This window comes from Taudactylus pleione, unplaced genomic scaffold, assembly GCF_031769625.1.
Source record: "Taudactylus pleione unplaced genomic scaffold, aTauple2 ptg000451l, whole genome shotgun sequence".
Taxonomy (NCBI): Eukaryota; Metazoa; Chordata; class Amphibia; order Anura; family Myobatrachidae; genus Taudactylus; species Taudactylus pleione.
The window spans coordinates 8,523,467-8,811,824 of NW_028284853.1; the positions used below are offsets into that span (position 1 = coordinate 8,523,467).

Consider the following 288,358-nt stretch of genomic DNA (forward strand, 5'->3'; position numbering starts at 1 on the left):
GGCTTGCGACTGGTGCCACAAGTGGCCACATTAGAATGACGGGGGAGGGCACTGTGTCTTTCAGGGCTGCACATGTCTGGCCACAGGTGCGGGTGTGCTGCTTGAATTCCACACCTGCTGCCAACTGGCCCTCTTTGTCTGGGGCACGTGCCCCTCTAGCCCCCTCCCCACTAGTTGCGGCCCTGGGTAGATGTGTAACGCGTCGATTGGGCAGAACTTATTTCTATAGGGCTTGATTCAGAATTGTACAGTAATGCCGTCATAGCTGCGAATGTATCTGCTATGCAAAATTTGCAAATGTTGCAGTCTCCGGGAGATGTATTGAAATGCCCCCATCTGCGGCTTTGCAAATCCAAGCATCACTCGATTGTTGCAGTCCTGAGTGAGTCTATGGTCTCGTAGAATTGCCGTGGGAATTTGAGAACCTGGAGCTGTATTGCTTGCGTATGGGATCGCAGTCGCAGGATGAGACATGCCCCCCGAAATGGTTGCGACATGCCTGCGTTTCTTGCCACCACTCCCCATTACCTCCCCAAAACGCTCCCTGACTGGCAATGACACTGAGAGTAAATACTCGCTGCGAACGACTATTGTAATGTACCTTGACATTCGCAGCATGACTTAACTGCGAAAACAATAGGGTCAGACCTGCTGTAATTGTGCATGACTGGCCGATGTGCTTCGATGTTACCGGTGTTTCCGCAGCACTGTGAGGTATTACGGATGTTGGCTGAGTGGTGGCAGACATTAGCATGTTTTCGGAGCTTCATTGCGTGGGACTACGCAGCTGTGATCGCGATTGCGATCTGTGCGGAATCAGGCCCTTGAGACATCAGAGGGCCTGATTCATTAGCGATCGCAACTGCGATTACGCTCGCAGATGGCCAATTGTTGTGTTTTGCGTAGTGCACGGGCGCAATGGCTCCACTGGCCCATCGCAGAGTAATTGACAGGAAGTGAGAATTTGGGGATGGTGATGGGTGGGGTGGTTGGCGAAGCGCAGGTGTGCCAGTGCGTTTGAACGCCGTTACAGGGGCACGTATAAATTAGCCACTGCGATGCCATACGCAGCTTGGGCTTTCACTGCGTGAGGTTAGCAATTCCTGAGTAATCTCAGACCTTGCCGATGGTTTCACAGACTTGCAAAGTATTACAGATGTGAATAAGGTGAAGTGGGCGTCCTTATGTTAGGCTGTGACGGCATTGCGATGGCATTCATTAGCATATTTTCTCAGTGGGACTGCGTGCGTAATCGCAGCTGCGATCGCAATAGCGATCCGTAATGATTTTAGCTGTTCACATTGAATATAATATCACTACATACATATGGATAGAGGCTGATCTACAGACTTTCCTTTACATGTAAAGCGGCCGCTGATTAGCTAGCGGCCCGTGAGAAATAACAGATGATTTTGGTCACCTGTCATTTCGCGAGGTGTAAGTATATGTAACAACATATACTTACACCTGTTCAAATGGTTCGTGTAAGTCGTTTTTTTTTTTGCCAAGACCCTGGATGCTATGGAGAGCCAGGATAGAGGTGAGTATGGGATCTTTTTTCCACGGAAATCCGTGGATTCTACATGGGAGTAGTGGACTGACCAGCTGGTACAGGTACGTATGTGTGAGTGGTTTAGGTGTATGGAATAAAGTTTTACGTGTACTGTGGTTTTTTACCTATATATTTTACAGTGGGGGTATGGGTGCTGGCCATCTGCTGGCACTTGTAGTTCCACAAGTGGCAAAAAGCAAGCATGCTGGCACCTGTAGTTCCACTGCAAAATACAATAGTTTTCTTCTATTTTACAATTTATTACTCCCGTACCCACAGCCCAGGGGTGCGGGGAAGAGCCCTGGGACTCAGACCAAGCCTGGGGTTTCGGGAGAGGGGGGACCCCTTCTTGTGGGGTTCCCACCTCCCCTGAGATCCCCGGTCTGGTCTGATCGGCTTGGGGTGAGAATGCTTTGGCTTGGAGACCCAGTAATAGGGTCTACCGGCTTTGGCATTACTCCCTGGTCGGTTTGGGTCCGGTTGCTGGTTTTAAATATAGGGGGACACCTAAGCAATTTCTTTTCCTCCTATATATAAAACCAGCACTGGCTCTGCAGCCAGGTGCTGGTTCCTAAATTACGGTGGAACCCTACTCATTTTGTTCCCCGTAATTTTTAGAACCAGGACTGGCTGAGCAGTCCGGGGCTGGTGATGCTTTTGGGCGGGGACCCTACATAATTTTTAATAAAAATTAACCCTTCTTTTACAGGTCTAACACACAAGCAGCCTTCACATATCTCACTGATATGTGCAGGCTGCTAGCTCGGGAGAGATTTGCAGAGAGAAAACACTGCAATCTCGGGTGTGTAATCTCATATAAACTTGCAACTCAGGGGGAGCTATTGCGATCTGCTTCACCATCGGAAAACTCACTTTCAGCTAAACTCACTTCTTAGTACATTTGCGAGATGAAAAACAGGAAAATCACCCGAGATTTGGTGATGCAAATCGAGATTAAAAAGAACTTAACTCAACCACTCTCGATTTTTAGTAAATTTACCCCTTGGAGTTTATTATAAATATTTTCATCATTAGAATTTTTAGTGCTTATTGGGCCTGATTCAGACCCGCTCGTTAGCAAGCGGCCGCTCGTTGCAGACGATGTTCACTAATGTGCGCATGCGTGTAGTTCGCAGTGCACGTGCGCAAACTAGTACGAGCGATCGGAATGTGCTCGCTCGCCCTGCAAAGACAGCCCAGTGGAATGAGTGACAGGAGAGGCCGTTTGTGGGTGGTAAGAGGGGCAGGGCAGTAGTAACGGGGGAGTAGAGTTGCGGATGCAGGCATGCCAGAGTATTTTTAAGCTGTTTCTGGGGCATGCATAATTAACAGGCAGCATCATAGTCACCTGGTTGAATTATACACTGAAGTGCTCACAGTGCTTGCGGTAGGGTAAAGTCAACCACAAGCACTGTGGTCAGATCCGATGGAACCCGATGTACCGATGGTTGTATTTACTTCCGGGAGATGATGTACGCTAGTGGGCGGTTAAAGACAGGCTGATGGGCGTCTGTAAACACAAAGTGATCGCTCGCCAAGACATAGTGGGTGTAGTTATGCCTTGCCGTGCGAGCGGCTGCCTTGACGTCACTTAGCTGAATTTCCATATGTTGGGAGCGAGCGGCCGCATCTAGCAAGCGGGTCTGAATCAGGCCCATAGTGTGCACCTGCTTCTCTCCCCCCTTCTTTTCTGCTGTAGAACTACAGGTCTCAGCATGGTAGCACCTATTATTATGTTTAAGATTAGGGTGTGCAGCTCAGACCCTTTTTTTTTTCCTCTACGTGAGCAGAACAGGTCCTGAGATCTCACTTGCAGACCCCCCCCCAAGCCGTAGCATGATTGAGAGGGACAAGGCCAGGGTCTGCAGCGCTGTACGCAGGTTTCCTGGCCTCGCAAGTGACCAGGACCCAGTCAGCTGCGGTAAGCTTCAGATTCCGCAGCCTGGCCAAAGGAGCAGCCATCGCGACCGATGGTTGCGATGGTGATCCCAGGCTGAAACTGAAATCACAGATGCAGCAAGGAGGTGACTGTTTCCTACAGATTTCTCCTGCTGTATTATAATTTTAGATGGATGTAACTGCACAGCTACTTGTGTGCGACTCTGCAATCCCCTCCATCTCTGAATCAGGCCCCGTATACGATGTGTACCAAATATTGTTCCGATGTGTCTTGGGAGAAGTAATTGGTATCCCGACAGTCAGAATCCCAACGTGCACTGTACTCATGCTGCGAAGGAGATTGCCATGTCTAATTTATGCCATACATGCTTACTTTCCCGGTTTGGCCGGGAGCGTACCAAAAATCGTGTACCGCTCCCGACCTCCCGTGAAAAGTAGGCACTTGTCCCGGTATTTTCCCTCTCCCTTCCTGCCGGATATAATAGAAAAAATATACCTGCAGCGGGGGCGGGCTGATGACGCGTTTTGTGTTAAATCGCGTCATTGTGGCCCCGCCCCCGGAAACACAATGCCGAGATTACAGGCATTATATCGCCAGGGGCGGGGCCGCAATGATGCGATCATGAGGTCATGCCCTCCAACCCACACTCAAAACTGTGACACACCCCCCAGCTCCCGGAAGAGGCAGCCAAATAGTTGCCTAGCCTGATTTATGCCGGCCCAGGAAATGGAGTTTAAACGCTCCGGACACCCCTGCATTTGCATAGCCACTCCCCATTACCTCCCCCAAACGCTGACTACCTGTCACTCACTTTGCGATGGATTCCTCTATGTGTGCGTGATCGCTAATCAATCGCAGCAAGTGCGCATTGTGGTTCTGGTGCATGCGCAATTGCTAACGATCGCTCCACTTGTGTAAAACAAGTTTGAATCCGGATCTGAAACAGGCGCATTGTCATTTGTATTGCTACTGTAACCCCCCTTTTATCACTAAAGGGTCACCAGGTTACTAACACCCTTGTTACTCCTAATGTACCCACACCAACCTCTCCTGGTGATGTACCTTCCATCTTCAGTGCCTCCACCCAAGTACTTATGGTCTATGTGGGTCTACTTGGGAAAACCCACTACAATATATAGTGTCAGTATAAGTTTTCTTTGACTACAATATATGCTGCGTGTATATACAAATATTCGACCACCTGTTATTTCTTTTTTTTTCAGGTCTCTCTATTCTCCACTGGTGACGCTGTTCCAGTTCCTAAAAGGTAAGTACTATGCACCACTCTTGAATAGGTTAACACTTTGTATTATGTAATTCATGAAGCAAAATAATTCATATCATGACATGTTGCATCACAAACACAATATACTTTGTTTCCATATGCAAATGGAATATTCCATTACAATATAATCACTTAACTCTGAATATTATGCCCAACACTTAGCCTTTGCCTACGAGTCTGTTAGCGTAGAGAATACTGAGTGCTTAAAGGTCCAGAACCCTAGAGCATAAGTCCTGTTGTACTTAACAAAGTAAAAGGAAGTTTATATATTTATTCCAGTTCAAGGCTGTATTCTCTAAGTGCTGGGGTGAATAAGTATTGTATATTGACACTGACAAGTATTATAACAACTTACATGAGAGTCTTAAAAAACGATGGAACCAGTGCCTCATCCTTACAGCTAGAATATGCTGTTTTCAGATAGTTGTAGTAAGAATATATATCCAATATCTATATCCTATACTGTAATGCTCAGGGATATAATAAAATGTCTCATATAGACACTATGAATTCCTCTTTGTTTCCTTTTCTGTTCTTCCCTGAATGTAATCTAAAGATTACTGTAATGTTCCTTGAATGGCATATACTTTTTATTACCGCTGCCACTATTTAGAGCATCATCCACACAGCTGACATGCGCTGAAACTCTCTCTCCATATGAGTGTCAGTACCACAACCAAGTATGTACTCCTTGTGGACAGAGTATATGGGATAACACTGCTCTTTTGTCCTCAGCAGCAGTCTCTATATATGGGCTATATATAGCTGTGTAGGTGCCAAGTCACAGTCCCCTCAACATTGCTACTTGTATAAGCGCTGCTCCTGCTTTCTCCTTGTCACCGCTGCTACCTCAGCACTGATCCCCCTGTCAGTGCTGCTGCTGCCGTCCTTTACACCGACACGGCCCCGCCTCCTGGCTCTCTCTCTCTCCCACTGGCTGCCGCCCTTTACACTGAAACGGCCCCGCCTCCTGGCTCTCTCCCACTGGCTGCCATCCTTTACACTGACACGGCCCCGCCTCCTGGCTCTCTCTCTCCCACTGGCTGCCGTCCTTTACACTGACACGGCCCCGCCTCCTGGCTCTCTCTCTCCCACTGGCTGCCGTCCTTTACACTGACACGGCCCCACCTCCTGCCTCTCTCTCTCCCACTGGCTGCCGTCCTTTACACTGACACGGCCCCACCTCCTGCCTCTCTCTCTCCCACTGGCTGCCGTCCTTTACACTGACACGGCCCCACCTCCTGCCTCTCTCTCTCCCACTGGCTGCCGTCCTTTACACTGACAGGGCCCCACTTCCTGCCTCTCTCTCTCCCACTGGCTGCCGTCCTTTACACTGACAGGGCCCCACTTCCTGCCTCTCTCTCTCCCACTGGCTGCCGTCCTTTACACTGACACGGCACCACCTCCTGCCTCTCTCTCTCCCACTGGCTGCCGTCCTTTACACTGACACGGCCCCACCTCCTGCCTCTCTCTCTCCCACTGGCTGCCGTCCTTTACACTGACAGGGCCCCACTTCCTGCCTCTCTCTCTCCCACTGGCTACCGTCCTTTACACTGACACGGCACCACCTCCTGCCTCTCTCTCTCCCACTGGCTGCCGTCCTTTACACTGACACGGCCCCGCCTTCTGCCTCTCTCTCTCCCACTGGCTGCCGTCCTTTACACTGACAGGGCCCCGCCTCCTGCCTCTCTCTCTCCCACTGGCTGCCGTCCTTTACACTGACAGGGCCCCGCCTCCTGCCTCTCTCTCTCCCACTGGCTACCGTCCTTTACACTGACACGGCACCACCTCCTGCCTCTCTCTCTCCCACTGGCTGCCATCCTTTACACTGACAGGGCCCCGCCTCCTGCCTCTCTCCCTCCTGCCTCTCTCTCTCCCACTGGCTGCCGTCCTTTACACTGACACGGCCCCACCTCCTGCCTCTCTCTCTCCCACTGGCTGCCGTCCTTTACACTGACAGGGCCCCGCCTCCTGCCTCTCTCTCTCCCACTGGCTGCCGTCCTTTACACTGACAGGGCCCCGCCTCCTGCCTCTCTCTCTCCCACTGGCTACCGTCCTTTACACTGACACGGCCCCACCTCCTGCCTCTCTCTCTCCCACTGGCTGCCGTCCTTTACACTGACAGGGCACCACCTCCTGCCTCTCTCTCTCCCACTGGCTGCCGTCCTTTACACTGACAGGGCCCCACTTCCTGCCTCTCTCTCTCCCACTGGCTGCCGTCCTTTACACTGACAGGGCCCCACTTCCTGCCTCTCTCTCTCCCACTGGCTGCCGTCCTTTACACTGACAGGGCCCCACTTCCTGCCTCTCTCTCTCCCACTGGCTACCGTCCTTTACACTGACACGGCACCGCCTCCTGGCTCTCTCCCACTGGCTGCCATCCTTTACACTGACACGGCCCCGCCTCCTGGCTCTCTCTCTCCCACTGGCTGCCGTCCTTTACACTGACACGGCCCCGCCTCCTGGCTCTCTCTCTCCCACTGGCTGCCGTCCTTTACACTGACACGGCCCCACCTCCTGCCTCTCTCTCTCCCACTGGCTGCCGTCCTTTACACTGACACGGCCCCACCTCCTGCCTCTCTCTCTCCCACTGGCTGCCGTCCTTTACACTGACACGGCCCCACCTCCTGCCTCTCTCTCTCCCACTGGCTGCCGTCCTTTACACTGACAGGGCCCCACTTCCTGCCTCTCTCTCTCCCACTGGCTGCCGTCCTTTACACTGACAGGGCCCCACTTCCTGCCTCTCTCTCTCCCACTGGCTGCCGTCCTTTACACTGACACGGCACCACCTCCTGCCTCTCTCTCTCCCACTTGCTGCCGTCCTTTACACTGACACGGCCCCACCTCCTGCCTCTCTCTCTCCCACTGGCTGCCGTCCTTTACACTGACAGGGCCCCACCTCCTGCCTCTCTCTCTCCCACTGGCTGCCGTCCTTTACACTGACAGGGCCCCGCCTCCTGCCTCTCTCCCTCCTGCCTCTCTCTCTCCCACTGGCTGCCGTCCTTTACACTGACACGGCCCCACCTCCTGCCTCTCTCTCTCCCACTGGCTGCTGTCCTTTACACTGACAGGGCCCCGCCTCCTGCCTCTCTCTCTCCCACTGGCTGCCGTCCTTTACACTGACAGGGCCCCGCCTCCTGCCTCTCTCTCTCCCACTGGCTACCGTCCTTTACACTGACACGGCCCCACCTCCTGCCTCTCTCTCTCCCACTGGCTGCCGTCCTTTACACTGACAGGGCACCACCTCCTGCCTCTCTCTCTCCCACTGGCTGCCGTCCTTTACACTGACAGGGCCCCACTTCCTGCCTCTCTCTCTCCCACTGGCTGCCGTCCTTTACACTGACAGGGCCCCACTTCCTGCCTCTCTCTCTCCCACTGGCTGCCGTCCTTTACACTGACAGGGCCCCACTTCCTGCCTCTCTCTCTCCCACTGGCTACCGTCCTTTACACTGACACGGCACCACCTCCTGCCTCTCTCTCTCCCACTGGCTGCCGTTCTTTACACTGACATGGCACCACCTCCTGCCTCTCTCTCTCCCACTGGCTGCCGTCCTTTACACTGACAGGGCCCCGCCTCCTGCCTCTCTCTCTCCCACTGGCTACCGTCCTTTACACGGACACGGCCCCACCTCCTGCCTCTCTCTCTCCCACTGGCTACCGTCCTTTACACTGACACGGCCCCGCCTCCTGGCTATCTCTCTCACCCACTGGCTGCCGGCCGAGCTCCCATGAGCCAAAGGAGGAGGCCTGTAGCTGACAGCCTCTCTGTAACTACGGAGGTGCTGCCCAGCACAGCGGGGACTCACCAGGCACTCTCACCCACACTGACCATGCCCCGATCAGCGCGGGTCCCTCTGCTCCTCTCTGCCGCCGAGACCACCTCCCGCAATACCGCCTCTCCTGCAAGACAGGGTGAGTACCCCTGTCTCACCTTCTTCCCCAGCTCCAGCTGGGCTCCCTCTCCGGCTCTGCCCCCCTGCGCCTGGCAGCTCATCGCTGCTCACTGGCTGCCAGGGTCACAGGAGGGCAGGCACTTGAGGGAGGGATCAGGAGACTATCAGCTGCTGCTAACAGCTGTTATATATCCTCCCTCTCACCGGATCATTTTTTCCTGACAGGAACCAATTCACTCCCATCTATATTACTCCGCTCCCTTCTGCAACTATCACCAATGTCTGTGAAATGTATATTTGCAGCATGAAGCACTAAAGACCACTGACATCATAGATATCTAACATGCACAGGGTACATACATTTCCACATATTAACTTACATTTACATCACATCACATCTATCCCTACAGTATATTTAACATTTACCTCATATATGGCATTTTGCTGTAAATAGATGAATGAAAATATATACCTGTTTCAATTGTATATATGAATTATATTTATGTGTAATATATCTCCATAACCCTAACCAGGGTTACACTACTAGTGGGTTCCTGAGAGCAAGAGGGTTCAGATTAGTATTAATGTATTTGAACTGTTTTGCTAAATATTGTTGAAGCAGTATTGAGCGTTCCCAAGGCTCGATTCAGCTTAGGCCCGAATTGCAAAGCTGCATGCAGGCTATAGATATATGATGTATGCACGCAGGCTATAGATATATGATGTACACATGCAGGCTATAGATATATGATGTATACAATCAGGCTATAAACATATGATGTATGCACGCAGGCTATAAATATATGATGTATGCACACAGGCAGCTTTGCCATTCCGGCCTTGCAATTATGGTAATGCAGCAGGAGCCATCACGCCTCCTGCATGCATTACTTATCCAAGCTGCGTTGTACAACGCAGCATTGGATAATCTGCGGGAACATCGGCCGCCTAAGTGAACCATGGGGTCATGCAGCCGGCCGCCGCAGATGAGAGAAAGAGGCCAGGAAATCTCCATCAGCTGACAAAAATCCTGGCCTCTTCCCTCCCTCCAATGTCGGCGACACGCCTCCGTTTCGGTATACGGAGGCCGTCGCCGCCCCCTCCCTGACCACAAATGGCAGCAGACTGTCAATCAATGCCAGTCTGCATGCAGGATCGCAGACCCGTTCTGCACATGAGCAGTACGGGTCAGGTGCCTACGCAGATTCCTGACCATCGGGTATCTGCATTCAGCAGTGCACTATTGTGCACTGCTGAATCAGGCCCCTAATGTCCTTATCCTCACGTTCCTGTAATTACAAGACATCTTTGATGTAATAAAAGTCACTAACATCAGATGAAACCAAGGGATGGTGATCTTGGCACACTGTGGGCCTGATTCTGAGCCAGACGCTATGCCGATATTTCGCAAATGGTCGATGTTTTTCATTTGTGTCTAAGTCACAAAAAAGAGCTAGGCTCGGGTTTTCCCGCCTGACTCTGTTCCGAAAACGAGGCAAAACGCGTCAACCTCCCGCTGTAGGATTCTCACGGATTTTGGAAAGTATACAGGTCCTCGCGATCAGCGCCATTTTCACTCTAGCTGTAGAGAGAGGCTAGCAGATGCAGTCAGTCACTGTCAGTCACTCAGTGAGTGTGTCCAGTCAGGGTCCTGGCCTGAAGGCTGCCGTATATAAAGGGGGGCTTACTTCAGTGGGTGCTGCAGCTGCTGTGTCACTTGTCCTGTCAATTAACTGTGGCTGCTGCTGTGTTCTTGTCTTGTTCATCAGGCTAGGGCTGCAGTCCATAAAGGGGTGCTGTGTTGTCCAGGAGGGGTGGTCTGTCAATTAGGGGTGCTCTTCCCCAGTGTAAAAAAAAATTAAAGTATATATATATATATATATATATATATATATATATATTATTTTTTTTTGTGCGTTTGCATTAGCAACTTAGCTGCACTAATATTGTTCGGTGACACTGCCACAGTTTATCGTCCACGTATTTGTGACTTTTCAGGTGGTCTGTCTGCACTCGGCAGGGGTACTTTGTTGTCCATAAAAAGGGGTGCTGTCTGTGTTGTTCAGCAAGGGGCTGCTGCCTCATTCATTTTTTTTGTGTGTGCTAGCAACTTAGCTGCGCTATTATTGTTTGGTGACACTGCCGGCTAGACAGCAGTTTATCGTCCACGTATTGTGACACTATAAGTCGTAGTGCAGTGTGTTATTCTTATTCATAAAAAATCTTGTGACACTAAGTGGTAGCGCAGTGTGTTATTCTTATTCATAAATAATTAATCTCGTGACACTGTAAGTGGTAGCACAGGCTAGAATTCAAGTTTTCACTTCTTTCCTCAATTGTGAATAAATGATTAGTGTACACGCCGATTACAAGACCACAACAAAGTGCTAAATAACATGCATTATATATAAAACATAATGGCCTGGCAGCGCAGTGTGTTATTCTTATTCATAAATAATCTTGCGATGACACTGTAAGTGGTAGTTCAGTGTGTTATTCTTATTCATAAATAATCTTGTGACACTAAGTGGTAGTGCAGTGTGTTATTCTTATACATAAATAATTAATCTTGTGACACTGTAAGTGGTAGCGCAGTGTGTTATTCTTATTCAGAAATAATTAATCTTGTGACACTGTAAGTGGTAGCGCAGTGTGTTATTCTTGTTCATAAATAATCTTATGACACTAAGTGGTAGCAGAGAGTGTTATTCTTATTCATAAATAATTAATCTTGTGTCACTGTAAGTGGTAGCACAGTGTGTTATTCTCATTCATAAATAATTAATCTTGTGTCACTGTATGTGATAGCGCAGTGTGTTATTCTTATTCAGAAATAATTAGTATTGTGACACTGTAAGTGGTAGCGCAGTGTGTTACTCTTATTCATAAAAAAGTCTTGTGACACTGTAAGTGACAGTGCAGTGTGTTATACTTTTCTTATTCATAAAAAATCTTGTGACACTGTAGGTCATTGATACCGCAGTGTAATATTTAAAATTGGTACAAATTGACATGTGTGTTGTACCCCACTTCATTCATGTTTGTTGATATGGAGAACGATCAGTTGAGACATGAGAGGAGAGCAGGAACCACATACTAGTGCTGGAGCTGCTGCCAGTGCCACCAGTCATGATGATACTAGTCCATCTACATTATCTACTAAAGCCGATGCCTAAGGGCATACATGGCTTAAGACAGGGTATCTAAAATCAAGAACCAATCTTTTACAGTGTAAAGAAGAAAACATCAAAGGGAAATTTAGCTGCAGAAAGACATAGCATTGGCAATATGCCAGTTTCACCACATGAAGTGGCAAGGAAAGGCTAAGGTCTTGGCCTTTATTTATGACTGGTGGTTCTGCCTCTTATGATGATGTAAGCACAAGTGAACATGCTGACATAGAAATCGAGGATGCTTCTGTGGAAGTGCACCAGGATGAGCAGAATATTTGTGTAGCTGATGATAATAAGGTTGTTGATGATGAGGATGTTGTTTGTGTAAAGTAGACACCAGTGGATGAAACAGTTGTTGCCCATGATAAGTAAAAGCCCTTTGTCATGCCTGGGCACAAGATAAAAAAATTTGGTTGTGTTGACTCATCTGCATCACCAGTGTTTTTTTTGGGGAAAGTTGGACAGATGCACTTGCTGGAGAAACTAAAGGAGAAGCCATCGCTGCATCACGTGCTACTTGAGCTGACAATTTGCTTACAAACAGCTCTTTGCATCTATTCAGTTCTGTGTCTGTCTTCATCCCTTCTGGGATGAAAATCCACTCCCAGTAGCAGCAGGCATAGCGCTCAAGGATTCTCAAGAAAGACACAACGTAAGACTTAAACCTTATATCTTAAATCTTGCATTTACTCTGTTCAGCTTGTCCACATAGCTGTGATTAAGTGGACAGTGGGTACAATGGCATTTTGGAGGCTACGTATTAAGTTTTTTTTAATGTCCCTGTACAAGTTGAGAATTGCTTTTCTAGTGAAGTGGAATCTTTGCAAAGGATTGTTTAACAGTCAATTGTTTTTTAAAGCACTACTAGTAGTCTTCCTGGTCCCCTTCTGGGATGAAAATGCACTCCCAGCAGCATGCATAGCACTCAAGGATTCTCAAGAAAGACACAAACGTAAGACTTAAACCTTAAGTCTTGCATTTGTTCTGTTCAGCTTGTCCACATATCTGTGGTTAAGTGGACAGTGGGTACAACTGCATTTTGGAGGCCACTAATTCATTTTTTTTATGTCCCTGTACAGGTTGGGAAATGCTTTTCTAGTGAAGTGGAATCTTTGCAAAGGATTGTTTAATAGTCTGTTGTTTTTTAAAGCACTACTAATAGTATTCCTGGTCCCCTTCTGGGATGAAAATCCACTCTCAGCAGCAGGCATAGCACTCAAGGATTCTTCTGGGGCAAGGACTGATGTGAATGAGTAATATATTTTTTGTAAATGCCTCCCCTCCTCCCTCATAAATTTTCTTTGGAATCAAAAATTAAAATTACATTTACTACCAATCAACCCTTCCTGTCCCTGCCTTCAACTACATACATACTCCAACTCCCACAGGCCTCTTCATTAATGAAAACATATGTTTCCTTATGTGCCATGTTGGAAGTTGAACTGCCACATGTTTGTTTTGCCCACTGCTGCCGCTTAGCTTAGTCACCCAGCTAGCCTGGTGCAAATTTTGGGTCTAAACCAGATGAAAACAATATTGTGAGCTGTGAGGTGGTCAAAATTTACTGGAAATGAGTGGAAATTAATGTTATTGAGGTTAATAATTCTGTAGGAACAAAAAAAGAATAAAAACCATGTGATTTTAGCAGATTTTATAATAAAAAAAAAAAAAAATACAGAACCAAAACCAAAACACGCAAGGGGCAGTTTTGGCAAAACCAAATTCAGATCCAAAACACAAGGAGATACAGATCCAAAACCAAAACACGGGGGTCGGTGCACATCCCTAGTAGTTTCGCCCATGGGCACAACTGTGGGTAGGGTTCAAAAGGTCCTTGTTGTTTCCCATTTCTCCTTTTTTCCTGCTCTAAGAACAGCCAGTAATACTGTATGTCCCACCACTGACACCAGCACCTCATTTGCAAATAGAAATGTCAGATTGGATTGCTGAGCAGCAGCAATCTCTGCTCTCTCCCTGCCTAATGTGCCACTGTGGTGCTGTATAGTGGCCAGCAGTAGTGGGCAGGAAAGTAGTGTTACTGGAGGGGAAGGGATGCGATCTTGGTCACCCTCCCGCCTTGATCCACCCTTGAGTAAATATGCATGGAACACCTTCATCAGCCATCAGAAGCTTCTGCTCTATAGAAAGCTTCCCTTCTCTTGTCATTTTAAGGCCTGATTCTGAGTCGCATGCAAAAGCGCATACAGCGACATTTATTGACGGTCACCCAATGTGGCTACAAACTTCTTCCTGTGTGTACATCTGTGCAGCCACATGTGCAAGTACTGAAACACACACTTTCAGCGCCTGTGATTGCAGCACCTTGCATTAACATGCCTGCGACACACCCGTAACACACTCACTGCACAGACCATAGTTGTGTTCATTTCTAGCCACCTTCCAGGAAATGTTCAGGAACACCCATCACTTTTCCACAGCATCTGGTACCGTCTGTGCTGATTGCAACAGCCACTTTGTGAGTACACTCTGTGTAATGTGTGTTCCATAGGAGGTTCTTTTTAGCAGACCAATCCGCCAACTGAGCAGACGATTGGTAAGCTATACCCACTTACCAATCGGCCGCTTGATGTGTCTGGGCTGACATCACAACTGCCCGCTCATTTGAGATGTCAGTTTTGGCAGTCTGTGCAGCAAGTGTACAGGTGGTCGGCGGGTTTCCCCTACACACATGCAGATGCACCGATATATCTTATAGATATATCGGCATCGGCTGTGCTGCAGGGCTGTTCTGATATGTCTGTGAACGACGTTGTTCGCAAACATATTGGGTGTACGCACCCGCTCATGCACTCGCTATATATCAACAATTTGTCCCCATTATTAGTTTAAGTCAGGGCCAGAGCAGGGCTCTATGTCACCCTGTTCTGGCACCACCCCTGAACCTGTGATGTTATGACATAATACTAAAGGGGCGGGGCCACTGGCACTAGGAAGTAGAGCACTGCCCGAAGCATCCTCGGCTCTACAGACTGCATTCCTGCAGCATCCCCCAGTATTTCTTCAAAACCAGTCAGCAATGGAAGGTAAAGCATTTAAGGAACAGTAAATCTGAAACATGGAACAAATTATTAGAAACCTAGTTTCTAAATGTAAGTTTTCAAATTTATACTCAATCCAAACAGGAAATCACAGGCCTCAGGCCAGTACAGGCGATTGAAGCCAGAGTAACAGACTCTGAGAAATGATAATAATAACAAACTTCTCTAACCAGCAAATCCCAGGCCTCAGGCCAGTACAGGTAAATGGGGATAGAGTAACAGGCCAGTACTCTTTGCACCAATACAGCAAGGTGGACAATCATAATGAAAAGTGGTGCACCCTTATGATGTATATTAAAAAGGACATGCACTGTTTAACAAACAAAGCACTTTAGTGACAGGGACTGCCACTTTTGTGGCTGAAGTGCTTGCTTTGTTTGGGTCCCCACAAACGAAACATTTTGGTGGTTTGGTTAAGCCAAGCTGTCAGTGGGCTTAAGGCTAACAGTGTTGTTCATCCTTACAAAATTAAGATGTCATCAACCTCATCATCACCCTCATCACTGTTGTTAATATCATCATAATAATAGCTCATCCTCACTGGAATCCATGTTACAGTCTCTGGGCCTGATTCAGCAGAGGATGGAATTGCAAAGCCACTCACAAGTAGCTTTGACATTCCATTCTTGCAAAAATGCAAATGCCGCAGAGGTGTCTGACAACTCCTGCTGCATCTGCGATACCAGCGCTGAAACAGAGGCTGCAGCCTGGGATCACCATCATGATCGTCGCTCGCAATGTTGACAGCGCCGGCCAGCTGAGTAAGCCTCAGCTTACACAAGCTTAGTGAACACTCCTATTTTCCTATTTTAGAGGTGGCACTTCCAGGTCCATAGAAATCCGGTCTGAACCCCGGTTATTTTCTGGGGGCCTGGCCTAATCGCAAGTGGCGTGGCCACGCTCTCCTTAGGAAAAATAAATAAATAAATAATTGCTGTGAGCCCCTCAGCCAGGGGCAAATCTTTGGCAAAAGAGAGGCTCTGCGGCAGCAGCCTTCCTGGTCTCACTGCAGCCCAGCATACAGCAGCGTGTGCTGGGCTGGGGATACTGATAGGTAAGAGGAAAGGGGGGAGCGACGGACCCGAGACCCTTCAATATACAATGCCTCTCAAATGGACACGATCTTCCCTTGAAATATATATTACAAAGACATGAGAATTAGTTTTAAACTAGAAAAAAAATATTTTTTGTGGTGCAGCTGATGGGTCCAAAACACCCAGTAAATAGAGATGAGCGGCTCAGTTTTGGCTCGGATCTTTCCGCCAAGTTCGGATCTCAGAATGAGGCATAAGTGCAAATAAGATCCTGTCCTGGCAAAGAGCTAGAAGCGGTATGATAGCGTAAAGCTATCACCCTATATCCTGGTCCCCAGGTCACCGACCAACCAATGCGCATTCACGGACATTTGCTGGAGCATGTGACACCAGGGGGCGACATTTTGCTAATTATTAGCCCATAGGCTACTATAGGATAACGCTATCTCCGGAGCTTGGTAAATCCGACAGCACAACAGCCCCCTTAGAAACCTATGGGGCTGCATTTACGCATGAAAATGGAGGGACTGCGACAGATATCACAGCCTTTTCTGTCATACTTTGGTATACTCCACAGTTTTTACTATAAATATTATAAGAAAAATGTAAGGAAAATATTATAAATATCTTCTTTGTATTATTCTAATCATTTTTATAGTCAAAACTCTGGAGTAAAAAGTGTATGGCAGGTGAGGCACTGCCTCCCCTCTCTACCTTTTCCGCACATCCATGATCAAAACACACCAAATTTCCAGCACTATATAATGCTGCACCTTCATATAATGCCCACATGAACCCTCAGTCTCATATATGTGTCTGTAAATCTGGCTCTGATACTAGCCAGTGCCTCCCCAGTCATTTACCTCACCGCACGTGTCCATAGTACAACTGGGGGATACTTATTATTTGCGGGTGCCCCCTGAAAATGGCTATTTTCAGGGAATATCACGCAAATATTTTATAATAAATAGGACCCTGGTCAGCTAAGCTTGAAATCACAGTACTGTCTCTGCCCTCTAGAGCATGACAGGGAGTATGATAAGGGAGGGAGTATGACAGGGGAGGCTCTGCCTCCCCTGCCTACCCTGACTGCACAACCCTGCTATATACTGCAGATTGATATCCTTGCCAAAACAATTCTAAGCGCAGCTCACTTTCACACATACACGGGAGGAGGTTGTATTGCATCTTGCTTGCTATAGTGTCTGACCCTCACAGACCCAGAGATTAAAGATGCCTTCTTTTCCAACCTTTCCACCCACTCTAACCACCTACACCTCTCTCTAATCACCACTATTGCAGCACAGCGAGAGCCAACAACACTCTCCACGCACTCTCCTATCTAATGGCACCTGAAATCACGAGGGAGGGACTTATATGCAATCTATCTCCTTGAAAACTATGTTTTGTTTCAATTTGACAACCGAATTTGGCGGGAGGAACCGAGCCATGCCCTAGACTCGGTACCACAAAATTCGGTTCTGTCGGATTTCTCTGAATCCGAACCGCTCAGCTCTAGGGTAAATGTACATCCACAGAGCCTCTGCCGATGTTCTGATCGTGGGGAAAGAGGGGACAAGGTGCTGCAGGCTCACATTGCAGGATAATAGGATCCAAACGACGGCTCTGAACAGCTGAATCCAAACATAGAGCGGGAAAAAAAAAAAAAAAATGTCCTTGTTTTTGTATGAGGCAAATGATGCATTTATCCCCCTGAATGGCGAGAAGATAGGCTTCCTCTTTAAACATCTCTTGATGAGTTCCTGCTATTACTGCCGTGTTCAGGATCTTGGCTGCCTGGCGGTATTGGCTGTGGAAAACAAGACTGAATATTTCCTGTCAGCGTACATTTCCTTTGTAATCACAGCAGCTGTAGAAGGGAGACATGTTTATTGCTTCATTGTCATGTGGAGTGTGGGGGACAACGCCAAAATGGGAGCTACAGAGACAAGTCGCAAAGCTAAATATAAACTAAATGACCCTCAGTTCCGATAGTGTTGCATTAACTCTGAGTCACACGTAATGCTGATGTAAACGTTTATTAGCGATTTTTTTTTTGGCCCCCGTCAGCTGCACCAAAAAATAATTTATTATTAGCTCACAGGCGACTATAGGATAACGCCATTTCCGAATAACAAAATGTCACACGGCGCATGCGCCTCACGTGTGTTTGTCGCAGGACCGATTGAGCCGCACAGACTCTAGACTGTATTGGGCGTTGGGCGGTGACTGTAAGGTCACTAAACAGATACACCAGGATATTCCCGTCGGATGGGTGTATTATGGGAGTGTGGCATGTCGCAAGAGTGCCGGTGAACTCAGATGCTTCTTTGCGTACATTGGAGGCCATACTTTGATGGTGATTCTGCACCTAGCATGGGGCTGGTACTAGTCCGATGGTTGCGGCCATCCTTGCGTATGCATAAGCACGCTTGTAGACTAGGCAAAGGCTTTTACTAGCATTCGCAGTCGCGACTGCAGCAAGAGACGCTAAAGGGATCGTAGCAGCGTGTGAATCAGAATCACGCCCTAAGATGATGCAAAAGAATGGCCGCCGTATACGCATACAAGGCATGAAACTACTGGGAGGCTCGACCAGCAAATGCCCATAGCACACAATAATTTCTGCAGTAGAACGTAGTGGACTGTATGCCACGCTGAAAACAAGCAACTGTGAATTAAAAAAAAATAAACCCAAAAATAATCCAACTCATTCAATGAAAGGCTGGGTTTTCTTATGTCACAGGAAAAAATGCAGTTATTATAGTTTTGTTTAATTTACCATTTTAAATAGCAACATTGATTTTACCATACAGAACTTTAAGCTTGCAATATTAAACAGCAACACAACCATATATAACAAATATATTTACTTATAAAATACTTGATGCAGTTGCAGTAGGACAACTGTAGGTATGTCCAACTGTAGGTATACCACAGGTTCTCAAACTCGGTCCTCAGGACCCCAAACAGTGCAGGTCTCCTCACAGAATCACAAGTGAAATAATTAGCTCCACCTGTGGATCTTTTAAAATGTGTCAGTGAGTAATGAATACACCTGTGCTCCTGTGGGTGACCTGGAAATCGCAAACTGTGTTGGGGTCCTGAGGACCGAGATTGAGGACCACTGCACTACACAATTTGTCCTGCAATCATGGTACCTGTGACCACTCTGCACAACCATCGTGTAGTGTGTACACAATTCATCACTTGGTAAATCGTGTGGTTGCATCGTCTATCTGATGTGCTGCTGTTTCTTTTATTTATTGCACAAAATAAATAATTTGACCATTGCCCCAATGTGACCTCATTAGTGTATCCCAAGCCTCCTTTCCTAAAACACAAGGGGAAACTTATGACAGTCTCAAAGAAAAGGGAAGAAAAAGCTGTAATAAGTTTTCTTGAGGGTCAAAAAGTTGTTGTTCAGTGGAATCAGAGATCTTTTTTTAACCCATAGTTTTAGATCTAGGTTTCTGGTAAAACTTGGATTATGGCTTCAGATCTGCCTAGGCTTAAAATCCGTTTTATAGGTTCAGATTTAGGACATCAGCCAATGTTTTTGGAACTTGACATTTTTACACTCAAAAGGTAACATCTTTAGAACAAAGAGTCTCACCAGGGGGTTATGATAGAAGCTTTTAGGGAAGCTCTAATCCAGGACCATTACTAGGAAAGATAATGGTAGGCCTGGGGTAACTGCGCCTCGGCTCGTTTAATAAAACAACTCTGCAGCGGATACCCTTTCATTGCAATTAAACCTAAAGTGATGAAATAATTGTCAAAATAGCAGTGATTATCTCAGATAAACAAAGATAAGGAAACCCCTGCCTCATTTATAAAAGTGAAGTTCGGCAACGGCGCTTGGAAGCAGAACCATTTGATTCTGCATTGCTCCCCAACTCCCCCCCCTACCACCGAGCAATCACCCAAATTTGTGACACCCCCCCACTCCCTCTTTAAAGAGCTACTCGTAGTACCGCTCATGGAACTGCAACTTGTGAAAGGAAGGGAGAGGGGAGGGTGTGTAAGCAGTGTGCAAGCTGCGCAGGACTGAAAACACCTGTACTCCTATGTGGGCCATTTTCCACACTGGGCTCACATAGGCAAACGCTTCCAGTACCTCCGGGAGTTCCGCCACTGAGCAGTTATCAAATTCTCCAGTTGCACTAGGGCAGGCCTGGCCAACCTGTGGCTCTCCAGCTGTTGTGAAACTACAAGTCCCAGCATGCCTTGCCACAGTTTTGCTATTAGGCAATGCTAAAAGTCTGGCAAGGCATGCTGGGACTTGTAGTTTTACAACAGCTGGAGAGCCACTGGTTGGCCAGGCCTGCACTAGGGTATTCTGCCTATTTAAATAGGTGTTTGCAGATTAGGGTGTTGATACAGAGTGGAATGTAGGCCGGCATGCAGAGCTCATCTTGCGTATTTTCATACTGTGCACACTCCAGAGCGCAGGTATGTACGGGCTATGAAGAGCCATACGCATTTCAGCCATACGCATGAGGGGCGTAACGGGATGTTCTCACCAGGGCCGGTGAGAGCTGACAAGGGCCCGTGGGTGTGGCCAAATCTGGTCAATCCGAAAACATTTGACAATATCCCCCTCAGCAGCTGACCTGGGCCCCTGCCGGTCCCCTCCAACAAGCCCGGGCCCAGTTAATAAGCCCCTCTCTCGGAGCTCAACCTGTTCTACAAACTGGTAACAATACTTTTTCATATATAAATAATCAGAAGTCTTATTTGCATTTCCCAGAAGTCTGAATGTGCCATGGGGAGCTATACTATTTCCAATGATCATGTGTCCCTTAATGCTGCCTACACCTTGCTCATGACCGGTGTTCTGTAATAATATAACCTCATCTAAATGAATTGACTTCATTTTATAGTCTCTACTAATCATGCCTGTGTGCACACTGATGGAATTCAGTTTCACAGCAACCAGTTCACGGGCTGCAGACTTGAAGAATCAAATAGCTCAGAGCAATTAAGAACGACTGGGAAACAAAATCTCCACTGAGCCGGCGTGTTGGTGATGATTGAAAGAGAGTTCTCATGGGTAAGAGGTTGAGATAAACAGCTGCCCCCCCCCCCAAAAAAACTAAGCTAAGTCTGTTTGATGCTAACTGCTCAGATACTAAGCCATGCTTGCAAAGAAACACCCTCGCAGCAGCTTTCATCATAAGCAAACAAAGCTGGCATAGAACAACGATGTCAGTGATAAATAAAAATCACACTATTGTTATCTGGCACAATGATATTTGTGCAGCTGACGGCTATGAAATGCTAAGTTTCTTGCATGGCAGGAATCATTGAGTCTGCAAGATGGATTTGGAAACACGACTGCAAGAATTGCCAGTGCTAAATGCCTAGGGACCTATTTATCAAGCCATTCCTACTCGAAAATCATAAGGAAATGGCAGTTTCCGTATTATATAGGTATCTGTGCTATTTAAAAAAAGCCTAAAGCTCCAGCGATCCGATGGGCGACCCCCCTCACCCTGCTGACGGACTGACATATTGAGTGGCCAGTACACATTAGACGATATGTCAGCCCCTGTTGCATCCAGCTGCATTGGGGTCATCAGCTGCGTTGTCAGGTTGAGCTGCATGTAGGGCCGTCCTGACAATACGGCTGATGACCCCACAGGAGCTCGCACCGCCCAACATAGTGGGTACACATTGCATGATTTCAACGATTTTAGTTATTCTGAACCGTCGGAATCGGTCAAATCGTTCAAAATATTGCTAAGTGTGTACCAGGCTTAAATCAAAGATATGCGGCAATCAGAAATTATATATATATATATATATATATACACAGTTTGTTTGATCGGCACTCCATGAAAATATACAACAGCCGGGTGCAAGGAATCCCAGGAGGTAAAATAAAACCAGCTGAACACGTTGACTTCTTTGTATTTTTTCATTGACTTCTGTGTATTTTTTTCTGTGGAGTGCTGCCTATAACTAGTTGATTATATATATATATATATATATATATATATATAATCAACTATATATACAGTCAGGTCCATAAATATTGGGACATTGACAGAATTTTAAGATTTTGGCCTCTATTCACCACCACAATGGTTTTGAAATGAAACAAACAAGATGTGCTTTAACTGCAGACTTTCAGATTTAATTTGAGGGTAATTACATCCAAATCGGGTGAACGGTGTAGGAATTACAACAGTTTCAATATGTGCCTCCCACTTTTTAAGGGGCCAAAAGTAATGGGACTATCAACTCAAAAGCTATTTCATGGACAGGTGTGGGCTATTCTCTTGTTATTCCATTATCAATTAAGCAGGTAAAAGGTCTGGAGTTGATTCTAGGTGTGATATTTGCATTTGGAATCAGTTGCTGTCGACTCTCAATATGAGATCCAAAGAGCTGTCACTATCAGTGAAGCAAGCCATCATTAGGCTGAAAAATCAAAACAAACCCATCAGACAGATAGCAATAACATTAGGTGTGGCCAAATCAACTGTTTGAAACATTCTTAAAAAGAAAGAACGCACCGGAGAGCTCAGCAACACCAAAAAACTCGGAAGACCACGGAAAACAACTGTGGTGGATGACAAAAGAATTATTTCCCTGGTGAAGAAAAACCCCTTCACAACAGTTGGCCAAATCAAGAACACTCTCCAGGAGGTAGATGTATATGTGTCAAAGTCAACAATCAAGAGAAGACTTCACAAGAGTGAATATAGAGGGTTCACCAGAAGATGCAAACCATTGGTGAGCCACAAAAACAGGAAGACCAGATTAGAGTTTGCCAAACAACATTTAAAAAGCCATTACAGTTCTGGAACAACATCCTATGGACAAAGGAGACAAAGATCAACTTGTACCAGAGTGATGGGAAGAGAAGAGAAGGAAAGGAACTGCTCATGATCCAAAACATACCACCTCATCAGTGAAGCATGGTGGTGGTAGTGTCATGGCGTGGGCATGTATGGCTGCCAATTGAACTGGTTCCCTTGTATTTATTGATGGTGTGACTGCTGACAAAAGCAGCGGAATTAATTCTGAAGTGTTTTGGGCAATATTATATGCTCATATTCAGTCAAATGCTTCAGAACTCATTGGACGGCGCTTCACAATGCAGATGGACAATGACCCGAAGCATACTGCAAAAGCAACCAAAGAGTTTTTTAAGGCTAAAAAGTGGAATGTTATGCAATGGCCAAGTCAATCCCCTGACCTGAATCCGATTGAGCATGCATTTCACTTGATGAAGACAAAACTGAAGGGAAAATGCCCCAAGAACAAGCAGGAACTGAAGACATTTGCAGTAGAGGCCTGGCAGAGCATCACCAGGGATGAAACCCAGCGTTTGGTGATGTCTATGCATTCCAGACTTCAGGCTGTAATTGCCTGCAAAGGATTTGCAACAAAGTATTAAAAAGTGAAAGTTAGATTTAGGATTGTTTAGTTTGTCCCATTACTTTTGGCCCCTTAAAAAGTGGGAGGCACATATAGAAACCGTTGTAATTCCTACACCGTTCACCTGATTTGGATGTAATTACCCTCAAATTAAATCTGAAAATCTGCAGTTAAAGCACATCTTGTTTGTTTCATTTCAACGCCATTGTGGTGGTGAATAGTGGACAAAATCTGAAAATTCTGTCAAAGTCCCAATATTTATGGACCTGACTGTGTATATATATATATATATATATATATATATATAAAGTCAACTATATATATATATATATATATATATATATACACACATATATTAGATAGTTTGGTAGATAAATTTGCCCTTAATTTGGTGATTATCTTGCAGAAGCGTAGTTACTGTCATCTCTTTCTGGATGGAATGAATTGTGGATGTATATGCTCTAGGTTTTAGGGATTTTTGCACACCAGCTGTTTTATGCTGTTTTCATACAATGTGCTAATGGCACAGTAGTATTCGATACAATACATTCTTGCAGATGTTTTTGCTTTGTGAATTTTTTTTTTTGTTTACAGGCTGCCCTATTTTGTTATGGACTTTTTTTTTGTTTTACTTTTAATCTGTTTGTATTAAGAATATAAATCTGAGGGGGAAAAAAACAAAGTGGATTAAGAACACACAAACAAAAGCACAGAAGACGGCAAAGCTTTTCCAGTTTCTCTTTTTCCTTACATCTAAATTATTAGCAAATAAATAAAAAAACAGGCGGCAGAGGAATTCCAAATCAAATCACTGACACAAGTCATACTTGCCTGCTTTTGAAAAATTATTTCAGGGAGATGGTGAAAGCAGCATCTATGAGCGCAGCAGTAAAGTGGGCGTGTACTGCTATATCTGAGAGGCGTGTCATATAACTGACTTACATCCACATGTAAATGAGCCCCAAAGCAGTTAGTAAGATCTATTTGTTGATGAAATCACACTGATACTTTTTAGAAAATGCATGTAGCTAAAGGGATCACTGTGCCTTATACCCAATGCAGGGAAATTATACTAATGACCAATTTGAATGTATATATATCTCTTTTTATTTATTACTATAGCAGCTTCATAATGGGGGTAAGGTGCAGTCAGGTAGATTACTAGGCTCTTCAGGGAGTCAGGGAGATAGCTACTATTTCAGGGAGTCTTCAAGACAGAGAGAGAAGGAAGACTCCTTTTGGGGGCACTACTTAGAAAGATAAATAATAATTAAAATATAACTTTTAATGAATTAAGGAATAAAATAGAATACAAACACTAAACAGACACAAATCACATGTAACATATAAGTGACAATCATATATAGCATATAGAGTAACCATATACTTAAGCGAATTAAAATGGTAGTTTCAATTGGAGCACTTAAATTGCTTATACAGTGCTACACACATCAGATACACAAAGTGTTCACAATCCAGCAGAATTAGCCCAATATTAATGGTTCCACCCCTCTCTTGGTTTCTAAGGTGATCTCGATTATAACAGTAAATAACTAAATCTGTGGTGACAGTCCAGTAATTTAGGCTAAGAAAACTGATAACAGAATACAGGGCGCTTTGAGAAAGTCCAGAATACGTGATAGTAGTAAAACAGTGATATATATGCCCTCAGCACTGCAGGTCCCAAGAAACCTACTGTGAAGGTTCCAGAAAAATAGAGCCAGAAAAAATACAAATAAGACTTGCGCTGCTGATGTATAATAGATCACTGTTTAATAATAAATTCCACAAGGGAATATCAATGTATAGAATACACAATAAAATAAGTAAAAATCAATATTACAAGTGGGTATATAAAGGATCTACACGTGTAGAATAGTAGGGAAAAATTGAGAAACTGAATCAAATCAAGAGATATACAATATCAAAAATAAAACCACAGTGGGAAACAAAGTATCATTTCCTAAAAAAGAAAAACCAGCTGGTAACTAAAAATAGGGAATGATCGAATTCCGTTTGAATAGGTGATGGGCCTCCTTGGCACAACAGAGTCTGTTGGGGAATCAAAGGTGAGCACAAATCCTCAATAGGTACACTGAATATTACCCGCTTTGTAAATATACAACACGGCAAATGACTAGGGGTAATTCAAACAGGTAATGTGATGCTCCAATTGAAACTACCATTTTAATTCGCTTAAGTATATGGTTACTCTATATGCTATATATGATTGTCATTTATATGTTACATGTGATTTGTGTCTGTTTAGTGTTTGTATTCTATTTTATTCCTTAATTCATTAAAAGTTATATTTTAATTATTATTTATCTTTCTAAGTAGTGCCCCCAAAAGGAATCTTCCTTCTCTCCCGGTCTTGAATACTGTGTTTTGCTGACTCTGGGGAGCACCACCAACGCTTAATTGATTAACAATGACTTGTGTTTCTGAGATTTTTTTGGAAGTTGGTTCTGATAATTAGAGCTTTTTCCTTTCTTTGACCAGATTAGTCAAATTAGGATAGTATATAGTAATCCTGTGCGACCTCTACCTGCTTGCGTGACACATTTCAGGGAGTCTCCCTGACAATGAGGGAGAGTTGGCAAGTATGACACAAGTGTGCTTTGTATCATGCATAAAGTATTGTGAGTGATGCTGTAGGTTCATCATACTGCAGTGTAAAATTCATAAAGTATTGTGACTCTCTTGGTCAGTAATACCGGAGTGCAATATTCATAAAAATATTGTGATGCTGTAAGTCATTGATACTGCAGTGTAAAATTCATAAAGTATTGTGAGTGACAGTGTAGGTTCATCATACTGAAGTGTAAAATTCATAAAGCATTGTGAATGACGCTGTAGGTTCATCATACTGCAGTGTAAAATTCATTAAGTATTGTGACGCTGTCGGTCAGTAATACCACAGTGTAATATTCATAAAAATATTGTGACGCTGTAGGTCATTGATGCTGCAGTGTAATATTTAAATTTGGTACAAATTGATGTGTGTGCTGTACCCCACTTCATTCATGTTTGTTGATATGGGGAACGATCAGTTGAAAGTAGAGCAGGAACCACATACAAGTGCTGGAACTGCTGCCAGTGCCATTAGTCATGACGATACAGGTCTGTCTACGTCCTCTACTAACGCTGATGCCCAAGGGCATACAGGGCTTAAGTCAGGGCACCTAAAATCAAAGAACCAATATTTTACATTGGTAATGAAACAAACATCAAAGGGAAAGTTAGCTGCAGAAAGACATACAATTGGCAATATGCCTTTCACCACACGAAGTGACAAGGAAAGGCTAAGGCCATGGCCTTTATTTATGACTGGTGGTTCTGCCTTTTATGATGATATAGGCCCTTCTACCTGTAGACGTTTTAAAAAAAATGAAAATCGTTAATCACAATAACCAACTGTGCACTCAGAAATGTCACAAATCCCTGAGGAGAGGCTAAATGTGTCGGCGGGTGCCATGTGTGAGCCTGACCTTTCCAATACTGTACTCAAAGAGGAGCCTCCTTCAACCACTTGTGCGTCCTCTGCAAATGTGGGGATGAGCACCACAAGTCAACATGCTGACATATAAATCGAGGATGCTTCTGTGGAAGTGCACCAGGATGAGGAGGATATCTGTGTAGCTAACCCTAATAAGGATGTTGATGGTGAGGATGTTGATGTTGTTGATGAGGATTTTGTTTGTGTAAATCAGGCACCAGTGGAAACAGTTGCTGACCATTATAAGGAAAAGCCCATTGTCATGCCTGGGCATAAGACAAAAAAATTCACTTCCAGGCAGCAATTGTCAAGCCATCTGTACCCATTGTAAAGCCAGAGTAAGTAGAGGTACGGACCTTAACCATCTTGGAACCTCCTCCCTGTTACATCATCTACAGCGCATCCATCAAAAGTGTTTGCAAAATATAGAAGCTTTGGCTAAAAGAATAACAACAAGCAGTCCAGCGTCAGCTACCTCGCTTCTCTCTGCTAGATCCAAGCACCTGGCATCTACACCATCAACACCTTCATCAACAATAGCCTCAATCATGATTGGAAGTAGTTCTGTATCCAAGGCTAACTCCCCTATCCTGGATTCCTCAGAAGAAACTTTGAGCGCCACGCCTGCTGCTGCTGCTGCTGGGAGTGGATCTTGATCCCAGAAGGGGATCAGGATGACTACTAGTAGTAGTTCAAAAATACTATTGACTATTAAGCAATCCTTTGCAAGTGGAGTAAGTATGTCACCAGTCACCCAGTTGCACAGCAAATCACTGATGCCATAACATCTATGCTGGTATTAGATGTGCGTCTGATATCCGCCATTAGTGCAGTTAATTGATGTCCTGTGTCCCTGCTACCAAATCCCCTCTAGATTCCACTTCACTAGAAAAGCAATTCCCACCCTGTACAGGGACATTAAAAAAAAACGTAACTAGTGTCCTCCAAAATGCCATTTTACCCACTGTTCACTTCACCACAGATATGTGGACAAGTGGAACAGGGCAAACGCAAGATTGCATGACTGTAACAGCCCACTGGGTGGGTGTATTGCCTTTAGCACCACCAACAGCAGCAGCATAATCAGCAGCATCTAAGAAACAGCAATTAATTCAGGGGCAGGCTGCTCTGTGTACCACCTGTGCATACCGCTGACAACCTCATAGAAAAACTCAGGGAAGTCATTGCAAAATGGTTTAACCCGCTTGGACTCTTCTCGGGATTTGAGATTTCTGACAATGCCACCAATATTGTGAGAGCATTACAGCTGGAAGAATTCCAACACATCCCATGTTTTGCTCACACCATCAGCTTGGTGGTGCAACATTTAAAAAAAAAAATGACCGGGCCCTGCAGGAGATGCTCTCTGTGGCCTGCAAAATTTCTGGACATTTTCGCCATTCAGCAGGTGCATGTAGAAGATTGCAGCACCTGCAAGAAATGTTGAATTTGCCCTGTCACCAGCTGAAGCAAGAGGTAGTTACAAGGTGGAACTCCACACTGTATATGCTTCAGCGGATGGAGGAACAGCAAAAAGCCACCCAAAGCTACACAATGAAGTCTGTCATAGGAAGAGGAGAGGGAAGGTACCTTACTCAAGCTCAGTGGAAAATACTTTCTGTATTGTGCAAAGTGCTGAAACCCTTCAAAGTAGTCACCTGTGAAGTGAGTTCAGACACTGCCAGTTTGAGTCAGGTAATTCCCTTAATAAGACTGTTGGAAAAGCAGCTTGAGAAACTGTAGGAGGAGCTGAAACAAAGCGATTTCACTAAGTATATCGGACTTGTAGATCAAGTCCTTTATTTGCTTCGCCAGGATCCAAGGGTTGTCAGGCTCTTCCAATCGGATGAATACATTTTGGTGACTATGCTCGATCCCAGGTTTAAGGCATACATTGAACACAGATCTGAAGAGATGCAAAGATTTGTTGTTAAGCAAATTGTCAGCTCAAGCGCAACATGATGCATCGATGGCTCCTCCTTCAGTTTCTCCAGCAACTGCGACTGCCAGGAAAAAACAAAAGTTTCCCAAAAAAAGACCCACTGGTGATGCAGATGGGTCAACACAACCAAGTTTTGACATCTGGTTGGGTCTAAAAGAATTGCCTACAATTAATGAGACCTCTACCGTGACTCCATCTGATACGGTCACCATTCAAAGAATGGTTGAGGACTATTTTAATGATAGAGTCCAAGTAGGCATATCAGACAGTCTGTTTGCCTACTGGCAGGAAAAAAAGTCAATTTGGAGGTTCTTGCACAAATTGGCATTGCTTTACTTTAGCTGCCCACCCTCCAGTGTGTACTCAGAATGAGATTTCAGCACAGCCAGGAACCTTGTCAGCGATCGGTGTAGGAGGCTACTTCCTCAAAATGTGGAAAAGATGATGTTTATCAAAATTAACTACAAATTTCACAAGGAAGACCTATCCCGCCAATTACATCCAAAAATTACAGAGGCACCTGAGGCTGTAATGGTGGAATCCAGCGGGGATGAATTAATATTGTGTGAAGATGATGTACACACTGATGAGGGTGAGGAATTGGATGATGATGGCGACAACATCTTGCTTCTGTAAAGTCAATTTGTGTACCATGTTAGCTGCCCGTTGGTAGCTTGTTTTGTGGGGACCCAAATTAAACCAATCGCTTCAGCCACAATTGGCAGTCCCTGTCGCTGAAGTGATTGGTTTGTTAAACTGTGCATGTCCTATTTAATATATACAACATAAGGGTGGGTGGAGGGGCCCAAGGACAATTCCATCTTGCACCTCTTTTCTTTGCATTATGTGCTGCTTGGAGCATTGCTGCCTGACATTTTTAATTTTATAATTATTAAACTGCCATCCTGTCTGCCACTGCAGTGCCATTCTCTTTCTTAGATGTGCCATATTGGTAACTGAACTGCCAGAGCCGCTGAAATCTTCTACATGCGGTTGCTGAATGGCAAAAATGTCCAGAAATATTTATGGCCACAGACAGCATCCCCTGTATGCCCCTTTAATTTTTTAAAAAAAATTCTGAACCGCCAAGTTGATTGGGTGGGTAAAACATGGTAGATTTTCAAATTTACACAGTTTTTTTCATTGCTCCCAACCCGAACCGGTTGCCTCAGGACCCTGGTGATTTGATAGGCTGGTATAAATAATGGTTCAGCTCAATAAACGCCTCTTTTGTATGTAGGTGACTCTAAGTGGAGTAACTGGATAATGTAGATGATGGGTGTCATGAGAGAGAGACCAGAGCATCTTCCTGCCAGGATGTGTACAAAATACGTTTAACACAAAAATTAGTTGTGTATATCGGTCACATTACATACATATTTACATGTAACATACAGTGCATAAAGCAGGCTGAAGTAACCTGAAGCACGCCACCTGTTGTTGACAAATAACTTCCAGTACGCCCAACAAACATCACAGATGCTGGGAGTTCTAGTTCAGCCATAGTGCTACATGCTGCTTTCCTCTGATATAAACAGAACGTCTTGGTCCCATTATCCCTAACAACCTCCCTAAGCACAAAGTAAACATCAAGGAGAAGGCTTGAAAGCCGAAACGCGTTGGGGACACCAACACAACGGACCTTGTACCCTCACCCATCCACAGCTCTAGCCCACCCGGTTACCGGTGACCGGCATCGCTACTGCCTCCCCCTTCCCACAGCATGACCCCCAGCGGTCCCCATACACCCACCTGTCAGCTGACCAGTAGCAGCAGGACACTCACTGGTCCAGACAGAGCCATGTACATCACCAGCTACTGGCAATCCACCCCGGGACCAGTGAACACCTCCCCACTGCCAGGAGGTATAAAACAACACCACCTGTCAAACTTCAGCATCCCCTGCGGATACCTGCATACAGGACAAGTGTCCCCAGCACCCCAGGCCAGTCATAAGCACCTTTAGCGAGCGGCATCTCATGCTTGGTCGAGAATAAGGGGAACCCTTATCCACGCAGAGCTGCAGGCTTCAAGGTGAGGAGCATCCTCGAACCCAACAGGCTTGTGGAGTTAAGCAACTTACCTGCGCAGCCCGCCCAAGTGCACGCGTCCACACCAGGACACAGCCAGTGGCGTAACTCCCGGAGACAATGGAGTCATTTGCCGCCGGGCGTCAGCCCCGAAGGGGGCACCTGGCTCCATTGTCCCCGGGAGCTGCATGGAGAAGGAGCGCCGCTGACCTCCATTGGCATAACTACGGAGGGTGCAAGGGGTGCTGTCGCACCCCCTGCACCCTCCATTTGCCGGGCGCCCGCTGAGTGTGTTACCAGCGGGCGTCCAGCTCCTATTCAAACCCACAGCGGCAGCCAGAGGATGGAGCTCCTTCCGTCTTCCGGGTCCCGTCATAACGTCACTCCCATAGTGCCGAGGAGCGGACACTGGGGATGGAGCTCAGGAGTGAGCTCTGTCTTCCAGGTCCCACAGTGCACTATGGGAGTGACGTAATGACGTCACTCTCATAGTGCCTAGGAGCGGACGCCAGGGATGGACGGCAGCAGCACTGAAGCGGGGATAAAGGTAAGTGTTTGTTTGGTTTTTTTGTGTGTGCGCGCGCGGTGGGGGCCATCACTACTGGGGGCAACTACAGGGGCTCACTACTGGGGGCAACTACAGGGTCCTCACTACTGGGGGTAACTACAGGGGCCTCACTACTGGGGGTAACTGCAGGGGCCTACTACTGGGGGCAACTACAGGGGCTCACTACTGGGGGCACCTAGAGGGTGCTCACTACTCGGGGCAACTACAGGGGCCTCACTACTGGGGGCAACTACAGGGGCTCACTACTGGGGGCAACTACAGGGGCCCCAGTACTGGGGGTAACTACAGGGGCCTCACTACTAGGGGTAACTACAGGGGCCTCTCTACTGGGGGCAACTACAGGGGCCTACTACTGGGGGCAACTACAGGGGCCTCACTACTGGGGGCAATTACAGGGGCCTCACTACTGGGGGCAACTACAGGGGATCACTACTGGGGGCAACTACAGGGGGCAACTACAGGGGTCTCACTACTGGGGGCAACTACAGGGGCCTCACTACTGGGGGCAACTACAGGGGTCTCACTACTGGGGCAATTACAGGGGCCTCACTACTGGGGGCAACTACAGGGGCCTCACTACTGGGGCAACTACAGGGGGCTTACTACTGGGGGCAACTACAGGGGGCTCACTACTGGAGGTACTGCATAGGGGGACCATTACTGGGGAGCACTACATAGGCGGGCACTGCTTAGGGGGACCACTACTGGGGGCATTATATAAAAGGAACTGCATAAGGGGGGCGGCAGCAGCTGGGGCTGGGGGGTGGTACATTTTAGTTTGGGGGGGGGCACCAACATTTATCTTGCCTCCGGGCACCTAGGATGAAGTTACGCCACTGGACACAGCAGCACCTGATACAACACAAGGGACTTATCGGCCGCAAAGCATTCATTACTCCTACCGGTAGGTAAGTCTTGCTGCCCCATCAGAGCAGGTTGCCGATAAGTCACACACGTCCAGACCAGTGACATTTTGACCTAGATTGCTCTCAAGACTGTAGACCATAAGTCAAGCAGTTAATACGTGACGTCAGGAACTGCACGGTAAGGAGCCCCCTGAAAGGGTCTACCTACCCTCCCACCCCTGAGCAGATTTCCCCCACCAAGCTTTGGCCTACATTCAACTACCCAAGACCAAGCCGGAGCAGCACTGTGACTACTCATTAAAAGGTTTGGCCTCAAATTTTCTTTTGTTGTCTTCTCCTTCAGCGTTACACCCCACACAGACGATACATCACAATTCACTTTCCTGCACACACCAGAGAGTGCACCTGACCCTCCAATTCTGACCCGCCTTGGAACCGTGTTCCAAATCCTGGGTCAGACACAGGATTTTGGTGGAAAAGGGGTATTGGATGCAAATGCAGATTCACCTATAGACTGCACAAACTTCTCCTCTAAACTAATAAACATCAAATGCTTTCCTTGCAAAACACTCCTCAGCAAGGAGTCCCTGCCCAAATTTCAAATGCCCTGTCAAAGGGACTTAGGGCCTGATTCAGACCTGCTCGCGAGCGCATAGCACTCGCTACAAGATGGGCTTCTGTCGATGTTGATCGACAGCTCGCCCTGTTTTGTAGGTGGGTCAGGGGGGTGGCTGCACAAATGGAGGCGTTCCCTTTGTGGGCGCCCCATTTGTGGGTGGTTCTACTGACATCACTCGTGATGTCAGTAGTGAACTTCCTGATCTATTAGATCGTGACCATCGCCAGCTTAGCGAGCAGCCTGGAGGCCGAGGATAAAAAAATAACCGTCCTGTCCTGATTCAGAGCGAGCGCTCGCAAATAGCATGCGGCTCTGTATCAGGGCCTTAATCCAGAGGTTCTGGAAAAGGAGGACTCACAGGGGGAAAAAAAAAGAAAGTTAGAACCTTGGACAAAGTTCTTTGGCTGATCACATACCCAACAATGCTCTTTAACTACATTATGTATGAATGTTTAATTCCTCAGGAAATAAAGCAAGCAGCGATCCCCACTCACCCCATACAGGAAAAGGATCATTTTATCCTGAATGTAGTAGTCCATATTGATTTATTGAATCTAGACTGGAAAATGTTGGCTTCAGTATTTGGAAAAGTTTTTTTTTTTTTTTTTTTTGATAGGATCAATGATCATTTCAATAAAAGATATTGAAAAGCCTTTTTATAGCCTTGAATCACAGTAGATTTGGAAGGTCCTGAATGGAATTCATGGTACAATCCACATTTGTCTTTCAAATATGCTAAAGTCCACCATAAGCTCCCCCTGACCTTGTCTCACCTGATCAGGGCCGTAACTAGGGTGGTGCAGCCGCTGCGTAGGCACAAAGCGCAGATGCTCCGGGGGCGGAACCGGCCGCCTCCGCAATGTCTATTTGCCGGATGCCCGGCTCTTTCACACTGTGACTGGCCGGCTGGACTGTGGGGCCGAATGATGTTTGTGGACCCGCCCCAGTCGCATGTCACTCACTGCACCATTGGTGTATTACCGGTACTGGAAGCCCGCCAGCCCAGCACTTGTCAGTAGCCCCCAGCGGTTCCTTCTACCCCTGGAACATGAACCTTTTACCTCTGTATACAGGAGAAAATGATAGGTGAACCGGTGCGCTGACTGACAAAAGCTGCCGATAGGAGGTAACTCCAAAAATTGGGAGGTATCCTCACACCTCCTTCAACACCAAACAGCTCCTTTACTCCAATCCGTTAATTGTTACCCCCCAGGGATTTGTGGATACCCATATTTGTCCAGTCCATTCATATTGGGACTTGTCAGAAGTTTTCTATGGGTGCTCTGTATGCACTTTTTTAGCTTTGTGTGGAATCAAATACCCTAAAGATTTGCTTCCTATTATTGTGGATGTTACCAGGTATGTCTAGTGTATGTGTCATTTGTATTAAATTGTACTTCACTATACATGTTTTTTCCCCTTATTTTTGGGTATCAACCCTGTGGATACGTGGACATCATGTACCATATATGAAAGAAAATCCAATATCAGGTTAAGGTCTGTGATTTCATTTCATATTCATAGCGCAGACAAGGAGGTTTCTCAATTATTTATATATATATCTTTTACCTCTGTACCCAGTAAGTACACCACCTAATCAGTGTAACTGACCCACCTACAACTGAAACCCCCACACCCTGCAACTATCCCTACTGCACACTAACTGCACCCCTGCAACTGCCACCTCTGCACCCTGTAATTACCCTCATGCAAGTGACACCCCTGCACCCTGTAAATGCACCCCCCTACACGTTGTACCTCCCACACTTACACTGTGTAACTGTCCCCTATGTAAGTGACACCACTGCACCCCCATGCAACTGTACCCTTGCATGCTATAAGTGCACCCACCTGCAACTGCACCCCCACATCCTATAACTGCTCTCCCTGCACCATGTAATGGCATTACTGTGTGGAATGATGTGCAAGGGGCATTACTGTGTGGCTTAATGTGTAAGGAGCATTACTGTGTGGCGTAATTTGTTAGGGGGACTCTTGGTTGGTGTAATGTGAATTGGGGGTACTATTGTGTGGTCACGCCACTTGCCTGAGAGACCACGCCCCCTTTTTTTGACTCTCCCTATTTAAAGTAGGGGGGAGGGGTGCACCAATGCGCTTACTGGCACAGGGCACCAAAATGTCTAGTTACGGCTCTGCACCTGATTCATATATGAAGGGTATGTCCCCTTTTCCCAGCCTTGACATTGCTTTCGCCTTGCTCGGGATTCCCATTGTCATCCTGATATCTCAGGCCTTACAGCCTTACTGTTCCCTTGGACAGTTCAAAAGGCTTCCAAAGGTGGAGATCAATAAATATAACAATACGCAAGTCTTACAGATTGGCACATTGATGTCTCTCTCCCAACCCCTATGTTAAAGGAACCATCCCATCACTCATCACACCAATATGGTATCCATAATACTGGGAAGTACATAGGGGACTTTCTTGATAATTGCCCAGATAGCAAAACTGTTTTGGCATTTAAGAATGTTTTATCTTTCTAATCAGTGTTAATGTGTCTATGATATAGCTGATCAAAGTTGTTCTTTTGTGGCTTCTAAAACTATATATAATGTATATATGACTGATTCACTGGCTCATCAATGCTCAGCCCAAACCACTGGACCCAGACACATGATATTTGGGGTATATATGCCTTCCATGGTGTAGGCACCCAAATTCTTTTTAAATTTGACTCCTACGGGGGTGAAAAGAGCTAAAATGTTTCCTCCCCCTGTGCAATGTCCTGACTGACTGACTCATCAATGCCCTGCCCAAACCCCGTGACCTAGAAACATGAAATTCGGGGGGAGTGGGCCATGCTCCATTGTGAATATTAGGGCCCTCCATAAATGGGTGTTTCTAAAGAGGGCGTGATTATACCATCTTGGAGGCGTGTGTTGCTAAAGGGGGCACGGCTATACCATCTTGGAGGCATAGCTACACCAAACAAACCTCAATGCAGGCGAAGGCATCCGCCCATCGGCCTTTAAAGCACCCATGGTAGTAGTACATGGACAATAGGAAATCCCTTTCTATCAGATCCATTCCAATCCAATAATTGCAGTCTAGGGGGTATATTTACGAAAGTGAGAGTTTTTAGAAGTAGCGTTGTTGCCCATAGCAACCAATCAGATTCTGGCTATTATCTTCTAGAAGGTACTAGATAAATGATAAGGAGAATCTGATGTGTTGATATGGGCAACAACTCCACTTCTAAAAACTCTCACTACCCCTAGTTGTTCAACTAAAGGTGTTTTTTTTTTTGGTGCCATACAATCATTCCAATTTGATCTATGGCCAGATTAAGCTTTTCAAATCTTGTTAGTATTAAAATGAATCTTCTTTACACAAGTAGGGCTTGATTACTTATTTTTAATTGTGACTCATAGTTGGAAGGTATGATTGTCACAATGCACAACCGATTGGTTGCAAGGATGTCATGAGTTCATCAGACAAAGACTCATTAGTTGCTGTGAGATTGGTTGTATTGCGCCAAATTCTGGTATTAGTAACAGGCAGAGCCGTAGCTAGACTTTTTGGTGCCCTGTGCCAGAAAGAGCATTGGCACCCCCCTCATTTTTCAAAGTGACATAATGCACCCAAAAAAGGGCCATGGTCTCATGGGGAAGGGCCAGGGAAGAGATAGGGGAGGCCAGGAGATAATGATAATAAACAGAAATTTGACAGGCCTAAACAGCGCCAACTGCCCTGTGGTGCCCTGTGCGATGGCACCAGCCGCATTGCCCTAGCTACGGCCCTGGTAACAGGTAGAAGTACATTACTTGGTAAAGTTATAAACGCTATGTGTCGCTGGCGTGTAGAGGATTCTCCTGCTGCTACAGATGGATTCAGAAACGTTGGTCTGATCTAGTCATCCTCATGGCCTTCCCTGTAAGACAAGTGTTTTAGAGATGACCTGCAGCTGAAAGTACCCTCACATTGATTCTTACCAAAGTTTTAAAAAGCATTTAAACTTCTACAAATATCTGACTGTATACTAAGTCACACATCATGAGCATGCTGGAAGCTCATCGTCTGCTCTGCTCTAAGATCTTGGTGTGGTGTCTGAACTATGTCATTTTCCTTCTTTAGCTGGAGAGAGCTTCAGATATCCAAATAAAGCCAATTCTTCATGTATTGTCTAAAACAAGGGTTTCTGTGAATGTCAACCAATACCGTATGTGAGGAAACTGTGGGCTTCATTCAGAGTCGGTCGTTGCGGTCTCATGGTCGTAAGGTAAAAGGGGCCGGATATGCAAATGAAGCGCTCGCAAGTTGCGTCGTTAAGATGGGATCGTTAGCTGGACGAGCGAGGGGAGGATGCGGCCGTAAGACTAAAAATACGCCCCCTTCTTGTTCACATTACACGTCATCTCCGGGCATATAAGGATTAATCGAGACCATCGGGAACCATCGGAGCTGCTTGTAGAGCTTAAGGTTGACCATACCCTCTCTTAAGCACTACAATCTAGTCAGTGTGCCATGACACTACTTAGTTAATTATGCACTCCCATAAAACGCCGTTTGCATAGTCAGGCACACCTGCGTTCGGATCTCCACTCCCCCGTTCACAAGCACCTTCCCCTGTTACCACCCACAAACGCCTCATCCTGTCACTCAAACTAACGACCTTGCTGTGTTCAAGGAGAGAGCAATTTCTGATCATAATAGCTAGTTTGCGCATGCGCATTGCAAATTTTACGTATGCGCAGTTTAGTGAACATCGGTGGCGTACGACCGAGTGGCCGCAACGACCGACTCTGAATGAGGTCCTGAGTCCTTTGTATGTCCATGATATCCTACCTAATAAGTCAACACTGAGATTGTACAAAGGACCGGTCCACATGTAATCATTTAAAATGAGTGAGGTGAATGGTTAGATGCTCTCTGAGTCCCGGGCATCACACAGAGTTTTAAAAATTCCAGAAGGAACGGATTACTATAGTGAATTTTTTTCTTGTGTATATTCTCTACCAACCAACAAAGTAGGCACCAAAAAAAATGTAAATTGTGGTATAGAAACAGATCAGTTGCTTAAATGTATGTACATGTGTCACACAGAGAATCACCCTAGTATATTTTGCATACTGCATTAATTTACTGCAGGCTAATTGATCCCCTGGAGCTATCCAATTAGTCCCGGAGTCAGCCCGCAGCACTGATCTTTGCTTTCCGGTCTGAGCATACCTGAAAAGATATATGTGATAGTTAGCCTGTTATTATTGGGTGCAATCAGTGGTTTAAAACATAGGTCCAGGAACTTTGCCCAGATTCTATGGGGGGAATTCAATTAAATTACCTCAGCAGGCTCTGAAAAAAAATCCCTTATAATTAGCCTGTTTTTGGGAAGCCGTCCGCGAAAACACATAGGCCAGTGAACTTATTCTGGACCTTATTCAGAGGCGGACGTACGGTCTACGACGTTTGGCCTCGATGTTTGGCCAGTGCGCATGCGGGAGCCGGCTCCCTCGTGCGCATGCGTGAGACCCGCTACGACCGACAGCGCTGGTCATAGCGGGTCTCTTTCCAAAGGGGGCGAGCTGTCGATGTTGATTGACAGCTCGCCCCGTTTGGAAGGCGGGCCGGGGGGGTGGCAGCCCAAACGGAGGCGTTCCCATGGGAACACCTACCGTTTGGGGGAGGCCCCACTGACATCACAAGTGATGTCAGTGGAGAGCTTCCGGCTCTGACAGAGCCAGAAGCTCTCCGGGGCTTACGACAAGTGAGACCCTACCCTAGGGTCTCGTCGTAAGCCCCGAGCTTACGACGTAAGACCATCGCGACCATCACCCGAGCGGTCGTTAGAGCTGTGGGTGTAACTGTAAACCCACAGCCTAATGACCAAAACAGAGGCGGGCGGTCAGGATGCAAGCGGCCGCCCAGTTTCTGAGCGACCGCTTGCATCCTCCGACCGCCTCTGAATGAGGTCCTCTGTGTATTCGCTCGAAAACAGATAATTTTTCTGTGGGGAAAAGTCAAATTTTTCGCCCCTGAAAAGTTATCGGGGCTAACTGAATTCCCCATTTGTGTTATCAACCGATAGCAGAATAATTTATTGGGCGAGAAAAATCTGCTGAAATGGAATAACCCTGGGTGACAAAGCCAGAGGCCACCACTTATTTTCACCGCCGATAAATTATCAGAGCTACTTGACTTCCCCCCTGTGTATCGCAGAGAAGTATATTTGTTGGCTGTTGACGTAATCATTTTGTGGGTGGAAGCAATGTTCACAGGAATACATAAGGAACAAGTGACAGCACTGAGGCATAAGGCACATTTTGCCTCATACCTCAGTTATTTCACTAGTTCCTAGTTGATAGCCTAAAAATTGCTGCACAAAATGTAACACTTGTTTATTGCACAGTACCTAAAAGGAACCAGACCAAAAATGTTTGCTATTATTTATTATAATTGGTAATATAACCCAAAAATATTGGAATGTTATCTTGGAGCACCCACACCTTTACTGAGTAACAAGTAAACCAAGAATTCCCTCAGGGAGGTTAGTGTTCAACGTCCACCGGAGATCTGTCACGCTTTGTAAATGCCAGATGAGCATCGTGTGAATTACCAGAGCACGTTGGTTTTAAATGGATGTTTTGAGGGGTTTTTTTCTACCCCAAACTCATTTACAATTAGGGGACAGTCAAAAAGTAGCCATTTTGCTCATTTATTTCTAAGTAACTTAATGTCTTAGAATTCGTATACATGTAATTTGTTTAATTGCAATAACTTTTTGTTTTGTTTTTCTAAACTTGCAGCTGATGACAGAGGAACAAGTACAGTCCATCATCTGATGGTGCCGACAAAGTCGACAGTAGACAGTCATCATCTGATGGTGCCGATCCTGTTATTCAATCCAAACTTCTACCTGGAGACTTCTACAGAAAAGTTTTGAGTTCTCTGATTGGCCTCAGAAAGTCTTCACGAGTTACAGTGTACTTGTCACCAGCCCCCACACTTGTCAAAACAGCACTTTAAAACCCGCTCAGACAGGCTTGGCAACTCATCTAGCATTAAAATTCTGAGCACACACAGTTTGTCTTATTATTTTTTTTCAGTTTCAAGAAAATAAATGGAATTATGAAATATTGATAGTGCAACATATGAGAGTTTTGGATTATTGTGCTTATTTCTAAGGTGCATAATGTATTATTACAATTGCTATGCACTCTCTCGTGTAGTGTTATTCACTAATTAATTTATTTAATTCATTAATTAAGTTTGGCTATAAAATCATTTGGATATTCTATAGTCCTATTTCAAGAAATTTGGGATAAACTAAATGGAAATATTTGGTGATGTCACTCTATTATATTTATCCATGCTTATCCATTTGGTTGTTTTGGCATAAATTGGTCTTATATTATGCACAGGTATGTTTTACATTGCTTTCAGATTGGATGATAGTTAAATTGCACACCTGAATCATAATTAGTTAACAGACTATCTTCCCTTGCATTAAAAGGACATTTCCTATTATATGTATACGGCACCTTCAAAAGAGACCTATAGATACTTAAAACGTTTTCTATTTCATCCTAAAACACAAGCACTTAATTAGCATATGCAGTCTTCCAAATTTTTGTCTGGGATTATGGGATAGAATAGTACAAATTCTTGCTTTGATTCTGGCATTGTAACATTCCATACAAGATCTAATGTTCCAAACAGGAAGTAACGTTCCCAACAGGAAGTGACACGTTTTGCACAATTTTTAAATCCTGCCTCTTCGTACTTTGTGATTCTACTGAAATGTGTGATGGAAAAGAAGACCATTTGTGACCACTTGAGATCCTCTCTATATTTACTATTCCTTCAGGCCTTGTTTCCCGTAATCACTGGCCTCAGACAGGTGTAGTGCGCCTGTTGGAAGGATTGTTGTGTAGGGACTCCTTGTAGTCTTTGGGGATAGAGTTGTGAACCTGGAGAAAGTTATGTTCCCTTTCAGAATTTAGTAAGGAACCAACAGTCATCTTGGTGGGGTCGCGGGCTGTTAAAGTGTAGAGTGAGATGTCACTAGTTGGAATGGGGTTGAAGCTTTTGCCAACAGGAGAAGGGTCTCTAGAGCGTGGCTCAGTAGAACGGGAACTGGAACGCCGGCGGAATCGATACCGATAGCTCGGTATTCGGGAAAAGGCAGACTTCTTGAACAGATCAGAGTGGGACTTTGCTCTTATTTGCCGATGTTTTTCGATAAACATATGCACAGCTAGTACGCCAACCATCTCTGCAATAATAAATGACAGAGCCCCAAAATAAAAGGACCATCCATACGAATAGTTACTCTTCTTCGAGTCACTCTGACCGGGATCACCGGCATTGGCAGAGATGTAGACAATTATTCCAATGATGTTGCTCAGCCCTGGAATACAGATGAGTCATTAAAGAGCTGTTTCTTATTCTACAAAATTGCTTCAATGGTTCAAATAAACTCAGACGCATAATGTTAGGAAAGCAATCTATATGCAACAATCCAAACCAATATATATGAATTTGTCACCCAAAGCTGGGTACACATGGTACGATGTGTATCCAGCAAATTGATCTACGATCTGACGGCCAACATATCGGGCGACCCCCACACACAAAGCAATAGACTGTATACTGTAATAGGTGCCTCAACATAATTGAACAAAATAACATAGCAATTTTTGTCATGTGGACCAAAACCTTTTCGCCCATTGATAGTCTAAATGGAGCCTTCAACAGGATTGTGCAGCAGATCAGCCGACAGGGACAGGGAAGGAGCCGGCTGCCTGATAGTTGGAACACCTCCATACACTACACACTACATATGGAAGGAGATCTCCATCCAAAGCCTGAAAGCTGGCTGAACGATGGTCGCAAGGATCAGATGAGTTTGAAAACCAAACTGAACGATCCAGACTAGTTTTCAGCTATTCTCAGGCTGTGAACGATCATCGTTCTGTACCATACACTGAACGATATTCGTTCAAACCAGTCATTTAGATGGCTGGTTTGCACGATTATTGTGCTATGTGTGGCCAGCTAAAGGCAATTGTCTCAGTTGTCATACCTTAGAGCTGCATTAGATACTTAAGGACTGTATTTACTGTATATTTCAAAATGGTCTGTATCTAGGACAGCATAGAGGTTGTTTTATTGTAAATCGTGTTACTCATTTCCCAGTAAAATGAGTGGATGAAGGAATGTGGAATAAAGGCCATAGGCATATGACTGCACAAATAATTAGTGTGACTAGGCCAGTCCAGGGCAGTAGCTAGGGTAGTGCGGCCGTTGCCATCGCACAGGGCACCACAGGTCAGGGGGCGCTGTTTTGGCCTGTCATATTTCTGTTTATTATCATTCTCACTTGTAGCTTCCTCTTATTTCATCCCCAGCATCTTCTGTCCTTCCCTATCTCTTCCCTGACCCTTTACCAAGAGGCCACTCCCCTTTTTTGGGTGCATTTGAAAAATGAGCGCCAATGCTCTTTCTGGCACAGGGCACCAAAAAGTCTAGTTACGGCTCTGGGCCAGTCTATTACATAGAACTGAAGGGTGATAAAAATGACATCATCACCTTTTGCACACACATACAAGTCACAGCTAGAGTGCAGGTCGCACACAGTGGGAGCCGGGTTCCCCTCTGCATGCTCTAACCGAAGCAATGGGACATACCTGCACACGGAGATGAACACCGGGAACAAGGGGGAAGTATAATGGGACTGGGCGGGGACAGCTGAGGTGACCTCTAGGAATGAGGGCTGGCCCCAGGAAGTAGATAGATTTTGGGCATGGCTAGGGGCAGTTCCTAATATTTTCTTTTTCAAATGTTGGGAGGTCTGCAACATGCACTATAAACTAGGACAAAGACTTACTGCTGACCTGGAGAGCATACTCACCGGCGGAGACAAAGAAGATGCCGGCGCTGAGGATAACATTGTGCTTATTTTTGTAAAACTCGCTGGCGGCAACACAGAGACCTCCGAAGAATAGAAGTCCCACACTGAGAATTGGAAAGATGCTGGAAGCTCGAACAGCACCTGAATGAGAGAGATACAGGATGATATCAAATAACCTAGTAAGGACTAATATGGTGTAAAGTGAAACACACAATAGAAAACATAATAGAGAGATTCCAAAAATATTAATAAAACTGCACAAACAGCTAAATTTTTGCAACCATAGTGCCTGTGACGGGGTTTAGCTTCATGCGCAGTGACGAATTAAATGACGGCTGGGTCCTGTGCGAGTACGTTTCCAGAGTGGGGACTGAGTTGGGGTAGGTGTAATGAGAATAGGGGAGGAAACAGAAAAGTGTTTGGGAACCGCTGCATTACAGAACCTCGTTTCCAATCAGTGAGAGATGCTTCACTTAACTCCTTAATCATTGAAGGTTTGTACCTCAGTGAGCGGAAGTATTGTGGCTTATTTGCAAAGCAACGCAACAGGAATTCACTTTTTTTAAAAATGTTGTAGTAGTTTTTCTTTTCAAATGTAGCATTTAATTAGTGTCCTTCAAAAAATACTTTTATTTAAGTTGTAATATAAAAATGCATTTTTTTTTAGAATTCCACCAAAAAGTTAACCGTGTAAAATGAAAGTAACCCTATACATTGATTCAAATGATGAATTAGCTAGTCCAATCAAGGGCCAGATTTAATTAGCCTCGTTATTTTACAACACAAGGAAAAGGGTTGTAGCCTCGGACTTTTACGTGTTTGCGCAAGCCATGGTAAGTGCAGAAAGCCCTACGTAATGCAGATTTCTGTTTGAGCCTCAGAAGGAGGTGAACAAAAATCTGTGGTAAGTGCAGCCTCCGGGTTTCTCACAGGCTTCAATTAAATAGCCCCAGGCACAGCAACGCAGCTAATTCTCACTTCGAGGATAATTGAAATCGGCCTCAAGTCTCAGAGCCATTATATTATAGTTATGCTTATATAGGTGAGAAACAATGTACATATACATTTTATACTTACAATTTTTTCTTAAAAAACAAAAATTAGAAACCAGCAGGGTCTCACTTATAAAGTGCAGCACAAAGTATGTGTGTACATATATGTATATGTGTGTATATATGTGTGTGTAAACCCCCCTGGAAAAATCCTGTGTTTGCCCCTGTGGTGGGTGTTTGACCACTCTGTTACTCCTACATTGAACAGCTTTTGGGCTGATTTCACTATAACTGGTGGATCCTGCACGTATAGTTTTCACAGTTATAGTGGAAACAAGCATTGGCTGTCGGCCAGAGCATTACAACAGATCTATTCTTCTTCTCACTCCTATGCCTTCACGATTACTCGCCCCCTCATCCTGAGTCCCCAACCCTTCCTCTCCAGCCTAGCTTGTTTTGTTATTCCTTTCCTGTACACTGGAGCTCCACAGGGACCAGACAGGTAAGAGCCAATGGAGGCTCTCCGCTTTATCAGTGTGTCATGGTTATGTTCGCTGTATTATATGGTGGTCACTGTGAAGTTCTCTGTATTGTATGGTGGTCACTGCAATGCTCTCTGCATTATTTGGCAGCCACTGACATTCTCTGCATTGCGTGCTGGCCACCATAATATTTTCTGCATTATATAGCAGTCTCTGGGTTTGCCCACAACAAAAATAAGGAATTTATCTGAAAGAGACATCGTTCATCTACATAATATTTGCATAATATATACCAGGCATAGCCGCCGCAAGCCCTGCATTGTGCCACTGCTTCCTGGTTTGGAACAGACTGGCCACAGCACTGACAGTTACATGACTGACATGCCATGTGCTGTAATAAGCGCGGCACAGCCATCCAGACCCTACTACTTCCTCTGCTGCAATGCTCGCCCTCTCCCCCATCTATTTAGACTTCACCCGCCCCTGACTCTCTCCTGACTCTGACGCTGAGCATCATGATGAACTGCATGGGCTGTGGAGTGAATAAGCATAGGTGCAGCTTGCACCTCCCACAAGTCAAGAGGAGGACAATTCAGTTCTGCTGAGGCCCTCCACCTCCTCGCCTGTGGTTCCACCTTCTCACCAGCAGGGCGGGACCTGCTTCCCGAGTCTGCAAGTGGCAACAGCATGAAAGGTGAAAAGATCAGCAACAGATAAGTGGTGCTGGGGAGGGGGTGGTTATGGAATTGTCACAGTTCAAGAAGGTTAATAAGTATAAGGGGTAAACTATGTGGGTTTTATTATGAGGGCGAAGGAGTTAATGTAATATAGATGAGTTGAACTGTTTAATGTTTTTATTGGAGGTTAAGAAAGGGTTTGTTTGATTAGAACCAATGTTCAGAATTAGGGCTGATTCTCTGTAATGTGCAACACAAACCGGGATGATGACAGAATCCCAGTAATGAATTATAACAGGCATTTGGGCAATAACCTGAGACCCAGGCCTCCAATGATCTTCAGACCCCTTAACACAAGACTGGGGGTCCCTTTGACCTGGGAACTGCTGAAGCTTAATTTAGGCGACTGAATTATTTTTTTTCCCACATGGGGAAGTCTTTAGGGGATCATGGAGATTCATCTACTTCCCCCTGATCTTAATGGTACTTATACTTTGCCTCAATTAACCTTACACACTGAACTTTTTCATACAGTTTGATTTTGGAAATAAAGTATAGATGTTTTACAACTCTCCTACAGGTTTCTTCAGAGTCCAATATAGTTGAGAATTTTTAACCAATTTTCATTACAACAAATTTCTGATATTTTTCTGGATCCAAATTGGATAAGGGACACCTCTCGGATCCCTTGTCTGCTAGATTAAAACAGGAAGGACAGGTGTCTGCAGAATCTGTTAAGGAAAAGACACCTGAATGTGGCACTATGCTCACTGCCTCAGAATAAGAAGATGTCCTATAAACTGCTCCAATCATCATCAAAAATAATTCCCAGGTGTGGCAGATGGAGTGGGAGAGTGGTACTAAGTACCAATACCCAGAACTGAGCCTTTCTTGGGGCCACATGACCATGCACCCCTAGCACAAAGCCCCTCCCTTGAGTTCTTGATGGCTCTGCAGTACCTGAAAGGGTTCAGCTGCAACAGCTGCAGTCATTTCTGAGAGGCTGAGGACCAAGATGCATCCAGTCTTTGTCTTCCCCCTTCTCTATCTTTCCAGAGGTGCAGTCTAAAATGTATCTGAAGTTGAGACCAGGCAGGTTTGTCCAACCGGTTGAAAGTTCAACAATCTGTAAAGCCAGTGGTCAATCCCCAGCAAGAAGAATAGTCCCTCCTTCTGGCCAGCTTGGACCTCAAAGGGTTGTTTCACTCTTGAGACGACTATTTGGACCTACTTGGAATGGCCATTCCTGATATCTATTTAATTTTTTTGGACCTACTCTCTCTGGGTTTACTAAGGGTTGCCTGTAGGACTCTTGGGGAGATCTCTGAGGTCCAGGAATTATCATGGCAATGTAGCTATAAGATTGTTCTGCTGTTTTGGCTATGGAAAGCAAAAAGCCTACTTCTACCACAACACATAACAGGAAGGCAGATTCTGAAGGCTTGTTGTCATAAGTGGGAGTTTATTTCCTTACTGTCAGCAGCGAGAACACACAATGGAAAAAAAAACATCTTGAAAACAACAATATAACTTAATACAACTGTCACAGCAGGTTAGAAGAGTGAATAGAAATAAAGCCTTATCTACAACAACATAAAATCAATGTTTTAACAAGAGCAGTACAGCTTACCACAACGGAGTAATACTGTACACTAAGTGCCATGGTCAGCGGGGTCAGAAAGGAGTTTTTTCCTCCCTGTTTCAACATCACTGAAATTCTGTAACAGATCAAGGGGTCTATTTATTACTAAATATTTGTGGCTTATTCCCCGAAAAACACCCATTTTCGGGGATACCCACAAATATTCTAAAGATGGCGTAACGCGCTATAGCGTTTGGGCTACACATCACAAAAAGTATTAGGAGAGGCATGAGTGGTCAGTAGACCGCCCATGCACCGGATCCCCAGCACAGGAGTGGTTAAGGGGGAGATATGTCCAATTAGCTTCTAGCTAATATTTAACTAGTACATTTTATAAAATGTTAGGTAGAATCTTATTGGTTGCTATGAGCAAATTCTTCATAAACTTACCGACTTTTATTAAATCCCCTCTGGGCGCATCCTGGATGTGGCAATTCACTCCAATGGGCAGAGAGCATGGCATATTTAAAGCTGCAAGTTGAGGCATTTTACAGTGTGGAGCGGTGCTACACTTCATCGTGTCCCCACCCCAACTCCTCAAAACCGCTATTTAGCAACGAGGCTAGGATGATGCAATTCAATGCAAATCACGTCACCCAAAGTCCCAGCCGCCCACTTCAGTTGGTAAGTGGGCCACCCAGGGAGATTGGACAACACTGTCAGGAGGTTGGTAGAGCCCCCCTTCATTTCGGGACTCTTCCAGACCCTCCGGGAGATTTGGCAAGCATGCTTCTTCACTTGTACTGTTTAGAAGGTTTGATAAATCTCCTTCTAAGTACCTTGTCCCCTTGAATAACATTTCCCAGCTATGAAAGTCGTACTGATAAGCAGCCTGGTCTCCCTGGTTTTCCCAGCAGGCAGCCTGGTCTCCCTGGTTTTCCTAGCAGGCAGCCTGTTCTACAAGGTTTTTGTATTCTAACATTCACGTAATTGAAACTACTTCTATCCTAACTCTGATGCAAGGGAACAGATTCAAAGTTTCCAGGGTACAAAAAGGCACAAAGAAAAATAGACGTCTGTCTTTCAATAAATAAAAAGCTATACAGCCAGCCTTAGAAACGCCAGCGGCTTTCAGATTGCAAGAAACTTGTTACAGAGAATCTTCATTAATACAGAATCCCAGCAAGTATCTTGTTCCAATCATCCAGCTTGCTCGGGGCACCTCAGCCGAGCGGACAGGATTGTCTGGCGACGGGCAAGCTGCATTGACACGGATGTCACTGATTATTGACTGTTGAGTGACTGAGCATTGGAGCTAGCTGTTTGTGTGCTTGGTATTATTTAAAGGCAGGCAGCTCAATAGCAATACTCTGAAATATTGATTTGACTATATAATGTGTGACATCCCCACTACTATGTTAAAAATATACCCTTTGTCCATGGAATCTCTTATCTGGAAAATCACAATGTTTTCAGAATGGAGATTACTGCTGTTATTTGTGAATGTCACACAGGCAGACTCGATGGATCATCTCCTTCTACAATTTAATTAGGAAAATGCCAAGGAGCTTGAGGGGAAAAGCTGGGGTTATGCTTTACTGAAGCCTACAGTAGCTTTCTGGGTAGAAGACCCCAATAACCTAAATTATAGACAAGCTGCAAACTGGCCTTTCTGTACACCCAAATTCTAAATTAAACATTCACCCTTATTCAGAGCTAAGAGTAAGTGCACAAAAAAAGAGCAGTTTGCACCTTGGTAAAACCAAGTTGCTCTATACCAGTGGTTCTCAAACTCAGTCCTCAGGACCCCACACAGTTCACGTTTTCCAGGTCACCTAGCAGCTGCACAGGTGTACTCATTACTCACTGGCACATTTTAAAAGATTCACAGATGGAACTAATTATTTCATTTGTGATTCTGGGAGAAGACCTGGAAAACATGCACTGTTTGGGGTCCTGAGGACCGAGATTGAGAACTTGTGCTCTATACCAGTGGTTCTCAAACTTGATCCTCAGGACCCCACACAGGTCACGTTTTGCAGGTCACCCAGCAGGTGCACAGGTGTATTCATTATTCACCTATTCATTTGACACATTTTAAAAGATCCTCAGGTGGAGCTGATTATTTCCCTTGTGATTCTGTGAGGAGACCTAGAAAACATGCACTGTTTTGAGTCATGAGGACCTGTGCTCTATACTATAGGAGGACAGATATAAAATGTGCAGAAAGTTTTATAGAAAGGAGTGTCCGGGGGAGTATATACAATGGGTGCGGGGTGTGAGGTGCATGCGGGGCCCTGCACCCATATTATCTAAAACTTACCTCTTCGAGGTCCCGCGTCGGGTGCCTCAGCGCTGCAGGAAACGCCGGAAAATGGGTACCATGGAGATTTTCCCAGTGTTTTGCGCATGTGCAGTGAGGAAATTATTGTGAAAATGGCGGCCACGCCATTTGCCAGGCGATCTTCGCAGTAGACTCTGGACACACTCTAGTGCTCAGTGTTTACTGATGCTGCGGTGGCCGGCCAGCTAAGCCAGTCGGCTGCCGGCCACCTGGGAGAGAGGAAGGGGCCCTGGACGGGGAATGCACACGGGCCTCCTCCTCTCTTAAGACGCCCCTGGGTGTGTCCTAGATTAATTATAAATTTCAATGCAAGAACAAAGCTGCCCGGTATTTTTAAAATAGGAATCAGTATTTTCTTTGCATGCAAAAAAACAAAACAAAATAGCATTTGCCCTTCTTGCTTAGCAACATGGTTGGTCTCTGGAGCAAATTCATACTTGCCGACAATCGGCACAGTGGGGGGCGTGCCAAGAGGTGTGATGCATGATTGGGATCAAAGCGCGGAGGGGGAGGTGTGACTGCATCATCATCATCAAATATGCCCCAAAGTGTCCCCAAGTGTATGTCTATTGGTCATTGCAGGGGCGTCAATAAGTCTGGTGAGGAGGTTTGGGAGCACGCACTCAACTAGTAACACAGATACCGATTTTCACGTTATTCTTATATGCATGTTTTACCTTCCGTGACAGTTATACATTCCAGATGATTCAGTACTGATTGCTATTGACATCGCATCTGCGATTATGCACGCCGTTCTGCTGCAAAAATATGCTAATGTCTGCAACTGCTCACCGGCATAGAGATGCCCACTACCGCTTTTGCACATCAGTAAGACCTCGCAATCCTGCGTATACATCGGTAACATCGAGTAACATCGGCCCCTCACGCACAATAACAGCAGGTCTGACCTGTCTCAGAGATTGCAACTCTCGTCACATGCAGTGAGTACAGAAGCTGTGTATGCCGTTGCAGTGGCTAATTTCTGCACGCCCAGGAAACAGCGTTCAAACGGACAGGCACGCCTGTGTTTCTCCAGCCACTCCCCAGTCACCAAATGCTGACATCCTGTCCCTCGATCTGCGATGGCTGTATCTGTGTAGGTGATCGTAGTGTGATCGCAATGCTAACTCACGCATGCGCACTGCGGTGGACATGCATGCGTAGTACGCACCATGAGCCAATCTGTGTACGCTGTTGCAGTTGCGATCCATATAGAATCTGGCCCTTAGAGTCATGTGACCTCACAGCACTACGTAATCGTATATGTCATATTTTACACACGTGACATCGCCCCTCTCCTAATATAAGAAACAACACTATCAATAAAACATAATTACATAGTTAAAGCAATCTTAGCTATTTACTCCCTGCTTATGGTGACAGACTGCTGTGGAACTACAAACATGCTATGCCACTCACCTCTCAGAATGGTGGCTCAATGTTCATTGGCTCACAAGGTACAGTCACATTTACTTATATTATAGGTGAGCCAAAGCAATAAAAGGTATATACATCAGTAACCCGGACATACGACTGTTTCCGCATTGCACTTGGTCCTGGGTATATGGGTAAAGCAGATTATTATACTCTGCTTTACTGTTAGTTAAGGCTCTAAGGCACAGGTTCTTAAGCTGGCCACACACTAGTTGATTGGTTGGAATGAAAATCTGGTAAGGAATGAAAGCAAATGACAATCCACAATTTGCTCCCAAACGCCGGAAAATGGACAAAAAGTGTTGTTTGAACAAATTGATTAGATCAAACATTTAACAAACTTGTCTGAACGTCCATTTTCATCTGTTTTCTGGCATTTAGGAGCAAATTGCTGATCATCATTACTCCCATTGTTACCAGATTTTCATTCCAACCAATCAACTAGTTGGATGGTTGGATGAAAGTTGGTCTAGTGTGTGGCCAGCTTATAGCTGCATACACACACAATGATTTTTTGAACGATTATCGTTAAATGATATCGTTTAACGATAATCGTTTGAAAAAATCGTTCACTTTCTGAGTCAAACGATGAATGATAATCATTCATGCGCTTTCACGTTTGTAGTTTGTAGTTCAGTCAGAATTGTCAACTCAACGATTTTCATTAAGGGAATATGCAAAAATCGTTTGTAGTTCATAAAAATCGTTCAAGACACTTTAAAAAATCTGACAGATAATCTGACAGAAAATCGTTCATAAAATAGTTCATAAAATCGTTGGTAACAAAATCGTTGTGTGTGTATGCAGCTTAAGTCCTCAGGACCCCCAACAGTGCATGTTTCCAGGTCTCCTCACAGAATCACAAGTGAAATAATTAGCTCCACCTGTGGATCTTTCAAAATGTGTCTGTGAGTAATGAGTACACCTGTGCTCCTGCTGGGTGACCTGGAAAACATGACCCGTGTGGGGTCCTGAGGACCGAGTTTGAGAACCCCTGCTCTGAGGGGCACATGTATCAATTATTGGGTTTTAGACCCAATAATTGTGATTTCTTATTACCGCTATTCATGACAGTAAGAAATATATATATTAGCAAGAATGTACAAATAAAGCTCATGCAGATGGAGCCCGTACCTGTGATGTGTTAGAAGTGAAGAGATCGCATCAGCGGTCACTACACCTCTATATCAGGACCTCCGCAGCACTACTGATCATGCATAGCCGGTCATACTTGCCTACCCTCCTGAATAGGCCTGGAGCCTCCCGAAAATCGCCCCCCCCGGAAAGGCAGGCAAGCCTCCCGACACCTGGCGACCCCCCCCCCCACCGCACGCGATTACAATATAAACCCCCACAGCGGGAGGGCCAGTGACACGATTTGCGCTGAATCGTGTCATCGTGACCCCGCCTCCTGCTTCACAATGCCGTTAATCTCAGCATTGTGAAGAGGGGGCAGGGCCACAATGATGCTTCATTGCAGCGTCATGCCCCCTTTTACCGCGACACGCCCCCCTTGCCGTGGAAGCCCGACAGCTCCCTCCCGGAAGGAGGGAGCTAATAGTTGGCAAGTATGCGGTTGGCTGACCACACATGTGCGGCACCCGGGGAGGGTTTCTGTGGATACCTCTCCCTGTAATTTTGCTTGATATGCCACAAATATATGTAAAAACAAATTAAGGCTGCGCTACACCTATATATCTATATGTGATGCAGGCCTGGGGGTAAATAGGGATTCACCTTCCCTATAAAATATGACAAACTAGAATACAAGATGTACCCCTGGCGCTTCACATATAATAAGCTGAGTCGCTCGTACGAGAAGAAAACGTGCAGAGTGGAGGAAGACCTACCAAGGTATATAAAGTGCGGAGGTTAGAGAGACTAGCCATCCTGATGAAGCCCAGTTGCTGGGTGAAACAAGTTGATGACAGCGAGGTAAGTGTTTGCCGGCAAACCACCTTCGTGCACCCTCATCTGCAAGGGACTCAGCTTAGTACAGCAAACGGTGAGAAGTATCATTTTCAACTCCTATGTGGACCTACACCTAATTCAGGTGTCAGCTGCTACATTTGTGATTACATCTTTACCAAAGATATTGACTTTTACTGCATACTGCTTTGAAACATTCACGGCTTAGTGTGAAGTCTATCAATTGGAGATAATCTCCATTTTTTTTAAAAAAAGGGGAGAGTAAAACGCCAAATGGTGTATCCCACCCCCACAAAATTAACGTGTATTTGTGTATGTGTCCACATAGACATATATTGATATTCTATCATTTGTAATAAATATACTTACTTTTACCCACTTTTAGTATTGTGGTTATATATATATATTGGAACCATCCATTTATAAAAGTTAGGTCTATATGTGAAACGCCAGGGGTACATCTTGTATTCTAGTATGCCACAAATATAGAATGATAAATACTAGGCCCCTAAATGATAGCTGAGATGAGCCAAAATGTCTAAAATAGCAAAGTATATTGAGCTCTTTCAATGGGTTGGGTACAGGATTCCGACTGTCAGGATGGTCAAAATACCGACATCAGCATCCCGACAGTCAGAATCCCGACAGATTAAAACCCTTACCCTAACCCCCCTCCCTAGCCCATCCCTCCCGCAGTCTAACCCTAACCCTCCCATCCCGCAGCCTAACCCTAATCCTTCCGTCCCGCAACCTAACCCTATCCCTCCTCCTAGTGCCTAATCCTAAATCTCCCCCTAACCTTAATACTTACCCCCGCAATCTGCCGTTATTCCGACAGTCGGATTGCTGACTACATCCCCTTTCAACTTATATAATACAACAATTCACCAACTAATACAAATCCTGTACGTAAACTACTTGGGTCTATAAACTTCTATGCTTGTATGCACTGCCCCTTCTTCCCTAATCTATTTTAGAGCAATGCAGGATAGAGATGCACTGCCCATACACACATATTTTAAAAGTGTCAGCCAGGGGCGTAACTATGTATTTGAAGGCCTCATAACAAAAGCATGTAAGGGCCCCTATGTACCACCCAATGGTGAAAAATATATATAACACACGTAACTTCGACATGGAAGATGGCCCCCTCTACAGCTCTAAGCCCATAGCAGCTGCACCTACAGTGCATCCGGATAATATTCACAACGCTTCACTTTTTCCACATTTTGTTATGTTACAGCCTTATTCCAAAATGGAATAAATTCATCTTTGTCCTCAAAATTCTACACACCATACCCCAAAATGACAACGTGTAAAAAGTTTTTTTGCGATTTTTGCAAATTTAATAAAAAATAAATAAATAAGAAACCACATGTGCATAAGTATTCACAACCTTTGCTCAATACTTTGTTTGCAGCACCTCTCAAGCTCCATCAGCTTGGATGGGAAGTGGCGGAGCACAGGAATTTTCAGATCTCTCCAGAATATTCCATTGGATTCAAGTCTGGGCTCTGGCTGGGCCACTCAAGGACATTCACAGAGTTGTCCTGAAGCCACTCCTTTGATATCTTGGCTGTGTGCTTAGGGTTGTTGTCTTTTTGAAAGATGAACCATCGCTTTAGTCTGCGGTCAAGAGCGCTCTGGAGCAGGTTTTCATCCATGATGTCTCTGTACATTGCTGCATTCATCTTTCCCTCTATCCTGACCAGTTCCTGCCGCTGAAAAACATCCCCACAGCATGATGCTGCTACCATGCTTCACTGTAGGGATGGTATTGGCCTGGTTATGAGCGGTGCCTGGTTTCCTCCAAACATAACGCCTGGCATTCACGCCAAAGAGTTCAATCTTTATCTCATCATGGTCTGAGAGTCCTTCAGGTGCATTTTGGCAAACTCCAGGTGGGCTGCCATGTGCTTTTTACTAAGGAGTGGCTTCCGTCTGGCCACTCTACCATACAGGCCTGACTGGTGGATTGCTGCAGAGATGGTTGTCCTTCTGGAAGGTTCTCCTCTCTCCACAGAGGAATGCTGTAGCTCTGACATAGTGACTATCGGGTTCTTGGTCACCACCCTGACTAGGGCCCTTCTACCCCGATCGCTCAGTTTAGACAGCCGGCCAACTCTAGGAAGGGTCCTGGTGGTTCTGAACTTCTTCCATTTACAGATGATGGAGGCCACTGTGCTCATTGGGACCTTCAAAGCACCAGATATTTTTCTCTACCTTTCCCCAGATTTGCACCTCAAGACAATCCTGTCTCAGAGGTCTACAGACAATTCCATGGACTTCAGACTTGGTTTGTGCTCTGACATGTACTGTCAAGTGTGGGAACTTATATAGACAGGTATATGCCTTTCAAAATCATGTCCAATCAACTGAATTTACCACAGGTGGACTCCAATTAAGCTGTAGGAACATCTCAAGGATGATCAGTGGAAACAGGATGCACCTGAGCTCAATTTTGAGCTTCATGGCAAAGGCCATGAATACTTATGTACATGTGATTTCTAAAGCTGCATACATACATGTAAAGATTTTCTGTCCAACCATCCAACTAGTTGATTGGTTGGAATGAAAATCTCGTAACGTATGGGAGTAAATGATGATCAGCAACTTGCTCTTAAATGCCAGAAAACAGATGAAAATGGTCGTTAGACAAGTTTGTTAAATGTTTGATCTAAACAATTTGTTCAAACAACAGTTTTTGTCCATTTTCCAGCATTAGGGAGCAAATTGCTGATTGTCATTTGCTTTCATACCTTACCAGATTTTCATTCCAACCAATCAACTAGTTGGATAGTTGGACAGAAAATCTTTACGTGTGTATGCAGCTTTAGTGTGTTTTTTTTAAATTAAATTTGCAAAAATCTAAAAAAAATTTTTTAACACGGTGTCATTATGGGATATTGTGTGTAGAATTTTGAGGGCAAAAATTAATTTATTCTATTTTGGAATAAGGCTGTAACATAACAAAATGTGGAAAAAGTGAAGCGTAGTGAATACTTTCTGGATGCACTGTATCTGTATGATAGTTATGCCCATGGTGTTAGCTTTCTCGAAAGTGATAAACAGATAGTTATTAAAGCTGTATAATAAAGCATGTTATAACTTTCATTAGACATGCCTCAGTAATACCCCTTTTAAAACCCAGGTTATTGCAGGGTTAACCCGGGCAGCTCCCTGGTATAAAAGGGGAGAGGGTTGGATCGCCGGGTCGAGTGACCCGGCAATCCAACCCAGGTAACTAGCAGGGTTTAACATGGGCGTAGCCCGTGAAACCCTGCTGTGAGAGCAGCGCACTCCGGGTCATGATGACCGGCCGATTGGTCCGGCTTCAGTGGCACTTGGAGATGACGTCATCTCCAAGCGACCACTTTCACTCTGCAAAAGCCGGGTCTATGCAGACCCGACTGCGGTGTGAGAGGCGCTGACTCGGGAATATCCCGAGTCGGCGCCGGCAAAATTCCGGGTCTGATCCAGATAGGAACTTTGTTCCAACTCCGGGTCAGACCCGGAATTTAGGTGGAAAAGGGGTATAATTGAGAAGCTGAATACAGCTGAATGCTGACAGAGATTCCTTTGGATGTCACAAGAGTCACAAATGTAAAAAAATTATAACGTTGCTCCTTTCACTTCCTGTTCAAGTTTCATAATAACCACTTCAAAAGATTTATTACTTGCAATGTAATGAATATGATTACTAGTACTAACTATTATTATTATTAATTTTATTGTTTTGTTAGGTACCATACAGTCAATCCCTGTGATTCAGGACAAAAATGCTTGTGCTTGATTGGGGGTGTAACCAGGCAGCACAGTGGCATGGTCAGTGCTTCCGATGCCCTGAACCTATCCCGCCCCGTTCCATCGCTTTTGAGCTAGTGATGGCCATCGGTGTGGCATTCGATGGTTACTACTATCAATGACGATGGTGACACAACCCATCAATGGCCGGTAACTATTCAGTGAGGTGCCATAGATGGTCTTACCATCGTTGTCTTTGCGCATACGTGGCGGCTGGCTCTGCTTCTGACTGAGAGGTGGTGGCGGCGCAGGGCTGCTGGCCAACAATCTAGCAGCTCTGAGCAGCAGCCATAAAAACGACAGAGTAAATAAACCAACCATCTGGCATACAGCTACAATCGAACAATTCAACATCGGCCATAAACCATCGTTGATTTTGAACTATCAATGGTCAATGGCCAGTCACTGCTGGTCTGCATACAGAAAGGTGCTTTGCCCCTCAGCTGCCTGGTCAAATAGGGACAGTTGGGAGGTATAACACAGTGCTCCGCAGCACTGAACAGTGGGGATAACGGTGCAAATATATAACTGACATGGAAATGAGACAAAATTATTAGAGATGTGTTACTGGGAAATTAGCTTATCAGCCTTTTTATGATAAGTTTTAAATATAGGGGAAGCAGAACTCCGTATATATATATATTACAGGGCTAAGCACATTCTGTAAAATTATATCTCCGTATTCTTTCTCTCTCTACTGCTAATGGGGTTACACACCTGTCCAGTTGTAGCACAAGGAAGCGACTATTTGGGCAGGATATGTTGTTGATATTAGGAAGTACAGTTACATTCTAGGCCTGATTCAGAGGTGGGCGCAATGCTAAATGTTTTCGCAGCTGACTGATATTTTTTCTACTGCACTTGTGTCGCGCTGGATTTAAACGGAGGTCGTAGTGTGGGTTTGGATGCAGAATGATTGATAGGTAGCGAGCTATGTGGGAGGTAATGAGGGTTGGCGTGTCGCAACTGTTTCGGGTGCCTGTTGGAGCCAGCGACTACATCCATGTAAGCAGTGGTATTGGCCCCGTTATCACAGTTCCCGACAGACATTCTGAGCATCCGTAAGGTTGGTCAGAACGTGGATGGTGCAACCAATGTTGCCCCTTTGTTTGCAAGCAGCGGATTTGAGATGCTGGACGTAGGCGTCTCTGTACAAAAGACAGCGGCTGCGGTATTGTCGTTTCTTCTCAGGTCTTTGTACGCAGCGGCTATGGGATTTACTTCCGCACTGTGATAATATGTCTCAATTGTATCTTCTTATACATAAATGGAGTAGCTTATTACAGATAATATAATTGTAGGCAGTGTAGTTTTAAATCAAGCATTAGGGGCATATTTATTAACATTATATTTACTAAATTAACATGAAAAGGGCAATTGGAGTAGTTTTCGTGAAAAATTACTCCAATCCCTTCAATTCACATATATTTAGCAAGCAGATCGCATTTCCCATACTTGTAATGGCAAATGTGATCTGCGGTATCCGGCGGTGGCGCAGTTGCAGAGACAAGTGCGAGGACAGGATACGCAGGGACAGAACTTCATTGCAAGCTGAGGGCCTAATTCAGACTTGCTCGCGAGCACTGAGTGCTCGCAAGCGGGTCGATGTTGGCCCAATGCACATGCGCACGACGGACCCGGCTCCGTCGTGCGCATGTGCGAAATCCGGTTAGCGACGGCCAAGCCGTCGCTATGGGTGTCGCTACAAAGGGGGTGTGCTATCGATGGTGAGTGACAGCACGCCCCCTTTGGTGGGCATGCCGGGGGCGTGCCTGCCCAGACGGAGGTGTTCCCATGGGCACGCCTACCGTCTGGGGCCGGCCCCACTGACATCACAAGTGATGTCAGTGGGAGTGCTTTCGGCTCTGAGAGAGCCAAAAGCACTCCAGGGCTTGCGGCAACGAGACCCTACCACAAAGGTCTCGTCGCAAGCCCGCAAGTCGCAAGCCCGATGGTCGCGATGGTCTTGACCATCGCGACCATCTTCCTGGCCGCTCGCTATAGCTGTGGGTGGTCACCCAAAGCTATACGAGCGGCCAGGAGGCCGCTCTAAAAATGAAGGATGGCCCTGAATCAGAGCGAGCATTCTGTCAGAGCGTCCGGCTCTGAATCAGGGCCTCTGTCCCTGCATGCGGATGTTAGTACAGCCATGTGATATTTCCTAAATATCACACAACAACCACAAATATCACACAACAACCGCATTTTAAATGCGTATTGTAGTAAATAGGGGCCTTAATGTTTTAGGGATTGATCTAACTGTAGTTCGTATATGAGGATAATGGACCTTTAACCTCTGGCCTAGACAAGTATGAACAGCACATGGAGACATTATTTATGAATGATTTTGATAGATATACCTGCATAATATAAAAAAAATGATTGCAACATAATAGCTTTGTATTCTGGCCTAAGTATGCTTATAGGAAGTGGGCAGGATGCGGAAGATACACCCACACACTTACAGGGGTCCGAGGAACTACCTGAAATGGCACAAACCCTCCGCACCTTCCGGGAGAATAGGTAAGTATGGAATTCCGTAAGTGTTCTGCATAAGAGTAGAAATCTTGTACATGTCGGTCGGTGCGTATCCACTAGACGAATAAAATGAGCGATTGAACTATTACGATATCGCTATCGTTTAATTGCTCATTAATCGTTCATAAATCGTGCATTAAAATGTTGAAAACGACGAGCAATGCGCGCTCCCGCTATAATCGCCTGAACATGCAGGCCAATCTGCCGATAACGACAGGTTGTGCATGTTCGGGGATGAGGGAAGGTGCCTGCACTGAATGACATATCGTTCCGTGCAGGGGCGTCTTTAGAGAGGAGGGGGCCCGTGTGCAATCCCCGTCCGGGGCCCCCTCCTCTCTTCCCGGCGGCCAGCAGCCGACTGACGTGGCTGGCCGGCCACCAGAGCATTAGTAGACTCTGGGCACTAGAGTGTGCCTGGAGTCTACTGTGCATGCACAAAACGCTGGAAAAATGGCCGCCGCGGCCATTTTTCCGGCTTTTTGTACAGCGCTGATACCCGGCGCAGGACCTTGAAGAGGTAAGTTTTAAATAATATGGGTGCAGGGTGTGCGGTGCGGGTCCTGGACCCATTATAGTTCTGTGTGGGCACATTATCCACTACACAGGGTGAAGAACGATTACACGATTACAATGTTGTAATCGTACAGTCGTTCCACTCTTGTCTAGTGGATACGCACCTTAATATAACCTACGTCAAGTATAATTACTTTAATGAATGGAATAATTTACATATACATTTGAACTTGTTATAAACAAGTCTTTGTTATAAACTTGTCTTTCATATAGGCTAATCCTACAATTTGAATATAAGCCCCCTAAGATTTTTATTTTCCCATTTGTCAACAGAATCCTCAATCATGTACACTTGCCACCGACAGACGATTCCCTTTGTAATTACGCCTAGATAAACATGTTTGTGCCTGGCTGTGTCGCCCCCCACCCTTTCTTCCTTTTGTCCCCGCGCTGCCACTCTCCCGTCACAGTGAAATCTGCTGAGGACGTATTAGGCGCCTTTGAACATCTAGACTGGACTGTATTGAGGTTGAAGAGCAGACAGGGTAATCACTTGAAGTAAAGTCCTTACGCAGTAAATACTCCGCAGTGTCCTGCTCGTAATCTGCGTCCTCCGGAAAATGATCAATTTTCTTGCACATTCCTCGGAAGGCTCCTGCGGAAGAGAGATAACTAGTTACACAAAAGAAGCAACTCTGCTAAAAAAAATAAAAAATGTTGGGACTTAAAACCCAGAGATCTAGGGTCCTGCAAGGCATTAATGCAGGAGAACACAAAACACAAGTAATCTACTTAGCTCTTTTTTTCTGATGTGAGTGTTTTATGTTCTTCTCCACTTCAATCTGAGCATAGCTGTCATTTCATAACAGGACGAGAGTATGACACCAGGGTTTAACAGGTTAGAACACTTTGGAATCAACGTTGAAAAAATTAAAATATGACTTTAATACGTAATTCCTTTTTTGGTAGGATTTTTTTTTAAATTCTCTGCTTTTATCTATAGCTCATTTACAGTAGAAGGGATGTAAACTGGTTTAGTCACCTGTGTTAATTACTATTATCAACATCGTTCTTATGGTATGTGGCAATGATTTATAGTGTATCCATTACTGACACACTATTTTGAGGATCAAATGAATGTTGGCTTGATTGCAGCCTACAAATGGAAATAGTGAAATTACTGAGGCATGAGGCACTTCAATTGATGTTGACCTGAATACGACTACAAAATGCTAAAGGGTTGAGAGAACCCCGCAGACCGATTGCAATATTCATGACGTTTAGGCTAGGCACATAAGGCCTCATTTATCAACGAGTTCCATCATTCACAACGAGTGATAAAATTTGTTGCGTATGATAACGGTGCTCCAGCCAATCAGCTCCCAACTGTCATATGTTTGAAAAATGGCAGCTGGGAGCTGATTGGCTGGAGCACCATTATCATATGCAGCGAGTATTATCACTCATTGTGAATGATAAAACTTGTTGATAAATGAGGCCCATGGCTGAAAAAGTCATCCTGGGATAGGATGTAAGACAACCACCTGAAGTTCCCATCTTTCACTGGGACTAAATTTTTGGGCCGGTACTCTCTGATTTTGCTGTGCTCCTTTGCTGCAGCCCAATATAGCAGCACTCCTCTAATACTCATGGCGGGAATGCAGCAGGATCGTGCAACCAATAGGCAGCATAAGGCTGCTGCCTAGAGTGCCGCGATGTGGGGGGTGCTGCAGAGTCCGGGCAGTAAGCTGAATGATGTCTCTTTCAGATACATTGCTACTTCATTTCATTCTAGCGCACCTTAATTACAGTAACTTCAAAAGTCACCAGCCGCCACACAGCTGGCTAATTACTTGGCCTTCCTGACTTTCATCCAAGACAAGCATCAGTGCCGAGCAACACAAGCACAGGCCCCGGAGGCTCCCCTACCTGCACCGGTGATGCCGGCACTACAAGGTCAGTCGGGAAACGAGGCACTGCACTTATTCACATGGGAGACAAGGAAGAAATCCCCCCCCCCGATCTGCATTCTTCCCAGTAGACAGTATGTTGCTGGAAACACTGGCCAGTACTGTCTCTAACAGACCAGACACCACCATAGACAGGGCCATCTTAAAGTATAGGCACACTGGGCAGCTGCACAGGGCGACCACGATTCTAGGGGCCTCTGAGCAGGCAGACTGTCCAGCATTCGTTCACAATGTGCAGAAAGTATAATTCCCAGCCGACGGTCGAAATGCCGACTGCCGAATCCCGGCAGGGTGCTAATGACAGGTGTCGAAATCCCGACGCCTGTCATTATACCTACGCCAGTAGCCCGACGCCCGGCATACCGAACGAAGGTAAGCCGGGTGAGGGGTCGTATAGGTTAGGGGCACTCGGGGGGTCTTAGGGCTAGGCCCCCCCTCCCGGGAGGGTTAGGGTCAGGCTAGGGGAAGGGGGGGTTAGTGTTAGGCACTCCGGGGGGAGGTTAGGGTTAGGCACCCCCCCCGGGAGACTTAGGCTGCGGGGATGGGGGAGTTAGGTTTAGGCACTTATGGGGGGGTTTAGGATTAGGCACTAGGGGGGAGGTTAGGTTTAGGCACCCCTAAAGGAGGGTTAGGGTTGGGGAGGGGAGTAGGGTTAGTTATACTTACCTTTTTAGCTGTCGGGATCTTCACTGCTGCCAGTCTTCCGGTGTCGGGGTTTGAACCGGCGGTATTTAATACCGATCCCATATGCAGGTGTCATTTAAGAGACTAAGTACAACATTAAGAAAACGTCACAATTCGGAGACGTATATGTGTGTGTGTGTATGTATAAATGTATTTGTATACTGTAGGTGTGTAACTGTATGTATGTGTGTATGTGCATGGCCATAGGCATAACTACCATTGGTGCGAGGGGTGCAGCTGCTATGGGGCCCAGAGCTGGGGGGAGTGGGGGTGGGGGCCATCTTCCATGTCAAAGTTACATGTGTTATATTGTCACCATTGGGTGGTACATAGGGGCCCTTACAAACTTTTGCTATGGGCCCTTCAAATACCTAGTTACACCCCTGTGCATGGCTGTATATATGTATGTGCAGGGCCATAACTAGGGTAGAGCGATTATTTATATGTTGGAATGTATGTGTTTTTCCACATAATAATGTTAAACATTTTCTGTAGATTAATCCTCACTTTACATTATAATTTTTTATTTAAACATTGATTTTGTTGAAAGTACCAATAAATCTAAAGGTTTAATTTTATTGACTGTTTACTTATTTTTTTTCTCCCAGGAATGGGTGGTATGGGCCAGACTTACCGACTTTCCTAACATCCTCTCCGGGAGCAGCCCGGAAAAGAGACGCTGTTGTCAGTTTTGGGGGTGGGGCCAGACTGTAGGCGTTATATGGCTCCAGCCATTTTATGGTAAAACCTCACGATTCGCGGGTTCCAGATGAGGAGGCGGGGCTAAATGACGTTGCATCATTTACCTCGGCCCCCTCTTCATGGATTAGCAAATTCCCCATAAAAATCTCCACATCCTGCCCCTTCACTAGGAAGTGGGCGGGATATGGGAGATCAGCCTACTCTTTCAGGGGTGCAGGGGGAGTAGGCATGTATGGTATAGGCCCAGTGCAATGCTTTGTCCAGGGACTAGAATGCTGTGAAGACGGCCCTGACCATAGATAGACATTATTTTATTGCGCTTTACAGTTGGCATCAGTTCAAGCAACAAACTGATCCCACCCCATAACAAACACACACACACAAAACACACACACACAACACACACACACAGCCTGCCATAACCCCTATCTGCACAGACAGCCCTCCGACCCCTACCGATCACAGCCTGCCCTCTGACCCCCTACATTAGACAGTTTGCCCTCTGATCCCTACCTGTCACAGCCTGCCCTCTGATCCCTACCTGTCACAGCCTGCCCTCTGATCCCTGCCTGTCACAGCCTGCCCTCTGATCCCTACCTGTCGCAGCGTACACTCTGCACCCTACCTGTCATAGCCTGCCCTCCAATCCCTACTTGTCACAGCTAGCCCTTTGCACCTTACTTGTCACAGACTGCCCTCTGCACCCTACCTGTAACAACAGCATGCCCTCTGCTCCCTACCTGTCACAGTCGGCCCTCTGCACCCTACTTGTTACAGCTTGCCCTCTGCTCCATACCCGTCACAGCCAGCTTCTGACCTCTACCTGTCATAGCCTGCCCTTTGCCCCATACCTGTCAAAGCCTGTCCTGTGCCCTAGGACCGGCTTGAGGGAATTGCAGCAGAGCGGCCACATGAATGTGCCACCTCATAGCAAAGCCGGTGCCAGAGCTCAGGTAAGTGTTCTGTGAGGGCTGGGGCAATAATAATGGGTGTTTTATTAATTTCCTGTGGGGGACAATGTGTTTTCTTTTTTTCTGCAAGGGAGAACGGCAAACAACCAGTGCCCACTTGTCTTAGGCAAAAGGATGTCACAACTCCCTAGGGCCAACTATCCCATTATAAAGGACAAGTGTGATATTAAAACTTGCAAGGGCCAACTCTCCCTTTCTAAGCTAAGTGATGCGGTATCCAACACCCATGCCAATGCACTATTGATACCCGCTTGGTTGAGAGGTACCGCTGACCACAGTAGGGTGAAATCAGCCTAACCAGTGCATTGAAGGGGTGTGTACCTCTCATACTGCAACAAGATGGACGCTTAAATATTGCCGGTCTTTCCCTGCACACGACTAAATGCTATACACAACTAACTCCATGCCTTTGGGTGCATACATGCGGCACTGGTGCGCGAGTAACAATTGAATTTCTCCGTCGTTGGCTCATTACGTTTGGGTGCCACAAAAATATTTGAATTGCCCCAATGGGCTCTATTTATTAACATTATTTTTACTAAAATAAAGTGAAAAAGGGTGTTTTCACACCCTTTTCACATTATTTTAGTTTCACCTACAGTTACTACAGGGCAATTGGAGTAGAATTCATAAAATTCTACTCCAACCCCTGAGTATCACTTATTTTTAGTAAGCAGATCGCATTTCCCATAATTGTAATGGGAAATGTGATCTGGCCAAAGTTACTAAAAATAAATTGTAAAAAAATATTGGGGAAAGCCCTGTGATAATAAGGCCACCTGGTGGTGGCGTTATCCAGGGTCTCCCCCGGTTACCGGACTCCTGCTCTGCTCTAACGGGGAGAGCAGAGCCGGGAGTCGGTCCCAGTAATCAGTTGTGTGGTCTAAACAGACCACACGCTGATTACTGTAAAAAAAAGAAGAAAAAAATTGTCAACATTTTTTTTTACTTACATGACTCCAGAGACCGGTGATCAGGCCTCTGGTGATGTCTCCCCTCTGGTCAGCTGGTCTCCCATAGTGCACTGTGGCCCGATCATCAGGTGATCGGGTCCCAGTGTAGTATGGGAGATCACCTGATCGGAGGTATGGAGGACATCACCGGAGGCCCGGATCATGCAGGTAAGTGTAATTAAGGGAGGGGGGGTCGCGGGGATTCCGCGATCGAGGGGGGAAGGGGCTTAGCACCGGGGGCGGAGCTTAGTGCCGGGAGGGGGTAGCAGCGGCGGTCGGTCGACGCATGCGCGGGCACTTTGTCATGGTATTTTTGGCGAAAATACAGTGATAAGTGTGCGAAGGGGATTCGCAGGGACAGAGCTTTATCGCAAGCTCTGTCCCTGCAAGGGATTTGTAGTAAATCCCTGTGATATTGCCTGAATTCGCAATGCGAATTCAGTCGATAATATCACACTACAATCTGCATTCAATATGCGGATTGTAGTAAATAGAGCCCAATGTGTTTTATTTTTTTTACTGTAGGTCACAATGGGCCCTATTTACTACAATCCACATTTAAAATGAGGTTGTAGTGTGATATTTTCGCCTATATTTGCATTGCAAATTTAGGAAATATAACAGGGATTTATTAAAAATCCCTTGCAGGGACAGAACTTGCAATAAAGCTCTGTCCCTGCAAATCCCCTCTGCAATCTTTTCACTGTATTTTTTTTTAAAATACAGTGTGCAGGTGCCGGCGCATGCGCCGACCATCTTGCCTAACCCTCCCCCGGCGACCGTGATTCCCCCCCACCATACTTTCACTTACCTTCAGTCAACAGTTCTATGCAGCAGTTGACCAGGGTCACAGTGCAGGAGCCGGGAGACTAGCTGAACGGAGCCCCGTAGGACATCATCAGAGCACCGAGCACCGGCCCTGGAATTAGGTAAGTTTTTTTTTTTCTTGCATTGATCTGCTTGTGATCTATTTAGGCCACACAGCTGATCACTGGGACCCGGCTAACGCCACCTTCAGATAACACCATCTGAAGGTGGCGTTATTATCACAGGGCTTCCCCCGGTATTTTTTCACATTAAAATGCAGATTGTAGTGTGATATTACCGAATGAATTTGCATTGCAAATGAATTGATAAAGCTCAGTCCCTGCGAATCCCTTCCGCAGCCTTATCACTGTATCGCTGCTCCGGTGATGTCCTCCCTCCGAGGCTCCGGTCAGCTAGTCTCCCATCCTGTACTGTGGCCCGGTCAGCTGTTCTATGCAGCAGCTGACCGGATCACAGGGCAGGATGGGAGACTAGCTGACCGAAGCCCCGGAGGACATCACCGGAGCACCGATCACCCGCCCTGGACTCAGGTAAGTTTTTTTTTTTTACTACTTTTTTTTATAGGAGTGATCAGCGTGTGGTCTGTTTAGACCACACAGCTGATTACTGGGGCCAGCTCCGGGCTCTGCTCTGCCTGTTAGAGCAGAGCAGGAGTCCGGTAACCGGGGGAAAACCTGGATAACGGCACCTCCAGGTGGCGTTATTATCACAGGGCTTCCCCCGGTATTATTTCACAATTTATTTTTAGTAAATCTCAGACACATCGCATTTCCCATTACAATTATGGGAAATGCGATCTGCTTACTAAAAATATGTGATAATTAGGGCTTCGAGTAGAATTTTATGAATGCTACTCCAATTGCCCTTTAGTAAATTTAGATAAAACTAAAATAATCTGAAAAGGGTGTGAAATACCCTTTTGCACTTTATTTTAGTAAAAATAATGTTAATAAATAGAGCCCCCGGTAACTTTTGCCAGATCACATTTCCCATTAAAATTATGGGAAATGCGATCTGCTTACTAGAAATATGTGATAATTAGGGTTTGGAGTAGAATTTTACGAATTCTACTCCAATTGCCCTTTAGTAAATTTATGTGAAACTAAAATAATGTGAAAAGGGTGTGAAAACACCCTTTTTCACTTTATTTTAGTAAAAATAATGTTAATAAATACGGCTCAATGGGGCAGATGTATGAAGCTCTGGAAGTGATAAAGTGGAGAGTGATAACCGACCAACCACTCAGCTCTCAACTGTCATTTTTCAAACACACCCTGTAACATGACAGCGGGGAGATGATTGGTTGGTCGTTTATCACTCTGCACTTTATTACTTTACAGAGCTTCATACATCTTCCCCAATGTGTTTTATGTTTTCCTTTAGAGGGCAATGGGCCTGATTCAGCAAGGAACGCAGTTGCTAATACACACGCCATCAGCGGATTGTTGCGTACTGCGCATGTGTATGCATCGCAGTGCGTGTGCAAACCAGACAACTGCGATCGGAGTGACTATGGAGACCCATCACAGAGTGATTGACAGGGAGTGCCATTTGTGTGTGGCGACGGGGTGGTCAGCTGAATGCAGGCATGCCAGTGCGTTTGCACGCCGTTTTTTGGGCGTGCATAAATTATCCACTGCGATGTCCTACGCAGCCTGAGGACTTATATGCTAAAATAAAGTGAAAAAGGGTGAAAAATAAAGTGAAAAGAGCAGAGCCCGGAGCCGGCCCCAGCGATCAGCTGTGTGGACTAATCAGACCACACGCTGATCACTGCCAAAAAAATAGTAAAAAAAAAAAAACTTACCAGAGTCCAGGGTCAGTGATCGGTGCTCTGGTGATGTCCTCGCTCCGGTCAGCTGTTCTCCCATCCTGCACTGGGGCCCGGTTGTCACCTGACCGGGTCCCAGTGCAGGATGGGATGTCAGCTGACCAGAGCCACGGAGGACATCACCGGAGCACCCATCACCGGAGGTAAGTGAAATTATTGAGGGGGGGTCGCAGGGAGGGGGTCGCGATTGCGGGGGCGGGGCTTAGTGGCAGGGCTTAGCAGCGGCCGCCGCATGCTCGGGCACTTGTCACGGTATTTTTTGCAAAAATATCGTGATAAGGTTGCGGAGGAGATTCGCAGGGACAGAGCTTTATTGCAAGCTCTGTCCCTGCAAGGGATTTTTAGTAAATTCGCAATGCAAATTCAGTCAGTAATATCACACTACAATCTGCATTCAAAATGCGGATTGTAGTTAATAGAGCCCTGTGTGTTTTATTTTCTGTGGGGGACGGTATGTTTTAATAATAATAATAACAATAATAAAAAATAATAATAATAATAATAATGTATTAATTATGTAGAAAGAGAGAGACAGATAAGGGCGTCAAAATTAAATTATATCTTGATCCCCCCAACCTAAAAACTTTCTGGTGCTCTTGATTCTGTCAGATACCAAGCTATATTTTCTGCACAATCCTCAAGACATTACAGCATTACAGACATAATGGAAAGTGCATTACAGCACACAAATCACACCACTCATTGCCTATGTTTTTCTGGAACCTGGTAACTAATCATCTAATTTGCTGGAAAAAAAAACCCATATGATAATTGCATGCGCAAAGAAAACCCTGTTTGCACATGTGTAATAGCACTACGTGGCTGTTCCCATGGTTAAACCGTTGAATTCAGCTGTATTTTAACATTGGATGGCCATCACTTCCACAGCATTTGATAGCGGCTACCCAGTGGCGTCATGAGGAGGGTGTGGGCTTCACCCGGGTGTCACCCTCGTAGGGTGTGACACCAAAATGCCTGCTCCTCTACAGTGACAGGAGCCGGGTGTGGCAGTGTGACATTCTCCTGCAGCACCCGGCTCCTGCAGAAGAGAAGGTAACATTTCCGGTGATGCTGGGCTGCCCCCGGAGTGATGTTATCGGGATGCCCCGTGAGACCACGCCCCTTTATTTAGGCCACCCCTTTTCATCCTGGAGCGCCATCGACAAAATAGGTAATAATGTATAGTGTCCATAAGAATACATGCTGATATAAATGTGCAGCATACTATACATCACCAGTGATTGCATAATAAATATACACCAATATCTCACCTATTATTTAACCCTATATACAGCATATTTTATAGTCTTATTGAAAATCGATATTTAAATAGCATTAATGTTCAGCATATTATATAGACCAACAGGGCCGGCTCTAGGGGTGTTTGACCAGTGTGGTCGAACAGGGACGCCACCCCTCCCAACAGGGGCGTAGTCCTTCCAACCATCCCGATTTCTGTGGGACAGTCCCATTTTTCGGGCACTGTCCTGCTGTTCCACCCGCGTGCTGAAGTGTCCAGCCTGGTGGTTGGGAGGTTGGGGACATGCACCACTGCAGCTCAGTTTTGCTGAGCAGAGAGCAGCTGTGACGTCATAGCTGAATGAATGCCGCGCCCAGCTGCTGATGGAGTGCTGGGCTCGCCCCCAGCATGATGAAACGGTGTCTCCTAGGGGCGTGGCCTATGGAAATTATGACATGCCCCCTTTTCGGCCAATGGGGGCGCCAACCAATGGCACAGAGCGCTGCTCCACCTGGAGCCGGCACTGTAGACCAATTTCAAGCACAAGATATAGCACTAAGAGCCTGATTCAGAGATGGACATAATGCTGTTGTCAATGTAGTTGAGCGAATTTTTTGCAACTGCATATTTACAAAAATTCCTAAAACTAATAGAGCGCAAACGTTACACAGTGTACTTACAGAGGCGCTGCTGCGATCGGGACAGATGGTATCAGGAATGTTTTGGGAAAGTGTTCCTGGGTGGTGACTGGGATGTGGCTAGTAGGGCTGTTTAATAGGCCTTTAATGGGAATGTCGCGGGCGTGTCAGTGAAAGTGGTTGGATACACAGACGTACAGCCACAGCCATAGGAGGCTGTGGTCAGACAGAGAACCTGTCCCTGCCATAGGGCTGGTGCAAGTTTCGCTGGTGCGACCGATGGTGACGTCTACGGATGCGCCAATCGGAATTATTGCAAGTATGGGTACTGACACTGGGCGTCTTAGTCTATGCACATTTGGCTGCATGGATGTACACTGGGGAAGGAGCTCGTCAATAGACGCTGCTGCGTGCGTTTCTGCACAGCATTATATATATGTATATATATATATATATATATATATACACAGCGGGTAAAATAAGTATTGAACACATCAGCATTTTTCTCAGTAAATATATATGTAATGGGGCTATTGTGATGAAATGTTCACCGAATGTCAGAGCAAGCCATGCAATCCACACATGCAAAGAAATCAAACCATAGATGTCCATAAATTAAGTTATGTGTAATAATGTGAAATGACACAGGGAAAAAGTATTGAACACGTGAAGAAAGGGAGGTGCAAAAAGGCATGGAAAGTCAAGACACCATCTGAAATATATCAGTAATTAGAAAACAATCCCGCCCCTTGTCAGTGCAAATTAATATAAACTGGTTCAGTCCCAACCGATGACCTATAGAAAGGTGTCTCATTACCAGGGCCGGATTAAGAACAGCGGGGGCCCCTGGGCAACAAAATTGTGGGGGCCCCTATCAATAAATATATATATGCTCACTATATATATATATATATATATATATATATATATATATATATATATGTGTGTATATATATATATATATATATTTTTATTATTATTATTTTGGTTCAGTGTACTTGCTTAAATATATGTGTGTGTGTGTATATATATATATATATATATACATATATACACACACACACACATATATATATTTATATATATACACGCATATATATATATTATATATATATATATATACCTCAACGTCGGCACTCCGTTACAAATGGATAAAATAGCAGGATTGAGCATCAATCTTTATACTATATATATAGATCTCTCTCTCTCTCTCTCTCTCTCTCTATATAGAGTGTGTGTGTGTATATATATATATATATATATATACACTGTAGATCTATATAAATATATCTATATAGATCTACAGTGTGTTTATATATATATATATATAAAATCTACATAGATCTATATAAATAAATGTATGTGACATGACTACCTGCCTCTCTAGCTCTTTCTCAGAGGCAGGGACGCAGGGAACAAACAGTGAGAACTCACTGTCACTTGCAGCAGGCTGGCAGCGCCGCTGAGGAATGGATAACAATGAGTGAAAGAGCGCTTTGGGCGTCTCACTCACGTCCGCTCAGCAGCATCACAGACACACAGTCCTGGTCTCGCGGGATTATGACATAATCTCTCGAGACCCCGACTGTGGAGAAGTTCCTCGGCGACCGCTCTAAAAACAGCTGAGCCGCCGAATGCAGTGCACGTTTCAGCAGTCATTTCATTGTAAATGTAGTGGGGGAAGTGTGCCAATGTGTGGGGGCCCTCTATGTGTGGGGGCCCCAGGATGACCGCCCCCTTCGCCCCGCCTATAATCCGGCCCTGCTCATTACCAAGGTGTCTCACATGAAACACCTCATGATGGGTAAAAGCAAAGAACCCCATTACAAATATATTTACCTGAAAAAGATGTGGATGTGTTCAATACTTATTTTACCCGATATATATATATATATATATATATATATATATATATATATATATAAATATATATATATAGTACTGTGCAAAAGTTTTAAGCAGGTGTGGAAAGAATGCTGCAAAGTAGGAATGTTTTCAAAGTAGAAGTGTTACTAGTTTATATTTAATAGGTTAACAGAATGCAAAGTGAATGAACATAAGAGAATCTAACTCAAATCAAAATTTGATGTGACCACCCTTTGCCTTCAAAACAGCATCAATTCTTCTAGGTACACTTGCACACAGTGTTTGAAGGAACTCGGCAGGGAGGTTGTTCCAAACATCATAGAGAACTAACCACAGATCTTCTGTGGATGTAGGCTTGCTGAAATTGTTCTGTTTCTTCATGTAATCCCAGACAGACTTGATGATGTGGGGGCCATATCATCACTTCCAGGACTCCTTGTTCTTCTTTACACTGAAGAAAGTTCTTAATGACATTGGCTGTATGTTTGGGGTCATTTAGATGCCTCCCTGATAGTATTGCATGATGGATAAGTACCTGCCTGTATTTCTCCGCATTGAGGACACCATTAATCCTGATCAATCCCCAACTCCATTTGCTGAAATGCAGCCCCTAACTTGCAAGGAACCTCCACCATGCTTCACTGGTCTGATTGGCTCCAAATTTATTCTGCAACAGGACAACGACCCCAAACATACAGCCAATGTCATTAATAACTATCTTCAGCGTAAAAAAGAACAAGGATTCCTGGAAGTGATGAAATGGCCCCCACAGAGGCCTGATCTCAACATCATCAAGTCTGCCTGGGATTACATGAAGAGACAGATGGATATGAGCACGCAGAAGAGCTGTGGTTAGTTCTCCAAGATGTTTGGAACAACCTCCCTGCCGAGTTTCTTAAAAAACTGTGTGCAAGTGTACCTAGAAGAATTGAAGAATTGATGCTGTTTTGAAGGCAAAGGGTGTTCACACCAAATACTGATTTGATTTAGATTTCCCTTAAGTTCATTCACTTTGCAATTTGTTAATTGATAAAAATAAACTATTAACACTTCTATTTTTTAAAACACTTACAATATTTTCTAGCAGTTTTTCAACACCTGCCTAAAATGTTTACATCGTACTGTGAGTATATACAAAGTTCCAGAAAAAATCTGGCACTCACAAAATCCAATGCAACTTGCCCAAGTGCTCTTTACTAAAAACGAAATATATCCACAGTAATGTATAAAGAGACTCCTGGACTGAACAGCATAAATAAACTCACCAAACGGTCTCCTGTTTAAATCAACGTTTCGTAGGGACAAACAACTTCCTCAAGACATGTTTGGATAAAGGTGTTTGTCCCTCCGAAACGTTGACTTAAACAGGAGACCGTGTTGGTGACTTTATTTATGCTGTTCAGTCCTGGAGTGCCTTTACACATTACTGTGGATATATATATATATATATATATAATTGCATAGTAAACGCCTCATTGCTCAGTATATTGTGCATCAGAGTATATTAACAGCCTCAGTAGCCAAAACATTGTATAACCCCAGTGTCCTCCAGTATAGCGTATAACTCTATACAGAGCCGTAACTAGACTTTTTGGTGCCCTGTGCCGGAAAGAGCATTGGCGCCCCCCTAATTTTTCAAAGGGACATAATGCACCCAAAAAGGGGAATGGTTTCATGGGCCAGGGAAGAGATAGGAGAGGCGAGGAGATGCTGGGGATGATATAAGAGGAAGCTACAGGTGAGAATGATAATCAACAAAATTTTGACAGGCCCAAACAGCTCCCCCTGATCTGTGGTGCCCTGTGCGATGGCATCGGCCACACTACCCTAGCTGATGCCCTGACTCTATACACAGCACATATTATGTGCCCTGGATCCATAGACTTGTAACCAAACTGACAATACTTGTGTTACCTGCCCATGGATACATGTTTCTTTTTGTGCGTGTATTATAGTACCATATGTATAAGTGTAAAGTTATAAACACAATATCCTATCTTTCCTTACGCTGCCCTACTCAATAAATAGTTTATTACAGCTCCTTGTAGTGACTCTAGGAATAAACACTGATGGGTTAAGTCAAATGGGACTTTGCCGGCAAAAGAGAAAACTTTAAGCTTTTTTTCTATTTTTTCACTTTCGTCTTAAGCATACATACTTTGCAAACATGGGGGGGGGTCATTCTCAACAGTGAACAGGGGGATGTGACCTTTACAAAATTTATAATTTGATTTAAAAAAAAATGTAATGTCATATGCTGTGTGCAACATCTGAGTCCTAACCCCCTCAGTAATCATTCAATAGTAATGTCCTAATCACGGGACCATGAGACAGTCCTTCAAAATCAGGTCGGTCCCACCAAAAGCTGGACGGTTGGGAGGTTTGAGTGTAGGTTGCAGGAGAGAGGGGATGTTTAATCACGTGGCAATGCAAATGAATTTCTCCTGGATCCGGTCACAATGTTAGGCTGAATCAAAGGTACACCAAAGATATTATAAAGTCAGAGCTGCACACAATATAGGGGCCTATTCATCATAACTTAAAATTCGATGGAGGTAATTAGGTATAGAACTCGCATGGAGTTCTACCTAATTACCGGAGGAATTCATCATTCCTCCTCCCCATAACTATCTATTCCGAAAAGCTGTCATTTTTGCGATGACAGCTTTTCGGGAAATAGATAGTTTTCGCTCTGTACACTAACTTACCGCAGCTGGAAACAGTGCTGCGCATGCGCTGTTACATCCGTAAAAGCAGCGCAGCGTTGCCTACAGCTGCAGTAATTTTGTGTGCCCCCCCCCCAACCCTCCCTTTCCCCTCCGCATACCTCTCCCCCATCCCCGACTTACCTGCCCGCTGCATCGCCTCCGGCTCCAGTGGCTGTTCTGACACGTGTTTTCCCAGCAGACTACAGTACAGTTTAGAAAAGAAAAAAAAGTTTTGTTTTTTTTCTAAACTTTATTGTGTTCTGCTGGGAGAACACAGTGTCCGAGCAGCCACCGGAGCCAGAGGAGGGACCAGAGCTTCGGAGGAAGACACCGGGGGACCTGCCCAGCTGAAAGCAGGTAAGTGTTACCTGCTATTCGCCACCTCACAGTGGCGGATAGTAACTCCATCAAATTCAGAAAATACATAATTTTCGGAATTTAATGAATAGCATAATTTCCATATCCCCATACATTAGTATGGAGTGTGGAAATCAACGCAGGGGGACTTAACCAGGAGATATCAGTGATATCTCCTGTGTTAAGTCTCTTCATGAATACTAAAATAACGGTAATTAAGGAAAATGTCCTTAAAAACTTTATTTTAGTGTTGATGAATAGGCCCCATAGTCTTATTATCCAAAATAGTCCAGCAAAAGGTTCTCTTAATAATAGAACATGAACACCAGCTGCTTTGCTCCAAAGAGGAGAAACAAGGATCAGTAGTGTAAAAATGGAAGGAGAGAGACTGCGAGAAAACATCAAAGGAATCCACAATGGATCAAAGGCAAAAAGATTTTATATCTATATAAGACCATAAATATACGCGCTCATCATAACTGTGTTGAATCAAACAGACTGGTCACTTTAATGATCCCCTTGCCCCCTTGGTTAACTTCTCCTCTGTGGTGTGTGCATAATACATAATAGCTGGAAGAACCAGCAACAGGACAAGCGGGAAAACACAATACAAATCTACACACTAATAGTTTTGCAGCTATAGAGCACTTGGGAGCTTAAAATATCCAGAAAACAGGTGACCAGTACCCACAGTATGCTCTCTGTATCTAATGTCCAAATACAGTACAACACTTCCTCCGGCATCAGAACTTTTTGATGGGAGGTTTCTGGGAGATCCATTGAGAGGGAACGCCAGGTAGGAGAGGTGAGGGAGAGACAGTGCAATTTGTATCATCTAGCCTCCCCTACCCACGACAGTTTACCACGTCTGGGCACCACTATCCAGTGCCGGATTACCAAATAGGCAGAGTAGGCACCGGCCTACAACTTTTAGGATCAAAATAATACTGATTTGATCTTGAAATAAGATTACAATCAAGCTTTGTTAAATTGTTTCCAAAAGATAGAAAAAATTAATCAACTGAATGAAACAAAAACTTTCATTAAAGACTCAGGGGCCTATTCATCATTTACTAAAAAATCGATGGAGGTAATTAGGTTTAGAACTCGCATGGAGTTCTACCTAATTACCGGAGGGAATCATCATTCCTCCTCTCCATCAGTATCTATTCCGAAAAGCTCTAATTTTTGCGATGACAGCTTTTCGGGAAATAGATACTTTTCCCTACCTAGTCCTACCTTACCGCAGCTGTAATCAGTGCTGCGCATGCGCCGTTACATTCACAAAGATGCGGTATTTCTGAATAAGCCCCCATATAGAGAAAATACTGTATTAATCTAATACACCCATTCACAACCTAAAGTACATAAACCATAGACATCAGATTCACATTACAGTTTACCTCTTATAAAGATAATCTTCTGCCAGCTGTCAGTTTGTAAAAAAATTTCAGTACAACCTACTTACGGTTTATTAAAATTTTTGGTTGGTAAAATTAAAAACGTATTCGGAGACAATTTGCGAGGGAGGCCCTGAGATTTCGACTGCCTAGGGGCCTCCACATGGTTTAATCCGGCACTACCTCTAGCCATGCCCACTTTCTGGGAGAAGTGAGAACCCACCTCCCCCCATTTACCCTCCCAGAGAGACCTACCGGACTATTGAGTCGGCAAAGCTCAAGCAAAGCATGCAGGAGGTATCTAGTCCTCATCTTGGTATCTGGGAAACTTGTAATCCAGCCAATGAGGAGAAGTGCCATGGACTTTACCCTGGGGTACACCTAGCTGTCATGCTTGAACACAGAAACGTGACTTTACTGGGGCAGGCTGGCAGCACGGGACTGGAGACAAGTCAAACAGAAGGGGTGGGCTGGAGAGACAGAAGGGGGCTTGAGGTGTCAAACATTTTACTGATTTTTTTTGTGTAGGGGGCTTTAGGTGTGTCTGTGTGGGGGGCTGCCTCCCGGACCGGCGATTTTGTCAGTCCCAGGCCCCACCATTTCTGATGGCAGCCCTGCATGGACTATTGTGCTGGGCAAATATAAATATAGGATAATTAAAAAAAATATTCCAGTGTTATACAATATTTATTCATACATTTTATCCAGGAAAAAAATGTCCTTTAAATACAGCGGCCAAGCACGTTACACATTTAAAATTTCCAGAATGACATGAAAACTATGCTGTATCTATGGACACCCCTGCAATTTATGGGATCCGGTCTAAAGATCTACAGTAAAAAGGTAGACAATGTCTAGATCAGTGCTCGAAGTGGTAATTTAGAGGTGGGGGTATGGAGATTGAATCTTCCCCCCGCCCCCTATGGGCCCCTGCTTCCATATCACTCCATTGTACTTCTAACCCCCCCCCCACACACACACACACTTCTCCCTGCCTGCTCCCCTCTCTCACACCCTGCCCTTACTGATTCCCTCTCTCTTTCACCCCCTACAATAGCTAGCCTGCCTCTGTCTGCCCCTCTCTCTATTTCCTCTCTCACACCCTCCCCTCTCTCTAATTCTCTCTTACCTGCGCTGCTGGAGTGGAGCCACCGGGATCCTCGGGTCTTCCCTCCAGTTTATCTAGCTCCGCTGCGAGCCAATGAGAAGCTGCCATTTGGCAGCTTCTCATTGGCGCCGCTGCTGTCCAATGAGAAGCTGCTATTTGGCAGCTTCTCATTGGCTGGCGGCTGCGAGCCCTGCAATTGGCTGGCGGCCGCGAGTCCCGCGAGTGGCTGGCGGCTGCGAGCCTCGTGATTGGCTGGCAGCCGCCCAGTACGTGGTGCTTACAGTGCAGCCGGGACCAGGTACTTTGTCCCAGCTACATGTCAGCGCCTCCACTGCACCGATTGAGATGTGTCCCCTGCGGGACACATCTTAACACATTGCCGCCGCTGTTCCAACGCTGGGATCCCATACTGGATCCCAGCGCTGGTGCAATCTTTTCTACATCTAAAATGAAGTGGGGCCGGGAAGTGGCGGTATGTCATACCGCCGTATAACGCCCCACTTCGACCACTGGTCTAGATAGACACCAGATGTTAGACAGTCAATAGGTTGACAGGGACAAAAGGTCGACACACTAAAGTAAGAAGTTTGACAGGTACAAATGGTCGACCTTTTTATGGAGCCGCGGCCGGTGCAGACACAGCATCTCCTCGCCTACCGCGTTTCCCTTGCAGCTGCTGGAGGGATTGGGGGTTCGCTACCTTTCAGCCGGGCAGACCAGTGGCTGCAGCTCAGTATATTTAGCAGCTGGGCAGAACTGACTTGGGTAGGGGGAGGGAGTGCGGGGACATATCCTGGCACAGTGAATGGAGCGGGCCCCAGGGGAGAGCTGGACACACCCTCGGGGGACAGATTCCTGGCACTGCAGAGCTGATGAAGCGGGGAGACGGATGACGCAGGCAGGGAAAAGTATCTGTTGTACAAAAAGCTGTCATCGTAAAGATTACATCTTTTCAGAATAGATAGCTATGGAGAAGAGGAATGATGAATTACTCCGGTAATTAGGTAGAACTCCATGCGAGTTCTAAATCTAATTACCCCCATATATTTTTTTAGTAATGATGAATAGGCCCCTTTGTCACTAAGAGCTCTATTTACTACAATCCGCATTTGTAATGCAGATTGTAGTGTGATATTAGGCAAAATCACAGGGATTTACTACTAATCCCTTGCAGGGACAGAGCTTGCGAGAAAGTTCTGTCCCTGTGAATCCCATCCGCACACTAGTCACGGTATTTTCACAAAAAAATTACCGTGACTAGTGCCCAGTGCATGCACCGACCGGCCGCCGCTGCTACCCCCCTGGCGCTAAGCCCCACCCCCGTCGTTAAGCCCCACCCGCACAATCGTGGACCCCCCCTTACCCCCCCTCTCCCTTAATCACACTTACCTGCATGATACGGGCTCTGGTGATGTCTTCCATGTCCTCTGGTCAAGTGATATCCCATACTGCACTGGGACTCGATCACCTGATGACCGGGCCGCAGTGCAGCATGGGAGACCAGCTGACCGGAGGGGAGACATCACCGGAGCCCCGACCACCAGTCCCTGGAGTCAGGTAAGTACATTTTGTCACGACCCTGTCTAGTTGTCACCTTTTTGCTTTGAGACTTATCCCTGTCAGCTTCCCCATGGAGCTGTGTGTGTAATTTGCCTGGAGGATTCGCTCTGATTATTGCACCTGGCCTCTCCTCTGTCTGTGAGCACTGCTAGCCCTGATTGGAATCACAGGTGTGGTTCTGATTCTCAGAGCTGCAGAGATGAATACTCCCTCTGCATGTTGTGCCTTCCACCACTCAGAATGCTACCACCAGACCACCTGTCTATATCCACCAATTGCTGCCAGACCCATGGTATATATATCCTCTCCTGATAGCATTCTGGGCCTGAACATCTAGTCTTCCCGTGGTGTATGGTTCATGCATTCAAGTCTGTCCCTGTAACCTGCTACAGCAATCCCTGGTGCTATCCAGAAAACCTGTTTCAGCTGTACCTGGCAATCCAGTAAATCTGCTGGCAGCAACCCCCGGTGCTTCCAGAAAACCTGTTACAGCCAAACCTGGCAATCCAGTAAGCCTGCTGACAGCAACCACTGGTGCATCCCGAAAACCTGCTGCAGTAATACCTGGCATCCAGACGTCCTGTTACAGCAATACCTGGCCTGTGCTCTGCTGCTAGTCCTACTCCTGGTTGGTCCCTGGCACTCTGTAAACCTGCATCGTGTTACCCTGCCTTGCTTCCTGCTGTGGATCAACTCCTGCCCCTGTTACCTACCTATTCCCTCCCTGAGCCTGCAAATTCCCAAACCTACCCATTCCTTCCTGAAACCTGTTATTTCCAATTATCCTGTCCAGCCTGCAAATTCCCAAACCTACCCAATCCTTCCTGAAACCTGTTATTTCCAATTATCCTGTCCAGCCTGCACCTGAGTTCTAGCCTTTGTCATAGTACTTCCAGATTACCCTGTTTAGCCCTCATCTCAGCATTACCTGACTTTCCTTCAGCCATTGTCACATTCCAGTCCTGAGTCAAGTTCCAAGCTCATCAGTTCAGTCCACGTTGTTCCAGTCCAGAGTCAAGTTCCCAGCTCATCAGTTCAGTCCACGTTGTTCCAGTCCAGAGTCAAGTTCCAAGCTCATCAGTTCAATTCAACAAGTCTTCCTGCCGGTTCCAGTCCGGTCCCTCCAGTACCTGTCATTTATCATCAAAGGCAGTTTTCACTGCTACCCAAGTCTTGTAAATAGAGCTATTTACATTATCTGTGATTCCAGTCATGCCGACCTCCGTTGAAACCCGATCACCACCTGAGACAGGTAACTCGCAGACACCAATCATGACACATTTTTTTTTTACTTTTTCTTTTAACTTTTTTTTACACTGTATCAGCGTGTGGTATGTTTAGACCACACAGCTGATTACCGGGGCCGGCTCCGAGCTCTGCTCTCCCCATTAGAGCAGGGCAGGAGTCCGGTAACCGGGGGAGACCCTGGATAACGCCACCTCCAGGTGGCGTTATTATCACAGGGCTTTCTCCGGTATTTTTTTACAATTTATTTTTAGTAACTTTGGTTGGATCACATTTCCCATTACAGTTATGGGAAATGCGATCTGCTTACTAAAAATAAGTGATACTTAGGGGTTGGAGTAGAATTTTATGAATTCTACTCCAATTGCCCTGTAGAAACTGTAGGTGAAACTAAAATAATGTGAAAAGGGTGTGAAAACACCCTTTTTCACTTTATTTTAGTAAAAATAATGTTAATAAATAGAGCCCTAAAAGACAGTCTCAGACTCTCTCAGTGATAATTATGTTTTGAACTGATTGTGAGTTCAAAGAACAGTTCGGAGGTATTCATCATGCCTCACTGCCTAAAGTATCACTTCCAAAAACCTGCTCTTTTTGCAGAGTCATCTTTTCGGAATTGTGATACTTTTCTCCTTAGCTATATTGTCTCCGCTCCCAGCCCGCAGCCACTGCCTTGTGTCTTCCCTCTCCCAGATCCCCCGCCGCCTGTCACAGCCCCCCATGGCCACACTTCCCCACCGGCCGCCACTGCTACCCACCTCTAACCACTTTTCCCCTTCCAAAGCCGGTGGCCCTCCCAGCTCAAGACCCCTTTCCCCCTGCTGCCGCCACTGCCGCTGTATGTAAACGCTCTCCCTGTGTCTGTCCCCTCGTGGCCGTCCTTCCCCCTCTGGCCAACCCCTGCCACTCACTACTCTCCCCCTTCCCTGCCGGTGTCTGTTTCAGGTCAGCCTCAACACCCCTTCACCCCCCCTTCCCGAGCCACCAGTGCCGCTGTATGTAAACCCTCCCCCGGTGTCTGTCCCCCCCCCCCTCCCCACAGCTGCTTGTGCCACTCACCACTCTACGCCACCAGTGTCTGTTCCAGCGCCACACCCCTGCCACTGCCGCTGTAAGTAAGCTGCTTGGAAACCAACTGGAGGGATATGAATAGATCCCTCTGCTGTGGCTGCCTTGTAAATCTTCACAGGCTGCTGTGTAAACATCAGCCTGTGAAGATTATCGGGGGCTGAACGCCATCTTAGGGTGGCATACAGTAACACCATCAAGTTCCCCCCCAAAAAATGCTTTTTCGGAACTTGATAAATGGCCCTGACACATTTTTTTTTTTTTTACTAAAGTTTGTGAAAATGTTAATTTTCACATGCTTTTTTGAAAAATAAGTGATGATGAATTATTATTATAATTTATTTATATGGCACCACAAGTGTTCCGCAGCGCCTTACAAAGTACATAAACAAAAGGTGACCAGTGACTAACAATACAATACAATACAATGCAATGCAGAACAAGGACATGGATAATATATATTGCTACATTAGCGACCATAACACCCACATAAGCAGCAGAGCATAAGCAACCAAGTGTTAGTTGCCCTAGTGGGGAGTAAGAAGTAGATGAAAGTAAAGTAGGGAGAAGCACAAGATGGGAGCAGGCAGAAGCAGAGAGGTAGTGGGGTAGGGAGGGGATAGGGTCAAGGGAGGAGGTGGAAGGGAGGGAGGACCGGATGAGGGCCATGACTTCCTCTCCAGATACAGGGGAGAAGAATGTTAGAGTTGGTATGATGGATAGGGAGGGATGATCTGGGAAAGGAGGAGATGGAGAGCTGGGGTCTGGTTGGATATGATGCCCTGGTGTCTGGAATCAATTTTAGATATAAAGTAGGTAGCAAAGTCAAGGGCAGAGAGTGAGGAGGGGAGAAGAGGAGGGGGTGCGCAGAGGAGGGAGTTGAAAGTGGCAAAGAGACTCCGGGGGTTTGAGGACTGGGAGGAGATTAGGTTCTTGAAATATGTTTGTGTGGAGAGAGACAGGGCAGCACTGTAGGATGAGAGCATACATTTTAAATGGAAAAAATCTGCCTTAGAGCATGATCTTCTCCACTGTCGATCAGTAGTTCATGAATGAATAAGCCCCTATGTCTGGACTCTGGGGTAGACACAGTGGTGGGAGACTGGGAGTCACTCCCAGGGGTATATTTACTAATGTGCGGGTTTTTGAAAGTGGAGATGTTGCCCATAGCAACCAATCAGCTTCTAGCTATTATCTTCTAGAAGGTGTTAGATAAATGTTAAGTAGAATCTGATCAGTCGCTACGGCCAAATCTCCACTTCTAAAACCCGCACTTTAGTAAATATCCCGCCCCGCAGTGGTGAGCGGCATGGCCTCACGTCATGATGTGGATGCCATGGCCACTCAACACTGAGGGAGTGACTGAGAGGTCTATTTACTAAGCCTTGGATGGAGATAAAGTGAACGTAGATAAAGTGTTGTGGGAACCTGCCATGGCTTACTGCATACAGCATAGAGTCGGCTCCCAAGTCCCCTCATCAGCCTTAGGTGACACATCATGTCTGTGACACTGATGAGGGGACTCTGGAGCAGTGTTTCAACTTTAGGATTTTTTTCCTGATTTGCATCAGCCTGTTTACAGGGAAATTTGGTAATGTTAAGGTATTGTGTTTTCACTTTTGCACTTTTATTCATGGTCGGATAGAATTACCTTTTTAGTCTTGAATTTATTTTTACTGTTGTTACTTTTGTTAGCTCTCCTGTTATGTATTTACCATAACATTTGAAGAAAGAGTTCCAGGGAATCTTTCCTGGGAAACTAGGAAAAAAAACTGGTAGAGACCAGGAAATCTGCTCAGGGGCTGCTCTGCGCTATGTGCACTGTGCATGCAGATCACAGAGCAAGAAGGACTCAAGACTCGGAGCCGACCACAGGATGTGAGTACTTGAGGGCACTTGGCGGGTACTGTGGGGGCATATTGGGGGGGTGCCAAATGAAAGACTTGCCCAGATTCACCTAATAAGTCAATAAATGCATACGTCAGCAATGAGTGGACTTAACTGGTATTTGTTTGACTTGAAATGCGGACATGCTCCTGAGTGGCACTACCTACACCCCATGGGTGGTGCTAGGTATGACCCTTGAGTAGAACTGGACACACCAAGGTTATCTAATGACTGCTCCACCATCGATGTTCAATGGTTTTTAACCGCCTCAGAAAAGCCACTGGTGGTCTGAACTTGTGCACGCACAGGCCACAGCCATGATCCACCATTGCACCTCCACCATCAATGTGCGCCACTTATGGTAAAACTAGTCACCATCATCATCAAAGCATCAAACAGTGAAAGATGGTGGATGGCCATGCTTAGGACACAGCCACTAGGCATCCAGTGTACATGAATCTCACCTGAAATTATTTAAAAAAAACTGACCAAGTATGCTTATCTTATATTATTATTCTGCATTATATTTCGTAATAGCCTTTCCCTGCACTGTCCATGAATAAAGTTGCACTGACTTCTGTCTTTGTGCAATGAATGCATTACTGGGAGGCGAATGGTTAACAAACTTAAATACACCAGTATTAGAGTGCGTGCCTGGGTACATTCCATTGTGTGTGAGCCGGGAGGAGAGGAAAATCGATTCTATGCTGGAGGGAAGGGCAGATGTAATGAACCGGACACGATTTTCACGTCCTCGCATCTCTGTTGGATTAAGAGGAAGCGTTTCCTTTCCCCGGCTGCTGTTACAGTATCTGTGGATGATTTACAGAACTATTTTCTGTGCCCACATATAACTTAAGTATCTCTCGTATAATATCTTCATGCTCTGAACACAGCAAATCCCTAGCGGTGGTCACAATTGTATAGAAGCTAGTATAGCTTAAAATGATATAGACAATCCAGGTCACACATGCCATTAAAGATACTCCAACTATATTTTTATGCTAGAATCTACTTTCTCAATGATAAAATGTTTGTGCAGAGGGTGAACAGTGGCTTGGGGCAAGCATCCCTGGTGCAGGTGCAAAATTTGAGCTATAGTCCCCTTGATGACTCTCCATTCCTAGTACAAGCACACCTGCCTCTCTACGGGTCACAGCTGGGTTTCCAAAATGCAGAGCCGTAACTAGACTTTTTGGTGCCCTGTGCCAGAAAGAACATTGGCGCCACCCCCCACATTTTGTTAACTAGGGACATAAGATAGTGAACCTGAAAAAGGGCCATGGCCTCATGGAGAAGGGCCATGGAAGAGATAGGGGAGGCCAGGAGATGCTGGGGATAAAAGCAGAGGAAGCTACAAGAGAAAATGATAATAAACTGGAAAATTGACAGGCCCAAACAGTGCCCCATGCCCTGCGGTGCCCTGTGCCATGGCCTGCAGGTAATCCCGTTGCTCATTGAGGGGCCGTGGTCTGCAGGTAATCCCGTTGCTCATTGAGGGGACCATTTATAATTCGGCCCATATATCATTTGTGGTTAACCCCCTTTTTTGGGGGTTAACCGCAAATATTAAGTTTCCCCCGGATGTATGAAGGAGAGACCATAGTTACCCTAGTTACGGCTCTGCCAAAATGGCTGGTAGCATGATCGCCATGAAAACTCCTGGGCGCTGGTACTTTAAGGGGACATAGCCAATCGAGAAGCATTGTGACCACACTTCGTCATGCATATCTGCACCCGTTGAGATTTTATGCCGCTGTGCTGGAAGAGGTGTGGCCACACAATAGTTGGGGAGTGACTACGCCTTCTTGGCTGACGGGCCCTAGGTCAGCTACATTGTACCGGTCCCCCATCTGTTGGGGCCCCTGTATGCTAGCACTGTGACTCCTGTTGCTACACCACTGTGACCAAGTCATTAAGCTTTAATAATCATCTCCAAAATCATAACACATCCACAAATGATTCTCTGTGGCCCTGTGCCAGCCAACAATATGTTCTCCCCAATATAAAATTATGCATGGCAAATAAAAGTGTTCATTTGAAAATGAGTTAGCGATTCATCCCCGGGATTGGTAAGTTTAATGATGCAAGCACAGAAAGGAATGCAATGTTTTGGGGGTGGTCCAACCCTTCTTCAGATGTGCAAGCAATAATGTTGTATGCATGGTGACCCCTCACTGATACATTTTGACACCATAAAGGATCTTTTTTGGAGAAACCTGAGTAATAAGTTGTCTTGGATATAAACCCACTATACTCATAGGGTTTAACGCTGGTTAGTTCTTATGCTCAGAGTCTATTGGAAACTGCAGTTCTCATCAGGGACCCCCGTAATGGATGGGCTATGGGGAACCCACAGGATGAGATAAGTATTGTAAGCAAAAAATCAGGGTCATGAAAAAGCCAGGTCATTATCTGAGGGTGAAACGGAATAATGCACAAGCACAACAAGTGCTACCACAACCTGTTGCTGGCAAAAACCAAAGTGACAGGTGCAGGTGTCCACAGGGAGCAAATAACAGGCATAGCTTCCTATTGGCCAGTGACGTCACGCTCACTAGACTCAATAGACTGTGCATGTAACACCGATATTTCCTCACACAGATGCCAATGGGGCTCGGGAATAGTCCGAGTAGCCTTGAGAGGAGCAATGAATAGATTAATTGCTCCTCTCACAACCACATTGCAGACAATATGCTAATACTAAATGTACGTCTTAATGTGTACACATCGCACCAGGCCCATATTTTCCATATAGGAGAGCATCCGTCTTCATTATCATTGTCACATACACCTGCACTATGCCAGATGCACGAGATATGGCTGAAATAGGCCTCCCCACGGCACAACTCAGCATGCGGTATAACTCTGGCTACATGCCCCACGTCACTGCGCATGTACAGTTTGCTAAAACTCACTAGATGCCGAAACATTTGTGTACAACTCAGAATCAGGCCTATTATGCCGCTTAGGCTGCAGCCCAGCCTGTTCCTTCCTTCTCTTCCACAACATTTGTAGTTATATTTGTGGTCTATAGCTATGAAATGTCTTAGCATTAATGTTAATAACTATGGGGCCTATTTATTAATCAATTCTGCCTTTAAATATGTGGAAGCTGCTGTATCCGTATGTTTAAGGGCAGAATTAAGTATCCCTAAAATGCACCAATATAGACAGCAGGAAATATCGGAGAAGTCGCCGTTCTCCGGCGCCAGGCCAAGCAGTATTGTTCCCCATAGATTTTTATGGCGACGGTGTAGCTTTGCAGGTTTTCCATGCATGGGCTAACGCCATATTCAGATGGCATTAGCCCATTACCTTCAATGGGGCTGCCCTGCTGGGGAGGGATCTTGCGGTCCCTCTCCAGTGGTCTGCAGGTAATCCCGTTGCTCATTGAGGGATCCATTTAGTATTCGGCCCATTTATCATTTGCGGTTAACCCCGTTAACAAGTATAAATACATCGATCCCAGATGTATGAAGGAGAAACCACAGCAGGTATCTCCGATCCCTGCAGCGATCCCTCCAGTCCCACAGGCAGCTGCATCACACATAGGTTTCTATGGGGGATGCGATGCTGCCAAATGTACCAATATCTGTAATGCGAGGCATTCCGGAGATTGGACCCCGCAGCTTACGCCGTCTAAAGATGGTGTTAGCCGTTGTAGACTATGAGCTACACTTCGCATAATTATCCCTTAGAAGTCCGGAACCCTCCTATGGCAATGGAGGGCGTGCATGTGCGGTCAGCAGGAGAGGAGAGCTACCGGGGCTGTCCCTGCATGTGCCGGGTGATACATTCAGGCGCTATGATCGCATCTTGCAATCCAATCATGGACGGAACTGTCAGGCCCAGATTTCATTGCAAGTTCGATTATTAATAAATGGGGGCCCGAGTCGTCTTCACAGGCTCTTATCAGAGCCAGTGTCCCGGCCATTTAAATGAATTAATTTGAATGTAAAAAGATTATATGCAGTGATAAGGATTCTTAATTTTAGGGGGTTAGCCACAAATTCTGCACCTTTAAGAGAGTTTTTTTCTGCCGTTAGCTAAATAGTTTCACAAGTCAATAGAAATGGCATATGTCAAAGAACGATGCTCCCTCACAGTTCTGCAAACCAATTATCAGGGCTACAGAGGCTTTAGCAGCTCCGAGAGCCTTGTCACCGAGGTTCGGCGCCTCTCATCTCCCTCTAATTGCGCCCTAAGTGCAGAAAGGTAGAGAGGAGATTGAGCAGGTCTCGGTGCACTTGCTCAGTGACACAGAAATCTTGTCTACGGCAAAGCAAAAAAAATAATTATTGAAGGAGAGAACAAAGCAAGTGAACAGTATTCAGTATTAAGAACACCATCATTTCTGAAACATACGATAGAAATCCAATATGGAATTCAGCGCAGCTTCCCAATCCATCACACATGACTACCGATGTAGAGCATTGTGCAGTTCTGCATTTTTATTTCATATCCAAAACCTCCGTTTGATAAGATGATCCACAAATATTGTCAGTTATTTTTCTGCCGGCTCGTACAGATGGCCATTGAAAAGTAAGGCTGGGCACACATTAGACGATCCTGGGTCAATGCCGACGGGATGACTGATGTAACGATACATTGGTCGCCTGTACACACAAAACGATATAGAACCATGCAATATATATTGTTCAGTGGCCGCATCCAGGAGCATGCCGCCGGATTGCCACATTTACTGTGCAGAATAGCAGTTGTAATGACGTCGCTGATGACCCACTGGAGGGCATTAGATGATGTGACCGATATATTGTACCGATCTGCATCACAACAATATATCGGACGATATATTGTCTAATGTGTACCCAGCCTAACACTAGCTAAAAGCACAAAGACAAAATCTAATTGTATCTAATACATTAGCGCATAACAAATCTTTCCTGCAGAATAGTGTACTATGTACTAACGCATACGTGCGTGCAGGGGGGGTTTCTGAGTACCTAGAAACCCTCCCTGCCCGTTGCCCCATCTACCTGCACCCCCCCTCCAGCCGCCACAGGGAGGCTCCATTTGTCGGGCGCCCGCTGAGAATTTGTTACCAGCGGGCACCTGGCTCCATCCCCGCAGTGGCAGCCGGAGGCTGGAGCTCACTCCTGAGCTCCGGCTCCCGCAGTGAGCATTATGGGACAGATGTCATGACATCTCTCCCATAGATCTGAGGAGTGGTCAGACCGGACGGCAGCGGACGCAGGAGCGGGGCTTAAGGTAAGTATTGTGTTTGTATGTTTAATTGTATTTTTTTTTCTTTTAGAGGCACTACTATAGGGGGCATTATTACTGGGGGCACTACTAATGAGGGAATTACCAATGGGTGCATTACTACTGGGGGCACTACTATAGGGGTATTACCACTGTGGGCATTACTACTGGGGGCATTACCACTCTGGAAACTACTAATGGGGGCATTACTACAGGGGGCATTACTACTGGGGACATTACTATTGGGGGAACTACTACAGGGGGCAATACTAATGGGGGCATTACTACAGGAGGCACTACTACTGGGTTCTTTACTAATGGGGGCACTGCTAATGGGTGCATTACTACTGGGGGCATTACCACTGGGGGCACTACTAATGGGGGCACTACTAATGGGTGCATTACTACTGGGGGCACTACTAATGGGGGCATTGCATAAGGGGCACTGCATAAGGAGCACCACTACTGTGGGCACTGCATAAGGGGCACCACTACTGGGGCATTGTGTAAGGGGCACCACTGCTGTGGGCATTGTATAAGGGGCACTACTGCTGTGGGCATTGTATAAGGGGCACAACTACTGTGGGCATTGTGTATAAGGGGCAGTAATGTGGGCATTGTGTAAAAGGGGCACTACTGTGTGCAGGGGCGTATTTAGAGAGGAGGGGGCCCGTGTTCACTCACCATCTGGGGCCCCCTCCTCTCTCTACGGCGGCTGCGGCGTACTGACAGTTCCAGTAGACTCCGGATCTACTGCTCATCCGCAGAACGCCGGGAAAGTGGCCGCCGCGGCCATTTTCCCAGCGATTTCCCTACTGCCCATGCTCAGAACGGCGGGAAAGCATTTTCCAGGCGTTCTGTGTAGCACCTCTCCAGCCGACGTGGGACTTCGGAGAGGTAAGTGTTAGGAAGTATGGGTGCAGGGTGTGCAGTGTGGGCCCACTTGGACCCAGGGGCCCGTGTGCCCCGCACACCCTGCACCAATTATAGAAATGCCCCTGACTGTGTCATAACATGAATAAGGGACTACTATGTGGCTTAAATTGCACTGGTTGTTTAAATTTTGTTCATACATACTGTTACACATTGAGCATAAGCAAGTTTTATGCCCAGATGCCTTGTTATTGCAGGCTTATTCTGGTTATACTTTTTTGTCATTGGTTCTGTAACAAATTATTTGGTAACCCCCCTTTCAAAATCCTGCGTTTGCCACTTCTAACGGGCCTATATATTAATCTGCAGAGCAGGTCTGTTATTCCTACAATGTACTAATAGAATGTTGCTTGTGCAGCTGAGTGATACAAAGTATGGAGTCAATTTTGCAGCAAGTGGCTTTTTTTTCCAGAGTAGTGTAAAAAGAAGACGTTTCTTTGTGTAGTAACTGTATCTCTTGGGGTGCTGTAGGCAGTGTGCCTAAGATAAGATGGAAAGCAGAGGGAGTGTGGGATTGCAAAGCCCGAATGGGGAGAGGCACCATCTAGGGCACCCTAGGGGCTGCATTATTTCCCTTTATTTTATATCATAGTGTTGCAGTGTGATCGTTAATATTCTATAAAAGTGCTATTGCTCTTTTGGTGAAAGGTAAATAAAAATGTCTCTTTTTTGCAGCTATTTGCCTGCTGGAGTTATTGCTAGTTAACTGTTTGTACAGCCTTGGGTGGGTACTAATGATGTGTGCTGCAAATACCCTGTAAGCACCCCGGTATTGTGAAAAAAGATGCAAAACCAAGATATTGTCGAGTGTGTATTAAGTGTGCTTTGTAAATGATGACCTCTATGTCCACCCAAAAGTACAAACTGCTGCTGTCCACTAAGTCAGGGGCGTATCTATCATGGGTGCAGGGTATGCGGGGCAAGCGGGCCCCTGGGTACAGGGGGGCCCCGCACTGCACACCCTGCACCCATAAAAGTACTTACCTCTCTGGAGTCCAATGTCGGCGGATGTCTGGCGCTGTAAAAACTACTGGAAAATGGCCACCGCGGCCAATCTCCTGGTGACATGCGCATACTCTATAGACTCTGGGCACACTCTAGTGCCCAGAGTCTATAACTCTGGCGCTGGCCGCACATGGTAGAGACTATTTCCACTTCAGATTCTGTACCTGGAAGTGAAGTGCACTGAGGGTGGAAGGTGTAGTTTCCTGCCCACACAGTCCACCCAAAAAAGAAAGTTAACCTCTCGCGGTTAACCTGTTAACCTGCTGTCTGTACTACACTACCCCACCCACCACGCCTACCCTTCTCCAAATACACCATCCATCCAGTGATATACCTCTAGCCCATCTTTTTATACACTACCTCTTACCCACTGTTACCCAAAAATACCATCCATAAAACACTAAAATACCTCTCACATATCCCAGTTCCCTGACACTGTGTCTGTCCCACTGAAATACCCGCCACTGCTCCCTGTCATTAGGGTTACAGCCCATCCGGGATTACCCAGGACAGTCAGAAAATCAGAAGTGCTGTTTGGAGTCCTGAGGCTGTCCAATCCTGTAAAGGTTGTGTCTGAAATTCTGATGGCATGCTGGGTTGGATTAGCACAGAGGGCTGGCCGGTGATGCACTAAAAGTAATGTCACCAGCCGGCCCTTTGTGCTGATACAGCTCTTCCCATGACCTACATCCTTCTCTCTGTTGTTGACTTGGTTCAGCATGCATGTTGTCATCATGCCACGCCACTGAAGGGCAGATGATTCAGATGACTGGGCAGAGGAGCAGGAGCTGCCAGAAGATTACATCATAGGTAAGTGTGGGCTGCAGTTGGAGTTTGGAAGGAGGCTGGAGAGACAGGAGGAGGCCTGGGGAGACACATGCAGGCTGGAGCTGGAGAGACAGAATGGGACTTGAGTAGAAGAAACACAAGGGGCCTGGATCTGGAGAGACACAAAGGAGGCTGGAGCTGGAGAGACACAAGGGGTGTCTGAGAGCAACAATGAGGGCTGGCTATGGAGAGACGCAGGGGGGTTGGAGCTAGAGAGACACGGGATGGAGGTGGGGAGACACAGGGGGCCGGAGAAACGCAGGGAGCCAGCTGGAGAGATGCAGGGGCTGGAGCTGGAGAGACACAGGGGGCTGGAGCTGAAGAGACAGGGGGCTTTGAGGCATTTAAAGTGGCATGTGTGGGCTCTGGGCTGGCATGTAGGGGTATTAGTGAGACATTTAGTGCACTTTAGTAGAGTAGATAGAAAACGGCCTGAAATCTGACAAATAAAACCTGACTGCAGTTTTGTCCACATCCCCTGCTCACGCCCCTTTCCGTGAATTTAAAAATGAAAAGCTAGTAACTTTATTCTGCATACCTCACTTAAAAAAACACACTTTCCAAAATATATAAGAAAAACAGTATAAAGGGAAGTCAAAAACCTTAAACTCAGACGCTTATATCTACGATACTAGGAATCCATATGTAGGACATGAAATGTTATAAGGGGGAAGAGAAAAGGATAATCATTTACTGCATCCTGTTCAATTATTGTTTACTAGTAGTTTTTGGATCCATTCTACGAGGGTCCCGCCTCTGTCCCTGCACCACCCCCATTCCCGCCTCCACCCTGACTCTGTGCCTCCCCTCTCTACACTTTCTATGACACTGCTGAGAGGTGTCACTACCATAGTTACAGCAGGGAGTGCAGCTGCAATGAGATTACAAATATACATGGTTGTCTAGCTGCAAATGGGCACCTCACTCTTGCCTACACTTCCGGAACAGCTGGGAGGCTATTGAAAATCGAGTTGCACTCCTGACCGCCTGAAAGTCTTTCGGAGCCGGCCAAAACACCCTCCCCCCCATACCACCAGGGGCACCAAGAGGGGGGAAACGGGTGCTAATTACTGGTCTGCAGTGGGACCATAGAGGCTGTTCGCCGCTGATCAACAGCATCAGTCTTTTCTGGCAGTTTGGGGTGGGGGGAAGAGGGGTAGCGATCACACATGGCGCAGTTTTTTTAGGAGGAGTAGCACCACCTATTGCCATCAGGTCACGCCCTCAAAAATTACCGGCGCCCCGGCAATCCTCACTACGGCCCTGCGCACCCCCTGGGACGATGACACGATTCACCCCCTGCTTTACAAGTGCCTGTAATATCGGCACTGTATAGCGAGGGGCGGGGCCATGATAATGTGAACAAGCCACCACGCCTCCCACAACGCCCACCTATGGCCATGCCACGCCCCCTTGCTCTGACGAGGCAGCCAGAAAGTAGGTAAGCATGGTGCAACTTCTATTGTAGATGGACTTCTATCCCTATATTAGGCCTAGTACTATATACCTTGGCTTTACTAATGTTGGGTACACGCTGATAGATATATCGGCCGTTGAATCGAACAGCCAATATATTGTGAGTGCATTGGCGGGGGTGACATCGTCCACAGACATATCACATCAGCTGCGCAGCACAGCAGATGGCCATTATGACTGCACGGGCGACCTGCCGATCACACGTACACATGCTGCAGGGACACGGCAGTGAGTGACAGCTCAACTTGGCGTCCAAATTTAAATGCCCGCCCAGTTGTGACATCAGGTCTGACACATCGGGCAGATGATTGCACTAGCCAATCATCAGATGGGTCGACCGCCAACCTAGTGTGTACCCAGCATTGGACTTCTGTACTGTACTTGTCACGATGCTAAGTTGGCCTTCATTACATCATCACAATCACAGACTGACCATTGTTATAACAGGATTACCATGAAAACCCTCAGATAATGCTGGCGTATAGCGCTGCAGGTTAATGAGAAAACAGCAATCTCAGGCATAAAGGAATTAGCTGTTCTCAGGCAAAGTCACACAATAAAGGGATTTCAATAATTTTAAGTAAATTATGTAAAATATCAAATGAAATAAAAATGTCAAAACTTAAGCACCTGAACTTATATAACTCATAATTAGATTTGATTGAAATTGTTAAAATAAATTAGTAATAATAATAAAATAAAATACATCGGGGCTACTGCAGAGTTGAAGGTACGTTTGTTCGCGGAGCATAATCTTGCAGGTGGTTTTAGCACTATGCATGCTCTGGAGCCAAGTGTGCGCATTTCATGCACATCTGAAGGGATGTAACTGGGCTGCAATGAGCGTTCTGAGGTAGGCAGAGTTCAGTGAGGGCGTGCAGACAGAAGTGCGGGCTATGGAGAATTAGGGGTCTATTTACTAAGCAGTGTTAGGTGATAAAGTGAAAGGAGGTAAGGTACCAGCCAATCACCTCCTAACTGCCATGTCACAGGCTGTGTTTGAATAATGGCAGTTGGGAGCTGATTGGCTGGTACCTTATCTCCTTTCACTTTATCACCTAACACTGCTTAGTAAATAGACCCCTTAGACGGAAGTGTTAATATGCCCGTTTGCAGGCTTCTCCCGGGGAGAAAAAATGAAAAGTAGGCAAGCAGGGCGTAGTAGGTATTACCGCCGGACGCATGTTCAAATCCCGACAGCGGCAGTCCAGCAAGGGTGAAAAGTCTGATCGTCCCTAAGGTAAGTATCGCTAACCTAATTCTACCCCCTAACCCTCCCTTAGGGGTGCCTAACCCTAACCTCCCCCCCAAGTGCCTAACCCTAATCCCCCCTCTGAGTGCCTAAACCTAACCCTCCCGGGGGGGTGCCTAAGCCTAAGTCATTAGTACCATGCCGGGATTAGAAAGTCTGGAAGCCGGCGGTCAGCATTTAGACCGTCGGCTTCCAAACTACATTCCGGCAAGTATGGGCTGTAGTCCCATCTGCCCCATTGTTATTCAGGCCCTGGCACTGTCCCGGCACCCTAAGATATGCATTGTCACTTTGTAATTATCAGCGTTATTATCACGCATTTCAACCGCATTATAAATGCAGGATGTGATAAATATTCCCTATCTAAATTAAGGTTAAAATACTGTACATAGGGAGACATTTTTTAAACATCAAGTCTAAGTCCAAATTAATAAAATAACACAATTTAACAGAAAACTAAGGTTTGCTTAATGACTGTATATATACATATGCATGGCGGACAGACTGTAAGACTGTGAGCAGGGCTCTCAGGTAATAAGTTTTGTTTTATTACTGTGTTTGTTCCCAATTGTAATGTGCTGTGCCGTATGTTCGTGCTATGAAAATAAACGGTACTAATGGTTGAGCATAACTCTATATAAAAAAACCCCACCTTAAATGGCTTTTTACATGTAATGCTATGGCTGTCTATCTCTCAGCCCACATTTACAATGCTTAGGCCCCTAGAGCAGAGTCTCATTTCAAGGCTGCTGTAAAACAATTAGAATAAAATCCCCCCTGCTGTTTACTTTAACTTAAAGTTGTATTAGTGCTGTCAGTGGGATACAAAAGGCAGCTGATAAAAGAAGATATGGACAGATTACATAGACTGAAACAGAACAAATTTTTAAATCAACAGAGGACAATTACATAGAGCTATTCCTTGGCTGCACAAGACAAATGCGGCTGTGGCCCTCGCCATGCTTTGTGCAAGCGTCCCAAGATTTCTGCGGCAAAAAAGCAGATATTTATAGAGGGTTATTTCAGTGTAATGAAGGCATTGGCCCACCAGCACGTCTCACTCTAATGAGCAGCGCAGAAACAAGGCTTCCTTTTCCAAAGTGAGATTATAGCAATGCAAAAAGAAAAAAAGAAGAGAATGGACGTTTTTAACCCCTTTGCTGCTCAAAGGTTTTCTTGCCCCTGTGCTGAGGCAATTTTTTCACTGTTTGCAACATCAGTATCACTGTTTTGTTACGCAGTGCCCTCACATATTATACCCATACTTGCCTACTTTTGTTAAAAACATTTCAGGGAGATTGTGAAAGCAGCACCTATGAGCGCGGCGGTAAAGTGGGCGTGTACTGCTACATCTGAGAGGCGTGTCATAATACTGACTGACATCCAAATGTAAATGAACCCCAAAGCAGTTAGTAAGATCTACTTGTTGATGAAAACACACTGATACTTTTCAGAAAATGTATGTAGCCATAGGGATCATCGTGCCTTATAGCCAATGCAGGGAAATTATATGATCCCATTTGAATGCATATATCTTTGTATTTTGTTTTTAATATAGCAGATTCATAATGGGAGTAAGGTGCAATCAGGGAGATTACTAGACTCTTCAGGGAGACAGGGAGATTGTTACTATTTCAGGGAGTCTCCCTGACAATGAGGGAGAGTTGACAAGTATGATTATACCTTGTTAGTTTGTTTTTTTCAAAATACTTTATATTTTCAAAAAAATTACCATCATTCTTTGTGCTCATTTTATCATGTCAAATTAACCAAAGTATTAACCACAGGGTGCCACATTGGGCAGTCATCGGCCATCTGAGAAAGCCTAGGCTTGCTCTGAATGGCTGTCAGGAACCCTGCTGCAGGGGCCAGGAAATCTGTGTCAGAAGACGCAGATTGTGGCCTTTGCATGGCCAGAAAATAGGGCCAGCACACCCCCGTTTTCTTGGACACAGGCAGTCTCCACAGTCTTCTCTGAAACTGTAACAGGAGCCGTAAGCAAATCATTGGGTTTACTTATATTTCTAAAGCAGGCCCATAAGGCATAATTTAAAACCCTATATTTACTGCTCCCCCAAACCCTGGTGTCTGCAGCAAATGCCTCATTTTACCTTATTCCCATGAACAGATCCGAATATATGCAGAGTACGCCATAATTCTTGCTCTTCGCCGAGGTCACCCAGGGGACTATTTATGAAGGATCGAAATAAGGTGACCTCTAGTTATCTCTTTTTACCTACTTAAGAAATGTTGAAATTGTTTTCAGCTAAATAAACTAAACTGTTAAATTCCTCTGGAGAGCGCTGCGTAAACAGACTTTTTGTCTCCCCAATGGTATAAAATCAGTTTCCAACAGAATAAACAAAGGAAAAAAGCAGCGGAAAGCGTAAATGAGGAAGGACAGGCAGTCGTTTTGAACGCAATAAAAAAAAAAAAATCAAAGAATATTTACAAGTATATAACAAAAAATAACATTGAGCAAAATAAATAAATATCTAAAATCAATTGAAAAAAAAATTGGCGGTAGCTAAGTACATTACAAAACCGTTCCTTAAATAGGTGAATAACGGCAATTTACTTTGCCGCAGTGTAAAGTGCGATCAGACACCACATGTGTTCCAAAGCAAATCTAATAACAATCTAATCCCAGAACCCCATCTACCAGGAAAAGCTGGGCTTGGATGTTGACGGGTCTGCAAGGGGCCGGTGGAAAGTGTTCGTAATACAGCGAGGGCAACAATCCCTTGTACAAGTTCCACTTCTCAGCGACAGTACAAGATGAGTGCTGAAGGCTATTGTACTGTGTATAATTGGGTTCAACGTATTCGAGAATATAAAGAATGCAGTGTATCTGCTTCTGTTCTCTGGTACTCTCAATATACAAAGCTCTACGGTTGGCTTCTCTCTTCCAGATACAGAGAAAAGTGAAGTCAAGTATTTAATAGTCGACAGGTAACAGCCCAACGGTGAGGAGAGATCACAAAATTAATTAAAATATGCTGAGTCTGTCAGTGCGGTGGGAGTTAACGCTGCATTGGTATGACTGCCAGTTTCCATAGTAACTGTGGCACTGAGTATTAGGGTACACCCATAGGCATCACTCTCGCACGCACACTATAAACTGACACTGACAGATATACACAGCATAAACCTCAAGATCGCCCATCAGCTTATTCTGTAGGCTGATCCAGTAATAATGGAGATGCCAGATCTCTTGGAACCAGTGATATCACACTTTCCTGCACTTGATTATTACATTACAATGCTCTGCCCCAGCAACATTAGTAGTAATGGTGGAAAGTGGAACAAGCTGCGTTACAATTCCCGGAACATGTTTGACGGTGTTTGAGTTGATTCACACAAGTGAGCTGAGCATTCGAATCTTATCTTCTCCTGCCTTGATTACTGTAACCTTCACATCTCTGGCCTATTGCTCTCTTATGGTCACAAAACTATGGTCTTATGGTCACATTAGGTCCCTGGGCCCCCTCCGCACTCTCCTCACTTCGCTCTCCTCGACAGGGATGCAGTCAGGAAGCCGACGATCAACATGCCGACCGCCGGCTTCCAGACTGTCTAATCCCGGCAGGGGTCTAATGACAGGCGGCGAGATCCCAACGCCTGCCATTTTACCTACACCGGGAGCCCAACGCCCGGCATACTGATCGAAGGTAAGCCAGGCACCGGGTGCGGACAGCCACGGGGGGGTTAGGCTTAGGTTAAGGCACCTTCCCGGGAGGGTTGGACTAGGGGAAGGGGGGGGGTTAGGCACCCCCTGGGGGAGGTGAGGGTTAGGCTTAGGCAGCGGGGAAGGGGGGGTTAGCTTTAGACACTTAGAGGGGGTTAGGCACTAGGGAGGAAGGTTAGGGTTAGGCACCCCTAAAGGAGAGTTAGGGTTAGGGGGGTTAGGTTAGTTAGTACTTACCTTTAGAGCAGTTGGGATCTTCACTGGTGCCGGACTTGCAGCGTCGGGATTTGGACATAGGTCCAGCGGTATTTCATACTGATCCTCCTCGACTTACCTGCTCCTTGGTCGCACGGGGGGGGGTAGTACAGACCAAGGCCTGGCACTGTAGGTACAGGGGTAGGGCTGGGCCCCGGGTCGGTCCGGGCGCCATAGCAGCCGCACAGTAGTTACTCCACTGGTCTGAGCCATTGTTGCTGCGTACAGGATCAAAGTCGCAGGTAGAGACGCGACCTAAAAATGACACCTACGTTTGAGACGGCTGCCCCCCTCCCCCATTGCCTTGCACTAACGGTTCCTGCCTGTCAATGACTATACATCCTCACTGTGAGCAACAAGGAAAATCAAACTTGACGCATGCGCATATTGCCAATTATCACTCAACGGCGTAAACCTCCTTGCGTCCATCTCTGAATCTTGCCCACAGTTGTGTTCACAGTTTTGATATAAAAGAAAGGTAAAATATTTTTTTTGATTCATTCAAAATTTTTATTAAAATAGTGTTTGAATGCTAATTTTAACACAAACAGTGACCGGCAAGCTGAAGCTAAAAGTAAATTACAAAGGTGAGCGCCAAGTTTCGCAAACACAGATCAAATCATTGTATAGTCAGAATTTTATCCGCGTACATGTTTTCTCCAAAATAACTAGTGAAATTTGATCTAATTAGAACCGTTTTTTAAAAAATTTTTCAAGCAGCTGTAAGTGAGAGTTACGTCCTGTTTACAAAACATGAGAAGTGGTACTGTGCATTGTCCATATGTCCTAAAGTAAAGAGAGCCCCCTTTGAGTTCTTACAGGATTCCGGCTTCCTAGACCTGCATCTCCTGTTGTACCTGGCCAAGGAACAAACCTTAATACTCCAGGTTGGTCACTGGAAACAAGTGTGGAAAATTGCATCTCCTGGCTCCATAGCAAAACCTATTAACACTGATGGAGTTTCCAAGAAAAGAGTTGTAAAGGGGCCTCTTCTGAGTATGAGCGTTGCACCTGTATTGATATACACTGCTGGAGGTAGAGAGCTGTGCTCTGTACAATCTGTACAATCTCAAGGAGAGCCCCAGGATGGAGGGGAGGCTGGTGCTGGAGGAGACTTGGAGAAACGGAGCCCAACCAGGCAGGGACCGAACTGTAAAGATACAAGCTCATCCAATCAAGAAACAGCATTTTAAGATTGGCGACACTGTTGAGCCAATGGGGTCCCCTTATTCTAACTTATAAACTTGTATTAGCCAGCATGAACAGAGTAGGCTCACTCTGGCTGCAGAGTGGAAGTAGAGTGAGGCTCATAAAGAGAGAAGACACAACACCAGAAATGAAGAGGCTCCATTGGGAAGAAGAAGACAGCAAATCAAGCCCAGTAGATGAAGAGATGGCAAAAGAACTGACATTCGCCCCCTTGCTGTTCAGGTGAAGATGATGGGATTAAGATAGACTACATGCTGAGTCAAGAGAAAATCTGGTGTGACCAAAGGTTGTGCCTAAAGACACACTAAGCGGTATTTCAGAGCCTAAATGCTCTCAAAGTGGGCGTCTCAGTCCTCGCACATCGAGATGGCTGTAAAACGGAATGGGCTTGTACCGGCATTAGCATAAACTTGCAGATACACTAAAGGACGTTTCTGTGTCTGACTCAGAACCAAGGGCCTGATTCAGACCTGCTCGCTAGATGCGTTCGCACGCAGCATTCAGCTGCCAAAGTATGCAAATCCTGCGATCGCATGGCAAGGCATTAGCACGCCCACTATGTCTTGGCGTGCGATCACGGTGAGTATTTAGACGCCCACCAGCCTGTCTTAAGATGCCCACTTTCCCTTAGTGGTACACGTCATCTCCAGGAAGTGTATGCAACAATCGGTAACATCGAGTACCATCGGACCCGTACGGAGCACTTGTGGCTGACCATACCCTGCGAGTGCTTCAGTGTGTAATTCAACCATGTGACATGTACTATGATGCTGCGTCTTAATTATGCATGCCTCTGAAACAGCGTTAAGACGCTCAGACATGCCTGTGTTCGCACCACCACTCCCTATCCCCATCTATCAATGGTCATCTCTGCTTTAATTCTTGCTGGGCAGCTGACCAATCAGGAAGTGGGATGGGGCTTGGCAGATCGTTTCGGGCGTCCATGTCCTGGCACATGGGGAAAAGAAAAAATATTTTGTGGCTCTGTGCCATCGATGGCGGAGTAGCACTTGATCTGCACCATCGATGGCAAAACTATCAACCATCAGTGGTCGATGGTCATCCCTACTCATAAGTGCATAGAGGAGCATCCGGGAGTTCTATGGGTAGTGCATGGGCCTCAGAAGAGGGAGTGCATAGGCCTCAGAAGAGGGTGGCCCCTGGATTGCTGTGTGCTGCTTACGCCCGGTACTGTAATGGCTGCAGATATGGTGGTTTCGCCACTGCTTGCAAATTCCAGCAAGACTTTAGGTTTCTTTAGTGACATGCAGATAGCTATATATATGATTTTCAGAAGCATTTAGTATCCCCTAACAGTGACAATTTTTGGTGACAAAAGCACTGTAGCTTACTGACGTGGGGGTGGACTCTGTAAAATGCAGGTGTCCTTGGGCAGATTGTGACATGGTCAATTTTAACACAATTATTTTCTTGGAATGTTGGCAAGCAAAAAAAAATAAAAAAGCTGACAAAGGCAAAGGTTTGCCCATTTCATTGATCTATTTCCCCACCTAATAGGGAGCGTTATGTGAAAGTGCTAGGTGCCCCAATTCATTGATCTATTCCCCCGCCCCATAGGGAGCGTTATGTGAAAGTGCTAGGTGCCCCAATTCATTGATCTATTCCTCCACCCCATAGGGAGCATTATGTGAAAGTGCTAGGTGCCACAATTCATTGATCTATTCCCCCATGCCATAGGGAGCGTTATGTGAAAGTGCTAGGTGCTCCAATTCATTGATCTATCCCCCCACCAGATAGGGAGCGTTATGTGAAAGTGCTAGGTGACCCAATTCATTGATCTATTCCCCCACCCCATAGGGAGCGTTATGTGAAAGTGCTAGGTGCCCCAATTCATTGATCTATCCCCCCGTCCCATAGGGAGCGTTATGTGAAAGTGCTAGGTGCCCCAATTCATTGATCTATTCCCCCACCCCATAGGGAGCGTTATGTGAAAGTGCTAGGTGCCCCAATTCATTGATCTATTCCCCCACCCCATAGGGAGCATTATGTGAAAGTGCTAGGTGCCCCAATTCATTGAGCTATCCCCCCACCCCATAGAGAGCATTATGTGAAAGTGCTAGGTGCCCCAATTCATTGAGCTATTCCCCCACCACCCCATAGGGAGCGTTATGTGAAAGTGCTAGGTGCCCCAAATCATTGCTCTATTCCCTCACCCCATAGGAAGCGTTATGTGAAAGTGCTGGGTGCCCCAATTCATTGATCTATTCAACCTCCCCATAGGGAGCATTATGTGAAAGTGCTAGGTGCCCCAATTAATTGATCTATTCCCCCTCCCGATAGGGAGCGTTATGTGAAAGTGCTAGGTGCCCCAAATTAATATAGATTAATAATTTCTCTTAGAAATGTTTTTGCTTTTGTTACCGCATCAGCTCCATAAAATCACATTACAGTTCTGCAATGCCTGAGAATAAAACATGGGTTATGTGCTCTCCGTTACTTCCAGCACCCTTTCAACCTCTGGGTTAACGATATATAGCTGGATGGTCACCCGCCTCTCCCTTGGCAGTGATACAGCTGGAATTTACAGCACCACTTGCCCGGGGGTTATTTCATTTTATAAAGCCTCTAATGTGGCTGAATCATTTAAAGGTCACAATTCTGAAACAAGGAGCTTTGCTTTCATACGCCAGCTTTGTAGAAATCTCACACTGATGTGACAGGAGGTCACGCATGTTCCCGAGCAACACGCAGCTAGCTCTGTGTCCCAGAAGATGCTGAAATATGCTCTTGTGGATGAGACGTCAGGGATCGCGGGCAGTCCTGGGATATCCGTGGGCGTCATGATGCGTGGGTACATGAGGATACTGAAATTTGAGAGAGCAAGGGAATTCACACGATAAGTTTTGCAGTGGAATTTACCCAATAGGTCTATATTATATATCTTATATTTATTTTTGTAATATTACATGTTTTCATGGTATAAATCTAATGCTTTATCATTTACTTTTATGGTATGACCCCATGATAATAATGAAGCAAGGCAGTGTCGAAACTGGATTATTGGCTGAGACAAGATCAGTTTAAAATTTAATCGCAGCGACACCATCTTGCGACTGGCCGCAAGACGCCATTTTGCGAAATGGCCGCCTAAGCGCCATTTTAGATAAACTCACACTTTAGTACATGTGGCGATAATACTATTAGTATCATGCAAATGCATCTGTGACCATCGCCATAAGTTACGGCGATTCACCAAATGCCCATTTCATGACTTTACGTATTATAAAGGATATATTTCAGAAATGGCTTTACAGTATGTCAAAATTGGATTGCATTAGCTGAACAGAGCAAATGGCCACGTGACAACTAGCTTGTGTAGATAAGCTATAACTATAAGGCTCAGCATTCAACACTGCTAGGTGTTCACTTAGTAAGTGAGATTTAAGTGCACCATTCCTCACAAGGCTCAGCATTCAACACTGCTAGGTGTTCACTTAGTAAGTGAGATTTAAGTGCACCATTCCTCATACACACATTAATACACACAATTGCGCTGTTAACTAGTCGCATATTAGCGAATGCATAAGACCTTGTGTGAAAACACTGTTTTATTAGCTTCATGCGCAGGCATCTGCCCAAGTTAACTAGCGTCTTTATATCAAACCCTGCATACTCAAGCATTACATATCCACATAAAAGGTTTAATAAGCTTTAAGGTATAAGATTTAAGTTTGTTCAGTTAGTATAAATGCTGTGAAATCAAGATATTTGATAACTAAGGTTTTATACATCCTAAGAAAGCCGTGTTTGGTTTCATATTGATGCGTACTCTTTCAACAGAATTCCGGTATTATCGGTGTGGAGATCGCATCATGCATTCTCAATTTATGGACCGCAGAGACTTCAAGCAACAAAATGTATATTATATGAACAACTGTTAGGATGATTGCATGGGGTGGGAGGGCAGAGACCCCCAGTTGTTGGAGGCTGGGTTGAGTCTATTTGAACCAGCCTGTTAAACGCTCTGTAACAGATGCTTCCCCCATAGGAACCAATGGCATAAGCAACAAACTTCTCTATTGTCCTGTCTATTCTTGGGGGGGTATAAATGTGTGCTCCAACACTGGGTTCTTAGTCTTCTTGCTGAACGCTGAGGGACGAGGGGTTTCTTGCTGATGCCTAACATCTGGACCAGAAAGCGCTGCGTATGTATACTGTACTTGGGTCTGTACAATTCCTTTGCGCCGAATTGTGTCTGGATCAATAGCGTGTAACTGACTGTACTTTTACTTGAATAATACTTGTGCTTTGGAACCACAGATTCCAGGTCTTAAGTCTTTATTTACTGTATGACTGCGTACGCAAATTAGCGTCATCCTTAGAGGTTTATAGGTAGGATATTAGAAGGCATAGGCAGGGGTATATAGAGGTTCTGATCCAGTATCATCAGATGGGGGCTCATCGAGTGAAGTCACTTAGCTACTCACATGGCACATACGGCTATCGATATCTCAGCAAAGGGTGGAGTGGCCACATGCAGGGTTTTCCTGCAACCGCTTTGTGCTGAAAAATTGCTATCCGTTTTCATGTGACCAAAGGAAGCTGACTAGAATCCAGGGACAAGAAAGGAAAAAGTTTGTTTTCCTTTGTTGATAGAACATAACGTTTAAAAGGGTGCCGCAGTATTAAGTATGCAGCGGAGTCGCAGTTTTGCGCACAGAAAAGACGCGCTTTTGCGTACGCAGCTAAAAAGTTGTCATACGGTTGTGTGGTAGTCGCATTATTTTGTATGTGACTGGTCGCACAATAGCGTATACGTACTTCCGGTTGTGCTGCCACGGTGTTTAAACAAAGCCGTTGAGGTTTACATTTTTCAATTGTTATCAATATCTGGGTTAACGTGTATTTTTCTGTGCAGGAAAAAGTGTGTAACAGTGAGTATGTGTTGGACAGTTAAGGGTATTGTATGATCCTTAAGGGCTAGGTGCAAGGGTTAGCCTAGCCGCTCGGTAAGCAGCTTACCGTTCAGTAGACAGAGCAGGTGTATGGTTTGTTATTTTTGTTAGGGACCGGCTCTCAGTGTGACTGCAGTGTTCAATAATAAGGTTGGGTTATTTGAGCATTGTAGTTGAGCCGCACTAGGTGTGATTGTGAGCTGAGAGTTAATAGGTGAGCGGGGGCATCTAGAAATTCTTCCGTAGGTGAGCGGGGGCATCTAGAAATTCTTCCGTAGGTGAGCGGGGGCATCTAGAAATTTCTTCCGTAGGTGAGCGGGGGCATCTAGATTGTCTTTCACCAGTTTAAATCTTTATTGAAAAGCGTAGGATTTTGTCTCAGAATGGGAGCCATGCAAACAGTAGAGATGTTAGACAATGATGTGCTGCTAATGAAAGCTCCGATTGGATCGGCCCGTCGTGTTATGCATACTTACGGTACTTATGCAATAAAGTATTGTGATGTATGGTTTAAAATGACGATGAAGAGTGTTAGACCGTTTCCCAGAATTGGTAGTTTTGATAAGGATGTATTAGATAATGTCCGGGATCACATCAGTTTGATGCGCTCCCGAGAGGAAAAGGTCAAATATTGTGAATGTTTAAAATTGTGGCAGCATGAAGGGGATGCATGGCTTAAAAATGTGCAAGCGACGCAAACTAGCGTCGCGAGCGCATTGCCAGAAAATACATCCGCGACGCTAAATTGCAATACGGGCGAGCCGCAAAATGGCGCGCATGTGCGGCAAGGTAGCGTTGTGGAGAGTATTGTCAGCAGTTCACACTCACCTCCCCCACCTTATGTGGATGGAGGTACAAGTACAGTTACCAAAAATACCCATAAAAATGTAACAAGCAATTTGTACCCTCTCTTAAGCAACCATAAAGAAAATGTTTATGATGTGGATGATGAGCCTATTGTAATGTCTGCCATTTCCCATGCTGTGCAAATGATAGATGCTGCATCACCACAATCACGGGTGGTGCCGCCATCTCCATCGGTAACTGCAAGGGAAGTGTTAACACTCTCTGCACCCGTAGAGGAAGTTGTTCATACCATACGTAGCAGCAGCAGATTAAACCCCCAGCCAGGTAACCAGGTCAAAGGTAGCAGCGCTACTGGTCTGCATCCCATTCGGACGATAACTGTTCCGAATGGAAATGCAGATGAGAACGGTGTAGTGCCCACGAGGGAAGTAGTAATGCATTGTCCCTGGACAAGAGCAGAACTAGATTCCATCGTAAATGATTTCCCCGATCCAAAAAAGGAACTAGCCAAATGTCAAAGTTTTTTGAGAAATTTGGGTAGTTCTCATGAACCAACTAATAAAGATTGGCGAGTGGTGTTAAGGGCCTGTCTGCCACGCAATACCGACGTGACAAAATTTAACACGGATTGTGTATTGGATGGTGACGTTCCCTTAACAGACCAAGTAAACCAAGGTAACATTTCCCGCATTGTAACTCAATTGGGTATATATTTTCCAGTAGTAGTTAACTGGAACAAAATTTTCACCATTAAGCAAAAGGAGAGTGGATCTGCAGAAGGTTATTGTGACCGGGCTCTGCAGGCTATCACCCAGTACACTGGATTAGAAGTTATTAAAGATAGCACTCACCACAGGGGAATGATAGTCACGGTACTCATGGACGGTCTGAAAGACGACTTAAAGACTCGGCTTCAGACCTCACAACCTGGCTGGAGGGGAGTCACAATAGATACACTCATAGAATCTGCCATAGAACATGATAAAAATATCACAAAGAAGAGAGAGACCCAGAGCGAAAAACTAATGGCTGTCAGTATCCAAGCTCTGGAAGGAATAACGGTAACATCACAGCCAACCGACACACCTGCACCCACACACACACCTGCACCTGAACAATTACACGTCCTCACCAATCCCACAACACAGCAAACACATCCTTACCCCACATATCATACACAACCATAGGTCTCATGCTGCCCACAAACTTCATACCTCCCACCATACCCTTATCCTCCATATCCTTACCCTCCCTATCCTTACCCATACCCACCACCTTTCCCTCTTGCTCAAAGCCCACAACAATCTTTTCATCCACCCCACTCAAAACCATGTTTTAACTGCAACCAAGCGGGACACATAAGTAAGTACTGCAAAGTAAAGAACACCACACATGAACACGGGTTTCCCATGGGTTCATAGGCAACCCCAGTATCTTCTCCCAGGCCTTATATGACTGTTTACAATCTTTTCAATCTGCCAGTGGATCTGTTCTAATGTAAAATGTGGACGATTTATTGTTGTATTTTAGGTCATATTTAAATTATATTAAACTGTTGTGCTTTATCTCCCACTCACAGGACACAAGGTTGATAAGGATAAACGGCAGCCATGCCAGGCTAAGGTCGACTACTCGGAATACCATCCAACCCAGTGGCCCAGGCATTATTTAGAGCAGTAGCTATTAATAACAAGATTTAATTGCAGGAACCTGTATGCAGATACTATATCCCTAGAATTATTAAAAATGAGGGGGGGACTTATTTTACAGGTGACGTTTCCAAGAACATGTGTAAGGTGATGGGTAACAACACTAAGATTATCCCAGACTGTCTTTTTCTTTATTTGCCCCCCTTGGAGATACTGTTCAAACAGGCAGCCTCATGTGAAAATATGATAATGAGGTTACAGTACAGGGTCTCACGAAGATGAATGCGAATAACAGAAATTGAAAGTGTTATTAACTAACATATTTAATGCAAGCTGTCATGATGTCAAACCTGGAGAATTTGTTATGATCCAAATTTTTTTTAGCTCAGGTTGTTTGACTGATCGGTGGAAAGGTCCGTATCTGACGATACAACATCCTCAAAGGGTGGCCGAGGAAGATACGTGGGTCCATTCCACTCACTATAGGGAGGTTAACCAACCGGTGGAGATACAAGGCGGAGACAAGGCCGATAACGTGGACCTGTCGATTGCGAGCTTTCCCGGAAGGATTAAAAAGGTGACGGTGAGATATCTGAGCTAAAGAATTGTGTCGATCAGTGCTTCCAGCAATGGAGTGGTCTGCTGTGGTCAGCCTAGTTCCTTTTTTTTCAGAGTTTTTGTCGTGATGATCTGTTTGAGGATACTCAGTGTCTGTGATGGAGGACCGATTGAGGAAATGGGAGCTGATGGCGGAGCTGATGGAGTGGAGTCAGGAGGAGTGCAATGCCAATCAGGGGAGTGTCTGACCAATCTTAGTATTGTAATTGTTATGATATTTGGGAAGAATACTTCCAGAAGTTATGACCCTCACACATGTTGAAATGCTTAGTATACACAAAAACATACCCTCACCATATCTTCACACGCAATATGAACATAGAGGCAAAAGAAATATGATACCTGGTGACGTGCATAAAGCCACTCAGTTAATTAGTGAGACAACTGGCTTTCAAGTTTTAGTCGCACTGGATCCCACCAGAATTGCTCGGGGTGCATCAAATTTTAGATATATTCAGGAACTTGCTAAATTGATAGATAATATCACCAAGATGTACGATGACACATTCAGGTATACAGGGAGAGAATTGCAAGCGTACAAGAAAGAACTGGTGCAACACAGGCTAGTGTTGAATTATTTAACTGCTGTTACTGGAGGGTATTGCGTAACGTTAGTCACCCAATTTGGAGTAAAATGTTGCACCTATGTCACCAATGATACCAGCGACCCTAAGGAGCTGATAGACCGGAGGATGGATGAAATTCTGCAGCTAAAATGGGAGTTTCGTAAGAACCATAATGCTTCAGTGGCTGAAGTAGGGGAAAAGATAGAAGGATGGGTGTCATGGCTGAACCCAGTGAAATGGTTCTCAGGTCTAGGGGATTGGGTCCAGGAAGTGATCGCCAGCTTAGGCAAATTCTTGATCCTTATACTAATTGTCATCATAATAATTGGCATATGCATCCGGTGTGTTCCTATTGTGTTGAAGTGTGGAAAATTTAAAAAATAGAGTAAAATGAAAGAACGAAACTATGATGGTGGTCAGTAATGACAATATGAATACCGAGGTAAATATTGAACTGCATTACAACCCTGAGCTAGGAAATACCATAATTTAATGTATTATATTTAGCCATGCATAAAAATTTATTATTGAAATGTTATTTTTAAAACACCTCAGATAATGTAAAGTCTCAATTTCCCTTCAAGACTGCTTTTATAAGACTGGTGCATTCCCACACCTTTCACATGATCTTCCAAGATCCGCGGTGTGCGTATAATAGTAGTTTTATGTCCCCACTCAGAGACACATTATTGATGGATTAAGAACCACCTTGTGCCATCCCATAATAACACTAAATAATATGTAACTGTAAGCCTAAATAAAATTCTAATAGCAGATTATGATAGCATGTTGTTCGCTATCAAAGAGTGGACTGTCGAAACTGGATTATTGGCTGAGACAAGATCAGTTTAAAATTGAATCGCAGCGACACCATCTTGCGACTGGCCGCAAGACGCCATTTTGCAAAATGGCCGCCTAAGCGCCATTTTAGATAAACTCACACTTTAGTACATGTGGCGATAATACTATTAGCATCATGCGAATGCATCTGTGACCATCGCCATAAGTTACGGCGATTCACCAAAAGCCCGTTTCATGACTTTACGTATTATAAAGGATATATTTCAGAAATGGCTTTACAGTATGTCAAAATTGGATTGCATTAGCTGAACAGAGCAAATGGCCACGTGACAACTAGCTTGTGTAGATAAGCTTCCTGGATAACATCTGCTCTCACTCCAGGTGGCCCGGCTAGAATACACACCTTACCTTAGCAGGCTTCCTGCAATGAAATAACTTCAAAGCCAAGAGTATCTTAGGTCTGGGTCTTGTAGCTAGGCTAATTTGCATTCACACAACAGTCTGGGAGAATAAAGGGCCTTTTCTTTTGAGTCTGGGAAAGGCCGAGGCTGCTGAGAGAAGGGGCATGTGGAACTATAAGGCTCAGCATTCAACACTGCTAGGTGTTCACTTAGTGAGATTTAAGTGCACCATTCCTCATACACACATTAATACACACAATTGCGCTGTTAACTAGTCGCATATTAGCGAATGCATAAGACCTTGTGTGAAAACACTGTTTTATTAGCTTCATGCGCAGGCATCTGCCCCAAGTTAACTAGCGTCTTTATATCAAACCCCGCATACTCACACATTACATATCCACATAAAAGGTTTAATAAGCTTTAAGGTATAAGATTTAAGTTTGTTCAGTTAGTATAAATGCTGTGAAATCAAGATATTTGATAACTAAGGTTTTATACATCCTAAGAAAGCCATGTTTGGTTTTGTATTGATGCGTACTCTTTCAACAGAATTCCGGTATTATCGGTGTGGAGATCGCATCATGCATTCTCGACTTATGGACCGCAGAGACTTCAAGCAACAAAATGTATATTATATGAACAACTGTTAGGATGATTGCATGGGGTGGGAGGGCAGAGACCCCCAGTTGTTGGAGGCTGGGTTGAGTCTATTTGAACCAGCCTGTTAAACACTCTGTAACAGATGCTTCCCCCATGGGAACCAATGGCATAAGCAACAAACTTCTCTATTGTCCTGTCTATTCTGGGGGGGGTATAAATGTGTGCTCCAACACTGGGTTCTTAGTCTTCTTGCTGAACACTGAGGGACGAGGGGTTTCTTGCTGATGCCTAACATCTGGACCAGAAAGCGCTGCGTATGTATACTGTACTTGGGTCTGTATAATTCCTTTGCGCCGAATTGTGTCTGGATCAATAGCGTGTAACTGACTGTACTTTTACTTGAATAATACTTTGTGCTTTGGAACCACAGATTCCAGGTCTTAAGTCTTTATTTACTGTATGACTGCGTACGCAAATTAGCGTCATCCTTAGAGGTTTATAGGTAGGATATTAGAAGGTATAGGCAGGGGTATATAGAGGTTCTGATCCAGTATCATCAGCAGTGTCTAGGTAATTTGATGAGCAGTGCAAGCTTTAAAAATAAGCCACACACAGAGCCTGGTAACAATACTAGATCCCCTACCTTGTATGTCCTCAGCCTTAAGCGATTGTTAAGGCGGTGACTTAGCAATATGTACTGCATTGCAGGGCCCGCTGCAATCACAGGGATCTATTTACTAAGCAGTGTTAGGAGACGGAGTGAAAAGTGATAAGTAATTGATAAGGTGCCAGCCAATCAGCTCCCAACTGTCATTTTTCAAACGCAGGCTGCGTTTGAAAAATGACAGTTGGGAGCTGATTGGCTGGCACCTTATCACAGACTTATCACTTTTCTCTCTGTCTCCTAACACTGCTTAGTAAATAGACCCCACAGTCTCCTGTTGTTATGCCACTGTAACCAGTTGTCCCGCAGAGTGAATGGTTGGGCCCCAGTGCTAGGGCACTGGCATGAGCCATTTTTGGGGAAGTGGCTATTGTGTCACTCCCCCACACCTCTGTGCCCCTGGTACCAGTCCAAATCCAGTTGACAGCAATCCAGAAAATCTCATCAGCACCTAGGGCAGGGGTGGGGAACCTATTTCTGACGAGGGCCATTTTCATATATAACATTATTCACGGGCCCGGTGCAGGCCACGCCCCCTCCGTGTGACGTCACATGGAGCTGGACCACAATCGCCGGTGATTACAGCAATGCCCGGAGGATCCTCAGGATGCTCCAGGGAGCTGTAAGGGCAGCGCTGTGACTGTCTGAAGCATCCTAAGGACGCTCCAGACAGCACTACTGCATAGATTCTGGCTGTAATGTTCCATTCTAGGCACCATACTAGCCAGATGAGGCTAGCAGAAAAAAGCTCTGAGGGCCAGACCAAATGATTATACGGCACCCTTGCCTGTGCTTCCCCATCCCTGACCTAGGGGCAAATTTATCAAAATAAATTTGTGCGGGATATTCCCCAAAAACAGCCGTTTTCAGGTAATAGCCGCAAATTTCAAGCAACCCCAGAATGTATCTAAGGAGGACCTCATAGCCAGAGGTGTCACTCGGGGGGTGCAGGTCACTGAGTGACACTATCCAATGGGATGACACCAAAATAGCAAAACGGTGTCACCCCTTCTGAAAGCGTCACCGAGCAGCAGTGACACTATGCGGGGAGTCAGGAGAGGCCGGGGACTGCCCAACAGCTCCCAGAGTGCTAGGCAAACCTCCAGTGTGACGAGGACAATGTCATATGCCAGGGGCATGCCCTCGTGGGCTTGAGGCCACGCTCCTCTTTTGCACGTGCAAGAAGTCCACAGTGGCGCATTGGTTGACACCAACTCCAGTGACGCCACTGCATGCAACAGATACCTCTGATATCTCGAATGCAAAAGCAGCCTCCATAGTCTCTATGGTGGCTGCTAAATTGCAAGATTTACCCATCAGCTTGGCCTAACACCATCTACTAACTAGACTTTTTGGTGCCCTGTGCCTGAAAGAGCATTGCACCCCGCCCTATTTTTTAAATAGGGAGATAACACACCAGAAAAAGAGCCATGGACTCATGGGGAAGGACCAGGGAAGAGATAGGGGAGGCCAGGAGATGTTGGGGATAAAATAAGAGGAAGCTACAAGTGAGAAGGATAATAAACAGAAAATTGACAGGCCTGAACAGTGCCCCCTGCCCTGCGGTGCCCTGTGCCACGGCACAGGTCGCACCACCCTAGTTACGGCCCTGCCAATGGGCTACTGCAGCGCATTATATTTCGGAGAGGGAACCTACAGATCCCTTCCAGCCAGCCAGCCCCCACTCACACTTACGCAGTCCAACACCTGCGCATTGAGGCTGGTGGAGTCTGAATCGCTGGTACAGGTTCTTATCAGAGCACCTTTACCAGCAAAGCAAATTTGGTCAATTTGAGGGAAAATATTAATTTTCATTCTGTGAATTTACACAATAATTTCTCATGACAACTGTATTTGGGTTGTGATAAATAAGCTTGATAATGAACAATACAATGTTTCCCGGTCCTGATGTGTCTAGATATGACACCTAAATGCAATACATCTATTTATCTGCTTAACTATTATGCTTAAGTTGTAGCTGTTTAAAATAAGTGTCCTTATCTAACAATAAAAAAAATTTTGCTACAGAGGGAGCCTGTCCCCTCTCAAGCATCTAGTCTAGTGCCTGCCATGCTTCCATTTGGATCTTTCCTGCTGCATTTAAAAAAACTTAACCAGGCTGTTGCTACCCAGGTGAAGATCAAAGAGACGACGCCCAATGGAAGAGGGGTCGATGAAGATGCTGGACGTCCTGGTGCAGCAGTGGCTTGGTCAAAAGAGCTCAAGCAGGCCACTACTCTCCAGGTGAGGGCCAGCACGCAGACACAAGAAGCCTTGAGGCAGTGTGAATTGGCCAACCCCAGGTGAACACAGTGTGAGTGGTTCTGACTGAATCAGAACCACTATGGGCACTTGGCCCTATAGTAATTATACTAACGGTACTGGATCAGAACCTCTATACACACCTTCCTATACCTTCTAATGTCCTGCCTATTCTAATATCATGCCTATACCTTCTAAGGATGACGCTAATTTGCGTACGCAGTCATACCGTAAATAAAGACTTAGACGTGGAATCTGTGGTTCCAAAGCACAAGTGTTATTCAGGTAAAAGTTCAGACAGTTACACGCAATTGATCTAGACACAATTTAGGCGCAAAAGGAAATTATACAGACCCAAGTACAGTATACATACGCAGCGCTTCCGGACCCGGAGATAGGCATCAGCAAGAGACCCCTAGTCATACAGCATTCAGCACGAAGACTAAGACCCAGCGTTCGAGCACACATATTTATACTCCCCCAGAATAAACAGGACAATAGGGAAGTTTGTTGCTGATGTCATTGGTTCCCAGGGGAGAAGCATCTGTTACAGCACATTTACCAGGCTGGTTCAAATAGACTCTCCCTGCCTCTAACAGCTGGGGATCTTCCTCTTCACGCCCCCTGCAACATTCTAACAGTTGTTCATGAAATATACATTTTGTTGCTTGTAGGCTCTGCGATCCATAACTTGAGTTTGCATGATGCGACCTCCCCACCGATAACACCGGAATACTGTAAAAAGAGTACGCATCAGTACAAAACCAAACACGACTTGTTTAGCATGTATAATACCTTAGTTATCAAATACCTTTATTTCTCAGCATTTAAACTAACTGAACCAACTTAAATCATACACTTTAAAGCTTATTGAACCTTATGTGTGAATATGTAATGTGTGGGTATTCAGGGTTTGATATAAGGACGCTAGTTAACTTGGGGCAGATGCGTGCGCATAAAGCTAATAAAACAGCGGTTTCATACAAAGTCCTATGCATTCGCTAATATGCGACTAGTTAACAGCGCAATTGTGCATATTAATATATGTATGAGAAATGGTGAAAAATGCAATTGCATGGTGCTTATAGTATCATTGCCACATGTACTAAAATGTGAGTTTATCTAAAATGGCGCTTAGGCGGCCATTCGCAAAATGGCGTCTTGCGATCTCATTTCCAAGATGGCGTCTTGCAGCCAGTCGCAAGATGGCGTCGCCGCGATTAAATTTTAAACTGAACTTGTCTCAGCCAATTATTCAGCTTCGACAGTCCACCCTTTGATAGCAAACAACATGCTATCACAATCTGCTATTAGAATTTAATTTAGGCTTACATTTACATATTATTTGGTGTTATTATGGGATGGCACAAGGTGGTTCTTAATCCATCAATAATGTGTCTCTGGGTGGGGACATAAAACTACTATTATACGCACACCGCGGATCTTGGAAGATCATGTGAAAGGTGTGGGAATGCACCAGTCTTATAAAAGCAGTCTTGAAGGGAAATTGAGACTTTACATTATCTGAGGTGTTCTATAAATAACATTTCAATAATACATTCTATGCATGTCTAAATATAATACATCAAACGATAGTATTTCCTAGTTCAGGGTTGTAATGTAGTTCTATATTTACCTCGGTATACATCTTGTCATTTCTAACCACCATCATAGTTTCATTCTTTCATTTCACTCTGTTTTTACATTTTCCACACTTCAACACAATAGGAACACACCGGACGCATATGCCAATTATTATGATGACAATCAGTGTAAGGATTAAGAATTTGCCTATGCTGGCGGTCACTTCCTGGACCCATTCCCCAAGACCTGAGAACCATTTCACTGGGTTCAGCCATGACACCCATCCTTCTATCTTCTCCCCTACTTCAGCCACTGAAGCGTTATGGTTCTTGTGAAATTCCCACTTTAGCTGCAGAATTTCATCCATTTTCCGGTCTATCACCTCCTTAGGGTCACTGGTATCATTGGTGACATAGGTACAACATTTCACTCCAAATTGGTTGGCCAATGTTACACAATACCCTCCAGTAACAGCAGTTAAATAATTCAACACTAGCCTGTGTTGCACCAGTTCTTTCTTGTACGCTTGCAATTCTCTCCCTGTATACCTGAATGTGTCATCGTACATCTCGGTGATATTATCTATTAATTTAGCAAGTTCCTGGATATATCTAAAATTTTATGTACCCCGAGCGATCCTGGTGGGGTCCAATGCGACCAGAACTTGAAAGCCAGTTGTCTCACTGATTAACTGAGTGGCTTTATGTATATCACCAGGTACCATATTTCTTTTGCCTCTATGTTCATATTGTGTGGGAAGATATGGTGACGGTGTGTCTTTATGTATACCCAGCATTTCAACATGTGTGAGGGTCATAACTTCTGGGACTACTCTTCCCAGGTAACACAAACCTTCGGAACTCGGGGAGAGCCATTTATATGCTTTTCTTCCACAGATGAAATATACATTATCAGGGAGAACATAAGGAATGGTATGCATCATTATCATTAAGCACATTTCCCTTGCAAACAATCCGATTTCTAGTTCTTCCATCTGGTACATGCAAGTTTCTGGATGTATTATTTTAGCACAATAACCATTTGGCACCTTACCAATAATTTCTTTCGTGGAACTCAATGTATACGGATACCTAAAATGTTTCCCACCAGACTTAATGGAGCGCAGCAGGTCATGGTTTATGGACTCATTATCAGCTCTTTGTGAGAAGGTCATCGTCTGATTATTCCCCGTCACTTCCCAACTCCCGGGTTTATTGGGGTTGGTTATGTTTAGACACAAAAGTGATCTATCTACATGGAATTGATCACAAATACAGGAATCTTCAGACGATAAACCTCCACACCTTCCCCGAGTATCTGGAATGACAGCTCTCTTAACAATAACAGTACTAAGATTGGTCGGACACTCCCCTGATTGGCATTGCACTCCTCCTGATTCCACTCCATCAGCACTGCCATCAGCTCCCGTTTCCTCAATGGGTCCCCCATCACAGACACTGGATATCCCCGGACTGACCAGGATGGTGAACACTCTAAAAGAGAATATGAAAATGAACACAGCAGGCCCATCCATTGTCACAACAAGACCTGCAAATTTCTCTCAGTTCAGGTATCTCACTACAACCTGTTCAATCCTCCCAGAACAAGCTCGCGATCGACAGGTCCACGCTATCAGCTTTGTCTCCGACTTGTTTCTCCGCCGGCTGATTGACCTTTTTGCAGTGAGTGGAATGGACCCAGGTATCTCTCTTGGCCACCTTCAAAGATGTAGCACTTGTCAGCAGCACCTGGTACGGGCCTTCCCACCGATCAAACAACCTGAACGCAAGAGATTTCTGATCATTACATATTCTCCTGGTTCAACATCATGACAGTTCGTTTCAGGCATATCATTAGACAACAACTTCAGTTTCTGCTGCTGTTGCTTTAACTGCTTACTCATTGATATAAGATACTTCACAGTTACCTCGTTGTTACGGTTGTCTACCGAACAATATTTCAAATGGGGACAGATTCAGAGAAGGTCTAGGAGTGGTCCTTATGCTATGTAGGACCAAAGGTAACGCTTCTGGCCATCCTAGTCCAGTCTCTGTCATGATTTTACTTAGCTTATTTTTAATAGTCCCGTTCATCCTCTCTACCTTGGCACTGGCTTGCGGTCGGTAGGGGGTGTGAAGTCGGCTATTAATACCCATCAGCTTACACATATTTTGAAAAACATCACCTGTGAAATGGGTACCCCTATCACTCTCAATGATTTTAGGGATACCGTACCTGCATACAAATTCCTGAACTATTTTCTTGGCAGTAAACGCAGCAGTATTAGTGGCCGCTGGGTAGGCCTCAACCCAGCTAGAAAATACGTCTGTGCACACTAATACATACTTAAGGCTCCTGCAGGGTGGTAAATGGATGAAATCAATTTGTATCACCTGGAAAGGTCCATGAGTCGGTGGAATGTGGGACAGTTCAGTAGGGATCGCTTTCCCTATGTTCTTTCTCAAGCAGGTCAGACAGGACATTGCTATCTTCTCTGCTTGTGAAGAAAAACCTGGTGCGCACCAGTATGCCCTCACCAACTTGCACATACCCTGTTTACCCAGATGAGTCAGACCATGTGCTGCCTCAGCCAGGCTGGGGTAATATGCCTTGGGGGCAACTGGCTTACCATGTCCGTCCCTCCAGAGCCCAGAGGACTCTTGCCCACATCCCTTGGACTTCCAAATGGATTTTTCCTGAATTGAACACAAATTTTGCATCTCAATTAATTTCAGCATATCAATAGTTTGGAATGACATAATTGTTTCAGTTGGAGACAACATTTTTATACCCTGCTGCCCATTTTGCAGCTTCATCAGCTTTGTTGTTGCCCAGTGACACCGGATCATCCTCACATGTATGGGCTTTGCATTTAATTACTGCCACTGCTTTGGGAAGTTGGATTGCTTCTAAAAGATGTTTTATGTGTCGGGAATGTGCAACTGGTGTGCCTGCTGCTGTCAAAAAATTTCTCAGACGCCATAGAGCCCCAAAATCGTGCACCACCCCGAACGCGTACCTCGAGTCAGTGTCAACGTTAGCAGATTTGCCTGATGCTAGTTCACATGCTCTAGTCTGTGCTACCACCTGGGCTGAGTGAGGAGGACCGAGAGGTTTAACTTCTATGATGTCTGTGTCATTTACAACAGCATAACCTGTACATAATTCACCTGTGTCTGTTTGTCTATGACAACTCCCATCCGTATAAAAAGTTACATCCACATTCTCTAAAGGTGTGTCATGTATGTCAGGTCTAGCAGTAAAGGTCTGATTCAGATATGTCATACAATCGTGCGTATCATTATGTCTGCCGAACTCACCTCCCGCCAGCAACTCCTCTCCTTCCACCCTTTGTACATCATGTTGTACATATGGTAGGTATGTTGCTGGATTCAGCGTATTGCAACGTTTAACAGTAATATTTGCAGGAGCGATTAGAGCTAGTTCCCATTTGGTGAACCTAGCCGAGGAGACGTGTCTGGTTTGAGCTGAGTTCAACAGAGCAGATACAGCATGGGGAGTGTAGACAATCATATCATGGCCCAATACTACGTCCTCACTTTTACTCACCAATAGAGTGGTAGCTGCTACACTTCTCAAACAGGTGGGGAGTGATCTTGCCACAGTGTCCAATTGGGCACTGTAGTATGCTACGGGCCTACTGGCATCACCATTTTTTTGTGTAAGGACACCTGCAGCACAACCATTGGCTTCCGTACAATACAAATCAAAAGGTTTTTCATAATCAGGTATTCCCAATGCAGGAGCTCTTGTCAGACTGTCCTTAAGATTAAGGAAAGCCTGTTCTGATTCCTCTGTGTGTATGACACGATCGGGCTTTGAGGAAGAGACTCATTCCTGTAAAGGTAAGGCCAAGATAGAAAAACCTGGTATCCACATTCTACAGTATCCACACATTCCCAAGAAGGTACGAATTTGCTGTTGATTCTGCGGCAGTGTCATGCTTTGTATGGCCTGGATTCTATCTGTTATAAGGTGTCGTAACCCCTGGATTAGGCAGTGTCCCAAATATTTTACTCTGGATTGGCATGGCTGTAGTTTGTCCTTAGCCACCTTGTGTCCTGTTTGTGAGAGATGAAGTAACAAAAGTTTAGTATCATTCAAACATGACATAAACGAGTCAGAACATGGCAATAAATCATCCACATATTGAATTGGCAGGTTGAAAAGATTGTAAACAGTCGTGCAATGCCTGAGAGAAGATACTGGGGCTGTCTATGAAACCTTGGGGTAATCATGTCCATGTGTATTGTAAACCTCTGTATGTAAATGCGAATGGATACTGACAGTCAGGATGGAGAGGCACAGAGAAGAAAGCAGAACAGAGGTCAATGACAGTGAAATGGGTTGCATTTGGTGGGATCTGCATCAAAATGATAGCTGGATTTGGCACAACAGGGAATTGGCTCTCTACTACCTTATTAACACCTCTAAGGTCTTGTACCAGCCTATAACCCCTCCCACCACTCTTCTTCACTGGAAAGATGGGGCTGTTGGCTACACTAGCTGTACGAACTAAAATTCCCTGTTGCAATAATCGCTCAATTATTGGAAAAACCCCTAATTCTACCTCCTGCTTTAGTGGGTACTGGGGAATTTTTGGTAAATTTACCATTACTGGGCATACGCTTGCCATTAATCCAGTGTCGTGTCCATCTTTAGTCCAAAGGGAATCTGGAATTAGGGACAACATTTCATCTACCTGTGATGGAGTTTAATTTAAAACTGTAGAGTGATACATTATCCTTTGAGGCGTGTCTAGCATATCCCGCACCTCGTATACCATTCTCTCTGGGATATCTAAAAATACACCATCAGGGGTGCAATATATAACACATCCCATCTTACATAACAAGTCTCTGCCCAGTAGGTTAGTAGGAGCCGCAGTAGCCAGGAGAAAAGAATGCCTGGTATGCAACGGCCCAATAGTAACCTCTGTGGACTTTGTTAAAGGATAATGTTCCACTTTACCTGTTACACCCATTGTTGGTACTGCCTCGTTGGTCACCTGCAAATTAACGTGAGATTTTATCACCGCCCTGGTCGCCCCTGTGTCTACAAGAAAAGGATATTCAGTACCAGGTACATCAACCATCATGACCGGTTCTTCCCTAGTACTTCCCGTTAACCTGACCATCTGTAGACTACAGGTATGACCTGACCCCTAGCGTTGGCTACCATTCTCCAATAAAGCATTTACGGCCACAATAGTGGGATAGAGTTGTGTTTGTTGTTGAGTGGGGTTAGTGAGAGCACATACTTGTTCAGACGTGAGTGTGTGTGCAAGTGCAAGTGTGTCTGTTGGCTGCGATGTTACCGTCATTCCCTCCAGAGCTTGTATACTGACAGCATTAGTTTTTCACTCTGGGCTTCTCTCTTTTTGGAGATGTTTTTATCATGTTCAATGGCGGTTTCTATGAGGGTATCTATTGTGAGTCCCCGCCAGCCAGGCTGTGAGGTCTGAACCCGAGTTTTTAAACTTTCTTTCAGACCGTCCACAAGTACTGTGACTATCATCCCCCGGTGGTGAGTGCTATCTTTAATATCCTCTATCCCAGTGTACTGGGTGATAGCTTGCAGAGCCCGATCGCAATAATCTTCTACAGTCTCACTCTCTTTCTGCTTAATGGTGAAAATTTTGTTCCAGTTAACTACTACTGGAAAATATATACCCAATTGAGTTACAATGCAGGAAATTTTTCCTTGGTTTACTTGGTTTGTTAAGGGAACGTCACCATCCAATACACAATCCGTGACACGTCGGTATTGCGTGGCAGACAGGCCCTTAACACCACATGCCAATCTTTATTAGTGGGTTCATGTGAACTACCCAAATTTCTCAAAAATCTTTGACATTTGGCTAATTCCTTTTTGGGATCGGGGAAATCATATATGATGGAATTTAGTTCTGCTCTTGTCCAGGGACAATGCATTACTACTTCCCTTGTGGGCACTATACCGTTTGCGTCTGCATTTCCATTTGGAACAGTTATTGTCCAAATGGGATGCAGACCGGTAGCGCTGCTACCTTTGACCTGATTACCTGGCTGGGGGTTTAGTCTGCTGCTGCTACGTATGGTATGAACAACTTCCTCTATGGGTGCAGAGGGCATTAACACTTCCCTTGCTGTTACCGATGGAGATGGAGGCACCACTCATGATTGTGGTGATGCAGCATCTATCATCTGCACAGCATGGGAAATGGCAGACATTACAATAGGCTCATCATCCGTATCATGAACATTTTCTTTATAGTTGCTTAAGAGAGGGTACAAGTTGCTTGTTACATTTTTATGGGTATTTTTGGTAACTGTACTTGCACCTCCATCCACATAAGGTGGGGGAGGTGAGCGTGAACTGCTGGCAATACTCTCCACGATGCTACCTTGCCGCACGTGCGCGCCATTTTGCGGCTCGCCCGTATTGCAATTCAGCGTCGCGGATGTATTTTCTGGCAATGTGCTCACGACGCTAGTTTGCGTCGTTTGCACATTTTTAAGCCACGCATCCCCTTCATGCTGCCACAGTTTTAAACATTCAAAATATTTAACCTTTTTCTCTCGGGAGCGCATCAAACTGATGTGATCCCGGACATTGTCTAACACATTTTTATCAAAACTACCAATTCTGGGAAACGGTCTAACACTCTTCCTCGTCATATTAAACCATAAATCACAATACCTTATTGCATAAGTACCGTACTTGGTATGCATGATACGACGGGCCGATCCGATCGGCGCCTCCATTTGCAGCACATCATTGCCTAACATCTCTACTGTTTGCGTGGCTCCCATTCTGAGACAACTCCTACGCTTTTCAATAAAGATTTAAATGGTGAAAGACAATCAAGATACTTTCACTTACCTGTGGACGATTTAAGTCGGCGGCGCCCACACACCTGGATAAGATTTAGTAAGGCAACTTCCACACCTGGATAAGATTTGAAAAAGGCAACTTCCACACCCGGATAAGATTTAGTAAGGCAACTTCCACACCTATGAGAGTTTATATGTCGGCTACTCTCACGCACCTCTCTACAACAAAGACAACATGTACACCTGCTACTGTGTATAGAACGGTAAAGCTGCTTACCGAGCGGCTAGACTAACCCTTGCACCTAGCCCTTAAGGATCATACGATACCCTTAATTCTGCTCAACAAATATTCACTGTTACACACTTTTTTCCTGCGCAGAAAAATACACGTTAACCCAGATATTGGTAATAGAAAAAAATGTAAACCTCAATGGCTTTGTTCAAACACGTGGCAGCACAACCGGAAGTACGTATACGCTATTGTGCGACCAGTCGCATACACAATAATGCGACTACCACACAACCGTATAATGGCTTTTTAACTACGTACACAGAAGTGCGTCTTTTGCTATGCGCAAATCTGCGACTTAGCCGCATTCTCAGTACTGCGACACCCCTTTAAACGTAAGGTTCTAGCAACAGAGGAAAACAAACTTTTTCCTCTCTTGTCCCTGGATTCTAGTCAGCTTCCTTGATTCACACGGAGACAGATAGCGATCTTTCAGCACAAAGCGGTTGCAGGCAAACCCTGCATGTGGCCACTCCACCCTTTGCTGAAATCTCGATAGATGTATGTACCGTGTGAGCAGGTAAGTGACTTCACTACGAGCCCCCAACTAACGGTACTGGATCAGAACCTCTATACACACCTTCCTATACCTTCTAATGTCCTGCCTATACCTTCTAATATCCTGCCTATACCTTCTAAGGATGACGCTAATTTGCGTATGCAGTCATACCGTAAATAAAGACTTAGACGTGGAATCTGTGGCTCCAAAGCACAAGTGTTATTCAGGTAAAAGTTCAGACAGTTACACGCAATTGATCTAGACACAATTTAGGCTCAAAAGGAAATTATACAGACCCAAGTACAGTATACATATGCAGCGCTTCCGGACCCAGAGATAGGCATCAGCAAGAGACCCCTAGTCATACAGCATTCAGCACGAAGACTATGACCCAGCGTTCGAGCACACATATTTATACCCCCCAGAATAAACAGGACAATAGGGAAGTTTGTTGCTGATGTCATTGGTTCCCAGGGGAGAAGCATCTGTTACAGCACATTTAACAGGCTGGTTCAAATAGACTCTCCCTGCCTCTAACAGCTGGGGATCTTCCTCTTCACACCCCCTGCAACATTCTAACAGTTGTTCATGAAATATACATTTTGTTGCTTGTAGGCTCTGCGATCCATAACTTGAGTTTGCATGATGCGACCTCCCCACCGATAACACCGGAATACTGTAAAAAGAGTATGCATCAGTACAAAACCAAACATGACTTGTTTAGCATGTATAATACCTTAGTTATCAAATACCTTTATTTCTCAGCATTTAAACTAACTGAACCAACTTAAATCATACACTTTAAAGCTTATTGAACCTTATGTGTGAATATGTAATTTGTGGGTATTCAGGATTTGATATAAGGACGCTAGTTAACTTGGGGCAGATGTGTGCACATAAAGCTAATAAAACAGCGGTTTCATACAAAGTCCTATGCATTCGCTAATATGCGACTAGTTAACAGCGCAATTGTGCGTATTAATATATGTATGTGAAATGGTGAAAAATGTAATCGCATGGTGCTAATAGTATCATCGCCACATGTACTAAAATGTGAGTTTATCTAAAATGGCGCTTAGGCGGCCATTCGCAAAATGGCGTCTTGCGATCTCATTTCCAAGATGGCGTTTTGCGGCCAGTCGCAAGATGGCGTCGCCGCGATTAAATTTTAAACTGAACTTGTCTCAGACAATTATTCAGCTTCGACAATACCAACCCCATGGCAGGTTGGCACTTGGCATAAGCCACTGGAGGCACTAGGCCCTAATGTAATTACATCGACCTCTTGCAAGGCAGGCACTAGGCCTGAGCCATGGAGGGCGCTAGTCCCTATAGTAATTGTAGCAGTACCTTGATAGGCGGGCACTAATCCGGAGCCACTGTGGCCATTAGGCCCTATTTAGTGTGTAGGCCCATTGATAGAAACCAGTGAGGTACATGCATGTGTTTATTACATTGTTTTTCCTATTATGGTGACTATGGCGTTGACCTTTGCACGTTGCGGTTGCAGTGAATTATTTCTTGTGGAGCAAAGCTGCTAAGACTTCCTCTTTCTCTATCTATTGCTGCCACATACCGATCATATAATTTCCATACAAATATTTGCCATTTCACTGTATGTTTTAACCTGTTACTATTTTTTAATCTCTGGTGGTAAAATTAAAATGTACATGTTGAGATGTTTGCATGGCAAAGGTGTTTCCTTGTCCAATTGATCAGATTGAGCAGGTCAGCCATTTTGTGTTGAATCACTTCCATTTTGAGTCAGATACTGCTTGCCATTATAGCCATGTACAGTTAGTATAGTGCCACCGCAACAATACAAATCTTAACTTTCAGATGAATAACCACGAAAGAGTCCTGGTTCTGAAATGATAACTACCTTAAAGCTCAGGCTTAAGCAACCTGTGGTTTTCCAGCAGCTGTGGAACTATAAGTCACAAAATGTTCTTCCAGTCTGTAGACTTTCATTTCTTCAACATCTGGAATGTTAGAGGTTTCCTACCTCTGTTCAGATAATAAAAAAAATTTTGCTCTGCGGAACTGAGGGTAAACTAGTTACAAACTGCTGAGCTAATTAGAGACACTGACACACTGTGACTGTATTTGATCATGGCTTAAATTCAGTTTATTCCTGTACGGGGAATTTTAAATGGCTTGATCCGTTTTGCGCAAGCCATGAATTTTAACATCGCGGGTGAACCTTGGACGCTTTACAAGGCCACTGATCAAGCAGAAACAGGCTGAGGTTAATACGCCAGAAATATGCAGCTCTGCAAAACAAGCAGGAGTGATTGAAGTTCAGAGAGAAAGGAATACTGATAGGGAAGCAAATCTGCTGTCAGTGATTGTGGTGAGGGGATGCAGGAATTTCCTCCCTCAAAAATAACTAGGTGCCGCATTTAATGCTCACCATGCAAATGCAGATTGCAAAATGTTTATTATCCACTAATAACAAGATTCTATGAGCAGAAAACTAGATTGGAGGGTTTAGAAGCCCTTTGATGAGAGAAATGGGGAAACACTTTCCAAATACGTTAGCCTAAGGTCCGTATTCAATTAGTTTCGCACCCGCAATACTTCTTCGCCTGCCGGACTTTTCGCCTACATTGCGTGTTTTGCATACGGAAAAGTATCGGGCGCACTCCCACTATTCGCCGTATTCAATTAGAAAGGACGCGAAAACGGCACTCGGCGAAACTGAAACAGGCGAAAAGACCTGTCAAAAAAAGTCCTGACACCCCCCAAAAGATGCCCTAACATTGGGGATCACTATAGATGCCCACGATTAGCCCTACTGAAGGTATCTGGGGTACTTAAGTTGTGTAAATTGGTGCCAATTAGCACATTAACACAAGTGGTGAAGAATAGCATTAAGCAGTTTTTTTTTTATAAAATAAACTCCCAGCAAATTTGGGGTACATGTAATTGGGGGCTAGCATATTTTTAAGTTGCTAAAGGGAAGTTTTAAATTATGTAAAAAATCCACCTGCCACAAGCACCTGCAATAATAAAATCACCTGCCCCATACTTGGGGACGCCCCAGAAGTCTATTTTGCTGGTTTTTAAGTTTGTCCCCCAACTTTGAACTTTTCACCCCCAAAATGAAAGTACTTTTTTGGAGTGTTCTAAAGTATTTTTTTAATTTTTTTTTACACAGTTTATCTTTGGGGGACTGTCCCAAGGGTGCCCTGGGGTTTCCCGGAGTTTGCACCCCTAAACTGCAATTTTGCACTTTTTTCCGCCTGCTATTCATAGGCGAAACTTTTCCGCCGATTACATTGCATTGACTTTTCGCATACGCGAAAAGTCTTTGGAATTGAAAATGGCGGAAACTTTCCGCCTGTATTTTGTTTTATATTACACATACTGTATAAAATCGCACAAAAATAAGATGCTCTACAAAATTAGAGAAACCCTTAGGATTTTATGACCAGAGATAGGGCTTCTTGCTAGTTAACAACCCCCGTAGCTGGCAAATGCTATCCCAGTATGGTGCAGAGGAGATCCACGGGACAACATACTTTCCTAATGTTATTAAAAAATTTATGTATTTTTTTTACACATTTTCTTTTCAATGAGTCCAGGCTTTCAGTGCATTGCAAAATGAGGCAAAAACTATATTGCTCAACCCTAGGGGTCAGTGTGGTAGAACCAGTCTGGAGGACCAGGGCCACTGAGAGCTGAACGGGGCCTGGGTAGTGGGGGCGTGGCCATATCCAGGAGATGTGGTCATGTTCCCTCTGAAACAAATTCTATGCCCGGTGCCATAAAGTAGTGCCGTACACTGCAAATGGGGATAAGCATCCCCCCCAGAAGCTGACCTGGGCCCTTCCAACAAGCCTGGGCCCAGGTAATAAGTACCCCCTCTCAATCTTGGTAACCCTGGTCTGGACACCCCTTGACCTTCAGCAGCTTACCTGTCTCTGGGCCTGATTCAGCAAGGAACGCAATGCCGCGTTCGCACGCACTCGGCCCCTGAGAGTAAATACAAATCAGTGCATATGCACGGCAATTGCAGCACAAGATGCAAACACCCACCAAAAGCCAATGCCATCCACCTCCCTCCACAGTGGCGTAACTATAAATTTTGCTCCCCCATGCCAAAAAAGTTTCAGGCCCCCCCCCCCTCTTCCCCGCCCAAAGATCAAACACACCCAAAGACGACATTTAAGGTGTGTGGTTACATGATACAGTAATGTGCCTTACACATTATGACACACTAAGTAATGCCACTTATAACACAGTTTGCCATGCTGGAATGCCCCTTACAACACATTATGCCACACAGCAATGCCCCTTACACATGCCACACAATAATGCCACGTATAACACATGACATACAGTAATGCCCTTATAACAAATTTATGCCACGCTGTAATGCCCCTATTTCACATTATGCCACACATTATGCCACACAGTAATGCCCCTAATAGCACATTGTGCACACAGTAATGCCAAATACACATTATGCCAAACAGTAATGCCCATTACATCCCACCCTGACAGATCTACTTCACCAACCCTCCTCTCTGCTCCTGCCAGTCTGTCACCTCAGCTCAAGACAGGTTGCACAGATTTTATGTCCGTGTAGAACCAGATTAATGGGAACATAGTTTATAACCTGTAAACTGCGTGTATCAAGTTAGTGCCCCTTATACAGTGCCCCCTATACTAGTGCCTCTTATGCAATGCCCCCCTGTAATAGTGCCCCTTATGCAATTCCCCCTGTAATAGTGCCCATTATGCAGGGCCCCCTGTAGTTGTGCCCATTAAAGTAGTGCCCCCTGTAGTTGTGCCCCATATACAATGCCCCCTATACTAGTGCCCTTATGCAATGTCCCCTGTAATAGTGCCCCTTATGCAATGCCCCCTGTAGTAGTGCCCATTATGCAGGGCCCCCTGTAGTTGTGCCCATTATGCAGGGCCCCCTGTAGTTGTGCCCAGTAAAGTAGTGCCCCCTGTAGTTGTGCCCCATATGCAATGCCCCCTGTAGCAAGTGCCCCTTATGCAATGCCCCCTGTAATAGTGCCCATTATGCAATGCCCCCTGTAGTAGTGCCAATTATGCAGGGCCCCCTGTAATTGTGCCCATTAAAGTAATGCCCCCTGTAGTTGTGCCCCTTTTAGTAATGCCCCCTGTAGTTGTGCCCCTTCTAGTAGTGCCTCTTTTAGTAGTGCCCCCTGTAGTTGTGCCCCTTCTAGTAGTGCCCTCGGTAGTTGTGACCCTTCTAGAAGTGCCCTCTGTAGTTGTGCCCCTTTTAGTAGTGCCCACTGTAGTTGTGGCCTCTCCTGTAGTTGTGGCCTCCCCAAACCTCTCTCCCTCCCCTCCCCCCTCCCTCACTTACCTGACTTTGCGCGCTGTCATCCGCGTTGTCTCTCCTGCTGCCGCGCTGACTGGATCTAAATAGATACAGCAGATGCGGCCGCGCAGGTTCCCCAGGTCGCGGGTGACGTCATGACGTCACCCGCGCACTGCATTACTGGGAACGCTGGCCTCTGAAGTGATCGGAGGCTTCCTTAGCCTCCGATCATTTCAGAGGCCAGCGCTCACAGTTGCAGTGTCGTAACCACTGCCCCCGTCACCCCCAAGCTACCCGGCGCCTCCAAGCCACCGCAGGGGCAGTAGTTACACCACTATCCCTCCACGTACAGCCTGAGTATTCAGCAAGATAGCGGAAACTGGTAACATCGCGAACCATCGAAACCATACGCACAATAGTGGTTGACCTGACCTTCCCGCAGACTTTGCTACATCTTCTGCACGCAGTGGGAGCTCAGGCTGCGTAAGGTTTCTCAATGCCTAATTTACGCATGCCCCTGCAATGGCGTTGCAACGCACTGGCACGCCTGCGTTCGCACGACTACCCCCCATCACCACCCACAAATGGCGCTTTCTGTCAATCACTCTGCTTTGGGTCTGCGTAGACTCTGCTCACACAGTTCCCATCGCAGTTGATGGTTCATGCACAAGCACTGCGAAGCATACGCATGCGCAGTGTGAAAACATCGGCCAAGGGCATGCGTTCTCTCCTTTGCATTGCTGGGTGAATTAGGCCCTGTGTTACTAGTAGACCTATCTCAGTACACAGGGACTATTACAATGATCTATTACAGTGCCTTGCACATGTGTACCTGACAATGCTGCTGATCACACAAGAGATCTATTGTAGATTCTGGGCCGATGTAGTGATGGTAGCAAGTCAGCTGAGATTGCTCCTACACTCAATGTGTATAGTCATCATTAGCACTTGTACCAGTCCTATCCTTGGTGCAAAACATGCTTCTGTAAACTGGCGTATTGATGTGTGCGCTGTTCTCTGTATAGCCCGCTGTTCTGCCGGCACGCGCCCACTGAACTTTGCATATGTGTGAATGCCCCAGTCATGAATGGCCTACTAGTCTGCACCGCTCGTACTTCCATACACACAGTGCTGGCGCAGAGCAAAAAAAGTGCAAGATACACTAGGCAAACGGACTTACACTCAACTATAGTATATAACAGCATTGTGACAATGAGGCAGCTTTTGCCTAACCCTAACCTCCCCACGATGGTGCTCAACCCTAACCCCCCTCCCCATAGCCTAGCCCTCCCCAGGGGGTGCATAATCCTAATCTCCCCCCAGGGGTGCCTAAACCTAACACCCCCATCCCCGGGCTAAGTATCATACTTACCCGTCTTCTTATCTTCTGGATGGTGGGGTTCGGGATGCCGACGTCGGTATCCTGATCCTCTTCGGGATATCCTCATCGGCATTATGCTGGGGTTCAGGATTCCAGCGTCAGGATTTTGACACCCAGGTTCCCGTCCGCCGGGATATTCAATGTATCCCGTATAAAGGATATAAGAGTTTTGTATTCCTAAACGTATAAACACAAGTTTCCCCTCTAAGTATTCACTCCTCATAAGAAATACTGACAATTACAGAAATACAGGGGCCCATTTATTAAGGGATGCTTAAAAACCCTGTTAATTACCGTCTGTATGGCTGCTTTTTGCATCCATAACAGATGAATCAACAGAACAATTTACCACTGAGGTTATACTGGGACAGTGCATCCAATAGAAGTCTGTTTCTTATTACACTTCATGTGTATCATTTTTTATGTTAACCGCGCCAAGCATTGTAACAAGATCTTTGCATTATTACTCTTTCAGTTTTCGGTACAATATAGGCTGCAGTTAATCCCAATTGTCGCCAGTTTGCACCTATTAACCAATTATATGAACAATCTTAAACTGGGTACAAACAAGTAGGGTTTTACAGCGCTCTGGGTCTCTTTTATAATTTGTCCTTAGCTGCGCCACCAATAGAGGTATCCCTCCCCCACTGAATCGTAATAAAGTAAATAGTAGTGGTGCGCTCTGTCCCAGAGCGCACCACTACTATTTACTTTATTTAAACTGGGTACACACTATACGACGTCTGTACCCAGCGACGGAATGCAGCAATGTAACGATACATCTCGCTGCATGATCCGGTGTACAACTGTGCAATGTATCATTCCACGTATCAGCATGGCGTCGTTCATTGCATCATCCCATCTGCTGTGCAGCAAACCAGATAGGACAATGCGATGAATGACTGCCGTACACGCACAATCGGTTGTACTCATATATCATTATGATCAGGGGTATATCTATAATGGGTGCAGGGTGTGTGGGGGACATGGGCTCCTGGGTTCAGGGGGGCCCACACCGCACACCCTGCACCCATATAGTCTTATACTTACCTATCCGTAGTCAGCAGAGTACTGCTCTGTAGCGCCGGGCCGTACTGCAGAGCAGCAAAAATCACTGGGAAAATTACAGCGGCATGCGCAGTACTGCTGTCCACAGGAAGATGGCGCAGACACCATTTTCCCAGAGACCTGTGCATGAGCAGTAGATTCTGGCACTAAGACAGAATCTACTGCACCATGAAACCGCCAGAGAGAGGAGGGTGCCCGCATTGAGTCTGCACACGAGCCCCCTCCTCTCTTAAAACGCCCCTGGTTATGATCCCCGTCAGAATGATATATATTGTATGATATATCTTTTAGTGTGTACCCAACTTTAATTAAAAGCCACTTTAAATTATCAGTAAAACACCAGCCCATGCATCACAGAACGACACAAAGAGAACATACAAGAAACACATTCTGGGGCTAGATCGTGTGGTAGCAATTTCACTGCGCCATATGTTAAGATACCATGATGATGAAAAGATCTTCATACACAAAGAGTTTTTTTCCATTTATATTTTTGTTATTTTACCATTGAACGTAATGCAGAATTCACAAGCGTTCTCTTTTCTCAACATAATGTCATGTGTCGGTTCACATACATATTTTACAAACCGAAGTGAAACACTTAATGAAAAGAATATACAAAATACATCTTGCTAGTCTAAAAAACAATTGTGTACCAGAAAATACACTACAAACCTAAGCATATGGCGGAAAATAAATGGTTTCCCTCTCAGATTATACCAAATTTGATTGCGTGTATTTTGTGATTTATCTCGTACCAACAACAAATACATATACAAAACTGAGAATGTACTACGGTGATGAATGACGGCCATTTTTGTTTAAAGTTGCTGGGTGGCTGCATTTTTCATTTCATGCTCACTCTGGAAATGTTCCGAGCAATACAAAATTAGGGAGATAATTGCCATGTTTCATTCTATTTACCTTATCCTTTATTTGTGGGCTATAGAAGGACATGTGACTATCAGCGTTACACAGTTTAGTATTCTGGTTCTTCCAAAGGGAATCGTTTCACAGACCAATTAGAACATGCAAAACAACTATATAGTATAGCACTGGGCCTGGTGCAAAGATGTACGCTAGTTCCAACTTGGCTGCGTCTTTGTACGCAGTGGCTGTGCGAAAATATGCTGTCGCAGTCGCCTGCATTTGTATTAAGTCGGCATCGCAAATCCAACCGGCTGCGTGCATCGGTCGCAGATCCTTCGATAATCGAGCTTCTGAGTAACTCTGTGGTCACGCAGAATGGCCAGGTGTACTGGGACGCCAGTAGCATTTTTATTGCGTACTGGGTCGCGGACACAGAAAACGGTTGCGATGCGCCAGCCCCTTGATCTCCCACAAACGGTCCCTGACTGTCAATCACACTGAGGTTAAAAAGTGGCTCCGTGTGTCAACAGTAATGTACCTTGACGCATGCGCCGTGCGACTTAGACGCATGTGCAGATTACCGATAATCACTCAACTACGTAAGAATCGGCCCTGTGTACATCTCTGAAGCAGGCCCACTGTCCATAATTAATAGTGAAAATGAAACACACAGATAATGCCCCACTTAGAAATGTGAGATATTGAAGAAGCCCTTGTATACAGGTCCCTAATGCAAGGTTTCTATCAGACCCTGACGTGATGCTTCTTCAAATATTGAAGGTAGACCTGTAGAACTATGGGGGTCATTCAGACCCGCTCGCGAGCGCAGGACGCTCGCAAGCGGGTCAATGTTCCCCCACTGCGCATGCGCACGACGGAGCGAGCTCCGTCGTGCGCATGCGCGAGACCCGGCGAGCGACGGGCTCTCCATCGCTCCGGGTCTCGCACCAAAGGGGGCGTGCTGTCGATGTTGGTTGACAGCACGCCCCCTTTGGTGGGCGTGCCTGCCAGACGGAGGCGTTCCCATGGGAACGCCTACCGTCTGAAGCCGGCCCCACTGACATCACTAGTGATGTCAGTGGGAGTGATTTTGGCTCTGATAGAGCCAAAACCACTCCAGGGCTTGCGGCAGTGAGACCCTACCGCAGGGTCTCCGTCGCAGTCGCGATGGTCAAGACCATCACGAGCATCATCATGGACGCTCGCATATGCTGTGGGTCACCCACAGCTATGCGAGCGGCCAGGAGGCCGCTCCATTTTCATGGAGGAGGGCACTGATTCAGAGCGAGCGCTCTGGTCAGAGCGTTCGGCTCTGAATCAGGCCCTATGTATGGAGTCCCGTAATATCCTGTAGATCTGCGGTTCTCAGCGGGATGTAGTCATAATCCTGGATATTGGGATGCTGGCGCTTAGAATGCTAGTGCTGGAATCATGACATGACACCTGTCAGAATCCCAGCGCCGGCATCTCGATGGTAAGTATTTGGGTTAGTGGGAGGGTTAGGGTTAGGCACTAGGGGTGGGGGGTTAGGGTTAGGCTGCGGGGGGTGGATGCTTGGGGTAAATTTACTAAAGTGAGAGTTTTTAGAAGTGAGTTTTAAAAGTGATGTTGCCCATAGCAACCAATCAGATTGTACTTAACATTTAACTAGCACCTTCTAGAAGATAATAGCTAGAATCTGATTGGTTGCTATTGGCAACATCACTTTTAAAACTCACTTCTAAAAACTCTCACTTTAGTAAATTTACCCCTAGGTGTAGGCTGCATGTAGGGAGGGTTAGGATACTTACCGCCAGGTGTCGGTATCCTAGCCTTGTCGGGATGCCAGTGTCCGGATTCTGACCGCCGAGTACCCTAGCACAGGCATCCCGTACCCAACCCGTTCTCAACTGTTTGTACACATACCACCCATGCTACAATTAGCAAGGCTAGGAGGTAATGGAGCTAGAGCACCACCTACACAGCCTAGGGAACCCAGCCGGCGGCTCCCAATCTGACAGGTGTAGCCGACTTCCACATTACATGACCTCCTCTGCACAAAGCATAGAGGTCACGCTGATGGCGAGGCCGCAGGGATTAGCCTAATTTTTAATTATTTTTTCATCTTTTTTTATTAAGGCATCACATTACGTTACGCTCATCCAATATATCATTATAGATTTTAACAATCAAAATAGAAAAATTATTCCATGTCTACAACTTGCTCGTTAACAGTATGAGCACATCTTGTTTGCTTATCACAAGACTACTGTATGTTTAAATGCATGAGGGTAATCTGACAGCGCTCTCCCTGGATCGCAGAGCGATTAGAGGAGACATGCCAGACAGCCGTCCCCACAGTGCTCCGACAGGAAGCGAACTTATGTTCACTAACTTGTTTAAGATGAATAGGATAGAGCGCAGACCAGAAGCATGGAGACAGGATTACGGTAAGTGCAGCGGGGGGTGAGTACAGTGACAGCCACTCAGAATGGATGTCAGAAATGTTTACAAATGGGATGTAGTTATTAGACTGGCGGACAGCATGCTGTCGGTCTGAATCCCGACGCTGAAAGTCCGACACGGGACTTAAGATAGGCGTTGTGACCGGATGGCTTCCAGCCCAGACTCCCGATCACAGGTTGGGGTTTCGATCCCCACTAGTCCTTGGGGTATCAGGGATTCCCGCTTACCGTCAGTGACCACCTGTCACTGACTCCGCCCACTGCACTGTGGGCGTGTAACGATGCTGCCACCACCGAGCTCCTCCTATCGGCACTCGGAACCGCTTTCGAATATCCAGGCTCCTACCTTGGCACCGGGAACCGCTTCTGCTGCATATGCGTTTGACTTGCTGTGGCCGCAACCCCTGATTGGTGTCGGCTGATTCCTCCTGATCCCTCGCAGTAGACCAGCTGTTACCACCCACAGCTTTATCGAGTGACTAGGTGATGGTCGCGATGGTCGAGACCATCGTGACCATCGGGGCTTGCGACGAGACCCTTGCGGTAGGGTCTCGTCTACCGCAAGCCCCAGGTAGCTTCCTGCTCAAACAGAGCAAGAAGCTCCCTACTGACATCACTGGTGATGTCAGTAGGGTCGCCTACAAACGGCACGCATTCCTTCAGAAACGCCTCCATTTGTCCAGCCACCCCCCCACCTCGCCTACAAAACGGGGCGAGCTGTCGATCAACATCGACAGCCGCCCCTTTTTTAGCAAGCCCCAGAGCGAGTGCATTTGTCACTCGCTCCAGGGCTTGCGCACGTGCAGTGCGAGCGCTGCATGTGTGCAGGCCCTCACCATCGACCCGCTTGCGAGCGCATAGCGCTTGCGAGCGGGTCTGATTGAGGTCCCAGGTCTGCACGGTAGCTGGCAGAGGGCTTGAACTTGGAGACGCGGAGCTCCACCCATAACAGCCGGAGAAAGGAATAGTGTTTGGCGCAATTCTGGATTGAGATGCAATTGTAGTCAGGCAAGATATTTATTGCTCAAAGTCTTGAAAAAGACCTTCTTTCAAGTTGAAGGGGAATATCAGCATACAGGAATCTTATCAAACAGCAGTTCTTCTCCACAAAGGATAAACAGGGTTGTACAATTTTACCAGGCACGAAGCCTTCTTTTATGTCACTCCAATACATATTACCACAGGGGGTAAGTCCGCCCTGGGTTCCTCTTAGCCAATCAGGCTATCTCACAAAACATAAATACGTCTTACATTTCACAGAAATTAAATACATTTCCTTGATACCACCAAAAAACATTTGGCTTTCCAAATCACAAACTGAGGGCCTGATTCAGAGCCGGACGCTATTTGCGCTCGCTCGTTCAGAAAAAAGGGGTGGCTATTCAAATGAACCGTTCGCTCTTTGCGGTCTGTTCACGCCTCTAGGTCTGAACGAGCGTACAAAACATGTGGTCGTTTTTTGGAAAACTACGCCCCCTGGCCGCTCGCATCCTATGTCATGTCCGCTATTTATTAGATTAATCGAGTACATCGACCAGCGTATGAACTGCTCGCTATTCTTGTGGTTGGTTTTTCCTACCACAATCTTGTGAGCAGTTCTGACTATAAAATAACCCAGTGACGTGGTCAATGACGCTGCTGTATTAATTATGCACACCCATAAAACGCCCGTTTTGACCTTTAAGCACGCCTGCGTTCTGATCTCCACTCCCTGTTTTCAAGCACCTTCCCCTGTTACCACCCACTTACGCCTCCTCCTGTCACTCAAAATAGCAGGCATTCGCTATTTAGCAAACAAACGATTTTCGGCCGCACTGACTGGTTCACGCATGCGTATTACGATCCGTACGCATGCGCAGTTGGGCAAACATCGCTCGGAACGAACGAGCGGCCGCTTACGAGCGGCATTGAATCAGGCCCTGAGTTAGCATATACTGTTTCTGAAAAGGTAAATATAATGCAAATTTCTATTGCATTTGTCCTTTCACATGTCTATGACAGGGTTGCCTACCCTCCCGATTCGGGCGGGAGCCTCCCGATAAACGGGTGCAGCTCCCGCCCCCCCCGCAAAGGCAGGCAAGCCTCCCGCCTGCCGCTGATCCACCGACCCCCCCTCCCCATTACCTGATAAACCCCCGCAGCGGGGGGGGCCGCTGACGCGATTCACGTCATTTTGGCCCCGCCCCCTGCTTCGCAATGCCTTTTTTACCTGCATTGTGTAGCGGGGGCGGGGCTAAAATGACGCCCCGCCCCTGTCAAACCCACAAATCGACCTCTGCTTGTTTGGACCTGCCCCCTTTTGCTGGCCACGCCCCCTGCTCTGCCGTTCTGGCTGCTCCCTCCCGGAAGGAGCAGCCAGATTGTCGGCAAGTATGGTCTATGAATAAACCAGTTTTGGCTTTCTGAGTCTTAACACCTTCTAAGTTCTTACACAAAGTAGAAGCGTCCTAAACACAAACAAATTGTTTTTACCAAACTTGCAGGGGTATTGTACACAGACACACCGGAGACCTCTGCATTGCATTTCACTGAAAGTGCTGTAAACGAAGGTTTGGTCACTACATCAGGATAATTACATATCACTAGGAGGTGAGAACGTCTCAAAACCATTTGACTTAAATGTTACAGCCTTCTAAAACAAAATAACTTATACATTCCTTATAAGTGCATAGGCTAAACATTTAAAAAGTACATTTCCACAACTCTGCACAGCACATTGAATATAACATGTACAAACACATTACATATACATTCGCAGTATGTGGCGCACTGCGCCTAAAGGTCCTTTTAAAAATGGTGCTGCGGCATGAGGGTTAATCTCTTCAGTGCCGTGGCAGCCATTTTAATCACGTGTGTTCGGCCTCCGGCCACAGGCTTCGAAATACTGACGCCTATCTTAATACCAACGCCGAAACACAGACAGGTGCCAGCCCGAACCAGATAAGTGCAAGGCGCGACGCGGAGGGGGGAGGGTTAGGTTTAGGTAGCAGGGTTAATGTTAAGTTTTAGGAGGGGAAGGTTAGGGTTAAGCACCTAAAGGGAGGGTTAGGGTTAGGCACCACTGCACGAAGGGGGGAGACTTAGGCTTAGGCACTAACGAGGTGGGTTAGGGTGTGGGGTGGGGAGGGTTAGGTTACAAGAAGGGAGGGTTAGGAGGAGAAGGGGGGAGGGTAAGTATACTTACCCGACCGCTGTCGGGATACCAACCATCGGGATGCCGCTGTCGGTATTACATACCCATTCCTTTACAAATACATACCTTCTGCAAAGGGGAACGTGACCTATTTCCATAGTCGCTATATGGTACTTGTGAAAAAATAGTTGAGAACCCCTTATTGCAGATTGATGTCCGATGTCGTAAACCAGTATCAGGGGGGCCCCGCACCGCACACCCTGCACCCATATTATTTTAAACTTACCCGTCCGTGGTCCCGCGGCGGGTGTCAGAGCTGCTAAGAACACCGTAAAATGGCCACCGCGGCTTTTTTTCCGGTGTTCTGCGCATGCGCAGTAGACTTCGGGCACACTCTAGTGCCTGGAGTCCACTAATCCTCCGGTGGCTGGCCAGCCGCATCAGTCGGCTGCCAGCCACCGGGAAGAGAGGAGGGGGCCCAGCACGGGGAGTGCACACGGGCCCCCTTCTCTCTTAAGACGCCCCTGATCAGTAGGCACCGATCTTTTGCCCCTAAAATGTGAGCCAGGTCTGTTCGCTAATGGTAACACTACCCACATGGTAAATAACTGAGAGGACAGACCTTATAATGAATCAGCTCTGAATGTAGGGGGTTAGAGCTGGAAGCTGACTGGGCTTCGCCTGGTTTCATGAAGGGGAATCTGTAGTATTTCTGTGACTCATAAACTAGGAAGATTTACTGAAACATCCCACTGAGGCAGCAGCCGCTAATCAGATAAACTAAATCTTTTAATTACTTTCAAATAAACCAATTTCTTAAAACTGTCTGAGAGAGACTGATATGTGTACTAAGTAAACATTAGTATTTAGCCAGACTCTATCCTCATCTGTTTAGGAAATTGGTTTTCTGTGTATGGATAAATAGCTTGGTGAGGAGCACTCTGCAGCATTGATTAAAGCAGATATATGCACTAAATATTTATATTACAGATTACCTGTCCTCCTTCCAGCTAGCCTGTCTGCAGATGCTCTATGTATGACATGCATACCCAATGTATCCCATATTGTGCTGGCAAGCCTCACTTCTTCAAGGCAGACAACCTTGAGACAAGGATGTAAATTTACTAAGGTGAGAGTTATTAGAAGTGGAGATGTTGCCCATAGCAACCAATCAGATTCTACTTTTAACTAGCACCTTCTAGAAGATAATAGCTAGAATGTAATTGGTTGCTATGGGCAACATATCCACTTCTAAAAACTCTCACTTAAGTAAATTTACCCCAAGGTTTGAATGGACCCAGCAAAATTAATATGTTAGTCAGCGTAATGTGTCGATAGAGCTGATTAGCTAAGCATCGGAAGCCGTCCAACCAGATTTACCGACACATTGCATTGAGCACGGCAACAAATATCTCCAGAACTGCTTACAACCTGGACATTGTAAAATGGTATGCAGTTATGAGACCGGCGGACGCATGGCCTCCAGTCTCAATACCAACAGCATAATCCCGGCAAGGGATCTAACATAGGCGTCGAAATGCCAACGCCTATGTTATTCCCAACGCCAGGACCCCGACAGGATGCCGGACCGATCGTCCAACGCCGTGGGTAAGTATGTATGTAGCCGGGGATGGGGGGGTTAGGTTTAGGGCACCCCGGGGGGATTTAGGGTTAAGCACTCCCCCGTGGTTAGACTAGGGGAGGGGGGGTTAGGTTTAGGCACTAGGGGGGAGGTTAGGGTTAAGCACCCCTCCGGGATGGTTAAGTTTAGGTTGCGGGGAGGGGGGGGTTAGGTTTAGGCACTTACGAGGGAGGGTTAGGCACTAGGGGGGGAGGTTAGGGCTAGGCACCCCTAAAGGAGGGTTAGGGGGGGGGAGAGGGTTAGAAATACTTAACTTACCTCCGCTGTTGGGATCTTGTGCATCGGGTTGCCGGCGTCGGGATTTGAACCGCCAGGCTAAAGTCCGGCGGTCAAACATACCCATTCCTGTAAAATGAAAATTTGGCCTGACTATCTTTACTGAATGAGACTCTAGGGGAAATGGTACAGCGATACAGGATGTGATAGCGCTGAAATGTATCAACAGTTCTCGTTTCATATGATAACGGTGCTCCAGCCAAACAGCTCCTAACTGTCATCTGTTTGAAAAATGACAGTTGGGAGCTGATTGGCTGGAGCAACTTTTATCATACGCAACGAGTTTTAAAACTTGTAGCGTTTAATAAAACTCATTGATAAATGGGCCCCGAAGGTCGCACTTACGCATAACAGCTCCGGCTTCAAGGAAGCACTGAAGATAAGCAAATATGGCTATACACTGATGACGTAATGTTTTTTGCAACTAGCGATGAAAAGATGAGTTTGGTAAGTTATGAGAACATTATTGTACAGTCAGGTAGGCGCCGCTACACGAAATGCTTTTTGTATATACTAAGCCTTGGAGAGAGATAAAGTGAAGATAGATAAAGTACCATCCAATCAGCTCCTAACTGTCACTTTACAGGCTGTGTTTAAAAAAAAAATGACAGTTAGGAGCTGATTGGTTTGTACTTTATCTCTCTTCACTTTTTAATGTCTCCAAGGCTTAGTACAAAGGTTCCAACCAATCAGCTCCTGCCATATTTCAAATACAGCCTGTAAATAGACAGTTAGGAGCTGATTGGATGGTACTTCTCTCCAAGGCTAAGTACATCTTCCCCATGTTGAGAAGTATGAATAATGCCAATTACAAAGAAATGGGTTATTACCGCTTCATTATTTTTACCCCAGTAAAGCACGTGAATGCTAGCATAAGCATGAGAGGAGATAAGCACCCTGTTTTTTATTGTAGCAGTACTGGTTAGAACTGGTTTTTTGGTCGCTGTCATGTTATTGGTATTTGTATTGAGTCAATCAGAGTTTGACAGCCTATCAGGGACCTGTTTAGGCGGGCTCTGTTTAGAGTTATCAGTGCACTGGGAGGAGTCAGCTTCCTCTTTTCCAGTTGTGATCGTCTGGATAAGTACCTCAGTGTCACTGAAGCCATATATTTTGTCTTCCTATCATATTTCCTTGCTTATTCAGCAGTATATCCCTTTTACTCTGTCTTTTCTTCCCATCCTCATATCTTTATTAATTTTCCCCCTCCCCTCTTTTCTCTATTTTACATTCCCCCCCTGCTCTTTTACAGTCCCCCTCCTCTCTTCCCACTGTCCTTTTTTGTGTGCAGCCCCATTTTATTCAACCCCCCCTCCATTCTACTTCTCCCCACTGCGCACATTCATACTGCTGCCATGCCCCATCTCCGCTGAGATGCCCCCCTCCCCGTCGATTGCTGTAGGCGGCCTGGCCTCTAGCTTTGGCGGCCATCTCTCCTCACACACGCGGGGCGCGTGCACTGCACCCGCGCGTGTCCTCCGGCCCGGCGGCACCCGCCGCGCCTGGAGTGTTTGTTAGTGCACCCGCTCCCCCCCATCCAGCCGGCAGGCACGGCTGGTGCGAGCGGGTGCTGCATCGGGACCCCCCCCCGCTCACCAACCGCTTCAATGAGGCCGGGCAGCGCGGTGTCCTCAGACACTGCGCTAAGCCCCGCCCCCACAAGTAGCGGGCGCCATTTTAGGTGCCTCAGCCCCCATAGACACAAATGTCACCTCGGGGCGCGTGCACTGCACCCCGCGCGTGACCTCCGGGCCGGCGACACCCGCCAAGCCCGGAGCGTTGTCTAGTGCACCCGCTCCCCCATCCAGCCTGCAGGCATGGCTGGTGCGAGCGGGTGCTGCATCGCCCCCCCCCCGCTCACCAGCCGCTTTCATGAGGCCGGCCAGCGCGGTGTCCTCAGACACTGCGCTAAGCCCCGCCCCCACAAGTAGCGGGCGCCATTTTAGGTGCCCTGAGCCCCCATAGCCACTATGTCACCACGGGGCACGTGCACTGCACCCGCACGTTGCCTCCGGGCCGGTGACACCCGCCGCGCCCGGAGCGTTGGTTAGTTCACCCGCTCCTTCCCCATCCAGCCTGCAGGCATGGCTGGGGCGAGCGGGTGCTGCATCGGGCCCACCCCCGCTCACCAGCCGCTTCCATGAGGCCGGGCAGCGCGGTGTCCTCAGACACTGCGCTAAGCCCCGCCCCCACAAGTAGCGGGCGCCATTTTAGATGGCCTGAGCCCCCATAGCACTCAAATTTCACCCTCCACTGCTCCAGGAGCGGGGAGGGTTTTTGCTGCTGACACCTGACAATGGGCACCCCCTTTCCAGGGGTCAGCTACTTGCCAGCACAGCTGGGTTGAACTATTCACCAATGAGCCACATTGCCGTGGACAGCCATCATGGTGATTCAAACCGCAATACCCCGTTAATTCAGCAGTTCTCATACCCAGGTTTAGCCCCTTTACCACCTGTTACCAGCGTTCCCATCAGCGGTTTGGCCCACCATGAATTTCAATAGGTATTGCGCCGCCCGCTGCATATTTTGGTCAGGGTTTTAGCCAGCGGACACTTCCGCCTGCCCTTCCTGTCTTTTCCCAGCAATTTATTAACCCTCAATTGCCCCATGCTCTGGGCCATCATGTACCGCAGGTGCTACACCCTTCGTGTGATCAGCAGTTTCTTTCCACTTCGACCGTACATAACCCTTACCCGTAATTTATCTAGCAGGTGCCCAGGGACATTTTTACAGCCGAATCCCACCCTATAACCCCCCTTGCCTCTGGTCCCACCACCTGTCAGGTCTCCCACCCCTCCGCACCCCACCCAAATTCATCCACATCCCCCTCTGTCTGCCTGAGCCGGAACTCCCATCCCTGTTGCTTTTTCAGCTTCAACTTTGTACATTACTAATGTTGATGTCCCCAGTTCGCAGAGCATCGTGTCACCAGCGTCTTTGGCTCCTGCTGCCAATGTCACGGAGGACGTTCCGGCTTTATCGATTCAAGTCGTGGTGGGCACATCTCACAGCGCGGGACAGGAATCAGTTTCCACGGTCGGGGCCGCTACTCCATCGACGTCTGGAGCAGGTGAGATCACTTCACCACATAACACTGCCACGTCATCACACTCTGAAGTCTCATACGATTCATCTGGCTCAAGCGAAAAACCGCACAGGCTCACGTGTTAATTTTTTTTTAGAAGAAAAAAGGGAAGCGTAAGAGCACAAATAGATTCCGCAGTTATGCAGGTAGCTCGGTTCCGGATGCATCAGGCGATGCAGTTCATTGCTCTAATACTGCGTTTTTGCGGGGGTTAGATAGGTTTGTTAAGAGATAAAAAAGAAAAGAAAAAAAATAAGAAAAAGGGTTTCGTTTGCCCGTTGTTCGTCCAATTTTTTGTAAAATAGCGGTGAAAGCCAAAGGAACTTTAAGTCAGCTAGGGATTACCCAGTTGTTGTGGGGAAAAAATAGCTGCAAAAGTGGATGCAGGCCTGTTTCCCATCTCCTCCCTTAGTCTATTGGCGTTTTTCCCCTTTGGGTGTTGTTCCTAAAAAGGAGGCCGGTAAATTCCGGTTGATCCAACACCTGTTCTATCCAGAGGGAGAGTCCGTTCACGACGCTCTAGATCCAGGCGAGTGCAGCGTCATTTATCGATCTTTGGAGGATGCCTCTACGGTGGGTGCACAAATTCGGTTAGGGAGCCCCATTGACGAAGAGTGACAGAGTCTGTTTTTCAGGCTGATTCTTTCAGATACTTGGGTTTCAAAATTGATGCGTCATATTGCGTGGATAAGTGTTTGCCAATGGTATTCTACATTTCCTGCTAATTTTTTCGAGTGTTTCAGCTCTTTCCTACAGTGGTGCATTCAGCCAGGTACAGGGCAGTCAAGTATAGTCCATTATTTAGATGAATTCTTATTGGTAGAGAGGGCCACAGCAGGCGTAAACAAAAAAAAAATAAAATAAAAAATAAAATAAATAAAAATAGTGAACTAGTTTGAATAGTGAACTTAAGGTCGACATGCGCTTATGGGGCACTTTTTGCAGGATTTTAACGGGGTTCGGTTTTTGGTTGCCCAAGCCAGTGGGCTTTGGATTTTGGGGCCTTTTTTGAGGGTCAGTATTGCGCGGCAGCTTGGCCACAGGATTGGCGAGCTGCCGGTTTTACAAGCAATATGCTCCTCCTCTATTGGTTCCCAATTGTAGTGGCCCTAGAGTTCTAGATGGCGCAGCTTAGTAATCGTAGCATAATTTTCTGGTGCAACAACCTGGGGGTGGTTCAGGCCATTAATGCGTTCCGGAAGTTGAAAACGAGTTAGCGGATGCTTTATCTCGTGTCCAATGGTCAAGGTTTAGAGCATTGGCGTCCACAGCTAGCGTTCATGGTTTACCCTGCCGTGCTCATGTCTGGCAGAGCATCAGGTCGGCATCGGCAGACTCGCTCTGAAAGCGTTGGCGACGGGTACCCTAAGGTCCTATACGGAAGCGTGGAACTCTTTGCTGGCTTTCATTAACAAAATAGATCAGGGTAAGAGTGTTGAAGGTAACATGTTGCAGTTCATTTGGTTTTGGCATGAACAAGGACGGTCAAAAGCAGCAATGTCCGGTGCTTTGGCAGGCACTTCATATTTTTCACAATTGCATTCTTAGTAGACCCAACTAGTAATTTATTCTTTCCAAAGCTCTGAAGGGTTGGGCGTAAGAACAGGCGCATTCAGATGATTCTCGTAGGCCAGTAGGTACCAGTTTGTTAAGGAATAGCGGCCTGGCAGCGGCAGGCGCGGCCTTTAGAGATTATGAGGCGATGTTGTCAGTTTGGCATTTGTTTTGGCATTTTTCGGGGCGCTGCGTGTAGGTGAACTGGCAACTGCTAGTAAGAAGTCAGTGCGCACAGGAACTTTGTTGGAGAATGTGACTATGATATCGGACTCGATTTTGCTGAAAATTCTGAGATCAAAGACTGACCAATTAGGTGGGGGACATTGGTAGTCAATTACTGAGCATCCGGACCCGAGCATATGCCCCGTGGCCATAGCTAAGCATTACAACCAGCAGCGTCCGCGAAGGGGGTTGCAATGGCTAGTGCATGGGGACCTTTCACCGCTCTCGCGTTTTTCAGTTCACAGCGAATTTTAAGCGTTATTTGATAGCCCTTGATTTGCCGGTGGGCATTATGGCGCACACATTATGGCGCACACTCATCCCAGTGCCTTAAGGTGCGGCAGCAGCGGGTTCTTCCAGCGAGGCAATCAAGCGATTGGGTCGGTGGAAGTCTTCCGCTTATAAAGGTTATGCTAGAGGTGACAAGCTGCCTAATTAGATAGCACTTCAATGCGAGTTTGTTTTTTGGGAAACCCAGTGCCTTAAGCTACCCGCCGCTAGGGGGGATTGGAGCTCTTTTCACCTTTTGCCCTCAATGAGGTTTTGGTGTTGTTCACCTCCATCTGGGTCACTCAAACAACTCAGTTTTCCCTCCCTGGTTGGTGGTGAAAATGCTATGGTGTATGAGCAATACTGTTCCTTTAAAAACTTTTTCCTTACAGGTCGTGGTAGGGTACTTGATAGGGTGTGGATTGTGGGTCATTCATATGTGTATTGGGCTGGCAGGCACTCCCTTGCTCGAGAGTAATGTCCGCTGGATTGGGGTGCGCAGTGTCAGATGGAAAGGCTTTTTGACTCTTCTCTGGGACTCAGAGAAAAAATGGGGTGCCCCAGACTGCTTGGTCATCCATCTGGGAGGCAATGATTTGGGCACGCGTAGAGGTGTAGAGTTCATCATTGCTATAAGAGAGACTTGCAAATAATTGCTCAGCATTGGTCACAGGTTCAGGTGGTTTGGTGTGAAGTCATTCCTCGTAGATTTTGGAGAGGAGAGCAAGGAGCTTCAGCTTGTGAGAGAGTGAGGAGACAACTGAATGCTGCGGTGTCTTGTTCCGTGGAGAGTCTCGGGGCGTGCTATCAAACACCCCCGTCTCCGCTATGAAGAGGTTGACTTCTATAGATCAAATGGAGTGCATTTGGTTGGGAAAGGTTTGATCTGGTTTGTACCAGTTCTTGTGTCTGGTAGTGGAAGCATTTAGCGGTCCTAGTTAGCTGGTGGCGGTACGTCGTCAGTGGACCCCGTATTTGGCGGAAAGCAGTGCTCCTCAGCGGCTCAATTTAGTGCAGCTGAACTTGGCTAGCATCCCCCCTTTGAGGAGGCGAGTCGGTCGCTGCCTTAGGGGTGGACCAGGTCTCCATCTTATGGAGGGATCAGCACTTTGCTAGATTAAGGGGAGATGGTACTACTCGAGATAGCTCGCACTTGGGGGTGGAATCTCCACCCCCATCTTAGTAATACATTCCGCTTATGGGCTGTAGCCGAGTTAGCACTGCTTTTTCGCCACCATGCTCGATGCTATTACAGATCAATTACAATCCAATTAAATAAATTTGGCTGCGACCTCTTTATTGCAAATCTATTCAGTTGTCAGTGTCGTTATTTTAGATGTTAAGTTTAAGTTAAGTATGGTGAAAATAATAAAACTATGGGTGACTTAAAGCACGCGAATGCTAGCATAAGCATGAGAGGAGATAAGCACCCTGTTTTTTATTGTAGCAGTACTGGTTAGAACTGGTTTTTTGGTCGCAGTCATGTTATTGGTATTTGTATTGAGTCAATCAGAGTTTGACAGCCTATCAGGGACCTGTTTAGGCGGGCTCTGTTTAGAGTTATCAGTGCACTGGGAGGAGTCAGCTTACTCTTTTCCAGTTGTGATCCCACCCACCCACCCTGCAATTTAAATCGGCTTGGGCCGATGTTATTTGTTGGAGTGTTATTCTTTGTTTTCTTCCAACAGGTGAGGCGCAGCTGGCGGAAAGCAGTGCTCCTCGGCGGCTCAATTTAGTGCAGCTGAACTTGGCTAGCATCCCCCCTTTGAGGAGGCGAGTCGGTCGCTGCCTTAGGGGAGGACCAGGTCTCCATCTTATGGAGGGATCAGCACTTTGCTAGATTAAGGGGAGATGGTACTACTCGAGATAGCTCGCACTTGGGGGTGGAATCTCCACCCCCATCTTAGTAATACATTCCGCTTATGGGCTGTAGCCGAGTTAGCACTGCTTTTTCGCCACCATGCTCGATGCTATTACAGATCAATTACAATCCAATTAAATAAATTTGGCTGCGACCTCTTTATTGCAAATCTATTCAGTTGTCAGTGTCGTTATTTTAGATGTTAAGTTTAAGTTAAGTATGGTGAAAATAATAAAACTATGGGTGACTTATCACAGGACTGTCACTCCTTTTTTTCTTAAGTGCCCATGTGTTGCAGGTCTATAGGATAATCTTGTGTACAGCAGACCTGATTTTCACTGCCGATTATTCCAATAACATTGCACACACATTTATGACAGCTGTCATAGACACCAGGGAGGTGAGGGAAGGTATACATGGCCACTGAAATACCTATAATTGAAACAGCACTTTTCTCAGAAGCATGATCCATCTAATGCACGTCAACAGATACATTATATGTCATAATAAAATGACCTGCGGCAATTATTACCCTAGAAATAGGAATTTCATGACAGATGCGATGGCTCAGCCTATAATCTATACAGTTCTACTCAAAATTATTAACTAAAAGTCTCAATTGAAAGGAAATTAGACCACTTACGACACGTAATATGTTTTCTATATTGACCTCTCATCTTGTGCTTAGCCATTTCTTTTCTTGAATAAACAATGCATTCACAATAGATTATTATGTATTTTGCTATTGGCCAATGACAGGCTGCATAGCAACTTCAATACAATATGTGTTTGCATCATGACTGTCTCCTGCTTCTTAAAGCAAATCCAATTTATCCTCAGAATGCAAATAAATTAAATGGCAAAATATCTAAGAGGCGATACCAATGGGGTCACCTGATTCCAAAATACAAAATGGCCTCAGGTTCCTTGCTGGCAATTTACCTCTTTTTATGGGTTTGTTTGCCAAGCATTTGTCTAAATTTAGATTTGTTTAGCTCTGGCGCTGGACTACGGACCCCCCAAAAATCATATGATAGCAACACTGATTCAACCACCTAAAAATAAAATATATGTAGCAACACTGAATCAACCACCTTAAAATCTCATATAAAAAATTAAATGGTATGTTTATTTCTTTGTTTGTCTGTCCAGTTATGCATTTGGACACCCCTGCACCAATTGGGATGAAACCAATGAGAGTTGGTGCAGTTAGGGTCCCGGTTGGACCTCCCGTTTGTGTAAGCTGGGTAGAACTTTGAGGAGCTGTTCTGAGCCTTCCACTGGATGGATTTGAATGAAAACTTCACAGAGTGGTAACATTGGATCCCAAAAGACATACTAGGGGGTTGAGGTCCCAGTCAGACCTCAATTTGGTGTACGCTGGGTAGAACTTTCACCCGGGAAGCCTGTTCTAGGCCTTCCACTGGATGGATTTGGACGAACACATCACAGAGTGGTAACATTGGCTCCCATAATACATACTAGGTGGTTGAGGTTCTGGTCGGACCTCCAGTTGGTGTACCATGGGCAGAACTTTGACTTAGGGAGCCTGTTCTGGGTCTTCCACTAGATGGATTTGCACAAACGCTTCACAGAGGGATGACAATTGGTCTGGTATGCCTAATGGAGTGGTTGGGGTCTATTTGGACCTCACACCGGAGTGCGCTGGGCAAACTTTGACCCAGGGAGCCTGTTCTTGACCTTCTATTGGATGGATTTGGAAGACATTACATAAATTGGATGAAAACTTCACAGAGTGGTAACATTGGAACCCAGAAGTGGCTTGAAATCACGGTTGGACCTCACGTTGGTGTACGCTAGGCAGAACTTTGACCCAGGGAGCCTGGATGGATTTGGATGAAAACTTCACATAGGGGTGGCAATTGGTCTGGGATACCTAATGAAGTGGTTGGGGTCCCAGTCGGCCCTCATGGCAGATTGCGTCCGGGCGGAACTTTGACATAGGGAGCCTGTACTGGGCCTTCCACTGGATGGATTTGGACATATAATTAAAACTTAATAAACTTCAAGATTTAAACCCAGGCAACGCCAGGTACTACAGCTAGTAAAAAAATATGTAGGAAGTTGCAACACTGAATCAACAACCTAAAAATAAAATATATGTAGCAACCCTGAATCAACCATGTAAAAATAAACAATATGTAGCAAGTTGCAACACTGAATCAACAACTTAAAAATAAAATATATGCAGCAACACTGAATCAACGACTTACAAAGAACATAGAATTAGTGTTTCCCATTGCAATTTAAAGCTTCCCCAGGCAATGAGGAAGTGGTCTGTTGCACAGGGTAATGCCATGCAATAGCCATTTATTTTTCAATTATTTGTTTGTGTTTTTTAAAGTGAATATGTTATTTTTAGGTTGTTGATTCGGTGTTACATATGTTTTATTTGTAGGTGGTTCATTCAGTGCTGCTACTTATGTTTCAAGTTACCCCTGAGAACAAGGTATTGGGAAGCCTCATTTGGCCCTGGCCTATTTTCAATGAGGAGGGTCATGAATAATATATTATATTGTACAGGAAACAATGTGAGAAGATTATCCAGAATTAATGAAGACATAGAGTTCCTCAGCTCACACGCATGTATCTCACAACGTGTTCTCACGAGTCAGATGTGTCTGATTTGGAGGTAAAATGGCTGATTATTTAGGTCATGGCTTTCCAACCGTCTCTAAGTATTCTCTGGTTGTAGAGAACATTCAAGGGAGACATCTATACGGGAGCTGTAAGGGATTATGTAGTAATCCGGCCATTGCCTGCTGCAGGCAGTGCAGTCTCTAATGCATTAATCTGCAGGGAGGCTTATACATTGTCAGGTCTGCGTATACCATATAGGCCACGCTTAGGGGCCGATGCACAGTTGCACGCAAGTTGCTTTTGCGGATGGATTTTGCAAAGTTGCCCGTTTTTTGGGCGTGCTGAAGTCAGTGACTGCATCGTTGTACGCAGGCCATCCTGAGTAACCTGATGATTTTACAGATGGCCGAAGTTCACGCAGAGTGATCCGATGGCTGCATCCTGCGACCCAGCAGCGGATCACGGAAGCCGCCTGCGGCATAAGCATATTATTGCACAAAGTCGCAGCGTCTGTGCAATAAAACATACATCTTTCAATCAGGCCCTTAGCTAACCCAGGGATGATAAAGGTCCCCGAGGTGTGAAGCACATGTTGGGGATATTTTATGAGCAATTCTCAAACAAAAATAATGATCTTCTTGGAATCATTGCAACATTGGAATATATGACTTCACCTTCTCATTGCAAATCATTCCTAAGTATGTGAAAAGAGAGATGTAATTAAATGGAATGACTAGGGAGAAATTAGTAGGTATTAAATCATTTGCGATTCTAAAATCATCAAACAAAACACTGTGAAGATAAAGCAAATAACAAATAATATCCATATGATCAGACCGTTAAATATAACTTTACTGATGACTTCAGGAGCTTGATCATGTTTGATGATGGCTGAATGGACTCTATAGTCATTTGATGATTTCCTAATATTGCAGGATGGCGTCTGAAGTAAGTAACCCTGTTATAGATGGGATACTGTATCACAGACAGTTCAGTGTGTGTAGATTGTAGGACACGTTTTCTGCGTAGAATCCGTTTCACATCCCAACATAGATAAAAGTTTCTGTCTACAAAGAAAAGGCTTTGCTGTTACTGTGTCGTGCTGTGCTGCCATTGTACAGCCAGGGTAAAGGGCAAATACAATGCAATACAACACTAAGATATGGGACATAAATCTGACTTCTACCACTGAGATAGTCGAGTGGAAAGCTGACTTATGTTTTATCAGTTATAAGGATTCAGCACCTTAATGCTTTATTAAAAACAAACAAGAACAACAATCTTAAGCTGGGTACATATGGTACGATGTGTAACCAGCGATGTGATCCACGTTCCGATGGCCGAAATATCGGGCACTCGCCACACACTGGGCCTGGTTCAGACCCAGTCGCAAGCGCTGTGCGCTCGCAACCGGGTCGATGGTGGGCCAGTGCGCTCGCTCCGGGACTCACTACAAAAGGGGCGGCTGTTAATGTTGATCGACAGCTCGACCCCTTTTGTAGGCGTGGCCGGGGCGTGGCTTCACAAACAGAGGCGTTCCCAAGCGAACGCCTGCCGTTTGTGGGCGGCCTCACTGACATCACCAGTGATGTCAGTGAGAGAGCTTCCGGCTCTGTTAGAGCCGAAAGCTCTCTGGGACTTGCAGCCACGAGACCCTGCCACTAGGGTCTCGTCGCAAGCCCGATGGTCGCGATGGTCTTGACCATCGCGACCATCATCATGGCTGCTCGCATAAGCTGTGGGTGGTAACCCATAGCTATGCGAGCAGCCAAGAGGCCGCAACTTAAAAACCAAGTACCCGCCCTGATTCAGAGCGAGCGCTCGCTTTTTGCGAGCGCCTCTGAATCAGGCCCACAGAGCGTTACGGTGCCAGACTGCCCAATATGCTGACAGTGGCATCCTGACAGAATCCCAACATAATTTTGTAAGTGTTATAACCCTAACCCACCTTTCCCACAGCCTAACTCCAACCCTCCCCTCCTACAGCCTAAACCTAACCCTCCCCTCCCGCCAGGGGCGTTTTAAGAGAGGAGGGGGCCCTTGTGCAACCTCCATTTAGGCCCCCTCCTCTCTGTCGGCAGCTCAGTGCAGCACTGAGCGCTGTAAATTCTGGCTTCATGCCAGAATCTACAGCGCATGCGCGGGAGCAGCACTTCGGGAATCGGCGGAGAGGTAAGTATGAACACCTGTGGGTGCAGGTTGTGCGGTGGGGGGCCCGTGTGCACCGCACACCTTGCACCCACTGTAAAGACGCCTATGCCTCCCGCAGCTAAACCCTAACCCTCCCTCTAGTGCCTAACCCTTCCCCATAACCCTACCCCTAGTGCCTAACCCTTACTGTTGGGATGTCAGCGGTCGGGATTCTGGAGCCGGGATTCTCACTGCTGTCGGGTTTCCGGCTTCGTGATTCTGACCACCAACATCCTGACATTGGGATGCCGACCACATCCCCCAGTACAGTCCCCTCTCCCCAATATATAGCATTTCACATATCCCAGTACAAAACATATTACATTAGTGGTTCCCAAAATCGGTCCTCAAGCCACTCTAATGGGTAAATTTAGTAAAGGCCGATTTTTTAAACAATCGATTTAAATCGATCATCATCAATGTTGTGTTTCTGGGGCTAACTCACACATTTACTAACACAATTTTTTTATATTGATTTTTAAGTGTTATTAAATGTGTGATTTAGCCCCTGGAATACGATGATGATCGATCAATTGTTTAAAAAATTTACCTTTAGTAAATTTACCCCTTACAGTCCCGGTTTTAAGAATATCCATAATTAAGCACACAGGTGGCTTATTTAGTATCTCAGTCAGTTTGATTATACAATCTGTGCACAAGCATGCAAATCCTTAAAACCCATATTCTTAAGCTGGCCATACACCAGACCAACTTTTCTCCAACCATCCAGCTAGTTGGCTGGTTGGAATGAAAATCCGGTAATGTATGGGAGCAAATGACAATTAGCAATTTGTTCCCAAATACCCGAAAACATGAAAAAAGGTCGTTTAGGCCGGTTGGTTAAATCTGTTTGATTTAAATAACTTGTCTGAACAACAGCTTTAGTACATTTTCCGGTGTTTGGGAACAAAAGGCTGATTGTAATTTGCTCCCATGCATTACCGGATTTTCACTAGTTGGATGGCTGGAGGAAAGTTGGCCTGTTGTATGGCCAGCTCAAGGGTGCCTTGAGTGTGGGAAACCCTGTATTACATAGTTGCTACATATAATGTTATACAGTGCCCATGCTTATCAACATGGCACCCCCAATATTGAGTCGTTGTTTTATAAATAAATATATTATACACTATTAGGCACTTGTCATTTCTCTATCTTTCTAGAAGTTGCCTGTACATCAATGCAAAGAGTACTAGGCATATCATTCATACCCAAAGTTGTTCACACCGTTGATTAAAATTCAGACTGAAACCATCAATACTTGCTAAAAACAATAAATAAATAAGTCACAAAGGCTAATATAATGTAAAATTGTTGATCCAGTTTTATTATTATTATTATCGTTTATTTATATGGTGCCACAAGTGTTCCGCAGCGCCTTACAAGGTACATAACCAAAAAGTGACTTACAGTAAAATACAATACAATGAAGGACAAGGACATGGATAATATACATTGATACATAGGTGGCCATAACATCAATTAAGCAACAAAGCATAGGCACTAAGTGTTAGGTGTCCTAGTGGTAAGAAGTAGATGAACATAAAGTAAGGAGAAGCACAAGAGGGTAGAGGGCCCTGCTTGCAAGAGCTTACATTCTCAAGGGGAGGGGCAGACAGACGGGCATGATACAGATGGGGAAGATAGGGAGGAGGGAGCATGTAGTAGCAAGTTAGGATGAGAGCTGGAAAGCATTGATGAAGTAGTGGGTCTTGAGACCCCGTTTGAAGGATTGTAGAGAGGTGGAGAGTCTGATGGGGAGAGGGAGAGAGTTCCAGAGGTGGGGAGCAGCACGGGCAAAGTCTTGGAGGCGGGAGTAGGAGGAAGTAATCAGTTGGCATGAGAGGCAGCGTGCATTTGTTGAACGAAGAGGGCGGATAGGAAAGTGAAGGGAGATGAGGTCAGTGGCAAACGCAGGATTTCTAGAGGGGTGTTTCCAAATGCTTGATTTTAGAGAGAGTGTGGCCAGTCCATGAAGAAGGCAGAATTAGTACTCAACCAGTTTTAATATGCATCATACAAAGTGTATTGTGTATCATAATTCCAGCATATACAGGACCAGCGATCACAATAAGCCATTAGATGCGGCAGTAGGGCCATCCTTTCTGAGCTGGATGTTTTCATTTTAGATGTGTGCACCATTCCAGACTATTGGAGCAAGTCCAGGAGCCTGGAGTAGCAGCAGAAGAACCTAGCACTGCCCTGGACATATTGGGCTCTATAGCAGTGCATCCCTAATAGTGCAAGTTTTACAGATGTCCTAATTGGTGCACAGGTTATTTATTACTGTCTGATACATTTTAAAAGATGCACAAGTGGTGCTAATTATTTCATTTGTGATACTGAGAAGAACATGCAACACTAGCAAAAATCTATTATATTACTATTTCTACTGTGGTCATGTGTGTGCTGGGGAGGGGGTTTCCAGGCAGACGGAAACCCCCCCTGCATTTGCCTATGGAGGTCAGAGATGTACATGGGAGAGGAGTGTGTGAGGGCTTTGTAAGCGAGTGTGAGAACCTTGAATTGGGTTCTGAAGGGGAAGGGGAGCCAGTGGAGGGCTTGTAAGAGATGGGAGATAGATGGAGAGCATTTGGAGAGAAAGATAAGTCGAGCGGCAACATTGAGGACAGACTGGAGCGGAGAGAGATGGGAGTTGGAGAGGCCAGATACCGGTAGTAGAAGGTTACAGTAATCCAATCTGGAGATGACCAGTGAGTGTATTAAGGTCTTAGTAGCATCCTGGGTGAGAAAGGGTCTGATCCTGGAAATATTTTTAAGATGGAAATGACAGAACTGTGAGAGGTTCTGGATATGTGGTTTGAAGGAGAGGGAGGAGTCCAGGATAACTCCAAGACAGCGCACTTTGGGGCTAGAGGAGATAGTTGTGCCATCAATTGATAAAGAAATAGTGAGAGGTGAGTTTATGTGGGAGGGTGGGAAGATGATCATCTCAGTCTTAGACATATTAAGTTTAAGAAATCGCTGGGACATTCAGGAAGATATAGCAGAAAGACAGTTGGAGATACGAGTGAGGAGAGAGGGAGAGATGTCAGGGGAGGAAAGGTAGATCTGAGTGTCATCAGCATAGAGATGATAATGGAGGTCAAAAGAGCTGATGAGTTCACCTAGAGAGGATGTATAGAGGGAGAAAAGGAGTGGTGCAAGAACAGAACCTTTGGGAACACCTACTGTGAGAGGATGTGGGGGGGAAGATAAGCCATGAGAGGAGACAGACAAGGATCAATCAGAGAGGTAGGAGGATAGCCAGGAGAGGGCAGTGTCACGTAGACCAAGGGAGTGAAGGATTTGCAGCAGGAGAGGGTGGTCCACAGTGTCAAAAGCAGCAGAAAGGTCAAGGGGAATGAGTAGAGAGTAGTGGCCTTTGGATTTGGTAGCAAGGAGGTCGTTGCTGACTTTAGTGAGGGCAGTTTCTGTGGAGTGGAGAGAACGGAAGCCAGACTGAAAAGGGTCAAGGAGGGAGTGGGAGGAAAGAAAGCTGGTAAGGCAGTTCTAAACAATATGCTCAAGGAGTTTGGATGCAAAATGGAGGAGAGAAATGGGTCGGTAGTTGGCGAGAGTGTTAGGATCAAGAGTAGGTTTTTTAAGAATGGGGGAGACAAGGGCATGTTTGAATGCAGAAGGGACAGTGCCAGATGAGAGGGAGAGATTGAGGAGGTGGGCAAGATGGAAACAGGCACAGGGAGAGAGGTAGTGGAGGAGACGTGAAGGGATAAGGTCAAGGGGGGAGGTGGAAGGGGGGGGGACTGGATAAGGGCCATGAGTTCCTCACCAGATACAGGGGAGAAGGATGTTAGTGTAGGTAAAATGGAAGGGGAGGGATGACCCGAGAAAGGTTTTACTGCATGAAAAGTCTTAAAAAATATGTTCTCTCACAATATTTAAAAACATAATTGGCTTATTTAAGTATAGATCTGAGGTATCCTTGTCACTAATCCAAGTATCCATCAAACTTCAAAAGCACCAGCACCAACACATGGGAAGCGGCTGCTACAACTGCTCTTATTAACATAGAAAAACTTCCCAATTAAATCGCGATCAAGCAGAGCAAGACCCACTTATAAGTTATAACAGTAGTATATGTAGTTCATTTTATTATTTATTTATAGGGTACTACAAAGGATCTGCAGCTCTTTATATAGGGCCTGATTCAGATTTGGGAATAGAGTAAGATAGAGTAAGTAACTGTGCACTTGGACAAACCATGTTGGAATGCAAGGGGTGCAAATACATAAAAAAATTTTGCATGCAGGGTAAATATTTACTGCTTCTTCATATGGGGGGTGATTCAGCTTAGGACGGAATTTGCAAAGCTGCTCGCAGGCACCTTTGCAATTCCATCCTTGCTAATATGCCAATGCAGCAGAGGTCACAGGCTGGGATCACCATTGTGACCATCGGGCATGATGGTGGATGCGCCGGGCCACTGGCCTGCACAGTAAGTGAGTAGGCTGGCCAGAATGCGAGGCCAGGAAACTACGTCCGTGGATGCAGCCCCTGGCTTTTCCACTCCCAGAAAACAGGGTGGACACTGGCCATCCCTGCCCCCACACCGCCCCTTACATTCCTCTGCCTGTCAAGGCATAGAAGGGGCTATGTGCGTTCACACAGGACCTGTTCTGCACACTTGCAGAACGGGTTCTGCGCACATGCAGATTCCCGATAATCCAGAAAATGTGTTCAGCATTGCACATACATGCAATGCTGAATCAGCCCCATGGCCATCTCTTCCATTGGGCTTGTTGGGCAGTTGCCCAAGGGCCCGAAGCTTGTAGGGGCCCGCAACCCGCCCCCTGCAGCCGTGGCCAGTTGGTATATTTGTGATATTTTTATAAGCTGGCCACCGGTGCACTATATTCTGATCTAACCTCCTCCACCCCATCCCCCTCCCTTTGACGAGTACTCACCTCAGTTCCAGTTTCACACCATCCACCGGCTTCAGGCCAGTCAGACAGAGTCTCTCTGCATGTGTGGGAGGTCTGATGGGCATGCAGGAGGGTTTAATTTTATTGAACATTTACATTTTATTCCTGTGAATGGGTGGGTAGGGGCCCTTGTGTATTGCTTCGCCCAGGGCCCACACTGCTGTTAAGACGACCCTGATCAGCACCATAGACCACAAATGGTGGACAACTTTATTTTTACATTGCAATTTAGATTTCAGTTTTGACACGCCCCTCCCAAATCTGAATCTATCTGCATATTTTAAATCTGCCCCGCCTGCAGTGCAGCATGGTGTTACCAATACACACAGTTACTTGCTCTTTCTTACTCAGAGGGTGATTCAGCAGAGGACAGAATTGCACAAGCAGCTTTGCAATTCCATCCTTGCTAAAATGCAAATGGAGCAGGAGATGTCTGACACCCCCTGCTGCATCTGTGATCCCAGAGCTGAGACCAAGATCGCAGACTGGGATCACCATTACAACCTCGCAATGTTGGACGGCGTTGGCCAGTTGAGTAAGTCTCAGCTCACGAAGGGTGGCCGGCATGCGAGGCCAGGAATCGGCATCCGTGGACGTAGATCCTGGCCTTGCCACTCCTGCAAAAGTGGAGCGACGCACCCCAATTTCCAGGAACACAGGTTGTCCCCGCCCCCTAACGGGTGACGGTGTGCATTCACACAAGTCCCGTTCTGCACATGCGCAGGTGCAGACACCCGATAATCAAGAATCTGCATGCTGAATCTGGCCCAGAAAACATAAACAGATAAAGTGCAACCATAACAGTAAATAAAGTGCAAAACATGACTATACAGACACGCTAGATATTTAACGACCAATTGTGCATATACAGCCATAATGACAACAAAGTCTGTGCTAGCTGACACCTGCACCAAGGGCTGTTTTTAACCTCACAGAATGCATGCCCGTTACTCCTCAATGGGGGAACCAAACAAGCGGATATTCTCGCTAAATGGGTGTGAAGCACAGTGGAAAAATGCACATGATAACTAATGGAGACCAGGCATGTGGCTGTCAGCACTCAGAGGTGCTCACCCCCTGTCCGACCCCTCTGCTGCCATTTACTAGATCATTACCTTTTCACCCTCTCTGGGGCTCCATCCCGTCAGTCCCTGAAAGTACTGGGCTCCTTACAGATAAAATAGCATTAACGCTTTACAAAGTTACCAAGTGTAGTGTAGTGTTTCAACATCCCCTTATACTTTAAACAGCATTTGCACATATAAGGGTTTCTGTTTTCTGAATATCAAGTTTAATAGCATATCATGCAACTGACCTTAGCACTCCTCCTACAAATCATTATCTTCTTTTCAAAATCTCTCTGGAGGGAAAACAAGTATGGCTGTCATTTACTGTCTATCAGTATGTCATGTGGTGGGCAGAGGGGATAAAAGCGGGGGATTTTACATTGCAGACAGACCTCAGAGTGGTGTTCCAAAGCGTTTCTGCTCACTACATAATTTAATATGTGACTGTGGTTGCTATGGTAGTCACATGACACTGTACAGCATTCTAGATTATTGATAGCAGCCTGCAGAAAACAAACTATAATAACTTATTCTTATAGCCTGCAACCTTGAGTTATTCTAAAAACACACCTCAATTTGAACGGAGATTTCTACCTTAATTGCTCTGTAACAGACACACATTTTTGCTTGGTAGTAGCATATTTAGATGATGTTCATTATTTCTCTTTTCTCTTTTATTTTGTGGCTTATTATTTCCAATGTCAACATTTACCAGATTCCAGATTCATCACCCACACATTGCTGATGTTTAGCAAGGCTCCAAATCTCCTTCAATTTCCCTTTTAAGTCAAACTAACATGACATGCCTTTGATTAAAATGCATAAGACAATTGTCGCTCACTCTTCGAGTCTGAAAATGAAAATCCCATCTCGTCCTTTTTAGCTGCTGTAATTCATGTAAAGATGGCAGAGCACAGTATCCTGTCCTGCTTTATTTGGTCTGCAAATGGAGACGTCTTAAAACGTCTACAAACAGTGGAGGTGGCCATTTTGTGAGATGGGCCAATGTTTCTCAGTGTTGCTAGTGGTTTCTGTTGAATGGATAAGTTGTATTCTTATAACTATTTGTGAGTTTTATGCCTCATTGGTTCCTAGTGAATATATAATCTGTTCTTTCATCACAAAAAACAAATGTATTGGGAGCTAAAAAAAAAGAGCTGTTGGGTTGGAGAGCAGGAAAAAATCTTGGTCTACCCTGGACCATATAACAATAGTAACGTGAAATGTGATAAAACCTCGGGTGCTACCAACAATATTTGTTTAGACTACAAAATGGAAGACCTCCATCCACAGGGACTCACACAAAATGGAACCCAGTGTATATAAATGAGAGACAGTTAACCTGAACTTCCTCATTTGTCTTTTTTTGATTACAAATATCTTTTCATAATTGTTTTTGCAAAAAGGTCAAGTTTTCCTAAGACCAGCAGCTAAAACGATACGTTATTTAATATTAATGCAGGAGGTTGTTTATTTGAGCGTACTAAATCAATTACAGTTTATTCTAGCTGTTATCAATTTTATCAATAGAACCCTCATATATTGGCTCACTAAACTACGCATTCTGATTTTCCATTAGGCAAATTAGCCCCAAGTTGTTTCAAACTCCTATTTTAAGAGACCATTAAAAACATATTTCACAAAATAGGCATCACGGTTTTCTGCGGGTAATTTACTTAGCAGACAGTTGGTGTAAGATTGCTTTCACACAGGCAATTTGTGTAGTGAAATAAAAGATACAGCCGTGTAGAACAACGTATTGGTTTAGCTACATTATATCTGAAATTTCCAGACACGCAGAGTTTAAATGGTCCGACACGCCTGCATTTTTCTAACTACCCCCGTTACCTCCCCCAAACACTAACTACCTGTCGCTCACTTTGCAAGTGAACCCTCTGTGTGAGCGTATTCACATTTAATTGCTATGCGTACGCAATGGCTAACAATCGCTCAATCGGCTTAAATATTGGCCTTGCATCCACATCTGTATCAGGCCCTGAGTCTTTCCTTTTCAAAATCTCTTTGTAGGGCTGCCCAAGGAGTCACTTGATTTTTTAGTCAAACCCCTAAAGAGGTAATTCATCCCTTTCTTTGTGCCCTTAAGTGTTGGTGTAAGGGAAGTGAAGATGTACATACTTCTCTGCGCCTCTGGAGCGGGATACATGACGCATCACATTTTTTCCCCCACTCATCTCAAACATTACAGTGTTTAAATATCACAAAGGACAGCTCTTCCGGTTAGAGCTGTTCTTTGCAATGGAAGGATTATCCCTTGAGTCCTTCTGCGCATTGAGTGATGCATGCGCTGTGGTGGGGTGCTAGGAGGGATCCCTCTCAGGAAGAAGTGACAATAAAGATGGCGTCGCCCACTGCATCCAAGCCTCAGAATGTATCACATTTCCGAGCTTGGTGCATATTGCAGTAAGCGACCAAACCTCTGAAAACTGATGTTTTGACTGCAAAAACTGGCTAGATGCTTTCTGCCCCTGATGTTGGAAGAGGAGTAGGGGATGATTGTCCTGTGCAGGGCCGGTCCCTGTGTGAGGGTTTTTGGAGGCCCCAAACCAACTATGTACATGGTGGCTTACTCTGACATCCTGTTGTTCCTGGCTTTCAATGTCACCTATTACATGACAATATGGTGCCTCATCTGTATCTAATTGGTAACTGGTGGTAACCTTGGCAGCGGCCTTGCTACTACCATAAGCATCAGCAAGGCCACCGAGGATAATCATAGGCCCGATGCGTCCACTTCTTGAGCCTTCCCTAGACAGTGTACCTGGGGCATATTGGTCATAGGCTTCACCTGGAGTTGATTACCGCGGTATGTACCTAGAATATCGCAAAGGACAGCTCTCCCAATGAGATCTGTCCTGTGTGATGCCCCAGGGAGAGGGACTTCCAGGTTTAACAGGGGGTGATGGGAGGGTTAAACTGGGGTGATGGGAGGGACCTGATTGGATCCCTCTCAGGGGAAGCATCCTGAAAAGAAGCCCATAAGCTTCTATTGGGTAACTCCACCTGGGACGATGTACCAGAATGCATCGCATTCTGGTGCTTAGTACATGTGGGGCATGCGGTAAAACTCCCACAAATGGCATTTTCGGTGGTTGTACCGCATTTCCCCCTATAGTACATCCCATCTATAGTGTAGTACGTTCACATGAAGTGATTCCACCATAATACTAGTGCACTCACAAAAAGTGAATTAAACCAAGCATATCATAATACTTATACGTTGCAAATGAATCCTCCCAGACTCCCAGTCACAAGTCATCAGCTGCGCACGATCTGTGAATAAATCACCAGCAACGCCAGGCCACCAGAGTGTATCATTTGACACCAATTTATTAAAAGATCACAATTCCAGTTTATAACTGCTCACAATGAATGAAGGTAAAACTGGCTTACTCCATCTGGAACGGGACAGAGCAGCTTTGTCCAGAAAAACATCCACTGATTCCAATGGAATCGCAATTTCTCCAATGTCAACCCGAAGAAGACAGCAACTCAACATGGGAGGCCAGCAAACACGCTTCGTTGCAAACACTTCATCAGGGGTGTGGACTCCTAACTGATGTTGGCCTTTTATACTGAGTATATCCTCAATTGGAAATCCAATCGGTGTGCATTACTGTACATCACAAAGGGCAAAATGGAAGCAGCTCAGCCAATCACATAGCATGTGGGGTGGGCAGTGATAATAAATAAACCATTATTTATAGGGGTCTGTTCACTAAGCCTTGGAGAGAGAAAAACTGGAGAGACACACGGTGGGATGTACTAAGCACCGCATCCATGATGCGGTACATCCCGCCGCTCATCAGGTACATACCGCGGTTGGTATTAACACCCAGAAGTCCCTCTGGCGTTCGTCTGCGTATGTGCAGAAGGAAGCCGGCTGCAGGGGGTGATGGGAGGGATCTGACTGGAGGGGGGGAGCATCCCAAAAAGAAGCCCATAGGCTTCTATTGGGTAACCATCGGGATGGCGTTGCCCATCGGGATGAAGCGGTACTTAGTACATATGGGGTTTGCTTTAAAACCATCAAAAACTGTATTTTTGGGACTTTTACCACATTGTCCCCATTAGTACATCCTATCCATACAGTAACAACCAATCAGCTCCTGTCACTTTGCAGCAGTGTTTGAAAAATGGCAGTGAGGAGCTGATTAGTTGGTACTTTATCTTTCTCCACTTTATCTCATTCCAAGGGGAAAATTTAGTTTTTAGAAGTGAGTTTTAGAAGTGATGTTGCCCATAGCAATCAACCAGATTCTACTTAACATTTAACTAGCACCTTCTAGAAGATACTAGCTAGCTATGGGTAACATCACTTTTAAAACTCACTTCTAAAAACTCTTACTTTAGTAAATTTACCCCCAAGACTTAGTGACTAGACCCCATAGCTACTTACAGAAAAACAGATGTACAGTGTGACAACTTTAAATAGACAAAGAATGTGTTCACAACAAATAAGAAATCCTTGTCACCAAAATAATTAAAAAAATCAATTGTCCAAAGATAAATTGAAGTTCTTTAAATTACCTGTGCATTCATTTTCTTATACAATATTCCTAAAATACTAAGGGGCAGATTCAATTAGCCGTAGTGCTTATCATGGGCTTGTAACACTGTCCCCGGGGCTATTCAATCTCAGTAAACCCGGAGGTTGCACTTACTGTGGATTTCTATTCCCATCCTCCTGACGTGCAAACAGAAATACGCGATCAGTAGGGGTTTAACCCATAGCCCAAGGCACTTAACCTGGAATCTATGGGTTAAAGCGCATTAGCCGTGCGAGGAGGTGGGCTTATAATTGAATAGCTCAGGGCGTTAATGCTCGCGGCTATAAGCCCACTGTATGCACCACAGCTAATTGAATCTGAACCTAAAAATCAATATACATGATTACCATGAGCCAATTTGACAACTTAAAATGTATATGAAAGAACAAATATTGTATTAACCAACTTGTATATGGTAAATGTGTGTGATCACCCGTGATAAAAAAAGCTTAGTGAAAACCAGAAGCTATTTTTCATATTCACTATGTTTGTGTTCCATATTTGCAATATATAGTTTTATATTCTAAGAGGTACTGTATGTCACTGTACAGAAACTTTTAGAATACATTCATTTATTTTGAAAATAATTTCAGGACTACTTTGTCTTTGAAATAATTAGCTTGTCTTTAGGTTGGCGGTGACATCAAGAACCTACAAAGATCTTAGTTACACTGCCCCTCATTTCATCGTCTTCCTCACTCTCACATTCTTTTCCCCTGTACTCCCTTGGGTGACCCTCTTTTCAGACTACCCAATGTCCAAATCTTTAATAAAGCCAAGAACTAACACTCGGATACTCCGTCATTGACAACTCATCACTCAATTACTCTTTCATATTAAATCAGCAATGGTTTATTACTAGGGGTGGGCGAGTGGCGCTGCCCACCCAGGATGCAAGGCCTCAGGGGCAGCAGCATCACTGCCATGTGGCCCCTGCATTTGGCTTGCAGGGTGCCTAAAACCAAATGTACAAATAAGGGCAGTCCAACCCCATAAATGTGTAAAACTCTGCATACTATAGACTATACACATTTAGATCCATGGACACTGGGCAGAGCACGTACAGGTGACTTGCATTTCACACTGCATTACGCCTATATGTTTAGTTTTGAGCAAGTCCTCATGTTCCAGGGTAGATAGATGTTGAGATCAGGCAACCCTGCAACCTGCTCAAAGTCTCTGATTCAAATAACATCACCCTGAATGGACACAGCCTTCATATTACAGTTTTAAAATCTACTGAAGAGCTGTAGCTGCCACCATGCAGCTGAGGGTGCATTGTCATGGCCAGCCCTGGTCCTGGAACTGTGATGGCAACATGTAACAGCAGGATTGGTGTGCATTTTACTGCTTGGTTAAAACATACCTCCCAACATACCTTCCAGGAGGGACACAATGCTCTGGTCCTGGACTTCCCTGGTAATTTATGATTGGCGGAGACTCCAGGGGTGGGGCTGCAGTACAGTCCAACATTCAAATAGGGGAGTCACACCAACTTGCCAGTGAGTCCCAGCCAGTGATGTTTGGCAGTGTGTGAAATGACAGTTGGTGTGACTCCCCTATTTGAATTTTGAACTGCGCTGCAGCCCCACCTCTTACCAGGGAAGTCCAGGACCAGAGCATTGTGTCCCTCCTGGAGAGGGTCATGTTGGAAGGTATGGTTAAAATGAAGCCAAACAGACTGAGCATTGCGTATTGCAGGAAACATACTTCAAATAAAATAAATTTGCAAAATGCTAAGTCTTGCCTAACCTACAATTCCAGTGGTGAGTGAACAGCCAGAAGACACTGCATGCTGGTCCCAGTATGTATAGAAAAGATTTGACTGGGCTACAGACCATTTTTTACACATGCTGCTCTCCAGCGTTCCTGCTGCATCCGTATGTGCTATACGTTACTGTGCTAAATGTAATCACAGATCATGCATTAGTATATCAGGAAGCTACTTGGAAATAACAAAGAAAACTAGTATTATGGTCCATCATAAGCCAGTGGAAGGCAGAGTAATGATACATTCTATTTGGAGGACCCCTTTACCCATGTACCTAAGGTGCATTGGGCCTGATTCAGAGATGGACCGGGTCACATTGCTGCTGCAGCAATGTGAAACTATGGTAATGCAGCAGGAGGAGAAAAGACGCCTCCTTGCCGCATCAAAGATCCGAGTGGACGCAGCATTGGATCATCTGCGATACTGTCGCCAATCTCAGTAACACTGAGGCCACTCAGATTGGCCCTCGCAGCTCCGTAGCCGAGGCCAGGAAGTCTGTCGGAAGACTGAGACCCTGATCTCTGCATTTTCCATAACAGAGGCTGGCACTGCCCTCCCCCCGCCCCCAAATAGCCGCAGTCTGTCAATCAGGCTGCAATTCAGGGGGCAACGTGTGCAATGACGCAGGACCCATTCTGCACATGATTAGAACGGGTACTGCACAGACGCCACCATCGCAGATGTTTGCAGACCATTGGGTTTTCTCATACATCTCTGAATGAGGCCGATTGTAAGATGCATTCTGCTTTTATTCCCATCTGTACATTTTAATTAATAAAAGCAATTAGTAAACAGTGTCTGCTAGAAGGTGTAAAGCAACAACAAAAAAAATGAGCAAAAAGGTGACATATGTAATGTGTGACAGTGCCACTGATCTGATTACAGCTGGAGAGGAGTAACATCTACAAAAGTGATCCACATAATACTCATCTTGTTCTGCACTTGGCCATAAATCGCGCACAATTTACAGGAGGAAACTGGCCTTAAGTTTTCCTCGTGGGATTCCCCCTATCCTTTCCTGCTCTTACGGAATTCTCCCTTACTGTAGTGCCGCCACACTGCAGGATGAATTAATGGTTGTTCTCCCAGCTTCATTCATTCATATAAATTCCAGGAAATGAGAAGTTACAAATACAGTGCTACATGTTATTCCTGGAAATAAGGAAGGAAAGGTGATAGGCGAGGACTGTATCACAAGAACATTACACCTCTCCAGAAACAGCCAGCTCCACCATGCAACTCTGAGGGGTAAATTTACTAAGATGGGAGTTCTATTTAAGAAGTGATGTTGCCCATAGCGACCAATCCGATTCCAGGTATTATCTTCTAGAAGGTGCTAGATAAATGAGAAGTAGAATCTGATTGGTTGCTATGGGCAACATCACTTCTTAAATAGAATTCCCATCTTAGTAAATTTACCCCTAAGTATTGTAGCACAGGGATACTTTAGAGAAATATTTTGACTGGTGAAAGTAAAATGTTTTCCATCTTTCCATGGTATTTCATATTTCTCTGCTAGGAAGAGATATTACTAACAGTGACCAAACAGAACTGATTTTGGTGACACATAGGGGTAAATTTACTAAAGTGATAGTTTTTGGAAGTGGTGATGTTGCCCATAGCAACTAATCAGATTCTACTTACTGTAACATTTAACTAGCACCTTCTAGAAGATAATAGCTAGAATCTGACTGGTTGCTATGGGCAACATCTCCACTTCTAAAAACTCTCACTTTAGTAAATTTACCCCATATAGTGCAACATTAAAAGGGATTTTCTCCTGAATATTATTGTAGTTATATAAACCATTTGGTAATTAGAGCAACAATCTCACAAATGTTTTTATCAGTATGAATTTCTTTTTTTTTTTAGAGATCCCACTAAAAATCATGATCTCCTTTTCAAAATCTCTCTAGAGGTAAAACAGAATGATGGATGCCAGACACAGGGGCCTATTCATCAATACTAACATAACGGTTTTAAGGACATTTTCCTTAATTACCATTTTTTTAGTATTCACTTAACACAAGAGATATCACTGATATCTCCTTGCTAAGCTCCCCTGCGTTAATTTCCACACTCCCCATACTTTAGTATGGGGATGTAGAAATTAGGCTATTCATCAAATTTTGAAAATTATGTATTTTCGCAATTTGATGGAGTTACTATCCCCCACTGTGAGGTGGCGTATAGTAGGTGACACCTGTGAAAGCGTGGGCAGGTCCTCCTCGGCTCCCTCCGTCGCTCCCTGGTCCCTCCTCTGGCTCCGGTTGCTGCTCAGACACAGACTGTGTGTTCTCCCGGCAGAACACAGTAAAGTTTAAAAAAAGAAACAGTAACATTTTAAAAAAATAAATAAATCGTCAGCTCGCCCTCCCTGCCTGACCGTACTGTCCGCTGCAGAGCGTGGCCGGGCGGAAGGTCGGGGTCCGCAGCTGCAGCCTGTACAGGCGGCCAGGTAGAGGGGGGAGTTTGGGGGGGGCAGATGCACACAAAGGTACCGCAGCTATAATCAGTGCGGCGCATGCACCACTTTGCTGAACATAACAGCACATGTGCAGCACTGTTTCCAGCTTCGGTAAGGTAGAGCAGATAGGGAAAACTATCTATTTTCTGAAAAGCTGACATCACAAAAATGACAGCTTTTCGGAATAGATACATATGGAGAGGAGGAATGATGAATTCCTCCGGTAATTAGGTAGAACTCCATGCGAGTTCTGAACCTAATTACCTCCATCGATTTTTTTTAGTAATGATGAATAGGACCCATAGACACAGTCTCTCTGCTACACAAACACAGACTCTCAGACTTTTCACATGTCATGTGATAGCAGACAGGGAGAAAGAGTGGGAATATTTAACAGCGATATCAGAGCTCAGAGGGACATTCCAAAGCATTTTTCCTCACCTATATCATTTGTCAGGTGACTGTGGTCGCCATGACAGCCGTATGACACTGGACAATCTACAGAAATATGGATAAGAATGAATGATCTATCTATCTATCTATCTATCTATCTCATATCTATCTACAGTATCTATCTATCTATCTATCTCATATCTATCTATCTATCTATCTATCTATCTATCTATCTATCTATCTATCTCATATCTATATATCTATCTATCTGCAGTATCTATCTATCTATCTATATATATATCAATCTATCTCATATCTATCTATCTATCTATCTATCTATCTATCTACAGTATATCTCTATCTATCTCATATCTATCTACAGTATCTATCTATCTATCTATCTATCTATCTATCTATCTATCTACAGTAACTATCTACAGTATCTATCTATCTATCTATCTATCTCATATATATCTATCAATCTATCTCATATCTATCTATCTATCTACAGTATCTATCTCATATCTATCTATCTATCTATCTATCTATCTATCTACAGTATATATCTATAGTATATATCTATCTATCTATCTCATATCTCTCTACAGTATATCTCTATCTATCTATCTATCTATCTATAATTCTATCTATCTCATATCTATCTATCAATCTATCTCATATCTATCTACAGTATCTATCTAATAATCAGCTCATATCTATCAATCTATCTCATATCTATCTATCTACAGTATCTATCTACAGTATCTATCTACAGTATCTATCAATCTATCTCATATCTATCAATCTATGTCATCTAACTATCTATCTATCTCATATCTGTCTCATATCTATCTATCTATCTATCTATCTATCTATCTATCTATCTATCTAGCTATCTATCTCATATCTATCAATCTATCTAATATCTACTGTACCTATCTACAGTATCTATCTGTCTACAGTATCTAGCTACAGTATCTATCAATCATCTCATATCTATCAATCTATCTCATATCTATCTATCTACAGTATCTATCAATCTATCTCATATCTATCTATCAATCTATCTAATATCTATCTATCTATCTATCTACAGTATCTATCTACAGTATATCTCTATCTATATATCTCATATCTATCTACAGTATCTATCTATCTATCTAAATATATCTATCTATCTATCTCATATCTATCTACAGTATCTATCTAATATTTATCTATCTATCTATCTATCTACAGTATCTATCTATCAATCTATCTCATATCTGTCAATCAATCTATCTAATATCTATCTATCTACAGTATCTATCTGACAGCCGTATGACACTGGACAATCTACAGAAATATGCATAAGAATGAATGAAGCTCATTTTAATATCTATCTATCTATCTATCTATCTATCTCATATCTATCTACAGTATCTATCTATCTATCTCATATCTATCTATCTATCTCATATCTATCTATATATCTATCTATCTATCTATCAATCTATCTCATATCTATCTATCTATCTATCTATCTATCTATCTATCTATCAATCTATCTCATATCTATCTATCTATCTATCTATCTATCTATCTATCTATCTACAGTATATCTCTATCTATCTATCTATCTCATATCTATCTACAGTATCTATCTATCTATCTATCTATCTATCTATCTCTATCAATCTATCTCATATCTATCTATCTATCTACAGTATCTATCTATCTCATATCTATCTATCTACAGTATCTATCTACAGTATCTATCTATCTATCTATCTATCTCATATCTCTCTACAGTATATCTCTATCTATCTATCTATCTATCTATCTACAGTATCTATCTATCTATCTATCTCATATATATCTATCAATCTATCTCATATCTATCTATCTATCTATCTATCTACAGTATCTATCTCATATCTATCTATCTATCTATCTACAGTATATATCTATAGTATATATCTATCTATCTATCTATCTCATATCTCTCTACAGTATATCTCTATCTATCTATCTATAATTCTATCTATCTCTTATCTATCTATCAATCTATCTCATATCTATCTATCTACAGTATCTATCTACAGTATCTATCAATCTATCTCATATCTATCAATCTATGTCATCTAACTATCTATCTATCTCATATCTGTCTCATATCTATCTATCTATCTAGCTATCTATCTCATATCTATCAATCTATCTAATATCTACTGTACCTATCTACAGTATCTATCTGTCTACAGTATCTAGCTACAGTATCTATCAATCATCTCATATCTATCAATCTATCTCATATCTATCTATCTACAGTATCTATCAATCTATCTCATATCTATCTATCAATCTATCTAATATCTATCTATCTATCTATCTATCTATCTATCTATCTATCTATCTACAGTATCTATCTACAGTATATCTCATATCTATCTACAGTATCTATCTATCTATCTATCTATCTATCTATCTATCTATCTATCTATCTATCTATCTAAATATATCTATCTATCTCATATCTATCTACAGTATCTATCTAATATTTATCTATCTATCTATCTATCTATCTACAGTATCTATCTATCAATCTATCTCATATCTGTCAATCAATCTATCTAATATCTATCTATCTACAGTATCTATCTGACAGCCGTATGACACTGGACAATCTACAGAAATATGCATAAGAATGAATGAAGCTCATTTTAATATATATCTATCTATCTATCGCATATCTATCTACAGTATCTATCTATCTATCTATCTCATATCTATCTATCTATCTCATATCTATCTATATATCTATCTATCTATCAATCTATCTCATATCTATCTATCTATCTATCTATCTATCAATCTATCTCATATCTATCTATCTATCTATCTATCTATCTACAGTATATCTCTATCTATCTATCTATCTCATATCTATCTACAGTATCTATCTATCTATCTATCTATCTATCTCTATCAATCTATCTCATATCTATCTATCTATCTATCTACAGTATCTATCTATCTCATATCTATCTATCTACAGTATCTATCTACAGTATCTATCTATCTATCTATCTATCTATCTATCTATCTATCTATCTATCTATCTATCTATCTATCTATCTCATATCTCTCTACAGTATATCTCTATCTATCTATCTATCTACAGTATCTATCTAATAATCATCTCATATCTATCAATCTATCTCATATCAATCTATCTATCTACAGTTTCTATCTACAGTATCTATCTACAGTATCTATCAATCTATCTCATATCTATCAATCTATGTCATATCTATATATCTATCTATCTATCTCATATATCTCTACAGTATATATCTATCTATCTATCTATCTATCTATCTATCTATCTATCTACAGTATCTACCTAATAATCATCTCATATCTATCAATCTATCTCATATCTATCTATCTATCTATCTATCTATCTATCTATCTATCTATCTACAGTTTCTATCTACAGTATCTATCTACAGTATCTATCAATCTATGTCATATCTATCTATCTATCTATCTATCTATCTCATATCTATCTGTTTCATATCTATCTATCTATTTCATATCTATCAATCTATCTAATATCTACCTATCTACAGTATCTATCTATCTACAGTATCTATCAATCATCTCATATCTATCTATCAATCTATCTCATATCTATCTATCTATCTATCTATCTATCTATCTATCTATCTACAGTATCTATCTATCTACAGTATCTATCTACAGTATCTATCAATCTATCTCATATCTATCTATCAATCTATCTAATATCTATCTATCTATCTATCTATCTATCTATCTATCTACAGTATCTATCTACAGTATATCTCTATCTATATATCTCATATCTATCTACAGTATGTATCTATCTATCTATCTATCTATCTCATATCTATCTACAGTATCTATCAATCTATCTGATATCTATCTATCTAATATTTATCTATCTATCTATCTATCTACAGTATCTATCTATTTATCAATCTATCTCATATCTGTCAATCAATCTAATATCTATCTATCTACAGTATCTATCTACAGTATCTATCAATCTATCTCATATCTATCTATCAATCTATCTAATATCTATCTATCTATCTATCTATCTATCTATCTATCTATCTACAGTATATCTCTATCTATATATCTCACATCTATCTACAGTATCTATCTATCTATCTATCTATCTATCTATCTATCTCATATCTATCTACAGTATCTATCAATCTATCTCATATCTATCTATCTATCTAATATTTATCTATCTATCTATCTACAGTATCTATCTATCTATCTATCTATCAATCTATCTCATATCTGTCAATCAATCTAATATCTATCTATCTACAGTATCTATCTATCAATCTATCTCATATCTATCTATCTACAGTATCTATCTACAGTATATATATATATATATCTCATATCTATCTACAGTATATATCTATCTATCTATCTCATATCTATCTACAGTATCAATCTATCTATCTCATATCTATCTATCAATCTATCTCATATCTATCTATCTATCTAATATCTATCTATCTACAGTATCTATCTATCTACATATCTATCTATCTATCTATCTATCTATCTATCTATCTATCTATCATCTCATATCTATCTGTCTACAGTATCTATCTATCTACAGTATATATCTACAGTATCTATCAATCTATCTCATATCTATCTATCTATCTATCTATCTATCTATCTATCTATCTATCTATTTACAGTATCTATCTACAGTATATCTCTATCTATCTCACATCTATCTATCTATCTATCTCATATCTATCTACAGTGTCTATCTATCTATCTATCTATCTATCTATCAATCTATCTCATATCTATCTATCTATCTATCTACAGTATCTATCTACAGTATATCTCTATCTATCTATCTATCTATCTATCTATCTATCTATCTATCTATCTATCTCTGTACTAAGCCTCGAATGGAGATAAAATGAACGGAGATAAAGTACCAGCCAATCAGCTCCTAACTGCCATGTCACAGGTTATATTTGAAAAATGACAGTTAGGAGCTGGTTGGCTGGTACTTTATCTCCGTTCACTTTATCTCCATCTAAGGCTCAGTAAATAGACCCCATAATTTGCTAAGTTCTGTCTTGTCTGCAACATGCATGAGCAGAGGGAGAGGGGTCAGACGTAGAGTGAAGAGAAGGACCCACCGCGCCGCCAGGAACTGGATAAGTATGGGGCGGGATGGAGCGGGGTGGTGGAGCAGGACAGTGCAGCAGAGAGGGGGCAGAGCTGTAGAGAGCAGGGTGGATCAGAGCAGGGGGTGGGATGGGGCGGAGCTGGGCAGACAGACTAAGGTGACCCACATATGCTGGTTCCACTAGCTGAAGGTGTACATTTTGAAACTAGAATACAGTGATGATGATAACTAGTAGCAAACCAGGAGGAGGTGGAACCCAGCTCTGCATATTGCCGATCCCACACACATTTACCGTACGCCCTGCTTTGGAGCAACAATAGCGCCATTTGCTTCCAACTCTACATTAGGCCCAATATTTCCTGCTTTCCAATCAGGGGCCGTGCATAGTAAATAGGGAATCTCAGTGCAACAAACGGTATATTTAAATTATTATTATTTTCTTACAATGTTGTTTTAGGTTTAACGTCCTTACAAAATGCTCATACTGTATATGTTCAATGCAGATACAGAAAGTCTAGCTGACTTTTAATAGGAGGTTGATCTCTTATAATATTCAAAGTAAAATGTAAACTCTCTTCTCGGTTCTGATATGTCGGATAACAGTGGTAGTGGCACTCAAGTTACACATCGTTACTCTATTAGATGGTCAGTTACCTGGTAGAGCAAGAACATGGATGAACAATGGGTGCAGGGTCTGTTTCTATAGAAACTACACCAAGATTCAACCTCCTGCCAATTCAAATTAGTGGTTGGGTTATCAAATCTAATGTACTCTCTAATGGTTGGCCAAGCCTCTGTGGTGGCTGGTCACAACCCTTTACCATGGGTCCCTACCACTGCATTCCCCCGGTGGGTTTCATGATCCAGTCCAACGCTGGTCATGGTCCTAACCTCTGATTGGTTACAGTGTTATTAGTCTATTAGTTTGTAAGCTCTTGAGGACAGAAGGCCTGATTCAGACCAGTACACTAGGATGGGTTCGCACGCAGTCGTCTACAGCCAAAGTATTCACATCCTGAGATCGCTAGCAAGACATTAGCACGTCCACTATGTCTTGCCATGCGATCGCGAGATGTATTTAGACGCCCACCAGTCTGACACAAGACTCCCACTTTCCCTTAGTAACATACGTCATCTCCAGAAAGTGTATTACACAATCAGTAACATCGAGTAACATCGACCCATACGCAGCACTTGTGGCTGACCATATCCTACCGCAAGCACTGCGAGTGTTGCTGTGTGTAATTCAGCCATGTGACGTGTATGCTGACGCTGCATCTTAATTATGCACGCCCCTGAAACGGCGTTCCAACGCACAGACACGCCTGCGTTCGCACCACCACACCCCCGTTACCATCGACCACCCCGTCACCACCCACAAACGGAACATCCTGTCGCACATGCTTGCAGGGCGTCTGTGTACAGGGTGCGAACGCTTTCCGATCGCATGGACTAGTTCACGCACGCGCATTGCGTCTTGTACGCATGCGCAGATTGCAAACATCGGCAGGCTTCGTGCGAACGCAGCCTAGAGACCGGGTCTGAATCAGGCCCAGAGCCCTCACAGCATTCATCTGTATATTTATATTATAATACTGTATGGTAGTTTATGTATGATTGTTTTATAATTTATGTTTTTGTTTTACTTTCCCATTGTATAGCTAATGCTGGGCATACATGGCAAGATAAAATGTCTGTCAGACTGACAGACATTTTATCTGGCCGGCTGCCAGCCGCAGATGTCCGCGGCATACACTGTGAAAGAAATCTCACAGTGTATAGCCCGACATCCACGCTCCGCCCCCGGGGGAGGAGACATTTCCCTGTCTGTCTGTCGGCCGCGCTGGGCATACATTGCCCGATGCGGCCGACAGTCTACCGGGTAATATCGCATCGGACAGGCATGCTGGACAATCCAGCATGCCCGACCGAGCAATATTTAACCCTCGGTCGCCCCCCCCCCCCACGCTACAATTATCGCGGCGATCCGCCGATATCGGGCGGATTGTACCGATAATTGCAGCGTGTATGGCCAGCATAAGAATTATATTGGTGCTGGATAAAACAAGACAAATAATATTTACATGCTCCCTATAGTTATGATTGAGATACTGCTGTTTACTACTTAACCTTTTGCTGTATGATTAATTTATTATATTGTATACATTTCTCTCTGTGCTTATGTTACTGTTTTGAAACCTCAAATAAACCAATAATCCCACAGTTTGTCTTTTTGTTTCCTTTAAAATGCAAGATAAGTCGTTCTTAAGCATGTGTCTTTTCTAGCTGTCATCCTGCAAATTACGATTTCCTTTCCAAAATCTCTCTGGAGGGAAAACATGTACTGTATGCCTGCCAGTCATAGACACCGGCTCTTAGACACTGAACATGCCATGTGACAGCAGAGTGGGAGGATATCGGAGGAGCATTCCAAAGGTTCTCTGCTCACTACATTGTGCCAGGTGACTGTGGTTGCCATGGTAGTCGTATGCTACAATGGAATCTTTGCAAAGCTATATTTAATAATAGCAGCCTGAAGATACAAACAAAGAAATAAATGTATAGGTATAGGCTCCTTTTCTTATAGCCTGCCACATTGATTTAAGGGCCTGATTCAGAGCCGCTCGTAAGCGGCCACTCGTTCGCTCCGAGCGATGTTCGCACATCTGCGCATGCGTATGGGTCATAATGCGCATGCGCCAACCAGTTATTGCGGTCGGAAATTGTGCGCTCGCAAAATAGCGAGTGCCTGCTAATTTGAGTGACAGGATGAGGTGTTTGTGGGTGGTAACAGGGGAAGGTGCTTGAAAACGGGGAGTGGAGATCCGAACGCAGGCGTGCCAAACGGTCAAAACGGGCGTTTTAAGGGTGTGCATAATTAACAAAGCAGCGTCATCGGCCACGTCACTTGGTTGTCTCTTAGCCTGAACTGTTCGCATGATTGCGGTAGGAAAATCCAACCACAAGCACTGCGAGCAGTTCAGACGCCTTTCGATGTACTCGATTAATCTAATAAATAGCGGAGATGACGTATGATGCGAACGGCCAGAGGGCGTCTTTACAAAATAGCGAGCGCATGTTTCGTTCGCTCGCTCGCTCAGACATAGAGGCGTCAACAGACCGCAAAGAGCGAGGGCTCAATTTAAATAGCCAGCCCCTTTTCTGAACGACCGTTCGCAACTAGCGTCCGGCTCTGAATCAGGCCCTACTAGGGATGTGCAGGCTCGGATAGGCTCGAGTTTGCACGTGGAGTTCGGATTTTTCCCTCCAAAAAAACGGAACTCAGAACGAGGCAAAACGTCATCTTACATGGACGAACATCATCATTCCTGGTCTTTTGTCCAGGAATGATGATGTTCGTCCATGTAAGATGACGTTTTGCCTCGTTCTGAGTTCCGTTTTTTTGGAGGGAAAAATCCGAACTCCACGTGCAAACTCGAACCTATCCGAGCCTGCACATCCCTACAAACACATCTCATTCTTTTTTTCAACAGGATTGCTACTTTAAAATGAAAGATATAAGATTCTCCTGCTGTAATTTGCATATGAGGCCAATAAGGGCCCCATTTATTGACAGTTTTGCACCTTCACTAACAAATCTGTTGGCAGATCTATAGACGGACTTATTAGGGCAAAGCAGCAATCTAGTGCTACAGGCCATCTGAATTTTACATAATATGACATAATACGGCAATAAATACTCCTCAAATAAGATTTGTATTAATCTCTAGAACTGTGCAGATGAAATGAGACTTCAGTGGGATTACTTGTCTGCAATATTCCAGCTGCCAGGACATATACAAGAGTAAGCATCAAATCTGTCCTCTTTTCATGCAGGAAAGGTCCAATGTAATTAATGTAACCATAAGTGGTGTGGACATGAATAAGGCAAAATTTTAATCCTGAAGATTGTAGTAGAGAGTCTAATGATAAAGTAAAGAAATCACTGCTCAACGTTTTTTTGTCGAACTACATGACCCAGCATGACTGGCATGCTGAAATATAAATTTCCATCACAGCCTGGAAGGAGACCATAAACCCTGAACTAATGTATACGCTACATTCTCTAAATATATTCTTAACTTTCCATAATTTGTATTTTTTTTTATTTTTAATTTATGCCTGCACATCTTCCAGCCAGTGTTGTTTATGTGGCTACACAGCATTTTCAGAGTCCTCACGCAGTTGAATATATAATCAAGCAATTAACGCCACTAGACATAAAATATTCAATTATTATGTGGCTGTAAAATTTTATTTTGCAAACGTAGTTGAGTTCGCAAGCTATATAAGTAATGTGTTGCTTTTAATGTATAGGTCTCCACATATCTTGTGTTACAGTAAAATAGATCCCTCCTCTATCAAAATCTCATTTGCATATAAATTTTCAGGGTCACAAATTATTTTTTTTTATATACAGTATATATACTGAAATTGAAAAATGATGACTGCGTGATTACCTTATATCTAGTTATTTGACTTTTGATAAAAAATTAATGCTTTGTTTATTTGGGTTGGGCACACGATCCTAGCGCTGATAATGCTGGTGGTCAGAGGGCCTGATTCAGAGCCGGACGCTATTTGCGGACGGTCGTTCCAATAAAGGGGCCGGCTATAGAAATTGAGCGCTCGCTCTTTGCAGTTTGTTTAACGCCTCTATGTCTGAGCGAGCGAGCAAACTAAAAATGCGCTTGCTATTTTGTAAAGACGCCTCTTTGCCGTTCGCAACACACGTCATCTCCGGTATTTATTAGATTAATCGGGTACATCGAAAGGCATCTCAACTGCTCGCAGTGCTTGTGGTAGGTTTTTCTATCACTGCGAGCAGTTCAGGCTCAAAGACAACCAAGTGACGTGGTCGATGACGCTCCTTTACTAATTATGCACTCCCATTAAACGCCCCTTTGACCATTTGGCACGCCTGCGTTCGGATCTCCACTCCCCCGTTTCCAAGCACCTTCCCCTGTTACCACCCACAAACGGTACATTCTGTCAATCAAATTAGTAGCCCCTCGCTGTTTTGCGAGTGCACGATTTCCGACCGCAATGACTGGTTTGCGCATGCGCATTATGACCCATATGCATGCGCAGTTGTGCGAACATTGCTCAGAGCGAACGAGCGGCCGCTTACGAGCGGCTCTGAGTCAGGCCCAGAATCCCGGCAGCGTAATCCCGATAGTAGAAATCCTGAGGTGTGGAGATAAGTATCCTAACCCTTCCCTTATCCCTACCCCTAACTGACCTTTCCTGCAGCCTAACCCTAAACCTCCTCTCCCACAGTCTAACCCTAACCCCCCCCCAGGGGCAAATGCAGGATATCCAGAGGGGGGTTTCCAGACGCTTGAATGGAGAAGCCTATTTAACAAATATTGCAGCGGTACTTGTACCACCCAATAACTGTATGACATTGCCATCTACAGATGGTAGTAGCAGAGTAATATATTTTAAAAAATTGTTTTATTGTTGAATAATGATTTTTTAAATTGAATAAAGGCTTTCAAATGGGATGCGGTCAATATCCCGACTGTGGGGATTCCGGCACTCAGAATCCCGACCGCCAGAATCCCGAAGGTAAGTAGCGGGGTTGGGGGGAGGGTTAGCGTTAGGGGTTAGGGTTAGGCACTAGGGAGAGGATTAGGTTTATGGTGCGGGGAGGGGGAGGTTACGTTTAGGCACTAGAGGGAGAGGTTACGGTCAGGCATCGGGGAGGGAGGGTTAAGGTAGGGGGAGGGGGAGGATTAGATTATTGACTGACAAGTGTCTCTATCCTAACCCTGACGGGATGCTGGCTTCGGGATTCTGACCCCAGGGATCCCAAATGCCGGCATCCCGTACCCAACCCTATCAAATATTTGTCAACTTTTTAAATAAATGTAATTTGCACCTATCAGAAAGGCATGTATGGAGCACAAGGATGGAATTCTGGCCAAAAGAAATCTCCATTACGTGTGCATATGGGGTATAGGTGATATGAAAGAGCAAAATACATACACAAAGGGGCTTTTTCAATTAGCCACGGGGTTTACCCCGCGGCTAATTGTCGCGCTGGATGGGAATCAATTAGCGGGGATTCCACGCACGGGTGTCCCTGAGACCCCGTGCGCGAGTCCCCGCTGTTTGATTTTACCTCGCACCTCATGTAGGTGCGAGGTAAAATCAGCGTGAGGCCACCCTATTCGGCCTTGCGCGAGAGGTTAATACACACTGATTCCGCAGTTCTCGCGGAATCAGTGTGTTCTCGCGCAGGAGTCCCGGTCTAATGACGCGGGGAAATAGCTATTTAATTGAATAGCTAATCCCCGCGTCGCGGGACTTTTGCATGACAATTAGCCGCGGGTGAAACCCCGCGGCTAATTGAATATGCCCCAAAGAAGGAGTAAGAGAAACACAAACCACTGGTGGGTGGAGGGCAGGCAAGAAGAGACAGAGTGAGACCCCCCCAGTTGGACAGAGATGTGCACATAAAACATACATACACATATACAAAGTGTGTGTTGTGTGTGGGGAGGTGGCAGAGGCACGCATGGGGAGTCAGAGGGAGAGATAAACACATATAAAACTGAAACACCCATCGCTCTGCTTCCATTTGAGTTCTGCTAGGCAGCATCTACATTTAGCACTTCATGTGCAAAGTCCTATTTAATGTGACTCAGTAGCCAGCCCTATACCTGCTGTCCCTAACACACAATGCTTAATAATAATATGCCTACAGTGTTTAATATGGTCTGCAGCCATGCATCTTACCCAGAGCTGGATTTAGACCTCATGGGGCCCTAGGCAAGATACTAGTTTGGGGCCCCCTCCCTCAAACAATCCATAGCACTATATGTGAGTTCCTGATTCATGCCCTTACATCATTTTTTTGTTTTTCCTCCTTATAGACAACTTTTTAAAGCTTTTAACATTACGGACATTAAAACATTAAAATGGAAAATGAAAACACAGTAATATCCAAAATACTTGTATTTAAGTGTGCAAATACATCAAAGACATGGATGGATTTACACACTTGAATACAAGCTTTTGGATATTAACCTCAGAAGTGCCGCCTCACGCCTCATTTCCTTAACTGTGTGGGGCTGTTATGCCTTGCTATAGGAATCTGCTGTATGTTTACACGTAGGAGGGCACCTTATCTTTACCCCATCATCCTGAGTGCCGAACAATTGGATATATATATAATATGTGTGTGAAATGTGAATATATCTCAATTATGGGAATGATCCACTTCCTGTGTATATATATATATATATATATATATATATACATACACACACACACATACATATATATATATATATATATATATATACATATATACACACACACACACACACATAAATACAGTATATATATATATATATATATATATACTGTATTTATATGTGTGTGTGTATATATACATATATACATACACACACACATATATATATATATATAGATATATATTATACTGTTTATGTGTATATATATATATATATATATATATTTTTTTTTTTTTATAGTGTCTATCTGGGCATGGACCATGGTAATTAATTCAGGTCCTGGACCCTACCTGCAGCACTGCTACTGTTTGCTGCTGTCTGCTGATGGGCGGTGGCCGCGGAGAGCTTTGAAATTAAAGCTGGCACTGGCAGTGAGTGACACAGGCAGAAAGGCTGCTGGCTGGCTGGGGCGGGTCGCGGCAGGGCTAGCTGGCCTGGATGATCATGGATCAGCTGCCTGGGACAGTGGGACTGGGAGGAACAGGGCGGTGGCGGGTCCCCGCCGGTGAGTTAAACACTTACTTGAGAGTCTGGTGACTGGTCTGCAGTCAGTGTATGTGCCGCGCGCAGGCTGACGGCCGGGCCGCATACACAGTCTCAGCCTCGGCACTCTCTGGGATTTGGAGGCGGGACCGCGTAACGTCATGACGTCACGCGGTACTTGCGCAGTGCTCCTCTGGGAGCACTGTGAAGTTGTAAAAACCGGGTGATGGTGATTACTTTGGGCAAAGGGGCCCGTCCACGGGCCCCTTGGGTCCCGCCGGGCCCTAGGCGACCGCCTAGGATGCCTAGCGGGAAATCCGGCCCTGATCTTACCTGTAGCAGACAGGACCATCGGAGGAGTACAGTGCAGTCACAGTGCAGTCACCGGAGCAGAGGTCCATGGGAACTTGCTGGGAGGAGTTACACATGGCCGCAGAGATTCCCTCATGGCTGTGGCTACGAGGAGCAGCCGCACATGCACAGCAGCTCCTATCACTAACACAGCCCGTTCAGAGCTGTCACTAGCAAAGCCCGTTAGGAGCCCGTCTCTGAGGAGACAGATACAAAGATCTCCATCTCAAAAAAAACCCCAGAAAACGGCCAGCTGTGGCGATGGCTTGGAGGGCAGGGGGGGTTTCTAGGTACTCAGAAACCCCCCCTGTGTGCGCTACTGCCCCCCCCCCCCACACAGCCTGACCCTAACCCTCCTGCAGGGGCATAACTAGAACTTTGTGGGCCCCATAGTAAAATTTTGAAGAGGACCCTCCAACTCATGTCTCAACCAGAGTGTATACATATATATTATATTTATTAATTATCAGTTTCATGATGGCAGCAGCACAGTTTTTTACTCACATCACTGCCTGTGTCTCAGACTCTACTCAATGAAGCCCGGAGAGGAGTGAGACATGCAAGATGATGACATCATCATCTTGCGTGAAAGCTAGCTCTGCAGACTGTGGGGGTATGGCGGGTAGAAGGACAGTGTCAGTGAGTGACACTACAGTCCGCTCTGACACCCGCACCCCCCTCCCCGGACCGCTTGCCTGGCCACCTGGCCATTTGCCCCGGGAGTTGCTGGGCCGGCGGGCCTCCTAAGCCGTCGGGCCCCATTGCAAGGGCGCCCCTTGCACCCTCTATAGTACTGCCCTCCTCTCTGCAGCCTAACCAAAACCCTCCTCTCCCGCAGCATATTACTACTGTGACCCTAGTCTCCCTCAGCCTCACCCTAACTCTCCCCTCCCGCAGCCTATGCCTAACACACCCCTCCTGCAGCCTAACCCACCCCTCCCGCAGACTAACCCTAACCCACCCCTACCGCAGACTAACCCTAACCCCCTCACAGCCTGACCCTAACCCTCCCATCCTGCAGCCTAACCCAAACCCACCCCCCTAGTGCCTAACCCTAGATCTAACCCTTACCATAACACTTGCCATTGGGATCGCAGCCATCAGGATTCTGGAGCTGGGATTTTGACCGCCAGCAATTGTATGTGCCAGGATACCAACTACATACCGTTTATTTCTCTGTCACTGTGTATATGATTGAAATTTTAACATTCATATTGCTACCCATTTATACACAAAATACAAACTGATTTGTATTCAGCCCAGAGATTATATGCATTGTCTTATTTTCTCATTTATAACAGTGCAGGCTGAATCTGAGGGGGAAGCATTCGCAGCCACTTTCTTGTCTGGCCGCAGATGTCTCCTTACTACATTATGCGAAAGCGAGAATCCAGCTATATAGAGATGTGACTTTAGACACCAAGGGATAAATTTACTAAGAATCGTATTTGGGCGAGATGGCAAACTCGGGTGAGTTTAGCCTGTTTTTCCGACTCGCAAATTTACTAATGGCAAACACATGTGAACTTGCAAAAAACAGACATTAAACTCGCATGAGTTTACAAAACACGACCAAATACACCATCGGCCAAACTTGCAAGTACTTTCCAAAGAAAACCATATAACATGAAATGTACCAAGAATCGAGTTTTGAAACTCAACAAAATAGACTTTTCAAATAGACGACCTCCTCAGGTGAGTGTTTGCGTGAGTTTGGATGTGCTTGCATGTGTTCACTGGTGTTTCAAGTTGCAATTAGTGAGAAAACAATGATGATGCCTATTAAAGGGGCTAAATGAGCTGCATTGATTTATGTGAAGCAAAAATGGCAATATATACTATCATTGGTACTCATTGCATGTGGCTGGGATTTCAGAGGCTCTACCACCAGGCTGGAAGGACCCAGGAGCAAAAAACTAAGCAGAAAATGAGGTAATGCAGGTATCACAAAGGCTGCTCAGGACACATTTTTTTGGAGGTGTTTGAACCAGGACACTTGAGCCGATGGCGAAGTCAAACAGATGTTTCGGATGAAATATAACAACATATTCCATCTGTATGACCAAGTTAAACTGGACCTAGACCCTGACACAGCACGTTCCCATTCAGACTTGCATAAGCTTCTGGCTGTGTTTCACTTTCTGGCTACTGGTAATTTTCAATATGTGACCAGTAAAGTTCTCGGGATATCCCAGTTAACATTCTCACGGTACATACAGTAACTCTGGTAATGGCGGCATTTCAGCCACTAATGGATACCTGCATCTGCTTCCCTAGCCAGGAGTCACAGTGGCATGCAGTCAGGGTAGATTATTTTTTTTTTTAGCATTGCGGGCATGCCTAATGTCCTGGGTGATATGGCATTCTTGCGGCGGGTCAATCTGCTGGCAGCCTTTCGTCCAAACAGCACGTGGTGGGATTTCATGACCTACTGCACAGGGACCATGTTCTACCCCACAGAAAAATTCCCATTGTGCCCAATCTTGGTCTTGCCCCTCTGCCTGGGCACCTCATCACTGCTGCCTGTACTGCTCTGTAGGGTCTCTTAAGATGTAACCTCCTCCACCTCACTCTTTCCCTGCCTCTCCTCTGCCCTGGACATATTCCTTTCCCCTTGCCTACACAAATGCAAAACACACAGAAAAAAAGACAAACTAACACAAAACACTGACAGGACAAAATAAAAAAACACAATCAAGAAAGACAGAAAAATTAGACAAACAGATATATGACAAGACAATAAATAAGCACAAAACAATATCCACACACCAAGCAGCAATCTATTCCAGTAGCCATAAACTGACCTACGCTACTAAACACACTCCTCACTTTCCCTCTGCAACCTCTAACCAACAAAACCCTCAAAGGTTGGGCTGTTTGTGGTATTTTTATATGCTTGGGCAGTGTGTACATGATGTGACTGCTTCAATCAGAACATGTTTTTAGAAGGATGCATGCATTCTCCTGTGTGTTTTCTAAACACAACCATTCTCCTGTGGATTTTTTTTTAAATACATCTCACACATGTTTTGCCTAAAGCTCACACGACAAAACACATTTGCATTCACCATCGAAAAACACGATTTTGCAAAACTCACTTCTTGGTAAATTTGTGAGTTTGGTCTTGGAAAACTCACGCGTGGTTGTGGGAACCTATTCGAGTTTAATCTCGCCCAAATTTACCCCTTAGATATCTAAACACCACACAGAGACACCCAGTGCGACAGAGACAATCCGAGAGAGTAGCGTACTGTATTTTTCTTTATATTTTGCATTTTATGCGCATCGCAGATGCAGCGAAGTACAACTCACAGTGTTCTAGAGACTCTGGGCTGCAACTTTACCTGCACAGGAATTAGTTTTAAACATGCATAAAGTCACATAAAAATGAAGCACAACAGAACTTTGGTGTGAGAAAAAGACGCGGCTGCTCGCATCAGAGCCCTTCTTACACAGATTCAGACTCATTCGCACACAGATGTATAAATGTCGCACATCAAATTGATCCATGTAAGCTAGCATTGTAGTTTTTTCACTCCCATTTGTTTTATCTCTCTGAATAATACCTCTTTCACACAGAAAAGCAAATTGCCGGGTCAAGCACTTGGACCCAGTAATTTGCAGATCAACACGGTGCCATTTTCTGTATGAAAGGGTCAATTCAGGCCGCAATTCCTGGGACTTCAACCCTGGATTTTACCAGGGTCGATGTCCCGGGAATTGTGACCCAGGTTGACCCTCTCACACAGAAGAAATACCCGGGTCGATCCACAAATTATCGGGTCCAAATACTTGACCCAGCAATTTGCTTTTCTGTGTGAAGGGGGTACAGGGTGGGACTGGCAAAAAAACCTGTGCATCAAATGCAGGGTAAAAGCCGGGTTTTTTACTTCTCTCTGTGTGAAAGTGGTATTGGTCTCACATTAAAAAGACGATCAGCCGAGTTGCCAAGGACCTGGTGAGCAGCGAGGGGCTATTTGACGTGACTTGAGCAACAGTGTATGAGGAAACATTAGTATACAAAAATCATCTGTGTGAATGCATGTGGAAGCCTGTCCCATTCTGTCCGCAGCCACCAGCATTAGTATTGGGACTTACACCAGCTGGGTGCAAAAGTTCTGTCCCATCTGCGTCCACACGCTGCGAATGAGTGCTGAAGTCAGCCGACACATCTATGACTCTAGCATGATACTACTACAATGAGATTGGACAGTTCTGCGTGATTGTATGACCACCCCCCAAGTTAGCGGCCAGAAACAACCACTTCACAAACAGAGTGGACAACCATCAGATGGATCAAACTGTGGCCCTGATTCAGAGCCGGACGCTCTGACAGAGTGCTTGCTCTGAATCAGGGCCATCCCACAGCTATAGTGAGCGCCCAAAATGATGGTCGCGATGGTCAAGACCATCATGACCATCGGGCTTGCAACGAGACCCTTGCAGTAGGGTCTCGTTGCCGCAAGCCCTGGAGTGCTTTTGGCTCTATCAGAGCCAAAAGCACTCCCACTGACATCACTAGTGATGTCAGTGGGGCCGGCCCCAGATGGTAGGCGTTCCATGGGAACGCCTCCGTCTGGGCAGCCACGCCCCCAGCACGCCCACCAAAGGGGGCGTGCTGTCACTCACCATCGACAGCACGCCACCTTTGGTGCGAGACCCATAACGACGGCTTGGGCAACATCGACCTGCTTGCGAGCGCTCAGCTCTCGTGAGCGGGTCTGAATCAGGCCCTGTATACGCTAGCGAACTCTGTCCGGGTGCTAAAGTCTGATTTGGCATTTGTGCAGGAAGCTGAAATCTGTGAGAACATTTACACTGGTTTCTGACCCCATTTGTTTTTCACTTGTTGTTAACTCGGTAATTAGTAAGGTTTAAAAAGTTTTAAAAAATGGGTAGACTTTATTGATGTACAGTATGTATACAAAAGTGATTGGACACTGACAGCAAATAGATCAATGGGATTTTATTGACGTCAGTACTTTGTAGGTCCACCATGGTCAGTACTTTGTAGGGCCACCATGTGCAGTGATTACTGCAGTCACCCTTCTTGGCAAACTGTCCACAAGTTCCTGGACAACAGCAGGCGGTATGTTTTGCCATTCCACCTTATGTACAGTGACCAACTGTGACACTGAAGAAGGTCGTGTCACCCCAGAATGCACCAGCCACTCCAATTTGTCCCAGAGGTTCTCAAAGGGGTTAATATCTAGACTCTGTGCTGGCCAGTCCACCCGGGTTACCGATTTTTCGGTATGCCAGTCCAGCCTCGCCCGGAAAACATGACAGGTGGCATTGTCGTCCTGATAAAAACAATTGTTGTTGTCATAGATCTGCAAGTGCATGTGTTCTTGTCAAAACCACCACATTAGTGGCCTGTTGTAACTCATGTGCTAGGGTATGCATGGTATGCATCATGTTTGCGCATGGGGTGTCCAATCACTTTTGTATACATAGTGTATAAGTGTCAATATGTGCTGTTTCAATCAAAGAGAGGGGTCAGTAATGAAAGCTTGTTCAACTGAACACAATGAGGTGTGGCCACAGCCCTACACACTTAGCCAGCCCTCAAGGGCCTGGAATTGTCTCATGGTAGCCCTAACTATACTGATGGCGACGTATGGTGGATAATGGAGCAAGAATGCTTCACCTCACATGGTCTGTGCACAAGAGTATTCCTATCCCATATGCTGTACAAGGCCACCATTGCATCTACTTTAACCTGCCCTAAATATGTCTCCCATTACCACTGGCTCCACTCTTACATTCTTCATATAGTCAGTGCAGGATGAAGCCCGCAGTAACACACAAGCTGATCACTGTGTGTTTCCTCCTGCAGTTACAATATGAGGAGCAGGATTCTTAACTTGAGCTAGATGGTGAATCATACGCAATATTGCTGTAGGACGCAGGGACATGCGTGACTATAAAAATTATTAGAATAATGCAAAGGAGATTATAACCTATAAATATCTTCTTTGTATTATTCTGATCGATTTTATAGGCAAAACTCACCAAAATTGCAGCAATCCCTGGAAATACAGGGAGAGACAAGAGATGAGGCAGTAAGAGCTCAGCCTCACCTCTGATAGCACAGACACTGCCTGGAGCTGGAGGTTGGGCCACGAAGCAGCCAATAAAACACAGAGAAAAAGAGCTAATGGAGACATGCCTCACTGTTCGTGGGTGTGTATTGAGCTCTGATGGACACCTCAGACAATCAGGTGACCAGTACAGGAAGTACTCAGGCATTGGAGCTGAGCAGCAGCATTGAGGAGGGGATGAAATTGGAATATGCAGACAGAGGAAACACACAAAGGAGAAAAAGGTGAGGGTCTGCTGCTAGAGGGAGATCTGTGTGTGTGTGTGTGTGTGTGTGTGGGAGGGAAATCTTTTGTGCTAGAGGGATCTTCTGTGCTAGTGGGAGATATGTGTAAGGGGGATCTGTGCTACGGGGATCTGTCTGTGGGGGGGAGGATTGTGTGTGGGGGGAGATCTGTGCAAGTAGGGCAGGTTCATATGTGTAAATCTGGCTCTGATACTGGCCACTGCCTCCCCATACATTGACGTCTCATGTCTTGAAGATGTATTGGGAGTTACTGGGAGGTGGCTATGCCGGCACATGGAGATAGTCCGTCTTATGGGCGTGTTGTGGGAGTGTTGCGTGCGTGCCACTGATGGTGGTTGTGAACTTAGACGCATAATCACTCACATTGGAGGCCACACTCTCATGCACAATCTGCACCTGGCATGGGGATGGTGCGACCTATGGCGGCATCTAAACATGCACCAAGCGGTGTTACAGCTAAAGTCAGTCAAAGTGGGTGTCTCAGTCCTTGCTCATGCAGGCTCATGGCCGTACACCAGGGAAGGGCAATGATGGAATCCGCTATACTGAAAAACACTACGGGGGAGATGTATCAAACTTTTTAAAGAGGAGAGGTGGAGGAGTTGACCATAGCAACCAATCAGCTTCTGCTTGTCAATTTATAGAATGTACCAGATAAATGATAGCTGGAAGAAGATTAGCTGATAAGGGTAACTTCACCACTTGCCCTATTAAGTAGGTTTGATACATCTCCCCGCATAATTGCGCCCCATAAGCCGTAATAGCAGCAGCGCCATTACCTGGCACAGGAAGTGAAATACACAGGAAATTAACATAACTTCAATTCCGTATACTGTAGTTCTTTCCATGTACAGTATATTATACACACATCTCTCTCATGTACAGCATATTATACACACATCTCTCTCATGTACAGTATATTATACACACATCTCTCTCATGTACAGCATATTATACACACATCTCTCATATACAGTATATTATACACACATCTCTCTCATGTACTGTATATTATACACACATCTCTCTCATGTACAGTATGTTATACACACATCTCTCTCATATACAGTATATTATACACACATCTCTCTCATGTACAGTATATTATACACACATCTCTCTCATGTACAGCATGTTATACAGACATCTCTCTCATGTACAGTATATTATACACACATCTCTCTCATGTACAGCATATTATACACACATCTCTCTCATGTACAGCATATTATACACACATCTCTCTCATATACAGTATGTTATACACACATCTCTCTCTTGTACAGTATATTATACACACATCTCTCTCATATACAGCATATTATACACACATCTCTCAAATGTACAGTATGTTATACACACATCTCTCTCATATACAGTATATTATACACACATCTCTCTCATGTACAGTATATTATACAAACATCTCTCTCATGTACAGTATATTATACACACATCTCTCTCATGTACAGTATGTTATACACACATCTCTCTCATATACAGTATATTATACACACATCTCTCTCATGTACAGTATATTATACATACATCTCTCTCATGTACAGTATGATATACACACATCTCTCTCATGTACAGTATATTATACACACATCTCTCTCATGTACAGCATATTATACACACATCTCTCTCGTATACAGTATATTATACACACATCTCTCTCATGTACAGCATATTATACACACATCTCTCTCATGTACAGCATATTATACACACATCTTTCTCATGTACAGTATGTTATACACACATCTCTCTCATATACAGTATATTATACACACATCTCTCTCATGTACAGTATATTATACACACATCTCTCTCATGTACAGTATGTTATACACACATCTCGCTCATATACAGTATATTATACACACATCTCTCTCATGTACAGGATATTATACACACATCTCTCTCATGTACAGCATGTTATACACACATCTCTCTCATATACAGTATATTATACACACATCTCTCTCATGTACAGTATATTATACACACATCTCTCTCATGTACAGCATGTTATACAGACATCTCTCTCATATACAGTATATTATACACACATCTCTCTCATGTACAGTATATTATACACACATCTCTCTCATGTACAGTTTGTTATACACACATCTCTCTCATGTACAGTATATTATACACACATCTCTCTCATGTACAGCATATTATACACACATCTCTCTCATGTACAGTATGTTATACACACATCTCTCTCATATACAGTATATTATACACACATCTCTCTCATGTACAGCATATTATACACACATCTCTCTCATGTACAGTATGTTATACACACATCTCTCTCATATACAGTATATTATACACACATCTCTCTCATGTACAGTATATTATACACACATCTCTCTCATGTACAGTATGTTATACACACATCTCTCTCATGTACAGCATATTATACACGCGTCTCTCTCATGTACAGCATATTATACACACGTCTCTCTCATGTACAGTATATTATACACGCATCTCTCTCATGTACAGCATATTATACACGCATCTCTCTCATGTACAGTATATTATACACGCATCTCTCTCATGTACAGTATGTTATACACGCATCTCTCTCATGTACAGTATATTATACACACATCTCTCTCATGTACAGCTTATTATACACACATCTCTCTCATGTACAGTATATTATACACACATCTCTCTCATGTACAGCATATTATACACACATCTCTCTCATGTACAGTATATTATACACACATCTCTCTCATGTACAGTATATTATACACACATCTCTCTCATGTACAGTATATTATACACACATCTCTCTCATGTACAGTATATTATACACACATCTCTCTCATGTACAGCATATTATACACACATCTCTCTCATGTACAGCATATTATACACACGTCTCTCTCATGTACAGTATATTATACACGCGTCTCTCTCATGTACAGTATATTATACACGCGTCTCTCTCATGTACAGTATGTTATACACGCATCTCTCTCATGTACAGTATATTATACACGCATCTCTCTCATGTACAGCATGTTATACACACATCTCTCTCATGTACAGTATGTTATACACACATCTCTCTCATGTACAGTATATTGTACACACATCTCTCTCATGTACAGCATATTATACAGACATCTCTCTCATGTACAGCATATTATACACACATCTCTCTCATGTACAGTATATTATACACACGTCTCTCTCATGTACAGTATATTATACACACGTCTCTCTCATGTACAGTATATTGTACACACGTCTCTCTCATGTACAGCATATTATACAGACGTCTCTCTCATGTACAGCATATTATACACACGTCTCTCTCATGTACAGCATATTATACACACGTCTCTCTCATGTACAGCATATTATACACACGTCTCTCTCATGTACAGTATATTATACACACATCTCTCTCATGTACAGTATGTTATACACACATCTCTCTCATGTACAGTATATTATACACACATCTCTCTCATATACAGTATATTATACACACATCTCTCTCATGTACAGCATATTATACACACATCTCTCTCATGTACAGCATATTATACACACATCTCTCTCATGTACAGCATATTATACACACATCTCTCTCATGTACAGTATATTATACACACATCTCTCTCATGTACAGTATGTTATACACACATCTCTCTCATGTACAGTATATTATACACACATCTCTCTCATATACAGTATATTATACACACATCTCTCTCATGTACAGTATATTATACACACATCTCTCTCTTGTACAGTATATTATACACACATCTCTCTCATGTACAGCATGTTATACACACATCTCTCTCATGTACAGTATATTATACACACATCTCTCTCATGTACAGTATATTATACACACATCTCTCTCATGTACAGTATATTATACACCCGTCTCTCTCATGTACAGTATATTGTACACACGTCTCTCTCATGTACAGTATATTATACAGACATCTCTCTCATGTACAGTATATTATACACACATCTCTCTCATGTACAGTATATTATACACACATCTCTCTCATGTACAGCATATTATACACACATCTCTCTCATGTACAGTATATTATACACACATCTCTCTCATGTACAGTATGTTATACACACATCTCTCTCATGTACAGTATATTATACACACATCTCTCTCATATACAGTATATTATACACACATCTCTCTCATGTACAGCATATTATACACACATCTCTCTCATGTACAGCATATTATACTAGGGGTGTGCACCGGCCACTTTTCGTGTTTTGTGTTTTGGTTTTGGATCTGGATCTTTCTTCGTGTTTTGGATCGGGATTGGTTTTGCCAAAACCACCCTTCCATGTTTTGGGTTCTGGGTTTTGTGTTTTGGATCTGTATTTTTTTTAAAAAAAGCATAAAAACAGCTAAAATCACAGAATTTGTAGGTTTTTCTGCTCCTATGCTATTATTAACCTCAATAACCTTAATTTCCACTCATTTCCAGTCTATTCTGAACACCTCACACCTCACAATAGTGTTTTTATGTCCAAAAGGTTGCACCGAGGTAGCTGGATGACTATGCTAAGCGACACGAGTGGGCGGCACAAACACGTGACCCATCTAGGCGTGAAACTGCAGTGGCAGACAGGATGGCAGTTTGAAAAACTAGGCCCCAAACTGTACATAAAGCAAAGAAAAAAAAGAGGTGCAAGATGGAATTGTCCTTGGGCCCTCCCACCCACCCTTATGTTGTATAAACAGGACATGCACACTTTAACAAACCAATCATTTCAGCGCCAGGGTCTGCCACACAACTGTGGCTGAAATGATTGGTTCGTTTGGGCCCCCACAAAACAAGCTGGCAATTAATGTGTCCCTGCACAAACTGGCTCTACGGAGGCAAGATGTCATCCTCATCCTCCTCATCCACCGATTCCTCACCCTCTTCAGTGTGTACATCCTCATCCTCACAAAGTATTAACTCGTCCCCACTTGAATCCACCACCACAGGTCCCTCTGTACCTTCTGGAGGCTGGTCTCCCTGGAAGAGCTGATAATTAATTTTGATGAACATCATCTTCTCCACATTCTGTGGAAGCAACCTCCTACGCCTTTCGCTGACAAGGTTCCCGGCTGCACTAAACACTCTTTCGGAGTACACACTGGAGGGGGGCAACTCAGGTAAAATAGAGCCAGTTTGTACAGGGGCCTCCAAATTGCCTCTTTTTCCTGCCAGTACAGGTATGGACTGTCTGACATGCCTACTTGGATGCTGTCACCGATGTAATCCTCCACCATTCTGTCAATGGTGACAGTATCATATGCAGTGACAGTAGACATGTCAGAAATTGTTGCCAGGTCCTTCAGTCCGGACCAGATGTCCAAACTTGGTCCTGCCTGCCCTGCATCACCGCCAGCGGGTTGCTTAGGATACCTAAGTTTTTTCCTGGCAGCCCCAGTTACGGGAGAAAATGAAGAAGGAGCTGTTGACGTGTCACGTTCCGCTTCAGCTGACAGTGTGTTCACCAGCAGGTCTTTGCACCTCTGCAGGCTTGTGTCGGCCGGAAAGAGAGACACCACATAGGCTTTAAACCTAGGATCGAGCACGGTGGCCAAAATGTAGTGGTCTGATTTCAACAGATTGACCACCCTGCAATCCTGGCAAAGCGAATGAAGGGCTTCATCCACAAGTCCCACATGCCGAGCGGAATCGCTCCGTATTAGCTCCTCCTTCACTTTCTCCAGCTGCTTCTGCAAAAGCCTGATGAGGGGAATGACCTGACTCAAGCTGGCAGTGTCTGAACTGACTTCACGTGTGGCAAGTTCGAAGGGCTGGAGAACCTTGCACAACACAGAAATCATTCTCCACTGCGCTTGAGTCAGGTGCATACCCCCTCCTTTGCCTATGTCATAGGTGGATGTATAGGCTTGTATGGCCTTTTGCTGCTCCTCCATCCTCTGAAGCATATAGAGGGTTGAGTTCCACCGCGTCACAACCTCTTGCTTCAGGTGATGGCGGGGCAGGTTCAAGAGTGTTTGCTGGCGCTCCAGTCTTCGGCACGCAGTTGCTGAATGGCGAAAGTGGCCAGAAATTTTTCGGGCCACCCAAAGCGTCTCCTGCACGCCCCTGTCGCTTTTCAGAAAATTCTGCACCACCAAGTTTATTGTGTGAGCAAAACATGGGACGTGCTGGAATTTGCCCAGATGTAATGCCCGCACAATATTGGTAGCGTTGTCAGATATCACAAATCCCCAGGAGAGTCTAAGTGGGGTAAGCCACTGGGCGATGATTTCCCTCAGTTTCTCTAAGAGGTTGTCGGCGGTGTGCCTCTTACTGAAACCGGTGATACACAGCGTAGCCTGCCTTGTAACGAGCTGGCGTTTCTGAGATGCTGCTACTGGTGACGCTGCTGCTGTTGCTGCGTAAGGTGATACATCTACCCAGTGGGCTGTCACAGTCATATAGTCCTTAGTCTGCCCTGTTCCACTTGTCCACATGTCCGGGGTTAAGTGGACATTGTGTACAACGGCATTTTTCAGGACACTGAGGACACTTTTTCTGACGTTTCTGTACAGTCTCGGTATCGCCTGCCTAGTGAAGTGGAATCTAGATGGGATTTGGAACCGGGGACACACTACCTCCATCAATTGTCTAAATCCCACTGCACTAATGGCGGATACCGGACGCACGTCTAACACCAACATAGCAGTCAAGGCCTCAGTTATACGTTTTGCTTCAGGATGACTGCTGTCGTACTTCATCCTCCTCGCTAAGGACTGTTAGAGCGTCAATTGTTTAGTAAAAGTAGTGGTGTTCCTACTTCCTCTCTGGGATGATGAACGACTCCCAGCAGCAGCAACAGCAGCAGCGGCAGCAGTAGGCGTAGCAATGCAGGATCCTCCGGAGGAAACCCGGATAGGAGAGTCAGTCATGCCAGTGACATGGCCTGCAGGACTACTTCCGATCCTGACTAAGGAGGAAATTGACGAGGAGGGAGTTGACGGTGTGGTTTGCAGGCGCTTGGATACAACAGGACAACGGGATTTAGGTGTCCCTGGACTGCTTACGGTCTTAGCCAAAGTTTCTGAACTTGACAGTAACTTTTTATGAACGCGCTGCAGGTGCCGTATAAGGGAGGATGTTCCTAGGTGGTTGACGTCCCTACCCCTACTTATTTCACCTTTACATATGGTACATATGGCAAGACAGTTGTTGTCCGGATTTGGATAGAAATATTGCCAGACCAAAGAGGTGGAATGTTTGGTCTTCTGCCCAGGCATGACCGTGATGGGCTTTTTCATCCCACGGACAACAACTGTCTCCCCCGGAGCCTGATTTAAACAAACCACATCACCATCAGAATCCTCCTCGCCAACTTCCTCCTCAGCGCCAGCTACACCAGTATCCTCATCCTGTTGTACTTCAACAATGACATCTTCAATTTGCATATCAGCAAGTGGACTGTGGGTGCTCCTTTCAGCACTTGCAGGGGGCGTGCAAATGGTGGAAAGAGCCACCTCTTCCCGTCCAGTGCTGGGAAGGTCAGGCATCGCAACCACCACCACACTTGGACTCTCCTTGGGGATTTGTGATATCTTCTTAGAAAGCACAGTTCTTCGCTGTGCTTTTGCCAGCTTAACTCTTTTGATTTTTTTAGTGGGAGGAGGGCTTCCATCGTCATGTGAAGCTGAACCACTAGTCATGAACATACTAGGGATCGACCTTAGCTGTTCCTTGCCACTCCGTGTCGTAAATGGCATATTGGCAAGTTTACGTTTCTCTTCAGATGATTTAAATGTTTTTTTCAAGGTCATTTTCCTGAACTTTGTCATTTGGGATTGTATGTGCCCTCTACTATGACATTGGGCATCGGCCTTGGCAGACGACGTTGATGGCATGTTATCGTCTATGTCATGACTAGTGGCAGCAGCTTCAGCACTAGGAGGAAGTGGTTCTTGATCTTTCTCTATTTTATTTTTATCGGAGAAAGTTTGGTCCTCCATTTATGTTATATCGATTTGATATATACGTGCGGCTAAACACAGAAAATATTTTTTTATTTTTGCTGGAGAGTAGTGCACTTTGTGGGTTACACCAGCCTTTAAGAAATGAGCCAGCCGGCTCTTTACTTATGGGACACAGGCGCACGCTTGGCGCTGCTCCTTTGTTGATGCACGTGCGACTACTGCGCACACAATTCACAAACACAGAAAAATTTTTTTTTTTGGTTTGGAGTGTACTTTGGGGGTTACAGCACCCTTTAACGGTCAAGCCAGCCGGCCTTTTACTTATGACACAGGTGCACGCTTGGCACTACTTTGTTGATGCACGTGCGGCTACTGCGCACACAATTCACAAACACAGAAAATAATTATTTTTTTGGTTTGGAGTGTACTTTGGGGGTTACAGCACCCTTTAACGGTCAAGCCAGCCGGCCCTTTACTTATGACACAGGCGCACGCTTGGCACTACTTTGTTGATGCACGTGCGGCTACTGCGCACACAATTCAGAAACACAGAAAATAATTTTTTTTTTGGTTTGGACTGGAGTGTACTTTGGGGGTTACAGCACCCTTAACGGTCAAGCCAGCCGGCCCTTTACTTATGACACAGGCGCACGCTTGGCACTACTTTGTTGATGCACGTGCGGCTACTGCGCACACAATTCACAAACACAGAAAATAATTTTTTTTTTGGTTTGGACTGGAGTGTACTTTCGGGGGTTACAGCACCCTTTAACGGTCAAGCCAGCCGGCCCTTTACTTATGACACAGGTGCACGCTTGGCACTACTTTGTTGATGCACGTGCGGCTACTGCGCACACAATTCACAAGCACAGAAAATAATTTTTTTTTTGGTTTGGACTGGAGTGTACTTTCGGGGGTTACAGCACCCTTTAACGGTCAAGCCAGCCGGCCCTTTACTTATGACACAGGCGCACGCTTGGCACTACTTTGTTGATGCACGTGCGGCTACTGCGCACACAATTCACAAACACAGAAAATAATTTTTTTTTAGGTTTGGACTGGAGTGTACTTTCGGGGGTTACAGCACCCTTAACGGTCAAGCCAGCCGGCCCTTTACTTATGACACAGGCGCACGCTTGGCACTACTTTGTTGATGCACGTGCGGCTACTGCGCACACAATTCACAAACACAGAAAATAATTTTTTTTTTGGTTTGGACTGGAGTGTACTTTCGGGGGTTACAGCACCCTTAACGGTCAAGCCAGCCGGCCCTTTACTTATGACACAGGCGCACGCTTGGCACTACTTTGTTGATGCACGTGCGGCTACTGCGCACACAATTCACAAACACAGAAAATAATTTTTTTTTAGGTTTGGACTGGAGTGTACTTTCGGGGGTTACAGCACCCTTAACGGTCAAGCCAGCCGGCCCTTTACTTATGACACAGGCGCACGCTTGGCACTACTTTGTTGATGCACGTGCGGCTACTGCGCACACAATTCACAAACACAGAAAATAAATTTTTTTTTGGTTTGGACTGGAGTGTACTTTCGGGGGTTACAGCACCCTTAACAGTTTAGCCAGCCGGCCCTTTACTTATGACACAGGCGCACGCTTGGCACTACTTTGTTGATGCACGTGCGGCTACTGCGCACACAATTCACAAACACAGAAAATAATTTTTTTTTTGGTTTGGACTGGAGTGTACTTTCGGGGGTTACAGCACCCTTAACGGTCAAGCCAGCCGGCCCTTTACTTATGACACAGGCGCACGCTTGGCACTACTTTGTTGATGCACGTGCGGCTACTGCGCACACAATTCACAAACACAGAAAATAAATTTTTTTTTGGTTTGGACTGGAGTGTACTTTCGGGGGTTACAGCACCCTTAACAGTTTAGCCAGCCGGCCCTTTACTTATGACACAGGCGCACGCTTGGCACTACTTTGTTGATGCACGTGCGGCTACTGCGCACACAATTCACAAACACAGAAAATAATTTTTTTTTTGGTTTGGACTGGAGTGTACTTTCGGGGGTTACAGCACCCTTAACGGTCAAGCCAGCCGGCCCTTTACTTATGACACAGGCGCACGCTTGGCACTACTTTGTTGATGCACGTGCGGCTACTGCGCACACAATTCACAAACACAGAAAATAATTTTTTTTTTGGTTTGGACTGGAGTGTACTTTCGGGGGTTACAGCACCCTTAACGGTCAAGCCAGCCGGCCCTTTACTTATGACACAGGCGCACGCTTGGCACTACTTTTGATGCACGTGCGGCTACTGCGCACACAATTCACAAACACAGAAAATAATTTTTTTTTTGGTTTGGACTGGAGTGTACTTTCGGGGGTTACAGCACCCTTAACGGTCAAGCCAGCCGGCCCTTTACTTATGACACAGGCGCACGCTTGGCACTACTTTGTTGATGCACGTGCGGCTACTGCGCACACAATTCACAAACACAGAAAATAATTTTTTTTTTGGTTTGGACTGGAGTGTACTTTCGGGGGTTACAGCACCCTTAACGGTCAAGCCAGCCGGCCCTTTACTTATGACACAGGCGCACGCTTGGCACTACTTTGTTGATGCACGTGCGGCTACTGCGCACACAATTCACAAACACAGAAAATATATTATTTTTTTAGCACTTGGGGGAGCACCCCTGATGGACAGAGCACCCCCTGGACAACACTACAGCACTCCTTTAGGACTGGGACACTGCACAGGACTTTGGAGTGGACACAGCCCCTATGGAGAACTGACTGCACAACACAGTCCAGCCAGCCCCTATGGACTTTGAAGTAGTGGACACAGCCCCTATTAACAACAGCAGCACAGCACAACACAGCCAGCCCCTATGGACTTTGAAGTAGTGGACAACAGCAGCACTACACTACACTACACTACACTACACAGCCCTAACTCCCACCCTCCCTCTTCACTGTCCACAGCCGAGTGAGAAAATGGCGCCGACGTGGGTACCTTATATAGGATCCAAAACCCGCGAGACTCGGAAGGCGGGAAGATGACGTTTTGCCTCGATTTCAGAATCCGAGTCAGGCGGGAAAAGTCGAGCCTGACTCGGATCGGACTCGGATCGGAGGGGCTCGGGGGGGTTCGGATTTCAGAAATCCGAACCCGCTCACCCCTATATTATACACACATCTCTCTCATGTACAGTATATTATACACACATCTCTCTCATGTACAGTATATTATACACACATCTCTCTCATGTACAGTATGTTATACACACATCTCTCTCATGTACAGTATATTATACACACATCTCTCTCATATACAGTATATTATACACACATCTCTCTCATGTACAGCATATTATACACACATCTCTCTCATGTACAGCATATTATACACACATCTCTCTCATGTACAGTATATTATACACACATCTCTCTCATATACAGTATATTATACACACATCTCTCTCATGTACAGTATATTATACACACATCTCTCTCATGTACAGCATATTATACACACATCTCTCTCATGTACAGCATATTATACACACATCTCTCTCATGTACAGCATATTATACACACATCTCTCTCATGTACAGTATATTATACACACATCTCTCTCATGTACAGCATATTATACACACATCTCTCTCATGTACAGCATATTATACACACATCTCTCTCATGTACAGTATATTATACACACATCTCTCTCATGTACAGTATATTATACACACATCTCTCTCATGTACAGTATATTGTACACACATCTCTCCCATGTACAGTTTATTATACACACATCTCTCTCATGTACAGCAAGTTATACACACATCTCTCTCATATACAGTATATTATACACACATCTCTCTCATGTACAGTATATTATACACACATCTCTCATATACAGTATATTATACACACATCTCTCTCATGTACAGTATATTGTACACACATCTCTCTCATGTACAGTATATTATACACACATCTCTCTCATGTACAGTATATTATACACACGTGTCTCTCATGTACAGTATATTGTACACACATCTCTCATGTACAGCATATTATACACACATCTCTCTCACGGATACAAAGCGCTGTATTATATGGGATCTTTTTTTGCTGAAAATGTGAGACGTTTCCAGGTAATATATTGTTAGCTCCCAGATAACGTGGATTCCATTTAACATATTGTTCTGTTCGGGTTGGGTACAGGATGCCGGCGCTCGGGATCCCGGCGGTCAGAATCCCGACACCGGCATCCAGACCAGGTTAGAATGAAAACGCCCCCATGCAAGTAAGTTTATCCTAATCCCTAAGCCTACCCCTAACCCTCCCTCTCCGGTGCCTAAACCTATCCTTCCCCCTAGTGCCTAAACCTAACCCTCCCTCCCCACAGTCTAAACCTACCCCCCCCCAGCAGCCTACCCCTAACCCTCCCTTGTTACTAACCCTAACACTCCCCCTAGTTACTAACCCTAACCCTCCCCCTAGTTACTAACCCTCCCCCTGACCCCAGTACTTACCTTCGGGATTCCGGCGGTCGGCATTCTGACCACATCCTGTTCTGTTCAGTAAGTAAATACCTCATTTTTCATTGTAGATGCTGTCATTTGGTCTTTCCACAAATCCAATTTTTCCATTTTAATCTGCCATGTTATTCGTGTGTCACATCCATTAATCGCCTTTGTCATTTTACAATTCTATTATGTACTGTATTTATCTGTTAGGCAATGGCACACACTTTCTCATTCACCTTTAGGGGTCTAATTTGTTTTTAGTGATGGTCATGAGAAGGCGGTGAAAAATTATTTTTTTACAAACGTTTTCCAATTATAAAAAATAAATTAAAAAATATTATATTTTAGGGCTATTTTTTAAATAATATAATGCATCTTGAATATTATCTCTTACATTGGATGTGTTATTGACATTTTCATAGATACATTGTTTTTTTGGTTTCACAAAGTGTTCTGCCAGCTAGAGCTGCCCATGGTGAAAACAGCAATTCTGTGAGTTGAACTGTTAATCTTGAGCGCAACCTGCCAGATTATACTGTACCAGTGACGGCACTGAGGCAGGCGGTGCTAATCCCCAGTCAATTGATAGGTTGCATTTTCATTATTTATTTTAGATTATTTTTTCAGCCCGTAAAATGGTTGCCGGTACATTGCTCTTTGTGATTGGGTAGGCTGCTTCCTCATGTACATTGGTTCATCCTACAAAGTAGCTGTATCAGCTGTGTTTAGTTGACACATTGGGGTGTATTTACTAAAACGTTTAAAAATTGCCTACAGCAACCAATCAAATTCTAGCTATCATTTCCAACAGGAATATATACAAAATACCGGCGGACACCAGTCCGGCGGTGCAAATCCCGACAGCGGCAGGCCGACACGGCTGAAAATCCCGATCGTCCCCAGGTAAGTATCAACTAATCTAACCTAACTCCCCTAGCCCTCCTTTTGGGGTGCCTAACCCTAACCTTCCCCCCAGTTCCTAACCCTAATCCCCCCTCTAAGTGCCTAAACCTAACCCCCCATCCCCCGCCCCCCCTCGGCTGTCCGCTTGCAGTGCCCGGCATCACTTCGATCGGGATGCCGGGCGCCGGTCTCCCAGCGTCAGTAAAATGACAGGCGTCTAGAATTAGACACCTGTCCCTTAACCCTCGCCGGGATAAAGCAATCGGGAAGCCGGCTGTCGGGCTTACGTCAGCCGGCTTCCCAATTGCATACCTTTCCAACACTGTACTAGATAAATAATAGCTACATCCTGATTAGTTGCTATATGCAACACCTTCAATATTTCCTTTTTAGAAGTTTTAATAAATATAACCAATTATTTTTAAATCAGATCTGCAATCGTGAATCACAAAATGTCCAATTTATAAAATGAGACATCTATCATATAGACATACAGTATGTGTCTGTCTTCCTTCCTAATATCAGTGGCAGTCTATAGGGAAGAGTTGAAATTTAAATTAATATTTAAAAGACACCAGTGTAGGTGTATTTAAATAGGCGGGAGTCACATATCCATATTACCTTTTAAATTCGAAGGGGCCTAGTTATCAATTATAGCGGTGATGAGAAATTATAATTATTGGGTCTAGGACCCGATAATTAATAAAAATGCCCCCAAGTATAAAGTTCATTTGAGAATGTTATTTTGCCAGTGACTGCAACACCATAACTTCAGTGGAGCTGCATACATCAGGCAGCAGAATTAGATATATAATATTATTTTTTCTTAATTCTAAACTTACTATTAGCTTGGTTCTACTTTTTGGCCAGGTTCCAACCATGTACCCCTCTGATGCCCTTTACCACCCTCCCCCTGCTACCTGTACATCTCAAAGTGATACAGCAGTAGGCGCACTGCTTAAAATCTCACTGTGCACTTGTCCCTATCAGTGCACCACCATGGTAGCAGAAAGAGAGGTACCTGGAATTGAGAATATCTCCCTGGTGCCTCCATTCCACAGCGATCTCATTGTTCATTCCTGCACCCCCACAAGATGCACCAATGTCCGGCCGCAGGGAGAGGAGGGCAAAGGGCAGCTATGTGGGGTTTTTCTTGCCCCTTCCGGGGCTAGGATGCTAGTTGTGGCCAATGTGGGAAGGGGGTGGCTGGGGGAAACAGGTGCCTCAGACTAGCCATGAGCCAGTAACATTCCTTCTGCCATGATCTATTTAACTTGGTGCACAATGACCTACTTCTATACTACCACCTATTTACCAACTAAAAGAGATGTTACTAAAACAACTATAACAACATCACGTGATCTCAGCCCAGGTTAATGCAGCTGACGAGTAGGAAGAATGGCTGCGGAGGAGCATATTCCAGGGAATGTTGGGGTGTATGCAATGGGACTCTTACCCTCTTATGTCTCTTAGTTTTACAATGCAATTTCTGAGCCACAGTTACATGTGACATTCACAGCTTTGCCTGCTGTAGACTTTGATGTAAACCAGCAATTTAAACTTCTCCATAGAAATCTGGATCAAAATTGGGCCTCAACTATATCTTTAAATCTCTCGGATTACTGTACTCTCTAAGCTCTTTTACAATTGCCTTATATTCCTAAATAAAGCTGTCTTCTGCATGCTGTCCCCTAAGCATTGCAATGCGTCACTCTAAATAAATAATATACATCTACAATCATACCCATGTGTAATCATATATATCCATGTATATTCCAGAGTTGTAAAGTGCATTATGTCAATGATGCTTAGTATTTTCACTATACATCATAATCTAACTGCCGATGTAGTCTGTCATATACAGTAGGTTATTGATACCCCATTATACTGTATGCTGCATAACACTGTATCATATAACCAATAGAATGTATTAGGTACATAAAATGTAGATGTAGTTCATGGTATTGGCAATTATATATATATATATATATATATATATATATATATATATATATATAATTAGTTCTGGCCAAATCTTTACAGGAAAAAGGTCATATATATTTTATAGTTATGAAGCCACAGACTGAATACCCTTAGCAAAATGACGTTATACAGTATCATCTATGAAGCTTGCAGGAATAATGTGGGCTATAGTTGTAATTTGTTAAGTTGCATAATTCACATGTTGGGTACAGTACCTTACACTGAATGATTTGCCAGACTGTACATCATGCAGCTATAACAAGCCACATAGGAGTTCCGTATCCATGTAAGGATATAAGACTGCCAGCTAAGTGCTTTAATTTAGGAAATGAAACACCAGGGTGACTTGTATTATCCCTGTCATGTACCCCGGGAGGTCACGTTAGTCTGTATAGTCTTAAACTGATGATCTCGCTATTGCCCATTATAACAAATAGTACCACAGTTTATATCAATATCAACATCTTAAAGTATTAGCTATATCTCTATAGTATTCTCAGACATCGCTCTCTATTTCTCCAAGTATTATTTTTATAAAGCAGTAAGCCTATATATTTAGTTGACTGATGTTAGCAAAGACAAAACGTGGTTTTGTGCAAATATTAGGTTTAGTGTAAAGGAAATAAAATATTTCAACCTGATCTTCCTAGTTAGTATATTGCAGACAACATAAAATGTTTATCGCAAATGAAGACAACATAAATAAATGTAGCAATTTGCACACTTTTCAAATTAGAGGTGACCTTCAGTTGTGGCTTTGCCTGCTTTGTGCATACAAGACCTGGTATGAATCATTTGTAAAAGTGTTCTGAAAGAGGAATTGTAGTATTTTCACTGTAGTTCCATCTATCTCATTTAGAATATATATAAGGTGAATGGATCTGGAAGTCAAAACATGAAGAGATTGGAGAAAGCTTGATTAATCTGTGCAATGGAAAGAAGATTAAATACAGGGAGAATCTGTGATTTAGGCAAGGCAAGTAGTTTTACTGTCTTGTTAACCCCTCTCAAACCTAAGCTAAGCCCGAGAAAGGCCTTCTTGGACCACCATTCATTAAACAGTCACAATCGTATTTGTACTATTTTTTTCAGCCTTTCTTGGGTTTATGACATGACCCAGTAGGAGGGGGTTTAGAGACCCACAAAATGAACATTAGTGACCAGTAGCAGATTTGTTTTGGCAGAGATCTATGACTTATTCCAAATATTTACATCTGTGATGATAGGAGTTATAGTGCAAACACAATGGGCATAGACTTGATATATTGTACTTCTACTAATGACATTGATGCTTAGTGAGTACACAGTTAGTGTCGACAGCACTACTCTCCACCAGTTTCATGGCCACCCTTTCAGATGAGCAGAAATCCATAGCAATTTTCTGTTAGGTATCTCCCACACACAAGCTAATATTAGAAAAGATCCCACATTGGTAAAAAAAAATCAACATAGAAACAGAAATGAGTTATTGTCAAACTGATACTTTAGATCCAAGGATGAGAGCTGGGTAGGAGGCATGACAGAGAGTAATGAGGGAAAATAGTTTTCTGGTGCTAACTTCTTGGGTGGGATTTGATCACTGTAACCTTCTTATACAGCAGCCAGGTTAACTACAGAATTCCAACACGTAAACAAAATATATATTTGTACTAGGTGCTTAAGACACTCATAAGAAGCACTTGTGTTTGCAACATGTAGCTCTGAAGCTGTTATGGAACTAAAAGTCTCAACCTCCCCTGTCAACTAGGTTGGCACAGCATGCTGAAGCTTGTAGTCTCACCATATCTGGAGTCTCTAAGGCTATTATAAAATAAATGACAGTGCCAAACTTCAGACCTGTTAACCCGACCATCTCCAGCAGAGATAATACCCTCCTCTTATTTCTCATTTCTTACTTTCCTGTTGCAATCATTTTGATTGAGTCATTTTGGTATCCAAAGTATTTTGTAGGATTTAGTCATTTATTCAGAGGAGTTTATTGCCATAGGGAAATAAATGGGGTAAAGCAAGAGCACAACATTATCACACTGCTGAAGTGAGTCATGCTGGCAGGTCCAATACTGTGGATTGCAGTATTAATAGAGGGGAGTTGGTAAAACATATTTACAGCATATTTTCAATGCTAGATGTGCCAGACAACACTGCTAGTGATGACAAAACAGCATAAACACAGCAGATTATTTACTTGGGTTATAGCAATGATTCATAGGGCAAATATAATATTTGTTCCTTAACACCGTATATATTAATTAACTGCTTACAAATGGCATTCACAGCATTACATCTCAATGGCAACAGCAGGTCTAATTACTTCCTAAATATGTTCTGATTTATAAACTATATGCGTGGTCTGATATTTTCATGTTGCACACATTGTCTGCTGGAATACATAGTATATATTGTATATGATTAAATATAAATATATCAATTAAAATATGGATTCTTCAAACCATGTTCAGGCAACCTGTGGCTTAGGTGCTGTGAAACTACAAGTGCCAACATGACTTGGCAGGCTGAGTATGCTGGCACTCCTAGTTCCACAATAGTTATCAAGCCATAGTTTGCCTAGCTCATCATTAAGTTTTATATGCAATCATGCATTCTACAGTTCAAAGGTTACAGGTGTCTAGAGAAGAGAGCACATACCTTCAAGGCAGCAAGTTCTCCATAATCCTGAGTGAGTCATCACCTCTTCGTTCTTTTTGCTGGTTTCATTGTCATTGGTGGATTTAGCCTTGCAGACCCCTCTAGAATACAGCCAGTAATCCGTGCCCACCGCTATGGTCATCAGACTGAAAGCAGCAAAGGCTCCCACAGTGGTAATTAGCATCTGAACACCTCTGTCACACATCCTCATACTTGGTCATGGTAGTTGGAACCCTAGCTAGAGAGGAAGCTGGGTTAGGTGACAACCTGTTAGGAGAGGTCAAGCAGGTGCTGGAAGTGTATTTGTTTTTTAATTCAGTCAACTGATAGACTGTGATATCATTTTTCAGTGCAAACTTATGTAGGAAGACATGCGAACTCTCCAAAAAGTATGACTGGAAGTCTGGACCCAGCTTATCATGACCTTGACAAAGTCAATTTGCGCCTCTTACACCCTCTTTGAAACTTTGCGTGAAGGGTTGGAAAAAATATATTTTAAAATATAATACTTCCTAATGCTCCCATGCAAGTCACTGACAGAAACGTTAAAGTTTCCCTGTGCTCATTGTCATTAGTAGATCCCACAACCTGCAAAGAGTCTGCTTGTTTGTCCCTCAGTATGACAGGGGCCGAGGCTGTGGTGCTGAAGGGACAGCTCATAGCCAGTGTCTGATTTCTGCTGCGGTCCCAGTGTGGTTCTGAACGGACAGCTCCTGAGCTCTGCCCTGGTCCCAGTGTGGTGCTGAACAGACAGCTTCCCAAGTACAGAGCCACCAGATATTACTTGTGCGCTGCGTCCTTGCGCAAAAGCTGGTGGAGCGTATTGTAAATCCCTATAACTGCAGCTTTATTGTAAGTTCCACACTGATGCTGAACAGGTTGTCGCTGGTTCCTGTGTCATCTTGTAGCATGAGCCTATTGGGGGGAGCAGTGCCAATTCTCTTTTAAGGTGACCTATTCTGGGGTTCTGGTTCAGTTTAGCACCTTCATTGGGATTTTCTTTTGGCACTGGAAACTAGCTGCAGAAAATTACCGCACCCCCTCCTCATACCCAGGTCTGTAGGGTCACAATTCAGTCCATCCGGACAGAAATCCGTCAGTCCAAAGACGGTATCCCAAGCTAGGTGGCATAGCCGGGGGGCACCTTCATCCTCTGGAGTTGGCTTTTGCCCAGTCTGACTCTGGAGATGTGGATGCTGAGTTATTATTCTAGAGAGACATGGCACAGCCCTGCCCTGACAGCCCCCTTTTGAATCATTAAGATATGGTGGATTCTAGAGCCCATTCTCTGCGCTTCTCATGAAAGTTTATCCATGTCCGGATTTTTCCAGCTCATGTCCCAGAATGGAGTCTCCCTGGGTAAGTGCAGACCTGATATCCTTTCTCTCTTTCTCTATCCTTAAAGTCTACATTCAGAAAATGACAAGTCTCCAGTGACATCTATCTTCCTCTTCTTATCATAAGGGGTTCTGGTCTCTTCATCATTTCCCTCTCTTCTACTTGAACAGGCTCTCTTGTTGCCTCTTTTCTCAGTGTTTCGGTTTATAGTCCCGATGTTATATCCTCTGCCAGTTGCTGCATTAAACACTGTCTCACTCCTTTCCTCTCCTCTGCTCTTATTAATTTATACAGCTCCAATCTCTGCACTCTCCTTCCCTATCCCTCTTCTGTGGCATTCTCACTCTTTCTCATGCCCTGTTACTCTCTTCTTACCTCTCTCTCTCTCTCTCTCTCTCTCTCTCTAACTCTCTCTGTCTCCTCCCCCTCACATCCCCTGTCTCTATCCCCTATATTCTTACTTCTCTCTATCTCCTCCCTTACCTCTCTTTTATTTCCCACTCTCTTTCTATTTCTCTCATTCACATCCTCTGTCTCTCTCTCTCCTCACACCTCTCTATCTGTCTCATACTTAGTATTACACAGCTCTTCCCCAGCTCTGGTCTCCTCACCCATCCAATGCCACTCAGACTTTCATTATGCAAAAACTGAAGTCTACTGATGCAGAGAGAATGAGACCCGGGAGAAGTCACGTTTGTTTAAAGGGACAGCGCAGCACCTCCTGATTGGGGGGAATAATCATATGAGGAGGACTCACACCCGTCCGGCTTTATAATTGCCCTGATCTCATTCTAGGGCTGTGCCGGCTGGAGATGCCACTCATGGTGCATGGTTATGCATTCTGTCGGCACATCTCCGGCTATGAGTCACTAAATAATGGCCAAATAATACTGATTATCCCTGCAAGTGTTTACAAAGAGCCAGAGTGACTGAAAACAAACACAATCTCCATGTCTGCCCATGCTCCAGTATAGCTGTGTAGCTAATTTCCCTATGGATTTACCATTTCACCTGTAAGCATATGGGCATTATAGGTTATGTGTGAGCTGCAATTTCTGCCTTCAAAAGGAAAATACAGTACAATGTAAAAGATTCCTATGTGAAGGTACAACTACCAGCATCTTTATTGTAAGTTCCAATCCAGACTGAGCACATAACATATACAAAATGGGATGGCACTGGTATTCTGATAAGTGTTGGGATTTTGGCGTCGGCATCTGAATGCTGGAATCCCAGCGGGCGGGATTATGACCGCATCCCCATACAAAATAGCTTTGCATCTAATCTTATTTCTCTTGCATTTATAACATCTTTAACATAAGGGTGCTGTTGCTGTTAATGTCTATAGGGACATTTCAAGAATATAACTTTGCAGCAAATTTACTGACAATATGACAGGTTACAGTGGGCCTCATTTAGTGTTGGACACAAATGTAATTGCAAAATCATGTAAATTTTTTTATTTCTGTGACCTATTCAACTGCCCTCTTCACATACCTGTGTCAGGTGGTCCAGGAATACCACGGGAGGTGCGGCTTCACTGTGAGTATAGAAAATGCTAAAGATCGTAGTACACATAGCATACACATTATATTACATGCTTGTATAGTGCAGGTCCTAAGGGCCTGATTTCTTTCATGTACGCAATGCAGATATTTATCGGTCAACTGCGCAGGCATCGCGGTGGCACTGAACATGTGCCAAGGTACCTTAGCGATGCTGCTCACAGTGAGGATATCTTCCCAAAGTGATTGACAGTCAGGGACCGTTTGGAGCGGGTTCGGGAAGTGGCAACAAAAATACAGGCGTTTCACAACTGTTTCGAAACGTGTCTCAGCCTACAACTGGGATCCCGTATGCAGAAAACATGGCCCTTTGCCATTCTTAGTAGGATTACCCAGATGGTCGATTATCAAAGGATCTGCGACCACTGCTGCTTGGTTCTGCGAAGCCGCCGGTGGGCTTCTCAATCAGGGGTGTACTTAGGTATTTGAAGGCCCCATAACAAAAGTATGTAAGGGCCCCTATGTACCACCCATTGGTGAAAAATGTATATAACACATTGTAAGTTTGCCAAGAAAGATGGGCCCCCCTCAGCTCTGGGCCCCATAGCAGCTGCTCCCCTTGCACCTATGGTAGTTAGGCCAGTCAAGGAGGAGGAGGAACAATCCCCCCCTCATCGGCACACGCCACTTGCATATCCATGACTGCACTTGCTACATTGTGACTGGCAGTGGCTTCCCATTGAAAGCGATTCCTGCCAATCACACGCAGCCCCAGGGAAGGTATTTTCTCCCCCTGGGACAGCCAGTCCGGGCTGCAATTAGCAGTGGAAATGGCTACTCTGTATTTTGGGCAGACCTACATGGCTTCTAGGGGCTGCAGCCAAGGCAGTCCCTAGAAGCCGGTGTTATGCGCACGCACTGAGCCCCGCTGCTTGTAGGGGTTTAGGATTAGGCTGTGGGAGAGGGGAGGTTAGGGTTAGGCTGTTGGTGAGGGATTTAGGATTAGGCTTGCGGGAGTGGGGAGGTTAGTGTTAGGCTGCGGGTGAGGGCTTTAGGATTAGGCTGCGGGAGAAGGGAGGTTAGGGTTAGGCTGCGGAAGTGTTAGGGTTAGGCTGTGGGAGAGGGAGGTTAGGGTTAGGCTGCAGAAGTGTTAGGGTTAGGCTGTGGGAGAGGGAGGCTAGGATTAGGCTGCTGGAGGGGGGAGGTTAGGCTGTGGGTGAAGAGTTTAGGATTAGGCAGCGGGAGAGGGGAGGTTAGGGTTAGGCTGCGGGTGAGGGGTTTAGGATTAGTCTGCGGGAGGGGGAGGTTAGGGTTAGGCTGCGGGTGAGGGATTTAAGATTAGGCTGCAGGAGGGGGGAAGTTAAGGTTAGGCTGTGGAAGTGTTAGGGTTAGGCTGCGGGAGAGGGAGGTTAACGTTAGGCTGTGGAAGTGTTAGGGTTAGGCTGCGGGAGGAGGGAGGTTAGGATTAGGCTGCAGGAGGGGGGAAGGTTAAGGTTAGGCTATGGAAGTGTTAGGGCTAGGCTACTAGAGTGAGGGTTAGGGATTAGGGGTAGGGGAGAATTACTTACCAGAACACTGGAGGAACACAGTTCTGACACGGAAGTCATGGCCACATGACCGCTGGGACCTGGAAGTGCAGTCATCAGGTGTAGGTAAGTCACCATTGCCACCTGGGACGACATGTTAAAATTCTAGTATGTAAACTTTTCATCACTGTCTACGTGATGAATGTCTCATTATGACTGTCCATATTATACTACACCCCTATTAGAGGTATCGCCTTTTGCAAAGTTAGCATTCAACCCACTACATGCAACTGTCTGTGTTAATATCATCCTCACTACGCTTTTAGCTTTATATGTGCACACAGAGGGGCAGTTGTGATTGAGACGGTATCGGAAATGTATTGGAAATGTGCTGGACGTTCCTGGGAGGCGGCTATTCAGATGCAAAAGAATGGTCTGTCTTATGGGCGTGTTATGGGAGTGTCACACGCGAGTTACTGAAGTGGCTGCCACCTCAGACACATAATTACACACATTTGAGGTCGTACTGTGATGGTCAAGCTGCACCTTTCATGGAGCTGGAGCAAGTTTCGATGATAATACCGATGGTGGCGTCTAAAGTCGTACCATGCAGTATTACAGCGTCTAAAGATACAGAAAGTGGGTGTCTCAGTCCTTGCGCAGTCATGCACACAGTTGTGCACCAGTGGAAGGGCTTGTAGCAGTATTTGCACAAAGTCGCAGAAGCAAGACTGTCAATAAACACGGATGCTGCAGTGATCAGACACTATGGGGCATATTCAATTGGGCGCAAGGTTTAGCGAGGTAAAAAACCTTGCGCCCTTTTTTGGATTACCGCAGGTATGTGCGCTCTCGATACCCATGGTATCCAAATAAAAAAAGTGGTTGCAGGGTTTTCAGAGCTGAAAACCAAGCGCCGCGTGAAAAAAAAAAATTCTACACTTACTTGCCCGGGGGTCTCCGGTAGTCTCCGCAGCTCCCGGTGTCCTCCCCTCCATCTTCTCACTGGAAAGGGGGCTGATGGGAGTCTTGGGAGCTGCTGGGAGGCTCCAGGGGCTGGTGGAGGAGCAAGGGGGCCACACACACAACACTCATACACACACACTCATACACACAAACACTAGCAAACACCACACACACTGATATACTCACCCTGCTGCAGAAGAGCCGGCTTCCGACGCTGGATGAAGAAGACAGCATTGCAGAAGTAATTAAGGACTAATTAAGCAAATTGGAAATTTCCAATTGCTTAATTAGTCCTCAGGGGGGGTGCCGCCGGGATCCCACAGCAAGTCCCACTAATTTTTCCTAAAATTAATGATTTTAGAAAAATAAAAAATCACACTTGCTCTGGAGGTGCGAGAATAAAAAACTCCCGGGGCTCAAAATAAAAAAAAACACGCACCTAATCGAAAAGCAAAAATCCCGCACCTGCAGGAAAAACCTTGCAGGTGCAGGATTTTTGCTTTTCTCTCCCCAATTGAATATGCCCCTATGTATCAAACCTAAATATTTTAACCCTAATAATTTAGGGTCTATACCAGTCTACTCCCATAGCACAGCAGCCCCTTCCCACCACTTGAAACACACCACTAAGGGGCTCTATTTTTAGAATGTTACCTATTCATCTGAATTGCAAATCAACTAGTTGCCAATATCCTCCATTTGTGCATCAATATTGTTTCTATATATATTGAGTTCACTGGGCTTAATTGGAGGCATTTTTAAAAAGTTATTGTCAGCTCTGTGCATCTGTCATTCTCAGTGACGATATGTCATTGTCTCCCATCCCCACAGTCATCCTTCTTCTCATTATATTTTAGCACTTCTTCCTATGTATCTACTCTTCGTCTCTCCCCATCTAATTATCTGTTGCTTCTGATACAGAAACTGATGATATGATCTTCTCGTCCTGTAATTTATTATCTCTACATCTTCCTTACATTTGCGGGACCAGGCACGGTACCGGCGAGATATTCTCTAGATTTAAAGGGCAAGTAGTTTAAAGGCAAAACTGGATTTGCCACAAACGTTAAAAAAAAATAGAAGATTCATGTAAACAGAACTAATTGTATATCAATGGGGCATTCTTGTAACACGTACATGATTCAACGGGGCAGAGAGTTCTACAGAGGACAGTTCTCCTCCCGCGCATGCTACCAGCGATGCAAAGTCTCACGCAACTCAGTTCATCTCTGTTTGCAGCTGAAGGGGTGCAGCTGGGTGGCAATGGGGCGTTCGCATGACGGCAAGTTGTTAGCGAGTGCAACTGATTTGTGGGCTATGCAGAGTTTGTTAATATACAGCTATTTTCCGGTGAATCCATTCCCTGGTCCAGGGCAGGTGGAAGTGTGCACTAATAATTGTGACGGCTATGACACCAAGGGGCATATCCAATAAGCCGCGGGGTTTCATCCGCGGCTAATTTTCGAGCTAAAGTCCCACGACGCGGGGATTAGCTATTCAATAAAATAGCTTTTTCCCTGCGTCAAAAAAACAGGACTTCCACGCGAGAACACACTGATTCCACGAGAACTGTGGAATCAGTGTGTTATTCACGTTCGCGCGAGGCCGAATAGGGCGGCCTCACGCAGATTTGACCTCGCACCTACATGAGGTGCGAGGTAAAGCCTGACCGCGGGGACTCACGCGCGGGGTCTTGGGGACACCTGCACGTGGAGTCCCCGCTAATGGAATCCTGACCTGCACGATAATTAGCGGCGGGGCAAACCCCCGCGGCTAATTGGATATGACCCCAAGTGTACGGATAAATCTGCAAAGGGCGAATATCCGCAGGTTTCTCTGTGTATGTAATGCGGGAGCAGCTACGTTCAGTTTGGCATCAGCCCAATGTGGTCATCTGCATCATAATATGCAAAACCCATTTAAAGCAGGGATGGGTACGCGATGCCGCCACCTCGGATCGCAGCAGTCAAAATCCCAACGCCGACATCCCCATAGGGTTAGGATACCAACACTTGGTGGTAGGTATCCTAACCCTCCCCCTCTCCCTACCCTAACCCTCCTCAGTGCCTTAACCTAACCCTCCCCCCTTAGTGCCTAACCCTAACTCTCCCCCTCGTGCCTAACCCTTAACCCTCCCCCCAACTCATCTACTTTCCTTCGAGATGCCGGCAGTCATAATGTCGGCACCAGGATTCTGGCAGATGTCAGGATTTTGGCGTCTGTATTTTAAACGCCGGAATCCCCTGTGTCAAGATATTGAATGTATCCTGCAAAGCTCCAGTGTGTACATACTGTACCCTACCCTCATCCTTTCTCCTCTCTTCTCCTATTATAGCAGTCTCTCTGTTTTCCTATCATTAGGGCACATAGAATTTATTATTTCTCTGCCCGTGTCATTGTCTATACTTATGAGTTCATGTTATATATTTACATTTATTTCAAGGGTGATCCAAAATAATTTCAGTGCAAAAAGTCCATGTTCCTTGTAGCAATTTAGAAATAGAACAGAATCAGCCACATCTGGGAAGTAGAAAAGTATAACTAGGGACAAAATGCAACATTTCGGTCTGTAGAACTCTCTCATGTACGTGTATAATTGTGTCCTGTAAACCAGATGTGCATATTAACATCTAATAAACAATCTAATTAACACACCTACTAAGAAAACACACTGCTAGTATTTTAGCCCCATCAGTCGCCGGGTCGCTAGCTATTCGACAGGGTTTTTTCCTCTCTTTCAATGCTTTCCCAACTTCATCCTCCATCTCTCGCTATTCCTTCCCTCTCTCCCTATTGTGCAGGGGTCTTTTCACTCTCTTCTGAGACCCTTACTCTCTGCTCTGCCACATTGTCCCCACTCCTCTCTCTCCTGTGAACCCACCTCTCTGTCTTGCCACTGTGTCCACTCAGGCCCTGATTCAGAGCCGGACGCTCTGACAGAGCGCTCGCTCTGAATCAGGGCGTCTTTATTTTTTTATGGAGCGGCCTCCTGGCCGCTCGCATTGCTGTGGGTTGCCACCCACAGCTAATGCGAGCAGCCATGATGATGGTCGTGATGGTCAAGATCATCGCGACCATCAGGCTTGCGACGAGACCCTTGTGGTAGGGTCTCGTGGCCGCAAGCCCCAGAGAGCTTTCAGCTCAAACAGAGCCGAAAGCTCTCCCACTGACATCACTTGTGATGTCAGTGGGGCCGCCCCCAAACAGTAGGCGTTCCCATGGGAACGCCTCCGTCTGCCCAGCCACACACCCGGCCCACCCACCAAAGGGGACGTGCTGTCACTCAACATCGAAAGCACGCCCCCTTTGGTGCAAGACCCGGAGCGACGGATTACCCGTCGCTATCGAGGTCTCGCACATGCGCACGACGGAGCCGTCTCCATCGTGCGCATGCGCTCTGGGCCACCATCAACCCGGTTGCGAGCACTCAGCGCTTGCGACCGGGTCCGAATCAGGCCCTCTGTTCTCTAGCCTTGGACCCCTCCTCCCTGCACTGGCATCTTGTCCACTTTCCACTCTATCCTTGGACCCCTCCTCTCTTCTCTGCCACCTTGTCCCATCTAAGTTTTCTATCCTGGGTCCCCTCCTCCTCTCTGCCCTGCTACCAGGGGCGTTTGTAGAGAGGAGGAGGCCCGTGTGCAGTCTCCGACATGGGCAACCACCTCTCCGCCTGGTGGCCGGCAGCGAACTTTGCTGTGCGCGGCCATCGCCGGTGTTATAGACTCTGGGCACTAGAGTGTGCCCAGAGTCTATAGTGTCTGCACAGATCACCAGGAAAATGGCAGCAGCGGCCATTTTCCCTGTACTGCGCATGCGCAAACGACGGGAAAGTGGCCACCGTGGCCATTTCGAAGTCGTTTTACAGCGCCGGACCTCCACGCCGACGTGGGACTCTGGAGAGGTAAGTAATATTATGGGTGCAGGGTGTGCGGTGCAGGGCCCCCCTGGACCAAGGGGCCTGTGTTCCCCGCACACCCTGCACCCATTATAGATATGCCCCTGCCTGCTACATTGAACCCTCTCCTCTCTCCTCTTCACTCTGCCCTGTCACCTTGTTTTCTCCCCTCTTTCTCTCCTATGATTCCTCCTCTCTGCCCTGTCACCTTGGCCCCTCTCCTCTATTCTGGGACCCTTCCCCTGCCCTGTCACCTTGGACCCTCTCCTCTCTCCTGGGACCCCTCCTCTCTACCCTGCCTCTTTGTTTCCACTCCTGGGACCTCTTCTCTCTGCTCTATTACTTCGTCCCTTATGAAATCCTATGCTGGGTACATATCAGGCGATATATTGCACAACATATTGTTCCAACGCGGATCAGAATGATATATCGTCCATATCGCTCAGTGTGTACCCTCAATCGCGCGTTCACGTGGGTCGTCACCTGATGTGCTGCATATCAGATGAGCCAACCACGCTGACAAAGGCATGAAGGTGAATGCGGGATGAAAGTGTATATCGCGCAGCCGTACACCGCATCATGCAGTGTGCATGGCTGCCCGATAAATCCTTCTATCGGGACGGCTGGGATACTAGTCCCTCTGACGTGTACCCGGCCTTAGAGACAAAACATGTCGGGTGGCCTTCCACGTTTGTTTATTATCTTGGCTTGGACATTTGGGATTTTAATTGGCTCCCTGTGAATGCATTGGTTGGATGAGAGTGATGTGACATTGGCGCCCTGGACTCCATTCAAATAAGTTTGATAATCATATAGGTCAGGATTCATCAAGGGGTAAAAAAAGGTCATGCCCCGAAAATGTGGGTTTGACTGCATTTCTTCCCTCCCAGCAGCCGGAAGTCCCTCCATCGCAAAGGGGTTTCTCTTACTGACAGAGAGGTCCCCTGCGGGGATCGTCATACATATCGGCATTACCAATGCATCATGCATCCCACCAATAGTCTTGTGAGCAGATTTTAAGTCAATTTGGATTTATGGAATAAATTAGCGTTACATCAGTAATAAAATAGTGGAGTCAGGGCCTAATTGAGAACCCGCTCGCGAGCGCAGGACGCTCGCAAGCGGGTCGATGGTGCCCTAATGCGCATGCGCACGACGGAGGGAGCTCCGTCGTGCGCATGCGCTAGACCCGCATAGCGACAGCCAAGCTGTCGTTGTGGGTCTCGCACCAAAGGGGGCGTTGCTGTCGATGGTGACTGACAGCACGCCCCCTTTGGTGGGCGTGCCGGGGGCGTGGCTGCCAGACGGAGGCGTTCCCATGGGAACGCCTACTGTCTGGGTCCGGCCCCACTGACATCACTAGTGATGTCAGTGGGAGTGATTTTGGCTCTGATAGAGCCAAAATCACTCCAGGGTTTGTGGCAGCGAGACCCTACCGCAGGGTCTCGTCGCAAGCCCGATGGTCTTGACCATCGCGACCATCATCATGGCCGCTCGCTATAGCTGTGGGTGGTCACCCACAGCTATACGAGTGGCCAGGAGGCCGCTCCAATAAGAGGTAGGAGGGCCCTGATTCAGAGCGAGCGCTCTGGTCAATGTCCGGCTCTGAATCAGGCCCTCAGTTCTCTCCCTAGGCTGCAGTGCATATGACACAAGAGGGCGTTTGGTGCAAACTGTGATTGGCTGACAACATCAGATAAGCTACAATTCCAAGATTGCATAAGTTATGTGCCGTCTTGGCTATTACTGTTCTCTGTGCTGTATGGATGTTGGCAACTTGAGCTCTCCCAACACTTTTTGTAGGTAGTTGTGAGTTAATAAGGAAAGAAGAGAGAAAAAGACTATTGTCTCTTTGTTGGTGCACGTTATGAGAAAGTAAATTAAAATATAACTTTTATTGTAGAAAAATGTAAATTTCACTTCGCCTTATTAGTGAAATATTCCAAAAAAGATAAATGAATGTGAAACAAAAATGTCTCATGAATTATCATTGGTATTAAATTGTGAACAGTACATTTGCCTCTGTGTCCTTTTTTAAGTTGTACTTTAAATCATTCAATAAAATTCATTGGGTGTTAATGTCTCCAGTATTTATAATGCACTCTTGATTATATCAAATTAGTTGAATAAACATGTAGGAATTAAATAGCCGTGTTGTTGAAACCTGTTTATCTCATAATAACCTCACACAAGTTGACAAGGGATGATTTTATATATATATATATATATATATATATATATATATATATATAAAGCATTTTAGCATTTTATATTATCCACCACTCATTGAGCTTTATTCAGAGCTGGATTCAAATGGTATTGCAAAATGTGTCTGACTTATAAGTTGTAAGTCACATTTTTGTGACCTATTTACAGTTGGGCGCATACTGAAGTGTGCAACTGTGCTCCCCCCACTTCTCATACCTGGGTCAAATATTGGAATACATCTGGAGGCTCAAAAAAGCCTAAAATTGCAGCACAAAATGCATGTACCCTTTTTTATTTAATAGCCATTTAGTGCAGATAATAAGTAGCCAAATGACTTGGAACATCTGCAGCTCTCTTTCTTTGATAACAACACTTATAAACATATCTGGGACCTTCCCCAGCACAGTATACAGCATAGTTTATCTGTGTAAAATGAGTGCTTAGTGCTTTGCTCATTTGAGTTTTGAAACAGCGATGCAGCAGTTTTGATGCATGCGCAGAAATGAGACTTTTTTTGTCCAATCAGATGCAGAGCAAGCTGGGCCGTAACTAGAAGTGTGCGAGCAGTGCCACCACCCGGGGAGCAAGGCACAAGGGGTGGCACCATCGCTGACCCATGGTGTCTGTATTTTACTTACTGCAGATCAGCTGGAGGGAAAGGGCAGCTCAACTTGCTTGTCCTGGGGGCGGCCTGATCCCCAATTGTGATGTCATTATATCACATGTTGAAGCAAGGCTGACTTAGCCCAGGGAACATTATCCACCTGCTACAGCCCTGCGGCTTTGTCCATCGCCATCAGCATCAGTGTGCAGCTGGGTGTGGTATGTTAGGTTGACAGCTAAAATGTCGACAGCGACCATGTCGATATGCATTATGTCTACATGGATAACATGACAGCAGGATAGAATGTCAACCTAACGTCTCTTGTGGGCCAGCAGTCACTTACCTGGTCCCGGCAGCTACGACAGCTCCAGCTACTGTAGGCTTCCAGGTCCCGGCCATCATGTGACTGTTACTTCTGCCGGAGACTTCTGGGGATGTAATTCTTATAGATTCGTCATAACAGTTTTTCATTTATTTCATTAGCTATTTAAACCACACCCACAGTACACAAACCACGCCTCCACAGTTATTGCCACGCCTATTTTTTTGTTGCACTCGCCGGTAGAAAGGCCGAGCCCCCGAGGCTGAAAATTGCCAGCCAGCCCCTGTACCAGGGTTCTGCACCCACAAGTCAGGACCCTCCAGGCAATCTCCATCGCATGTTTGGTGCCCATTTCAGCAGCAATTCGTAACTGCATGCTCGCACCACTCCCTTACTGTACTTTGGCCATATTTGCAAGCCCCTTGCCCACGTCTAAACACCCATTCCAGCCCCTTGCCCGGCCCCCTAGATGTGCACAGTCACAAGTCATGATAAGACGTGTAAAAAGATGTGCATGCCTAACAAAAAAGTGCAAACTGATTTAAAAAAAAAACTGCAACTCGTGCTAACGGCCAATTGTGGATAAGGCCCAAGCTTTTAGGATTTTGTCTTCCAAAACCTTTTATGCAGTGTACTCAGGAGAGATCTGAGATTAATCAGCATTTAATAAAAGGTGAAAATGCATTAATTGGCTCCCAAAAGAACATGCACAATGTACACCAACTTCTTTTTATTTTTTTTCCCCAAAGAGAATATTCTTACCTAGAGCAGCCATGCATAAACTGCGGAATCGCCCTCATTATATGCTGCCCTCTGGTGGAAGCTACAGAGAGGAACGGTACCTTGGTGGTGTTTGATTTCATCTTAAGGCCCCCATACATCAGAGATTAATTGCAGCAATCGTGCAATTTGCAATCGATTGTGTATAAAAATCTTTCCCTGTTTCAATCGATTGCAAATTGCACAATTGCCACAATCAATCTGTGATGCATGGGGGCCTTAACAGTCTGCAAATCTGCTGATCATGTCCATACACTAGCAATTTACAGCCCCAATCGATCTGTGAAATCCAACATGTTGGACAATCTGATTTAACAATTCCAATCACTTTTTGGTTGCACTCGATCTGTGAAGCCCATACATTGCAGATTTTTATACACAATCGATTGCAAATTGTAGAATTGCCACAATCAATTGATGAGGTATGGGGGCCTTTAGGCGCGGGAGGGGTGGGGTAAGGTTAGAAGAATACTCACTAAAATGTCAGGATTTTGATTGTGGGGATTCCGCTGCCGGTATTGTGACCCTTGGTCACCTCCAGGATATCGTACCCAACCCTTTTATTTATTTATTTATTACCATTTATTTATATAGCGCACACATATTCCGCAGTGCATTACAGAGAATATCTTACCATTCTCATCTTGTCCCTGCCTCAGTGGAGCTCTATATTCCCTACCACATGCTCACACACATACACACTATGGTCAATTTTTTGTGGGGAGCCAATTAACCTACCAGTATATTTTTGGAGTGTGGGAGGAAACCGGAGTACCCGGAGGAAACCCACGCAAGCACAGGGAGAATATACAAACTCCACACAGTGAGGGCCGTAGTGGGAATCGAACCCATGACCTCAGTGCTGTGAGGCAGTAACGCTAACCAATACACCATCGATTGTGGCAATTCTGCAATCTGCAATCGATTGAAAAAGGGAAAGATTTTTATACACAATCGATTGCAAATTGCAGAATTGCTGTAATCAATTGCTGATGTATGGGGGCCTTTACTCATAAAGATTGTTCTTCATTTTTTTCCCCCCTGCACCCAACAATGGGGTGAGGGGAGGAAATGAGAAGTGGGCAGGGAGCTCTCAGCCTCGATAATGTAATCAGTATACCGCGAGATTGCCACTAAGCACTTTCCCGCTCGCTGCTCTAATTCGGCTCTGACAGACAGCCTGAGCCACAGCTTCTAGCCCAGGTAAGTATATATATTTTTATTAAAGCTCCACACTTTATCTTTATTAAAGTTATGATAAATTGCATTATAGAATTAGCCAAACTTCTCAGACAGTGAATTTAGCAATGGTTTTCATTTAAAACAAAAGTAAAGCAATTATAGAGTCCTGTCATTCCCTGCTAACAGTAAATGTCTGGTTTCTGCTACATTTTACAGAATTTTGTATCATTTATTTTCATTCCCATAAACAGAGCCAGACTGGGGCTTTGAAGCAAAGTTTTGTATGCAATGCACTTGAGCCTACATTTATTTACACGTCTGAAGCAAGAAAAAATAACCTTCCAAAATCTAATGTCACAGAGATTACAATTATTTTCTAAGGCTGGGTACACACCAGACGATAAATCGGACGATTTGATGATTTTAGATTAATTGGAATGACAGATCGTCCACATCAGCCAGTATGTATGTACTATAGGGTGCTCCCGTGCATCGTTCATCACATCTTCTGATTTGCGGTACACATATGGCAGGTCAGAAGATATCTTTAGCGATTTTGTTAAAATCGGGTAATGTGTACGTCCGACCAGACGACATTGTAAAGTTATATAGATGATGAAATGACCAAACAATCCAAGATATATCGTTCGGTCATTTGAAGGATTGCACAGTGTACGCACTATAGGTCTCAATGTTAAGGCCCTGTGCACGCGCAGCTGCCGCACTTCGCATGCGCAAGCCCCGGAGCGAGAATGAGACTCGTTCCAGAGCTCACTACAACAGGGGAGGCTGTTGGGGCGGGGGGTGGCTACACAAACGGAGGCGTTCCCAAGCGAACCCCTGCCGTTTTGTGGGCGGCCCCACTGACATCAGCAGTGATGTCAGTGGGGAGCTTCCTGCTCGATCAGAGCAGGAAGCTCCCTGGGGCTTGCGGTTGCCGAGACCCAACCTTAGGGTTTCGTCGCAAGCCCCGATGGTCGCGATGGTCTTGACCATCGTGACCATCACCCTGGTCGGTCGCTAAGCTGTGGGTGGTAGCCCACAGCTTAGCTAGCGACCATGAGGCCGCACTTAAACAAACAAGCGGCTGCCCTCATTCAGAGAGAACGATCGCTTCTTGTGACTGCCTCTGAATGAGGGCCTATATAACTTGTTCTGGGGATGTAGGGAAATCAGGACGATCATCGCGTCACTTGCCCATCGTCGAATGTGTACCTAGAGCCTCAGGATTCCATCTGATTGTTGCCACCACTACTGACCCCATACTTGCCTATTCTCCCAAAGAGCTTGATTTAGAGGTGGATGCAGCAGCGATGTTGGATGTAAGCTACTAATATTTTCAGCCTGTGCATGTGTCTGAGACGCAGATCAAAGCAGCACACAGAAAGATACAATTTCAGTGGGTGTTCCTGAATGGTGTTGCTACAGAGGAAAAATGGGAATGTGTTGCTACAGAGGGAAAGGGAAATGTGTTGCTATGTAGGAAAAATGAATGTGTTGCTAGAGAGGAAAAGGAGAATGTGTTACTATGTAGGAAAAGGGGAATGTGTTGCTACAAAGGGAAAGGGAAATGTGTTGCTAGAGAGGAAAAGGGGAATGTGTTGCTACAAAGGGAAAGGGAAATGTGTTGCTAGAGAGGAAAAGGGGAATGTGTTGCTACAAAGAGAAAGGGAAATGTGTTGTTACAGGGGGAAAAGGGAATTTGTTGCTACAGGGGGAAAAGGAAATGTGTTACTACAGAAAGGGGAATGTGTTGCTACATATGAATGGGAAATGTGTTACTACATATGAATGGGGAATGTATTGCCACATAGGGAAAAGGAAATAAGTTGCTACAGCGGGAAAGGGGAATGTGTTGTTACAGAGGAAAAGGGGAATGTGTTGCTACAAAGGGAAAAGGGAATGTGTTACTACATATGAATGGGGTATGTGTTGCTACAGAGGGAAAGGGAAATGTGTTGCTAAAGAGGGAAAGGGGAATGTGTTGCTACAGAGGAAAATGGGAATGTGTTGCTACAGAGGGAAAGGGAAATGTGTTGTAATGTAGGAAAAGGGGAATGTGTTACTATGTAGGAAAAGGGGAATGTGTTGCTACAAAAGGAAAGGGAAATGTGTTGCTAGAGAGGAAAAGGGGAATGTGTTGCTACAGTGGGAATGGGGAATGTGTTGCTACAGAGGGAAAAGGGAATGTTTTGCTACAGGGGGAAAAGTTAAGGTGCTGCTACAGAAAGGGGAATGTGTTGTTGCATATGAATGGGGAATGTGTTGCTATATATGAATGGGGAATGTATTGCTACATAGGGAAATTGAATTATTTTGCTACAGAGAGAAAGAAGAATCTGTTGCTAGAGAGGAAGAGAAAAAGGTGTTGCTACAGAGGGAAAGGGGAATGTGTTGCTACAGAGGGAAAGGGGAATGTGTTGCTACAGAGGGAAAGGGGAATGTGTTGCTACATATGAATGGGGAATGTGTTGCAACATATGAATGGGGAATGTCTTGCTACATATGAATGGGGAATGTGTTGCTATATATGAATGAGGAATGTGTTGCTACATTTGAATGGTGAATGTGTTGCTACATATGAAAGGGGAATATGTTGCTACATATGAATGGGGAATGTGTTGCTACATATGAATGGGGAATGTGTTGCTACATATGAAAGGGGAATATATTGCTACATAGGGAAAGGGAAATATGTTGCTACAGAGAGAAAGGGGAATGTGTTGCTACAGTACTGAGGGAAAGGGGAATGTGTTGCTACATATGAATGAGGAATGTGTTGCTACATATGAATGGGGAATATGTTGCTACATTTGAATGGTGAATGTGTTGCTACATATGAAAAGGGAATGTGTTGCTACATATGAATGGGAAATGTGTTGCTACATTTGAATGGGAATGTGTTGCTACATATGAATGGGGAATAAGTTGCTCTATATGAATGGGGAAAGTGTTGCTACATTTGAATGGGGAATGTGTTGCTACATAGGGAAATTGAAATATGTTGCTTCAGAGAGAAAGGGGAATGTGTTGCTCCAGTACTGAAGGAAAGAGGAATGTGTTACTACATATGAATGGGAAATGTGTTGCTACATTTGAATGATGAATGTGTTGCTACATATGAAAGGGGAATATGTTGCTACATATGAATGGGGAATGTGTTGCTACATATGAATGGGGAATGTGTTGCTACATAGGGAAAGGGAAATATGTTGCTACAGAGAGAAAGGGGAATGTGTTGCTACAGTGCTGAGGGAAAGGGGAATGTGTTGCTACATATGAATGAGGAATGTGTTGCTACATATGAATGGGGAATATTTTGCTACATATGAATGGGGAATGTGTTGCTACATAAGGAAAGGGGAATGTGTTGCTACATAGGGAAAGGGAAATATGTTGCTACAGAGAGAAAAGGGAATGTGTTGCTACAGTACTGAGGGAAAGGGGAATGTGTTGCTATAGAGTGAAAAGGGAATGTGTTGCTACAAAGGGAAAGGTGAATGTGTTGCTACATATGAATGGGGAATGTGTTGCTACATATGAATGGGGAATGTGTTGCTACATAGTGAAAGGGGAATGTGTTGCAACATATGGAAAGGGAAATATGTTGCTACAGAGAGAAAGGGGAATGTGTTGCTACAGTACTAAGGGAAAGGGGAATGTGTTGCTACAGAGGGATAGGGGAATGTGTTGCTAGAGATAAAAAGGAGAATGTGTTCCTACAGAGGAAAAGAGAGATGTGTTGCTATAGAGAAAAATAGGAATCTGTTGCTACAGAGGAAAAGGGAAATGTGTTGCTACAGAGGAAAAGGGTAATGGGTTGCTACAGAGGGAAAGGGAAATGTGTTGCTACAGAGGAAATGGGGAATGTGTTGCTAGAGAAGGAAAGGGGAATGTGTTACTACAGTACTGAGGGAAAGAGGAATGTGTTGCTACAGAGGAAATAGGGAAAGTGTTGCTACAGAGGAAAAGGGTAATGGATTGCTATAGAAGGAAAGGGGAATGTGTTGCTACAGAGGGAAAAGGGAATTTGTTACTACAGAGGCAAAATGGAATATGTTGCTACAGAGGAAAAGAGGAATGTGGTGCTACAGATGGAAAGGGGATTATGTTGCTACAAAGGAAAAGAGAGATGTGTTGATACAGAGAAAAAGGGGAATGTAATGCTACAGTACTAAGCGAAAGGGGAATGTATTGCTACAGTACTAAGGGAAAGGGGAATGTGTTGCTACAGAGGAAAAGGGGAAAATGTTGCTACAGATGAAAAGGAGAATGTGTTGCTATAGAGGAAAACAGAGATGTGTTGCTACATAGAAAAATAGGAATGTGTTGCTACAGAGGAAAAGGGAAATATGTTGCTACAGAGTAAAAAGGGAATGTGTAGCTACAGATGAATGGGGAATGTGACGCCAGATAGGGAAAGTGAAATATGTTGCTACAGAGGAAAAGGGCAATGTTTTGCTACAGAGGAATTGGAAAATGGGAATGTGTTGCCACAGAGGGAGAGAGGAATGTGTTGCTACAGAGGAAATAGGGAATGTGTTGCTAGAGAGGAAAAGGGTAATTGAATGTGGTGCTACAGAGGGAAAGGGGATTATGTTGCTACAAAGGAAGAGGGAGATGTGTTGATACAGAGAAAAATGGGAATGTGACGCTACAGAGGGAAAGGGAAATTAGTTGCTACAGAGGGAAAGGGGAATGTGCTGCTACAAAGGAAAATGAGATGTGTTGATACAGAGAAAAAGGGGAATGAGACACTTCAGAGGGAAAGGGAAATGTGTTGCTAGAGAGGAAAAGGAAAATGGCAATGGTTTGCTACTGAGGGAAAGGGGAATGTGTTGCTACAGAGGAAAAGGGGAATATGATGCTATAAATGGAAAGCGGAATGTGTTGCTACAGAGGAAAAGGGGAATGTTTTGCTAAAGAGGGAAAGGGGAATTAGTTGTGACAGAGGGAAAGGGAAATGTGTTGCTAGAGAGGAAGAGGAAAATGGCAATGGTTTGCTACTGAGGGAAAGGGGAATGTGTTGCTACAGAGGAAAAGGGGAATATGATGCTATAAATGGAAAGCAGAATGTGTTGCTACAGAGGAAAAGGGGAATGTTTTGCTACAGAGGGAAAGGGGAATTAGTTGTGACAGAGGGAAAGGGAAATGTGTTGCTACAGAGGAAAATGGAGATGTGTTGCTACAGAGAAAAAGGGGAATGTGTTGCTACAGAGGAAAATGGGAATGTGCTGCTACAGAGGGAAAGGGGAATTAGTTGTGACAGAGGGAAAGGGGAATGTGTTTCTACAGAGGAAAAGGGATATGTGTTGCTACAGAGAAAAAGGGGAATGTGTTGCTACAAAGGAAAAGGGAAATGTGTTGCTACAGAGGAAAAAGGGAATGAGTTGCTACAGATGAATGGGGAATGTTGCACCACATAGGGAAAGTGAAATGTTTTGCTACAGAGGAAAAGGGGAATGTTTTGCTACAGAGGAATAGGAAAATGGGAATGTGTTGCTACAGAGGGAAAGAGGAATGTGTTGCTACAGAGGAAATATGGAATGTTTTGCTAGAGAGGAAAAGGATAATGGTTTGCTAAAGAGGGAAAGGGGAATGTGTTGCTATAGAGGGAAAAGGAAATGTATTCCTAGAGAAGAAGAGGAAAATGTGAATGTGTGGTTTCAGAGGGAAAGAGGAATGTGTTTCTACAGAGGAAATGGGGAATGTGTTGCTACAGAGGAAAAGGGGAATGTGTTGCTATAGAGGGAAAGGGAAATGTGTTGCTAGAGAGGAAAAGGGGAATGTTTTGCTACAGAGGTAAAGGGGAATGTGTTGCTACAGAGGGAAAGGGAAATTAGTTGCTACAGAGAAAAAGGGGAATGTGTTGCTACAGAGGAAAAGGAGAATGTGTTGCTATAGATGGAAAGGGAAATTAGTTGCTACAGAGGAAAAGGGTAATGGGTTGCTACAGAGGGAAAGGAAAATGTGTTCCTACAGAGGAAATGGGGAATGTGTTGCTAGAGAAGGAAAGGGGAATGTGTTACAACAGTACTGAGGGTAAGAGGAATGTGTTGCTACAGAGGAAATAGGGAACGTGTTGCTAGAGAGGAAAAGGGTAACAGATTGCTATAGAAGGAAAGGGAAATGTGTTGCTACAGAGGGAAAAAAGAATTTGTTACTACAGAGGCAAAATGGAATGTGTTGCTACAGAGGAAAAGAGGAATGTGGTGCTACAGAGGGAAAGGGGATTATGTTGCTAGAAAGGAAAAGGGAGATGTGTTGATACAGAGAAAAAGGGGAATGTGTTGCTACAGTTCTAAGAGAAAGGGGAATGTGTTGCTACAGTACTAAGAGAAAGGGGAATGTTTTGCTACAGAGGAAATAGGGAATGTGTTGCTACAGAGGAAATGGGGAATGTGTTGCTAGAGAAGGAAAGGGGAATGTGTTACTACAGTACTGAGGGAAAGGGGAATGTTTTGCTACAGAGGAAATGGGGAATGTGTTGCTAGAGAAAGAATGGTAAATGTGTTGCTACAGAGGAAAGGGGGAATATGTTGCTACAGATGGAAAGCGGAATGTGTTGCTACAGAGGGAAAAGGGGAATGTGTTGCTACAGAGGGAAAGGGGAATTAGTTGTCACAGAGGGAAAGGGGAATGTGTTGCTACAGAGGAAAATGGAGATGTGTTGCTACAGAGAAAAAGGGGAATGTGTTGCTACAGAGGAAAATGGGAATGTGCTGCTACAGAGGGAAAGGGGAATTAGTTGTGACAGAGGGAAAGGGGAATTTGTTGCTACAAAGGAAAAGGGAAAGGTGTTGCTACAGAGGAAAAAGGGAATGTGTTGCTACAGATGAATGGGGAATGTGGCACCACATAGGGAAAGTGAAATGTTTTGCTACAGAGGAAAAGGGGAATGTTTTGCTACAGAGGAATAGGAAAATGGGAATGTGTTGCTACAGAGGGAAAGAGGAATGTGTTGCTACAGAGGAAATATGGAATGTTTTGCTAGAGAGGAAAAGGATAATGGTTTGCTATAGAGGGAAAGGGGAATGTGTTGCTACAGATGGAAAGAGGAATGTGTTGCTACAGAGGAAATATGGAATGTTTTGCTAGAGAGGAAAAGGATAATGGTTTGCTATAGAGGGAAAGGGGAATGTGTTGCTAGAGAGGAAAAAAGTAGTGGTTTGCTATAGAGGGAAAGGGGAATGTGTTGCTATAGAGGGAAAAGGAAATGTATTGCTAGAGAAGAAGAGGAAAATGTGAATGTGTGGTTTCAGAGGGAAATAGGAATGTGTTTCTACAGAGGAAATGGGGAATGTGTTGCTAGATGTAAAAGGGTAATGGTTTGATACAGAGGGAAAGGGGAATGTGTTGCTACAGAGGAAAAGGGGAATGTGTTGCTATAGAGTGAAAGGGAAATGTGTTGCTAGAGAGGAAAAGGGCAATGTTTTGCTACAGAGGTAAAGGGGAATGTGTTGCTACAGAGGGAAAGGGAAATTAGTTGCTACAGAGAAAAAGGGGAATGTGTTGCTACAGAGGAAAAGGAGAATGTGTTGCTATAGATGGAAAGGGAAATTAGTTGCTACAGAGGAAAAGGGTAATGGGTTGCTACAGAGGGAAAGGAAAATGTGTTGCTACAGAGGAAATGGAGAATGTGTTACAACAGTACTGAGGGTAAGAGGAATGTGTTGCTACAGAGGAAATAGGGAATGTGTTGCTAGAGAGGAAGAGGGTAACAGATTGCTATAGAAGGAAAGGGAAATGTGTTGCTACAGAGGGAAAAAGGAATTTGTTACTACAGAGGCAAAATGGAATGTGTTGCTACAGAGGAAAAGAGGAATGTGGTGCTACAGAGGGAAAGGGGATTATGTTGCTAGAAAGGAAAAGGGAGATGTGTTGATACAGAGAAAAAGGGGAATGTGTTGCTACAGTTCTAAGAGAAAGGGGAATGTGTTGCTACAGTACTAAGAGAAAGGGGAATGTGTTGCTACAGATGAAAAGGAGAATGTGTTGCTACAGAGGAAAACAGAGATGTGTTGCTATATAGAAAAATAGGAATGTGTTGCTACAGAGGAAAAGGGAAATGTGTTGCTACAGAGGAAAAGGGTAATGGGTTGCTACAAAAGGGAAATGGAAATGTGTTGCTACAGAGGAAATGAGGAATGTGTTGCTAGAGAAGGAAAGGGGAATGTGTTACTACAGTACTGAGGGAAAGGGGAATGTTTTGCTACAGAGGAAATGGGGAATGTGTTGCTAGAGAAGGAATGGTAAATGTGTTGCTACAGAGGAAAGGGGGAATATGTTGCTACAGATGGAAAGCAGAAAGTGTTGCTACAGAGGAAAAGGGGAATGTGTTGCTACAGAGGAAAAGGGGAATGTGTTGCTACAGAGGGAAAGGGGAATTAGTTGTGACAGAGGGAAAGGGGAATGTGTTGCTACAGAGGAAAATGGAGATGTGTTGCTACAGAGAAAAGGGGAATGTGTTTGCTACAGAGGGAAAGGGGAATGTATTGCTACAGAGGCAAATGGGAATTAATTGTGACAGAGGGAAATGGGAATGTGTTGCTACAGAGGAAAAGGGAGATGTGTTGCTACAGAGAAAAAGTGGAATGTGCTGCTACAGAGGAAAAGGGAAATGTGTTGCTACAGAGGGAAAGGGAAATGTGTTGCTACAGAGGAAAAAGGGGAATGTGCTGCTACAGAGGAAAAGGGAAATGTGTTGCTACAGAGGAAAAAGGGAATGTGTTGCTACAGATGAAAGGGGAATGTGATGCCACATAGGGAAAGTGAAATGTGTTGCTACAGAGGAAAAGGGGAATGTGTTGCTACAGAGGAATAGGAAAATGGGAATGTGTTGCTACAGAGGGAAAGAGGAATGTGTTGCTACAGAGGAAATAGGGAATGTGTTGCTAGAGAGGAAAAGGGTAATGGATTGCTATAGATGGAAAGGGGAATGTGTTGCTACAGAGGGAAAAGGGAATGTGTTGCTACAGAGGAAAAGGGAAATGTGGTGCTACAGAGGGAAAGGGGATTATGTTGCTGCAAAGGAGAAGGGAGATGTGTTGATACAGAGAAAAAGGGGAATGTGACGCTACAGAGGGAAAGGGAAATTAGTTGCTACAGAGGGAAAGGGGAATGTGTTGCTACAAAGGAAAAGGGAGATGTGTTGATACAGAGAAAAAGGGGAATGTGACACTACAGAGGGAAAGGGAAATGTGTTGCTACAGAGGGAAATGGGAATTTGTTGCTACAGAGGAAGAGGAAATGACAATGTGTTGCTACAGAGGGAAAGAGGAATATGTTGCTACAGAGCAAATATGGAATGTTTTGCTAGAGAGGAAAAGGGTAATGGTTTGCTATAGAGGGAAAACGGAATGTGTTGCTAGAGAGGAAAAGGGTAATGGTTTGCTATAGAGCAAAAGGGGAATGTGTTGCTAGAGAGGAAAAAGGTAGTGGTTTGCTATAGAGGGAAAGGGGAATGTGTTGCTATAGAGGGAGAAGGAAATGTATTGCTAGAGACGAGGTAAATGGGAATGTGTTGTTTCAGAGGGAAAGAGGAATGTATTTCTACAGAGAAAATGGGGAATGTGTTGCTAGACTCAAAAGGGTAATAGTTTGCTACAGACGGAAAGGGGAATCTGTTGCTACAGAGGAAAAAGGGAATGTGTTGCTACAGAGGAAAGGGGGAATGTGTTATTACAGTACTGAGGGAAAGGGGAATGTGTTGCTACAGAGGAAATGGTGAATGTGTTGCTAGAGAAGGAATGGGAAATGTGTTGCTACAGAGGAAAGGGGGAATATGTTGCTACAGATGGAAAGCGGAATGTGTTGCTACAGAGGGAAAAGGGGAATGTGTTGCTACAGAGGGAAAGGGGAATTAGTTGTGACAGAGGGAAAGGGGAATGTGTTGCTACAGAGGAAAATGGAGATGTGTTGCTACAGAGAAAAAGGGGAATGTGTTGCTACAGAGGAAAATGGGAATGTGCTGCTACAGAGGGAAAGGGGAATTAGTTGTGACAGAGGGAAAGGGGAATGTGTTTCTACAGAGGAAAAGGGATATGTGTTGCTACAGAGAAAAAGGGGAATGTGTTGCTACAAAGGAAAAGGGAAATGTGTTGCTACAGAGGAAAAAGGGAATGTGTTGCTACAGATGAATGGGGAATGTGGCACCACATAGGGAAAGTGAAATGTTTTGCTACAGAGGAAAAGGGGAATGTTTTGCTACAGAGGAATAGAAAAATGGGAATGTGTTGCTACAGAGGGAAAGAGGAATGTGTTGCTACAGAGGAAATATGGAATGTTTTGCTAGAGAGGAAAAGGATAATGGTTTGCTATAGAGGGAAAGGGGAATGTGTTGCTACAGAGGGAAAGAGGAATGTGTTGCTACAGAGGAAATATGGAATGTTTTGCTAGAGAGGAAAAGGATAATGGTTTGCTATAGAGGGAAAGGGGAATGTGTTGCTAGAGAGGAAAAAAGTAGTGGTTTGCTATAGAGGGAAACGGGAATGTGTTGCTATAGAGGGAAAAGGAAATGTATTGCTAGAGAAGAAGAGGAAAATGTGAATGTGTGGTTTCAGAGGGAAAGAGGAATGTGTTTCTACAGAGGAAATGGGGAATGTGTTGCTAGACGTAAAAGGGTAATGGTTTGATACAGAGGGAAAGGGGAATGTGTTGCTACAGAGGAAAAGGGGAATGTGTTGCTATAGAGGGAAAGGGAAATGTGCTGCTAGAGAGGAAAAGGGGAATGTTTTGCTACAGAGGTAAAGGGGAATGTGTTGCTACAGAGGGAAAGGGAAATTAGTTGCTACAGAGAAAAAGGGGAATGTGTTGCTACAGAGGAAAAGGAGAATGTGTTGCTATAGATGGAAAGGGAAATTAGTTGCTACAGAGGAAAAGGGTAATGGGTTGCTACAGAGGGAAAGGAAAATGTGTTGCTACAGAGGAAATGGGGAATGTGTTGCTAGAGAAGGAAAGGGGAATGTGTTACAACAGTACTGAGGGTAAGAGGAATGTGTTGCTACAGAGGAAATAGGGAATGTGTTGCTAGAGAGGAAAAGGGTAACAGATTGCTATAGAAGGAAAGGGAAATGTGTTGCTACAGAGGGAAAAAGGAATTTGTTACTACAGAGGCAAAATGGAATGTGTTGCTACAGAGGAAAAGAGGAATGTGTTGCTACAGAGGGAAAGGGGAATGTGTTGCTACAGAGGAAAATGGAGATGTGTTGCTACAGAGAAAAGGGGAATGTGTTTGCTACAGAGGGAAAGGGGAATGTATTGCTACAGAGGCAAATGGGAATTAATTGTGACAGAGGGAAATGGGAATGTGTTGCTACAGAGGAAAAGGGAGATGTGTTGCTACAGAGAAAAAGGGGAATGTGCTGCTACAGAGGAAAAGGGAAATGTGTTGCTACAGAGGAAAAAGGGAATGTGTTGCTACAGATGAATGGGGAATGTGATGCCACATAGGGAAAGTGAAATGTGTTGCTACAGAGAAAAAGGGGAATGTGTTGCTACAGAGGAATAGGAAAATGGGAATGTGTTGCTACAGAGGGAAAGAGGAATGTGTTGCTACAGAGGAAATAGGGAATGTGTTTCTAGAGAGGAAAAGGGTAATGGATTGCTATAGAAGGAAAAGGGGAATGTGTTGCTACAGAGGGAAAAGGGAATGTGTTGCTACAGAGGAAAAGAGGAATGTGGTGCTACAGAGGGAAAGGGGATTATGTTGCTGCAAAGGAGAAGGGAGATGTGTTGATACAGAGAAAAAGGGGAATGTGATGCTACAGAGGGAAAGGGAAATTAGTTGCTACAGAGGGAAAGGGGAATGTGTTGCTACAATGGAAAAGGGAGATGTGTTGATACAGAGAAAAAGGGGAATGTGACACTACAGAGGGAAAGGGAAATGTGTTGCTACAGAGGGAAATGGGAATTTGTTGCTACAGGGGAAGAGGAAATGACAATGTGTTGCTACAGAGGGAAAGAGGAATATGTTGCTACAGAGGAAATATGGAATGTTTTGCTAGAGAGGAAAAGGGTAATGGTTTCCTATAGAGGGAAAAAGGAATGTGTTGCTAGAGAGGAAAAGCGTAATGGTTTGCTATAGAGCAAAAGGGGAATGTGTTGCTAGAGAGGAAAAAGGTAGTGGTTTGCTATAGAGGTAAAGGGGAATGTGTTGCTATAGAGGGAGAAGGAAATGTATTGCTAGAGACGAGGTAAATGGGAATGTGTTGTTTCAGAGGGAAAGAGGAATGTATTTCTACAGAGAAAATGGGGAATGTGTTGCTAGACTCAAAAGGGTAATAGTTTGCTACAGACGGAAAGGGGAATCTGTTGCTACAGAGAAAAAGGGAATGTGTTGCTACAGAGGAAAGGGGGAATGTGTTATTACAGTACTGAGGGAAAGGGGAATGTGTTGCTACAGAGGAAATGTTGAATGTGTTGCTAGAGAAGGAATGGGAAATGTGTTGCTACAGAGGAAAGGGGGAATATGTTGCTACAGATGGAAAGCGGAATGTGTTGCTACAGAGGGAAAAGGGGAATGTGTTGCTACAGAGGGAAAGGGGAATTAGTTGTGACAGAGGGAAAGGGGAATGTGTTGCTACAGAGGAAAAATGGAGATTTGTTGCTACAGAGAAAAAGGGGAATGTGTTGCTAGAGAGGAAAATGGGAATGTGTTGCTACAGAGGGAAAAGGGAATTAGTTGTGACAGAGGGAAAGGGGAATGTGTTGCTACAGAGGAAAAGGGGAATGTGTTGCTACAGAGGAAAAGGGGAATGTGTTGCTACAGAGGAATAGGAAAATGGGAATGTGTTGCTACAGAGGGAAAGAGGAATGTGTTCCAACATAGGAAATAAGGAATGTGTTGCTAGAGAGGAAAAGGGTAATGGATTGCTATAGAAGGAAAGGGGAATGTGTTGCTAAGGAGGGAAAAGGGAATTTGTTACTACATAGGAAAAAAGGGAATGTGTTGCTACAGAGGAAAAGAGGAATGTGGTGCTACAGAGGGAAAGGGGATTATGTTGCTACAAAGGAAAAGGGAGATGTGTTGATACAGAGAAAAAGGGGAATGTGATGCTACAGAGGGAAAGGGAAATTAGTTGCTACAGAGGGAAAGGGGAATGTGTTGCTGCAAAGGAAAAGGGAGATGTGTTGATACAGAGAAAAAGTTGAATGTGACACTTCAGAGGGAAAGGGAAATGTGTTGCTATAGAGGGAATGGGGAATGTGTTGCTACAGAGGAAGAGGAAAATGGCAATGTGTTGCTACAGAGGGATAGAGGAATGTGTTGCTACAGACTAAATATGGAATATTTTGCTAGAGAGGAAAAGGGTAATGGTTTGATATAGAAGGAAAGGGGAATGTATTGCTAGAGAGGAAAAGGGTAATGGTTTGCTATAGAGGAAAAGGGGAATATGTTGCTAGAGAGGAAAAAGGTAGTGGTTTGCTATAGAGGGAAAGGGGAATGTGTTGCTATAGAGGGAAAAGGAAATGTATTGCTAGAGAAGAAGAGCTAAATTGGAATGTGTTGTTTCAAAGGGAAAGAGGAATGTATTTCTACAGAGAAAATGGGGAATGTGTTGCTAGATGTAAAAGGGTAATGGTTTTCTACAGAGGGAAAGGGGAATGTGTTGCTACAGAGGAAAAAGGGAATGTGTTGCTACAGAGGAAAAGGGGAATGTGTTGCTACAGAGGAAAAGGGGAATGTGTTGCTACAAAGGAAAAGGGAGATGTGTTGATACAGAGAAAAAGGGGAATGTGATGGTACAGTGGGAAAGGGAAATGTGTTGCTGCAGAGGGAATGGGGAATGTGTTACTAGAGAGGAAGAGGAAAATGGGAATGTGTTGCTTCAGAGGAAAGAGGAATGTGTTGCTACAGAGGAAATATGGAATGTGTTGCTAGAGAGGAAAAGGGGAATGTGTTGCTACAGAGGGAAAGAGGAAGGTGTTGCTACAGAGGGAAAGAGGAATGTGTTGTTACAGAGGAAATATGGAATGTGTTGCTAGAGAGGAAGAGGAAAATGGGAATGTGTTGATACAGAGGGAAAGAGGAATGTGTTGCTACAGTGGAAATATGGAATGTGTTGCTAGAGAGGAAGAGGAAAATGGGAATCTGTTGCTACAGAGGGAAAGAGGAATGTGTTGCTACAGAGGAAATATGGAATGTTTTGCTAGAGAGGAAAAGGATAATGGTTTGCTATAGAGGGAAAGGGGAATGTGTTGCTAGAGAGGAAAAGGGTAGTGGTTTGCTATAGAGGGAAAGGGGAGTGTGCTGCTATAGAGGGAAAAGGAAATGTATTGCTAGAGAAGAAGAGGAAAATGGGAATGTGTTGTTTCAGAGGGAAAGAGGAATGTGTTTCTACAGAGGAAATGGGGAATGTGTTGCTAGACTCAAAAGGGTAATGGTTTGATACAGAGGGAAAGGGGAATGTGTTGCTACAGAGGAAAAGCGGAATGTGTTGCTATAGAGGGAAAGGGAAATGTGTTGCTAGAGAGGAAAAGGGGAATGTTTTGCTACAGAGGTAAAGGGGAATGTGTTGCTAGAGAGGGAAAGGGAAATTAGTTGCATCAGAGAAAAAGGGGAATGTGTTGCTACAGAGGAAAAGGGGAATGTGTTGCTATAGAGGGAAAGGGAAATGAGTTGCTACAGATGGAAAAGGGAAATGAGCTGCCACAGAGGGAAAGGGGAATGTTTTGGTACAGAGGAAAAGGGAGATGTGTTGCAACAGAGAAAAAGGAGAATGTGTGGTTATAGAGGGAAAGGGAAATGTGTTGCTACAGAGGAAATAGGGAATGTGTTGATACAGAGGAAATAGGGAACGTGTTGATACAGAAGAAAAGGGGAATGTGTTGCTACAGATGAATGGGGAATGTGTTGCTACAGAGGGAAAGGGAAATGTGTCACTACAGTGGGAAATTGAATGTGTTGCTACAGAGAGAAAGGGGATTGTGTTGCTACAGAGGGAAAGGGGAATGTGCAGCTACAGAGGGAAAGGGGAATGTGTTGCTACAGAGGGAAAAGGAAATGTGTTGCTACAGAGGGAACGGTAATGTGTTCCTAAAGTTGAATGGGGAATGTGTTGCTACATAGGGAAAGGGGAATGTGTTGCTACAGAGTGAAAGTGGAATGTGTTGCTACATAGGGAAAGGGAAATGTGTTGCTACAGAGGAAATGGGGAATGTGTAGCTACAGAGGGAAAGGGGAATGTGTTGCTAAAGATGAATGGCAAATGTTTTGCTACAGAGGGAAAGAGGAATGTGGTACTACAGAGGAAATGGGGAATGTTTTGCTAGAGAGGGAAAGGGGAATGTGCAGCTACAGAGGGAAAGGGGAATGTGTTGCTACAGATGAATGGTGAATGTGTTGCTACAGAGGGAAAGAGGAATGTGGTACTACAGAGGAAATGGGGAATGTGTTGCTAGAGAGGGAAAGGGGAATGTGTTGCTACAGAGGGAAAGGGGAATGTGTTGCTACAGATGAATGGTGAATGTGTTTCTACAGAGGGAAAGGGGAATGTGTTGCTATAGAGGAAACGGGTAACGGTTTGCTACAGAGGGAAAGAGGAATGTGTTGCTACAGAGGAAATGGGGAATGTGTTGCTAGAGAGGCAAAGGGAAATGTGTCGCTACAGAGGGAAAGAGGAATGTGCTGCAACATGGGGCCTGCACTGCACACCCTACACCCATATTATTTAAAACTTACCTCTGCGAGGTCCTGCATCTGGTAGTTCAGTGCTGCTCAAAATGTCAGAAAATGTCCACTATGGCCTTTTTTCCGGCATTTCGCGCATGCTGCCTGAGGAAATTGCTGGGAAGATGATGTCGGCGCCATTTCCCTGGCGATCTGCGCATGCGCAGTAGAGTCTACTGATGCTGCAGTGGCCGGCCAGCTGCATCATTTGGCTGCAGGCCGACGGGGAGAGAGGAGTGTGCCCCGGACGGGGAATGCACACAAGCCCCTCCTCTCTTAAGATGTCCCTGCCCAGCGCATCCAAACTAATGTCCCTCTCATTAATGACTCTGCAATTTATCATTTCACAATCATAATGAATTAAACATGAATAGTTTTTAAAAGCTTCCGTTCAATTAGGCATGAAACCAAGTGTCATAATGAGAAACAAACAAGCGTTGTCTGTAGCATTTTACTCTAATTAATATTAAATGTGTAATCGCTTGTGAATGTGTTTCACATTAAGTTATTTATTGTGAATACTGATGCTGCATTATTAACTTGCTAATGTCTGCAACATCCAAAAATATTATTAGTAATAATAAGAATAATAATAATAATAATAATAATATTAATAATATTTAATCATTTGTTTAGGTATGGGAAAGCATGCAGGCTATTATATTATAAGATAGTGATGTTCTCCTTTTGCAATACAAGAAAATGCACTAATACACTCAGCGGGAAGTAGTCATGTGTCACAATCCCGACAGCGGAATGTCGGCTAGGGATTTACGATAGGCATCGAAATACCGACGTCCATCATAATCCCGACGCCGAAACGCCGAGGATGACATCCCGAACAAAGGTAAGTCCGGGGCGCCCATAGCATTGGCCACGGGGGAGGAGGGTTAGGATTAGGGAATCTAGCAGGGTTAGGGTTAGGTTTGGGGGGGTGACTAGGGTTAGGCACCCCTATGGGGGAAGGTTTATGGTTAGGCACCCCCAGGGAGAGATTAGGGTTAGGCACCCCCAGGGAGAGATTAGGGTTAGGCATCCCCTGGGAGGGTTAGGTTTAGGGAGTGGTAAGGGAGGTTAGGGTTAGGCATCCGGGGGGCCGGGGGGTAGGTTAGGGTTAAGCACTAGGGGGGAGGTTTGGGTTAGTCATCACTAAGGGAGGGTTAGGGGGGACAGCGGAGGTTAGGGTATTTACTTGCCTCCGTCGGGATCTAAATCCTGTCAGGTATCCGCTGTCTGGATTTGAACCGCTGGCATTTCAATCCCATTCCCACTCAGCAATGTTATGTTACTTAAACTGCTGAATATATTATAAATATACTGTTACACATGCCTGATGATATTACGTGATGACAGTAATGGTTGGAAATACTTTCTTTGAGCACAGAACTGTTAAGTTCTCAGTTTGTCACCCCAACAATATTTATTATAGCAGGTGATTGGAACTATGATTTAAATCTGTGCTCTTAAGTGTGAACAGTTCACATGTGCGTGTGCATGTGTGTATATGTGCATGTGTGTGCATTTGTGTGTGCGTGCTCTCTTCCATCATATTTATATTTTCTTACTTGAATAGTATTTGTAATAAGCAAAGCAACAGACTGAATAACGTATATATATATATATATATATATATATATACACACTGTATATATATATCATACATACACCGGGTTAAATAAGTATTGAACACATCAACATTTTTCTCAGTAAATATATTTGTGAGAAAATTTTCACCAAATATCAGAAACAACCCATGCAATCCACACATGCAAAGACATCAAACCAAAGATGTCCATAAATTAAGTTATGTGTAATAATGTGAGATGACACAGGGAAAAAGTATTGAACACACTTACTGAAATGTATTTAATACTTTGTACAAAAGCCTTTGTTGGTAATGACAGCTCCAAGACGCCTCCTGTATGGGGAAACTAGTCTCATGCATTGCTCAGGTGTGGTTTCGGCCCTTTATTCCACACAAATAGTCTTCAAATCTTGAAGGTTCCGCAGGCCTCTTCTATGAACTCTAATCTTTAGTTCTTTCCATAGATTTTCAATTGGATTCAAGCCAGGTGATTGGCTGGGCCATTCTAGCAGCTTTATTTTCTCTTTCTCTGAAACCAATTGAGAGTGTCCTTGGCTGTGTTTGGGATCATTGTCTTGCTGAAATGTCCACCCTCGTTTCATCTTCAGCATCCTGGTAGATGGCAGCAGATTTTTATCAAGAATGTCTCGGTACATTTTTCCATTCATCCTTCATTCAACCATATGAAGTATGCCAGTACCGTATGCTGAAAAACAGCCCCATACCATGATGTTTCCACCTCCAAACCTCACTGTTGGTATGGTGTTTTTGAGGTGACGTGCAGTGCCATTTCTCCTCCAAGCATGGTGTGTATTATGGCATCCAAAGAGTTCAATTTTGGTCTCATCTGACCAGACTATATTCTACCAGTATTTCACTGGGTTGTCCAAATGTTGTGCAGCAAACTTTAAACAAAGTTCAACATGCTTTTTCTTCAGCAATGGAGTCTTGCGTGGTGAGCGTGCATACAAGCCATGGCGGTTGAGTGCATTACTTATTGTTTTCTTTGAAACAATTGTACCTGCTAATTCCAGGTCTTTCTGAAGTTCTCCACAAGTGGTCCTTGGCTGATGGACAACTCTTCTGATAATAAGTGGAGAGACGCTTATTGGGTTTTACTTTACTTTATTCCATCTATTGTATATACCTGATTTATCACATGACATGAATATTTTGATATTATGCCACTTCAGTACCAAAACTTATGTAAAATAGTTTATTACTGTCAATGCATTGATATGATACTATGTAGTTTTGGTAATGGTGATCGATGCTGCACTAAAGGTCAATGAGTCTCTTTTTCTTTTTGAACAGTAATTGATTGTACTTATTGCAAAAGGCTGTTTGTTGTGATATATATTTGAATACAGAAATTTATCCTTTGGCAGATGTATGAGAACCTCAGATTTGAGATGATATCTACATATTATACTGTCGACAACTGACCTATATATGTCTGTGATTCCTGGCAAATTCTTTCTTCTATATTTTTGGGAGATATTTTTTTCGCCCTCTTTATCCTGCTATAGGAAGTACAATTTTGACCTTTCTCAGACAGGATTTGTAAATTATTTTGTTTATAATTATTATGATTTTCTGGTGCCTTTGGGCACTAATATTTTAATGAGTATTAAATTAATAAAGTTGATGTTTTATAATTAACTAATCATATCTTACATATATTATTTAAGAGTGTCCCAAAAAAATAGTCTGCTTGGTCTGCCTGTGCAGGAAACGTCTTTTTCATTTGGATCACTTTATGACTAATGGGCGCACCACCAACAGTTCTGATTAAGAGAGGAGTAGTTACTCCTAATGATGTTTATTACGGTACTAATTTCCCTCTGGTGCAGAATCCTATTCCAATTTCCCCCTTCCTGCATTTTGAAAGACATCTCCTAAGTGACAGGAGCCGGGTGCTGCCCTGTAGCATTGCATGCAGCCCTCGGCTCCTGACACAGCGAGGGAGCTGGCACTGCACACAGAGTGGTCTCTGGGGGCAGTCTGCACCTCCAGTACCCTCAGAGTGACTAAAACGGGGGTTTGGGCCTCGATGCCATGCCCCTACCCGCGAGACCACAACCTTAATTGTGAGGCCACTCCCCCTTTTCCGGCGTGTGGCTTCGGCGTGCGCACTACAGCCCTGCCCACACCAGGTGACACCACAGGAAGGGACGCCACTGACCACAGCCATCCGGCATCTTGGTCTCCCAGCAACAGCTGGCGCCATCCCAGTTCGGCATCCATGTTTCATGGTGACTGGGGAGAGCGTCAAACCCTGCGGCCAGAAGAAACAGCTTTAAGGCAACAAACCGCAGCTACAGCTTGTGACAACATGTTATTTGAAGTATCCTAATGTACTGTTTTATGACTCTTTACATTTCCTCTCAGGAGGCTTGCTGGTGCCTGTAGTTCTCCAACAAAAGACAATATTATTAAATCTATTTTTTTTACACAACACTTTACCACAACCAACCGGGTACCCACCGGCTGTGGGGGGGGGGGGATCCCTATCTCCCCAGGGATCCCCAGCCTGAGCTGACTAGCCATCAGGTATAATGCTTTACAGCTTAGAAGCCTACACGGATCTCACTGATCTGTGAAGGCTTCTGTATAACTCTGACCTTTTAATGCTAGTTGCATAGTTTCATAGGAGAAAACTCACCCCAACTCGCATAATCACAAGTTCGCAGGCTATTACATTTGGCGAGTTTTGAGACAAACTCTGACCTTTAAATATTACAACTCACCCAATATAATATTATGCTGTGTTCTTTGTGGGAAGGCCACGCCTCTCCAGTGGATGACCAGACCCATACAGTGGCTAGTTAAACCCAATCAGCCGGCCCCTGTCTTTGCATTTCCCCGATGGGTCCTTCATGCCCTAGGTTTCCACTGGTGGCAGGGTATGCTGAAACTTGTAGGTGCACACCTGAAGAGCCACGGGTTGTCCACGTCTGCCCTTTCATATGGTACCTTACATATCCTGCAGACTCCTTGTCTTATGTAGGACTCTGTCCATGCCCTGCCCTCACAGGTTCATTAAAACCCAAACCTTTCATGCTTGAACCATGTAGAAACGGATGACATTGGCCAGAGGACGAGGTGGTGAGGGCCAGTCGTGGAAGAGGGCTGCATACATCGGAAATTAAGGACCTGCAGGAGATGTAAGTGTTATATACTTGCTGATTATTATTATCCTTTATTTATATGGCACCACAAGAGTATCGCAGCCCATGACAAAGTATGTCAATAAGTGAACAAGAAACCAGTGACTTACAGTACAATACAATGCAGGACAAGGACAAGGTTTATATATATTGCTGCATTACATACTTGCTGACTTTGCAGAATTCCTCCCCGGGAGCAGCCCAGAGACGAGATTCTGCAAACATTTCTGGGGGGTGGGGCCGGACTATAGACGTCATCAGGCCCAGCCCCACGACAGGGCCGCGATTCACGTAATTTTAGCCCTGCTCCCTCCCGGCGGACTTGTGAATTCCTAGGAAAATCTCCCCATCCGTCCCACTTCACTGGGAGGAAGGAGCATTGGGTTAGGGTGATAGCGGGAATTGATACTGAATGTAGCAGCGGGTTAGGGTGAGAGCTGGAATGGATACTGCATGTAGCAGTGGGTTAGGGTGAGAGCTGGAATGGATACTGCATGTAGCATCGGTTAGGGTGAGAGTGGGAATGGATACTGCATGTAGCATCGGGTTAGAGTGAGAGCGGGAATGGATACTGCATGTAGCATTGGGTTAGGGTGAGAGCTGGAATGGATACTGCATGTAGCATCGGGTTAGGGAGAGAGCGGGAATGGATACTGCATGTAGCAGCGGGCTAGGGTGAGAGCTGGAATGGATATTACATGTAGCATCGGGTTACGGTGAGAGCGGGAATGGATGCTGCATGTAGCAGCGGGTTAGGGTGAGAGCTGGAATGGATACTGCATGTAGCAGCGGGTTAGGGTGAGAGCCGGAATGGATACTGCATGTAGCAGCGGGTTAGGGTGAGAGCGGGAATGGATACTGCATGTAGCAGCGGGTTAGGGTGAGAGCGGGAATGGATACTGCATTTAGCAGCGGGTTAGGGTGAGAGCGGGAATGGATACTGCATGTAGCAGCGGGTTTGGGTGAAAGCTGGAATGGATACTGCATGTAGCAGCGGGTTAGGGTGAGAGCTGGAATGGATACTGCATGTAGCGGCGGGTTAGGGTGAGAGCGGGAATGGATACTGCATGTAGCAGTGGGTTAGGGTGAGAGCTGGAATGGATACTGCATGTAGCAGCGGGTTTGGGTGAGAGCTGGAATGGATACTGCATGTAGCAGCGGGTTAGGGTGAGAGCTGGAATGGATACTGCATGTAGCAGCGGGTTAGGGTGAGAGCTGGAATGGATACTGCATGTAGCAGCGGGTTAGGGTGAGAGCTGGAATGGATACTGCATGTAGCAGCGGGTTAGGGTGAGAGCGGGAATGGATACTGCATGTAGCATTGGGTTAGGGTTAGAGCGGGAATGGATACTGCATGTAGCAGCGGGTTAGGGAGAGAGCGGGAATGGATACTGCATGTATCAGCGGGTTAGAGTGAGAGCTGGAATGGATACTGCATGTAGCAGCGGGTTAGAGTGAGAGCTGGAATGGATACTGCATGTAGCAGCGGGTTAGGGTGAGAGCTGGAATGGATACTGCATGTAGCAGTGGGTTAGGGTGAGAGCTGGAATGGATACTGCATGTAGCAGTGGGTTAGGGTGAGAGCTGGAATGGATACTGCATGTAGCAGTGGGTTTGGGTGAGATCTGGAATGGATACTGCATGTAGCAGCGGGTTAGGGTGAGAGCTGGAATGGATACTGCATGTAGCAGCGGGTTTGGGTGAGAGCTGGAATGGATACTGCATGTAGCAGCGGGTTAGGGTGAGAGCTGGAATGGATACTGCATGTAGCAGCGGGTTAGGGTGAGAGCTGGAATGGATACTGCATGTAGCAGCGGGTTAGGGTGAGAGCTGGAATGGATACTGCATGTAGTAGCGGGTTAGGGTGAGAGCGTGAATGGATACTGCATGTAGCAGCGGGTTAGGGTGAGAGTTGGAATGGATACTGCATGTAGCATTGGGTTAGGGTTAGAGCGGGAATGGATACTGCATGTAGCAGCGGGTTAGGGTGAGAGCGGGAATGGATACTGCATGTAGCAGCGGGTTAGAGTGAGAGCTGGAATGGATACTGCATGTAGCAGCGGGTTAGGGTGAGAGCTGGAATGGATACTGCATGTAGCAGCGGGTTAGGGTGAGAGCGGGAATGGATACTGCATGTAGCAGTGGGTTAGGGTGAGAGCTGGAATGGATACTGCATGTAGCAGTGGGTTTGGGTGAGATCTGGAATGGATACTGCATGTAGCAGCGGGTTAGGGTGAGAGCTGGAATGGATACTGCATGTAGCATTGGGTTAGGGTGAGAGCTGGAATGGATACTGCATGTAGCAGCGGGTTAGGGTGAGAGCTGGAATGGATACTGCATGTAGCAGCGGGTTAGGGTGAGAGCTGGAATGGATACTGCATGTAGCAGCGGGTTAGGGTGAGAGCAGGAATGGATACTGCATGTAGCAGTGGGTTAGGGTGAGAGCTGGAATGGATACTGCATGTAGCAGTGGGTTTGGGTGAGATCTGGAATGGATACTGCATGTAGCAGCGGGTTAGGGTGAGAGCTGGAATGGATACTGCATGTAGCAGCGGGTTTGGGTGAGAGCTGGAATGGATACTGCATGTAGCAGCGGGTTAGGGTGAGAGCTGGAATGGATACTGCATGTAGCAGCGGGTTAGGGTGAGAGCTGGAATGGATACTGCATGTAGCAGCGGGTTAGGGTGAGAGCTGGAATGGATACTGCATGTAGTAGCGGGTTAGGGTGAGAGCGTGAATGGATACTGCATGTAGCAGCGGGTTAGGGTGAGAGTTGGAATGGATACTGCATGTAGCATTGGGTTAGGGTTAGAGCGGGAATGGATACTGCATGTAGCAGCGGGTTAGGGTGAGAGCGGGAATGGATACTGCATGTAGCAGCGGGTTAGAGTGAGAGCTGGAATGGATACTGCATGTAGCAGCGGGTTAGGGTGAGAGCTGGAATGGATACTGCATGTAGCAGCGGGTTAGGGTGAGAGCAGGAATGGATACTGCATGTAGCAGTGGGTTAGGGTGAGAGCTGGAATGGATACTGCATGTAGCAGTGGGTTTGGGTGAGATCTGGAATGGATACTGCATGTAGCAGCGGGTTAGGATGAGAGCTGGAATGGATACTGCATGTAGCAGCGGGTTTGGGTGAGAGCTGGAATGGATACTGCATGTAGCAGCGGGTTAGGGTGAGAGCTGGAATGGATACTGCATGTAGCAGCGGGTTAGGGTGAGAGCTGGAATGGATACTGCATGTAGCAGCGGGTTAGGGTGAGAGCTGGAATGGATACTGCATGTAGTAGCGGGTTAGGGTGAGAGCGTGAATGGATACTGCATGTAGCAGCGGGTTAGGGTGAGAGTTGGAATGGATACTGCATGTAGCATTGGGTTAGGGTTAGAGCGGGAATGGATACTGCATGTAGCAGCGGGTTAGGGTGAGAGCGGGAATGGATACTGCATGTAGCAGCGGGTTAGAGTGAGAGCTGGAATGGATACTGCATGTAGCAGCGGGTTAGGGTGAGAGCTGGAATGGATACTGCATGTAGCAGCGGGTTAGGGTGAGAGCGGGAATGGATACTGCATGTAGCAGTGGGTTAGGGTGAGAGCTGGAATGGATACTGCATGTAGCAGTGGGTTTGGGTGAGATCTGGAATGGATACTGCATGTAGCAGCGGGTTAGGTTGAGAGCTGGAATGGATACTGCATGTAGCATTGGGTTAGGGTGAGAGCTGGAATGGATACTGCATGTAGCAGCGGGTTAGGGTGAGAGCTGGAATGGATACTGCATGTAGTAGCGGGTTAGGGTGAGAGCTGGAATGGATACTGGATGTTGGGAGAACTTGCAAGGATATACGCTGTACTTTCTGGAAAAGCTGGAGTGCTGATATTTGTTTCTTTCTGCTGTAAATGCATCAATGTGACCTTGTGCGAGCCCATTGTACATTCATGATTTGTACAAGGGTTTGTTACCTGAGCAGTGCAATCACTATCAGTATAATAGACACTTATGATAGGTTCCCTGTAAAAATGGATAGAGCATGAAAGTGACTGCTTTTTATGAGGTATTGTAGCTACCTTTCATCAAACAACACATTCAGTCCTATAAATGGAACAGCTGCTGCCACTGTGCAAGAAAATAAGATATGTAGAACTGTGTTATATACATATAATTGTACTGTTTTTAATCAACATTGTACATTAAGTGAACCACCGGCGGGCAACAGGCGCCCCCCTCCCACCCACCCAAGTCTGCAGATGCAATCCTGAGCTCCTTCTTGGTTTATTGTAATACGTATTTGTTATAGCCTGTAACAGTTGTGTAAAATGGCTGCCTATATGTTATTACAGATAGTTGTCTCTTTCATTGACTAAATTTATTGATTTAACTAATTACTGAGATTAAGGGTAAAGTGCAGCCCTTTTGAAGGGTAAAGGGACCCCAAATGCACCCATTGAGTGTACAAAGTGGCATATTACTGAATTAAGCCCAGACTATAGGCCTGGTTCACTACGGATTGGAGCTGCGATTATGCACGCAATTCTACTGCGAAAATATACTAATGTCTGCAACTGCTCACCCGGCATAGAGACGCCCACTACCGCTTTCTCACATCCATAAGATCTCGCAATCATGCGTATAGATCGGTAACATCGAGTAACATCAGACCCTCATGCGGAATTACAGCGGGTCTGAGCATTGCAACTGTCATTGCATGCAGTGAGTACACAAGCTGCGTATGCCGTCGCAGTGGCTAAGTTATGCTCGGCCAGGAAACAGCGTTCAAATGGACCGGCAAGCCTGTGTTTCTCCAACCACTCCCCCGTCACCACCCCCAAATGCTGATGCCCCATCACTCACTCTGCGATGGCTTTGTACCTGCGCACGTGATCACAGTGCGATCGCAATACTGGCTGGCTCATATACGCATGCACAGTAAGCACCATTGGCCGATCTGCAAACGCTGTTGCAATTTGCGATCCATGAGGAATCAGGTCCAATGGACAGGTTTGTCTCAGGTTTTAATGAGAGGAGCGAGTCCGGTTCTCCGAGAACCAGACCCACCCAAACTTCCAGATCCAAGACGAGAACCGAGCTAGGCTCAGGTATTCCCACCTGACTCGGATCCGAAAATGAGGCAAAACGCGTCATCCTCCCGCTGTCGGATTCTCACAGGTTTTGGATTATGGATTAGGTCCCCGTGATCGGCAGTATTTCACTCCGGATGTGGAGAGAGAAGCTAGCAGACGTAGTCAGTCACTGTCAGTCACTCAGAGTATGTGTCCAGTCGGGGTCTTGGCCTGAAGGCTGCTGCTGTGTTGTCCGTAAAGGGGCTTAGGCTGCACTATATAAAGGGGGCTTCCTTCAGTGGGTGCTGCAGCTGCTGTGTCACTTGTCCTGTCAATAAACTGTGGCTGCTGCTGTGTTTTTGTCCTGTCCATCAAGCTAGGGCTGCAGTCCATAAAGGGGTGCTGTGTTGTCCAGGAAGGGGTGCTCTGTCAATTAGGGGTGCTCTTCCCTGGTGTAACAAAAAAATAAAATAACTTTTTTTCTTCTTTTTTTGTGTTTGTGTGCGTGAGCAACTTAACTGCACTATTACTGTTCAGTGACACTGCAGCAGTTTATCGTCCACGTATTTGTGACTCTGCAGGTGGTCTGTCCGCACTTGGCAGGGGTGTTTTGTTGTCCATAAAAAAGGGGTGCTGTCTGTGTTGTTCATCAAGGGGCTGCTGCCTCATTCAGGGGTGCTCTACCCCAGTGTCAAAAAAAATATTGTTCGGGACACTGCCGGTCAGACCAGTGTTAGTTTGTTGACATGGAGGACAATCAAATGAGAGGAGAGCAGGAACCACATACCAGTCTTGCAGCTGCTGCAAGCAGTCATGATGACGATGCAAGGCCGTCAACATCATCTACAAAGGCCGATGCACAAGGGCTTAAGTCAAAAACAAACAAGCAATGTTTTACAGTGTAAAAGAAAAATAAATTAAAAGTTAAGTTAGCTGCAGAGTAACAAAAACTTGTCAATATGCCATTTACTACACAAAGTGGCAAGGAAAGTATAAGGCCTTGGCCTTTATTTATGACTGGTGTTCTGCATCTTATGATGACGTAAGCTCTTCTCCCTGTAGAAATGTCAAAAAAATTTAAATCACTAAGGCACATGAACCAACTGTGTGCTCAGAAAAGTCACAGATCCCCGAGGAGAGTCCAAGTGTGTCCATGGTTGCCATGTGTGTCTGACCTTTCTAATACTGTACTTGAAGAGGACCCTCCTTCCACCATTTGTGTGCCCTCTGCAAATGTGGGGATGAGCAGCAAAAGTCAACATGCTGACGTAGAAATTCGAGGATGCTTAAGTGGATGAAGAGGATATTTCTGTAATTGGCACTAACAAGGATGATGAGGATGTTTATGCCGAGGATATGGTTTGTGTAAATCAGGTAACAGTTGCTGCCCATGGTATGAAAAAGCCCTTTGTCATGCCGGGGCAAAAGACAAAAAATTCACTTCTCATGTGTGGAAATATTTCCACCCAAATCTGGACAACAGTTGTCAAGCCATCTGTAACATTTGCCAAGCAAGAGTGAGTAGAGGTAAGGACCTTAACTATCTAGGAACCTCCTCCAAGTTTCGGCACTTACAGCGCATTCATCAAATTCCAAAGTATTTGCAAATTTCAGAAACTTTGGATAAAAACGTAACAATCAGTCCAGCTTCACCTAGCTGCTCCCTTCTCACTGTTAGATCCAAGCGCCTGGAATATCCAACAATAACACCTGCATCATCAACATCCTCAATAGTGAACGGAAGTAGTCCTGCTGCACCCAATTTCATAAGCATGCCTGACTCCTCTCCTATCCGTGATTCCTCAGAAGGATCCTTGAGTGCTACGCCTGTTGCTGCTGCTGGGGTTGGATCTTCATCTCAGAAAGAGACAAAGAAGACTACTACTAGAAGTAATTAAAAAAAACAATTGACTATTAAACAATCCTTTGATAGAGGAAGTAAGTATAACAGCTGTTACCCAGTTGCACAGTGGATCACTGACGCCGTGATGGCTGTGCTAGTATTAGATGGTGAAATAAGGATGATAGTGTGGAGGACATGCAAAAGGAGGATGAGGGGAAAATTTGTGTCCTATCTGACGCTAGTGAGGATGTTGATGATGACGATGTTGTTTGTGTAATTCAGCCACCAGCGGCAGCAGTTCTTGCTCGTGATAAAAAGAAAGCCAGAAAAGCCACGTCTTGGGTGTGGAATTATTTTAATCTAATTTCTGACAACAGTTGTGAAGGCATCTGTTCCATTTGTAAAGCCAAAGTTAGCAGAGGAAGTGATGTTAACCATCTAGGCACCTTCCTTGTTACATCATTTGCAACGAGTTCATGCAATTTGTTTAACAAAATTATAAGAATTTGTAAATTAATAACTAGCAGTCCAGTATCAGCTACCAGCAGTTTGGACCAGCACATGCAATCTCCATCACCAACACCCTCATCATCAACCTCCTCCTTAATAACTGAAGGTAGTCCTTCCAAAAAATGTTTTATGGAGGCCCAAACAAACCAAGGAGTTCAGCCACTAAAGTGCCAGTCCTTGTCGCTAAAGTGCTTGGTTTGTTAAACTGTGCATGTCCTTTTTAATAAATATCCCACATAATAGTGTATGGGAGGTCCCAAGGACAATTCCATCTTGCACCTCTACTCTTTGGGGCATTGCCAACTGAATTATTATAGTTTATTAAACTGCCATTATGTCTGCCACTGCTTTGTGGCAATGTTTCATAGATGTCCTATATTTTTTTAAACTGCCGTGCGTTTGTGCCGCTGCTCTGTTGCTTACTTTAGCCAGCCAGCTAGCTGCAGCCTTTGGCCTATATTGGTGAAAAATAGTGAAATCAATATTGTGAGCTGTGAGGTGGTTAAAAATGCCTGGAAATGCCTGATAATGATTGTTATTAAGGTTGATAATACTGTAGGAACAAAAACAGGCCCAAATTATGTGGTTTTAGCAGTTTATATAATTTTTTGGAAAAAAATACAGATTCAAAACACGCAAGGGTGGTTTGGTAAAACCAAATACAGATCCAAAACCAAAACACGGGGGTTGGCGCACATCCCTAGTTTTAATATGTCAAAATAGGACAGAGCACTGAAGATTTCACTTACCCGGTTTTGCTGATAGCGATATCTGTGCAGACTGACTCCTTTGTTTAAAAAAGGATGATGGATTGTACATAGGACCAACTTCGAATTTTCCATGTCATCCATTTTGAAAATAAATCCTTGCGATAGACATAACATGACACAGGATGTAATGCACAGGAATGGAAGAACAAGCAAACTGGAGGTGGGATATGCAATGACATACATATTGCAGAAAATAAATAAGTTACAGAAAGCAGGATTATATTTTTGGTACAAAATGCAACTGAGTGCAGTAGCCAATCAAATACGTTTCCGTTATCTTACCAGCCGTAGATCTCTGATATCTAATTGCCGATTGGTTGCTATTGTGCCGTGTTATTAAACTTCCCCAATGTCTACATCAGTGGTTCTTATACGCCCTAGTGGCAAATGACATATGAACTAGGGGTGTGCACCGGCCACTTTTCGTGTTTTGGTTTTGGATCTGGATCTTTCTTCGTGTTTTGGATCTGGATTGGTTTTGCCAAAACCACCCTTCGGTGTTTTGGGTTCTGGGTTTTGTGTTTTGGATCTGTATTTTTTTTTAAAAAAGCATAAAAACAGCTAAAATCACAGAATTTGTGGGTTTTTCTGCTCCTATGCTATTATTAACCTCAATAACCTTAATTTCCACTCATTTCCAGTCTATTCTGAACACCTCACACCTCACAATAGTATTTTTATGTCCAAAAGGTTGCACCGAGGTAGCTGGATGACTATACTAAGCAACACGAGTGGCCGGCACAAACAAGTGGCCCATCTAGAAGTGACACTGCAGTGGCAGACAGGATGGCAGTTTGAAAAACTAGGCCCCAAACAGTACATAATGCAAAGAAAAAAAAGAGGTGCAAGAATGGAATTGTCTTTGGGCCCTCCCACCCACCCTTATGTTGTATAAACAGGATATGCACACTTTAACAAACCAATCATTTCAGTGCCAGGGTCTGCCACACGACTGTGGCTGAAATGATTGGTTCGTTTGGGCCCCCACAAAACAGGCTGGCAATTAATCTGTCCCTGCACAAACTGGCTCTACGAAGGCAAGATGTCGTCCTCATCCTCCTCATCCACCGATTCCTCACCCTCTTCAGTGTTGTGTACATCCTCATCCTCACAGATTATTAATTCGTCCCCGCTGGAATCCACCACCACAGGTCCCTCTGTACGTTCTGGATGCTGGTCTCCCTGGAAGAGTTGATAATTCATTTTTATGAACATCATCTTCTCCACATTTTGTGGAAGCAACCTCCTATGCCTTTCGCTGACAAGGTTCCCGGCTGCACTAAACACTCTTTCGGAGTACACACTGGAGGGGGGCAACTCAGGTAAAATAAAGCCAGTTTGTACAGGGGCCTCCAAATTGCCTCTTTTTCCTGCCAGTACAGGTACGGACTGTCTGACATGCCTACTTGGATGCTGTCACCGATGTAATCCTTTAACAGACAGACGCACGCTTGTCGCTGCTGATTTGAGGATGCAGGTGCAGCTACAGCCCACACAATTCACAAAGACACAAAAAAAAGGAATTTTTTATTTTGTTTGGAGTGCACTTTGGGGGTTACAGCACTCTTCAACGGACAAGCCAGCCGGCCCTTTACTTATGACACAGGCGCACGCAGTCGCTGAATGGCAAAAGTGGCCAGAAATTTTTCGGGCCACCCAAAGCGTCTCCTGCACGCCCCTGTCGCTTTACAGAAAATTCTGTACCACCAAGTTTATTGTGTGAGCAAAACATGGGACGTGCTGCAATTTGCCCAGATGTAATGCCCGCACAATATTGGTGGCGCTGTCAGATATCACAAATCCCCAGGAGAGTCTAAGTGGGGTAAGCCACTGGGCGATGATTTCCCTCAGTTTCTCTAAGAGGTTGTTGGCGGTGTGCCTCTTACTGAAACCGGTGATACACAGCGTAGCCTGCCTTGGAACGAGCTGGCGTTTCTGAAATGCTGCTACTGGTGACGCTGCTGTTGTTGCTGCGTAAGGTGATACATTTACCCAGTGGGCTGTCACAGTCATATAGTCCTTAGTCTGCCCTGTTCCACTTGTCCACATGTCCGTGGTTAAGTGGACATTGGGTACAACCGCGTTTTTCAGGACACTGAGGACACTTTTTCTGACGTTTCGGTACAGTCTCGGTATCGCCTGCCTAGTGAAGTGGAATCTAGACGGGATTTGGAACCAGGGACACACTACCTCCATCAATTGTCTAAATCCCACTGCACTAATGTCGGATACCGGACACACGTCTAACACCAACATAGCAGTCAAGGCCTCAGTTATACGTTTTGCTTCAGGATGACTGCTGTCGTACTTCATCCTTCTCGCTAAGGACTGTTGGAGGGTCAATTGTTTAGTAAAAGTAGTGGTGTTCCTACTTCCTCTTTGGGGTGATGAACAACTCCCAGCAGCAGCAACAGCACTAGGAGGAACTGGTTCTTGATCTTTCCCTATTTTATTTTTATCGGAGAAAGTTGGTCCTCCATTTATGTTATATTGATATATACGTGCGGCTAAGGCGCACAAAAAAACACAGAAAATAATTTTTTATTTTTGTTGGAGACTAGTGCACTTTGTGGGTTACACCACCCTTTAAGAAATGAGCCAGCCTGCCCTTTACTTATGGGACACAGGCGCACGCTTGGCGCTGCTCCTTTGTTGATGCACGTGCAGCCACAGTGCACACAATTCACAAACACAGAAAATATTATTTTATTTTGTTTGGAGTGTACTTTGGGGGTTACAGCATTAAACGGTCAAGCCAGCCGGCCCTTTACCTATGACACAGGTGCACGCTTGGCACTACTTTGTTGATGCAAGTACGGCTACTGCGCACACAATTCACAAACACAAAAAAATATATTTTTTTATTTTGTTTGGAGTGCCCTTTGGGGGTTACAGCACCCTTTAGCGGTCAAGCCAGCCGGCCCTTTACCTATGGGACACAGGCGCACGCTTGGCGCTGCTCCTTTGTTGATGCACGTGCAGCCACAGTGCACACAATTCACAAACACAGAAAAAAATTGTTTATTTTGTTTGGAGTGCCCTCAGGGGGTTACAGCACCCTTTAACAGACAAACCAGCCGGCCCTTTATTTATGGGACACAGGCGCACACTTGGCACTACTTTGTTGATGCACGTGCGGCTACTGCGCACACAATTCACAGACACAGAAAATATTTTTTATTTTGTTTGGAGTGTACTTTGGGGGTTACAGCACCCTTTAACGGACAAGCCAGCCGGCCCTTTACTTATGGGACACAGGCGCACGCTTGGCGCTGCTCCTTTGTTGATGCACGTGCAGCCACAGTGCACACAATTCACAAACACAGAAAATATTTTTTGATTTTGTTTGGAGTGTACTTTGGGGGTTGCAGCACCCTTTAATGGACAAGTAAGCCGGCCCTTTACTAATGGGACACAGGCGCACGCTTGGCGCTGCTCCTTTGTTGATGCACGTGCAGCCACAGTGCACACAATTCACAAACACAGAAAATATATATTTTTTTTGTTTGGAGTGTACTTTGGGGGTTACAGCACCCTTTAACGGACAAGCCAGCTGGCTCTTTACTAATGGGACACAGGCGCACGCTTGGCGCTGCTCCTTTGTTGATGCACGTGCAGCCACAGTGCACACAATTCACAAACACAGAAAAAAATATTTTTTTTTGCACTTGGGGGGAGTACCCCTGATGGACAGAACACCCCCTGGACAACACTACAGCACCCCTTTAAGACTGGGACACTGCACAGGACTTTGGAGTGGACACAGCCCCTATGGACAACTGACTGCACAACACAGTCCAGCCAGCCCCTATGGACTTTGAAGGAGTGGACACAGCCCCTATGGACAACAGCAGCACAGCGCAGCACAGCACAACACTACACTACACTGCACTACACTACACTACACCACACAGCCCAGCCAGCCCTAACTCCCACCCTCCCTCTTCACTGTCCACAGCCGCGTGAGAAAATGGCGCCGACGCGGGTACTTTATATAGGATCCAAAACCCGCGAGACCCGGAAGGCGGGATGATGACGTTTTGCCTTGATTTCAGATCCGAGTCAGGCGGGAAAAGTCGAGCCTGACTCAGATCGGCCTCGCATTGGGGGGGCTCGGGGGGGGGTTCGGATTTCAGAAATCCGAACCCGCTCACCCCTAATATGAACATAACATTTTGCATAATAAACCACATAACTTATTTATAATAAAACCATGAACACTGATGTGGCGTTAGAACTGGTCTCCCTTTTTATTTAAATATCAAGTAATTAATCATTTAAAATTATGGTGGCAGAAAGAAACAGCAGCCAGCAGAGGTCAATGACTACCAAATCAGATGACTACAGAAAACTCGCAGGGCCAATTGCCCTTCAGCGCAAGTAGGTCATACTACTTCCCTCCATACCATCAAAGCTTGGTTAAGCAGCCGAGGCCACTGTCCCCATTGGGGACAAATCAGCCAAATGGTATATCAAAAGGGGGAGGTGACCTATTAAACAGCTCACTGACCACTTTGCTGCAGTTCTTTCCCGCCACATTAGCCACCGAGCAGGAACCAAGCCCGCCACCAAAACTACACTAAACTATCTAAACCACTAAAAACATCCTCCAAAAAGATACAAAAACACTGTCCTCCATAAGATTCTCCCCATAGCCACGATACAGCTCAGCATCCACATAGCGAATGAGCGGATGAAACACAACTAAGCCCCCAAGGGCCACAACTCTCCTGGATACCAAGGAGTTGACCTTCCTCCTAGCCTTATCCAAGACCACTCCACTACAACTACCCCACTGGAACCAATGAGAAATGATGGTTGAGCAAACCACCATACACCAAGGCCACTACCAAACCCAGAGCAATCAAGAATCACAGGTCCAGAGATGACCGGGTCCCCAAATCGTTCCACCTAGGTGAACCAGCCACTCTACTCAAGCAAGGCAAAAAATGACTCCCAGCACATGCCCCGCTAGCTACAGCACAGTGTGATGCACTGAAAACAAAAAGGACAAAAGGACCAAAGGTAACCTAGCTGCTCAATAAAAATAGGAATGCTCTATGAACCACATTGCACAGTCATCCAAAGGCCCACCTGCAAAATAAAACAAATACATTAAAACTAGAGATGTGAACTGCTCCCCGTGTTTTGGATCTGTAATCATTTTCATGTTTTGGTTTTGGCTTTGCAAAACCACCCTCATGTTTTGGATCTGTATTTTTTTATTTTATTTTTTTTAAGCTAAAATCATGTAGTTTGGGCCTGTTTTTGTTTCTACAGTATTATTAACCTCAATAACATTCATTTCCAGCCATTTCCAGTCAATTATAACCACCTCACAATATTGTTTTCACCAATAATGGCCAAAGGCTGGAGCGAGCTGACTGTCTAAACTAAGTGACAGAGCAGGGCACAAACACACTGCAGTTTAAAAGAATAGAGCTTTGGCAGAAAAGAAAAGTGGTGCAAGATGGAATTGTCCTTGGGCACTACCACCCTCCCGGGTTTCGTATGGGATGCCGTCACTCGGGATCCCAGCAGTCAGAATCCCGACGCCGGTATCCTGACAGGGTTAGAATACGAACACTTATCGGGGAGCATTCTAACCCTCTACCTCTCCCTAACCTAACCCTCCCTCCCTTGTGTCTGAACTATTGATTCCTAATAGTTGCTAGTTAGCGCTGCAAGTCGCTTAAGAAAGAATTGCTTTCCAGTCCAATCGTGTGGTTCCAAAGCACAAAAAGTTATTTATGTAAAGAAATAGAAACACGATGAAAGATTTAACAATTAGAGTAAAAAGCAATAATAAAGTACAAGCCGATGATCACAGTACAAGTCTGTGATCATCAAAGAGGATGTCTGAACACTGGGATCGAGACACAGCTTATATACCTTACAGAGTTCAGAGTTAACAAAGGGACTAGTTGACAGGTTTCCATTGGTTCTTGCTTCTGGATAATCTGGTCATTGGTTGATTCATACGGTGTCATCAGTGGTATGGCTCAGTCCCCAAACGGTCACATTGTGTAGTTTCCTGTCGAACAACTGGTTAATACTAGCTACAACACTACATGCATGTTATAACATTTCTATCCAATAACTCCCTATCATCCATAACTAGCGGACGCAAGATGTGACTCCTTTGCTGATAGGAACGGATGTCTGCAAATAAACAGGGATTTAGTATGATATCAAACATGACATGTCCACTATGTTCTAAACCTTAGATCTCATTCAAGTGCATATTACATCATAATTATTAGTTAAAAATACCTTTAATAACTCTGGTTAGTAACTATTGTGAATGGGAACCATTTTATACATATGCGTTCGCATATGTGCATCTGTGCATTGAATAGGAAATGTTCGTATGTATGTATGTGAATACGCATGTGAGCGTCTATGTGTACGCATGAGGATACACATACGAGCGTCTATGTGTATGCATATAAGTTTGTGTGTGTGCGTTATGTGCATCAGTGTATGTGTGTGGTGGATTTGCATTTGCGCAAAGTAGCGTCGTGGTTTACTCGACATCAGACTATAGATGACCAGATCGTCAGATAATAATTGTAAGCGATCATATTCAGTTATTTGACTTCGACAGAACCTAACCTCCCCCCAGTGCCTAAACCTAACCTCCCCCTCCCTGCACCCTAAACCTAACCCTCCTCCACTTAAGCTTAACCCTAACTCTCCCCCTAGTGCCTAACCCTAACCCCTAACCATGCTACTTACCTTAGGGATGCCGGTGGTTGGGACTCCGGCACCGGTATTCTAAGCGGCAGCATCCCACACGCTGGGATACTGAACGTATGCCCCACTCTCCCTTATGTTGTATTTTAAAAAGGACATGCACAATTTAACAAACCAAGGGACTGACACTTTTGTGGCTGGAGTGCTTAGTTTGTTTGGGGCCCCCCGAAAAACAAATTACCAATTCAGGCAGCTAACACTGTTGTTTTGTTAATGATCTCTTCTTAATGCTGGAATCCACCATTACAGAAGTCTCTGTACTTTGACGTAATTGGCGGGAAAGTTCTTCCTCTCGGAATTTGTAGTTAATTTTTACGAACGTCACCTTTTCCAAATTTTGAGGAAGCAGCTTCCTACGCCGATCACTCACAAGGTTCCCGGCTGTGCTAAACATTCTATCCGAGTACACACTGGAGGGTGGGCTGCTTAAGTAAAGCGTAGAGAGTTGGTACAAGGGGCTCCAAATTGCCTTTTTTTTCTCTCAGTAGTAAAAGTTGACTGTCTGACATGCTATTTTGTCTGGGATGTAGTCGGAATCCCAGCATGCGGGATGCCGATGGTCTAAATACGTCGGGATTCCGGCACCAGTATCCCGACAGTCGACATCCCGAATGGTAAGTATCGGGGTGCACGGGTGTCACAACCAGGGTTTCGCGGCATGGAGGTTTGCGGTCCTTACCAGTGAGGCGCTGTGGCGCGGTCCTTCTGTCAGAGGAGCTGGTGTGTGGAGACTGGCATTGGCTATACGCAAAGGTCTGCCAGCATTGGGCCATCCTGGCAAGGGTAAGTCTAGCGGCATCTCTGTGTCACATGTTTCTGGCCACCACCATGTTGTCTTTGGCCATGTGACATAGCAGGCCAATTGTATGTAGGTCACCTGCTCTCTCTGGCCTATCACGTTCCGCTACTGGGTACTTAAGGATGTTTGGAGCTCCCTGTAGTTGCCAGTGCAACGTGTTCACAGAGTAACTGTGAGAGAGTTCTCTGCACTCCTGAAACCTAGACTTGTGCTCTGGTGCTAGCTCCAGCTCCTTGTCGGCCTCTGGCTCCCTGCATAGCCTGCACCGCTCTGCCTTGCTCACTGCTGAGATCAGCCCTGCACCTTCCACCAGACCCACTCCTGCCTGAGCCTGTCTCCTCGGTTAACCCACTCCTGCCTAAACCTGTCTCCTCAGTTAACCCATTGCTGCGCAACCATCATCACAGCATTACCGGATATCCCCTTCAGCCACTATTCAGCAAACCAGGATATCCACTTTACTCTCACAGTCTATCTGGATTCATCTCTGTCACTGATCTGGACATTCGTTTACTCCCATTCACTACAGCTCCCTTCAGCCACATATATCAGTTTGTTTATTACTGGACTTTAGTTTATCTTATTATTCATGTCTATGAACATTCACATAAAACAAACCACCTTTCAGTTTAAACCTGTCCCAGTGCCTGCTCCTGTTTCCACCCCGGGTCCACAACAAACACAGGCTCTGACAACGGGGAGGGTAGCGTTAGGTAGCGGGGTTAGGTTTAGGCAATAGGGGGAGGGTTATGGTTTGGCATCGGGAGAGGGTTAGGATTAGGGTGCAGGGTGGGGGAGTTTAGGTTTAGGCACTAGGGGGAGGTTAGGTTTAGGCACAGGGAGAGGGTCTTAGGTTTAGGGTGCAGGAAGGGGAAGGTTAGGTTTAGCCACTAGGAAGGGAGGGTTAGGTTTAGGCACCCGAGAGGGAGGGTTACAGTATGGGTTAGGGTAGGGAAAAAACTTACCTTGCGTTCCAATGGGTATCAGTATTCCGGCTGTCAGGAGGCTGCTCTTGGGAATTCTGAACATTGGAATCCCGACAGCCGGGATATCATACCCAGTCCATTTTGTACACTGTCATTAAAATAGTACACCACCATTTTATGGACGGTTACCATACCAGTTTGAGTCAGGGTAGAGGTGTCTCTAATTTGGGGCAATTCTTTTAGACCCTAACAGCTGTCAAAATGTTGTGTCACTCTGGTGCACTGAGTTGACTAATCCTCATCACTGGTGGATCTCTTGAGAAAGCTTAGTTTTCTCTTGGCATCAACAGTTGCAGGAGAAACTGAAGAAGAAGTTGTTGTGTCATGTCATGTTGTGTCATGTGGCATTTCAGCTGTCAGATTGCTCACAAAGAGCTCTTTGCATCTCTTAAGATCTGTGTCAGTTGGAAAGAAATAAATTACATATGACTAAACCTAGGATCAAGTATGGTCGACAAAATGTTGCGATCCGATTTCAAGATGTTGACAACCTTTTGGTCCTGGTAAAGTGAATAAAGTTGATCTACAAGTCTAACATACTTAGCATAATCATTTTGTTTCATCTCCTCCTTCAGTTTCTCGAGCTGCTTTTCCATTAGTCCAATTAAGTGGATCAACTTACTCAAGCTGTTCTGAACTCACTTCATAGGTTACTATGACTGCATAAAATGGAAAGTATTCTCCACTGCATTGGACTAAGGTACATTCCTCCTCTTCTCCCTATGTCATGGCTTGTTGTGTAGGTTTGGATGGATTTTTGCTGTTCTTCCATTCGCTGAAGCATATCAAGGGTGGAATTCCACCTTGTTACTATCTCTTGCTTCAGTTGGTGGCAAATTGAACTGTTCTTGCAGCTTCTGCTACCTTCTACATACTGTTGCTGAATGCTGAAGCAATTTTTCGGGCCACAGACAACATCTCCTGCTCGCCCCTGTCATTTACCACCAAGTTCATTGTGTGCACAAAACATGTTCAAATTCACCCAGTTGTAATGATCTCACAATATTTGTTGTGTTATGACAAAACCTGAGAGTCCTGGGGGTAAATTTACTAAAGGTCGATTTTGATTTTTGAGTGATTTGATATTCGATTTGCATTCGATTTTCATTCAATTTTGCATTTGGGTAGTTACTAAAAATTTCACTCAAATCCTGCACAAAATCGAACATCGGAAAAACATTGGTACTTTTACATAAACCAACACACAAATCCCTTATTTAGTCAATGGTGGGAACCGCAGAGTAAACTTTAATAACCCTGCGCCTCTCCATTGACTATAATGGAGGGAGCCATTCATTGGTTGAGAGAGGTGGGGGCTGACTTCTCTCAGCCAATGAACACTCAGATATGGCCTCTACAAAGGCTAGAGTCGTGCCTGAGCTCCTCATTCGGGAGGTAACAACCATCGTGGTTGTTACCTAGTGCATGGTTCGTGTTTATTCGTTTTGTTGTTTTACCAAGACCATGGATGCCTACAGGGAGAAGCAGACCAGTTCAGGTAATGTAGGGTGTGTGAGTATGTGAGTGTGTATGTATGTATGTATTAAAACTTCACTATCACGGTGTGTGTGTGCATTGTGTTTATTTAAACATTTCTTTACAGGTGAACTACAGGTACCAGCGGGCCCTTAATGCCCTGCATGCTGGTATTTGTGGTTCTCCAAGTGCAGCATGTGGGGGAGGCTTGCTGGGACCTGCAGTTCTACTGTAAAGACAAAGGGCCTCATTCAGACCCGGGTCGATGTTTGCCCACTGGGCATGCGCATGTCGGAGCCGGCTCCGATGTGCGCATGCGCGAGATCCGGCTAGCAATGGCCACTCTGTCGCTCCGAGTCTCGCACCAAAGGGGACAGCTCACCCCGTTTGGAAGGCGGGCCAGGGGGGTGGCCGGCCAAATGGAGGCATTCCCGATGGAACACTTGCTGTTTGGGGGCGGCCCCACTGACATCAGCAATGATGTCAGTGGGGAGCTTCCTGCTCGATCAGAGTGCCGAGACCCAACCTTAGGGTCTCATCGCAAGCCCCGATGGTCGCAATGGTCCTGACCATCGCGACCATCACCCTGGTCGGTCGCTAAGCTGTGGGTGGTAACCCACAGCTTAGCTATCGATCAGGAGGCCACACTTCAAGATGCAAGTGGCCACCCTCAATCAGAGCGACCGCTTGCATCTAATGACCAAGTCTGAATGAGACCCAATGTTTTTACTCTTCTTTTATTACACAACACCTACACTGTCAACCCACCACCCAGGGGTGGTGGAGATAGCCCCAGGCTATCAGCCTAGGCTAGGGGTGTCCTGGAGAGGGGTCCCATTTTTGGGGCAGTCCCCAGCTCCCCAGGGATCCCTGGCCTGGACTGACTAGTGGTCAGGGCTGATGCTGTGGCTGGGGAGCCCGGTGAAAGGGCTCCCCTGGCTGTGGCATCAGCCCCCGCTAGAAAGGGTCCAGTGCTGGTTCTGGAGATTACAGGGGAACCCTACACATTTTTTCCCCTGTAATTCCAGAACCAGGACAGGATCAAAGCCCAGTGCTGGTTGTGCTAAGTACATGTGGAACCCTACACAATTTTTCCCCTGTACTTAGACAACTAGGACTGACTATGAAAAGTTCTGTTTTTGGGGGGGACCCCACATTATTTTTTTTATTAATTTAACTCTTTCTAAGCTTGTTACAGTAAGATACATGCATGCATCTCACTGATGTATGCATATATCTGAGTGAAAACGAACTGCTCATGCTGAAAATGAAAGCATGAAGCAATTCTATTCAGTCGGGGATTTGCAGTTAATTTTGAAGTGGGCTTTGCTGTTCGATTTGTACATGAACATGCCAAATCGAACAGCAAATCACTGTTCAAAACTGAACCAAATTGAATTCGATTTAGAAAATGTTTCTAAAATCGAATTTTAGTAAATGAGGGATTTGAAGAGGGATTTGTATTTTCGATTTGATTCGGTTTGAGGTGAGCTAAATCGAACATCATATCGAAAGTAAAAACAAACTTTGATAAATATACCCCCTAGTGTGGTAAGCCATTTTGCTATGCCATCCCTTAGCTTTTCAAACAGGTTGACACTGGTATGCCTCTTAGTGAAGCCGGTGACAAAGAGTGTACTCACTGTGAATGAGCTGGTGTTTTGTGTTACATACTGCTGCTGGAGGCAATACACCCTATCCAGTGAGCTGTCAAAGTCATGTAATCTTTAGTTTGACCACTACTGCTAGTCCACATATCTGTGGTTAAATGGATAGTGAGTTCAATGGCATTTTGTAGCCAAGAATTAGTTGTTGTTTTTTAATGTCCTGGTACAAGCGAGGAATTGCTTTTCTCATAAAATGGAATTGAGATGGAATTTGGTAGTGGGAACACAGGACCTCAATTAACTGTCTAAAACCAAATGCATTAATGGCAGATATTAGACGCAGATGTAAGACTAGCATAGCCGGCATGGCTTCAGTGATCCTCTGTGCAACTATATTTTCATACTTGCTTCCTCTTGCAAAGGCTTCGTTCACAGTCAACTTTTGTTTGAAACTACTAGTAGTCTTCTTGGTCCTCTCCTGGGATGAAGATTCACCCTCAGCAGCAGCAGGCCTCGCGCTCAAGGATTCTTCTGAGGAATCCTGCTGGATAGGGGATGAGTCAGTTGCAGAACCACCATCAAAAATAAAGGCCAAGGCCTGAGCTTTTTGTTGCCACTGCATGTGGTATATGGCATGTTGGCAACTTTATTTTTTTTTGGCAGAAAACTTTCCCTTTATTATTAGAGGTTATGTTTCTGTCTTTAACATTGTGCAATATTTTTTTTCTATTTCAGGTGCCCTTTCTTAAACCCTAGAGCACAGGTTTTACTAGACTAGATTTTGAAGGACTACTATCACCATGACTGGCAGCCACAGCACTAGTACTTGGTTGGTGGTCCTGCTTTTCTATTGACTGATTGTTATCCATATCGACTCACAGCTCTTATATTATTAACGCAGTGGAATGGCACCTACTTAGCATTATTGTAACACAGTGCCACTGCCTGGTCCTGAACATTTGTAAAAAAAAAAAAAAAAAAATTCTGTTTTTTTAACAATTGGCAACAACTTTACACTGCAAATCACAAAGCACTTATATTATTAACATCGTGGCATGACAACCACTGATCGTTATTGTTTAACACAGTGCCACTGCCTAGTCCTGAACACACACAAGTTTTTTTATTTTTTTATTTTTATTTACACACTGCTGCGACAATAGTAATGGTGGCACACTGGCACCTAATGGCACCTAAACAAAGCCCTAAAATACAAACATGGGTTGCCTTTAATTACATTTGCTGGAAAGTTGAGATATAGTATAGTTGCCTGGTATGGAAAGCGAATAATTTATTTTTCAAAGATTGTTAGAAAATGTGATAGTTTACCAAGCCAAGGCTGCAATTAAATTTTTTTTTTCATGCCACCTGCTAGGCATCCATACGAATAGTGCCCCGACGGAGCAATTCAATTGTTTCTCTGTTCGCTCAACCATCTGTACTGAAAGCACCGGGTTTATCCGTGTAAAGTAGCTAAACCTTTACCCAGCTAAAGAAGTGGCTAGAGCACCCAAACAACTGTCTGGGCAGCCTGCCCTGTTGGCTCCTTTTCTATGACAGTAGCCGGGTGCTGCAGGAGAATGTCACACTACAGCACTTCCTGTCACTGCAGAAGAGCCGACATTTTGGTATCACCCCCTCCGAGGGTGACCCCTGGGTGCGGCCCGCACCCACTCATGACGCCACTGCAACCAACCAGCTTCTGTCATTTTTCAAACACAGCCTGTGACATGACAGTTAGAAGCTGATTGGCTGGTACTTTATCTCTGTTCACTTTATCTCCATCCAAGGCTAAGTAAATAGACCCCCATAGTGCCTATATGTGTTGGACTACCAAAGTCCAAGATTCTAAATCAATGACATCGAAAGTCCCATAGCCACAGCAGTGGTGGCAGACCCTATATGGAACAAATGCGTACCATAATAAGATGGGGCCAACCAGTGGTGGACTGGGCTGGGGGGCAGGGTGCCATCTGCCCCCCGGGCTGCTACAATTGTGCAGCACATGGGCCTTAGATGCAAAAAGGTATTCACTTGAGTCTCACACATATATATGTATATATATATATATATATATATCATACTTGCCGACAATCAGCTCCAGCCTTCCGGGAGGGAGCTGATTGTCGGCTAATAGCAGGGGGCGGGGCCGGCCTTTGGGGGCGGCCATTTGGTGGCACACTGGGGGCGGGGACGGGGCGGGGACGCACGATCGCGTCATCGTGACTCCGCCCCCTCTTCACAATGCTGTTATTTTCAGCATTGTGAAGCAGGGGGCGGGGCCACGATGACGCGATTCTGCGCGAATCACGTCACCGGGCCCCCCGCTGCGGGGGTTTCCGTTTGTTTCAGGGGGGAGGTCGGGAGGGTCGAAAGCTTCCGGGAGGCTTGCCTGCCTTTCCGGGGGGCCGGGAGCGGCACCCGAAAATCGGGAGGCTCCCGGCCAAATCGGGAGGGTAGGCAAGCCTGATTATATATATATATATATATATATATATATATACACATACACATACATACAGTGCCGGGGCCGCTTGCTTGTGTTTGCCCCCTAGGCTGAAAGTTGCCAGCCAGCCCCTGGGGACAACCCAAGCGACCGAATACAACCCTGAAAGACCCATTGAAACTGGTGGACAGTAACCGGGGAACCATCGAGATGCATCAACCAGGCACCCTCAACTCGAGGCCTGGACAACAAGTAAGCCTGAGTAAGGTGCACCGGGCAAATTCGTGAATCAGCACAGGGACACAGAGGAGCCCAGCGGCCACGTCCCAACTGATCAGTCTTAGAACGCCGTATTTGACGCATAAACAATTCGAATACAACTATATGGGACAGCAGGAACAGAGGATGAGCACCTTTGGTGGAACTCACCAGCACGCCGATGCGAAAAGTCCAGCGAAAGGCCATCGCATAGGCGAGCTGGAACAAACGAGACTCATACAGCGAACAGGCGGCCGTAAGCGCCAGCACCAAACGCACCAACAAAACAGGAGTAATGGGACGCATACGATCATCAGGAACCTGTGCTAGCAGTTTTGCATGTTTGAAGGGTCCTACACATGCCACACAAGTGGCTGTCCATGAGGCTGATAATAAAGTGGCAATATACTAAAAACAAAACAAAGTGCTTTTTCATGTATGAGTTATCAATCCGCAGATGTGAAAAAATAATACATGGTTATTGATGAGCTGTATGGGAGGTTCCCCTTATGTAGCAGAGAAAACTATCTAATAATGGGAATATTTTGCTGTGCCCATCTATTCCTGTAAGTGTGAGATTGCAGGCAGGCAGAAAGCCATCGGCAGCACGCATTATGCTAACAGGGCTGTCTATTCTCCGATTAAAGACAGTGACTAAGGATATAGGACAGACTTTCATAGAAATATATTGCATTCAGCAGCGCGCAGTGAGCAATTTCTGATTAATTTTCTGATTAACCAGAGCTGTACTGACATTCAGGGAAAGAGACATTTCCCCTTCTCTTCAATATATCAAAATATTATTTCCACTTATAAAGTGTCCAGAACTGCGGCTGTCATCCCGGTCCTCCAGGTAGATTAGAATACAGCTTCCACTTTAGGAGCTGACGACCTGTTAATAATGCCACTACCTGGTATGTCACACAGAGTAGAGTGAAAGATATTTGTGCTACTCAGGTCAAACCCGCTGACATCGGCAAGATGACATGATGCTGGGGAGCGCAGGTTGTACTTAGAGGCCCTCACATAGTGAAAACAGAAGAACATTACGTTTATACAGTGAGCAGGACCATCTTGCAGAGGGTCAGGCTATCCTTTTAGCAATTATGCAGGAAATCCTGGGTACACTACTATTAGCAGTGCAGTGAGAAGGGGACATACCCCTGACTGAACGGGATTGTCACCAAAAATCGGGGCTTTCCGCCAGAATTGGGACAGTTTCCGGACCGCATCGATCTCTCCTACCTGTTCTTACACTGTTTACTATCTGCAAAAGGAAAAATGTCCCCCAGCACTCTGCAAAGGACCAGCAGTGAGATCTGAATACTACATGATAATAGAATCACATAAATCTTTGTTGCATGTATTTGCAAAGATATGTTTAAGCCACCAGGCAGCATCAAGGCGTCTCTGTTCTGGTGGTCCCTAATGCTACATGATAATAGCATGCACTTTGGGTCATATAATTGTATACTGTTAGCATACTTGCCAACATTCAGCTCCCTCCCGGAAACAGTGGGGAGCGTGGCTGGGAAATGGGTCCTTGTTGGGGGCGGGGCCAGGGGTGGGGCCGCACGATTGTGTCATTGTGGCCCCGCCCCCTCCTCACAATGCCGAAAATAAAGGCATTGTGAAGCAGGGGGTGGAGCCACAATGACACGATTCAGCGCGAATCGCGTCATCGGGCCCCCCACTTCGGGGGTTTCTAGTAGCTAGTCGGGGGGAGGGGCAGGTAGCAGCCAAGAGGCTTGCCTGCCTTTCCGGGGGGTCGGGAGTGGCACCCGATATTCGGGAGGCTCCAGACCAAATTGGGAGGGTAGGCAAGTTTGATTGTTAGGCTACATGATAATAGCACATGCGCTAATATATCTGGATAGCTAATGAGAGATTTACTCAGATGATTTTTACTACAGTAGGGGGTATATTTACTAAAGTGTGAGTAGACATGTTGCCCATAGCAACCAATCAGATTCTACTTAACATTTATCTAGCACCTTCTAGAACATAATAACTAGAATCTGATTAGAAGTTGCCTGTAGCAACCAAAAACCTGCACTTTAGTAAATATACCTCTAGGAGACAGGTAGGTGACTGCAACATATTAAATCACAACATCCAATAAATATACTGTACTTTGTATGAAGTCGCTGCTTTTTCAAACCAAGATCCTGAAGGGTTAATAATTCCTTAACATGAGACTATACAGCGCTCAAATGCTTAGTACATATGGATTAAATATTCCATGTAATTGTCACACCAACCTATATATTATATCACCTATCAAATCACAAATGTCTATATACAGTATATAATGTTGATGATACATATAAACAGTATTAGTAAAGTGCTAAATTAAATGGACAGAATGAATATGATAAAAATATGCACTTCATGTATGATAAATTATTAACATAATAATGATAAAAAATCCGCACATTAAGGGAACCTTAAGTTCCAGCAATATAACCATCAAGGCAGAACAAATAGTGATGTCATAAATAAACACAATCCATCCACATTCAACTGCATTACAATACCATAGTGCACCCTTTCAATGCTGGTTCGGTCGGCAGCCTTCCTGATCTAAACCAGCAAGTGTACTTTGCATCTCATTGTTCTGAAGCCGGGGTGTCCTGTGTTGTGCAAAAACAGACACCCTAACTGCTCTGACGCGTGTTTCGCCTGGCAGCGTTTTCACTAGGAAATCAGCTAAGAAAGGTGGCAGGTGAGACAACTCTGATATAATTCAGTATCTCCCAACTGGTGTCCGGAGTGTAAGCTGATTGCAGGGGTCACATATAGAACGACTAATGTGTCTGAAGTGGGTTTGTAGAGCAGTCACAATAGGAAGCTTCAAGTTTGAGTTATATGTGTGCAGCTTTCCCCTGCCAGAAACATACAGTAGGGGGCAATCCAATTAGGTGCGGGTTGGCTTGTGCGAGCAGTTCTGCAATCAATTTCCAAACTCGCAGGAAATTCACGTTTTGATGTGCGCAAGCCCCTGTGGGTAAGGACAATTTTTATATTAAGGTAAAAATGTTGGGACTCAGGGCCGGATTCAGAGACAGACGCTAATGTGATCGCAACTGCGTTTTCATGTGCAATGCAGCTGCAAAAATATGCTGTCAGCAAAGATCACCTGAGCATAAAGACTCCCACTGCTGCCTTCTCACCTGCGTGCGACGACGCATACCTACGTAAACATTGGCAACATCGAAGCACATCGGCGGCCATCTTACCCTTGCGGCAGGTCTGACCTGCCGCAGCCTTGGAAGCTTTTCTGACACGCAGAGCTGCGTATGCAATTGCAGTGGCTAATTTATGCATGCCCATGTAATGGCATTTAAATGGACAGGCACGCCTGCATTTTTGTGACCACTCCCCAATACCACCCCCCAAACGCTGGCAGTCTGTCGCTCACTTAGCGATGGATTCCTCTGTGCGTGCATGATTGCATTGCGATTGCAGCGCATGCGCAATGGCAAACAATCGCTCAATCTGCGAGAAAATTGCATTAGCGTGCGTCTCTGAATCAGGGCCTCCGTGCAGAACCCCGTGGACACCCCCCCTAAATGATTGATTAGGCATTTGGAATTTTTCAATTAGCTTAAATAGCCCAATAATCACACGTGATGCCCCCAAATCAACTTTTTTGTATATTTAGGAACAACAAATTTAGTTAAGTTTTTTTTTATAATGAAATATAATTGCTTTTCTATTTTTTTTGCAATTTTTTTTTTAAGTGGTCTCAAATTACCACAAAATCACATTTTCTCTACTTTTTATAGCATTTTTCATTTAATTTGTTTGCAGTTAAACTAAACGTTTTTTAAAAAATGCACAAATCAGCCCTTTGACACCATTTAAAAACCTCCAGTACTTTCCTTATGCCCACTAACAGTCTTCAGTATGATTCTGCTAACAGTTTTCACTTTTTTGGGGTCTAGGATGCTTTTCCCACTTTTTCATCCAGTTCTCCCGTCACATGCTATAGAAATATTGCACACCCTCGCCACGAGTACTGCTGTGCAGTTGCAAGTGAAAACCATACTGTATAAAGGCTGAAAGTTCTTGCCACAACTGAGTTAAACAAAGAGACACATTTATTTGCTGTGAAGTTGCAAGAGTCAACCAAGTAAAGATTCAAACTGTACATTACAAAGAGACGTTAATTGAAGCAAAGATATCTGCAAAACTTTAGCATTTACAAACAGGAATAAGTGGTTTATACGGAATGCATTACCAGAATGCTACCAGAGATATTTACTATAGGAAGGTACAGACTAGTCCTTTGTGGAAACCACTAATAAGACCTGGGTCCAACAATTCCTGAAAGTGCACCAACAATAGATTAGTCATAGGTTATTATACTATTGCGAACTTAATGCTGTTTCAAATGTAAGTTTAGTACTATTAATTTGTGCGTGAATGTGTAGAGTGAGTGTTGGGATGATTGGGAATTGAGAGATGGGGGTCCATACACCAGCAACGGATCACTGCGATCCTGAGATGCAGAGATGCCTGGTTGCAGGGTCAGTGTTGGATTTCACTGATTTACCGATCGCGATCAAAATATGATTGTGATTAGCAAATCGGTGAAATTTAACTTGGAGAATTTCACAGATACTCGAACGGATCGCGGAACATCGATGGCCGCCGGTCTGCATTTCCGACTGGCGGATCAACATTTCGATTTGATCGTAAGATGCACAACCTGCCAGTAAGTGTATGGGGGTCATTAGTGTAGATAAACAAGGCCTATTGAACCACAGCAGAAAGCACTATTGAATGCAGGGTAACATAAATGTAATGATAATGCCCAGGAGAGCACTGGTACCTGAAGGCAGATGACACACAGGGCCTCATTCAGAGGCAGTCGTAGGATGCAAGTGGTAGTTCTGAAACAGGGCGGCCGCTTGCATCCTGAACGGCCGCCTCCATGTCGGTCGTTAGGCTGTGGGTTAACACCCACAGCTCTAACGACCGCTAAGGGTGATGGTCACGATGGTCAAGAAGACCATGGCGACCATCGGGGCTTACGACGAGACCCTAAGTTAGGGTCTCGTCAACCTTAAACCCCAGGGAGCTTCCTGCTCTGTTTGAGCAGGAAGCTCCCCACTGACATCACTGATGATGTCAGTAGGGCCACCCGCAAACGGCAAGCGTTCTGACAGGAACGCCTCCGTTTGGCCGGGCACGCCCCCGGCCCGCCCAGCAGATGGAGGGAGCTGTCACTCAACATCGACAGCTCGCCCCGTCTGCTACAAGACCTCTAACGACGGATCACCCGTCGTTAGCCGGGTCTCGCGCATGCGCACTGGAGCATCATCGACCCGGTTGCGAGCTCGTAGAGCTAACGACCGGGTCTGAATAAGCTCCACAATACCAAAAGTCCACAATGCACAAGTTAAGCAAACAGTCCTGGAATGTAGCTCACTGCTGAAGGTAAGTATAGAAACAGGAGCTGGTTTGTCTTTGGAGCAACATACAGAGGCAATACCAAAGCAGGTTATCAGGATAGCACAGGAACAGATGCTAATGCAATACAGGTACAGGTTTTCAGATAGCACTGGAGTCTTATACAGGGAACTCCGAACTAGAACCTGAAGCAGGGAACTCAGAACTGCTGTCTGAAACAAAGAACTCTTGACTAGAATCTGCAGCAGCAAGCTCAAGAATAGAACCAGTCAAGTGACACTCAGGATTGAGACCTGAACACAGGCACACAGACCTAGAACCCACAGCAGGGAACTCAAAGCTGGTATGTACCACAGGAGACTCTGAACTGGCACCAGGCGCAGAACACTCAGAACTGAAATCTGCTACTCACACTTGGACCTGAACCACAGCAGAGTGCACCTGTCAAAGCAACCCATGGGAGACTGAACCTACAATGGAGGGTGCGAGATCGATGCAGATGGAGGATGCCATGGACAGGACCAAAGGCACTTGGTACTGCTGACAGGAGATACATCAGTCAGGAAAAGAACACTTTGTAATTCTGGTGAAAACCAGAAATGCAAATAATAGTAAAGTCACGGATGATAGTGGGGAATGTAGGTGAACAGGAAAATAACCTGAATTCTGAAGTGATGCTCAGTAGGCATACTGGGAGGACACTGGGACCCAATCCGACAGCAAAAAGAGTGAGAACAGGAGTTCCAGAAGCACATCCAGAAAGGTAAGTGGGGAAACAGGAGCCTGACATGGAGAGTCTGAGACCTGGGGGTAAATTTACTAAGAATCATGTTTGGGCGAGTTTTCAATCTCACGCGAGTTTTGCCTGTTTTTCCGACTTGCAAATTTACTAAGAGCAAACACACGTGAACTCGCAGGAAACAGACATCAAAACTCACACGAGTTTACAGAACACGACCAAATATACCATCGCCCAAACTCACAAGTACTTTCCATAGAAAGTAATACAACACCAAGGAGTCTATTTACTAAGCAGTGTTAGGAGACAGAGTGAAAAGTGATAAGAAAGTGAAAAGGTGCCAGCCAATCAGCTCCCAACTGTCATTTTTCAAACACAGCCTGTGAGATGACAGTTGGGAGCTGATTGGCTGGCACCTTATCACTTTTCCCTCTGTCTCCTAACACTGCTCAGTAACTAGACCCCAGAGAATCAAGTTTTTAAACTCGCATGAGAAATTACCAAACTCTCAACAAAATAGACTTTTCAAATAGACGACCTCCTGAGGTGAGTGTTTGCGTGAGTTTGGATGTGTTTGCATGTGTTCACAGGTGTTTCAAGTTGCAATTAGTGGGAAAACAATTATGATGCTTATTAAAGGGGCTAAATGAGCTGCATTGATTTGTGTGAAGCAAAAATGGCAATATATACTACCACTGGTACTCATTGCATGTGGCTGGGATTTTCGAGAAGCTCTACCACCAGGCTGGAAGGACCCAGGAGCAAAAAACTAAGCAGAAAATGAGGTAATGCAGGTATCACAAAAGCTGCACAGGACACATTTTTGGGGATTTGTTAGAACCTGAATGCATTGGCCGATGGCGAAGTCAAACAGATGTTTCAGATGAACTGTAACAACATATTCCATCTGTATGACCAAGTCAAACTAGTCCTAGACCCTGACACAGCACGATCCCACTCTGTCTCTGGCTACTGGTAATTTTCAGTCTGTGACCGGTAGAGTTCTCGTGATATCCCAGTTAACACTCTCATGGTACATACAGTAACTCTGGCAATGGCGGCATTTCAACCACTAATGGATACCTGCATCTGCTTCCCTAGCCAGGAGTCACAGTGACATGCAGTCAGGGTAGATTTTTTTTTAGCATTGCGGGCATGCCTACTAATGTCCTGGGTAATATGACATTCTTGCAGTGGGTCAATCTGCTGGCAGCCTTTTGTCCAAACAGCATGTGGTGGGATTTCATGACCTCCTACACAGGGACCATGTTCTACCCCACAGAAAAATTCCCATTGTGCCCAATCTTGGTCTTGCCCCTCTGCCTGGGCACCTCATCACTGCTGCCTGTACTGCTCTATAGGGTCTCTTGAGATGTAACCTCCTCCACCTCACTCTTTCCCTGCCGCTCCTCTGCCCTGGACATATTCCTTTCCCCCTCCCTACACAAATGCAAAACACACAGAAAAAACCCCCAAACTAAAACAAAGCTCCTCTCCTACTACCCACACTCATGGCATACAAACACGACACACAGACACATGCCACACACAAAACACTGACAGGATAAAAGAAAAAGACACAAACAAGAAAAACAGAAAAATGAGACAAACAGATATATGACAAGACAATAAATAAGCACAAAATAATTTCCACACACCAAGCAGCAATTTATTCCAGTATCCAAAAACTCTCCTACACCACTAAACACACTCCTCACTTTCCCTCTGCAACCTCCAACCAAAAAAACCCTCAAAGGTTGGGCTGTTTGTGGTGTTTTTATATGCTTAGACAGTGTGTACATAATGTGACTGCGTCAATCAGAACAAGTTTCTAGGATGACGCATGCATTCTCCTGTGTGTTTTATAAACACATCCATTCTCACACGTGTTTCGCCTAAAACTCACACGAGAAAACACATTTCCATTAACAGAAAAAAGGAATTTTGGTTAAAACAACCTGCGCCCCACAGACCGCAGCTTAATCCACTTTTAGGAGGACCACTCCTCCAAAATCGCATACAAAAGACAAATAGAGTGATCCAAAGAAGTGCGATCCTCAGGAAGTGTTTAAAGATTGTCCGCCTTGATAAAGGTTCCACTTAAAACAGAAGAGAAGATATGCAGTATATCATACTTCTAAATATGGGTACACTTTAAATATTCTGGAGTCTACTGTTTGAGACTCACCCCAAACGAATATAATGCTTTCACATAAAGGTATCTTTTTGCTGACTGTGGAATTTAGAATATCTCGTTCCCAACCAGGACCCCTCAGAAAGGAGCACTCACCTGGGATCAGGTGTAAGCGTTCCCATAAAGGTTTCTTTATATGTGTAACCAAGTCGAAGGAAGGGAGTTCTCCACCAGTAAACACAGACAAGTTGATTTAATAGTAGAAAAACAGCTCCAAAAACAAAAATAGATACGACAAAAATTCCCTCTTCCAAAACAGTGGATAGAGGTAACATAGAAATGAAATAATACTTTACTGTAAAGTATTATTTCATTTCTATGTTACCTCTATCCATTGTTTTGGAAGAGGGAATTTTTGTCGTATCTATTTTTGTTTTTGGAGCTGTTTTTCTACTATTAAATCAACTTGTCTGTGTTTGTTGGTGGAGAACTCCCTTCCTTCGACTTGGTTACACATATAAAGAAACCTTTATGGGAACGCTTACACCTGATCCCAGGTGAGTGCTCCTTTCTGAGGGGTCCTGGTTGGGAACGAGATATTCTAAATTCCATAGTCGGCAAAAAGATACCTTTATGTGAAAGCATTATATTCGTTTGGGGTGAGTCTCAAACAGTAGACTCCAGAATATTTAAAGTGTACCCGTATTTAGAAGTATGATATACTGCATATTTCCATTCACCATCGAAAAACACGATTTTGCAAAACTCACTTCTTGGTAAATTTGTGAGTACGGTCTGGGAAAACTCACGCATATTTGTGGGAATTTGTGTGAGCTTAATTTTGCCCAAACACGATTCTCAGTAAATTTACCCCCAGGAGTCTGACAATATGATCTGGCAAGGGAAACACTGTGGTGAAGGCTTAAATCAAGAAGTCACAGGTGCAGCCCACAGCTACTGAAATCAGGCAATCAACCCAAGCTACAGGAACACAGACAGACCATTGCATTAGAATGGCTGGAATGTGCTGGAAACACTATAGGTGAGAGCAGCACCACTGGTAGGGAGTGGTACTGCAACAGATTGTGACAGAAACATTGGATCCTCACTGCATTGCAGTCTTGGCCACCATAGAAATACCCAGAAATAGGTCTGTCGGGGAGGGTTTTTTTCTAGGTACTCAAAAACACCTCCCCTGCATGCACCACTGCTTCATGTACTACCATTTTATAAGCCTGACCAATATTCATGAAAAATGCAACAGATCAATTTTTAGAAATCACTGAGCTCATCAATGATGTCACAGCTCGACAACTGCCTGTGATGTCACGTTTTTACTTAATTATCTCAGATCTATCACAAACTGGTTCATGGTGAAAGCTCTGCGTTCATAAAATGGCTGCCTGTACTGAGTGTGTCGTCAGTAGTGACACCATAGCACTTTGATGCTTTGTAATGTCTTGTGGTTAATTATGCCAATCTCACCATTGTGAAAGGGAAGTAAGATTCATTAAGCATGAAAAGACTGTGAGATAACATGAAGACGTGACCCAGGAACAAGTCCACGGATGACATATAGAGCAGGGACACTGTCAGGAAGACTCCAGACTTGATCCCTTTAACCTTTAGAAGAGAAAAACAAGAGTAGCCTGTATGACATGTCCAGGTAAACAGAATCTGTTCTTCGGGGAGACAATTCATCTGCATGAGAGGAAAGTGTGTTACATGTTTTGCAATGCTCCGGTTCTTCCTTGCAGTGATAAACAAGTAGCTCATAATCTAATCAAGAACTCTCGGAGAGTTTTTCTGTATCCTGCTACAACTGGCTGTCAGTAACATAGAAATATTTTGGTCGCTGTTTGATGCATTTGAATTTCATTAACTCTTTGTCCTAATTTTCGCCCCAGGTAGCGGTCTGCGCAAGAGAATGGATACTGTTGTTAAACTACCACTGGAATATATTAGGGAACTTGTTAAATATGTAAATGTCTAATTTTGTCTGTGTTGGAAAAATAGAGGTTTTATGTATAATTTTCTCCCCTTCTGTACAATTGTCACAGTGCATTTGCCATTATGTGATACCGTGCGCTGCAGCGCAATTTTTATGGGCATAGATCTGTGCATTAAGACGCCAGCATCTGAAGGTGAGAAGATTAGCATACTCTTATTGGAGTACTTGAGCAGACATTCTTTCCTAGCTAGGCACGGGCTGGGCGGACTAATGCACCTTATATAGGGAAATAATGTTTTTCTTTTTAAAGGACAAGATATTGAAATGAAACTCAGGGTGGAGAGGGTGCATTTGGGGGGGGGGGGGGCAATGCTTGATTATCTGGTGGTTACAGACCCCCTTTCAGTGGCAAATGCAGGATTTCTAGAGGGGGGTTTCCAAATGCTTGAATTTAGAGTGAGTGTGGCCAGTCCATGAAGAGGGCATAATTAGCACTTATCCAGCTTTAATATGCTACATACAAAGTATATTGTGTTGCATATTTCCAGCATATACAGGACCAGCGATCACAGTATGCCATTAGATGTGGCAGTAGGTCCATCGTGCCTGAGCTGAATGGTTTTTTTTTCAGATGTGGGCATCATTCCAGAGCACCGGAGCAAGTCCAGGGGTCTGCGGGCGCAGCAGAAGAGCCTAGCACTGCCCTGGACATATATGTACATATTGTCTCCTTGTACACTGGATAGTGTATTATTATACAGTATTAATAATTAACCCTATTGATGGTCTATAGCAGTGCACCCCTAACAGTGCATGTTTTCCACATCTCCTAGTTGGTGCACAGGTATATTTATTACTGGATGACACATTTTAAAAGATCCACAGGTGGTGCTAATTATTTCATTTGTGATACTGAGTAGAACATGCAGCGCTAGTAACATTGTATTATATTACTATTTCTATTGTGGTCATGGTGTGTGCTGGGGAGGGGGGTTTCCAGGCAGACGGAAACCCCCCCTGCATTTGCCTATGCCTTTGACCCTGTAAAAGAACCATACAGTGCATCCCCACAATCTCATGTCTATCTTTCATTACCACACATGCCTTACTTATAGCTGTTATCTAATATACCTATCTTCACACCCTATACACCAACACTTAGGGGCGGCGAGAGGTGGGAGGTGAGCTCTCTCTATGTGCCATGGCCACACCCACAAGATCATGTGACAGGGTCAGACTGGCCCACAAGGTACAGGTGGAATCCCTGGTAGGCCCCACTGGCTTAGGGCCCTCCCCCTCTACTAGGGTCAGGTTCCAGACAGTGCCCTCAAATTATACATTGTTACTCTATTATAGGGTCAGTTACCACTTACCTGGTGAAGCATGGGTGCTTGTTTGCATCTGTAGCAACTACACCGAGATTTGCCCTCCTGCCAATCAAAGTGTGTGGTCACGATACAACCCTGTCCACTCCTCTTGTTGGCTTTGCGCTTTAATATAATAAATGCAGTTCCTGCCAGTGATTGGAATGGCTTTGTAGCTATGCATTCATTCACTAACTTACAATTGAGTCATCCCATTGGTTAAAACTTCGATAGTTGAATTGGTTTTTTTTTTTTACAAATACACATATTTCATCTTTACTAGACCTAATGCAGTTCACATTGAGTTTTAGACACTGGGCAACGAGAACCGGGGTCACCTATCACATGTACAGTTCATTAATGAGGTATATATAGACTTAATTACCATCATGTGCTTAATTATTATACATATGTTATATTATACTGCATTCCCAGGACTATGGTGCATCCACTACAGTGTCATTGCTGTTAGCAATCTGGTACATTATCATGCATACACTATCAGTAAGGGTCATGCCCTCTCTAATGGATAGGCAAGCCTATGTGATGGCTGGCCACACCCCCACTGGTGGCTGACCACACCCCCACTGGTGGCTGACCACACCTGTTAAGCATGGACTGCCTACTGCCTTCCCCTAGTGGATCCGGAGTCTAACATTATTGTGTGGCTACTGTCGGGAACATGCAGCTTCTGCAGAGTGCACCCAATGGGGTATGGCCACGGCTTCCTTAGTACTGGGGCCTGAACAATGTCTTGGTGGCCCTGCCAACACTGCTGTCTCACCAATATCCATCTCATCTTCCTATTTCCCTCGCTCTTATAGGAAACCCACCCTTCATCTTTTTTCCTGCCTTTTTCCCCTTCCTCCCAGCCCATATCATGCGTTCCTTCCTCACATAGGAAGGCAATAAGAGTGACACATACCAAGTTATTTCATTATCATTTTTTCTTTAATAAATATTTGATTAATAAAAAATACAAGGGAGTAACGAAGCAAATCTAAGGCTTTGCCATGATGAAAGAAATGTGTAATGTCTCATGGGCAATAACTGCTTTTCTGTTCTCACCAATTGAATCTGTCTATCAGTATAGTAGCAGAGTTAGGGGTCTATTTACTAAGCAGTGTTAGGAGACAGAGTGAAAAGTGATAAGGTGCCAGCCAATCAGCTCCCAACTGCCATCTCACAGGCTGTGTTTGAAAAATGACAGTTGGGAGCTGATTGGCTGGCACCTTATCACTTTTCACTCTGTCTCCTAACACTGCTTAGTAAATAGACCCCTTAGTGTATACTTACTGGACACTTATATCACAATCGCACATCATTTGATGGATGTCATATGTACATTTTATCCTGGCTCTATTTACAGTGTGCCCTTTGTAATGATGGAGTTTTGCATATACAAATCTGCTGGTTATTTCCCCAGAGGTTACTTGCGGTCAGGAAGATCGTCGTGGTTTTTAAACTGGTTTTACTTATGCCCATGGATTTGTACTGGCAATAGCAGAGGCCAGGAGCCTAATGAGACCCCCTGGTCTTCACCAGTAACCAAAACAAGTGCATTTGGACTTTGCTGCAGGGTGACCCGCAGGTTACAGCCTTCTGCTGTGTCTCCAGATGTGATGTGATGGTGACAGGAACAAGGACAGGTCAACAATTCAGGTCTGGTAACCTGGAAAGGCAGGAACATAGGGGGGTGATTTAACAAATGAAGTGGAGACGTTGCCCATAGCAACCAATCAGCTTCTACCAGTGGCGGCTCCAGAGGTGGGGCTGCAGCGCAGTCCAAAATTCAATTAGGGGAGCCACACCAACTGCCAGTGACTCCTGGCCAGCATTGTTTGGCAGCATTTGGGGTGGCAGTTGGTGTGGAGTGCGCTGCAGCCCCCACCTCTGGAGCTGCGACTGCTTCTAACTGTCGTTTTCTTAGCACAGTCTGTAAAATGAGAGAAGCTGATTGGTTGGTACTTTGGAGCTCATTCAGACCCGCTTGCTAGATGCGTTCGCTCGCACCAAGTGTATGCAAATCCAGCGCACGTCCAGCAAGGCAGGCGATCGCACGGCAAGGCATTAGCGCGCCCACTATGTCTTGGTGTGCGATCACTTAGTGTATGCAGACGCCCACCAGCCATTCTTAAGATGCCCACTTGCGCACGTCATCTCCTGGAAGTGCTTGAAAACATTGGTACATCGAGCACCATTGGATGCGATCGCAGCGCTTGTGGTTGACTATACCCTGCCGCAAGCACTGCGAGCACTTCAGAGTGAAATCCCACCAAGTGACGTGTACTATGACGCTGCCTTTAATTATGCACGCCCCTAAAATGGCGTTGAAGCACTCAGGCACGCCAGCGTTCGCACCTCCACTCCCCCGTTTCCAGTGGCCAGCCCCTGTTACCACCCACAAACGGGCTCTCCTGTCACTCACTCTGCTGGGCAGTCTATGCGCAGCGAGCAAACGCATCCCGATCTCTTGCATTGGTTCGCACACGCGCATTGCGATGCATACGCATGCGCAGAGAGCCACTATCGCCCACCTACGAACATTCGCATCATAGCGAGCAGGTCCGGATCAGCTCCTTTATCTCTTTCCACTTTATTGCTCTCCAAGATTTGATAAATCTCCCCCTAAGCCTCAGTCAGTTCAATCTTCGTGCTAAATTTTGCAGCCAAGTGCGGAGAGAGGTGAATGTTCTACAGAACAGTTTTAATTTTAATGTAGCTCACCTTTAGACTTGGAGCACAATGGAAGTGGTTGCTCCAGGATGGTGGGTCCTGCTCACGAGATACGGGAACGCTACAGTTCAGATTATAGTGCCAGATTCAGAGTTGTACTCTATGCCGATATATTTATGCAGTTGGCCGATGTTTTAATTACAGCGCATGCATCTAAGTCGCACGGCGCATGCGTCCTGGCGCTTCTGCGATTTTGCTCTGAGAGAGGATTTAGGGGCAGAGTGCCCAGTTATGGGCCAATTGTGGATTGCAGTGGAAGGGTGGTTAAAAAAAAGCGGGTGTGCCGCAATCGTTTTATAGGCGTATCCGATCCAGCGACTGCGTCTGTGTACGCTGCTCCGCTGGTGGCAGCGCCTTAGTTCCGTCACCCATAGGCTTGCTCACAAGGCCGATGATTGACTGATCTGTGACCAATGTTGTGACATTTTACGCAGATGCTGCGACTTTTTATGCAGATACTGGGGTTTGCAAAGTCACAGGGGGGCGTCTCAATACATCGCAGCTGCGTAAAACGTCACAATCGCTACAGGATTCAGGCCCAATGTACGAAATCGCAGAAACGCAGATAATCACTCTCACTTATGTACTTCTTCTGACTGACTGACAACATGCAATTAACCTTTTTTTCTTATAATGCTGTAACTCTGTTTTACTTCTCCAGATGATTTCATCCAATTTAGATTATTTCTGATATACCTTTAATTAACTTTTCCTCTTGCAAGAGACAGGCTTATCTGTTACAGTCGAATAAATTCCTAATAGAAACCTTACTCCAATGAAGTAAATGTATCAGTATTAAATTCCCATTTTGTTACAGTACATTAATTTTAGTTTTCCGAAAATTAGACGCGTTATCTTCAAATACCTAGAAGCACCTTCCCTCCTTGGAATGATAAAATTAGCAGGGTAGAGACTGTGGGGTAATCATTCATTTAGAATTTCATATTGATCGACTCAGAGTCGCTGTCCCCAATTCGCCCCTCGTCAGGATAATGCTTAAATATTTGCCACTCAAATTCCGCTTTTACAATAAAACGATGACGCAAATCAATTTTTTTTTCCTCGGCTCTCCTGATTTATGTAAATGGAGCCATCACAAATCGCCTGAGTGAAACTGCGACAAAGTTGATTGATTAGAATTGTAAAGCAAGACCTCATCTCATTGTACCAGGGAGAGACTGAGCATCAATTCAACTAACTTGCTTAGGATCGGAGGGGAGGGGGAACCCACCTGCTTATTAACGCTTCTGTTGCTGGATACAGGCTGTCAATGATGAAATAGTTAATCGAGGAAGCTTTCCCAGAAGCGGCTGAAGCTGCACATTTAGGGATAATACTCGTATTGTAGTGGAGTTCGGCTTTCATGGTGAAAAAAAAAACATCAAATATATTCATGTTGTGCCCTCTGTGGATTATGTTTAATACAAAAGTAATTACAATGGAACATGTATTTTTATGGCATTACTGACAGTGCTTCTCCGAATGGGACGTATCTCTCTTATTAATACAAAAATAAAAATATAGCTCTTGGTGAACTATTTCACTCCTTCGCCCTCTACTCCTGTTTCTGACTCCATGGGGTGGGGGCAGGTCCAGATACTAATGATAATGGCTGCAGACAGAAAAACAGTGGACGGGCCAGCCGATCTGCAACGTCTAGGCGCAGGGATATTCGGCAAACACGGACGGATTCTCACATTACCAAGAAAACAAAAAAAAGAGGGTATAAAGGAAAATTCATACTTTTTTAGAAAAAGGAAAGATATTAATTAATATGATAATGATGTATAAAATATATATTTTATATATAGAACCCAGCCCATTCACTTTTCACGCAGGCACACAGATATACTGTATATATATTATGTAACAAAAACACTGGAAAGGTTGTTAAGGGGAGAAAAAATCCCCCAGGTTTTAGCTTCTGTCTGGTAGACAGAAGTTGATTAGCAGCCTTGATTGCTAGACCACATGTGAGAGGCTGATAAAGGCTGTTAATCTCCTTAGTCAGTCTCTCACTGCCTAGGGAACATGTCAGAGGCCTGTTGAGAGAGACTGTGATTACTGAATGTAGGTGCTGTGCTAAAGACTTCTGTGTTGTGAGAGGGAAGTTAGAACTCGGCACTCGGAGAGAGAGAATCATTTTGTTTAGTTAGAGCTGGACAGGTCAGAATTTATTTTAATGTTCTCACAGGATCCATAGCAGGTTTCAAAGCACCTTCAAAAGTGTTCCTCCAGTTTTTGTTTTAGACCATGGCTACTTGTATTTTTAATTAGGGTTCTTAGTATTTTCATATGCAATATGTGCATATTGTTATTGTAGACACTCCCCATGAGGTTGAGCCTGGGCTGTCAGCAAGCCGCTGATCTCCTGGGATACACTGGCTATCTCGCCAGGAAGAGTGCTAGCGGGTAGTGTCCGGAGGGTGGAGCTATACACTCCAGTGGTGGTTGGGGTGCAAGCTTCATGGGGGGAGGGGCATATATTCTTGGTAAGTTGTTTTTGTTTGATGTCTGAATTATTGTGACCCTAAAGAAAAGGCTTACTAACATCTTCCCTCCTCCTAACCCCCCCCCGTCACTACCCCACATATAGCCTCCCCCAGTTATCCCCATCAAACTCTCTGCTGTACCCCATGACCACTGACTTGGTATCATTCAGGACCACCATCACCTTCAGTCCTTTGATTTGTCAACCCTTATCCATGCTCTCATTAATTTACTCCAGCCATCTCCTACTATCTGGGCTTACCCTCCTCTATTTTTCTCCTACCTCTGTCTTGCAGTTCCGAATCCGCTGCAAATCCCTACACTGACTACTGATTACCTTTGGAATTCAGTTCGTGCTGCCCACTCTCATCTTGGAAGACGTCAGCATCTCCGTCATAGATCTCTGACCGCGTCATGAGGTGCAGCGTCTCTTACCCTCAACCAGAATTTTTCTACTAACATCTAACTGTAGGACTGCTGGAAAAGTCTTTGGTGTTGGTCCCCTGAGTACTTGGAGATCCTAACTGGAAATGAGAAATCCAAAATAGAGTAGCCCGACATTTTTTCTGCATTCATATATTGCCACAATTAAATGTCCAGCCTGGAAATACAACCTTTAGCACATTTCCATACAAATTTATAAGGTCCTAAAATGGCATTAATAACTTTATTTACATACCTAACAAAGGGCCTGATTCAGAGATGGACGCAGTGGCGATATTTACGCAGATTGAGCGATTTTTTGCCAGGTAAGCATGCGGGTAAGTTGCAATGTGCACACCCTGCGATTGCTTTGCAATTTAGTTCACAAAGAGGAATCCATTCGCAAAGTGTCAGCGTTTGAGGGAGGTAATGGGGGGGTCAGAAAAATACAGGTGTGTCTGACCGTTTGGACGCCGTTTCATGGGTGTGCATATATTAGCCACTGCGATTACATTCTCTTTTGGCACGTGTCATTAGTGCCATTACCTATATTGTCGTGGAATTACCCAGGCAACACATTGCAATTCTAACTGGTGTAAACGCGCTGACTGTCTTACAGAAAATGTTTGTGTGTACTTGGTGTGGAAAAGGGATGGGGCAGGTACAAGGACGGCACAGCCACACCTTCAAGTTGCTATGGCCATACCCCCTCTATGATGAGAGTGACCACATTCTCTACGCGCTGTGGTCAGTATAATTTCTGGGTTATCAAATGTTCAGCTGTGGGACTTGCTCAATTTCATCAGGCACCCAAACAGTGCAGAGGAAGGGAGTCTCAGAACAGGCATAATTAAGGTGAAGAGGGATAAAGGTGTAAGGATTACTTTAAAAAAAGCATTAAAATCCAATTAAAGAAGCCTCTAGTGGTAGTATAGACCATAGGCAAACGCAGGGGGGTTTCCGTCTGCCTGGAAACCCCCCTCCCCAGCCCACACCATGACCACAATAGAAATAGTAATGTAATAGAATTTGACTAGTCTGCTTGCTCTCAGTATCACAAATGAAATAATTAGCACCACCTGTGGATCTTTTAACATGTATCAGACAGTAATAAATAACCTGTGCACCAACTAGGAGATCTGGAAAACATGCACTGTTAGGGATTTGCTGCTATAGAGCCCAATATGTACATATATGTCCAAGGCAGTGCTAGGTTATTCTGCTGCTCCCCCAGACTCCCGGACTTGCTCAAATACTCTGGAATGGTGCTTACATCAAAAATAAACCTTTCAGCTCAGACAGGATGGCCCTACTGCCGCATATAATGGCTTACTGTGATTGCTGGTCCTGTATATGCTGGAATTATGACACACAATATACTTTGTATGACGCATATTAAAGCTGGTTAAGTGCTAATTCTGCCCTCTTCATGGACTGGCCACACTCACTCTAGGAATCCCCCCTCTAGAAATCCTGCGTTTGCCACTGTAGACCCATAAATAAAGACTGTGCGGTCTTTACTAAAATAAATAAATAAAAATGAGACACAGTCATCTCTATAGGGGCTACTTAAAGGGCCACTAATATACAAAAGGAAACAATTTGAAATGCTGCTTTATAATGTATGTAAGGGTCCCTAAACCATAGCAGAATTCTAGATAATTGAGATGTGAGTCATTCAGTAAGAGCGCTGAGCTGCGAGCAGGAAAATGTGCATCCATAGGTGGCTTACTCAGCAGACTGATTGCCTTTCCAACAGCGCCAGGGCAAAGATGCCGAAGAGCTGGGAATAATAATCATTTTATATAATACAGTTCTAGGAGCTGGGCCATTAATGCCAATTTACAAAGGAAGGAATGAAAAATGTTATCAACCACTTGGTCTCAAAAGTTTTATCAAGACCATATTTATATCAGGTCAATGTAAAACATTTTGCGATGTTTTAATGACATCATGTGTTCATTTATATCATTACAATTGCCAACATTGCCGGGTAGAAAATTCAGTACAGATTGAGCCATGCCCAAACCCGTCAGGACAGGTTCGCTGTGCCTATAACAGTAAGCTAGCGGGCACATTTACCAGACTCAAGCTTCTTATGCTGTCAAACAGTAAAGGGGTAAATCAGAGTGCTTCCATGCAATTTTGATGGGTGTTTGTGGGCAGTAACTGGTGGGGTGGCTAAAAAGTCGCAGGCTTTTCGGTGTCAGTGATTGCACCTCAATAGGATGCCCATTGGCCACGGCTTTAGCATGAAGTCGCAACCGCTACTGCACCTACATCCACCTCTGAATCACCCACTGAGTCCCCTAATTGATGACCGTAATGAAGCCACATCCTTAGCCTAAGTCCGTGTGGCCTGTTTGTCTCTCTTACCCACCAATCCCTGTGATACATGTAGACATTTAGCGAGCGGCCACAATGCGATTCACATTTATTTTTTTCGTGCCTTTCTACTACTCCCTTTTGATTTAATCTAATGTTTTATGACGCGGGTCCTTTCAGTATTCCTGTTCCATCGTTTATCCGGCATGTCATACTGTAGCTGCTTTTGTGATCTATAAAGAGGTTTACGGCAGTTATGAGAGTTCTTCCAAAGACACCTGCAGGCCATATACAAGATAGTGTCCTCATTCATCAATGTGTTTTACCTTTGTCTTCAAATGTCTGCCATTCTTTTATGAATGAGCAAAACACAGATTGAATTAAGATGTATAGGTTCAGGTGTCATTACCCCAGTTTTTATGACATATAATATTGCATGGGTAAAGTACACCCATTAGAGAGGAGGACCAGATTGATACATAAAGTGACCTTGTATAAAGCTCCTTCTTTAGAGAGGTTGGGATAGGGTTAGGCATTCTATGGCAAAATGTATGAGTTAAGTAAATTGTTTAGAAAGAGAAACAATTATTTAAAATATTGGGTGGGATGAATTCAGCAATGAGAATGTAAATGACCCTTATTGTACCCAAAGTACACACTCACAGTGGTTCTTTACATACTGTATAGGTACCCCTCCCCATTCTATTTAACCATCATAGTCTCCCGTCCTGCTGAGTCTGGCTGCCTGCTCCCGACTCCTCTCCATGACAGACGTCATAGTGCTGAGATGTCTGCACTGCTACCTGCAGTAAGCCAGGGGGTGGGCGGGACTTTGTTTGGACAAACCTCTGCAGTATCCAGCGGAATAGGTGGGAGAGCGGGAAAGCAAAGCCTTCTCCCTTTGCTCTAGGGATGGGTATCGGAAACCGATGGTTAGCAACCATCAATGTTTCTGATTCGATGAAAGTACTTTTCCCATCAAATACCGGGAATTCGATGGTTGCCAGCCATCGGATGCAGCTTTCCGATGGCTGGCAGCTCCGCCCATCAGCCATTGCGGAGCCCGTGAGTGACAGCTCATGTCTCCGCCTCAAGCAGAGACAAGCACAGGCGCCGGCCGGGTGGGGCAGCTGCTGGACTCGGGAGCGGCCACGGCTGGCTGGCTTGAGGTGCGTCGCAAATGTGTATGGTATGTTTACATGCACTAATTAACTCATTGTCTTCAGTGTATTATATAACATATTGCAGGGGGAGGGGCTAGGGGGAGTCCCATATGGGGAGCAAAAAAGTTAAGTATGTGCACTCTGCAGCAATAATTATATTAAAAAGATCCACGTGACATAGGACTTCTTTAGATAGATAGATAGATAGATAGATAGATAGATAGATAGATAGATCACATCCCACCGCACAAGTTGTAATAGTATTTTAGGTGATGTTGCCTGAGGGGTGTGATGTGATGTGATCGTATTATACATAAATTTAAGGAGCCCTACGTCATATTATATATATAATATATATATATATATATATATATATATACACACACACAGTATAATATAACATAAGGTTCCTTAAATATATGTATAATACGATCACATCACACCCCACTCAGGCAGTGAGTGAGGTATGTGTGTATTAAACTTTTATTGTATACGGTGTGTGTGTACTCTCTTTATTTAACTATTTATTTTACAGTGGAGGTTTTTTACAGGTACAACACACAAGCAGCTTACACATACAGTATCTCACCGATATGTGCAGGTTGCTTGTTGGAGTGAGTTTGGCAGAGAGAAAGCACTGCAATCTCAGGTGAGTAATCTCATCTAAACTCGCAAATAGGGGGAGAAATGTATCAGTACACGCCCACGTTACCGCCGCGCTCATAGGTGCTGCTTTCACAATCTCCCTGAAATGCTTTTTCAAAAGTAGGCAAGTATGCCCTATGGTGCTAAAAAGTGTCCAATCTGACTAAAGATCAATCTGCACAAAATCGTGTATGAGATTGGCAAATCTTGCCTGCAGTAGGCAGGATCTGAAGATACGATGTACAACCAGCTGGTATGCGCATCGGCATCATGACCGGCCACTCGTGATTTGGACATATTTTACGTGATTTGTCATTCCGATGCGTCGAAATCTGGCGAATCGTGTCAAATATGGTCTAGTGTGTACGCACCTTTAATATAATGTATCCGGATATGACCTAATAGCAACGGCATCATCAATGTTGCAGGACACTCTAAAACAACAACAATACTATAAAGGATACATTATACTATGGTTGATGCTTATAATGTTTAGAATAACAGCTATAGAAAAGAGTGTTTATTATAATTTTATATATTTGTTATATTTTTATATATCTGCAAATTTTGTAGGATTTACAGTTTGTTTCTTTTGGGGTGCTTGTCACTTATCCGCTTCTGTTACTAATGGTCCACTGACATGGTGGAAGGGGGTGATAACCTGGGAACAGCGTGTGCGGACCAGGTGGAACGCGTTCCCCTGGTTATAGCCCTGGTGGTTACTGGAAGTACGCCCATTGGAGGTTCTCCCGGAATACCGGAGCAGTGATGTGGACATGGCGTGCTTTCTGCGGGTGGGGTACATATGTGGGTGAGTGTTCTTTTATTTTGTTATCACTTGTATGATCCTGACGAAGGAGCGGTAGCTCCGAAACTTTAATGTTCTGTAATACAATATATGTTTCATATAACTCCTAGTGCCGTTGTTTTGGACTGGCAGTTATTGTTAATAAGGTACAGGAGCAAATTGTGACTTTGGGTTCAATTCAATTCACTGCAAATTGAATAGCGCTGGGAAGGAGCTCCCGGAGCTATTCAATAAGGATTTCTACTTGCTCCCCTCCTGGGGTGTGAGCAGAAATCCGACAAAACTACAGGCACGGTACTGTTTTCTGCCCTTAGTGACCGCAGAAACAGCATCGCGCTGGGCAGTTTAGTCGGAGAATGCCGGTTCTCATGACTAAACACCATGTTTAAGGTGCGATAACGGGCATTCTCCGGCCTAACAGCGCGCTGAATTGAATAGCTGCAGGCACTCTTCCCGGCGCTATTCAATTCGCGTTGTATTAATTAGTGTCCTTTGAGTGTGAGTGGCAGCAATTTTGTGTAATATATATATATATATATATATATATATACACACAAAGTAAGGCCGCACTCACATCTTCAATAGGTCCCGCAGTCACTGGGGTGTCTTCCCAAATCCACTTACTTAGATGAAAACATAGAAACAAAAAAATAGCGCACTCACCAGATTTCTCCATGCATATAAAAGCTTCTGTTTATACTCACATATGGATAGAGGTAATACAATGCTCAATTGTTTTCGGACTCAACAGAGTCCTTCATGAGGAGTTGCAACCAACACAACGCAGCATGTACAAAGGTCCAAATCACCTACAGCTGTCCGTGTAAATAAATTGAATAGTGCTTTACTTTTCAGCATGGAAATCAGGAAACAAAAGTGAACAGAAAATAATAAACAGCCTAGCCCCTATTTATGGCGTCTAACTCACTTCTTGACCCCTGACTATAATGGTGCAGCTAATCTGCCAATAAAGTCTCTGCCTGCTTCTCTGCAGGTCTATCTGCGGCTCCAGTCTGGCTTGTCTGCCACAGCTATACAAAACACAGTCAGTCTTGGTGGTCTTCCCTGTCTCCTCCAGGTATAGGCTCTGGCTACCCTAGCCTGCAGCTTAGCTGCTGTTATGTCACACAGTTCATTTGGAGTTTTAGGGTTCTCCCTACCTCCTGTAGGTCTGAATCCGGCTTCTGAGCCACTAGTGGCTTCCCAGCCTACTCTGGTCTCCAACTGTAGTCCCACCTGGACTGGACACCCAGCTTGTCCTGACTGCATAGTCTTGCAGACTGACACTCTCACTACCCCAAAAGGTGTGTCAAAACTCAGTATTTCTACCCTGTGTGGGAGGATCTCTCCAACCCCAGACAGAATCTGCTGCTCAACGCCATATCTGGTGATACTGCCACAATATATATATGTACACTAGTCATCTAGCACTCAGGTATCCAAAGAAGTTGTCTTGCTCCAGTGCCCTCCTTAGGAAGCTAGTACTCCCATATTCACAAACTGTAACAGGGCAGTACTCAGAGACTTCTTATCCAAAATAAATCAGGGGTTTATTATCATTATCAACATTTTGGGGACCGGATCCCCGTCATCTGGTCATAAGGATACAATGATGACGGGGATCCGGTCCCAACCATTGATTTATTTTAGATAAGAAGTCTCTGAGTGCCGCCCTGTTACAGTTTGAGAGTGATAGATATATATATATCTATCTGTCAGTGACATGCGGTGAGGTGAATGGCTGGGGAGGCACACATCTATAAAGACAGTTTTTATATTAAAACTCTGGAGCATGACAAGGAGTGTGCTAGGGGAGGGAGTATAACAGGAAAGGCTCTGCCTCCCCTGACCGCACATCCCTGATATACATATACATACACCTGTTTTTATATGGTGTGTTTATTTCTACATTTGTGTACTTATAGAAAACATGCATAACATACCTGTCCATCTATACCTGTATGCAATTATTGCCTTTCATTTAACATTGATGGTGTAGGTGCATTTCCTATACACAGTCCAGGAGTTAGGACACAGAGGATTTGTCTCATATGCAGACACACAGAGCCGCTACTTCACCCAGACAATGAGCTTACAGTCCCGCAGCACTTGAGCCCAGGGGTGTCTTTAGAGAGGAGGGGGCCCGTTTGCATCAGCCATCACGGGCCCCCTCCTCTCGCGCCAGCGGCCGGCAGCCGACTAATGCGGCTGGCCGGCCACCGCAGAATCAGTAGCTTCTGGGCACTAGAGTGTGCTATTTTCCCAGCAATTTCCTCACAGCACTTGCGCAAAACATCTGAAAAATGTCCGCGGCGCCCATTTTCCGGCGTTTTGAGCAGCGCTGAGAGAGCCAAAATGGGACCTCAGACAGGTACGTTTTAGATAGTATGGGTGCAGGGTTTGCGGTGCGGACCCCCCATTGACCCGGGGGCCCGTGTGCACCACACACCCTGCAGCCATTATAAATACGCCCCTGCTTGAGCCATTTTGCTTCGTCACCCAATCACCTCAGGTGAGTGGAAACATTTTAGCCCTTTTCACCCCCTTAAAAAGAGTCAAATTTTGAAAAATCCCTTCTTAGTGGGCACAACCACAATGGAAGACAAATACTCCCCAATTTTCATGTTTCTAGGTGCAGGGGTTTGGGCTGGGCATTGATGAGTCAGTCAGGTCATGTAATATATTTATGGTACATGATATAGTATATGCTGCAGCCTGTCTGGTGTGATGCTCAGCACAAAGTCACACCAGCTGCTAACCACTAACATGTCACTGAGAGGCGGAATGTTTACTAAGTTATTTATTATTTGGTAATTGCTATTTTCTATTGCACCTCTGAACGTTCTTATAGTTATTATACATATAAAGTTATAAACCAGCAGATATAAGGGGAGTGCTATTATGTAAGTATGCATGGTCCTTTTGTAGTTATTTTATATTGCAAGCACCAGTATGGCATAGTAGTATACAGCATTTAGTGCCTGATTCTCAGTTAGATGCAGTGATAATGTTGGATACAGTGTAGTGATATGTTTAGTCAGCATTGCATTGCACATATGGAATGAAATTGTATTGCCAGCGGCTGTATCGCCGCCAGTTCAAATACCGACAGCGGCTGGCCAGAGGGAGAAGATCCCGACAGCGGAGGTAAGTATAGCTAACCCTCCCCTCTCCCCCCCCAACCCACCTTTAGGGGTGCCTATCCCTAACCTCCCATTAGTGCCTAACCCTAACCTCCCCCCGTAGTGCCTAAACCTAAGCCCCCCTTCCCGCACCCTAAACTTAACCCTCGTGGGAGGGTGCCTAACCCTAACCTCCCCCCTCCCCTACCCTAACCCTCCCTGGGGGGTGCCTACCCCTAACCTCCCCCCCTAGTGCCTAACCCTAAGTCCCCCTGGGGTCCCCTAAACCTAACCCCCCCCCTGCGGCTAAGAGTACGGGAGCCTGTACTTACCTCTTTCGGGCCCACGTCGTTCTGCATTCCAGCGTCGGCTTCATGACTGGCGTCGGTATCTTGACGCCTGTCGTAGATCCCTAGCCGGCACTCCTTGCGGCCGCCGGGCACATAACTACATCCCGTGCATACATCCTGATGGTGTGCGTACAGAGTCGAAGTGAATTATAAATGTGTTGGGCGTTCCTGGGCAGTTACAGGTGATTGGCTAATCAGACACAGATGTAATGTAGTATGGGCGTGTTATTGGAGTGTCGCTACAAATGTTTGCATACAGAGACGTGGAATCGCTCACATTGGAGGCCATACTCAGATGGATGATCTGCACCTAGCATAGGACTAGTGCAAGTTTCACTGATGCCCCCTACATGGAGAAACCCATAAATATACCATATTCCAGGAAGACAAACATTGACAGTTTCAGTTTTGAAAAAAAACCTCTTACTACTAGGGAGGGAATATCCCACCCCCTCAAGAGACCCCACCCCCATTAGGGCTGCTTACGGAAATTTCCTTGGATGGTTTCCCATCCTAACAGGGACCAACTCGCGATACACAGCTTGAGAAGCGCTGATGTGGACATTTACTGGCTACAATATATTGAGCCGGTGCATGGGCGCTACACTCTGGTACTGATGTGCAGAGCCGGTTTTGTGGACAGATCTTGACGCTTGTAGAACTGTACATATCCCATAGCTGCGCGCACGCATCGACAGATTATTCCACATCCCATGCTTCTTTATTTGCAGCTGAACGGGTGTGACTGAGTGGCAATGGGGCCTTTGCACGTGGACGAACCTTAGTGAGGGCGTGCAGACGGGCCTGCGGGCTATGCCCGTTGTACATGCGCAGAGATCCATCGGATTTAAGACGCGACTCTTGCACCAAGTATACGGCTGGTGCAATTATGCCGTTGACGATATGAAATCAAAGGGGCGGTGCGTCAGGGGCATAGATGGGAACAAACTGGAATAAAGCCAAAGATCCGTACTAGTTCCATGCACGCAATGCCAGTGTAACAATGCCAGTGTAACTGCGTCTGATTTGCAAGCAGTTCAGAATCGGCCCCTCGATGTCCAAACCAGTTCTGTGCTGTCATTCTTTAGTTATTCCAGTTTATATTTTAGAATCAGTCAGAGAACTGCAGTGTACGGTCACTGCTGTGCTGGCAAGTGCTCATCTATCTATACAAAGGTAGTAGAAACACAGAAACCTTTTAATATCCTGACATTTATTGTGTCTCCAATCCCCCATTCCAGACGTTCCATCACAATTATACGGAACCAGCAAGTATAAGAAAGGAAAGGCCGAGTGCAGCTAATGAGTACAAAGGGTTTTTCATGCCACCTTTTAATTGATTCAATGCCAATGCTTTGAGGGAGAAGTTAAATAAAGAAAGAGTAATATGGGATTATAGTGCCGATGAAACATCTATAAGATCGCCTGGAGGGGCATCCAGCTGAAGGTCAGGGATGGTTGTGGAGCTGGGCCCTGGCTTCCAACACTAATGAGCTCTCCTTCTTCACATCAACTTTTGATGAACGGATGAGCTGACAGCTATGCTTTCCTTTGACATATTAAACCAGTTCTGCTTTTCATAGGAGTAGAAAGTTTGTGTTTTTGTAGGATTTTTTTTTCCCCTTTATTTTTTTGCCTATTGTCCACTCCAAAGTCAAAATGCCACATTTTATTGTCAGGGATATATAGGAGATAATCTAGGCCATATATAATTATAAGCTATGATTTGCTGGTCCAAGGGTACTTTTGCCGAGATAGCTGCTAGGCTTAAAGCGGCAATTAGGGCTAAAGCAAAAAATACCTGGTGTTGCTTTAAAACTAATTGCCACTTTAAATCTTGCAGCTATCTCAACGAAATCATGCCGGGATCAGCACACCGCAGCCCATTAGATTTGAGCCATATAATAGAATAGGGGTGGCCACACTCAGGGGTACTAAGCCTTGGATGAAGATAAACTGAACGGAGATAAAGTACTAGTCAATCAGCTCCTAACTACTCCTAACTACCACGTCACAGGCAGTTTGAAAAATGACAGGAGCTGGTTGGTTGGTACTTTATCTTTATCAACTTCATCACCATCCAAGGCTTAGTAAATAGACCCCTTAGTTCTTGGGGACCCCTAACAATTCAAGTTTTCCAGATCTCCTAGTTGCCGCACACAGGGCAGGCAACAGAAATCATGGGGCCCTGTACACACTTTTTTTTTATGGGTCACCCATCCCCAGTTCCATCGTTCCCTGTGTACGCACCTATAGGGTGATTGGGAGAAGCATTGGATGACAGGGAAAGGGTGACAAACAGAGGGTAATTGGGAGAAAGAGGGTGATATGGTAAGGGTAAAAGTGCCCCTTCCTTCTCACTATAGATGCTGCAACTGCCTCTACCTTCTCTCTATAGAAGCTGCAAGCGCCCCTTCCTGTCCTCTGTAAATGCTGCAAGCGCCCCTTCCTGTCCTCTGTAAATGCTGCAAGCGCCCCTTCCTGTCCTCTGTAAATGCTGCAAGCGCCCCTTTCTGTCCTCTGTAAATGCTGCAAGCGCCCCTTCCTGTCCTCTGTAAATGCTGCAAGCGCCCCTTCCTGTCCTCTGTAAATGCTGCAAGCGCCCCTTCCTGCCCTCTGTAAATGCTGCAAGCACCCCTTTCTGCCCTCTGTAAATGCTGCAAGCACCCCTTCCTGCCCTTTATAGATGCTGCAAGTGCCCCTTCCTGCCCTCTGTAATTGCTGCAAGCACCCCTTTCTGCCCTCTGTAAATGCTGCAAGCGCCCCTTCCTGCCCTCTGTAAATGTTACAAGCGCCCCTTCCTGCCCTTTATAGATGCTGCAAGTGCCCCTTCCTGTCCTCTGTAAATGTTACAAGCGCCCCTTCCTGCCCTTTATAGATGCTGCAAGCGCCCCTTCCTGCCCTCTGTAAATGCTGCAAGCGCCCCTTCCTGCCCTCTGTAAATGCTGCAAGCGCCCCTTCCTGCCCTCTGTAAATGCTGCAAGCGCCCCTTCCTGCCCTCTGTAAATGCTGCAAGCGCTCCTTCCTGCCCTCTGTAAATGCTGCAAGCGCCCCTTCTTGCCCTCTGTAAATGCTGCAAGCGCCCCTTCCTGCCCTCTGTAAAGGCTGCAAGTGCCCCTTCCTCCCCTTTATAGATGCTGCAAGTGCCCCTTCCTTCTCCCTATAGATGCTGCAAGCGCCCCTTCCTCCCCTTTATAGATGCTGCAAGTGCCCCTTCCTTCTCCCTATAGATGCTGTAAGCACACCTTTCTCCCCTCTCACAATATATCTCCAAAAATCATAATTGCATATAAAAGCAGGAGGATGGGTGGGTCATTTTGGGCCAAGTTTTCATTAAACACAGTACAAGGGGGAAGAAGGGAGAGGAGAGAGGGACTCTTACCTTTCATCTACGTCTTCTGCAGAGATGCTTCAGGGAACTTCTCCTAGCAGGACGTGGAATACACTGATTTTTACGCCAGGGCCGGTCACTAGAGTGTGACGTCAGGTCCCCGGCAGAAGCAGTGTGAGAGAGTAGGTAAGAGGAGGGGTTGGAGCAGACGTGACGGGAGGAGAGCGGGGGGGGGGGGGGGTAGTATTAGTAATATAGTAAGAAGTAGTAATAATCCCCTTTAGCACCCTCATGTTCTAGAAACACACCCGGATTGGAAATTTTACTGAATAGACGCAGGTGAAAAACACACACGAAATAAACCAGACTCACAAAAATGTTAATTTAAAAAGTTTATATTTTATTTGTCATATCATACATGCATTAATCTGATCTAGTACAGCAGTCCCAGGAATAAATAGGTCAGCAGACAATGGCGGTATCAGCCATCTTCGTACATTGAAGGCCACACAATGATAGCCCTAAAGTCAGACATTAGTTTGTAGTACGCAAAGTGTAAAAAAAAAAAAGTTGGACAACACCTTGAAGACGAGAACCTTCCATGTATATATAACAACGTTATGCTTTACTTTATGTCATACTGTATGTACAAGGTATGTATAGACACAGCCTTCCTATTTTTTCTGGTAGCCCTTTATTACCTGTCAACAGTCCACTGTATTATTTTCAAGAGACAACCTACAATTTGGCACATAGGACATTAAAAAAAAAACAACACTAATAAATGAAATGGGAAAATGGTGCACGCCAGGAGGAAAGGAGCTCTGCAAACTGTTGGTGCACGTATGGATTGCTACAGTGAGGTAATCAAACTGCAGGCCGGCTATAAAATAGTTGCAGTTTTCTTTCTTAAGAAGCAAGTGTTACTACAAACCAACTCTACAAT

The 288,358-nt window shown here is 44.9% G+C and overlaps 1 protein-coding gene across 2 annotated transcripts; it reads right to left on the bottom strand.

Annotated features, from left to right (window-relative positions):
- Positions 1 to 39,212: 39,212 nt before the first annotated feature.
- CACNG3 (calcium voltage-gated channel auxiliary subunit gamma 3) lies at positions 39,213 to 202,837 on the bottom strand. 2 transcript variants are annotated; one of them, XM_088448106.1, is made up of 4 exons: positions 201,157 to 202,837; positions 59,551 to 59,634; positions 42,685 to 42,825; positions 39,213 to 41,181 (listed from the first exon to the last, which is right to left on the bottom strand). In XM_088448106.1, exons 1-4 carry the CDS (start codon positions 201,365 to 201,367, stop codon positions 40,664 to 40,666), a joined length of 954 nt encoding a protein of 317 aa, XP_088304232.1. In that variant the 5' UTR covers positions 201,368 to 202,837; the 3' UTR covers positions 39,213 to 40,663. The 2 variants fall into 2 exon arrangements, with proteins under 2 accessions (XP_088304232.1, XP_088304233.1); XM_088448107.1 differs by lacking the exon at positions 201,157 to 202,837 and adding an exon at positions 77,625 to 77,643.
- Between the last annotated feature and the right edge of the window lie 85,521 nt (positions 202,838 to 288,358).

Bases quoted from the DNA above. Each gene is read 5' to 3' on its own strand.
- CACNG3 (XM_088448106.1), bottom strand. From the start codon at position 201,367: ATGAGGATGTGTGACAGAGGTGTTCAGATGCTAATTACCACTGTGGGA. The intron at 59,635-201,156 runs GTATGTGCTCTC...TCTCTTCCGCAG, and splicing joins GAGAACTTGCTGCCTTGAAG to GAGCCTTCCGAGGAATGTGC. The intron at 41,182-42,684 runs GTGAGTATGCTC...TCTGTATTCCAG, and splicing joins CATCTTCTTTGTCTCCGCCG to GGCTGAGCAACATCATTGGA.